Genomic DNA, 288,358 nt, shown 5'->3' with positions numbered 1-288,358 from the left:
AGCACATTTAACGGACTACAGTTCCCAGGATTCTTTGGGAAAGCCAAAGGTGCTAAAGTGGAATAAGAGTGCTTTAACTGTATCGTGTGGATGTAACTGAAGCCTGAATCCAACCTACTCCCTTTATAAAAGAAAACCTAGTTTGAGAAACAGAGCGTTGAAAACCCATCCATTGCTATGGCTCTTTTGAAGAAAACATTTCTGATTTTCCATACTATGTAACTTGGGATCACGTACTACTAAATTATTATACTGAATTATAATAAGTAACGCAGCCAAGTGACCCAACTATTGCCCTTGTCCCAGCACATTTACAAAATACAGTACCTACTGTAACTCACACTCCATTGAAAAGGTTTAACCCATGGATTCCTTTCTTACCTACTTTCGGAAACTCACAACATTATTCTTGTTGCGGGTGCTACCGACTTTTTTTATCCACTAGTATGGCACTTTGAATCCTAGTCTTTGGGGAGTGCTGGGAGATATTTTAGCATCTAATTCTTCAAGTCACTCATTAGGGTGATGAAAAGCGCATGATGAAGGGGCAGTGCGATGTTCGAAGAGCTGGGGGTTCCTGTTGCCTTGAATTATTCATGAGTCAATATTCCAGTGGCCTGCTCCTGCCTGCCTGCCTACAGCAGGTGGTACCTCGCCGCCTTTCACTTGGAAAAGCATCTGCTTGCTCGGAGCCTCCCAAGAGCCTGCTAGAGTCATTTGTTCGATTTAAGACAGACACTGTCATTATTCTGTGCAACACTTCACAGAAATAGTTCCTACTAAATGCCTGAACCATCTGAGCAGCACCAGGCGAGCTGCAGGCCTCATAAATAATGCATCCATGCTTATCAATAGATTTAGACAACTGGTATTTAGAAGCTTCTTCAGAAGGAGTGGTTTTTTCACACCAGTTAGCTTCATTCTGTCAGTTCCTTGATGTAGACATTACATCCAACTGAGTTCTGAAAGCCAGAGGTGCAAAAATTGTGTTTGAGCTACTCCCTGCCTTTGGAGCACTGTTTGACTGATGCAACTCTTAAGATCCTTCCTTCTGTTACACTTCTTTTTCTTCTATTTTCCTTTTGGTGTGTGTGTCGGGTAGGGTGTGCGTGGAATGATAGAGATTTTTTTCTTCTGTTTATTCTTTAAAAAGGGGAACTTCTTTTACTCTGAAGCTGTTGCAAGTGGGTCTCCTTTTGTAAAGTTCCTGGACACATTTTAGAAGGTATACATTAAAAAGGAGGCTATGTTGCTGCTTCACGAAGTTCATCCACAGATGAGAATTCATGCCAACCCTGCCATCACAGTAAAAATAATAATGTAGAGGTACAATTATCTGGAGTTAAAACACAAGCCTCCATCTTGTGGCAATTATACATGGGTAGGCCTTGGCAGGCATTGGGCCTTCGATCTAAGGAGAAGGGCTTTCATTGGCTAGTGTGGTAATAGGACTAGCCAATGACAATGATCTCCCTATTCTCACAATTAGATGCCTGTGACATTTGGATAATTCCCACCTATGTATATAGGGTCAATATGAAGTTCTTGAAGAGAGAGCTTCCTGTAGCAGTTAGGGAAGGGAGGAAGTCAGTGTGAGCCTTAGAGGCGTAGGAGTAAGCATGTCTGTTTGTGTTTGAGTTTACCTGAAATGCCTAAGAAAGACAGCCCTGCTGGGCAACAACACACCATCCTCAAAGCAAAACAGACCTGTCTTGCTGAGGAAGTGAGAGCAGTTTCCCAGCAAGCAAAATGCTGTGGAATTGAAACCCTCCCATGATAGGCCTGACTGCAGAATAACAACTAACTGGATGTCACACAGCAACACAATGTCCTGCAGGAAAGCTATTATTTAGGGAAGACCCTTGAATGCTGCCTTGAATTCCATGGTGGAAGAAACGCATGTGCTACGAAACAATAATTGGCAAACTACACAGAAGGCTAGAAAGGGGCTTGTATTCAGTGGTATTTGTGTGCAATTGACCCCCAAAGATGCTGACATTTGCCCCTCTTATCTCATCCAATCCAAGACTCGCACAATAACATGGCACCTGTTTCATCGATTCATTGTGCAGAATTTGGCCTCAGCGGATAGCTCAATCTTCAAACATCTTCTGTGAGAGTAAATACCTGTAGGTGGAGACTGGAGACATAGCTGCTACTATGTCTATGCACACAGTAGAGCTTTCCTTTTCAAGTATCTGCCAGAAGCACTACACTCAGAATAACTGCAATGCCCCAAGGACAGAATTCTAACATGGGAAAGACATCTATTATTTCTGATTTTGTTAGAAAGATAAAATATTCTCTCTCAATTGTTGTATGCAAATGTATGGCATAGGTGGAAATGGCATGAAATAGTTTCATCTATGGTTTTATCCATTTTAATTTTTTAAAAACATAGAGAAATGAATGTTCTCACAATCAGAGTTGCAATATAAACAAAACGCTTTGCAAAGGCATGAATTGATGGTATTGGCTTCTTTGTATTCTTAAGAAGTAGGCTCCAAAGCAAGTGTAGCACATCTCCTGTACTCAAAAGCATTTTATGGATGCATAAGCCAAGTATCTGAGTTTAATAGATCAGAGGGGTTAGAACAGTAGTCTTCAGTATTTTGAGACCCAGGACCCCAACCTACAGCCCCACTGTACAACATGGGACCCATTTAAAATTCCTTAAAATACATGTCACTTATCTTCCTCCCTCATGTTTTTATCAGGGCAAACCTAATTCCTTCTCCTCAGGGAACCCTGGGAACTGCAGTCTGCAGGGAGGGAGAGCTTTCTTTAACAGAAAATTATAACTGCATAATAATGCATACATTACTGAAAATACCACATAAAAGTGCATTATATCAGGAACAATTCTTGAATACATCTCTGCATAGAAAAATATGTACATATGGTCCCTAAAATGCTGAGGAAGTTTCACAAGGTGTTTTTTTTTTTAAAAAAAGAAATCTCAAATTGTTGCAGAAATGGTGTGAACGTAATATTGTGAAAATGAGAAACTGAGACAAACCAAAATTGACAGATTCATCTATCGCTATTTACAGACTGACCTGTGCAAATAAGTTCTCAGTAACCAAACACTGCTGTTCTGAGCCAAATAAGGAGATCTTCCCTTGCTAGATCAGAAAATGTAGGCGGAAACTAGATGCATGAAGGCACGTCCAAATGTCTCTGCTGTCTATGCACGACATGACATTACTTTCTTCTATGGTGCACACTGGAAAACACACCACAATCCACATTTGCTGCTACAAGTTGCAATATTTTTAAGCACAGTGGGGGATGCATCGTTGGCAAAACAAAATCTACATGTAATACTACAGTGCACACAAATCATCTGGGGAAATAACTTTTTCAGAAATGCTTTCCTTTATCCTCTTAGGTCCTGACTTGCTTGTCATAGCTCGTGAGTCTTCTACTTGATGTGCTTTTGCACATAAGGGTGGAAGTGTGCTGACCACAATAGGGCATGCATTAGTGGGAAGCAGCATCTCTGACTTCACATTCCCCAGTGTGAAGAGCAAAGGTTAGAATCATCCGTATTGGCTAATAAGAAGCTAAGTATATCAGGTGGTTTGATTGGTAAGCTTTTCTCTCTTTTTTTGGTCATGCTGCAGCTCACCATATCCTGGGCATTTCCCAGCTTTTGATTCTTTAGTGGATGCAAAAGAGGAACCCCAGGCTTGATCCCTTGGGGTAAAGACAGACAGAATCCTGGAAGTAGTTTGAACACACATTCTCTGCTCTGAAAGGTCAGTAAATGTGTTTTCCTTCCAACCACTTTCAACACACATTATAATGCAAATGTCTTTCTCCATGCTTAGAGTCTTACATCCGCCTTCACCCATAGTACAAGAAGCAGCTCCCATAGATACTTTCCAAACCTGGTTTCCTCTTGAGCTTGCCACTGAAATGTGCATCAGCAAATGCTGGTTCACATGTCAGTCTCATCACTCTACTATGCATCAGGCAGCCTGTCCTCCCTCCCTCCCTCCCCTCTCTCTTTAAAAATAAACAAGAAATAGTCCTGTGGCACCTTGATGGCTAGCATATTTTTAACATGATAAATCTGTTTCTTATGCCAGCTCCAGTTTTGAGGGGATTCAGTGAAGTAGCCTTAGGTGAGCCCTCTCCAAGGTTGGTGAGCCCTGGCTGTAGGGTTACCTGTGTTGGCGACAGAGGTTTGGAAGAGAGATTCCTAGTCTTCAGTAGTAGAGTTAAGCACAATGGTGATTGCTCCAAGAACATTAAAACTCCGTTAAAATTTCATCTGTCCTCATCTATCTTTAAACAAACATTCCCCACACAAATATTTAAGCTAGGATAAATCATAGACACTTAGTTTTCCAAATATGTGAAGATTTTACTCACAGCGTTTCCAGGAGTTACAACTTACAAGTCTCCAGCTGCTGGCAGTAAAACAAAGATTGAAGCAAGGTCCCAAACAACTTAAAAGAAAAAGTACTTGGTTTCCTACCAAAGGCTGAAAAAGCTCTCTTTTGGAAAGATTCAGTCCACTTGAAGCATTTTTCTGAGCTGGGAGCCAAGCCACATGGCTCTTTCTTCACTTGTTCCAGGAAGCACAAAAAGAAAAAGACTGAGAAGGGGGTGGGGCAGAGCCTGCTGAGAGTCTGCTAAGCCTCATCCACTTGCAACCTGAGCTCTGGGCTCAGGTTGACTCTTTTTATGCACCAAAGTGTGAGTCAGTAACACACAATTACAACAACCTGGTAAGAGAAGCAGATAGCCATGGTGCAGGCACAACATCAGTAGAAGAAGAAGAAGAAGAGTTTGGATTTGATATCCCGCCTTTCACTCCCCTTCAGGAGTCTCAAAGCGGCTAACAATCTCCTTTCCCTTCCTCCCCCACAACAAACACTCTGTGAGGTGAGTGGGGCTGAGAGACTTCAAAGAAGTGTGACTGGCCCAAGGTCACCCAGCAGCTGCATGTGGAGGAGCGGAGACACGAACCCGGTTCCCCAGATTAGGTGACTACCGCTCTTAACCACTACACCACACTGGCTCTCAGTGTGGTGCAGGCACTGCAGATTGGCTCTGCTGCTGTACTCTGCAATGCATTGACCTTCCTGCCAGCTCATCACTTTCCTCTTAGTAAGTCAGTGACCCTGTGTGGTGTTTGCCCTCCTAGGTGGGTCATAAGGAAAGGGTTAAATGAGTGTGAAGTGATTGGCCAGTGGGAACCCAAGGGGAGGAGTTAGAGTTAGAGTTGGAGTTGTTGGGAAGTCAGTTGGGAGTTGGAGAAGGAAGAGGGAGTATAAGTCTGTGGGTTGGTCTGGTTTGATGTGAGAGAGTGAGAGAATCTGTTAGGAGGAGTCAGATAGACAGTTGGGATAATCAGTTAGAAGTTATTAGGAAGGTATAGGTCAGTAAAGAAACTAAGATTAAGAAACTGACAAGAAAAATTATCCAAAACCATAAACTTGTTAATGCTTATAAAATAAACTTGCTTATTTGATTTAATGTTAACAACTGTTTGGACTCTGTGTGTACCCGAGAGAAACGGGTTGGTGGCAGCAGGGAAGCAATCACAGTGGTGGCACAGGGATCAATAGACCATCAAATGTCCGGGGACCCTGTGTGATCGCCACACACTGCCATTGGGAAGCCTGTTAAGAAGTACCACCCTATCCTACCTTGATGACTGCAACTGTGTCAAAATACTACTTTTTGCATTTCCTCTAAAAGACTGACCAAGCTAGCCAGTCTTGGCCCTAACATGAGACACACAGAGGCACTTGTCTCAGGTGACAGATTGGGTTGAAGGGATGAAATGAGCACATACACCTGTGACTACTTGATAATCTGTTAGAGAAAGAAGAAGGAAGGAGTAAATGGGCGGAAGTATATATGTGAAAAACTATTGTGGTATAACTGATGGCTAAGTGGTAGAATCCAACTGTGAGAGAAGACTGGATGCAAGAAGGAGCCAGAGATGGAGAGGAAGGGCTATAGCTCAGTGCTAAAGCATCTGCTGGCAGAAGGTCCCTAGTTCAGTTCGTGGTTTCTCCAGGTAGGACTGGGAGAAAGCCCTGTTTGAAATCCTGGAAAGCTGCTGCCAGTCAGGGTGGACAATGTTGAGGTAGATGGACCAATGGTTGACTTAATATAAGGCAGCTTCCTATGTTCCTAACAAAGCCAGATTTGGAGATTCACTAGAGGAAAATTTGGAGAGTATTGGACAAAACAGAAGCAAAATATCATAATGATTTTCAGAAAGCTAGGATATTCACTGGCCCTGTGAGATTCACCTCTCCTGTCTAGATATAGTGTGAAGATTCTGTCTTGGTGAAATACTTTCTTGAATACTTCATTTTACTTTCATTCTAGTCATTGCCATTCCATATTCCAAGTTTCCCTCCTTATTTAATGCAGAGCTGTGAAAACACTCTGACAAAATAAAACCATGCTAATCATTATTTTACAGGACATACATATAATCACATTTGATTAAATTAGCAGTGGTGTCAGAGGCCAACACATTCGGTAATCAATGCAATAGTTTAGTAAAATACCATTCTCAGCAATGAAATGGCAGGGGTGGGGGATACACTCTCTTGGAAATAATACTAGCGTAATTCATTTCTGAAAACTATGGAGACCTCCTGGATGAGGAATGTAGTTATTAAAGGTAAAAGTGCACGATATGCTGTAATGAAATGTTTGTGCTGTACACTTCATTAAATGGTTTGCAGGCCACCTGGGAAATTCCATCTCTCACGCACAAAGCAACAATGTTTATACATCGTTATCACTAGAGGGAGTGCATTGAGCAACCCTAAAAAAAGAGCACGGATTGCTTCGTAAGTTAAATCTGAAGAGGAAAAAACAGCTGCAAGCAAAAATCTGTTGAAGGCTCCATTCCAGGAGAGAGGAACCGGTGTTTATTTTGCCACAAGAGGTGTGGCTCTTTATTCATGACTGAGCACTTAATGCAAACAGGAATAAGATAAATTAGGAGCTCTGAAGTTACTTTGGAATGATGGAAATTTAAAAAGCTGACATTCTGCCTGCAAGCTTATGTCCAGGTTTTTTTATTATTATTATAAAAAAGTGTCTGTCATACAAGATACCAAACAGGTTAAAAATTCAGAGAGCACGGTAGGGGGTCGTCCTGAAGAATTCAAAGATCTGATCTGATGACTGTTTTGATTTACAATATTTAAAGGTAGAAAATATAGGGAATAAAACAAAACAGAATTTCACATGAACTTCAGAGGGGGGTCCTGGACTATGGGCACGTTACCTAGAATAAATACTCATGACATTTCCATGAACATTTCATGAGCTCATCATTTGCGTAAGGAAATCTGGTTTAATATTTGAGGAAGTATCTTGAAATGGCATTGCTTGCTGTACATGTTTTACAGTTTTAATTTGCTCTCAGCTATTCTTTATGTCAGAGTTTCAGCCCGTTGCACACACTACTTTGAAGACAAAAAAATTCACCAAAGACTCAGACTGTCTCACATCATGAGAAGTTCTCTCCACACCTAATCCTTGATGTTTGCTAAGAAGCCATGCTTTTTCAAAATGAAGATGCTAGCAGGCTGTAGGTGTTAGGCAGTAATGAGTATTTATAAGGGAAGATGAACATAGTTCTGTAGAAAATTAATATGGAAAATATATGAATTGCAGGAAATCTTTCATTCTGTAGAGAGAAAAAATATGTTTATCACACAATGGAGCTTATTAATTTTAATACTTTTTTCTTCAGGCACAATACTTTCAATGAACATTTATGAATAACATTGTATGAAATAAAGTTTTGAACTCAGTTATTAGCTGCCAAATAACCACTTTACCTGTTCGTTTTTAAAAAATACAGTAAGAGGTAATTGTTTTAATCCTGTTCCTTAAAGCCTTATTCTAGATAGTTACTCATTCCTTAATAATAAAATTACTGATGCCAGCAATCATTTGCTTAAGGAACACTCTCTTACGAGTGATGAACTTACACTACAACATTATTTGTGCCTACTCAGAAATGTCCCACTGAGTTTAGAAGGGAAGGGCTTGCTTCAAGGAGAATAGGATTGTAGTCAAACAGTGGTCTTGGGATCTGTGTGGACATGAGACCTGTTTGGGTTGGTAGCAGGTTTGTGGAGTTATTCCACTGACATTTTAAGAAGGCTTCGGACAACTATTTTTTCCACCCAAGGGAACTTTCTGTAGGAAGTGCAGTGTCAAGTGATGTGGGGGATAGGAATGGAGGAGAAATTTTATTCAATATACATTTAAAGCCAAATCTATCAAATCTACACTTTCCAACCCATGTTTATAAAAATACATTATATTATGAGGAATTGCTTGCAAAGAGGTATACATTGGTCAAAACTGCATATATTTTGTTTATTAGCAGAAATTGCTCGTGAGTATTTTTATTTGATTGGCAGTTGCTGCAAAATGTGAACTAAATATTGAGAAAAACTAGAAACTGGGAGAACTAACATTGACAGATCTATCTACCCAGACTTTTGATATAAAAATGAATCAAGGCTTCCAGTCAGGTCAGAAGCAGGTTTGAGATGAGTGTGCACATTGGAAGATAAAGTCACATTATGCTAGGCCTTTTAAAAGGCCTCAAAAGCACTAAAAATCACCAATGACATCACTGGCAGAGAAGCCTCTGTGGTGGTTGTGGCCTACGAGAGGGTGAACAATCCTTCCAAGCACTGTTGGCTGCTCAGGTTCCATAATGACAACATGTAGGTATGGACTTGGCTGCTTCTACCTTATCCTAGCCTTTCCTTAGAGCAGGTTCACCATCTCAATTCAAGTGACTTTTTAAAACAACAAAACCAACCCCACATTCTTTTATTTCGGATCATTTAAAAGGGAGCTCAAGAGCTCTGGATGCTAAAAAATATTAATGGGCAATTGAGCTAGACCCAAAGTGAACATAAAGGGAAATTGATTTCATTGAGGTAATGTTTTATTTTTGCAATTAAAGGTGTGCATGAGGGGATAGGAAGAGAGAAAAGTCATTTTGGGCAATTTTGGAATTATCTTTTTCATTTTATTTTTATGGGTGTTGGCTTTCTCTGGAGATAAGCTTGCTTGAGTCATATTGGGGCACTGCATGGGTTCAAAGAGCTGGCTATATAAATCAGAACACACAACGACAGGCCTATCCTTAATGAAGATATGTCTTTATTTTCAGTTCCTATAAAGTTCCTCCATTTTGTGCACATTTAACATCTTTAGGCAAAGTATGCATGTCAGGTAACTTTCAGTAATACTAAGCCCATGGGTTGTATCTAAGGTTAGTCCTACTCAAAGTAGACTAACTGAAAACAATGGACATAATTAAGCTAGGTCCATTAACTTCACTGAGTCTGTTCTGTTTATAGCTTAGTTGGATAAAACATGAGACTATCCTCCACTGGGAAATGTGTAGCAGGAGGAGTCAACATGATGCCCTCCAAATATTGTTGCATTAAACTCCCATCATCCCTTATCATTGACCATGGTGGCTGGAGCTGATTGTAGTTGGAGTCCAACAACCTCTGGAAGGCTCCATGTTTGCAACCCTTGGAGTATAGTACCTTACTTAGGTTCAGCCATCCTTTTTGGTGCCAGAGAGGCACCATAAAATCAGCTTGCACAAATGCCCTTTTTTAGCCCAAATAAATATATATTGTTGCACTTCAGTCTAATCTCTGAGCAGTGCAAGATTCCCAGGGTTCCAGGGTCTGTGTTTCCTTTGGGGAATGAAACATAGTGGAGACTGTGGTGTCTTTATGCTATCTGGTTTATTTACACTTATAAACCCTGAGCCTATGGTAGAGAAGTCCATAGCATTAAAACCCCAAGAGGGTCTTGTTTCTCTCACAGCTACAGCCCTGGATTTAAACAGACATCAACCAATGTGCTCTGCCTCTGACCCTCTCACCACCCTGCAACTTTTTATCCCCCGGTTCACATCATAGCTAAACTCAACTCTAAACTCTGGCTTTGTCTTCTAACTAACTCAGAGCTGGAAGAGGCGTCCCACCCAATTACTGTCTGGCACAGAGCCCCTTATCCTTGGCTTTCTTAATGCCCCATTCACTTTCCTTTGATATCTTAATGGCTCCTCTCCCAGGTGATTACCTCATCAGGAAACTGGCTTGGCTTATATTTGAACTCCTGGCATTTAGGGGAGTCTGGCACCCACAAACTTATAACAATATGTATATGATTAAAATGAGAAGCATGACTACTGCCGTGTGTGAAGAAAAAAGTTGGTCATTTTGGAAAGACAGTCCATAGAAATGTTGCTATGTGATTTGAAGAACGTGTTGAAATCATGTTTTCTGTTCCTGTGAACAGCTTTGGTGTTTTAATATGTGAGCATTGCTGCTTGCTAATCATCATTCTTGTTTCATAGAAACTCATCTGGTCTCTCCTTTTGCAGACACATCCTCTCTCATGCCAAAAATAATAAAACATTAAAACCAGTGGATTAAAGTATTAACATTTTAACATGCATTAGAACACAGGTTGGTATGATGTCATCATGCAGACACTGAAAATACATAAAATTCAGTGTTTCTCATGTAAGTGTTATTCTTCTACCATGATGCGCATACACTGCAATGATTTGTCCAATTTATTGCTGCTCAGCAGTGATCTAAGTACTCGGGAAGGGAACTTCTCCAAGAGAAATAAAGAAATCCTGCATGTATCTCACAGGCAGATTAACGTCTCAGACACAGATGTCTGCTGCTACTGTAGCCCATATGTATAATCAACAGGCCTCCTCACCAAGGGGCAGCCATGGGAAATGCTGAAAGCTATTGAAAATTGTAAGCTTTCAGATTGTATTAGGACTTCCATTCACCAAGGGCCTTGCTACACGTACCAGACATAATAGAAAATCCATTTTAATAGTCCTAAGGCTCACATTTCCACCTGTCAGATTAGACGATGCAATGCTGTTGGAAGAGACTGTCAAGTAATCCTATCATAATATACAAAATTATTACACAAATGGTAGGTTCTTTGTGATCCCACAATACTCTTTATTCAGAGTCCATAACAGAGATGCTGGTAGCAAAGCTGTTGTCTGAACACCCTTTACAACAGTCAGTTTGAGAGTGCTGTTCACAGAGAGCAGGGATGCCAAGAGCATCTCTCCCTCTCTCCCCAGCCCCCCAAATTTACTGACAAGAACTGCTTCTTATGCACATATATTAACTTAACCTAGCCTACCACACTGGGCTGTTGCCTTATAAACTCCAAGCCATGATCAGGGTTTCTGCCTCCATCGCCATCTTCTGGCATTTATCCACTGGGCTGTTGAAAATACAAAAGGGGGAAGGAAAACATCCACAATCTTGAGCTCCTGGGTGGAGAATCAAAATACAAATCTATGCCACACAGTTAAACTGTGGGATACACTCCCACGGGAGGCAGTGATGGCCACGGACTTGGATGACTTTAAAAGAAGGTTTGACCAATTCATGGAGGATAAGGCTATTAGCCACATGGCTGTGCTCTGCCTCTGTGGTTAGAGGCAGCATGCTTCTGAATAATAGCTTCTTGAAACCAGGGTCGCCAACTAGAGGGGGCTCTGGGTGCCTGAGCAGCCACAAAAATTTTGTTGTGGGTGCTCAGCACCCATACTTCAGGGCCCCCGATGCAACTTCCGAGGTCTCACGAGATCCCGCAGCCTGACTTCTGGTGCCACTTGAAGTAAGGTTCCAGCGAGGTGGGGACATGACATTGTCATGCTGCACATGATGTCATGATGTCACACACACTGGGCACTCATAACCTGGGGCCTGTTGGCTCCCCTATGGTTGAAACCATAGGCAGGGAGAGTGCCGCTGTGCTCAGGTCCTGCTTTCAAGCCTATCATAGGCATTTGATTGGCCACTGTGAGAAACAGGAAGCTGGACTAGATGGGCTACTAGCCTGATCCAACAGGGATATTCTTATGCTCTTATGCAATGTCATTCACAGAGCATGTGGCAAAGGCCAGAAAAGTAGTCTTCTTGCTTTAACTGTAGTGTTTCAGCAAATACAAGCAAGCAAAAAGTTTGCCATCTGAGTCTCTGAGTGGTGAGAGAGTTCATGGGTTCCTCCACTAACCCAGGTTTGATTCCCTTGGAATGAAGGTCAGCAAAAAGCGCAATGACTTTAGGATATGTGGTTTTATTTACACATATGCAACCTGAGCATAGGATGGAGGGGCTCATAGCATTATCACCGCACCTCAAAAAATCTTGTTTCTTCATTGGGTTCCAGAGGAGCCCCAAAGCCCTGCTTAGGTTCAGCACAGAGCAAGATGTGTCCCTCTGTCTGCAGCTTAGAGAACTCAGCATCCAGCTCTCTCACACAATAATGCCGGCCATTGTTCTTCTACCTACCAGCCAAGTGAGGGGAAAGGCCCAGCCATTTGTTCTATGGTACAGAGCAACTTGTTTGGATATGCCAAATCATGTTTTTTAACTAGCCACCCAAAGCCATTACCTTGACAAAGGAAATGGTTTGGCAAACTTCTCCTTATGCATTCTACCGTTGGAGATAGACGATCACAGGTTTGGAAGGGGACCCAGGGTTTCATACAGACTGACACACACCCCCCATAACAGTATCTAGGAAAACTGTAACACCGAAAGACAGTTCTGTGTCACTTCCATGTACGCAACTGGAAGTGTCTCGAAATAACTCTTTCAGGCACGAAGTTGCATGCCGTTCTACCTTTCATAATGATGCTTGCCTTATTAAATCATTGTCTTTCACAAAGCACAGTGCCTAACGTTGTCTCCCGATGTCAACAATTCATGTGATGCAACTTGTAATATTTATTATCTGCATCATATATTGAACAGGCCTCCTTCAGTCATCGAGACAAAGAAGGAACTCTGCTTACCGGGTGCTTCTCTCTTTTGCTCTCACAACACACAGCAAACACATTCTATAGAGCTCGTCTATTCAGCCACCTCCCCAATCCAAATTTATGTGATCCTACCCAGAGGCCAGAGGCCAGAGGAACCTACAGGGAAAGAGACAAAATAAAAATCACAGAGGGAATCAAGAGCTAAATTGTTTGGCAATGTGACATCCCCGTATCATTGTTCATTGCACAGGCCCATGGTGGACAGAGGCATGCTCTCTTGGCAAAGCATTAAAAGCCAAGAGAGTAAATTGATTTAATCACACGAACATGAGATGAAACTGAATGACTTGTGAGAGCCCCAGGACAGAGGAGAAATACACCTGGTGAATCACAATTTAGATTTCAATGAACATGAACTGCCAAGTTCTATATTTATATACTGTCTCTAGTATCTACAGTCTATTACAGGAACAGAGCTCACCATATGCTTCTTTTAAAAATATATATCAAGTTCCTATTGAAAGATGAAATAGCAAATCAGGTCTATAAAACTACTGAAACAGATCTGATAGTGAACATGACTTGCTCTGCTTGAATACATTCATAGTGACCTTTGGAATTTGAAGCTTTATTTAAAAAGCAGCTGTCCATGCGACTGCCCTGGTTCTAATTAGTCAGCATTTCCCACCATAATTCTGTTTTTCCCAGAGTCCATTATTCAAATATTTTAGTGTTAATTAATTTGAATCTTGGTTAACTGTATAATTTAATTTCTCTCCAGCTGACTGGGTTGCATAAATCAGTTATTTTCATTACTACCGAAATGAAATGTGATATATTGAGTCAGACTTCGAAATAGTTTGCAATCCTCTCAAGAAGAGAAAAACAACTTTTAAGTTCATGCTAGTTGGGTTCTTTATCCATATCACTTTCTGCTTGCTTTTGGTGTTTCAACAACAAATGAATAGCTTTGCTTAAAAATATGTTGTATTCTAACGAAAAGTAACCCACAGTGCAATCCTATACATGCACCCAGAAGTAATTGCTACCAAGTTCAAAGGTGTTTACTCCCATGTAAATGGCTATAGGACTGTAGTGAAACCAGATGAATGCATAGAAGAACTGACAGCGTCTACAGAGAAGTAAGTGACTGAAGTTTGCTGCCAACATTTCACATAAAAAATTCTAGCAGCATTAATCATATCAGATAACAATGTGTGTCCTGGTATTCCATCACCATGCGAGCACATGGCTGCTGAATAGATAGCAGTGCCAAGCATGGACCACTGCCACCATTGCCTGACCCTGCACCAGGTGTTGCGATGAGCTCAGCAGCTATGTGCTTGCAAGATTTGGAGGGAGCAGCCTCCATGTCTTTACCCACACAATAAAAGTCTTAGGGTTTCCCTCCCATTCAGCAAACCCCTGTTGGGGCCGCTTCTGAAATCAAGGTTTGTGAGTGCATATATGATGGAGCTGTCAGGGTCAAAGTGATTGGACTAGCCTTGACATTGATTACTTCACCATTGCTCATTGCTACTCTCTGAAACCCTTCAGCTTGTTCCTATATATCTGGGATTATGAACAGGGCTTCTAGTTCAACTAGCACAGGCTTGGATTGCGGAAAAAAACCCCAACTACTATGTACTATAGCCATATATATGTCTGTTCAAATTATCATGTGATCATTTGAACATGTTATATAATCCGGCTTCTCTCCAAATGGTACTTTATTTGGTTAGATTCAAAATATTGCACAGGAACTGCAGAACAGCTGCATTATGTTAATTCTTGCTATCTCGGTTGTAAAGAATGAATCTGTTAAATCAAAGTAATATTTGGAAAGTTCTGAAACCATTTTTGGAAGTGTGTGTGCGCATGTTTTGTTGTGTTTTCCTAACGAATGCTAATCTTGTTACATGGTATAATGTCATTATAGAGGAAAAGAGATTGGGAGTGGACAGACAGATGGAGAAAATAACATTGAGTTAACCAATTTGACATCACGGTTTGTGCTGTCCTTTCCCTGACAACCAAACAAAGGAAAATGAAAGCTGATATGGCTGTTCTGGTAATGTCAAAAGTTAGCATTCTTTAGTGCTCTTTAACATGAAAGGAATACTTGTTAGAATAATGATGAAGGCATGGTGGGAATGATGTTTTTAATCTGCCTGACATTTAAATCAATGATCCATACAGACACAGACACAAATCATATAGGTTTTTTCAAATATGCAGCACCAAATGGGCCAGTCTATAATTTTATTTGCTCCTGACAGTCAGGTACAACCTTCTACATGCACCCAACTCAAAGCTGAAACTTCTCTCTCAGCTGCTACAACACTGACCCCACTGAAAGGGCAGAGCTGAAGATGTTGTACAAATAAAACTATGAAATTGGTAGCCTCTCTCGGAGTGTGAGCTGACATAATGGGCCAATTTTCTTTCCCTTGGGAGCAACCACTCAGTTTGCTAGCAGGACAAGTGACCTGTAGGAGAGGAATCCAAGGCTAGATATTCCGCTTTGCTATAAATGCCAGCTCAGGTCGTAACTTCCTACTGCAAGTCATCCTGTTAATGACCACATTTTTCAATTTGAAAGGGACGGAGCACTAAATGAAGTGATGTACAGCATGTTGACAAGCATAATCTATCCTGCATACCGCTTACTGTGATGCATGGATTGGCTTTGTGTGTTTTGAAGAACTGTGTGCAAGATGGGATATATGCCTCAAAGAGCTATGCAAGAATGGCTATTGAACCATTCATGTTATTTCAAAATGCACCACAGTCTAATTCTGTTGTCCCCCTGCCACAACCTGCTCTTGGTAAAGGGAAGAGAACCGACCAAGCGGGCTTTCTCCCGGGTAGACACCTGTCTGACAACACGAGGAACATAATTAACATTTTGGAAAAACTGCAAGTGAACATTAATACTAAAGCAGTTTTAATATTTGTAGATGCGGAGAAAGCTTTTGGCAATATTTCTTGGAGTTTTATGAAGAAAAATCTTCAGGGGATGGGGGTTGGTCAAGGTTTTGAAAATGGTATAGGTGCAATTTATTCAGAACAAAAGGCTAAACTAATTGTTAACAACGTGGTGACAGAGGAATTTAAGATAGAGAAAGAAACACGACAAGGCTGCCCAATTTCCCCATTGCTTTTTATTTCGGTCCTGGAGGTTTTGCTAAATATGATCAGAAGGGACCAACTGGTTAAAGGTATACAGGTTGGAGCCAAACAGTACAAATTGAAAGCTTTTGCAGATGACTTAGTATTGACATTACAGGAGCCAGAATCTAGTACTAAAAGAGTATTGGAACTGATTCAAGAATTTGGTCAAGTGGCAGGATTTAAGTTGAACAAGTTAAAAACTAAGGTTCTCGAGAAAAATCTAACACCGATTGAGAAAGAGAGGTTTCAGAAGGAGACAGGCTTAACATTGGTTAAGAAAGTAAAATACCTGGGGGTTAACATGACCGCTAAGAACTTAAATTTATTTAAAGATAATTATGAAAAATGTTGGTCAGAAGTGAAAAAGGATCTAGATATATGGTCAAATTTGAAGCTTTCCTTGCTAGGCCGTATTGCTGCTATAAAGATGAATGTATTGCCAAGAATGTTGTTTTTGTTTCAATCATTGCAAATTTTGGACAAAATGGACTGCTTCAAGAAGTGGCAGAGAGATATTTCTAGATTTGTCTGGCAGGGCAAGAAGCCCAGAATAAAATTTAAAATATTAACTGATGCAAAGGAAAGAGGTGGATTTGCCCTGCCAGACCTTAAACTTTATTATGAATCAGCAGCATTTTGCTGGCTGAAAGAATGGCTGCTTCTTGAGAACACAGACATTTTGGATTTAGAAGGTTTCAATAATGTTTTTGGGTGGCATGCATATCTGTGGTATGACAAGGTTAAAGCACATAAAGCATTTAAAAACCATATTGTCAGGAAAGCATTGTTTAATGTCTGGATAAGATACAAAGACTTACTTCAAAATAAAACCCCAAGGTGGTTGTCACTGATGGAAGCGAAGGCTCAGAAAAAGCTCAATATGGAGGCCAAATGGCCGAAATATTGGGAGATTTTGGAACAAGAAGGAGAAAAACTGAAACTGCAGAGTTTTGAGAAACTTAAAGATAAAGTGCGAGATTGGCTTCATTATTATCAAATAAGGGAGGCTTACAATCTGGACAAGAAAATTGGCTTCCAGGTGGAAAAATCAAAATTGGAAGCAGAACTGTTAGATCCCAAAACTAAGATACTATCAAGAATGTATAATTTGCTGTTGAAATGGAATACTCAGGATGAAACGGTAAAATCTGCTATGATAAAATGGGCACAGGATGTTGGACATAACATTATGTTTGCTGACTGGGAACAGCTGTGGACCACAGGTATGAAATTTACGGCATGTAATGCCTTAAGAGAGAATATTATGAAAATGATATACAGGTGGTACATGACACCAGTCAAGCTTGCCAAAATCTATCATTTGCCCGACAATAAATGTTGGAAATGTAAAGAGAATGAAGGTACATTCTTTCACCTTTGGTGGACGTGCCCAAGGATTAAGGCTTTCTGGGAGATGATTTATAATGAAATGAAAAAGGTATTTAAATATACCTTCCTGAAGAAACCAGAGGCCTTTCTCCTGGGCATGGTCGGCCAATTGGTGTTAAAGAAGGATAGAACTTTCTTTATGTATGCGACAACAGCAGCAAGAATACTGATTGCAAAGTATTGGAAGACACAAGATCTACCCACCCTGGAAGAATGGCAGATGAAGGTGATAGACTATATGGAATTGGCGGAAATGACTGGCAGAATCCGAGACCAGGGAGAAGAGTCGGTGGAAGAAGATTGGAAGAAATTTAAAGATTATTTACAGATACATTGTAAAATTAAAGAATGTTAAAATGATGTCGGAATGAAATTAAGTGGTTTTATCAGCAATGTTAAAAAAGAGTATGTAAAAATGGATGATTAACAGGCGAAAATGTAAAGTTATAATATATTAAGATAAAGAATTAAGATAAAAATAAAGAGGGAAAGGATTTGCTGAAGTAACCACTTGAACTGGAATACAAAAAAGGGAGGTGTGAGGAGGCCAGGGAAATAAGTGAATGAAAGGCAAGACATTGAAAGATGAATTTATTTTTAACTGTTTTTATTTCTTTTTCTGTATTTTGTATCTTTTGTTTCTTTTTTCTATTTCTATTTCTTTTTTACTTTTGTAACCTTTTTTGAAATTCTAATAAATATCATTTAAAAAAAAAAGAGAACCAAACACATTAAATACAACCACACATTACATCACTACATCACAAATTATATTTTGTTGGCGAATTTCCCTCTCCTCATGTGCTTTAGCTAGTTCAAGGTAGCACGTACAGTCTCAGTTTCTGAAGAGTAACACATCTCCCCTGGTGTATGCCTTTCATGTGTTTGGAATACATGCAAGAAGAGTTCTTAAGATGTCACTATTGGGTAATACACGAGAATTGTGCTGCTCTTGCAAATGGCTTGAGACTAGGAATAACTCACCTTCAGTTCAGCACAGAGCACATGCTTTGAATTCCAAAGGGACCAGGTTCAGTCCCTGGCATCTCCAGGCAGGGGTAGAAAAGACCTTGTCTGGGACTGTAGGGAGCCACTGTAAGTCAATATAGACTGGGAGTCACCAGTGTAGTGCCCACAGGTGCTGGTGTGCCAGCCGGTACCTGCTAGAGGTCTCAGTAAATATTCCCTCAAACATTTGCAGTACATGAGAAACTGTTAGCACTTCTACTCAGTTCCTGTTTGCACTGGGTCACCATCTCCTGCATTGAAGCCATGCCCGACGGCAGCCATTTTGTGTTACGCCACATTCCCACAGCAGCCATGATCTGTTATGCTCACCCCACAGCAGCCGTTTTGTGTCCTTCCATGCCCCTTCAGCAGTCATTTTGCGATGGGCACTCTCTCAAAATTCCAAATGGTTCCATAGACTCAATAAGGTTGGCAAGCTCTGATGTAGACAGTGCTTAGCTAGGCAGTCCAAAATTCTTACCCAGTATTACAATGGATCCCTACATTCCTATGCATCATTTACCTCATGACCATGGAGCCAGCAGGTTGCTTTGTGCACCACAACAGATTAATAGGGTGCTGGACTATGGCCTGTTCCTTTCACGGTAAAATAGTATTTGATAAAATCCAAATCACCTTAATTCTGTACTTGATGGGTGATTCTTTTGCTTCCCCAAAACATTTGTTTATCCTGATACAGCTTTTTAAAAAACAGAACTGTCTCATTTCTTCTTTTAATAGACTCCGATATACTGCATGTACTCTGAGTTGGTTGGTGAAGTAAAGAGCTACAAAGGCACTTGGCCAAGAAAACTGTCTGTCTCCTTCCTGTGCCAAGGATATTAGTCTCCTATTTACTGTGCTTTTATCTATGTTTATCCTATGAACAAAATGAATTTAAATATCTCTATTTGTTAGTACTCAGACTTCCTTAATTCTGTTTCATCCTATATAGCTTCCTAGAGAGGCCCATTTTCTTTTCAACAGGAGTGTCATAAATAATTGCAGATGGACAAAAATGCAACACTTGAAGTAATGTGGGCAATGCCTAATACACTGGAGTGGGAAAGGCATGGTATTTCCCAGCATGAGCAGTTATAAATTAAAATGAATATTTGTTTTCAGAAATCACTGACAACATTTTCTCACCACTTTGCACGGCTGCACTCTACACTGTTTTTGGCAAACCAACCAAATGGTCAGTTTAAAGCAGACAGATTTATCTGCCATAAGGGTTTAGGGAGACTGGTCAACAAAACAGATATCAAATGCTCCCTAAATATGAACTATTGCAGCTACGGGTGAAAGGATCTGACAATTTCAGGTCACTCAGATTTTTATTTTCCCCATCTTAAGTTCTCTACATTTCTGCAGCCATTTGCAGTTGTTTTTTTAAACCAACCAAATCCTCATGAAAATTTTCCTAAGAAACACATTTTTGTACACAGTTTTGATAAATGATTTTGCAAGTAGATTACCTTAATATTGTGTATTTTCTCTATGTCATTTTCAGTAATATATTAATTTTATTCATACCTTCCCCTATTATATGAATCTTTGGAAACATGGTTTACAAATAAGTACAAATAATCTGGTTCAGATAAGTGCAAGTTTTGAAGGCTGTCTGTGTGTTCAGTTATCACATTGTTTTGGAAAGTTGATAAATTTTCCTTAAAATGCAAAATTCTCCCCTATCCCTAATTGCAACATTAGGCTATGTTCAGTTTGTAGAGCTGTGACTCCAAACTGTTCTGCTTAAAGCTGTCTTTAAAAAGGAAATAGGTTCACGTAGTGCTCTAGGTTAGTTACCTTTCATTTCCAGAATGTAGCTCCCCTGCTATAGAACTCTCATGAAAATGAGACAATATATGAACCTTTGAGGAAAAGATGCTGAGTTTTAAAAGGAATATGCCTCTGGCAAATTAATGTCAAAATCTTGAAACAGGAATAAACACAAACCTATATGATATCTTCATCCAATGCAATTTATCATTGCCAGTCATTTGTTTTGCCTAGAGTGATAGTTTATTCTTTAAATCATATTTATAGACCACTTAATTTAAAAAATCTAAGCAGTTTACATAAAATAGTGTAACAAAAAATTGTTTAACAAAATGTAACAATCACTTAATAAAAAAAAAGCTAAGTGGTTTACATGAAATAGTATAAAATATTTAAGTCAACAACCTTTAAAAACAATTATCAAAATATAGATCCCATCAACAGAATTTAAAAGCAACTATGCATAATAAAAGTACATGTTTTAAAATCCTTACTTGTATTTCTTGTTTATTTGTGGTATTCTGTGCCTACCTACTAAAATTCATCTTACGTTTGTTCATTTTTAAATACACCAACTATTTAGCTGTGCTAGGGGAAAAAATGTCAGAATTTGGTGAGTGTCAGCTATAGGAAAGCCAGGGTAGGGAAAATAAACCATCTTTGCTGTCCATCCCTGAGTGATGCATGCATTTATTTCTAAGGCAGCTATGTTTTTATGATAAAAGTTTCTTTTATTATAGTTGGTGAGAAAGTCGGACAGCACCATACCAGTTCAGCATCTTCATCGTATGGAGTAATTGCAGAATACAGGCCTCAACTGAGTGCTGGATCATACAGCTAGTGGGGCTGTATGGAAAATGTATTTTTCTCATGCCATTCCAAGCTAAAAAATACAAATAAAAGGGAACTTTTTATTTGAGTATATTGTAAGTGACACCTGCTGAAATTCCCTTTCTACACACGTATTGAAGGTGCAGGTGTCCTGCTCTCTGTGTTGGATCTGGCCCCTCTATGTCCAGTTCATAGAATCACAGAATTGTAGAGTGGGAAGGGGACCTGAGGTCTAGTCTAGTCTAACCCCCTGCAGTGCAGCTGTCCAATACAGTGGTAAGAACTTAATTCATTCTGGAGGTCTGTTCTTAACCTGAAACTGTTCTTAACCTGAGGTACCATTTTAGCTAATGGGGGCCTCCTGCTGCCGCCGCCGTGCAATTTCTGTTCTCATCCTGAAGCAATCCGAGGTACTATTTCTGGGTTAGCGGAGTCTGTAACCTGAAGCGTCTGTAACCCGAGGTACCACTGTATGGGGATCGAACCTGTAACCTTGGTGTTATTAGCACCACACTCTTAACCAACTGAGCTATCCAGTACATATATATGACCCTTAAGACTTGCTGTGCCAAATATATAAAACGATTGGAAGGGCGTATACCTACCAACATCTATGCCAGAACAATGTCACAAAATACATATCTTAGTGTTACAGCCAAGTTACACTGGAATTGTAACAGTGTGTTAAGGCATGGGAATGTGGAATATTAAATAATTGGGGGTGGGGGTAGATAGGCAACGGAAGCCTAATGGAAGAGATTCTCTCTCTCTCTCTCTCTCTCTCTCTCTCTCTCTCTCTCTCTCTCACACACACACACACACACACACACACACAACCGACTGTTACTTTAAAAAATCAGGTGTAGTGGAATCAAGCGTCACTGTAATTGCTCTTCTCCAGAGTCAGCGGAAGAGAGAGTCGACTTCTTAAGCTCCATGGAATATGGATCAGTCCTTGTTAGCTTTGCATTTTGCATGAGGGCAGTGTAAGAGAAAATGTGGGTGTGTAAATTCTCCAAATGATACAGAATGCAATCACCTCTATTTCCCCCCAAAACTCCCTGGCATCTCCTTCTGAGCATTAGGATGAATCAGTAGGTGCCACAACTTTTCCGGTAAAGTGTTCAAATGCTACCCAAGGCCAGAGTTTAGAAGTCATTAGGATTTAGAAGTAATGTATGGGTGCAACTTAATTGCACTTTATTATTATTATTTTTTTAAAATCCAGTGAGTAGTAATTATAACATACATGGCATTTCTCATTAAACATGGTTAAAATATAAAAAGAATTTCTCATGAACAGAAGAATCTACATTTGGGCTGTCAGGCTAAGCAGACATTCTTTTACAAGTAATTTTGACATGGAGTTTTATTATATATATTTCTTTTAAACCTGCTAATTTTATTTCTACTTAAATAATTTTATGTGAACTTGTTTTTAACATTTATCTGTATTTTAATGAATATTTTGTATTGCTTTATGTAAACTGTTTAGAGGGTTTTATCTATTAAGTGTTATAAAAGATTGTGTTTTACAGTGCTTTTTTTGAAAAAAGGCTGTGGTATTCACCATGAAGTTGTCACAGTAAGTGCCACACTTTTAACCCCCCCCCCCTTTTAAATGCAAGTGCTGCTTGTGTACCCCCAGGAAAAAAGCCCTGCTGTTTTTTATGGTTTTGTGCTATTTTTTGTGCTAGTACTGCTTTCGTATTGACTCTTTTAGCAGCTTGTTGCTTGTATTTGAATTTTGTTGATTTTAATTTGTGACCTGCCTAGAGGACATGGTTAATTGTGTGGCATATAAATGCCAAAAATAAGTAAATAACATCTTCCCCAAGACACAGAATGAAAGTGAAGATAACACACACACACACACACACACACACACACACACACACTGAATACAATTTTGCTTGAGTGTGATCGGAGGCTGACAGCTCCTTACTTGTTGAGAGAAGTTGAAATCTTACCCATTTTCCACCAAGCCACGGATGTAAAACTTTGTATTAAAACATGGGAAGCAGCTAACCCAACCTTTAGGCCAAATATCTATGCAAGATATCCAACACACTTTGCTTCTTTTGAGTTCTTTAGAATCATGGGCGAAAATTAATGGTGGGCAAAGAACTAATGTGTATCAGAAAATGATTCATCCTCTCATCCTTAATAATGAAATAATAATAAAAAAGGGTAGTCAGTGCTGCCGAGTTGTTCCAGCAAGCAGGTCTCCAGGAACTCGGGTTCCCTACAGAATTCCCCTTGATCTTAAAGCTTAACTTGAAACATTTATATGCACAGAGCACCTGACCAAAAGATGTGGTGGAAAGATACTTTTATCACATTGGCTGTATATCTTTCTTAAATAATACATCCCTGCTTTCTTCCCCACTGAGAAAATTGATTCTATTCTCTATAATTTGTGTGTGTGTGCATGCACTTTTATAAAAGTTTTTAAACAGCAAGACAGTTTTGGCTATCTTCTCCCACTGTGCCCTAATTCCTGGAAAGATGCTCAATCAGAACAAGATAACTTTAGCCAGGGCAAAACCTTTAAAAGAAAGAAAGAGAAAGTATTACGGCTAGGCAAATGGCAATTTGTTCTTAAGACCATTTTGCCGTCTTGACTGCATATAAACAGAAGCTGCTGCTTGTATACTGAACTAAGGGGTATCCAAATTGTACAAGGAATCCCAATACTGTGCTAAGAAAACCCAAATTCTATGGACTGGCTAATTTATGCTGATTCAAAATGTTTCTTTGCGTTTACTTCTTTCGATAATTTTGTGTCCAATGAACATTTCCTGGCACCTCAGGTAAGTCAAATTAGATGGGTGTCCAGCTATATCACTGGGACTAGACATATCACATCATCCCTCAAGAATGTCCCCCATCACCCGGGAATAAGGCATATCTGGGTATTACATTATCTGTGTTAAAATCAACTAGTGTAGGAAGGAGGGGTGGGGTGGGTGTCTGCAACTAGTGTCCAGGTCATAGTCCCTCTGATTGGTGATGCTGTAATGATGGTTTCTAAGTGCAGCTGAAGCCTCCCCATGACCAAGAACCATGTGTTGTCAGGCTTTTTTCTGATTACTTGGAGACATTAATCTGAATGCATTTAGAAGCTCTCTTCAGACCTTTGCACTGCTCATGAGAAGGTTAGAAGTGAAGCCAGTGGGAACAGGGACACTGGGAGTGGGTGAGGCAGTACACATGCCCTCATCCCAGGGCATTGATTTTAACACAAATGATGCAACATGTGAATAGAGCTCTTCTAGGAATCTTCTGGGGAAGAGATCAAGCTAGGGTAATAGGTTATGACTCTGCTACCTTGCAATTTCCCTGGAGATGATTGTATCCAAGACCAACAAGGCATTTAGATGCAGTGAGTAAAGCCCATCAGAATCTATGTTGACCAGCTTAATTAATCAGAAGTTAGGTTTGTCGACAAACACAAGGAACTGCATTCAAGGAAACAGAGGTTGTTGTTTTTTAATTATAATGTTACTTTAATTACATAATTACAGTTATGAAAATACATACATAAACCTTACTATTAAATCATCCTATATTTAAACCCAAATATGTATAGCATAGAAAATATGCAATAGTTGAAAATTTCAACTGTAGCAATGAGTCAGACTTATATCAATGAAAATAATACACACAGTTTAAAATTACATTCATATTTCAGATTCCAGTGATTTATGAACAAGCGTATCTGCTGTACATTGTCTTTTAAATCTCTTACAATATGTAAGATTTATTTACAATGTCACAATCCAAACTTGCTCATATCAGGATGATTTTTCAACTATAGAAAAGCTTCTAATATTTGCCTGAGTTGGTAAAGAAGTACAAAGATAACTCAGATCTTACACAGTACTGGAAGATCAATAATACCAGACAATTGATTTGTGTTTTGAAATGAAAATTCTCTACCCTCCAGAAGATGCAGAATAAAAGCCCAGCTGAACCCAGTTGAAGAGCCTTAACATAATAGTTAATTGCACATTTATAGCCCACTTGTAAAACTTATGCAATGGTGTGACTGCTTCAGGTCACAAGGTGGGGTGAAATAAAGATTAACCAATCGTAGCAGGACACACTTTCCCCCCTTAAAATGGAAGACAGATTAGGGTTTGGGTGAAAGAAAGGTTAACCAATCATAGCAAAAGGTATTGTTGACCCTTAAGATGGAAGCAGGGTTGGAAGAAACAAAGGTAACACAGAGCGCTACAAATTATATATAATTTCTACACTTTAACTTCTTGCATTCCTGACCCTCCATGATATGGTCACAGGCAGGGAAAAGCTTCTCATCTGCAGAATGCCAATGGAGAAGGCTAAGATTCTCTAGAAACCTGGGAGTCTGTGTGGGGTTTAAAAACAAACCTGTTGTTTATTTTGAAAAGCACTCATCCACTCTTAACAGGATTAACAATTAATTTTTACATAGCATTTTACAAAAAAAAAAAAATCACTGCATCAAAATTTTCATACTATAAATGCTGGAAACTATTATGGATTCCCGTTCCTTTCAGCTGGGATCTGCATTCATTTGCTGTCTCTAATGCCTTTACTCTTGACCTTTTTCACTGCAGAGCAAAGAGCAAATTGCAAAATGAGGACATGGGGAGAGAGACAAACTGTGTTCCATTAAAGAGAGAAAGTGGGGGGAAAGGTTAACACTGGTTTGCTAAAAAAAGATCTAAAGCCTTGGCTCTGAAAAATAGGTTAGGATCTGAGAGTGGAATCCATTTCTCTCTTCCTTGGACAAACTCTGGTGTCATTCCTTCAAAGTAGCCCAAAGATGGTACCCAACTCCACACCCTAAGTGGAACTGCTCAAAGTAACAGTTGCTGGAGAGGGTATGGAGAGTTAGGCATGTTTATTTTTCCATAAGTGGTGGACATGTCCAGTGATCAAAGAATATTTGGGAAAATATATTTCGTGAAATCCAGCCGATCCTTGGACAGAATTTAATGCCTGACCAACTCATGGCATTGCTCTCTAAATTTGTTGATGAGGGTAAGATTGTTGTTGGTTTGGTGTTTTTTTTTTAAAAAAAGACATGTTAAGCTCTTTCTTTGCAGCAACATGCATTGTGGTGGCTCATAATTGGAAGCAGACTAATGGAAACTTGACTGAGCTATGCCCAAGTTTGGCATGGATGGAAAAATTGACAAAGTTAAAATCCAACAAAGATACATTCTGTGCAGAATGGTTGTGACCTCCAGGTATATATCAAATAAAAATAATGATGGGAGCCCTCCCCTAGCACATGCTTCTACCATATTGTCCTTTTCTTGTCTGATTACATAACATGCCCTTAATACAGCTATTTTTTGTTTATTCACCATAGCATACTGAAACATTTTTACTGAAAAAAACCCCTTCTTCCATTTTCTTAAATGAAATGATTTTCTTGGTTTCATTTTTACAAGTATATGTAAGCTCCATTTTCCTTTATTTATACATTTTCTTGTTATACCTTATATATATGCTTTATTTTGTCTTGATGTACTTATTTAATTTTAATGGCATGTTGCTGTATATGTCATTTCTTTCTGTATTGAAAATTCCAGTAAAAATATATATATTTAAAAAATATTAAAAGCATGGCGTAGAAACCTGTTTAACATGGCAAGGAAAACAAAATGTTTCAGGTTTATTTCATTTTTGTATATGAAATATTAATATTGAGTTAATAGTTCTGAGCATGCCTTTCCAGAAAGGACCTATTAGAATTGTTAAAAAGTGCAGTTATGGGTAACAAAATTGGAAAAAACTGTTGTCAGAGCACGGAGGGCAACTGTCTTTATAGATTAAATTGGCCATGTAGCCATCACTGACAATCTACTGAGGTCAGATCAACAGGTACTGTTTGCTGTTTCTTCCGTATGTCAGTTTAGATTGTGGCTGCTATTACCAGGGCTTCACTGCACAGCTTCCTTACTAGGAATAGCCCTAACATTAGGCAGAGTGGGGCATCTGCCTCAGGCGGCAGCTGATACAAAATAGCAGCAGTCCAGCCACCATTCTACCTGAGTTATCAAAGAAAGATTCAACAGCCAGTTTGGTCAGATTCTGTACAAGGAGAGAGAGAGAGAGAGAGAGAGAGAGAGAGAGAGAGAGAGAGAGAGAGAGAGAGAACCGTCTTTTCCTTTGCTTCAGGCAGAAAAAAAGAGGAAGGTATCCTTAAGTTCCAAAATGTCCTGTCAGAGGAGGTTGAGAAGTCAACATCTCTGGATTTCAAAAAGGATGTAAACATGTTTATTATGTCAATAATTAGTGCTGTGATTTGTTGTTAACTGCTGCAACCTGTTAGGAAAAAAAGTGTGGTGTTTAATTCGTTTATACAACAAAAATACCTCAGATTACTGTTAACAGTTCAGAATTGAAATGAACTTGCTCCTAAAGATGCTTCTCAAAAATCTCCTTTGCCATTATTTAAAATAAAAATACTATCCACAAGTCCACTGGGTGCTCAAATATTCTCCGAATATTAAATGTCTATTTTAGGCATCCAATGGTTTTTTAATTTCAATGTTTGATATATGGCAGCTGATATTTTCTCCATACCTGGGAGTTGATCTATAACAGCGTAACATTTCGTATTCGTCAATCTTGACAGCAGACATGCAGTGGTGTACCATAGTGGTTTTCAAACTTCTCCATTTCAGGAAAATGTTCCACACTGAAGTTTGTCAAAATCAAAACAGTCAAGAAATGCCAACGAGTCCAAAGCAATAGAATGTATAATCCTGAGCTGAAAGCATCACATTCAAAATCCGTATTTGGCACTGAAATTTCTAATTCAAAATTGTGAATAGCAAAGTGGGAAAACGGATGAACTTCAAGTATTTGTGGATTCTTGTGTCAGTGCCACGTGAAATGATTACTAGGATAAGACCATCCCATAGTCATCTGAATTCTAGTAAGTAGATTTCCCAGTATCCAGGTTGCTTAAAAGGCTCTTCAGATGTGCTGGAACCTTCTGTGGGATCCCAAGCCTCTTCCTTAGATGCCATCATGGTCTCTGTTAGACTGACTCCTGACACCCACAGTGATACCCAGTAAAGAAATCTGAACATGTTCCACATTTTAAAAGCCAGAGTTATTGCTGGCACTGTGACAGGCCAGCAGGAGCAGGCTGAAAATACCTCACCAAGTTTCAATTAAGAATGATTTCCCATATCATAATTTTTATCATTGCTTTAATTTTGTACTGATTGGTTCCACTTGTTTTGTAGGGTTTTTTTGTGATGCATGAAGAATAATCAGTTTATTTTCAGGTTTTGTTATGGGTTTCAGGCACTCTTATTGACAATTTAATCCCAAGAAGACAACATTACACGAAATATTACTAGCCTGTTACCTATGTGCATGAAGCCATGTACAATATTTTTCTCAATTGCTTCACTGTTACATTAAATATAATCTAATATGCTATTCTGTATTTCTCCACAGTTATTTACAAATACACATTTCGGAATATAGTAACGATACAGTAGTCAGGAAACCAGGAATAATCTTTGTTCTTCTACCATATTAAGATCTTCTGAAACTTTTACAGAATTACTTAGCAAAGACCAATAGTGACATCCAGTGGCCTGTAGGAGCACATCTACAAACTGCAAGCAAATGTTGTGCATTGTATTATAACTTGAAACAAAATAATTGCAGCGCTCAGGTGCAGAAAAAAAGGGACATGAACACAATACCCTATGAAAAGAGAAGGACACCCACAGTTTTGTTGCATTTGGCATAATATTTTTAAATAATTCCCAAGATACGCAGGATGGGTGCCTAAATGCTGGAAAGCAACAAAGTCACAATGAGGTTAAGAATCTTGAAATCAAAGAAATCATGAGATCATGGCTTACAAGCCTTTTTAGACCAAGGAGCCCACAGGTTGGGGACATTGGTAAAACATGAGAAGGAAGACAATTTTATAGACATGATGAGGGGCAAATACTTAGGGTTGTATACCAGCTGAGGTGAGAAGCAGCTGAAAAATCATTGCCTTCCTTTAAAAAAGTTTTACCTTTTCCCCTATGTTTAATTTGCTCTTCCAGTTTCCAGAGCCAGAGGTGATATAGTCACACAAGGGTGTGGCAGACTATACATGAGAATAACCTTATTAATGTTTTACATTTTGTTCATTTGTACATGACTTAGAACCATAATAAACAGTTCATAAGAAAACAACATCTATGACCTTGCTTGCACTAATAGGACTTTTAATGTGTGCTGTACTTGTTCTTTTTAAGGAGATGCAAACCATCTTGTCTGTGTCCAGTGTATCTTTGGACCAAACTACACATTGCATTAATGATGTGGTTTACCCTTTAAAGCAAAGAGGAGCTGTTGTCCCCAAGGCAAGTATGCAGACGTGGGGGCCCTGATCCAGATCAGGACCACAACATGGAGCGAGAGGTTAAAGCCCACAGCTTCCAAGCCGGGGTCCCAACCTGTTTGTAAAAAGAAAATATTGCACTTACATGGTTAACAGAATGTGTGGTTTGGCCCTGTGCTGTTGGATATTACCTATGAATCTCTCCTTAGAAGGACCAATACTTCTATTGCACAGAGTGAGGCAGAGCTACATGGCAGATCTCACACTAATACTTGACTTTTTGTGTGTGACAGCACTCACAGGTATGAAGTACCACCCCCTCTTTCCCTGCTTCTTATGGCAGTCATTTTGCACTAGCACCTATGACACTTTCTGCATATAGGAGTTCAGCATCTCGTTTTTTGTACCAATCCGCCCAACTACATGCGCGCGCGCACACACACACACACACACACACACACACACGAGACACAAACAGATAGACAGACTTTAGCAAAGTTTCACAATATGTACTTGGAATCTATGCTATCACAAAACAAACTCTAATAAGCTAACAAGCTTTTCTTAACTTTATTTTACCTCTATTCTATGAAACTGAAGGTGATTCTGCGTTCTTGTTGGCACTGCATTAAGCAATGCAATTATTTTGCAAGTGTTCAACATCAATTACATTCTCTGTTTTGCACACGGCTTCCCCATTTTATTTTAAAAACAAAAGTGTTAATGGGGGGGAGGCATGGGGTGTGTATAGCAGAGAAAGCAGAAATGCTTCTGGCATAAGTCAAGGTTTTTGCCTGCAGGCAAAACATGAAATAGCTGTTAAATGTGAGGGGACCAAAAGGAAAAAGAGAGATAGTAAAAACAACCATCCCAGGAACCTCTGCTAATGACCACCATTTGTCCTCCTGTGACAAGTTCTGCAACTAATAGCACATGACAAAGTGTGTGTTATGGGCTTTAAAACCGGAAATTGAGGGACATCCTTGTTGGAAGGCTAAGTGATTTTAGTATATGAGTGAATTCACGATGAAATCATACAAGGGTCTAAATCAGAGATGGGGAACCTGTTTCATCACACGCAGCTCCCTAGAATACCAGGGGCATCGTGGGCCCCACAGCACCAGAGACTGCGCTCAGGAGCCCTCCTCACCTCACCATTCCACAGCGAGGCAAGAGGATCACTGAAAGGTTCACCTGCTAACGTGCTCTTGATGGCCAGCACTTGGACTAAAATGAAATTATATTTGTCTCTGTGTCTTTTAAAATTACTTCTAAAACAGAGCTAGCTGTTTTCTCACTGCCTGAAATTTGGGGAGTGGGAGGGGGGTCTGATTCCTTGGCAGGATGTAGTAGAATGCTCAAAAAGGCCAATTCCCAGGAAAAAAAGTGAGTCACAGAAGCAGAAAAGCAACTGAGTTTTTCACTGGAATCGGTGGAAGACAACAGATTGGAACAGCAAAACAAATGAAAAGCTAATACATGAAGCAAAACGAACCTGGTTTTTAAGAGCTAAAATATGAAGCAACTGAGGCTTAAAACGAATGGAAGAAACAAGTGTACTTTTTCCAGCATATGTATATCATCAATTTTCTATTGCCTCTGGAGACGAAAACCTAACTTGTTTACTCACATATATTCTTAGATCTATAGATCCTATCAGCAGTACTGGCTATAATTGTTTCTAGCATCTCAGGTTTTTTTATTATCAGCGTGATCATCCCAAATCCCATTTTGTCCTCCAGCCCATGCATAGGAAATGCCGGGGGGTGGGGGTGGGGAACAACTGAGAATTTTTGGGAGTTTTACTTTGGGGGAGTCAGTCTCACAAACTACAAAACCCACCCTTCTCTCACTCTCCCCCTCCTGTCTTATAGAGGGGGGTCACACAGTTGTAGTTTAGTGTTCAGCGTGCTTCCTGGCTTTGCCATAATATTACTTCTGTTTGGCTCAAAGAAATTTCACAAGATCCTATTACAGTCCAGTGAAAAATATTCAGTATAGTACCACATTTATCCCGATAATCTAAAACAGAGGTTCCCAACTGTGACCACCAGTTTTCCATGAGCTTCATCCAGGTGGTCCACGATGTGTCTGTGAAGAACGGCAGGAGCAGTGGCTGTGAATGGCTGGAGTAGCACATTAAATATTCACCTTGATTATTAATTTTATATTGTAATTTTTATTATTATGATTTATATATAAATTCAAGTTGTAAGACAATAGAATACAATGCAAGAAAAAAAAGAAGCAAGAAAAATACAATGAAAAACCATGAAGCATTTAGCACTAAGTGGTCCATCATGAACATCAGGAATTTTTCAATGGTCCATAGGGAAAGAAAGTTTGGGAAACTGCTGGTCTAATATACAGGCAGTGACCAAATTGGGTGGAGTGGGAGGGTTATGTTCTGGAGGTTCTCCATGCAATCAAAGGGGCAGGAGGGCAGCGCTACTGCAGTTGCCATTCCTGAAATCACATAGCTCTGCCCTGGCTTACCCTGACATCCAGGTCTGCTAACCAAAAACCTACACGTAGGCTCCTCTCAGAGTAGGAATGTTCACATATAATACATAAAGGCAGCTACTGACTTCACGCTATAGTTCATTTTGGAATTCGCTTCCTGTTGCATCCTCTTTATCAAGAGCATTTTAAGCTGATTGAATGAAAGTGTCTCCCTTTTTAAAATGATTTGTTTACTACCATTTGCCAGGCAAGAGTTTCCCACAATCTCTCACTTTCTCTTCATGCAATTTTGCCATCATTCCAGATATAATATAAGGGGTTGACAAAAACAAACAGCCATACAAAAACTAGGCGCTTAGCCAGACATTTTAAACTTTGAACTCTGCTAAAAGGGTAAATGTTTCACACAGCACAGCCTCTCCCTTCTTCCTCTTTTCCTCAAGCTGCACAGAGTTTTGTCAAGAAACGGACTAATTAATGTCCTGGATGGAGCAATTTCAGCAATAAATAGTATTCCTGGAAAGCTCGGGTTAGAATAACTCTGATTAGTATCTTACTTCTAATTAAAAACAACAACAACAACCCAAAGCTTCTACTCCAGGAGTAGCCAACACAGGCCACACTAACACGATACAGTCAGCTCCATGCGTGGGTGTGGGTGGGTGGGTGGGTGTGATCAGAGGCATCCATTAAATTCTGAGCCAGCCCCACTGCTGTCATGTGATGGCATCAAGGCAGGGCCAAGGATGTGTCAATGGAACTACCACTTTGTTTAAGTCTTGTTGGGCAGTGGCTGGGGTCAGGATTGCATCCTAAACCTTGCCCTGCATGGATATTCCAGTCAAAAATTTGAGCCCCATTTTTCTTACTTTTGACATTTTAAATCTTTAATGAGCTTGCTTACCCAACTGGGAAAATCTGTAAGTCAAGTAAGTATTTTTCAGATGTATACGCAGCTATTTATTTATTTAATGAATTTCTACCTGGCCTTTTTGAGAAAGCTTCTCCACAAAGAAGCTTACAACAACATTTAAAGCCACAACAATATTAGAATATATAGGACTTCCGGGTTAGCGCCAATGACGAATGGCGGAGTTCCTCCGACCGGAGGAACGGGCTCCGTGGAAATTGGGTCTTCCCGCCGCGGTGAAGGCTGGGGCCCACTAGAAATCCCAGGCGGAGAAGCCTGAGAACGTGGGGTTCGGCAGAGCACCAAGAGCGCCTCCCCTACTCATGAGGAACCCCCTTTTCGGGGCTCCGGAGTGAAGTGGGGTGAGCAGCGCGGTGCTGCGAACCGATCACTATTTCCATGGAGGGAAGCTGCGCAGCCATCGCCGGAGAGCGCTGACTTTTTCCTGATGACATTTGGACTCTAAATCAAGTACCCGTGAGTAAAAACGGAGAATTGGATCAAGAAAATTGCAAAATTTATGAATTAGGCACGAAGCGGGAAGGTTTAATCAGGAAGTCCGCCTCCCGTTTTTTGTATATAGACTGAAGCAAAGACCTAATAGCCTGGAAAACTGCTTTAAAATTGGAAATTTCCTGCATTTATAACTAATAAAACCCTCTTTGAAGCAGGAGAAAAGGGGGGGGGATTTGACTGTTCAATCCTGCAGGAGGAGAGTAAAGGAATTTAAGTTTCCACCGTCCCTAACCTGGGAACGGGGTGTCGGGACAGAAATTGTTTGAGACGTCCATTGATTGAAAGCGGAGTATTTTTGACAGATAGCTAAAGAGAAACAAATTAACTTCAACACTACTTTCTGCATTTTTGTTTTTTAAAGAAACAAAGTATCTGAAAATTGAAAGGACTTGAAATCGAAAGTAATCTTCTTTGGTGGATACATTTTAAAATTGGATACAAATAGAAATTGTGTCCCCTAGAGGGAGCTTGTCAGTTTGTTGTCGCAGTTTATTTGTAGACAGCTGCGAGATTTGGATCGTGGGACCAGCCGTTTGACCTTCAGAAATGTGTTGGAAGGAAGATTTGGTGTCTGCCCTTGGCATGACAAATGTTTTGCTGGAGCAGCTGTGTGATAAAATGAACTTGATGCATGTGAAATAGGATTTGATGAGTGCAGTGGCCAGTGAATATGATTTAACAGAGAATAAGAATAAAGAAGCTATACAGCAATCAATTCAGGAAACTGGCTTAACAAGGCAAGTCCAAGGGCAGATGAAGAAGGAAGAGGCAGTGATTACTCCTCAAACAACACAAATGGAGAGACCCAAAGTCCTGCAGGAACAAAAGCCACTGCGTTGGAAGATGGAACTTGGAGAGTGCTGGGAAGTGTTTGAAATCAAGGAAGCTTTAAACTCTAGTGGGACCATGAAACAGGTGAAGAACTATTTTTTGGATAAGGTTGCTTTGAATTACAAAGATGTCGATGGGGAGTGGGACTGGGGGGAAGGGGCCAGTCTGATGAAGGAAAATGGAAATTATTACCGGGTGGAACCCTCCGGAGACCCACTCCCCAAGAATCTAATAATAGACAAAGAAGTGCGTAAGCACAAACAAGAACAAGAAAATCTGCAGAAGGGGCCTAGAAGAGACTTAAGGGCCTCGGACATTAGAACACCAGATTGATGGACTGGATGTAATGGACAGAAAGGACTGACACAATCCGAAACCAGGAAGAAGGGACCGTTGGATAAAAATTAGAGATACAAAGGAAAAAAATTTTTTTGTTAATTTTGGAATCAGTGTATTATAAATATTAGGGAATATGCTGGAAAGGAACTAAATTGGCTTTAGTAGAAATGATTTAAGGAATATGTATGAATATGATGTAAACTTTGAAATTTTAAGATTTTTAAGATAAGATAAGGTTAAAGAGATTAAGGTAAATTGAATAACAGATAATATTAAAAGATAGAAAGTTTATGTTGAATCAACAAATAAGATATATTGTTAAGATTAATTATTTAAATTAAAATTGAGAAACATGGGAAGAATTTGCTGGAATAACAATTTAAACTAGAATACAAAAAGGGAGGTGTGAGGAGGTTCAAGAAATAAGCAGATGAAAAGTTGTAATCTGAGATTTGTATTTTTCTTTTTTCTTTTTTGGTTTTTTCTTTTTGTTTTATTTTTTGGCTGTATTTTTTCTTGTTTTTCTTGTCTCTTTTTTCTTTGTGTTTATGTATGGATGAAAATTTGAATAAATATCATTTAAAAAAAACAATATTAGAATATATAGTAATGAAATACTAATTCTATTACTACTCTAATACAAAAACCAGCAGCCAGCATGAAGCAAAAAAAAAACACCTTCCGATGGCAATTGACTTAGAATTTCAGTTGATAATATTTGTACATTATAATGGACAATACATTGGTACCTCGGGTTACATATGCTTCATGTTACAGATACTTCAGGTTACATACGCTTCAGGTTACAGACTCTGCTAACCCAGAAATAGTGCTTCAGGTTAAGAACTTTGCTTCAGGATGAGAACAGAAATCGTGCTCCGGCGGCACGGTAGCAGCAGGAGGCCCCATTAGCTAAAGTGGTGCTTCAGGTTAAGAACAGTTTCAGGTTAAGAACGGACCTCCGGAACGAATTAAGTATTTAACTCGAGGTACCACTGTAATGGCAAATTCTGTATGTCTGAGCCTCTGAATACTCAGCAACTACACGGAGACAGGTTAAATACATTGTGTAAATAGATACAAATGGCATGTAATTCTTTATTACTGTTGCAACAGCGAAGTGGATTTGTGTCACTTTTTCAAAAACAGAAGCACTTGGAATTGTAGACACAGATTGTTTCTTTTAGGAAGCTCAGAAGAAGAAACTTGTTTCAACAACATTCCTCCAGGAACTGAACATTCTAATGCCACGTTTTTGCAGAAGAACAAAAACGTTTGCCCTGTGCAAAGACACTTGCACCGAAGTGCTTCATTCTGCATTGTTTGGGAAGCATAAATGCTTGCTGTTTTTTCTAAAAGGCTTTACTGCCTGTTTGAATCTCATATGCTTCAAATGGGTTGTGGTTACCCTACAAAAATGCTGGAAGGCTGAGCAGTGGTGTTAAGGAGTGTCATTCGGCCAACTGACACTTTTCTTTCCTGGGTTCTCTACGAGAGCAAAACTGAGATCAAGCAGGAGAAAGCAGACAGCCTGGAGTCCTGGACCACCCCTTGAAGTTGTTTTAAGTAAGAAGACAGGAGGGCTTGACGGAATCAAGCCAGGTTGGTGTCCTATTTGCCCACTGGACCAGCCCCCATTGGTTCTAGGCACCCCACAATATTATGTGTGTTTCCATCAGTATCTCCACAATCAGAGCCAGGTGATACAGGGAACAAAGTAGGCAACATCAGGCACCAGCTCCGATCGAGTGAATCACATTTACAAAGTAAACAGCAGCCACAAAAGTAGACTTTCCTTCTAATGCAAATAGAAGATGGGGGACAATTCAGATTTATACCACGGGGGTGTGTGTGTGAAGGGTTAAAGTGCCCCTTTCATGTATCACGCCAGGTCCCAATCCAAAGCAGGGCCTCTTGAGCCTGCTTTTAACTTTAAAAGGAGCCACGCAAATCTAGTTCAATCCTAGCTTGAGTGTTCTAGTGGGTTTTGTTTTGATGTCCTTCCAAGAGATAAAGACTCATAACTTTCACAGCCTTTCCTTCTGAAATATCAAAAGAGCCATGCAAGCTCAAAGCAGATCAAAGTTGTCTTGTCTTCCGATATAATCCAAAGGCATTTTCAACAGGAGGGATTCATCAAGTTTCCTTTATGTTTAAGGAAGACTGAACACAGGAAAAACAGAAATGGCATGATTACATGCTGATAGATCATATCCACCAACAAACAGGAGGCACAATAGTTGTGAGCCAACTTAGCAGAGTTACATAGCTGTAGTAAGTACATAGAGTGATGACAGCAGAACAGCATGTGCTTAAAATCAGCCACATATATTCTTTCAGCAGGACCAGCCTGAAATATTTTGCTGCCTGAGGATGAAGGGCAAAATCCTTTCCCCCCCATTCCAGATGAATCTTATTTCACCACTGGCAACAGACCAGCATCTTCTGCTATGTACAAGGGTAGCAGTTTACTTAGGATATGTAGAGCAGTTCACAGAGAACACCCAGTCCCGCACCCCATCTCCCAGCATCTACACCTGAGATAGCTGCCTCACTCTGTCAAACAGTAGGGGTGGCCCTGTCTAAGTTTATGCCTGGGCAAGCCGTTTTTCACTTGATTTATGCCACTTATGTGCTTCACACTTTGAACACAATGTGCCTCACTCCCCTCCTCTGCCACAGCACAGTCTAGATCTGAATCAGGGGAGAGCATGGCTTTTTTTTTTTTTGTAAAGCAAAACAACAAGGAAGGGAAGTCAGATGCTGATTAAAGCTGCATCTGGTTTAGCAAAAAAAATATGCTTCCAAGAGACAGGCATTGCATTTATAATAAACTCCCTATTTACACATGTTCAAGGCATGCACCACCGCACATGTGCTCATTGCCACGAACCGAATAGTGGCATGAAAGGGGCAAAAACAGCCCTAAAAATGTGAAATTAGCAAAAATGGCACAAAAATAGTGTCTAGCAATCCCACAAGTCTTCGCAAGTGCAATCCCAGGAGCTTTTGCGCTGACCTTTGAGGCCTGTGGACAGCTGGAGTTTGAGCAAGGAGGTTTGGAGGGAGCGACTGTGGTGGAATTTGGTGGGTTTTTTGTTTTTAAGGGTTTTTCAAGGGTTTCCAGAGGTTTAGAGGGTGCTTGCAGGCATTTTCAAAGTTGTTCCCAAGATACGAAGTTTCATTTAAATGCTCAGTGCCTTGGAACATAGGTAAAATGTAAAGGGACCATTAGGTCCAGTCGTGAGCGACTCTGGGGTTGCAGCACTCATCTTACTTTATTGGCCGAGGGAGCTGGCGTACAGCTTCCGGGTCATGTGGCCGGCATGACTAAGCCTCTTCTGGTGAACCAGAGCAGCACGCGGAAACACCATTTACCTTCCCACCAGAGTGGTACATATTTATCTAATTGCACTTTGACGTGCTTTCGAACTGCTAGGTTGGCAGGAGCAGAGACCGAGCAACGGGAGCTCACCCTGTTGTGGGGATTCAAACCTCCGACCTTCTGATCAGCAAGTCCTAGACTCTGTGGTTTAAACCACAGCGCCACCCGCGTCCCTAGCCTTGGAACATAACCCCCGCATAAATGGGAAGTTGCCTGTAAACTGCTGAGGAGGAGAATTAATGTCTGTGGGAGAATGAAGAAAGCTATCTATCACACAAGGAGGCACGCGGTTAAAATTCCAGTAAAGTACTCTGCCATGGTGTAGATGCATATATAACCTGATATACATAATCAGATGAACTGGCTGGGGCTGATGGGAGTTGTAGTCCAAAATATGTGAAGGGCACCAGGTTGTCAAATTCTGTTAGAGAGTGAAGTTCTATATGAGGTGTTGCCATTTGTGTGAAACGGAGATTATGTATATTTCCCACAAATGACTCTACCTAATATAGAACAGACAGCCTTCACCAGCCTGGTGCCTTCAACATGCTTTGGAATACAACTCCCATCAGCCCCAGCCAGCTGGAGGATGGTGAAGGCTGAAGTATAAATACCTCAGCAATGTCCATTGTTTCTGTGCTGGATGTCATCTATAAAGCTCTGGAAAGCTTCACAGATCTGACATAAACACTTTGCGGGATGCCTAAGTATTTATCATGTTCTTTAAATTTTTATATTCCAGCCTTAAGGAGCAAACCAGTGAGGAGCCTTGGCTAGGCTACATCACACTTTCCAATTAATATGGACCAGGTATGTGAAAGGTGAGCCACTTGGGATGCTACGATCCCTGAATAGCCCCGGGAAGTCTAGAATATGCCAGAGGGGAAAGATACCTATATACGGATGACCTAAGGAAACCTGTAGAGATGTCTTACTGAGAAATAGGTATGTACATTTCTTTTGGATTATAATATCTGACTGTATAAATGCACTTAAATCATGTGTTGACTCTTTCCTATGCATCTATAAAGACCTTGTTCTTTTTGACAAGCTCACCACAAATTTGGGTTCTCTTGATGGCTCCTCTGCCCTGCAGTTTCCTGGACAGGGAAAGCTGAGTCCAGCTATTTAAAGCCTAACTTTCCGTTTAACGTTCCAAGCATTGATTAATTCTCACTTTTATTAGACCCTGTAATTTAAGGAGATCTGCCCCATCCCAAATTAATAACATCATCATGGCTGACGCAGCTCAGTGATGTACAGAGGCAGAGCTGTCCCTCTTGGTGTAAGTTGAAGGCTGGAAAACCTGTCTCTGCATTTTTGGTCAGTGTTTTTCCTCTTTCATTGCAGCATGTCATAATCCAGCGATTAGGCCATGATGAAATTCAGCAGCCATCAGACAAAATGATTCTGTGGGTAGCAGATCCTTTGGGGAGAACTGATTTTGGCTGATAAATATAAAGAACTCCAGCTCAGTCTCTGGGCAAAATGAGATTGATAAATGAAACGTCTGTAGTGCACAGTGCTCACTTCCTGTCAGAGAAACACCACACTCCCCATTGCTTGTATTGTGATATGTCTGACTATGTTTAGCAGCGTTTGCCAGCAGGCTGCCTATCAGAAGGACCAAATCTGCCATTTAACACATTGGGTGTTCTGTCAGCACAAAATGCTGAAGCCGTTAATTGGCCTAGCCCAGACTGCTAATGTTCGAATCAAACATAAATCTAAGTAACTTAAATGAATTCAGACTGTCATGTCTACTAGACTTGCAAAAAAACAGTGGTTATTTTTTAAAAAATAAAAAGGAGTTCAAATGACTCCAAACTAAACCACCACAAGTATAACCCTCTTCTTAGAGTTTTCTTTCATGATGTGTATTTACCATACATTGAGATTCATTTCTAAAACATATCAAACTGATAACAGATTTCGTTATGATATAATTATGAAGTCCACTGATGAACCACATAAACCAAATTTTGCTCACATTTTGAAAATACTGCATTTTTACAAAAATTAGCAAAAGATGACCAGCCAATGATAATAGGATCCCACTTTTGTCTTTTGTCTTATATAATTTGTTGATTTGGAAGTCCTATTCTTTTTAAACCAATCTTTCATTTGGGAGATGACACTTTCTCCAATAGCATTGTTATTTTAAACCCTTTTGGGATTTGCGGACAGTATATGAATGTATGTCAAGGGTCTCTCCCCCCCCCCACTCTGTTGTTTTTGGACTCAGAATCAGTTCAACAGGGTAAAACTAAGCAAAACAGAGCACCACATAACTTAATGAGCCTTTAAGATATATCCACATATACATACTACACCACATAATTTAGAATGTTGTACTAATTATCCATCCTGTTCAAGTCTTCTGAGGACAATCTAACCATTATCTAAGAGAAGGGAAACATTTCAATGAAAAGTTTCTACATCTAAGCTGACACAAATGATCTGGCCTGGCACTGATCAGGATCACCAATAAATTATTTCAGTGGTTGGAAGGAACTCTTTAGTCGTTGGTGAAGCTATAACAAATAGACAGACAATGTGGCACCATTTGTATAAAGGGCAGAAGTTAGGACTGCATTCATAGCTACAGTGATAAAACTCCCACAATCCTTTATAGTATCTTTCCCCTCCTGCTACAAAAATGTGTGTGTAGCTAACGCTAATTGAATCTTGGTGAATGCAAGCTAATTGAGAAGAATGAGCTTTTAACTATATTTGGACAGTACTTTTTTGAGTTATTATTTGCATGTGCTATTTATTAAGTTTGCATACCACCCTTCACCCAAAGATCACAGGGCAATTCACAGGGGGGGGGGAAAATGCAAAATGACAACACAAAATGCACAATAAAACAAAAATAAACTTATAACCTCACTCCTACAAACACATTTAAAGGGCCATAGAATGTTTAATCAGCCCAAGGCCTGGTAAAAGAGAAACGTTTTTGCCTGGCACCTAAAGATATGTAATGAAGGTACTAGGCAGGCCTCCCTGGGCAAAGCATTCCACAAATGGGGAGCCACCACAGAAAAGGCCCAGTCTGGTGTTACCACCCTCCAGGTCTCTTGTGCAGAGGGCACACAAAGGACCTCAGATTATGAGAGCTGGATTCAGGTTGGTTCATATGGGGAGAGGCAGTCCTTGAGTTAAAAAGCAATGCATCTTTACTTGTGTTAAGTTCCTTCCCACTTAGAAGTCTTCTTTTGATCGGGAAGCCTGCCTTATCAAACTTTCTCATCCCAAGGAGGCTGAATGGATTTAGAAGTCCCCTTCAGATCTTCCTTCTTAATGCAAAATACTTTGCTTCAGACAGCCACACTCACAGAGAATGATGGGCCCTTCTTAAAGCTTGCTTGCATGAGCAGCACCAAGTCCACCATAAGCTGCTGTGTAGAAGCATCCACAGACATGGCCACGGTGCATATAATATGCAGAATAATGATAGTGAATTGTGTTCTTAAGCCTCTAGCAATATTTCATTAAACTTCCTTTTTCTGAGGTCGTGCCCAGAATGCTATAGTGTAGTGCTGAAGAAGGGCCATAGCTCAGTGGTACAGAATCTGCATTGCATTCAAAAGGTTGCGGGTTCAATTCCCAGCATCTCCAGACTCCCACCTAAAACCCTGGACAGCTGCAGCCAATCAGGGTAGACAATACTGAGCTAGATGGATCAATGGTCTGACTCAGTATAAGGCCACTTCCCATGTCCATCCTAAAATTTACCTTACATTTCTTATATTAATAGGGAAAGAGAACACCACATTTCAGAGATTCTCTAAGACTACAAATGACCAGAAAATTATACCAACAAATGGAACACTGAAGAGTACTTCTTCAAAGCATGCAGGGTCAACTAAATACATTTTGCTGTCTGAGGCAGAGCAACAAGTTACGCCCTGTCCCTTTTCCAAGTTAAGGGTGCATAAAACCTAAGGCTAGCCAAGTTTTTTGCACCAAAGGCAAAAAATTCCACAAGTGTCTGTCCCCATTTCCTGGCAGTAGCAATATAACAACAACAAATTAAACCATTAGCAATTTTTTGCCCTTCCCTGATGCCCCAAATCAGTTGTCTGAGGCCACTGTTTCACTCTGTCTCATGGCAGGGCTGGCCCCGAAAAAGTGCATTCTTAGCTAGTTAGGGAAATCTGGGTGCATTTTTTCAAAAAGCGTCCGTTCACAATTTCTTTTGTTATTATTAAACTGCAGTGGATTCATTTCCACAGTGTGATGATTGCAGAAGACAAATAAAAGTGGAACTGTAAGCAGGTTAAGTTACTGGCTTCAGATTACTGAAATAGCAAGCAAGTTTACTGCAAAAGAGACATCACCGCCTCATTTAAAAGGAAAAGAAGAAGAAGAAAACCCAGATGGCTCCCTGTCCCATATTTAAAGTTTTGAAAGAGCTTGGCAGATGCTTCCTGAGGCTGTAGATTCCTTATTTGGAAATAAAATGGTTCACAGAAAGCAAAGGGGAGAAGGGGGAGGGAACATCTTCCGAGAAGACTCAGACCTTGATAAGTTTGAGTTGTCCAGTGTCCTAGCTAGAGGGGAACATGGTGATATGAGAGGTGATGCTGCAGTGAAGAAGTCAGAAGTTATTGAATGTTTGGTACTGGGTGTTTGCTTCTTATGAAGTTAAGAGGACTTGCCATTTTATAAGTGCCTGCAGCTCCCCAGTCCCACTTACTGGCACTGCATGGAGCAGGTGAAAATTGTAACGGGAGCAATTTTTCATAGTTTTCTCAGTAACAAACTATTAAACAATGACCCTGTATTTTGTTCTTTCAAGGTAGTTTTTAGTTCTACAAAAATGGGGACTTGCAAGTTAAGTCATGGCAGCCAGGGAAGGTACGATCTGCGTTGGAGTGCTGGTAAGGAAGAGCAGTAAGCCACACAAACACGTCTCAGGCTGCTAGACATGCTCGTTCATTGAGATAATTCATGAAGATTCCATAGCTGGTGGATCATCCAGAAGACTTACTGCTGGCTTTATGTGACTTTGGGGGTGTTTTTAAAATATAGGGCAAATACCAATTCTCAATAGCCTTATATCAAGCATAGCACATGCAACATTGCATCATAATTAACTTACTAATTTGCCTAGACCCACACAGATAATAGTGGCACGAAAGCTACATATTTAGAATTGTGTCCAGTTAGATTTGTAGGTGGCCAAGGACCCTTTCTTCCCATCCAGTTAGATGTTATGATAGGCATCCCTATAGGATGGCTGTGACTCCTATTTTGGCAATAAAAGGGTTTTGTAATGTTTGCGCATTAATCAAGGTACCACATGCTCGTCCAAGTGCTTGCCCATTCAAACAAACACAATAGCCCTATTCAGATGACAGTTAGGTAAAACCAATGGGGAAAAGTGGCCAACGTGTCTTACAATTTGTATGCATGTAAGACTCTTTACAAAAGGGACGCAGGTGGCGTTGTGGGTTAAACCACAGAGCCTAGGACTTGCCGATCAGAAGGTCGGGGGTTCAAATCCCCGTGACGGGGTGAGCTCCCGTTTCTCGGTCCCTGTTCCTGCCAACCTAGCAGTTCGAAAGCACGTCAAAGTGCAAGTAGATAAATAGGTACCGCTCCGGTGGGAAGGTAAACGGCGTTTCTGTGCACTGCTCTGGTTCACCAGAAGTGGCTTGGTCATGCTGGCCACATGACCCAGAAGCTGTATGCCAGCTCCCTCGTCCAATAAAGCGAGATGAGTGCCGCAACCCCAGAGTCAGCCACGACTGGACCTAATAGCCAGGGGTCCCTTTACCCTTTACCTTTTAAGACTCTTTACAGACTTAGGACCAACACCTGAAGACCGGGGGACTGGAGCCAGAGGTGTAATCCCATATCCTTCCCCATACTCATCTTGCTTTTATCTGAAATGCTGTCTAAAATAAGACTAATAAGCAATCAGGAAGCTTCATGAACTTTGCTCAGTGTTTTTCATTAGACACTTTTGTTATACAGTAGTGTGATTTAGTGGAAGTAAAGACCAGTGAAGAAGCCAACATCATTACTAAACTAGACTGGCAGTTGACTCATACCCCAACACTGGTTGACACGGCAGCTTCCTCCACTGTATCTGAGGGAAACAGGTTAATCTAGGGGGCACAGGGCAGGCCATACTGCAGATATAGTCCTGCTCTCCAACACCAGACTGCCATTCCTCAATACTCCAACATCTGCCACCCGAGGCAGCTGTCTCACTCTACCCAGTGGTAGGGCCAGCCCTGTTGAAATTTGAGTAAGGGCAAATCTAGAACCCTGGTAGTTGTTCATTGGATTATTCTAAATAAACGATCTTTTGTGATGAGGCTATGCAATATTTCTTAGGATTGTGTCATTAAACCAAACAGGTGTTAATCCAAAATACTATGAAAGAATGCAATAAAAACAAACTAATTGCATCATGTGTTGCTCGTTGTTGTTTGTGATCTCAAATGGTGTCTAAAAAAGGACAGCCTCTCTCCCATTCTGCCCAGGGTTATTCTGGGTTATGATTATTAATCACTGCATAGGATAAAATAGCAACTATAAAAGCAAAATAAATCACAAAAGACAAGTGCAAGGAGTCCACACAAGAAGATATGAGGCTCCAGTCCTCTCAAACTGCGGAGTTGTAATTAAATCCCTAGATACACCGAAAAGAGTAAGAAATGTGGACTTTAATTGCAGAGGCTTTTAAAGCAGAGTTTTTACTTTTAGAAAGTCACAGCATGGTACAGTTGAAGATCTTAATAGAAGGAAAGATGAAAGGTAGAGGAGTTTCAGTTTTATAACTTCTGCTTTATAAGATGCTGTGCATTAACTGTCAACTTCCACAATTGTGCCATTTTTTTTGTTCTGTTTTTCTTTTTGGATTAGGGTTTTTAAAAAAAGAAAGATGGACATACCGCAGTTATGCTAATCATGAGTGGAAAATATGCAGTGAAATGACAGGATAGGATTAATTTCATTTCTTTCTTACATTTCAGACCCTGCCCCATGTTATCATCACCACAACCTGAGGTAGGTTAGGCTGAGAAATGGCACGTGACCGACAGTCACCCAGAGAGCATCATCATCATCATTAATTACATTTATATACTGCTCTTCATCTGTAGATCTCTGGGTGGTTCACAGCATAAAAATACAAGATGAAAACACTACCTCAACTTATAATCCATTGGCCCACCTGTTGCAACAAGAAATGGATGGAACAGAATCTGAAATCAGGGCTACCTGTGCTTTGTTGTTTGTAACAGATTCAGTTATAAAAAGGGAAAGTCTCCTCTTCGCAAATTAACACCACACAGAGCAGCTAACACAAGTTGTAAACTGTCCTACTTAAGTGGTCACAATGAAATATATCAGAAGTTTGTATGTTAGAAACATAAAGGGGGGCGGGGAACAATGACTAAATCATTGAAGGAGTTAATTATTCCAGCACTTTGCAGGAAAACGAACACCCATAAGGAACCTAGATCAAAATGTGCTGCCTGTCTGCTAAAAGTATTGTGTAAAAAAAGTCTCCCAAAATATAAGAAAACCATACAAACACGGATCTCCAGTTCCACTAGGCATGACATCAGTTTCTTCCCGAAAACAACAGAATCCTTTCCATATTCTCATTGAAACAATATGCCAGCATAAAGGGGCCTCTTCTCACCAAAGCCATCGCTTGGAGCAAAATGCTAATTAAAAGCAAGCCTACCTTTCTTCTCCATCTGCCCAGCTTTGCTCTTGAAACAAACCACTTATATTTACTTGTTGTGTAAAGTGTTTTGTTTATACTGTTCAGTGTGGTTGTGTGGTGTTTTTTATCCTCTTTCTTTTACTTTGAAAGCTTAGGTAATGTTTTGGGGAAATATGTATCAAAATGGTTAAGACACGAGTCCAAATGCCAAAAAGAAAAATATTTAGCTGCATATGAAAACCAGAAAGTTATGTTTTTCATCTCTTCCAGAGACAGGAAAAAAGAAGTCTGGCTTCACTCACTGACAGTAAGTGGGTGCAAATCCCAAAAAAAGTTAGACTCGCTTGAAATCCTACTAAGCAGAAATCTGGCATTCAGAAAGTCGTATGTGATTTCAAATATGAAATGGAAATGCACCTAACTTTCTATCCACAGGGGGCCCTGATCCAAAAGTTTCTTGGGTTCCATATTCCATATTGCCTCCAGAGTCCCACATCAATAGAAATTGCTTCATTTATTTAGGCAACATCCATACCATACATTTAAAGTTCTCTTATACCATTTTAAGCAGTCATGGCTCGCTCCCAAAGAATCCTGCAGTTTTAAGGACGCTGAAGAATGACTAGGAGACCCCTCACAATTCCCAGCACCTTTAGCCGACAATAGTTCCTAGGATTCCTTGTGGCAAGCCATGACTGTTATGAGTGCTTTAAATGTAGTGTCGATGAATACTCTCCATGCCTAACCCCATTGTGTAAGATGACCATTCCTCACCTGTGAGGTTCAGGAGGAGGTTACTGCTCAACATGGTGTCAGGATCAGGAAGGAATTCAGCCCACTTCATCAAAGGCATGAATTGTTCTCCTGAATTAGAGGTTTGCAATGCAGGATAACCCTTGAATGTTCTGATGAAGTAGACTGTAGTTCACAAAAGGTTTATGTATTAATAAATTTGTTAGATTTTAAGGTCTACAAGACTGTTTGCCGTATTTCCTGCAGCAACTCCTTCTTGGTTACCCCCTGGAAATAGTTGAAAATGGTTTTTATCATTTTTGAAAATGTAAAACATAACAAAATAGGGTCATTCTCTTTTCAACTTATATAAAGTACCAGCAGCCTCATTCCTTGGGTTACTAAGAAGCCTCCAAATCAGTGCAGTTTTGAAATGTGGCTAAAATCAGTGCAATCTGAAATGTCCAATTTGACATTTGGATCCAAAATAGCATTCAATTGCATCTATACATAAATGAAAACCTGCTCCAAGCATAGATGGGAACCTGCTCCTTCATCTCAGGAGCCATCATACAAAACGGGGAACAAACAACCAAGTTTCCAAAATATATAATAGATGGAGTTTTGGCTGGCTTTCTCTCTTTTATTTCCAGTTAAGAGAAATCTTATACAGCCAGGAGTGGAAATCCGAGTCACACCACGGAAACATTTTCTTTCTGCTCCCTAAATTACTTTGTCCTCCCTTCATTTTCCAAACAGATAAGTTCTGACCACCAAAAAATTGGCAGCAGAGCAAATCACGAACGGGAAACAAACCACTTTCACAGAGAAATGAAGGAAAACTGAACTGTTGCCCTTTTGCAGTATATTTAATCTTTACTAGATATTACAAACATTTAGTCAGAGAATCCTGGTGTTTAGCTGAACTGCCCATCCAAGAAAAATTAGGAGACAGTAATAGCTATGTGGTTTAATCCCACTCTATGTACTTAGCACTTAAAAAGAATTTAAAGTATTCATCATTGCACAGGAGGGGAAGGCAAGCAGGTGGGTATCTATCCATGTGTGTGTGTTTGTGTGTTCACAAAAAGGCATCTCCCAGCCATATTAAACTGCTTGTTTGATTGCAGTTACTCTGGAGATGAAAAAGAAAGAGTGCACTGCTAGGACTAAGGGAGAGAAGTGGGGGACACAAACATGCAACTTGCTGCAATGCCAGTTCCCAGGAAAGTTGTGCTAAGCTATTGGATTCTCAGGTGCTACCCTAAAACCAGACAGCATGAAGGCTGATTGTTATGGACTTGTGTTGGCAAGCAGACACCGCTCATTTATAAATAAGAACATGGTGGTCCCTCTGGCAGAACAAAACTAAAGGGAATGACAGGATGTTACTAAGGGAAAGTGGCTGGAAATAGCTACATTTTGTGAGGTTCTTGGAGCTGCTGTTTATATTTTGTAAGGGGCCTTTTTTAAAAAGCCAAAAGACAGGAAGGATGTACATCATATATACAGCATGGTGAAAACTCCTCCTGTCTAGAGTAAGAGGTTCAGAGACACCCAACATCTAGCTTAGGTGTGGGTCACATTTGCACCATACATTTAAAGCGCTAATTCACCACTCTAGTCATGGCTCCCTGTATTCCCCTCACACCCTATTCACCTTCCCTGAGTGGTTTAACAACCAATCCCTCTTGGAATAGTAACTCTGTGAGGGGAATAAGGATCTCCTAACATTTCTCAGCCTCCTTAGCCAACTCCGGTTCCCAGGATGGGGACCACACCTAGTCTAGATGCTGGGTGAGTTATGGGGTGGCTCCTCACCTCTAATACGGTCATGGCCTGTGTCGGAATTCACAGTGCCCTGAAGGCTGACAACATTGCACAGAAAGTGGAACAGAAAGATTCAAGTGACACCATTTTCAACTCCCCCTCTGCAAATTGTGGTGACAAAGTGTGTCCATTGTTTACTATAGGAAATGGGCTCACATCACCAGCTATTGCAACACCAACAAAAGCAATGGTGACTTTCATTTCTATCTTTTTTTAAAAAAACCCCAAACCTTCACATTGTGATATCTTGAATCACCTTTCCCTTGATAAACTGGTGGCAGGAACTTGGCCAGCCCAGATTCTTCAGAGATGCCAACAGAACAGCCATTTCTCAGGAGTGGGTGCTTTCAAACACTGAACTTTTGCGGATGGGGAGAGGGCATGGGACGATGGATGCTGATGTTCTGGCCCATATTCAGACTTACGATACCACTGGCCTGAAACGGCATCTTGTAAAAGAATTCAATAGCTTCTAAATCAGACAGATGCATATTCTGTACCTATGTACCCTACAGACACTTTTCTTTAAAAGTGTGTTTGTGCTGGATGTTGTGGGAGCTCCAAAGTCCACTTCTAAGCCACCAGGCTTATTGCCAATCCCAATGGATTCCTCATCCATAAACAGCACTCTTGAGCTACTGGGATATTTTCTTCTTCATAAAAGTGTTCAGGTCTGTAAACAGATTGCGTCCTGCAATTCAGGCCTATGTAGCCTTGGGCTACATAGCGTGAGGTAATGGCTTTTCTACCTGCCTTGCTCCACCGTCCGGCCCTAGGAGCCTTCATAAGGGAGCTGTTTCCAGAGGGAGAACTGTGAGGAGAGGGAGACTCTGTTTGCCATCAGCGGCTGGTTGGTTCCATCTTTGCTGCCACACCTCCACTCAGAGGAACCTTCAGAAGGGAGCTGCTATCATGAGCATTATGTGGATGTGTATTTCAATAAGCTGAATAGAGTGAAGGTTATAAGTCATGGGGTGTGGAGAGAGTTTGTGTATGAACTTAACAGTGCTTAGCTTATTTTTGGGTTTCTATTTTGTTAATGTTGTTAATATTGTTTTATAGATTGCAAATGCTGCATTGATTTGTTAATCACATGATATGACTTTTGCTTTAACTGTGATGTTTAGCTTATTGTTTAGTTGCTGCTTTGTTAACAGTGTTTAAAGACTGTAATTGTTTCACTGATTGTTAATTATTCAATATGTTTTATGCCGTATTTGTGATGTTCTATCATGTTCTATCATGTTATTGTTTGTAAGCTGCTTTGGGATTCATTTGAATGAAAAGCAGTATAGAAATATAAAAAATCAAATCAATAGTGAGCCTCACGGCTGAAGAGGAGATATGAATCTAGATCCTGCACTGGCAAATTACCTTGTCCCCTAGCATTAGACACACTGCAACAATAATTTTGTACACATAGAGTTAGGCAATTTTTAAAAGCTGGATCATTGTAAACTAATTAGAATTCCTACAATTATTTTTAAAGGTAGTGTTTTTAACGGACTTAAAAAAAAATTAAACTCAGCTACCTGGCATATAGTTATTTTTTGCTACCATTTCCCAAAGAGCCACGATATTTTAAAAAGTTGTACATCAGTGCTATAGACAATTGTCCTTCATTGCTTTGAGAAAGGTCTGTGGTGCTTTTAATCATCTAATATGCTCCACTGCAGGAGAACACCCTGGAAATGGGGAAATACATATATATATATGCATTTCCCCATTTCCAGGGTGTGTGTGTGTGTGTGTGTGTGTGTGTGTATATATATATATATATATATATATATATATATATATATATATATATATGTTGCTGCATGTGCTGTGTGGGTATGCATTGGGTGTCAACTGAGTTACATTTCTCCCCAAGGTGTCATGGGTACTTGTCTTACCAAATTTGATAGAACTGACAAGTGTTTTCATGTAAGAGTGGGAAAAGGGGAGGGCAATGTATAACTCCCCATCACCTTGTCAAGCTGAGTGAAGGCAAACTCCAGCGTATTCCTTCACAAGTGATGAGGTGTTCCGGAGTCATTAAAAGTCATAAAGTTAGACTGCAACTATGCGCCATGCATACGAGATGAAGTCAGCCAGGGCTGTCCTCCTTGTAACAGGTGAAGGCTCCTCTTCCGTACCCTTTCAACTCTCAGACTGAACCACGGGATCCGGCTGAGTTGGAGCACTTTCTTTGCAATGCACTTCGGAGATTTCACGAGAGCTGTAAGTGTAACTTTGGCCTGGCTTTCTGCCACCTGTCTCATTAGGCAGGTATCTAAGGGCTTTTTCTCACACACACACACACACACACACACACACACACTCCCCAAATATCTGACACTGCTAGCCTACTGTCATTTATTCCTGCTGCTTCTCCCTTCATAATAACATTAAGTTTCTAACTAACAGTGATAAATATCTATGGAGAAAAACTGGTTTCCTCTTGCTTGTGATGGCCTTCTCTTGCTTGTGATGGCCTTCTCTTCTCATTTCTCCAAGGTAAGGAGCATAGTTTTATTTTTGCAGTGGTGAAAGGGGCTAACAAAGGCACAGCATAACTTTCAGAGTGCTCAGGCATTAGTGGGCCATACTAATGTAGACTTATATGAAGAACAATGCAATCCTGCTCATGTCTGTTCAGAAGTAATAATAATAATATAATAATAATTTATTATTTGTACCCAGCCCATCTGGCTGGGTTTCCCCAGCCACTCTAGGTGGCTTCCAACAATGATTAAAAATACATCAAAATAAGTAAGTTGAGTGAGATTTACTCTCACTTAAGCAGGTGTAGGGTTGCAGTCAAAATGCATCTAGAGTTTGACTTCATTGACTTCACACTGCATGCTTAAAGGCTACGCCTATTTAACTGATAGCTTCCTATCCAATATTGCTTGGGAATTCTAGGATACAAACAAACAAAATCAGGGCAGTTTTAAAATCAGGGCAGTTTTGAAATCAGGGCAGTTTTGAAAGGTTTATTCTGCCATCTTGTTTTAAAACAGTGTCCGGTTGCATCCAAACACAGGAAAACCTGTTCCTTGATCTCAGGAACCATCATGAAAAGTCTAGTTACAGTATCTTAAAAGGTTTCCAAATGCCAAACAAACAGGTAAACAACTTTCCTAAAATATATATTAGATTTTTGTACAATGTATTTTTGGCACTTTCTTTCTTTCTTTTGGCAGTTTCTCTTTAGCAACAGCAATGATGATGGTGATATAGCCATGGATTCAAGAATATGCAACCCACTGATGTACTAAGGGACATAAGAGGTGCGTCCTGTTTCACTGCATGAGGTGAGATGGGAAGTGGAACCCTGCTCTTACATGCCATCTGCTGTGCCTCCACTGGCAGTGCTGCCACATCTCTCGCCATGCAACTTCCGCTGCTGGGGGAGAAGCAGCACAGGCATCAGTGCCAATTTATGATCTTGCTGAAATCTAGTGAAATCTCTTGTGCTCTATGAAATAGGTGGCAGAAGTGGCAAGCCACTCACAGGCGCACCACCTCGGGGGCTTCTGCCAACTGAGATGGCTGCTTCACTCTGCTTCTTGAGTGGGCTGGCCCTGCTAAGGGCTGTTTCACTTGACATTTGCAATTGCAAGAGACTAATGACTTCTAACTTGTGGCTACCAAGTCGCATGCGTTTAGAGCTAAGGTAGAGAGAAAGCAGTGCACTGCTTTAGAAATCACAATTTCTTTATCTGTTTGTCTGCTTAACTTGCATTAGTAGGGTTTTTTAAAGCCCTCTTTGTTTAGTTTTATAAATTATTAATTTTGTGTCGTGTTAAGGCTGAAAGCAGCAATTCACTGAGTAGATTAAATCAACGTGGTAGTCTTTTGTGCAGCAGTTTTAACATTTGAAATCAATAAACCACACCATTTGGCACAGTCCTCGGGGCTTTTGGTGCCAGTGTGGAGATTTTCCCTGCATTTTGGAGCAACCATGTGAATTCCAGCTGTTCTTCATCACCTCAGTCATATGGAAGTTATTTGCAGCAGGTTCCCTGTGGTGGCAGAATTGTATGGAGCCTTTAGCCCTTGGAACAAGTAAGAAACCTGCTGGATCAAATAGAAGACAAATATAGCCCTACATCCTGTTCTCAGAGTGGCCAAGCAGATGCCCATGGGAAGGTTGCAAGCTGGACTTGAGCGCAAACTGCATTCTCCCACCTTCTGGTTCCCAGGGTCTGGTATTCAGAAGCATACTTCTTTTGACAGTGGAGGTGTAACACAGCTATGTATATTATGGATAGTATCCACTGATAGCTTTCTCTTCCATGAATTTGTCTAATCCTCTTTTAAAGCCATCCAAGTTAGTGGTCATTATGCTATCCCAAGGGAGCAAATTATTCCGTAGTTTAACTACGTGCTATTTGAAGTACTTTCCTTTGTCTGTACTGAGTCATCCAACATTCAGCTTCATTGGACGACCCTGAGAATGAGAGCATAATGAAGGATGGTTATTTAATTGAATGTCTGTCTCTGGTAGCTTATCCTGCATCATCATCATGCCTGGGTGAGTTTCCAACCTCTTGATGATATCTTAGATCACAGATAAAAACATGCGACAAGCATTGACGGAAAAAACCTTGGCTATGATGGATTGAAAATACTGTGTGAAATGTGTGATAGACAACATTGGCACTCTTCTAGAAAGGGTTGTGCATGGTGTCATCATGCATAAACAGGAAATTAAAATAGTAACGCCAGCACATGTTGTGAATAAGTCAGAACACATTTAAAGGAAAGTCCCATTTATTCCAGCATGTCTTCCTCCAGTAAGTGTGATTGGGATCATGGTTCAAATCCATGAATTATGATTCAAAATTAATAGCATGTATAGTCCCTCTGGCAGAGGGTTCAACATCAGTGCAAGCTACTTTGTGTTTGCACAAAGTCGGTCCTTGGTCTCCATAACTAGTGTGAGGAGGGAGGTGCATGTTGTTTTTTCTTGGCAGTCCTCACTCCTGAGACAGAGCTGCTTTTATTTATAGGAGGTGCAAAGCCACGGCTTCCCTTGATGCTCTGTTGAAAAATCCAGGCAGCCGTTTATTTTAAGCCACATCCAAGATAACAAAGTGACATTATCAACAGTGCCACCACAGGGCAGCTGCATTTATTTATTTATTCAATGGGCGAAAGTGTTACAGAGATGCAGTGAACCCTCTTGAAAAGCTAGCAGTGCATAAGTGGCCCAATAATAGAATTACATGCAACTGTCTTCTTTGCTTCAGTGGTTAGTGTGAGTTTCACAACTGTCAGCCGTGTTATCAAGCTGAAGCAGGAAACCGGATTGGTTTCTCCTAAACGTCAAGGAAAGTGTGGCCGTAAGAAGAAAACAACTCCTAGAGATGACGCTTTCTTGCTTTGACAAAGCAAAAAGGATCCCCGCAAGATGAGTGACACATTGAATATGGATTTGAAGGAGAAAGGAATCCAAATCAGTTCCTCTACGGTTTGCAGACTCCTTATTGCAGTCAGATGAAAAGTCAGAAGACCTGTCAATAAACAGCTTTTAACCAAAAAAATGAAAGAAAAGCGGTATAAATGGGCAAAAAAGTACAAGGCATAGACGAAAGACCAGTGGAGAAAAGAATTTGTGGGCTACATGCAAAAGTTGCCTCTGTGCTGTAGACTATACAGCTATGGAGAAGCTCATTCAGGCACTGATTCAAGTGTGGTACAGGGATCCAAAAATCAACAGTGAATGTTCGAAACTAGTAGACTCCATGCCAAACCATGTTCAAATGCTGTTTAAAAATAGCGGAGGTCATATCCATTACTAATGTACGTATATGTGAGTTTTGTACATGTACATGTTAGTTTTGTACAATAAACTACTAAATTCATTGTTTGTTTCAATTAATTCGCACAAGGCTGTATATGCACCTCTTTCTGTCCTCCATCCAGACAAGCAGAGTTCAAGGACGCATTCCAGCCAGGCAAAAATATTTGAGGTGTGAGGCAGGACCAGTGAGAAGTGTGGCTTGGGAACACTACTGACCAGATACAGAGGCCTGGAAGGCCACATTCAGCCCCTGAGTCTGAGGTTAGACATACTGTGGTACCATTTTGGAATTTTAGGTCACTTTAAGCAGCAGTGTTGTACTGCACATTTCCAAATCTGTCTTCTACCATTCTGTGGGACATTGCAAGCGTTCCTAGTGTTACACCTAAGAAGAGATCGCATGCTGCTCCTATAGCACCCCTAAAAATATTAGTACCCCATGAGGCAACTACAGTGATGTGTATTAGGCCACCCACATTGGTATGAATACAAATATTTGCTTCTGGTGATTCACTTAACTTCATCCAATATTTACCCCTAAGGAATGTTTTCCAGCTTAGACTATGAGCCTTTGCTGTTGATTTAGGAACCAGATTCAATTCGGAGCCCTGCTTAAAAGCAGTCAAGCAGCAGCAGCAAAGCAATAAAGGGGGGAAAGGCTGTAAAGAACGCTTCTGAGAAAAGTGTAAAAAAATACTGTAGAATCACAAGAACAAAATGTACGACACGTAGGCAAGTTGGATGTGAAAGTTTAAAAGCCACCCAAAGTCCTTTCTCTTCATGACACTTAAATTGCAAAAGCCATCTGGTCTTGAATTACATTGACCACATAAGGACAGAAGAACCACATAAGGACAGTTTATTTATTTTTGCTGCAGACTAATTGTACAACTGAGGGCTCATCCACACTTCTATTTGTGCCATGATTCTAAGCACAGGTCCATGATTACTAGGCATGGGTCTGAAAGTGGGGTGGGTTGTTGTTTTTTTGTCCCACCACTTTCCCCGGGAAAAACTGCTGTTTAATCCTGATCCAATTCATCACAATGGGAAAGAAAATGGTATTTTAAACGGCTGTATCCATTTGTCTGTGGTGGCCCAGGATATAGATCCTACCAAGGAAAATTCACGGTTCTCATTAAAACATACCTCCAACATTTCTCCAATGAAAAATAGGGATGTCCTACCATACCTTCCAACAGTTCTCTGATGAAAATAGGGACGTCCAAAGTGGGACATTCCATTTGAGAACCAGCCTCTCTTTACCTATCAAACTTATTTTGGATAATGTACATATTCTCGTCGCTCCCATCCAGGAATACCAGCAAGATTTCCTGGGCCCAGAACACTGTATGTGAGCTGACATCCAGCAGCATCAAGACAGCCTCAGGTCTCCCATCCATGGCTTACAGTGTCTGTAACTGTTGTGATTTCACCCAGTTTGAACACTAAAGAACATATGAACTGAGATGTTTAAATGGAGAGCTCATCTCTACTCTATTTCTTATTTAAATAGAAGACTGCTTTCCTGCACCACCATTTTCCCATTTTCCTTTGGTAAAAGGAGCCTGAAGAAGCATCACTTTGCGAGTTGCACTCTTCAACAGTGGTGAATGGTGAATTATATCTGGAAACAAAGTTTCTCATAATTGGGGCACTTGCAAAGTCTTTTGCTGCTGCTGAATGCTATATGGGCCCAAGGGGTATTGCATGTAGTACAAGAGTAGCAACTCGTAGTCATTAGCAGTGTTGGAGGGGGCTGATAGCTATCCTGTCATTAAAAGAATTATTGTAATTTTAGCTGCAGCGTGACAGTCTTTTAATTTTTTTTAAAAAAACTTGTCATTGAATGATGAGCAAATCCCATCATGTTTCATTACTGTAAGGGCTGGTGTTCAAAACACTGGACCTTACTGTAGTCTGGTTCATCCTTATCACAGAAGATAGCCAATCCAGGCAACCTATCAAAACCTGCCATAGATTATTGGATTGGTTCCTTTGTTTTTCAAGGTTTTCCTTTAATCCCTGCAATCTGAACACTCTTTGGTTTTCTTTTTTCCTTTTTTTTTTTTGAACATGGTCTTTTGGAAATTTCACCTGTCTTCAGAAAGTAGCTTCCTAAAGACCTTGAGGCTATCTACCCTTTCCCTCTTTCAAGGATCTCTTCAGCCGACTAGCCCTCATGCAGGACCGACCCAAGACCTTTTGCTGCCTGAGGCAAACCAGAAAATGGCGTCTCCTGCCGTGCCCTGCCATGTCTCACTCCTACAAAACAGCAACAACAGACATTTGCCTAGCTGGGAGGTTCTTTCATAGCTCTTTGCAGAAGGCTGAGAGGTTTTGGAAGATGGAGGTGCTGAGCGACATCCACAAAGGTGGCTACTTCAACGCTCCCCTCTAGTTTCCCACAGAATCTGAACAAGGGGAACAGCATTGTACCCCTCCCCCCCAATAATAATAGATAAAGGGCTGGTAGGTGGCTGGACTTCACAGCTCAGATAAAAAATGTTCCACTCTATTACAAACTGAACAGTGCCTATGCCCGCAGGGAAGAAGGAGAAGCAGCCATGAGAGAGGTGGCTGATGGGTTTGCGTGCCTGTTCAGTGGGCTGCAGCTTCCTCTTTGGCACATCGTGGGTGTTTTTTAAAACAATTTCATGTAGTTGCTTAATAGATAATTTCACTTGAATGTTTTAACTTAAAACTTCTAGTGAATCTTATAGTCTTTTTAAAAACAAAACAAAACCTTAAAGTTAAATGAGTATCAGCAGGAACGAATCTGGCATTTCCATCAAGCAAGGAAGCCAGCCAGCCAAATTCTTTTAAAAACACAGTGGCAAGAATAGATCTTGATACCTCTTTGAAGTGGGGATAGTCATTATTCTTCTTCCCCATTGTTCATCAGCGCTGACCAGATTTCAAGCTGCTTGGGATGTTAAATGGTTTCAATATATGGGTCTGTATCACCTGTAAAGTTGAACACAAGAAAAACGCTTGACAGATATTCATAATGATTGCAATTAAAAGGAAAGCAACCCAGTTTCTGATTAATTGGGAAACCAGGAAAAAGATCTGCATATAATGATAAAAAGGTCATAGCAGGAAGGATTGCGGTGACTGGGTTGAAATGAATAGTTTAATCTACAAGCAGTTTGTAGCAGATTTTAGAAAGAACAGGATGTCCCTTGAAAAGGTTTGTGTAGCAAATGGAGTTCCGTTCTGAAGTTCAAGGTACAGCAAACTAAAATGGCCTCTGTAAGAATAGTTTCCTTTGGAGGACAGAGAAAACATCACAGATGTATTGTGTTTTTACAAAAGAAGAAGAAGAAGAAGAAGAAGAAGAAGAAGAAGAAGAAGAAGGCTGTACATGAACTCAAGTTATCATCATGTTGATCCCAACCTAAACAAGTATCTATGCATACAAGAATCCAATACTGCTCCAACAAATCTCTTACTTATCATTGCAGTTACTGAGTCAGAAGAACCAAATATCTTCACTTCCCATCCTTTCAGCTGAAGACAGGTGTGAGTTTAAGCCTCCTAACTGGTTGATTTTCAGCATTTGTATGCCATCCCATAACACAAAGTTTTCTGGGTGGCTTCCAACATGGCTCCAGACTGAAGAAATTCCCTTGAATGGTCTGGGAGGAATCCTGGAGTTTCTGGGGATCCCAGCAACACCCCCCATACTTTTGCTTCCTCTCACGACAATAATGCCTGAATACAACTGATGGCCTGAATCCAGAGGTCTCCTACTGTATATCAATTTGAATTTCTTCAATCCTAGGTGCTCAAAAGTTCAACAAGAAAATGCTATCTACTTAAGCTCTTTCCCCCCTCTTTAAATAATTTTGAAATGATCAGCAAGTGTTGTATTCATGTTTATAGAGGACAACCCAGGGAATGCTTGCTATGTAACGAGACACATTCAAAATTGCCAAGTTATCCTCAGCCTGCCAAAGTACATGGCTGTTCTAGCATGGAGATAGTCCAAGGGTAGACATCTAGGAGTAAAAGTTTAATGGCCTACATGGCAGAGGCAGGTTGCAATGAAGGGAACTTTTCCTCCCTGAGCATTGTTCTCCAAATCCTGATCCGGAGACTTACAGCTGATATTTACATAAAACCAGACATATTAATTGCAATCACACCATTCTTTTGTTTGAGTATGGCAGCATTTTATCTACCAGTCTTTTTACAACTAGTTAAAAGAAAAATGGACATTTCATCCATTTTCCTTATTCTATATTAGCTTTCTTCCCCTCTCCTCCAATGTCCTACTTCTCAGTCAACTGTGTCTCCTCTGTTGTTGTTGGGAGCAAGAAGAGCACAAGGTGGCCAATTTTCCAGTTCAGGAAGGATCATAATTGGTGTCTTGTGCAACTTGTTAGACAACCAGTGCTTTGACATAACAGCTGCTTCTATGGAAGACAATTCTCTGCTTGTGTGAGTGAGATGTTTGCAGTTGTTTTCCAGGAAACCAACCAGCAGTTTTCACAGCCTGTTTTAAAGTGTTCTATATTCACATTTCTTAATACTTTTTCTTTTCTACAAAGCTCTTGTAGAATCTTATTTTCATAGCAGGTTTTCAGCTTAAACCAGTTTCCTAAGTAGCAGAACAACTGACCCAGACCCTCCACTATACAACCCCATGGGGCTGGAAACCGCCATCACAAACAAACAACAGCAGCAACAACAACAACTTCATTTACATACCACTTAAATCCCAAAATAGGCTTTTTGACTTCCAGGAAATGAAATCATGTTACTGATGCACTGTTGTTAAATTCAAAAGCCTTTCAAGTTGCTTCCATTCTGTTTGCTTGTACAATAATACTTTGCATTGTCTTACGTTGTATTTTAATTGTATGTATATGGTGAGCTACCCAGAGAACTTATATTGTGGGGCAGCTATATAAATTCAGAAAATAAAGCAAGAATTGAAATGAACAAGAATCTCACGCCCTTCTGCAAAAAGTGACATGTGTTAAGAAAGAATGAGAGGCAACTTAATATTAAGAAAGGTGAGCTGATACAAAAATTTCTGAACCTGTTTAGGATTTTGTGTAGGGTAGTGTAGGGTAAAAGAAGACCTGGATAATTATATATTAGTAGTAACCTACTGTTATTTTCAGTTCACCTATATTGTGGCTATTTGAAACAACCTACATGTGATGTTAAATGTTTTGTGTTATGCTAAATGCTGAAAGCTATGTTTGTCCTTGCATACCTGTTTTACTTTTTAAATTTAGCTCTAAAATTGCACCACCCAAAGGTGCCAATGGCAGCTTCCCTCTCATGCCTAACAGCCACATCCAGTTGAGAAATGTGGCTAGTGATTGACTTTTGTTGCAATACAATCAAATTGCAGCCTATTCATCCTACTGTAGAATAAAATGGCCTTTGTGAAGGATCTTCTGGTTTAATTTTCAAAACAGTGGGGCATATTAGACGCACACTTTCTTGGAATATTATACAACAAATATTGTACAACAGAGCTACTGTTGGAATATTTTTCAATACTGAAAGTTAATGATGGATTTCCTCCCCCTATTATTGGTACAGTATAATTAGTAACTGGAGTCAGAGAGAAGAAAAGGGATTTAATGTCAAGAATGCTGGTGCCAACTGATTTATAATAGTCCAGAGCCTGGCATGTTGCATTAGTTTCTACTTTTAATGATGCCCAGCAAAGTTTGTAGAACTATTGAGTAGATTCTTATAAGCACCCGAAACAGGCTCCCCCCCAACCCTTCCCCACCCTCAAAGAACAATTGAAATTGTTGCAACATGAGAAAAGCCATAACGGATTTAAATGATGTCTCGAGGCAATTGTGCCATACAACTTTAAAAGAGGAATTGGCTAATTTGCCTATTAGTTCCAATGAAGAATGTCCTTTATGAGTACCTGTCTCTGTACGTCTTGTTCTTTCTCAAGCCCTTGCTGGCAAATTTGATCGGGTGTCTATGCCCACAGACTTTAAATTAAAGGACTTCTGGATCTGCCTCTGCAGCTGTCGCAGCGGTTCCTTTCATTGCCAATGGAAACTGCTGAATTCCTCGAAGGAGCACCGAGAGCAGCCCCAGAGTGACCACACACATTTCTTGACCAAAAATGGTCACTGCAGGAATGTTCTTCGTTCATTGATTGTTTTCACTCTCTGTGTGTTACAACAGGCATTCTGATAGGAACACCATATGCAGGGTAAGTGGGATACAACATAATAAAATGCTGAGGTCCGATATACATATAGACGTTCCTGCCATGTCAATGGCACAGACATTCAGATCACTGTCAGCCTTGCAGATCTGCAATAGAAGTGGGGTACCCTTCTCAGCTTTAGGACAACATTTTCTTCTGGCCAACCTTCCAGGGTTCAGATGCCAGTGGTGGGTGGGGCCAGGAACAAAAGCGGGTGGAGCAATGAATGTCAAGTTTACCTTCGTACAGTAGGCTAGTTTCAACACACACACACACACACACACACACACACCTCTGCATGCTTCATCCAGGGAAGTAAGATGCAACCTTGCCAGGTGAAATATACTCGGAGTCGAATGTGGATTTCATGCTCTTTATTCAGCTCATAGTAGTGAGGAATGAAAGTTCCCCCAAAATATCTGCTTTATATACATTATTTACACAATGGGCCGCATGTGATTGGCTAATTCCGGGATTCTCCTGTAGGCCAATCAGGTTGTGGATTCACTTCCACCTGGAGCTGGATTGGGTGGCTCCTGCGGACCAATCATACTGCTGCATTTTGGATCCTATTCAACTCAGTACATAACACCAGGCAAAAGTACCCAAGGTTATTGTGATGCAGGGCCAATATGGGGTTTGGCTGGGAAGGAGGTGTGACCAGGGGAAGGTCCCAAGGGCCAAATTGAGAGGCTTGGAAGGTCACCTTTGGCCCCTAATCCTGAGGTTCCCCACCTTTGGTCTATGAATCAATGCATGTTGAAGCACACCACATGTCTGGAATGTGGAGGGCAACACCATGATCACATTCAGTTGATCATATTAGCTCGAAATGCCAAGATATGAGCAGGTCTTTTGACCATACATGCAACTTTTCTTCTCTTCTCCATTCACACGAGCAAACCAAACCAAGAAATATCCCATTCAGTCCAGTTTCCTGTTTTGTCCAAACCAGGAAACTATTCTTAATGACTCCAGAACAAGCCAGAATATGAAGCCATGGTTTTGTACACATTTCATGGCTGGAGAATTGCATTGCAAAATTCAGAGACATGCAAATTTCAAAGGATGGCTGTGTTTCGGTTTGTGTATTGTTTCAGAAAGTGCAAATTAAGTAGGTTTGCTTTTTAATATGAGCTGAATCGAATTTCTGCCCCATTCCTATGAGGCAGTGTAAGACTAATCTGCCACTTAATTTTTATTTGTTTTTAAAAACACTCCACACAAACCCTTTGACAAGACATAGTCCGTGATATTTATTGTTCTTTTTCTGCAGCACCATCCTTCCCTGACTGTTTGGAATAATATGAAAAGTTGAGTGATTCCTGCCCTAACACTTACAGGCACCAGCAACTTAATTATTTAACAATTCCTGGATTGCTAATATTTCCAGCATGCGGACAGACATGGCTGCAAGTTCCAACCTGGGGAGTCGTATTACTGAGAACAGATTATTAAATAATGAAATACAAGCTCTGAAGAGCCTTCAAGATGTTTACCTTTAGGAATAAGACCAGCATTAAGAGATTTCTAATGAAATATTGAATGAATTAAGGGACTTCCTGTTTCTGTACACCGAGGTTACATTTAAATCCCCTTGCTGCATTGCAGCCTTAGGCAACACAACTTTCCTTGACGTTCTGTTGCCTTGAAAATATAAAGTAAGTTGGGTTCGCTTTTTTCTTTTTTACATGAAAGAAAAGCAGGTCTCTTCTTTCCCCTCCTAACTCTTTCTCTGGGCTCCCTTGTTGAGTTCGACTGTGATGATTGAACTGAGAGCCCTGGGAAGGTATTTGCTTGACTTCTCTTGCTTTGTGTTCAGGCGCTTGTTTCCCTCGATTGACGCTGAAGTGAACTTTTGTTTGTGTAGCCCACACCGGATGCAGCCCAAAGCAGAATCGGGTCAGGGAGAGCTTCGGGAATGCCAAAGGTCCTGACCACAAGGAAGCACAAAGAAAGCCTTGAAGCCTGGGAAGGATGATTGAGCAATCCAGACAACACTGAGAAAAATCGGAGGTGGGTGGGAGAATATGCCATGGGACAGTATGGATGTGTACACACACACACACACACACACACACAGACAGATAAACGTGGTTGGAATATGGGAAGAATTGTGAAATTTATTATCTCCCCCACCACAACTGAAAACTTTCAAAAATATGAAAGCCTGCAGAGGTAAGGTCAACATGATAAAATGAGTGTTAAGTGGACTATTCTGCTCATGTGTCTAAAAGAGTTCATCTGTAGTACTGCAGACTGGGTAATTTTTAATAACTGCAGAAAATACCCCACTGTGTAGTAGATGTTCACACGATTATTTGAATTGGTTTTGAGTGGAGCAGTTTGATTTCACAAACTTCTGGCACATTCATAAGGAACTGTGTTCTGTAGTGGTTAGAGCAGGGGTTTCCCCAACTGTGGCTTGCAGACCAGTGCTTCATTCAGTTCAAAATCGTATAGCATCTAACACAGCACATTGCAATTGCTACAACAGTAAAAATAATAATAATAATCCATCAGTATCTTTAGTAATTTTCAAATGGTCCATAAGGGGAAAGGTTTGGGAGCCACTGAGTTGGGAGTACTAGACAAGGACCTGGAAGATCTGGGTTCAAATCCCCTTTCAGCCACAAAGCTCTCTGGATTACCTTGGGCCAATCACTATCTCACATGGGTTATTATGAGGATCAAATTATGAGGATGATGGAAGACACTGCCTTGAGTTCCTTGGAGAAACGGCAAAATATAAGTGGAAAATGGATAAAACCAATAGCAGTTTATGCTTATAGCAACTCATTCATGCTATCCACCATACTATTTTCCAAGATGAGAAGTAATGGGCAAATTCATTACTCAGAACAGAATGGCTTCATACATCCTCTTCTATCACTACTTTATAGCCACATCATTATAACATAAATCATTCTTATGGTTAAGAACAGCCCTGCTAGATCAGACCGAAGGCTTATCCAATTCCATGTCACATTTCCCACAGTGGTTAATCAGATGCCTCTGGGAAGCCTGCAAGCAGGACATCAGGGCAATAACCCTCTTTTACTGTTGTTGCCTGGTTACTGGTTGGTATTCAGAGGCATGTTGACTCTTATTCTGTAGGTAATATGCAGTCATCACAATTAGTTATCATTCTTTCCCCCTGGTTTGGGTTTCTTTTAGGGGAGTCACAAAATGTGATAACCCACTTAATCATATTATTTATCTATAACTCAGATTTTATTATACAATATATATGTGAGGCAATTTGTATTTTGTCCTCATAATATATGTTTATTATTATGTTGCATTTTATTAATTAAAAAAATGCATGCCCTATTTTTCTTTCACATTTCCTAAGATGCCCTTTTCAGATAATTCACGTGCGGATCAAACTCTCCATAGGCCCAATATGCAAGGCAACTTTTAAAGCAGTAAGACAGACATTGATTTATTAGGGATACTTTTAGTCTACCTACCAAGGGATCGCAGGGTAGTGTACATAATAATAATAATATATACAGCATGATAAAACCCCATTAAAACTATGAGAGGAATTCAAGGTTGTACTAAGGCAAAACATTCCATCTCTGGCACTTGGGGCCCAGTGATTGGGAGTGCCTTTTACCAGCTTTGGTTGGTTGTGCAATTTTTTTTGTAGTTTTCTTCTTATCGTGAAACTGTTATGAGATATTTTATGGGAAGCAATTCATAAATGGAACTGAATGGATAGAAAGATTGATACGTTCTGTAAAATGAACACCACTGCAGATAAGCCTGTCTCTCTCTCACCATTTAACTATTCTCCTCTTGAAAGTGGTACCCAGAAAAGAAGAGCCTCCTTGGAAGATCTCAGAGCACAGGCAGACTGTGACAATGAGAGAAGCTCTTCTTCGGGCATTTGGGTCACAAGCCCTTTCAGGCTTTAAAAGTTCAACACATTTTCAACAGTGTCCCCTTTAGAGTTCAGGAAATCCATTTTTTAATACAGTTCCATGCTTCTTAACATCACTTTCCCCCTACGAGTATAAAAATAATGTCACATTTCCTCCCTAATGATTGGTGGCTTAGGATTTATTAATATTTTATTCATTAAATAGGCGGCTGCTTTGTGAATTAGGTTTGAGTAATAGCTTCCATTTCATCCACACAAATGTTTTTTGATGTGAGCTTCCCTGCCCCTTTTCAAGTTCTTAAGGGTGACTAATGAATCATGCTTGGAAAACAGGAGTTGGAGCAGAATGATAATTTTCTGTAGCCAGCCTCCCTCTAATTTCATTCTGTGCAGTCCATTCATCCCCATCCTTACATACAAACCTGGGTTACAGCTCTTGGTTAATCTGGGGAGAGCTAAACCATGAGCCCAGGTCCAGGCAGCCCCTCAAGCCAAGTCATGGGTCAACTCAGCGGAAGCATCCTCTTCCCAGGCCCCTGTGGCGCAGTGTGAGGAAACATCTCTCTTTGGGGCAGTGGTGGCAGCTTAGAGACCAGGGGTGGCACAACTCTGCAGGCAAGGGGTGACATAACTGGGTTCATGAGCCCCACAAGGGTGCCGCAGAAAGAATGTAGTTGGTCAAGGGAGCCGTGGACTCAAAAAGGTTGAAAACCTCTGTATTAGGTGATTCACAGTGATACCACAAACCCCCGAAGCCTTTTCCTTCTCTTCTTCCAAACTTACCTGGTGTCAGGGCCAGGGTAGCAACTGTGGCAGCAAGCTCTCTCATTATAGGCCTCTGTCTCTTTGTTGCTCTCTCCCTCTCTCTACAGTGCTTAGAATGCCACAACAGCAATGCTCCAAGGACAAGCAACCATGGGAAATGTAGTTTTTCAGGCTCATAAGACTCAGGCTGGATCTAGACACACCAAAGAAGTGTTTCAGTTAAACACTTTGCAAACTTTGTACGATAAATCGGATTGGCAAAAACAGAACTCCACAGCGCCATCTGGTGTCACAGTGTTAGAATGCATAAACAACGCATATAAAGCGCTTTTTCTTTGCCGATGTAGCTGAGTCCCTGGTGAATGGTATGTTAGATTAGACCAGAACATCTATGTCCATGGACAGCTCTCCACCATACATGGCTAATTTCTGGAATGCATGAGCTTCTCAAACATGAGGAAGCTGAATGCATTTTATAAGTGCTTCAAATGGAGCATAATTATGTGACTGCAACATAATGAACGCTCACTGATCAAGATCATTATCATTACACAATATGAAGAGCTGGTAACGTTATTCTGGGATCATCCAACAAAAATGTCTGCCCAGGATAAGATAAAGGCAGGACAGGAATGGCAATGAGAATCACTACCTGATTCTCACCAATCACTACCTGAGAGTACATTTAAGGCCCTGGAGTGTATGACACATGGCACAATCTGTTATAATTGCATTGAACCTGGCATGAAACATAGAAGGAAAAACTGGTGCAATTTGCTAGAAATACATTGATTTGTGCCCCTTTGTATATCACTGAAACTATATAAATATTTAAGGACAAAGTGCCCTAAATTGGGACGCGGGTGGCGCTGTGTGGGATGCGGGTGGTGCTGTGGGTAAAACCTCAGTGCCTAGGGCTGCCGATCGCATGGTCGGCGGTTCGAATCCCTGCGGCGGGGTGAGCTCCCGTCTTTCGGTCCCAGCTCCTGCCCACCTAGCAGTTCGAAAGTACCCCTAAGTGCAAGTAGATAAATAGGTACCGCTTTATAGCGGGAAGGTAACGGCGTTTCCGTATGCTGCGCTGGTGCTGGCTCGCCAGAGCAGCTTCGTCACACTGGCCACGTGACCCAGAAGTGTCTCCGGACAGCGCTGGCCCCCGGCCTCTTAAGTGAGATGGGCGCAAAACCCTAGAGTCGGACACTACTGGCCCGTATGGGCAGGGGTACCTTTACCTTTTTACCTTGCCCTTAAATTATTTTTCTTATTAATTAAGCAGGGTAAATAGGATTCCCCCAACCCCAAGTCTTTGCATGGATTTGGATGAATGCTGTAGTATAGAATTTAGAAGTATAGCTCCTGCTAAAATGACAGGAATAAGGTCTCTTCCTTCTCTTTTTTCTATAGATATAGAGATGTGTTGATTTATCAGAATAATTGTTCCCAGGCTTTCATGGTCAACAGTGGTCTAAGATGGCTCTTCTGTTCACTCATTACTGAAGTCAGAGCTCATGAGTGAATTTATTGGGGCTTGGAAGATAATTCATTTATCCATAGTTAATAATTTTTAAAAATATTCTGTGGGGAAAAAGAGCTTATGATTAAATGATTTGTAACCAAAGTTATTGAATAGGCATGCCAGTCAACACAAGCAATTTATCTTCTATCATAGAACATGTTAGGTCTACTCAGGAGTCATCCCACTGAAATCCATAGTATGATGAAACCAGAGTCAAAATTCACTGGATATCTGTCAACACTTCCTCATCATAGGCACGTAATGCAATTTTAATATTTTGCTGGAAGCCACCCAGAGTGGCTGGGGAAACCCAGCCAGATGGGAGGGGTATAAATAAATTATTATTATTATTATTATTATTATTATTATTATTAACACAAAGGAATACAATGCACACATCACTTTTTTAATCTTGATTGTGGTCTTACTTCTCACACTAGGTTAAAACTCAAGTAACAATAAGAGCTCCAGTTTCACTTCCATGATTTGATTTCCCAACCATCCTGTGGTTTGCCACAGTACAGATGGAGTAGTTATCTTCCACCTAGCCTGTCTAGTTCACAAATCACTGCAAAATAATCTTTTCACACACTATCGCTGACTCTGAGTCTTAACTATAAATGCAAAAGTTTTGGCAGAAAACCTAGCCTGGCCCTAAAGTCCTTGTTGAGTTATGTTGTCAAAACAACCTCTAGTTTAGAGGAGATTTGTTCTTCCAATAAAACTATTTACTATTGGACAAAGTCCAGAAAATACAAAAAAAGGCCATCTATTTCCACAGAATAAAATAATGAAATGTTTCAATGAATTTATTGAAGTACTCCAGTGATAAAGACCTTTGCAAACAGAGTCAAGGGCACCAGCTATGTTGTTGTTGTTTAGTCGTTTAGTCGTGTCCAACTCTTCATGACCCCATGGACCAGAGCACGCCAGGCGCTTCTGTCTTCCACTGCCTCCTGCAGTTTGGTCAAACTCATGCTGGTAGCTTTGAGAACACTATCCAACCATCTCGTCCTCTGTCGTCCCCTTCTCCTTGTGCCCTCCATCTTTCCCAACATCAGGGTCTTTTCCAGGGAGTCTTCTCTTCTCATGAGGTGGCCAAAGTATTGGAGCCTCAGCTTCAGGTTCTGTCCTTCCAGTCCCTTCAGGGCTGATTTCCTTCAGAATGGATAGGTTTGATCTTCTTGCAGTCCATGGGACTCTCAAGAGTCTCCTCCAGCACCATAATTCAAAAGTATCAATTCTTCGGCGATCAGCCTTCTTTATGGTTCCATACATCACTACTGGGAAAACCATAGCTTTTACTATACGGACCTTTGTTGGCAAGGTGATGTCTCTACTTTTTAAGATACTGTCTAGGTTTGACAATGACAAACCTAGACAGCACCAGCTATAGGAGTTGTATATAGCCATAAAAACTATTGCCATGTTTTACTTACTTTACACCAGTGTATCTTTGGCTGGAACAGAGTTGGCGACTTAACACTATCTGAGCCTGCCTGAGTCTGGAATCAGCTGGCTGAGCCAGAGATCTGCTGCATACTGAACTGCTCATCACAGCAGATCTTGCCATAGGATTTCCTCCTTTATCATGTAAATGGACTTGCATGACTTGGCAGAAAAGTGGTTTACGAATGCAATAATCAGTCAAAGCAGACCATAGACCAGACTCTTAATAACCAAGCTGTCCTCCATCTACAAAACCAACAGGGACATTGGCAACGTTATTTTGACAGCAATGGCCAATTCAGTTAGCAACTAACAGTTTCCCACATATTTAGGCATTAGACATCATTCGGAGAAGAACTGGGGTAAAATTAGACTGTATAAATGGACTTGATCAAAAGTCTTTTTAAAAGCAAACAAATATCCCAAATGCAAACTAAACTGAAATAAAGAACAACCACATAGGAAGCAGCTGTGTCAGCCACCTCAACAAGGCCCTGCTTTTTGGTGTGTTTTTGTCTATTATTTTCTTTGTGAGAAGCTGCCCTGGGAAACCACCTCACAGAATGATGAACATCAGAACCCAGACATCAGGTTCAGCCAAGTTGGAAGGGGAAGAGGTAGATCAGAGACAGACTAATTCTTTCTCTATTTTGAATGGGAAGAGGGATGGCCAAGGGGAAAGGGATACTTTTTGGATTGAAAGAGACCTCAAGTTCATGCCATTCAACTGACACAGAAGAGTCTGCCAAATGTAGGCAAGGACAAAAAAACCACAGCATCTACAGACATATCTCTCACTAGCCCAAATTCTGGTCCCCAGCTATTACAGAACTGCCAGCCCAATTGTGGAGGATACCAACTTGGGAAAAAAATGTTAGGCAAGATGCTGGCATAGATGAGACACTGCTGTCCCTCCTCACCACCTCCTGCAACGTAAAGTTGAGTGAATCTGTCAATTTCAGTTTCTCTCATTTTCACAATCTTAAGTTCAGTTTCTCTACATTTTTCTATCAGTTTGTGAATTCTTTTTGAAGTCCTCAGGAAACCTCACCAGCATTCTTAACTACATTTCTCCTAAAATACATTTCTCCTAAAAAAATTTAATGCAATGCTGGCTAATACACCTTTTTTTTGCAAGTCAATTTCCCCTAATATAAAAATATTTTTTTGTCACTTCCACTAAAATATGCATTTTATGCACACTTCCCTGTGTATATTCATTTTTGTACACAACACTGAGCTGGACAACTGCATTGCAAAATTCAGAGAAATTTCAAAAGATGGCTTTGTTTTGTGTCTTGTTTTGGGAAATGTGAATTAGGTAGATCCAATTTAAATGCAGACTGAATCTAATCTCCCCCCTCCCTGCAAGTGTAGTTTTCTTCTCTCCCCATTTCTTGGGAAGCGGAGGGGGGGTGCTTTGTTGCTTGTGAGGCTTCTTAAGGGGTGCAGTAACACTGAAAAGTGTGTGTGTGTGTTGGGTTTTCCATCATGTGGAAAGGCACTTAATTGAGGAACAATATGAGACAAACCTTAGATGGATGCAGTAAATTGGCATATATAAGGAAGCACATATGGTTTTAATACACCAATGCAATGTAAGATTAAACTAGTGATAAAGAATCTAACATTCAGCAATTTTGTATCTGCCACAGACCTGCTTATAGAGAAATTTCTTCTGTTTCAGACATAACTATAAACAGATGCCTGGTGATGGATGGAGGGAAAGAAAGACTAGCCTTTAACCCTTCACTACTACATTTTTTTACAGGAGCTGAAGAAAGAGGCGGATGGGGGAGAGGAAAGTCCAACGGAAGATAAAAGCAAGCAAAAAAAATGTATAGGTTTTTGAGGGGTTTGTGATTCAGGAAGAGAGTATAAGTACAAAGATACACATCGAAACTCTCTAACTGGAAATCCTGTATGATTCAATGAGAACATTGTTAGGTAAATTAGATTTCTACTGTATGTTATTCTGTGATCTTAGATGTGGGGTCTAAGAACATAAGGTCTGAAGCATAGAAGGTCTTTAAGGGGTGGCAACCAGAGTTCTACCAATGATGGAATCAACTAAATAATCCAAGAAACAACCCAGACGGAACAAGTGTGATCTGTGTTAGGCCAGAAGAATAAATCCACAAAGGCAAAAAATAAAAAAAAATAAAAAAAAAATCCTGGTGGGGAGAGGATAAGGGCAGGAATTGGGCTAGATCAGGTGTGGGGAACCTCTAGGTAAAGGTAAAGGGACCGCTGACCATTAGGTCCAGTCGTGGCCGACTCTGGGGTTGGGGTACTCATCTCGCTTTACTGACCAAGGGAGCCGGCGTACAGCTTCCGGGTCATGTGGCCAGCATGACTAAGCCGCTTCTGGTGAACCAGAGCAGTGCACGGAAATGCCGTTTACCTTCTCGCTGGAGCAGTACCTATTTATCTACTTGCACTTTGACGTGCTTTTGAAGTGCTAGGTTGGCAGGAGCAGGGACCGAGCAATGGGAGCTCACCCCATCACGGGGATTTGAACCGCCAACCTTCTGATCAGCAAGTCCTAGGCTCTGTGGTTTAACCCACAGCGCCACCCACGTCCCCCGTGGGGAACCTCTAAGGGTTGCTAAACTACAACTACCATCAGCCCAGCAAAGGTGGCCAATGACACATTCCTGCCAGGCCAAAACACTTAAGGGGATCTTGGAGCAAGACAGGTGAAGTGTGTGGCTTGAGAAGGCAGGGTATGACCTAGGGAGGGCCTGATGCAGCCCTTCAAGCCTCCCCATTTGACCCATGGCATTGTCCCCACACTGCATCCCCTCCACAACCCCCCATCTCTCTCTAGGCTACACCCTTTACCGGCCATGTTTGCGCTCACCTTGAGTCCAGGTTGTGATGTGTCCTTGAGCTCTGATAATGCTCACCTAGATGGAAGACAGAGGGGTGGGGGAGAGAGAGAGAGAGAGAGAGAGAGAGAGAGAGAGAGAGAGAGAGAACTAGCCTATTGCACCAGGAGTGGAGGATCTCAATCCTGGGGGCCAAATGTGCCCACCCCAAACCTGTCTGCAGCCCATACCTCTCCCCAGTCACACACCTTGCTAGCCCTGCCTCACACTACCCTTGATTGATTGTCCCTGGCTGTCCTTGAACTCTGACAATGCTGCTTACTTCCCTGGATGGAGAAAACACAGATGGAGGTGTATGGCTACTAACCTGTTGTACAAAGGTAAACTTTACAGCCCACTTTTGCCTCTGGGCACACCCAAAGTGGGTCCTGAAAAAGATTCCTCGCCCCTTTAAAATAGCTGCCATCAATAACCAACCTGACTTTAAATATCCCCCACAACTGTCTATGAGTCAAGAATATCTATTTGTCTTGTGGTCAAGTTCTCAGAATCACCATTTGGCTTTTGTCTGCACTTTTCCTTCTCAGTTACTACCACAGAACAATATTCCATTGTTTTACTGACCAGGAATTAAGAGACTTGGACCTACCACCAACATTTCATTTCAACTACATTTATTGGGAAAGTTCTTTAATGAAAGCAATGTGAGGGGGAAGCAGGGAGGAAAAGTAAACAAGAATACGGCATCTCACCAGATGATAGGCATAGAGTAAATTAAAACCAACCTTAACCCAAAAGGATCCAGTTACATCAGCAGTAACATTGAAAAACCAAAAGGCAGTATACATTTTCCTAGGTGTGTGTGTGTGTGTTTTCTAGGGGAAAGGTTATATCTGAAATGAACCTCAGATGAGGTTGCCTAAACTATAAATTATTATTTTTTAAAAAAGATTTTCACCATAATACAATAAAAAATCAAAAAAAAAAGGAAAAACAAAAAAAGTTTAAAAACACATAAGGTTTTTTCTATAACATATTTTCCTGACTTCCCCACACCTCTCCCTCTTGTATTCCAGTTCAGATTGTTGGTTCAACAAGTTCTTGTCCCTATTTTTAAACCTTTTTATATTTAGTTCTTTTTAAAAAAACCAATTTTGCCTTATAGACTTCATATTTATACATCATTGCTGATTCTTTAAACCTTTTTCTAAAGTCGGCCTAAATTCCCTTCCACGATTTCCCCAATTTTCATACAAATATCCAAACAAAATAAAAACAGAACAGGTTAAATTATACACCCTTTGGATTCCCAAACTCCACCCCCCCTTTCCCGGTTTCAATCCCCAACAAACGTCCATCAATCCATCTACTATCAGCCTGGAGATCTCAAGTCCGAGGCTCTTAATTCTCTCTCAATTCCTCTCTGCCGGTTTTTTTTATAGTCCTTGGTATTAAACACCAAATCTCGGAGAAGCTCTAGTCCAATAAGATCCATGTTTCCTCCAGCCAGACCTCCATATTTAAAAGTGGAGCCTGAATCTTGTTTCTTAATCCTTTCAAGTCCAAATGTCCCCAAAGCTCCACCTTCCACCTTAATCAAATTTGTAATCCTTAGGTCTTCAGATCTCCACATAAGGAGATCCCTCCATTTTTCAGTTCCCAATTCAAACCAGATTTTCATCATCGAGTTCTTATTTTCCTTTGTAGCCATCGTGTCAGGCTTCTGGCCTTCCTTTATCTTTGACATTGCAGCTCCTCCTTCCTTTTCCTCAGGAACAACATATACCTCTTTCCCCTCACTCTCAAATCTCTCAAGTTTCTCTTCTTGGCCAGCTGCATAAGCTTCCTGAGTCAAATCCTTATCAAATTCAATGAATTTGTTTACTGTTAAGTCCAGAGTTGCAACATTTGTAGCCAAAACATCAACTTGGCCTTGTAGCTTTCCCAAGAGAACAAAAACTCTGTCCAACTTAGCTTGAATTTCCCCTCCTTCAGCCATTCTTGTAATGTCCCAAAACCCTCTCTAGAGGGATTTTGGTTACTTAGTATTCCTTCCAGTTCAAATCCAAAAATCAAATTAGTTTGATATCAGTTCTTCCTTATTTTCGACAAAATATCATCAAATTGTCACAGATATAGCCAGCAGAAGCAGTAGAAACAAAGTTCCCTTTTTCCGTCTTGACAGCTAGTTTGACAGCTGTCAAAATCTTCAATACCTTTCCAACAGGCTCTCTCGCGGATCACTCCCGGGTCTGAGGGGGAGTGGTACCTCAGCTCCCAAAATTAGCTCTTATCCTCCAGTACAATTACTTGTAGTGCCAAATTGTGAAATTAGTATCTTTTGCCCAATAAAGAGAAGGAATTCTCACGACCTTAGTTAGCAGGTCCTTGTTTTAGATTGTTTACAGGACGGGGAGACGGACTTCCTGTTTACGCCTTCCCCGATCGTGCCTAATTCAAAAAAGATTTTCTTTGCAAATCCAAATTCCGTACTACTCACGGGTTGTTGTTTTAAGGTCCAATTTACAAGAAGAAGTCAGCGCTCTCCGGCCATGGCAACACGGCTTCACTCCACAGGAGAAGCAGTCGACTCTCAGCACCGCGCCACTCACCCCGTCCCCCGTTCCGTAGCCTTTAAAAAGGCTCCTTCGCGGGTCGGGGGGCGCTAATGGTGCCCGCCGAGTCCCCAGGTTCACAGGCTTCACCGCCTGTGATTTCTAAGGGTCCCCGCGTCGCCGCCGCGGTAAGACCCACTCCTACGGAGCCGATTCCCTCCGGAGCTCAGAGGGAATCCGCCATTAGCCGATGGCGCTAACCCGGAAGTCCCCGCCTAAACTATAAATTATTTGCAGCAAAATAAATTTCTCAAAGTGGACTGTGATTTTTGTTGTAAGTAAATCAGATAGGAAAAGATTACTCTTTTGCTCCACCATGCAGCTCAAAATATGCTTATGTGCCATGCAATAGGTCTGTGGCATCTTAAAGCAGAACAACATAGTACTTGTAGTTTCTTGATTCTTTCTGTTCCTTTTACAAATTGCTGAACCTGCAATTTGAAGTGACAGATTAGGGGAAGAGGGACTTCTTGTCCACTTTCTTCTCACGCCACTTTTCTACTGCAAATCTAGCTCACTGAGGAAGAGATGTTAAGTAGCAACTTATTCTGATGACAACTTCTACAGTTAAGTGCTTCATTTCTGTACTGTCTACACTGCTCGACTTACTTTGCTCTGAGTTTGCAGTGCTAAGAAAACAGTGATGGAGAACTTTGGTACAGTCATACCTTGGTTCTTGAATGCCCCAGAACTCATACGTTTCGGCTCCCGAACAATCAAAAACCGGAGTGCGTGTTCCGGTTTTCAAACGATTTTCGGAAGCTAAACATCTGGTGCAGCTTCTGATTGGCTGCAGGACGCTCCTGCTGCTAATTGGGAGCCGTGTCTTGGTTTTCAAACAGTTCTGGAAGTCAAACAGACTCCTGGAATGCATTCTGTTCGAGAACCAAGGTACGACTGTACTAGAAAAGACTACTGTTGTTTGATAGTGTATGTGCAAACATGAGGCTAGCCCAAGTGTGGGAAAGTTTCAGATTGTAAAATGCAAGGTGGGACAAGCACGGGAGAGATATCTCAATCATATGGAGCAAAGCACAATACACAAAGTGAATTTTTACTTAGGGAGATGTACATGTTTGCTTTAAGGAGAAATGGTTATCGAGATGCTAGAATTATCACTTCCAGTGGGCTTCCACCATTATGCAATAGGCAAAGTGATAAGAGATTGTATATTCTTACTCATCACATGATAACTGATAGCTGCAACTATCATATGGACATTTTGGGAAGTCACTTTGGCCTCTTCATTACATCACTTTGCTTATATGAATTTTTACATAAATATTTATCTAGTCATACTTATGCACTGGTCACAAAGTCAGAAAGCAATTTCCCCAAAGCCATATTTTGCTTCGCTGGATCCCAGTTGTGTTCCTTAGTAGCAAGGACATGTTGGGGCAGGGGACGGCATATGGTGTTCAGTACCAAATCATAGAAACTTTGACAATCAGCCAGAGTGTTTAAAAATTAGCTATTTCAATTATTCTACTTTCAGCTTTTATTTTACTTTCAGGCAGTTGCCAGAAATACAAAGATCAAGGTTCTCTCTCTCTCTCTCTCTCTCTCTCTCTCTCTCTCTCTCTCTCACACACACACACACACACACACACACACACACCCATACCCACAGAAACTTCTCTTCTTCTTTTAGATCAACATCTTAGTTGAACATACAGATTTTACTGTGCGCTTTCCCTCTGCACCCACCAAATATCCCCGAGTTCCAACAGCAGACCTCATCCCAGTACCCAAATCCTGGATTTTGACAACTTTCTTTCAGCCTGGTAGGGATGGACGAATCTGTTCAATATTGGTTTCTCTTGGTTTCTCATTTTCCAAGTTTTCAATTCAGCATGCCACATTTCCACAGCAATTTGTGAATTTTTCAAAAAGCAATTTCAACATGTGCATGCTTTGCACATTTCCCCCTAGTATAGCCACTCTTGCACTCCTTGTTTTGGTCAGAAAACTGCATCACAAAGTTTGGAGAAGTGTGAATTTCAAATGACAGGTGTGTATCGGTTCAAGAAGAATGAATTAGGCAGTTTCTTATTTAAATGCATATAAATTTAATTCTTCCCCTGTTCCTTGCTTCAGAGACTTACTGACTTTTAGCAATGCTAGAATTTCACATTCTGAGGTTGTGTGTGAAATGCCATCAAATCAGAGCAGCTAATGTTTTCACTCTCAACTACAAAAGCACCCTTTAAGGCTGAAATACAGGGTTTCAAGCCAATCCATACTGAGTTCAGCACATTTTCATCTGTCACATGGATGGCTCAGTCTCTAACAATGAAGCAAAATATTACCCTGAGCTCATGAAAACAAACACCACAGAAGGTATAACTCAATGAGTTGTGAGAGGCTCATGGGAGAATAACAGCCAATGCAAAATAATTAATGTTATTATTTCCAGGTTTATCTTGTTTTACAGGATTATTTTATTACTCCCATATTTCAGTAAGTGTATAAAAATTATTTGACCTTGTCTTATACCAAATTTGGCTTCAGGGGATGATTTATTTATTTCTTTTAATCCAGGAAATGAAGGTCCTCTGTAATGATGAGAGAGTGCAAGAAGCCATTGACGGTCAGTGATAGCTTTGGGTTAAATCCACATCTCACTGTGTCCAGATGTGATTTCAATTATGAATATTTATCTAAGCTCAGATAGAATGACCATGTGATAATGGAGAGATAAATATGTTCCTAAATCAGTTCTGAGAAGAGTTCTGGGACGTTTACTAAAAAAGCAATTGTTCTGTGGCTTTACAACCCCAGATTCTTTTCTAAAGGGATTATTCCCCTGAACTCTGGTTTATTAAGAAAACTTAAATAATTATTTACCATCTAAATCTGTGATAATGCATTAGTGCATTGTACAAGCTTTCTTGGTTCTATATCTAGCATGTGAACTACAGGAGCATAATCTTACCTGTGCCTTCTAGAATTGGTGCTTAATGTCACTTCACCACAAGTGTACTGGCAGCCAACACTTTGGGCAAAGTTCTTTTGTCAAAAAGTCATTGCAGTGCACTGTGGAGAAGATCCTGTGGTTCCCAGAGTGCTGATAGGACAATGGTGGGCGTGGGAAGACAAGCACTAGCTTACGTGTGGATTCATGTTGTTGAAATATCTGAAAGCGGGATTTTGCAACCACAGTTTGTTTGTGTTTTCTTAAATCCTCTCTTGAGATGTATTGGTTAAGGAATGGTTATTGTGCAGAGGTCACAGAGCTCTCTCTGTATTGCCTTTTAAATCACACTGAATCAGGCTGCCACCAGCTGCCCCCGTAGCAGAGCTGGTCTGGGGATTCACAGTGTTTCTGACTTGGGTAATAACCTCGCTGGTTTAAGGGGGGGAAACAGTTTGGGGTCACAAGAGGGGTACAAGTGCATTACTGTGGCAAACAGGGCAGTGACTGAGAATCTAGGTGCCTCCATCTCTTTTTTTTAAGAGGCCCATTTTTCAGAATCCCATGACCCTTGACAGTGAGAGAGGCAAGCAAAATATATCAAATATAATTAGGACAACAGTTGATTAGTAAACATATTGCACGCTTCCTCTGTAGACTTTATGCAAATACATACACAGAAACTTTATAGGGCCTACTGCAAGATTCTGTGAAATACAAAATTTCAGCATCAGCAAAAAAAAATCCTTTGATATATTTGTGGCTATAGAATTTGTTATTGTATGCAATCTTACTTTGGGACTAGGTTCCATTGAACCAACTGGAGCTTACTAGGTAGAGACATATTGTAGGGATTCCTAAAGATCCTTAGCCATGGCTGAAATGTTTTGTCTTGATAACGAATCTTGGAAGATGGGCATTACAAAATATTGCAGCAAAGACTATGTATGTCTTTTGACATAAGTAATGAAAACCACAAAGTAGGAGTTTACACGCAACCCTGCTTATTGCAAAACTACAAAAGCCTGGGACTTTTGTTTCTGTGTTGAATTACAGTGCTTAACTAGCTCCAAATGTGTAGGAGTCATGACTCAGTTCTCACTAATGTTTCACACACACACAAACCAAAGGAAAACAGTATGAATCCTGAAAGCTAAAAAGTGAAGGAGAGGCTATTGTAAAGCAGATGTATTTGACATTATACCTTGAGGTTCTATTCTTTATCGGTGATAAAAGAAGCATGAAGGTTTTACAGATCTCATCAAAGACTGTACTTTTGATTACTATGCATGGAAGTATGGCGAAGCACAGTGTAGTGTTATGTTGTTGGCATCCGTCTGTCTCAAGAGACAATGGAGTGTTAGAACACACTTTTTAAACATAGAAATCTCTGCAGGATGAATCCGTTCTTGGGAAGTCAGACTGGAACAAAGACTTAGGTCGTAACTAAAGTTCATGTAGCATTAAAGAACTGAAAGGGAGTCTGAGTCATCTATATAAAAATCCCATTGAAAGGAAGAACAAAAATTTTTTTTCCTTCCAGTAGCACCTTAAAGACCAACTAAGTTAGCTCTTGGTATGAGCTTTCGTGTGCATGCACACGAAAGCTCATACCAAGAACTAACTTAGTTGGTCTTTAAGGTGCTACTAGAAGGAAAAAAATTTTTTGTTTTGACTATGGCAGACCAACACGGCTACCATTCTGTCATTGAAAGGAAGGATCATCTTACCATAGGCAGTCTCACAGATTAAGTTTCTCTATCTAAACCACAAGTGTGGCATATGTGGCAATCCAATGTGCAACAGACAGATATTGGCAGAGTAAGGAATTTGAGTTGACATGAGTATGAGGGTTATGAATGAAGATAAATTCATTCAGGAAAGCAAACCATCTAAGTCCAGTTCTACCTAAGGGGTGGTGGTGGTATTCAGTCAAGTTATCTGTCAAGACCTCATAATGTGTAAAATCTGCCTTCCCCAGCAATACAAGGAATATTATACTGCATGCAACTGCATGCTTTCTAAAAGTCCCTTATGTTGTAGAAAGGAAGGGAGCGGAAATGGGAAAGTGTGTGTGTGTACTTTTGCATGCATACACAAGCAGCAGAGTCACAGTTGCTGAGCAGCTTGGTAGGTTTCTGGAGGAAACATCGGCTTTAGATCCATTTCAGTCCAGTTTCCGTCCTGGTTTTGGTTTTGGTTGCCCTAACAGATGATCTCCGTAGACAACTGGATCGAGGTGGGTCAGGACTGCTGATCCTTTTAGATTTGTCAGCAGCCTTTGACATGGTCGATCATGATCTTCTGGACCACCGCCTCACAGACGTGAGGATACAGGGCATAGCCCGTAACTGGCTGTGCTCTTTTATCTCTGGTTGGGGACAGAGGGTGGCACTAGGGAGGGAAATGTCATTGCGCCACTCCTTGGTGTGTGGAGTGCCGCAGGGCGCAATTCTCTCCCCGATGCTTTTTAACATCTTTATGCGCCGCCTTGCCCAGATTATCCGGAGCTTAGGTCTGGGCTGTCACCAATATGCTGATGACACTCAGCTCTATCTGCTGATGGATGGCCACACCGACTCGGCCCCGAACACACTGACCAGATGCTTGGAAGCTGTGGCTGGATGGTTTCGTGGGAGCCGATTGAAACTAAATCCTTCGAAGACAGAGGTCCTATGGCTGGGTCGAGATGGCATGGGGATAAATGACCAACTCCCTTCTCTTGCGGGGGCCCAATTAGTGCCATTGCCTTCCATTAAGAGTTTGGGTGTAATCCTTGATGCCTCCCTTTCCATGGAGGCGCAGGCTACAGCAACAGCCAAGGCGACATTTTTCCACCTTCGCCGCATCAAGCAGTTGGTCCCTTACCTTTCCCGCCCTGACCTGGCTACAGTGATCCATGCAACGGTCACCTCCAGGCTTGACTACTGTAATTCGCTCTACACAGGGCTGCCCTTGAAGCTGTCCCAGAAACTCCAGCGGGTGCAGAATGCTGCAGTGAGGCTCCTCACGGGGTCTCTGCCATGGGAGCATATTCACTCAGTGCTTTTCAAGCTGCACTGGCTCCCGGTGGAGTACAGGGTCAGATTTAAGGTGCTGCTTTTGACCTTTAAAGCCCTTCACAGCCTAGGACCCTCGTACCTACAGGACCGCCTCTCCCGGTATGCCCCACGGAGAGCCTCAAGGTCCATAAATAGCAACACCCTAGTGGTCCCGGGCCCTAAGGAAGTTAGATTGGCTTCAACCAGAGCCAGGGCCTTTTCAACTCTGGCTCTGGCCTGGTGGAAGGCTCTGCCTCATGAGACCAGGGCCCTGCAGGATCTGATTTCTTTCCGCAGGGCCTGTAAGACAGAGTTGTTCCGCCTGGCCTTTGGCTTGGAGCCAATTTGATTCCCTCCCTCTCTTTTTTCTTTTCCTTCTCCTCCTGCAATGAGGCTACATTTTAATATTTTAATGTCTCAATATTTTAATGTTGTATTTTAATTTTGTTTTTAAGTTGTAATCATTCAACTTGTTTTTATTATTGCTTGTAAGCCGCCCTGAGCCCGGCCTTGGCTGGGGAGGGCGGGGTATAAATAAAAATTATTATTATTATTATTATTATTATTATTATTATTATTATTATTATTCCTGTAATCCAGATTCTACCAGAAGTACAAATCCTTCTGGAAGATTGTCACAAACCATGACCTTATACCTGCATTACAGGAGCGTGGTAACAATATTATAACTGGAAATACCAATGCAGCTGATTAGGATTAAGGTGCAAGGGTGAACTGGCCCTTCTCCACATTCATTTTAAGCACTGCTTATATAATAAGGTTTACTAAAAGGATCAGAATAATTATAAACATTTGACATTTTATTAGATAAGCATCCTAATCAGGACTTTTTGTGCTCACCCCATTAACGTTCATTGAAAGTTTCCATTTCATCAGGACTTTGCTTTCTATTACCGTATTTTTCGCCCTATAGGACGCACCGACCCATAGGACGCACCTAGTTTTCAGGGGGGGAAATCAAGGAAAAAAATATGATTTCCCCCCCGCAGCTCTGGGAGCAGCGGACAGGCTGCACGCAGCCTGTGCGCTACTCCAAGACCTTCTTCCTGCTTTTGCGGGAGGTGGCGGAATTCCCCCACCTCCCGCAAAAGCCCACAGGAGCCGCGCGCGACTCCAGCGGGCTTTTTGACCAGGAGGGAGAAGGGACTGAAACGGCCAGTCAGTCCCTTCTCCCTCCTTGGGGAAAAGCCCCCAAGAGCGGCACGCTCTTTAAAGGCTGTGCGGCTCCTATGGGCTTTTCTATGAGGTGGGGGAATTCCCCCACCACCTAAAAAAGCCAGCAAAGCCGCGCAGCCCCTTTAAAGAGTGCACGGCTTTTGCCTGCTTTTGCGGGAGGTGGGGGAATTCCCCCATCCCCCGCAAAAGCCCACAGGAGCGAGAAGGGACGGACTCCGCCAGTCAGTCCCTTCTCCCTCCTTGGGGAAAAGCCTGCTTTCTCCCACCGCCAGCCTCCAAGCCGGGTTGGAGAGTAGCAGGAAAGCGTTGTGCGCCTTCCCGCTGCCCCCCATCCTCTGGGGCTGGCGATGGGGGAACCGTTGCTTTCTCCCACCGCCAGCCTCAAAGCCGGGTTGGAGAGTAGCGGGAAGGCGTCGCGTGCCTTCCTGCTGCCCTCCATCCTCTGGGGCTGGCGATGGGGGATGCGCTGCTTTCCCCCACTGCCAGCCTCAAAGAGCAGACTCTCCTGGCTTCAGCGGAAGCAACGCAAAGCCTCCAGAGCGCAGGCTTCGGAGGCTTCGCGTTGCTATCGCTGAAGCCAAGGAGCCTGCATTCGCCCCATAAAGACACACACACATTTCCCCTTCATTTTTGGAGGGGGGAAAGTGCATCTTATAGGGCGAAAAATACAGTAGTTGATTTTTTTTTACTTTGCATTTTTATGTAGACTATTAACCAATATCTAACTTTTCAACTAAAAATGATATTGAGGAAATGCATTTTGCCATTACGTGATATGTTGAGAGGTAGTTTTCACATTTCAGTTAATTTCCATTAGAATGAATATGGCCAATTAATTCTCATGATCCCTGCTTAAATCAAATAACCATTGCACCTTATAAAATTAGTAACACATGACTTACCAATATTGGGGTTGTACTGTGTGTGTGGGGGGGGGGCTTTAGATAAAGTCCCAAATCCTGCAGTCTCCCTGAGAGAGCCTTGCTTAGTGAACAAAATCTTAGCATTGCAATATTGGGGGAAGGATCATTAACATCCAGAGATAAATCTCTCAAAGCTAAAGTCTGAAAGGAAATTAGGCAGGAAGCTCCTAAGGAAAGATCAAGAAATGAGGGTTGTATGTTCCCAGGACCTAGGGTGACTCTGAAATCTGACAGCTAAATTGTAAATAGCTGTGTTAAATGTGAACAGAGTGGCTATAGAAGAACAGCAGACAGATAGTGCAGTTGCTCTGGCAAGAAAAAGAAAAGCACTGTTTCAGTGCCATTATAAAGAAGAGCTAAACTGGCTATCTTCAAGTTAAAAAGAAGATTGTTTATGAAGACAGACAAGAAGAAATTATGGTCTGAGATCCATATCAACAGTACTCCCCATTTTTCACTGATTGATGAGTTAATGTTACAGACTCCCATCATTTCTCTTCTCTATGGACTTTTAGATGTGTATTCCATCTTTCCAATCCCCTCAGAAATATGGTATGCAAGTACAAAGGGTAGATCAAAAGGGATTTATGGAAGCTTTGCCATGCCTGGAAACCTCATTAGTGCCCTGTGTGAGAATCGTTTATGAATGGTCATAAACCTTTGAAGACACCTTCCATTCTTCATCAAGATGGGAAGATCAGAGCACTGCCTGTCCATGTCACTTTTGCATGTGCCCATTCTTAAGACTCTTCCATCCTGTTCTGCATTAATCTGCCAAAATAAATATATAACAGTTAATCTACACACAAAAATAGCATTTAAATACATATTGAGTGTATTTTATCCAAAAAGAGACATTTTAAAACACATTTTGATATGTTTTTTCAGCCAAGAAGTTCATTGCAAAGTTCAAAAGTAGTAAGAAATCAAAGGAATAACTACATTCCAATCTGCACATTGGTTTGGAAAATATAGCTTAGTACATATTGGAATACACAAATTCCAAATTCCTCAGGCATCCCTAATAATGTTGAACTTATGTATCTATGTGTGGAATTATGATGATGATGAAATGTGTTTTATTACCTTCACCGAGTGCTCTCAGGTGTACTTTACATAAAATATTAACAGTATTTCCTGCTCTTCTTCCCATAAGAGCCTAGGCCAGGCTTCCTCAACCTCGGCCCTCCAGATGTTTTGAGACTACAGTTCCCATCATCCCTGACCACTGGTCCTGCTAGCTAGGGATCATGGGAGTTGTAGGCCAAAAACATCTGGAGGGACAAGGTTGAGGAAGCCTGGCCTAGGGCAGCTAACAGTAGCCAAATATAAAATCTACATAAGACAGTTATTAAAACCAATATAATAGTAAAAATGTAGTTGAGCAGATAGCAGGAGGAGGATCTATTTTGCATGCAGAAAGTTTTGAGAGAGAACTTCATGTGAAGGCAGCCCTGTTTAGGGAAGTTTTTAATGATTGATGTTTTAATGTATTTTAAATCTTTTATTGGAAGCCGCCCAGAGTGGCTGGGGAAAACCACCCAGATGGGCGGGATAGAAATAATAAATTATTATTATTAGTAGTAGTAGTAGTAGTAGTAGTTATCATCATAGTAGTACTGCTTTGTTTTTTTATTTGAAATTTGCATTGTATTTCTTATGTTGATTCCTTTTTGTTGGGATATGCAAAATGTTGAAATATCAAGCAGTATATAAGTTAACCAAATAATAATAAAAATATTATTTTTCACCAATGGCAACTAAAGCAGTTCCTTCACCATATTTGTATTGTTCTGCACATCACCCAAAATAAACAAATAACAGAGATGGATGAAAAGGTATGATATCCATTGTTACTCATACTAGAAGCAGACACAAATCTATCAACTTCTTAAATCCATTCATCTCAATGGATCCGCCTTGAGTATGACTTAGTAGGCTATCAGCCAATGAGTCTAAAACATAGTAAGAGGCCTTTACAATTCAGTGCAAGATTATAAAGAAGAAAATAATAGTAAAAAGAGCAAATAAGAAGATAGTTTTGCAGCCCAATATTCTGTAAGATTAAATCCTTTCCTTTTAGAAAAAAATGCATGCATGCTGCTGCTTGTTTTATAGGCCATTTTATGGTTACTTGGGATGTGGGTGGCGCTGTGGGTTATACCACAGAGCCTAGGACTTGCCGATCAGAAGGTCGGTGGTTCAAATCCCTGCAACGGGGTGAGCTCCTGTTGCTCAGTCTCTGCTCCTGCCAACCTAGCAGTTCGAAAGCACGTCAAAGTGCAAGTAGATAAATAGGTACCACTCCAGCGGGAAGGTAAACGGCGTTTCCGTGCGCTGCTCTGGTTTGCCAGAAGCAGCTTAGTCATGCTGGCCACATGACCCGGAAGCTGTACACCGGCTCCCTCGGCCAATAAAGCGGGATGAGCGCCGCAACCCCAGAGTCGGCCATGACTGGACCTAATGGTCAGGGATCCTTTTACCTTTACCTAAAGCTTGCAAAAATGTATAAGACAAGTGCAAATATCTGCTGGAAACGTAAGCAAAAGGAAGGCACCTTCTATCATATGTGGTAAGATCTCAATTTACACCTGATAGGGAACAGCTTTTGAGGCCCCTAGCCATAGTAAAAATTAAACACAATGAGACATGAAAACAAAGCAAGGCACCACAAAAGGAGAGTGAGTGAGTGAGTGAATCTTTATTGGTAAATACAGGAAAAATGCTAACCTATGTACATTACAGGATTATGGTAAGAATTACTGAGATGGTACCCACAGAATAGGGAGGGGGAGTAAGTTCTAGAAATGCTACACATTATTACACATGCTCAACCCTTTGAGGAAAATATTAGGAGAGCTAGTACATCTTTTGTTTATCTTTATGTAAGTCGTATATTTATATTAGAAAATGTCTTTCGTGAAGTTCTCAGACTTAAAGTGCCAGTTGGAAACCTGAAAAGCAGTGAATGGGGGAAAATATAAATGGGCCATTTCCCACATAGCACTAGAATTTCCCAAAGGAGTCTTAAACATGTGTTGGCTATAGTAAATTATGTGTCAAGTTACAGGCCAGAGATTTTCACAAAGCGTTCCTATGGACCACCAGCTGCAAAAATCACTGTGTTCATCGGATTCACAATTAACTAATAAAAGCACTGGTCATTCCCAGAAATCCAATAAGAGAAAATTACTTTGGTTGTTGTTTTTAAAGTAAAAAACCTGAACATCAAAATCTAAGGAACCATTTGCAAAATGTGTTTTAAGGCACATAGCAAGCAGACTTGCACTGAGTCAAACCATTCTCCCCTCTAGCTCAGTCGTACCTGTCACTCTCAAGGGTTTCAGATGGGACCCTTTCCCAGAGCTTCATGGTGATGCCAGATTGGGATCTTTTTCATGCACTGAGTTACAGCTCTTCCCGCAGTGTTCTATGTGTTGCGTATTTACACTGAGGAATGGAGAAAATAGAATCTATCGTGCCTCAGCAGCCCCCAAACCACCCTGCAAGCAGTCTGACTTTCTGAAATCGCCCCTCATGCCTTCCCAGAGGATGCAGGAGTCAGCAGAAAGGGAAGAGAAACTGCTGAGATGGAAATCTTCCTCATCTGCTTCCTTGCAAAATTGTGCAATTATGCTTTGCACATGCTCTTATACTATGGAAGTTGTTTGTCACGTAGTATAAAAAGTGGCTCTGATCTGAAATGAGGGAAGGGACACATACTATCCATCAGCCCCAAAATCCCCCTCACAGAGAGCTGTGGAAAGTGCATCACAAGCCACCGATACCCATGACAGATAGACATCAGAAACGGACTGCGTGACTTATCAGAAGTACAGAAGTCAGCCGTTTGGAGGGGGGGCAGTTGGAGGAAGGAGGAGCGAATTATCAGAAGAAGTGCAGAAGATAGCGGGGGTGGGGGTGGAGGATGCCGAAGAGGGAAGTTTTTGCTGGTGTAAATCACGTTTCTCCATATGCCTTTGCAATGTGAGGTTGTTTATCACGCATTATAAAAGTGAAGCCCCAAACGGCACTCGGGGCTCAGCCTTTGAGAGCTATCTCGCTGAGACACTGTGCAGTAAAAAAAAAACAAATTCTGACTTTCCTTGGAAGAACCCCTGTCTGCCAGTGGTGTTGCAATGGGGGGGCAGTGCACCCCATGTGCCATGTCTGGGGGGGTGACAAGAAGGCACCCTGCGGGGGCTCACCCTGTCACAGCGGCACGAGCAGCCATCGTGCCACCGCAGCTGCATGTGGAGAATCCTCTCTTCACAGCTGCTGCTGTGAGTAGAGGATCCTGGCGCCGGCGGCAAACCACTATGTACAGCGCATATGCGGCGTTGCTACGTACGGCACATGCATCGTACATAGCAGTGCCGGACATGTGCCCTACATAGCGACACTCCAGCCCGGGTGTCACAATGCCTTCGTTCTCCCCTGTGTGTCGTTATTGACTGGGGAAAATCTGCAACAACATAATCCTGATGCTATTGAGCACAAATTGAGGCAACTTTCAGGACTCAAAATATCCAGGAAGAGGCAGAACTTCCAGGTATCCGTGGAACCTTGGAAGAATATAGTATATAGGAAAAGGTCAGACTTCAGTGATGGCGACAAAGCAGTGGCTTTTAGTCTGAAGATAGACAGTAGTTGTTCCAAAGGTGGCATGAGCCATCATTTCCTGGGGTGTACGCATTATATTAGAAGGATGCTGGTGGCGCTGTGGTCTAAACCACTGAGCCTAGGGTTTGCTGATCAGAAGGTCAGCAGTTCGAATCCCCGCAACGGGGTGAGCTCCCGTTGCTCAGTCCCAGCTCCTGCCAACCTAGCAGTTTGAAAGCATACCAGTGCGAGTAGATAAATAGGTACTGCTCCGACGGGAAGGTAAACAGCGTTTCCATGCGCTGCTCTGGTTTGCCAGAAGCGGCTTAGTCATGCTGGCCATATGACCCGGAAGCTGTCTGCGGACAAAACGCAGGCTCCCTTGGCCAGTAAAGCGAGATGAGTGCCGCAATCCCAGAGTCATCCGTGACTGGACTTAAAGGTCAGGGTCCCTTTGCCTTGCACATTGTATTATAAACCTTCAGCCTGTAATATTTTTTCTAGAAAAAGTGGTGCCTGAATTCACCATGAATATCTCCCTCATTCTCTTAGAATGGCAATGGCGCCCACTTGAGAGGTGCCAGAACTGAGTTCCGGAGAGTTCCGGCTGAAAAAAAGCCCCGCCTTCAGCTCTCTGAAAAAAACATGCTCTCTCTCCAGCTGCAGTTATCCATCTTCAGTGCTTATTTGCCCACTAGTCTTTCTTTACAATCAGTCAAATCACGCCCTGGTCCTATTTTAGCTTTTATGATAATTCTGTAAGTTTATTTTTAAATGGAATGGCACACTATCCCAACTCCATATATAAAAAGTTGTGGTTGTGATGTGTGACTGTACTTTAAGAAGCCCTCTCTCTCCCTCCTGAATCTTTCTGGCTTTGTTTCTCTCCTTGTTGACTTGCTGGCTTTCAACTTTCAACCATGTTCTGATACTGTCTCCAGACTGTCAGCATTTTGCAGCAGAGATTCAAGTGCATAGCAGAAATTCAGGCTTCTGTAATTAGGGTGGGTCAAAGCACTCTCTTGTCCTGGTAGAACAAATCCACTTAAAAAGAAAAAGGACTTATCATGGTTAGGAAAGTGGAGGGGAAATGTGTGGGAAGAATGAATGATTAAGAGGAATATAAACACCTCAGAAGCAATTAAAAATGAATTAGGGACGAATTCTCATTGTTTTATGACTTCCCTGCAAACAAATCTGAAAAAATGTACAATAAAGACCACACAGAGTCAAACCTGTGATGTTATCAGAATCTGCTACTTCCACCCCAGTTCTTCCGATCTAACTCTCCAAGCTCTTCCCACTTCTCATCTGAGTCTAGCCTCCACCTATGACTCCTGTCAAAAACTCATAACAGGAGGTGATGATCAAGTGTGCTCAAGATGACGTACACCCCATCCATATGGATGAATGGGGGAAATTGTGGGAAAAGGATATAAGGTTCACAGCTTGCTACACAATAAGGGAAAACTTAATGAAGATGATGTATAGGTGGTACATGACCCCAAGTAAGCTATCTAAAATCTATAAATTAAAATCTAATACTTGCTGGAGATGCAACATAGGGGAAGGAACAATGTTTCACATGTGGTGGGGATGTGAGAAAATCAAAAAGTTTTGGAACACCGTATATGATGAACTCAAAAAGATGCTTAAGATCATATTTGAGAAAAAAACAGTAACATTCTTATTAGGAATATTGTCAATTGATATTCCTAATGATAATAAAAAGGTGTTACTTTATGCCACAGCTGCTGCCAGAATGTTAATTGCCAGGAATTGGAAAGAGGACATAGTCCCCTCTAAGGCAGACTGGCAAAACAAGGTATGTGAGCACGTTCAACTGGCTAAGATGACAGCGGTAATTAGAAAACAATCAAACCAGAAACTTAGAAAAGAATGGGAAAATGTAGAAGAATATATGATAAAACATTTTTCCAAATTTAAACCCTTGGTATGTATTGACTAAACTTTGCAAAGTAAGTTATTTATTTGGTACAAAAATGATAACAAGATATACAACACAATAGAAAACGAAATGTAAATACAAGAAGCTGCAATGTGGTGGTGGGAAGTCACTGGGGAAGAAAAGGTAAACAGGATATGGATTGTTATACATTAAATATAAGTGAAAATATGGGTGTGAATTTGTAATTGTATAATGAAAGAAAACTCCGTCAAAAAATAAAATAAAATAAAACTCCTAACAGACAGTCCCATTTAAACTTTCTGTCTGCAGGTGTGTTTTGGATTCAATCTGTTGCTCTGCATCAATGAGGCACTTACTGCTTTCATAATTTCCATAACATAGACCCCAAGGAACATTAGCTATGGGGTCATCTGCTCCCAAGTGGGAGGTCTTCAACTTGCTGTAGCAATGGGCAAGCTGAAGTCCTCCTTCTCATTAATAGATCACTGGGGGGGGGATGTCTCTCAGCAACCATGTAGCTATATGGGGTCATAATTATTTTGACCCTAATGAGACAACAACAAAGGCCTCTTTAATGATAGACATGTTTGTTTTTTGTCTTTTTACAAACCTCTTTGAAATAAGGGATACTCCCCTTCCAGCTGTGTAAAATTCTGTGTGCATCTGTACAGGAAACCTTTGAAATATTAAAATATTACCACATGGACCAAATAACATTTGATTCTTCCCCAGTGTCTAAATATTTGTCTTCTATCTCTCAGAAAATTTAGGGAGGATTGTCTTCTGAATGCTCAGGTAATTCTAACAGTGTCTTACTTAATTCTATGTTTCCTAGATTCATCTTAATACGACGACGACTACTACTGCTAACAATAATAGTAATATTAACCACATTTTAAACCCTCTGAACTGAAGAGGTTATCTGCACAGTTCAAGTCTCTCAGTTCAATCAGCTATTACAAATTATAAAAGTGGAGGAATTGCTATATAATTAAGATGGTTGTTTATGGTTGCTGCTGCTTGGTTTTTTGTTTGTTTTCTTCCATTATGAAGATTAAAAATTCAGATCTTCCTAAATCAAGAAGATCTGTATTGTCGGTATAAAATCTGGGCAGGAGAATGTGCTTCGTGCGAGGTATGATCTGGCCAAATTTCAGAAAAATCTGATAAAGAATGCTTGAGAACCATGAAAAGTGATGTATGAATTTTTTGCTATGAGGTGCTGAAGTCTCTTATTGTAATCCACTGTGTGCCTACTTTTTAAGATTATGTTTAAAAATAAATAAATCAAGGATATTGCAGAAGTCTAAAAGCCAGCCACCTAGCCAATCTTAATTGTTTCAACCATGAGTCACAAATGAGAATAAGGAAATCAAATAGTAAATGACTAGTAATAATTGCAAAACAAAATATTCACAATACCAATACGATCTAATTAATTAATCATACTACTACTGCTGAAATGGGTAGTAGAAGAAATTAAGGGGGGCACTTTAATTTCCATGCTTTTTTGTGCATGAGTGAACAAGCAAGCTGCTTCGGCCTTCACTTAACCCCAAGGGGTTTTGACCATTGAATATTTGTTTTAAGAGCTTTTACACGCACACCCCACCCCCACTCATGTTGTTCTCTCAGAGATTTATTTTCTGTTTGAAAGCCAGACAAATTAAATTGTACTGAGTCCAAAGCACAATAAATTGTGGGAGAGTAAAGGATACACATGGGTGAGCACTGCAAATTTACCCACCATTAATGGTCACTGTCAGGCCCATGCCCCTTCACAGGCCCTCTACAGCGCACTGACAGTGTGAGTTTTATTTTGCTTGACTGTCTGCCAGAATAACAAAAATAGCAGTGCGCAAAATGTTTTTACTGCTGTCAAGAAGACAGGGTTGGGGAGGTGGTGAAGCCAAAGAAGAAGCTTGTCCAAAACAGATATTTGTCCTGAATCTTGATCAGAGGATTGAAGGAACAAAGAGTCAACAGGCAAATACAATGGTACCTCTGGTTAAGAACTTAATTCGTTCTGGAGGTCCGTTCTTAACCTGAAACTGTTCTTAACCTGAGGTACCACTTTAGCTAATGGAACCTCCCACTGCTGCCGCACCACAGCCGCACGATTTCTGTTCTCACCCTGAAGCAAAGTTCTTAACCTGAGGTACTATTTCTGGGTTAGCGGAGTCTGTAACCTGAAGCGTCTTTAACCTGAAGCGTCCGTAACCCGAGGTTACAGTTGCCTGTTTACAGTTCCCAGTTTCACCAAAGCATCTCTAGGAAACCTGGCATTGTGTCAGGCCCCCTCAATCAACGAGAGAAGATGGTGCCTCTGGTTGCCAGTCAAAGTAGACTATGCTGAGCTGTATGGAGCAAAAGTGCAATTTAGTACAAAGCAATGTCATAATGTGTCAGCTTCTGTTTCTCTCATGACCAGTGGTGGGGTGTGCTTCTTATATCAAACTACAATATGGTCATACTCAGGTGGGTCACATTAGGCAGACAAGTATCTATAGTCAGGGCTTTTATCCCCAGCCAGAACCTCTCAGGTGGGCGCCATTGCCATTATAAGAGAACAAGGTGAGTTCCAGACTTCTTTTTCTAGAAAAACAGCACTGCAGCCAAGTGTATACAGTAAGGAGTTCCCCCAGGGACAATTTCAGAGTTGGCTATCTTCTCCTTCTTTGGCGATCACTCGTAGTCGAGTAAGATTGTCTTCCACAAACATGGTTTTAACAATGAATCCATAAGTGACTGTGGAGGCCAATTCTGGATCCACACGTCCTTCCACAATGGGGACATTGGTTTCCGGGCAGGAATTGATCATGGTGTGGATTTGCCAAGCGTGCCTTTCTCTTAGCATGTTTCTCCCTTGTGTCCTGAGTTTGAGTGTCTTCAAAGCCCATGACACATTTGGTAAAGGCTGTTCTCCAGTTGGAGCGCTTGCAGGCAAGTGTTTCCCAATTGTTGGTGTTTATACTACATTTTAAAAAAAAATTGCCTTCAGACAGTCTTTAAACCTCTTTTGTTGACCACCAGCATTACGCTTTCCATTTTTAAGTTCAGAATAGAGTAGTTGCTTTGGAAGACGATCATCAGGCATCCGCACAACATGACCAGTCCAACAAAGTTGATGTTGAGGAATCATTGCTTCAACACTGGTGATCTTTACTTCTCCCAGTACACTGGTATTAATTTGCCTGTCTTCCCAAGTAATGTGTAAAAATTTTTGGGAGACATTGTTGATGGACTTTTTCGAGGAGTTGGAGATGGTGTTTATAAGTGGTCTATGATTCACAAGCATACAGTAAGGTTGGTAGTACAATAGCTTTGTAAAAAAGCATTTTGGTTTCCCTGTAAATGTCCCAGTCCTCAAACACTCTGCATTTCAGTCGGGAGAAAGCTGTACTCGCAGAGTTCAGGCGGTGCTGGATTTCGGCATCAGTGTCGGTCCTTGTGCAAAGATAACTGCCACATCATAAGGACGGTGCATAAGGGACAATATAAGATTTATAGCAGGCTGTGGTCAAGAATTCTTGGGACACCCTTTAAAGTACAAATGCTCTGTAAAAAAAGAGAAGATGCTCTGTTAATGTCGATCCAAACTGCAGCAGTCTGATTGGTCCTAGAACAATAGGATCCAAATTGCAGCAGTCTGATTGGTCCTAGAACAATAGGATCCAAATTGCAGCAGTCTGATTGGTCCTAGAACAATAGGATTCAGAATGCAGCAGTCTGATTGGTCCTAGAACAATGCAGCAGTATGATTGGTTGGCAGGAACCACCCAATCATGCTCCAGATATAAGTGAATCCACAACCTGATTGGCTTACAGTAGAATTCCAGAATGAGCCAATCATGTGCAGCCCATTGTGTAAATAATGTATATAAAGCAGATACTTTGAGGGGACATTCATTCATTCCTCCTCACCACTATGAGCTGAATAAAGAGCATGAAATCACTTTGAGTATATTTCAATGGCAGAACTTTTAGCCTCTCTGAACCAAAGCTGGACTTCCTCATCCTCCCACTGAGTCTACATGTATGTCTGTTGGTGGGATATCGCAGGTGACTAATAACACAAAACCACAGACAACCTTATTTATTTAAAGCAGCCTGACTAAGATTAAATGAGCCTGCTGAAGGATATCATAAGCCCCAACCACTTAGTCACTTTGGGTGGATTGTCTCAACATGTATGACAAAAAGCAGAGTATATCCATTGTAGTCAACATTTAATGGGGACGTTAACAGTAGTAATAATTTCTGGCCACTCAAAGCTATATACTTCCCAGAAGTGTGTTCACATCCTGAATGATAACATTATTTGTTGTTACTCTTTATTTGTCTTTAAAAAAATACTTGTCCTATTAAAGTCTAGCTCTCTTAATACAGGCACAAGGGAAAGGGTCACAAGCCAGCATAGAGGAGGGTAAAAACATGTTTATTCTCATTCCAGACCATCATATGTACAGTTTACAAGTGTAAAGGAGAGAAAGCTTCATTTGACATGAGTCTGAACTGCAGCCTATAGCTGGGCAAAGCAAATCAAACTTCCTATTTTGAAATAAAGTGGATTGTTCACACTGACACCAGTAGTCTGTTCATTATAGAACATTATTGAACTCATTTATGCATATGAGAGTTCATAAACTTATGATCAAGTTAATCCATGCAAACTATTCTGAATAAAATAACCCCCCCCCCCAGACCTATTCCTGGTTTTTAAAACTAACCACAACTTCTGAAAAGGAGCTGTGAAATGGCTAGGAAAGTGTCCGGGGCTGGGTCATGGTTGGGCTCAAAACTCTGTGGGAAACCGCGTCTGAATTCAAATAAATATACAAATACAAATCGCAAAGCTTGAGAGCTTCCCCCATGAGAAGGAAATCCAGGTCAATGTCAAGTAAAATGAATGAGTGAATGTGCTTAGGAGAAGTATCAAAATCCTGAAATGCATTTAAATCCATTCCAAGGTTGTTCTACTGATCTAATGTAAGGAAAGATGTAAAATAAGGATGAAGACATGACATGGTGACAATAGAACGATTCTTCCCAAGCCTACTATGTGTATGTGTGTGGGGAGGTGAATTATGGAGGGTTGAAGAGCATTGTTGTTGTTGTTGTTGTTGTTGTTGTTGTTGTTATTCCACCTTTTCCCCAGTTTGGGAATCAAGACTGCTTACAGATAAATATACAAAAGCACAGATAAAATAGAAAAAGCTAAAAACATAGGAAAGATAACCATTAAAAAGTAATTAAGCACCAATAGAATTTAAACAATATTTTTTAAAATATATTAAAAATACAGGTCATAACAATAAAACTTAACAATACCAGCCTTTTCCTTTAAAAAGTTAGTTTCTAAAGGCCAGTTGGAATAAAAAGGTCTTCACCTGCCAGCAGAAAGACACGAAGGAGGGACCAGCCCAACTTCTCTAGGAAGGGAGTTCCGAAGTCTGGGAACAGCCACTTGAGAAGGCCATTTTCCACATCCCCACCAAGCGTACCTGTGAGGGCTGGAGAACCAAGATCTTCCCCGAAGATCTCAAAGCCTGGTCAGGTTTGTATGAGTGAATGCAGTCTTTCAGATAGCCTGGACCTAAGCCATATAGGGCTTTATAGATTATAACCAGCACTTTGAATTGTGCCTGGAAACAAAATGGTAGCCAATGGAGCTGTTGGAACAAGGAAGTTGTATGCTCCCTATAACCAGCCCCATTCAACAGTCTGGTTGCAGCTCTTTGAGCCAGTTGAATTTTCTGATAACTTTTCATAGGCTGCCCCACATAGAGTATGTTATCATAATCCAAATAGCATTTGTCTCACAGAGACAAGCACCACCCGACTTACTGGAATATTTCATTCCAAGTAAACATAGGTTTACGGAGCCTAGGACAAAAACAGAACTAAAGGTGCCAGATTTTGCAATCCAAAAATGCAACTTCTCTGGGATGTAAGTTTTGAATTCTGGGTTCTATGACAGCTATGGCAAGTCTATCTAGGTAAGAAATTAACAAAATCAGTGAGAAATGCAAAGGTCTGTGTAGAGTTATGACTTTGTTCATTTAACACATATACGTGCCTGCTGGATGAAAAAGTAAAAAAAAAATTAACTAATCAGAGCACAATTCAGCCAAGAAGACTGGAACGCTTATGTTTTGTCTGAGAATTTAAGGATAAAGATATTGCACTACTCATGCCATACATCTGTAGCAATAAGCAGGCCCAAAGGTCAAACAACACAGCCAACTTTTAATATGTATTATATTCATCAGAGTTGTGGTCTGTTTTGTATTTCTCTAGCACACCAATCCAAAATGTTGAACTATATATCACAATGCAGATACGTAAACACTTTTCTTTCATTTTAATTTCCCCCATCAAAAAACAGTTAACGGAAGAGAGGACAATCAGGACTGAGATCACAGCAGAGGGATGGAGTTAACCTTTTTCTCTGTATCTTTATCCCAATAAAAATTGTGTATGCGTTGCTTTTATTTTTTCCCAGCAAGAAAATGAACATGCATATACTTTTGCTGCGCTGGGGTGTGTGTGTGTGATTTTAACCAGGAAAATAGTGTGAGGGTGGCTACTCCTCACTGTGCATTATGGTCCTGATCAGGGATCCCAGTCGATATTGTATTGCATTGTATTTTTGAGAGAGAGATACGTTTAAACGTATTTGTTTTGTGTTGTTTGGCTTTAAGTACAACTACTCTGAAGTAAGTTCCATGAGAACTTCCTTCAACTAAATGTGTTTTGGATGAGGACGTAAAACTGGGAGTCTGAAGACAGATACAGTTTCAGACCTGCTTAAGTGTTAATCTTAAAAGCAAATTACATAACCCTTAAGACTGCGAGTCTTTCTTGAAACTTGGCTGGTCCTGTGGGACACTATGCTTTTTACAAAAACCACAAGCTTGAACTGGTAACGAATGACAAGAAAATGCAATGATAATCTCCAGGGAGAGTGCGACTGTTATCCTCCTTCTCCAGGTTCCTGGAATATGAAATTCTCTCCACCAGTCCAGACACATGAAATCAGACAGAAATTGCACAATTAATGTGAAATTTAACAGGAAGAGGCAAACTTTTCTGATACAGGATTGGAAAGCTTGAATCAAAATGTAACACGCCTCTATCGCCATTGCTTTAAACCTCATAAAGTGAAAACCACATAGGTAATTCAGGCTGGTTATATGACATCTGTTGTGTGCATTACTAAAAAGGCTACTCAGTCCTGGACAATGGAGTCCCAAACATAAGTTTTTATTCTCCAAGCTATATGGCCACTATCTTAAATCACCTTATGAAGCCATGTGCAATAATATTGGTTTCCTGTAGGGCTGTACAAATTTCATTTTCTCAATTTTCCAGTTTCCACTTACACATCAAATAATATACATGTTATACAATATCAGGAAAGCTGCTGATGAAATTTTAATGGAGCTAGAGTCCACTATCCCCACCACCTGAGGAAAGTCTGTTCCACTGTCTAACAGCTTGGTACCATCAGGAAGTTATTCCAACTGCGAAGTGGAAATCCCCTTTCTGGGAATTTGAGTCAATTTGTTTGGATTCTGCCATCTGGAGCAGTAGAAAACTATTTGTTCTGTTATCTGTTTTGAAATGTTTAAATTAATTTAAATGGCTGCAATTAATTTTTTAAAAATTAATTACACTGCCTGAAGAGCTTTAGGATTTAGTGTAAGAAAGCCTGTGCTGGTTGGGTCTTGGAGCTATGCTGCTGCCAAGATCTTGACACTGAGATCAGAGATACCCTGACGGAATGTTTTGTCAGTGAATTCCTGCTACTGACCCATTTCACCAGCACAAGAGTGGTAGAAAAGGGCATGATCAAGAGTGTATCAGGGAAGAGCAGGGTTAGTCTGAATCCTGTACTCTCTTGCACTTGCCTCCTGACACTTCTGCTGATGTAAAATTATTCTGGAAAAAGAGGTGGTGTAAGTTACACTCAATAGGGAGTCAAAACATGCTGTGAAGCAGGAAGAGTCTAGCTAACTCTGTACCCAACAACACCATCCCCCCCCCTCCACAGAATATAAACCCATGCCAGGGAGCCCTTTATGTATATGACAGGTAGGGCTGGATTTAGGTTTGATGAGGCCCTAAGCTACTGAAGGTAATGGGGCCCTTTATATGTCCAGCTGTCCTTTGTCAACAACAAATTGTCGCTGTTTTTTGTGTTGAATATATGTTATATGGTAATTTATGGACCTAATAGGTATCTAAAGCCATTTGCACATAACAAAATATGTACATCATAGGAGCCTACACAACACAAAACACTTGCTGTATGTAGGTTTTATTTTGTTTGTTTTTTATCTTATATTTTGGAAATGTACATTCAGTTGTTTTTTCCTTTAATTTTTGGGGGCCCCCAAGAAAGTGGGGTCCTAAGCTATAGCTTGTTTAGCTTATACGTAAATCCGGCACTAATGAGAGGGTGCATGGCATGAGGCTATTTCTCTTTTGTCTCATGCCACAGAAAGTACTTACGTGGTGCAAATTGTGGAGCAATGACACTTTGCATAAGAAGAGGGCACTTTGCATGGACAGCCCGGCCTCAAAACATGTTCATAACAGCCATCTTCTCAGAACTTTCCCAGTCACTCTTTCACTGACTCCACATGCATGCTTGTGCACACAGCTTTCTGCTTTTGCATATGTTACAGCATGCCTCCCTGTAAAAACCAACAGATGAGAGCACACAATCCAGGGGTTGCAGAGCAATGCATTTCCTACATGAGAAAATGTCTCATTTAAGGCAGCGCCCACCAGGAGAGGTCCTTCACTAATCTTAATGTGCAGGCAGGTTGATACTTTAAAAAGACAACTTCTGTTCACCCAACAGTTTTCACTTATATCCAGGCATGAGTTGATCAAGCTTGGAAGAAAGGAAGACTAGCTTTTATAGAGAAATTCCTGGAGGATAAGACTAATGGGGACCATTAGTCATTCTAGTGTGCCCCTGAATACTAGCTGCTGAGCATCCTGAGGAGGAGAATGTTATTTCATTCAGGTCCTGCTTGCCTCTGCCCTTTGGCATCTGGTTCACAGTGTGAGAACAGGATGCTGCAGGCCTTTGGTCTGGTACAGGAAGGCTCTTTTTATGCATCTTAAAAAACCCACATTGGAATAATTGGTCTGGAAAAGACCTTTTCTGCTCTTCAAATATTTGCTTTTTCTCAAGACGACCAGCTCACTATTGAATACAGAGGTTTTGACTTTTTCCATCAGTTCATGCCAGGAGCCAGTTGTAGAACATATGCTAATAATAGCAATCGTAAGGCTGCTGGTGTGTGTTGTGTGTGTGTGTGTGGTCATTTAGCATTTCTGAGAAAACAAAGCTATTTTCCCAATGTTATAAATATTTGATGTCAATTCAGTATATCTATATTTTGGGCAATGTGCTGCGAAGCATGCCAACCCTGGTCATGAAATATGAAAATCCTTATGATGATGAGGGGGAGGGGGAGAAGAGGAAAACCCATCAAGACAATATCGAGGAGAGAGGGGCCTGATCTTGCATGTGATACAAAATGTTTCTTACCATTTTATAATTCATTTCCCCCAAGGTTTCTTTGTTTTTGTTTTTTTTAAGTAACCAAGAGAAAGAGATTCTTCCCGTTCCCCACTTTTCATTTTAAAATGTGGTTGGTTAAAATAACTTTTTGTTTTGTAGAAATCAGGGGTTGGCGTCTCCTGTTAATATTTGGTTTTGTTCATACTGTACTTCCTCCAAGGACTTCAGGATAGTATATACGATTCTCTTCTTCCCGCCCACAACCCTGTAGGATATGATAGGCTGAGAGATAATGGCTGATTGGTTCAAGGTTACTAACTCATGGCTAGAGGAGATTATTTGCCTTGTGTGTTTATGGGACAACAGGAGGAAAGCAACCCTTGTTAACCCATATGATGGGTTCCATGTGACTTGGATTTCAGAATGTATTTGGAAGTGTGGGGAGGAGTTACTTCCCCCTGTGTGTGCTGAAAGGGGACTCCTCTGCAAGGTGACAGACCCACATAAGCAGCTTTGATTTTACTTTTCTTCTGCTTTATTTGAATCTATCAAACACACGTTTTCTGAAACAATAGGTGAACTAAAACTCCAGCTGTCCTTCAACTATTGCAGCTTATCTGAATTTTTGCAATGTAGTTCCCCAAGCACCTTTGTTTGCAAAATGCACATATTAGGGGAAAGTGTGCATAAAAATGAAGATATTAGTGAAAATAGCATACCAAAATGCATTCTAAGGGGAAATTGCTTGCAACAATGCACACGTTGCTCAAAACTCCATATTAAAAAATGTGCTTAAGATAAATTTAAGTTTGTGAAAATAAGAAACTGAGAGAACCAAAATGGACAGGTACTTTCTTCCCTAGTGACCACATATGCATGTCCAAAAGAGAGATTTGTAACTAGCACCTCACAGGTAGGAATGGGACAGTTCAACCTGGAGAGCTGCTACCAGTCAGTTTAAACAATACTGAGCTAGATGGACCATAGATTGTCTTCTGTTAGCTCATAAGACAAAGAAGAGACTTTAAGATATAAGTACTTGTGTGGGTTACCTTAACAATTGGCTACATGGAAATGAGCGGTAACAAGAATCAGCATCAGATTTCTACACTCCAGTCTTTGATCGCTGAAAATAAAAAGTGTATACCACATGGAATTCACTTTAAAACCCATGCCAGAATATAAACCATCATCTGCCAACAAAAACTGAGTGGGGGAAAAAATATGTAGAGGAAGCAATAAAAATAACAGCGTCTTCTGCCCAGATGGTTGCTCCCCCACCCCACCAACTCTTTGACACAAAGGAATTAAGATGTTCTTAATTGAAGCAAATTTTATCTCCCTGTCTCATAGATAGTGAAAGCACGCTTTCAAGTTTCAACAAACCATTAGGGTCAGAGGCAGGGAACCTGTGGCCCTCCAGATGCTGTTAGACTACAACTCCTATCATCCCTGACCATTAGCCATGGTGGCTGTGATTGATGGCAGTTCTGGTCTAACAACATCTGAAGGGGCACAGGTTCCCCATCCCTTCTTTAGACCATATCCTGGGGCCTTCAGGTGAATGAGCAGTTTAAGGAAAATATATGTGGAGCTTCAGCACAACCAGCAGCAAAAATGACAGCCGTTAAAAAGTATCAGCAGCACTTATAGCACCATGTCAGCAACAGATGGTTGGAGCTGAAGCCAGATATGGCAACTGCTGGTCCATCTTAATGGTAATCAGACTAGTACCATCACTTGGCACATGTGAAATTCTGCGATGTATTTTGCCCAAGCTTCTGTTTGCTGCCCCCTCATATCAGTTAAAGTGAAGGCTAAAATATAGCCCCCTCTTTCCTTTCTCTCCTGCTGCAATCCACAAGCCACATGCTTCTAGGCAATTCGATTAAAGCCCCAATTAAATTCATAAGGCAATTGTAAAATGACTTTTGTGTGGTTCGTGACTCACTTCTTCTCTGACACAGCACAAACTATGAAAATGTTTTATAATATCCTTTTTTATAAAAAAAAAATCAGGCACAAACCATGGAAAATGTTTTACAATACCTTTTTTATTTCTTTATTTCAGGCTGCCTTTTTTTAACCAGTTGAAGGACAGTGCTAATGTGGAAAATTGCTTAACAAGCTATTCCATCCACATACTGCTATCCTCACTTTATATTTAATCACAACTGTCCTTTTGTTGCTGTGAAACAGTGTTTTAAGACCATATGATTAGCTGTGCAAGATCAAGCCAGTGATCCAGTCTAGCATCCAGTTCTCATAATGGCCAAGCAGATGCCTATGGGAAGCCTTGGAAAACCAGCCTATAAATATTTTGAATAAATAAATAGAATTTCAAAAGGCATTTATTGTGCGTGAAAGCTATTAACATCAATCACTCGCAAATATTGTGTTGTTTACACAACTCTTGATGGGTGACATGTTTGGTCACATTTTAACAGCTCAGAATTAACGTATGTCACTAAATTGTTGGAAAATTCCAATTCATAGCTTGGAAAAAAGTCGCGTTTTGTTTTTGAACTAAACTACATTACTCATTTCTGAGCATTCCACGTGGACAAAAAGACAACATATATTTCAGGCACCACAGACAGGCCTTATGCAGAGAGGCAGTACACTTTCCCTTGCTTTCCTAATTCCACATTTATTATTTGCACTCTATAGAAGTTCCAAGATGATAGTTTCATTAATGGCTTGGGAAAAATCTATCCCTTGGAAGAAAGAAGGACAGCTCAAATTTTATCGTGAGAAAAATATTAGAATACATCTATCCTTCAGCAGGTTTGTAACGTAATTTACACTGCAACCCCAACCAACAGAAATGGGGTCGTTAACTTTCCATGTTATGTATGACCTACTGAAGATTTATTTTCATTTAGAGATGGATTAAGGAAGCGGTTTATGAGAAACTTGAAATGTCCCCCCTCCCCCCATTTCTCTTTAAGGAAGTACAATGTGATGTATAAACCAAGTCCTTCAAAGAACATATACCCATTCTTATTTATGGAGCATCTAGTGCAGGCACCCCCAGATTCAGCCCTCCAGATGTTTTGGGACTACAACTCCCATCATCCCTAGCTAACAGGACCAGTGGTCAGGGATGATGGGAATTGTAGTCCCAAAACATCTGGAGGGCTGAGTCTGGGGGTGCCTGATCTAGTGCATACCCATCCTCAGTACTGCCTCAGAGAACAAATGGCCTCTGGACATTTCCTGAAAACGCTGAGGTTGCTGACTGAGCACCATCTGCCATTATGATGCCTGACAACGTAAGAAGTTGAAAGAAGTGAACAATCAACAGAGGTGGTGATGGAGGGTGCTATTCCTCTCCCAACTCATTTGAGTGAAAATGTTTCTGAGAGTTCTTCAGAATAGAAAATGGATGCAGAAGATTCTGCAGAATCATTCTTATGAAGGGGTGAACTCAGGCACCAAAAACATGCAAACAAAACATCATTGTACTTCCAGGGTGTATTGCTATTCCCCATCACTTGTTGTCCCTGTTAATGTGGTCTCTCTCTTTTAGACCACAGTATTGCTTTTTGTATTCATAGGCAGGGCCTGGATCAGATAAATTCATGTTGGCTGGTGTGGGAAACAACGGATTCTGATTGGCTGGAGAGTCTAGTCAATGGGCAGTCAACTGTGTTATAAAAATGTCACTTGGAAAACCGGTGATACAGTTGTCCTTGTCATAGGCGCCAACTAGGGGCTTTGCCCCCCCCCCATAAAATACCTGAGGGGACCCCCCCCAGTTGATAAGCATTGTCATTCAAATGGCGTACTTGCACTGTGTCATGTGATCAATTACATGGCGCAGGGCTTACCTGCCCCCTCCCAATATTTTATTCAAGTTGGAACCCCTGATCCTTGGTGTGACAACTTTAATTCCTGGTGAAGGTCAGAAGAAGGAAGCTGGCGACTGTGTTCAGCTAGGAGGCTGCCCTATGTAAAACTCTTACAGCAAGGTTACAGGAGCAAGTTTTTTAAATTATCTTAGCACAACAGGGAGAGCTTTGGCATCAAAGGCAGATTCTACGGAGTAGCTGGACCACGTTGTAGCGTGAATAAATTTGGTCGGGGTGGCAGTTTAGGGAATTTGGCCTGAGGTAAAAACCACTTAGTGGTTGGTGTCAGAGGCTCTTGAGTCCTTAGAAATGGTTCGTCGAGCACATGTCGGACCCCAAAGTAAATTTCAGTGTTCCCTTAATCAACAAAACGTAACCTTTAATGAACAGTCTTTGATTTTAATTTTATTGGAATTTTATTTACAACATAACACAACCCCTCCAATACACAAATCCACCCTCATTAAACGTGGACATAACATACAGTGAGCATAACATACAACAATAAAAACAACCAAATAAAAGACTTCCTTTATCCTGAACAGTCTTTGTTAATAGTTCCTGCTGTCTCTCTGGTGTGGGTGTCAATCTGATACCTAAGTCTTATTACTGAAGCTACAGTACTGGTTTTTAAAAGCATACTTGGGGAATGGGGGGCTGCGAAGGAAGGTCACATTGCAGAACTGCTGTGGCAGGGAGCCCCGCAGACACTGAAACATAACTAAATAAGTACAACTATGAACACTTGTATTTATGAAAAGTCGGTTGGAGGGAACCATTCCCCTCTATTTCCTGGTACCTATCCCTTTCCCACTCAGGATCCACTCCTTGCTTTTTATTTCTAGCGCATTTGCGGCTCACTTTTGTTTCAGTGAAGCCCACCCTTGGGAGCATTCACAGCTCCCAAGCTTTCCTCATGGGCAGATCCCTAAAGTGGTGGGATGCCTCATCCTTGTTTCTCAAGAGAAGCAGCCACAGCCCCTCCTCCTGTCCAGGGAGGAACTGCTTAAAAAAAACACTACCCTTAGCGTTCCCCCCACTCATTTCCCCCCCTTTTTTTGCTGGGGGCGGAGGAGGCTGTCTCTGAGGTTGCATGCTCTTCTTCTGAATATTGCAAGCGTCTAGCTTTGGGGGGAGGGAGAGGGGGAGAGAGAGAGAGAGAGAGTGTGTGTGTGTGTCGTTCCCCTTCCTCGAAAACGGGGGGTTGGGTAAAGGAGGGGGCTGATCCGACTTCCCTCTGCCCGGAGGTGGAGAGTCGGAATCCCACCCAACCAGACGGAGCCTGGAGGATTTAGGAAGCCTTCGCTAGGAAAGGGATCTCAGAGAGGGAAAGCAGCCAGGGAGCAACTTTCTTCCAACTTTCGCTTGCGCGGCTCTTACAAAGAGCTTCCCATGCGCCCCGCTGGACTCGCGGCGGCGGCGGCGTGTTCCTCGCCTCGTCCTTCTTCTCCCGGGCGGGAGCCACGCCAGACGTCGCGGGCGCGCAGATTCCGCGGGACAAAACGGTGGGTGCACCGACGCCGCGTGGCTGATCGTCGGGGATGCTGTACTTATTTGTTGTCTCTCTCTGCGAGGGAAGAAGGGAGTCTGGAAAACCCGGCGCCTGGGGACGGGGAGGAGGGATGAGAGTTGGCCTCTGGTTCTTGGGTGTAGGAAGCAAGCGGTGCTCGTCTATTCCGCTCCCTCCTTTCTCGTGTGCGCGCCCTCTCTCTTTCTCTATTTGTAGGGGAAAACTCCCCTACACAAGCAAGTGCGGGGTCTTTGCCCGAAATAAGGCAGGGAACCGGCCTCGAGGGACGCGCGACTATTCTCTCCCGCCGACGGTGAAATGAAAAGCAACAGCTCGAGGGAAGCTGCTGCTTTGCTGGAGGAACAGACACGGAAAAGGGGAGGGGGCTTCTTCTGCTGCTGAACCCTTCTCCCTCCTGCTGCTTTTCCCTTTAAAACATCGCTCCCTGCCAGGGGTGCCAACTTGAATAAAATATTGGGGGGGGGCAGGTAAGCCCCGCTCCGCATAATCGATCACATGATCACACTATTTGAATGCCAGTTCTCATCAACTTTTTTTGGAGGTCATCCAGTTCCCTCAATTATTGGCGGGGGGCGAAGGGACCTCAAGCCCTGCGCTCCCTACTGCTTTCTCAACTGCAGGTGTGCGATCCCGTGTCCCGTCTGCTATCGGCGGACAACGGCATCGCTTGGAAGAATCTCCACGTACCGTAAATCCTTCCAAGTAAACCCAAGTTTAGCACGAGTAGATCATAAAATCTCGTGTGTGTCTGTGTATTCCATTCAGGGCACATACTGTGGCAGAAACTTCCGTTCCTTTGAACTCAGTGACCCATGTTGGATGTGTTTAGGCTTGGTTGTATCACTGATGTCATTGTTAGTCATGTCAAAAGTAAGGCTGTGATCCTAACACACTTAATAACAATAGTAATACTGAATTCTGTTAATAGGGTTTGTTTTTGATTTGCAGAAAGCTTACAAGGGGGTTTTATAACGTCAGCTACTTGTTGAGCTTTCATTCTAATATGTTTGCTAGGAAGTTGGTGTTATTGTTATCTTACACGTTTCAGCGCATTTTCCTATCAGTTTCCTTATTGCAAACGTTTTTAAAAAGAAGATAAAGGAATCAAGTTTGTTGTGCGAGAGCACCAAATCCAGTTTAATCGCACAACCTGCATTTGCTGATATGTGATTGAATCTCACCCTCAAAATAGCAACAATCTGAAGTGCCCTTTGCCATAATGTACCCAGACCTGTAGTGCTATCCATTTTTACTTAGAAGTGAGTTTCATTCAGCTTACAGGTACAGTGGTACCTCAGGTTAAGTACTTAATTTGTTCCGGAGGTCCGTACTTAACTGGAAACTGTTCTTAACCTAAAGCACCACTTTAGCTAATGGGGCCTCCTGCTGCTGCTGCGCCGCCGGAGCCCAATTTCTGTTCTTATCCTGAAGCAAAGTTCTTAACCTGAGGTAATATTTCTGGGTTAGCGGAGTCTGTAACCTGAAGCGTATGTAACCTGAAGCATATGTAACCCGAGGTACCACTGTACCTGTCCTCCTCCTCACTGCCTGCTTTGTGTACAGTCTGCCTGGTGAAGAGTTCTGCAGAACTTGAAAACTTGCCCGACTTTTGGGACGTTCCAGTTGGTACCAATAAAAGTATTGCCTAACTGTAAATTTGGGGGAGTCATTTTTTTAAAAAAAAATGAGTCAATAGATGTAGTTTCACCTTGAGCTAGCTGAAATCCTAACACTTTCATAAAATCGCATAATTGAAAGGGGCCTTGGAGGTATCCAGTCCCACCACCTGCTCTGTGTGAGTATGCAGTGCAGAATGCAACTACACGATCTCTGAGAAGCGGCTATCCAGACTCTACTTACTAGTATATCCATCAAGTGAATGAGAGATCATCACCTCCCAAGGCAGCCTTTTCCATTGCCAAACAGCTGTTAACAATTAGGAAGTTTATCTCCATGTTGAGATGAAATCTGCCTCCTCGCCATTTCCAGCAATTTCAGCTATGACCCTGGTCTGGATTGGGGTCCTACACTGGCTGTTTGTGAAAGAAAAACACAATTAGTGCAAAGTGTAGTTTTGAGCCACAGTCTAGCCGAAATTTAGCACTTAACGTCCCCCAGCTTCTTAATATTTTTTTTAAAAAGGTAATTAAAAGACTATTGAAATGAAGGCCAAGTGGAGAGTGAACCTATGCATGTTTACATGTTAGTAAGCCCTGCTAAATTCAGTGGGACTCAATTTCAAGTAAATGTGGGTGACCTGGTTGGATTGTACACTGAGCTTCTCTCCATATTATATTCTGTGTTAGTTACAGATGCAGTTATAGTACTACTGGTAGATCGTACGCACTGGTGGCGGTGGCAGCGAGATTTGAAGTAGACTAGCAAAGATTTTGATTCCCAGTTTTTTAACAATGGCAGCAAGAAATTGCCACCACCACCCCGCTGAATATGTTGCCACTGCTGTTGTTATTCATACTCATACTCCCTTCATCATATAGTCTCAGGATGGGCTATAGAAGTATCAGAGTAATAATAAAAATCCATTAAAGTCATAAAATTAAAACCACAATGCCCATCAATAATAACATTAACAGAACAGCAGTACTGTACAGAGAAAATGAAAAAAGTGGGTGTGGTTTTTGTGTTGGAGGAGTGTGAGTTCAGTTCAGTTCTGGTTCTCAGGGGCAGGGGGGGAATCCTGGGCTCCAAAGTCTTCAATATGAAGACTATATCAATTGCACCATTCTCCAGCTGGAAGAGCTTGGGGTTCTATTAACAAACAAAGTCGTTCCTAGAAGCCCAAATTCCCAGAGGCTGGAGAGTCCTGTCACTACTTCCCCCAGATGAGGCATCATGACACATAAGATGGGAATTACTTGGTTTACGTGCTTCTGATCAGGACTTTGCAGCAGCCTTTATGGCTTGCAGTAGCTTTATTGCTTTGGTGATTGTTGACCCTGTAGAAAAGAGACTTGGGTATTTCCGATAATAACAATAATAAAAAAGTAGTAGTAGTCATTTTAAATTTTAAGGAAAGTAGTCTTGCTTATGTTCCAATGACCAAACATTTTTCAGCATCCAGCATCTATTAATTTTATAGCTGTAAGTTCTCTAAAAATCTCTAATCATACATATTTGGATTTTCCTTACTGATATCAAAGCAATTTATTTCCAAAGAAATATGCTTAGGGAAAGATGGGGCGGGTTTAGCAAAAGCAAATGGAAGTTGTGTAAATAAACAGAGACTGGTTTTAAAGGAAGGGAATTTACCTTCACAAACATTTCTTTAAAATCAACCATTTAAATAATAAACAACCCCCCCCCCCAAGTTCTGAATGTATTGAGCTGGATCCAAAGGTGGTACGATTAAGATAGATCTGTCTGCTTCTGCTTTTTATTTTTTAATACCTTTCAATACTATTTTGCGTGATTGTATTTTATTGTACATTTGTTGCCCTTGCTCCTTCTTTGCTGCTTTGCTTATAGTTTTATAGAATGGCTGGATATAAGTTTGCAAACGAATGAATAAATTTAAAAGTTTAATTTGGATTTCTGTCTAGAATTAAAAGTTCATGAGGCTCTTAGGGATGTGGATTTCAAGCCCCATCTTGGGCAAAAGATTCCTGCATTGCAGAGGGTTGGACTAGATGATGCTTGTGGCTCCTTCCAGCTCTGCAATTCTATGAAAATATACAAATAAATGATTCAGTTTGCCAATATTGCAACATAAATATTGCCTTCTTTTTATTGTAGGTGAAATAAGTCCATCAGCTGCTGTTGAAATACAGATTTCCCAATACAGAAGATTTGAAGATGGAAGCATTTCATTTTGAGATGGTCTTGGTGCTTCTCATAACTGGATTTGTCATCATTGATGGTTCTGACATCTACCAGTCAAACCTGACTAACCCTGTCACAACTTCCTCTGAAACAGAATCTAAGCTGTTCTTCCCTACCCATAAACCCAACCGCACCTATATCTATTGTTCACAACGTCCTAAAATTATGGACACTTTCAAATACATCAATACAGCAATATCCTGTGCAGTGTTCATCATTGGGCTTGTTGGCAATGCAACCCTGCTGCGGATTATCTACCAGAACAAGTGTATGAGGAATGGCCCCAATGCACTGATAGCTAGCCTGGCCCTGGGAGACCTCATCTATATCATCATTGATATCCCTATCAACATATATAAGGTAAAACACCACAATGTTTACAGTTTGTGCACTCATTTTACAGTATGCAGAAGCTGACTTGTGGAGGGCAGCTGAAACACTGATGCGAAGGAAGGGGTGGGCCAGACAGATGATGTTCCTCACTCCTTGCAGCATATAAGTATGTTCTTCTTGTTGTTGTAATCCATTAACTGTAATGGCTTGGGGAGGACAGGTGAGCATCGACAGCTAATCTCCAGGCATTCATAGATAATATAAATTACCCAAAACTATGGAGCTAGACAGTGGAAGCATGTTTCTCCTGGATCTCTGTGGTTGATCATCTGTACACATTAGGGGATGGAGGCATTGTTTAATGGTCAGCCCATTCCCCCTGCCCCAACTTGGCAATCAGATTCTAGAAGGTGTTGCTGAGGGGCTGCTATTGTCATGCCATTTGTGTCACAGTATTCACTGGCTGTTGTATTTCTCCCTTGTGCTATTTAAAAGCCTTTGTGAGATGGCATCTGTAGTGTTGAAGTTGAGTGCTGTCTTTATGTGGATGACTTTCAGCTCTATCTTACCAGATCCAGATGCAGTTGTGGACATCACAAACCAGTGCTTAAAATCAGTGATGGACTAGCTAAGGGAGGCCATGCTACTCTCTTTCTCTAACACAGGCACACAACCCCTCTATTCAGCTGATCTTCCCAGAGTAGCTGAAGAGGGTTATTGCCCAGCTTTAATTTTGTTTTCCTCTTTGCTGTCACTGTCAAAGCTGGTCTTGGGCCAGAACAGTGCTGTTTTTCTAGAAAAAGAGGTGCCGGAGCTCACCATAAACACCTCCCTCTTTCTCTTAGAATGGCAATGGCGCCCACCTGAGAAGTGCTGGAACTCACCTGAGAGGTGCTGGACTGAGTTCTAGCGAGTTCCGGCTGAAAAAAAGTCCTGGGCCAGAACAAAATGGCTGTCAAACTGAAGGCTAGCTGCTTCTGCTCTACAGAATTTGAGGTGGAGGTCTTCCACATCAGATGTTCCCTGACCCTTTTAGCTAGAGATGTTAAAATATCTAGAGATGTTTTAGCCAGAATCTGGGATCTTATGCTATTTGCCCTCACACTTCCCTTGCCATCTCTGCTGGCATTTAGGCACTTTGTGAATTCTGTCCTGTTCTCCTGAGTGTTTAATGGCTCTTTACTTCCTCATTTTATCTGCTATTTTTATGTGGGTTTTTTTTTTTTTGCCTTTTTATCTTTTTGATCGGAATTGTATTTAGTATAGTTAATTATTGTAAGCTGCCTCCTTGATCTTTGATGGTGAAAACCGGGGAAGAAATGCCACCAACAAATAAATAAAATTCCTGCATGGTGCCTATTTAAGAAACATCACATCTATGTGGAGAGCAAACCTGCTCTGTTTTCTATGCTGGGCTATTATGAGATCCCACACTAAATGAGAACATAGTGACTGCACCTTTATCATAACACAGGGGAAAAACCAGCATACTCCCACTTGTGTAAAGAGTATAAAAGCAATGTAAAAACTGGGATAAGGAGAAGATTTAGCCTCTCGCTATACTGGGCCAAATTTTCGAGATGGGGATCAATTGTATTTCTGCGGATAAGGGAGACTATATAGTGTGCCACTGAGGTTGAAAAGACCATGATGGTCAAAACAACAACAATAAATGAAGAGTGGTTTAGAAATAATAATAATAATAATAATAATAATAATAATAATAATAATACCACCACCACCACTGGGAGATTCATTTCATGGTATCTTTTTCAGAGACTTGGCCAAGTAAACTATAGCGATGCATGATGAGAATATTCTCTACAAGACAAAGTAACACTTCCAGACTGTCAGAATGAATGTGTTGGAGTTCTGATTTATGATGTGGTGTTGGCCATGACTCAAGTTTAAAACTGTAGGGAGTGCTGGGATCAGTCTTAGTCACTTTGGATTATGTGACAGAATAATAAACCCGAATAAACCACTTTCCCCGCTCCTTTTAGTCTTCACTGAAGTTCATGAGCCTAATGGTTTTCCTACCACCCTTCCTAGTATCGCAAAATGATGGTTATATCTGTGTGTAATATGGCGTCTGTTCTTGGTGAGCTTTTAGTTGTAATGAAACTACAGTTTCTATACATGGTGTGCAGATGCCTGGCAATAATCAATCTCCGGGCTTTTTTAACTTCGTTATGAGTGTGACATCTTGAACTCCTTTAAAGGCATGTTACAGTTATGGCACCGTATACCATTGTTTAAGTTTCTTTTGCCCCATATGCAGAACATCAGAGGTAGTAGCCTCAGGGCCCTGCTCATACACACATGCTGACAAGTAGATAATTGAATGTGTGAATTGACTCCACTGAAAAACAGTGTGCGCTTGGGTAATGTGTGATGCCACGTTCAAACATGCCAATTGTCTCTCGACAGTGTGGTCAGCATGCTTGTGTGAACCAGCCTGTGGGACGAAAATAGAGGTGATAGGGGGAGCCACATGTGTTTTATGCATGTGTCTGATCCATTCATATATGAGTGGGAGGGTGGCAATCTTTAAGAAAACAAAACACACACACACACACACACACACACACACACACACTTTCCTTGCCTTATCTCACTGCACTCCATTGCTTTAAGCAATTTCCTCCCTGCCTGGCTTATGTCCAGTTATCAGAGATGGGCTGAGAGAAAGCTGCTGAAAGCAGCAGAGTGCAATAAAGTAAAGCAGGGGAGAGGGGTGGAGTGGGGTTCACTTCTCTCCTACCCATGTTCCTGCCCATAGAAAAAGGAACCTTTCATACCCTTGCTCTAAATGTCCCATGTGGCATGCAGGGATGAGGGAACTGAAAATAAAACTGCCAATATAATAATACAATTATACAATGCTATTGTAGAGTTGGAAAAAAAGTTCAGAAAAGGGCAACCAAAATTATCAAAGGGATGGAGCAACTCCCCTGTGAAGAAAGATGCACGCAGAAGAGGCCCAGGTTCATTTCTTGGCTTTCCAAGTAGGGCTTTGAAAGCCCCTGCCTGAGCTTGATGAACCAATGGTCTGACTTGGTACAGTCAACTTCCCCTGTTTCCCTAATTTACCACAGTATCATATACATGTTTATTTGGAAGTAAGTCTCACTGTGTTCAGTGAGACTTTCTCCCTAGCAAGTGTGTTTTGGAGCCTTTTCTCCTTAAAGCATTCAAGTTTTAGAGGCTGGTGTATGCATTTTATGAGCTGCTTTGCAAGTTGTCCAGCAATAGAAAGATTGACACGTTAGCGAGGAACAACCAGCCCATGCGTGATGCTGCCTTATATATCTTCCCTATTTAGCCCAGTATTGACTACTCTCATCAGCAACACCTCTTGAAAGATTCAGATAAAAAAAATATTTCTAGCCCAGCAGACTTTTTTGTTTTTAAGTGGAGTTGTGAAGAATTAAATCTAGGAGCTTCAGCAGAAGAAGCATGTAGGACTCTTTGGGTGGTGGAAGCATTTTTAAAAAAACAAAAAAAACTATGAACTTTCACATTTTAGTTGAGATTTTATGTTGGAAAAACAGACTTGCCTTTCCTAAAAACTGGATTAAAATCTTTCTGTCATTATTCCAGAATTGTTTCTCTCTTCAGTCCAATGGATCTGGTTATGAAACCATTTTTTTGCTTAGCGTTCTTTGAAGATAAATTGAGTCCTAACAGACGGATGCTCTGGCATTAGTACAAAGTTTTGGTTTTGTTTTGAATAAAATTTAGCTGTAAATGGTTTGGGCCAGACTTCCTCCCACACGGTCTCAACCACAAGCCATGGCGATCGCTCACAGATCACTCCCTGTCACTTTCTCTGAAGTTGTGAGAGATAGAGATTGTCTGCATGTACATACACATAGTGCACATGTATGCCCAAGCCTTAATTTTCTTTAGTTAGTTTAGTTTAGTTTAGTTTGTGTGTACATATATACATTTTTTAAAAAAATAAACAGGATTCTAAGAAAACAAATTGTGGGCCCTATTTATCTTCTAAAGAAATAAGGCACAGAATAGAGCTCTGTAAGTGGAACCTGAAACAAAATTTTGTTCAGCCAGCCATGCGGTTTCCCACGATACTTCATTCTGTGTCCCACTTCTATGGTTTTCCATTTTTTCATACTCAGCATTCTACAACCACTGACAATTCTTGTGCCTCAATGGGGGTTTTGGAGGTGTTTTCATTCCCCCCTCCATACAGTATTTTCCTCCTAAAGCTTGCTTGTACTTTTGCAAACCTTGGAGGTCCTCCAAGCTTACTGAAACCCCCTCTTTGGAAGTTGTATGTGGATGATGTTGTTTTGGCTACATAAAGATCAGCACTTGATTATTCTGCTATTAGCATATAGGAAGACCACTATTGGTCAAGCATCAGCCATCATGCATCACTATTAGTATACAGGGTTGGTGCTATCAATCAGCTTGTTCTTTCAATGTAACATTTGCATATTCCTTTAATCCAGCCAGTATGCGAGCTACTATGAATGTATAATTCATTAATCAGCATCTCTGCTTCCATGCAAGGGTTATATGGCCCCTTCATAGTTACACAGCGCTGTTCAACTGGGGTGGGATGGGAAATTGGATAAATGCAAGAATGTTAATTGCTTAGCCTCTACTACAAAATGCAGGTGGGGACAGAAGCTGTGCCAAGACAGCTATAGCTAGTAGCACGGCAGAGTCTGCAATATACACTTTTAGGATGTTTGCATTTCCTGTTGAAATGTTCCTCTGATCACTTCCTCCAGCTCTCAAATTATTGGTCAGCCAGAAATTCCACTCGGGAATATTTTAACTGATTCCAAGAAAGAGATACAGTCCACCTTTTACACCAGCTGATAAGCATATCGGGAAGAAGGATGGATTTGCTATCATTCTAAATACATGTGTGTGTGTGTGTGTGTGTGTGTGCGCGCGCGCGCAAGTGTAATGTTGCATGAACAGAATCATTAGTCAATGGGGTAGAGCAGACATATGGATCCCAGCCCAAAAACAGTTACATGGAAACAATGCAAATCCAGTTGAATTCCTTGGTTGAATGTGCCTGTTTCCATTGCCACATGGCTAGAAATGTGCTCCCTGGTCCACACCATGTACTGCCGATATGGTTTGTGTACTCAAAATGTACACTGTTGTTATGCCTTCCACGCGAATCACCCAGGTTGGATCATTGCCAGTAACTACCTCATATAAAAGCCTCCTGAGTGGGTCGGGGCATAGTCATTACATTTTTTGTGATATATTCCAAGGGAATCGAGATTGCCATTATTGGGAACTGAATCCAGGACTAAGTGGTTCAGTCCAGAAAGAGAACTCCTATGTTCCTTAAATCCATACCATCTTAATACCAGCAGAGTTTGGAAGGTGGCTGTGTTCCAAAGCCAGAAGCTTTAACTGACCATGTTCAAAAGTAGCATGCACCTTCCAAAGCATGGTTGGAAATTGATTTCCCTCCTCTGGATCTTACAGTCCATTTTTAATCAGCATGCTTGCATAGATGTTAAAAGCATCTTCCACGGAAGCGTCTTCTATACAACAGTGCAAGAATGGTGCCAAAAAAAATTATAAATACCACCAAGTAAACTGAAGCCCACTTGGTGACATTTAGAAATCATCCAAATGGAATGTTCTGTCTTGTTTATTACGGCTTCACAGGGTTGAGCGTGGAAAACGCAAGATTAGAGGGAGGGGATATTCAGGAAGTTGTGGCTGTCTGGTTAGTTTTCTTGAATTCCAGCAGCAGAGTATTGAAATCTTTCAAAAGTTTCTGATTTTAGCATACAAATATGTGGACAGAATTCCACTCTTGTCAGACATTGCGCTGCAGATTTGCCTTGGAAGACAATAGCTTTGAAATCACAGTAAGGCTGGACAGTACTGATCGGTAAACCTTCCTCCCTTGTGAACCTTTTGAGAGACCAGGCCACAAGAGAACTTTGCATCCATTTGGCATACACATGGAGTGTACAGCTGAACTGGCCCTGCATCTGCCATCTGCACAAGGAATATTTGGGAAGAAGAGCGTATACATGTACAGCTGTAAGCACAGAGCTCCTTGCCCTGTTGTGAATCCTGCACATTAACAGAATCACAGAATTGTAGAGTTGGAAGGGACCCTAAGGATCACCTAGTCCAGACCCCTGCAATCTTGGAATATGCAGCTGTCCCACATGGGGATCGAACCTGCAACCTTGGCATTATCAGCACCATGCTCTAACCAACTGAGCTATCCAGTGAGCTCAGTTAAGGCTTCCCTTCCCAAGGTTCCACTCAGTGAGTGAACAAAGCAGGTTGAGCCAGAAGGTGCACTCCTATAATTAGCTGGGAGCCTAGCATAAATATATTGCCTCGTACACATGGGCAATGTCCTCTATACCGGGGTTTAGGATGACTGTAACCACACAGGCTGCAGAATGTATCATCTGTAAAATGTATTTGATACATCCAACTGTTCAAATGTGACATCTGGATGGATCTAGAAAGCCAACAGAGTTTGAAGGCATAGGATCTGACATCTGTTTGCAGACTAAATCAGATGTTATCCTTGAATGAATGGACAAGCAGACTACAGAAATGTATGTGATCTCTGTTGTCAAAAAGGGCCAAATCAGATGTTTCTTTAATAGTGGGATTAGTAACCCTATCTGTATTTTATAAAAATTAAGTTCCAGGACTGAGAGGGCCCATTTTTCATTAGAACTGCAGCCTACAAGCATCTTTCAAATTATTTCTCTGTGCCAGTCGTGGTGCCCATATTGTTCCAGCAGGGGCCCCTTCGCGGCAGATCTATCTATGGTGGGATTACAGTCAAGTTTAAGATTGCCTCCCAGCATGGTATGTCACTCTGCAAATCAATGCAGTATGTGTGTGTGTGTGTGTGTGTGTGATTTTTAGCATTTTAGCCACAAATGTATGTTGCCCAATATTGGAGCGTTATATTGAGGCCAAGGTGCACTGTTTGAGCTTCATTCCCAAGTACTGGAAGTTCAACAGAAAGAGGACGTGTGCTGCCTTCTTTGTCACTGCTCTGTGTAATATGCCATCTCTGTTTTTCTAATGATATTGCATCCTTTTAGCCTGCATAAGCATATCTGTTGACATCTGGGAGCAATTCTTCCCACCTTTTGATTAAGAAACTGATCATATCCTCCCCATCAACAGATTTTTTTCCAGACCTCTTAAGCAAATATTCCTTCTTTTCCTGTCTTTCCAAATAATAGAACTTAAGCTCCTTTACTTTGTAAGCTTTGATCACTGTTTACACTTATCTCTAAGGATACAATAACTTTAGAATCCATTTCCCCCACTTCATTATTGAAGGTGATGATGTGAGCTTCTAATGTTTTTAAGCCCCCTCCCCTTTTTTAATAGCAGAGCCCTCAATGGCTGTTTATGTGTGTGTGTGTGGAGGTCATTTCCTTCAGTTTGTCTATGGTGAAGCAGGCAGCATCAAACCTGGCACCTTTGAGTATCTTTGCAGCTGTCATTGTGGAGGCCAGCTTTAAAACTGTTTCCTTGCTGACTGAAAGTAATCAGTGAGGTTGTGTTCCTTAGCTGGCTGCACTCCCTCCATCATTCCCTATCTACCAACTCCTGAACACCTGATTGGTGGTACAGGGTTTCAGTAGCTAAGACTTAATAAAGCAAGAGACAGAGCAGCTAGATTATTCAGCCATTCTCTGTTTCACACACTTGTGTGTGCCCCAGTTTTACGTGATTTTAGACTGTTTCTCTTAAAGTGATTAAGCTGTTTTTAATGTCATGTTCTCTGGTCCATGGGGTCACGAAGAGTCGGACACGACTAAACGACTAAACAACAACAACAATGTCACTTTTTATATGATGAATTCTTAATGTTAAATAGAAAAGTATATACAAATTTCAAATCAATAAATGTAGGTGAATCCCCCTTTTCATTGGGACAATCTGGGGTCACCTGATGACTTTGGAAAAATGTACACTTTGATATGGAGAATGTTAATTGGTTGCGAGGACAGGCAAGGTGAGATTCAGGTACATGTTCATTTTTTTCTACACTGCCATTTAACATTTCCCATTATTTTTCTTATCCATCCTTTAGCTTCATGGTCAGTGGCCCTTTGGGATGTCTCCTTTTGGACAGTTTCTTTGCAGCTGTTTTCCTTTTCTTCAGAAAGCCTCAGTGGGGATCACAGTCCTTAACCTCTGTGCTCTAAGCGTGGACAGGTAAATAGTTCTACAATTTCATTCTATGAACAATTTCTCCTAGAACAAGAATGAAGAGAGTCAAAAAGTAGTGTAATGACTGGATTTTGAAAGCTACAGAACTAATGGCTGTTTATGATATTAAGGCTGGATTGCTAATCCCATGTACCTGGGAGAAAGCTCCATTGAATTCAGTAGGACTTACTTCTGAGTGGACAGGATTGCACTGTGGCTGCTTGGTTTTATTTTAAGGTTAAAGCTTTCATCCTGTGTTGTAATTCCATGTGATAATTTTCTTAATAGCTTCTAGACAAAGTACAAGTGTGGAAATGATCAGGTCCTCTTAATTAAGTGAAGCATTTTTAAGATGACATGATATCTAGACTTCTTAAACCAAGCGTCAAGGATGTCCTGCCTGAAGGCAGCATGCACCAGAGGCTCAAATGCCCGTACCAATCCTATGTATGGGTCTCTCCCTTGATTGGACCCCAATGGGCTGATCAACTCCAGCCTCTTGCCATATGATCTCTGGATGAAGGGCAGAGTATACATTTAATAAATAATAATGATGTTTGGCAAAGGAGTGGAGCAAAGCCATTAGCCAAGGCCTGCATCAGCATGGTTGGGCACCTGTCAAGACCCCTGCCCTGTGAGGATGCCCCAATGGTTCTCCTCCTCCGTTTCTTCTTTTCATTGCTAGTCTCTCCTTTTTGCTTCTTTGGGGGCCCCCATACCTTTTGAAATTAGACACCTGAGGGAGATGTGGCACCTCAGCTGCGGAACACTCTCTATAGAACACTCTCATCTGATCTACTTACACTTCTGCCTTTTGTATCCCAGACACAAGCTTTAAAAAAAAATTTCCTTAGGACTGAAAAACATCCGTTGAGTTATTTCCAAACAGCATTGATTTTTTATTATTATTATTTTATTCTGATGCAGCTGCTGGTTTCTTGTCCTATCGTTTTATCGAATTGCTTAATTTTATTGTCAAATTGCTTTGTTTTGTTTTTAAAATGTTTGTAATTGCTCCCCTGGGAAACCTGTGCTATAAACAAACAAACAAATTAACCCACATTATGTGAATTAAGTCCTCTTGTTTATCTTTCTGCGGTGTGGGATTATGTCCACAATTGTCTGTATATTATAGAAAGTTGTTTGTCTATTCACTATGCATTTGGACACCTTAAGATATTGTAACCAAACATTGATTGCATAATGGTCATGAGATCAAGTAGCAGTTTTTTTCAATATGATTGGATTCCATTTTGAATCAAGATGCACTGATTCAAAGCTGCACTGATTTTTATTATGAGACCCCAAATAATGCTGTTAAGCGAAAACCATTCAAATCTAATGATTAGATGGAGACCCTCTCTTCCACACACTTGCATGATGATAATGCCAAGATTACAAAACATGAATCCACTCATTTGTTGCCATCTTATGGGTAATTAAGCATCTCATATTGTAAAGAGTCATGAAAGGCGCCTATTATGTTAAGCTTTCCTTTAAAACTCCACCTTTTAATAAAGAATTGAAGCTTGCAATTAATGCCTCTGTGTTTTATTTAGGTACCGGGCGGTTGCCTCCTGGAGTCGTGTTCAAGGAATTGGAGTCCCCTTGATCACCGCTATTGAAATCATTACAATTTGGATTCTTTCATTTGTCCTGGCTATCCCAGAAGCAATAGGTTTTACCACTGTTGAATTTGAATACAACGGCAACTTCTACGTTTCCTGTATGCTTCTAACTAATACCACATTTTTGTCCGTATGTATCAAAATACAGCCATGGTTCTTTCCATTTGCAATGGGGCAGTCTGGAGTGGTGGGATAAAAGGACTAAGAATGGGAGAAGAGGCAAGGGCTGAGTGGATGGAGGGAAAGGTTGGCTCATATGGAGATGGAAATATGGGAAAGTTTAGGACAACACCCCAGGTGCCCAAGCATAGCACAGTGGGAGAAATCCAAAATGTTCCCATCTTTTTTTAATAAAATTATTCAAAACTTTAAATGTTAGCTGGCTTGTATCAGCTGGTTCCTGACCATGGTTTAGCCACTAGAGATGTCCTTCCAGCTCATAGACAGCCATGAAAGGTTATAGTGGCCTCACTCTGTTTACCTCTTTCTACTAAAATCATGTTAATAACACCATTCTCTTTCCTGAACACTTTTCCCTGGTTCCTGAAAACGTTCACATCTAGGGACTGCAAGTTTCAGTGGAAGGAAGGGCTGTTTATAACTTCGTTTTCTTACCTTTCCCTTCCCTCAATCCTGTTTGTTTTCTACAGGGATCCAGTATCTTCTTCCCTGCAGAAGGAAAAACATTGTGTGTGGCAGGGAGGGGGAAAGGTTTTGAGTGCGGGCAAATGTCGGTAGGGAAAGTGTTAAAAAGCCTCTTCCTCTGTTATCCCTCTGCTGAAACTCATGGCCAGTGAAACTCAGAGGCTGCTATTGTTTAGCCCAATAAAACTCTGTGCAAAAGACATGTGCAACTGCTTATAATCTGTTTTTATTAAATACATAAGGAAATCCCACCCCACCCCATTTCTCCCTAAGAAAAATAGTCTGCCATTCTGCCTTCCCAAAACATTATAAAAGCAAACTTTCAATTGCAACAGGGTTCCTCCCCCTTATATTTTGGTGACGTCCAATTCCAGAATGTTAATTTTTGTGTAGCTGAAGAAGAGAATGTAGAGCAGAGAGAAGACATAGTCACGTAAGCTCCAAATAAATGAATGGAGGATTAAAAGGGAAAGCCTCTCCTTAAGTCTAGTAGCAAATGTTACAATAAATCATGTCAGCTGACTTTAGTAGAACTTTATGGTTATCTCATTTTCAGTGGTCTTAGAAACCTCTTAGCTATTCTTGTTTTTGATAGCCCTTCTTTCAAATATTTGTGCTAGGATGTAAATCCCAAAAGGCCAAGTGCTTTAGGGAACATGTGAAAGAGCACGTTTCCTGTAGAAGACTAGTTCCATGTGTACTCATACGGCAAACAAAAGAATGCCTGTGTCACTTACATCAAAGTACAAAACTTGATGGAAGATCCGTGTAAGCTTAATTGCCGTAATTAATCATTTGCAGACATCTTAGTTTAGCTTTTACAGCTTTAAAATGCCCAAAGTGTCACTCCTTTAAAATTCTAAATTGGTTGGATGCAGCCTTTGGTATTCTTTCAAGCATTGCTCCCCCCCCCCCCCCGTAGCACAGCAATTTAGAATTAGTGGGAGAAGATAGATTTGTTGTATCTACATGAGGTGTACTGTTTTGATATAACCAAGGAAAATTACTTCTTCCTATGAATTTTCATACTTTGTATGATGACGAAGGTCCCAGGTCCAATTCCCTGCTGGCTTCTCCTGTTTAGAGGGCTAGGAAAGTAAATGTAAGCAGTTGTGGTTTGGAAAGACCAATTGCCTGATTTATTGTAAAGCATGTTCATATGTTCATATGAAGTCATGTGGGAAAGGATCCAAGAGCATAAAAACATGGAGGGTAGGGCTATTGATGGCTACTGGACAAAATGTCTGTGTTCTACTTCCATTGTTGGATGCAGTAAGCCTCTGAATACCAGTTTCTGGGAATCCCATGTGAAGAGATTGCTGTTGTCCTCAGGTCCTGCTTGCTGGCTTCTCACAGGCATCTGGTTGGTCACTGTGATAACACGATGCTGGACTAGCCAAGCCACTGGCCCAATTCAGCATGCTTTTCTTTTATTCACTGGAACACAGGAAGAAGCCGCCTTATATCCATTTAGGCCACTGGTCCATCTAGCTCAGTATTGTTCACTTTGACTGGCAACAGCTCTCTAGAGTCCCTGACTTCTTCTCAGCTTGGAAGCTTACATTGAATATCGCATGTACTAGGCACTTGCCAACAAAGGTCCATATAGTTAAAGCTATGGTTTTCCCAGTAGTGATGTATGGAACCAAAAAGAAGGCTGATCGCCGAAGAATGGATGCTTCTGAATTATGGTGCTGGAGGAGACTCTTGAGAGTCCCATGGACTGCAAGAAGATCAAACCTATTCATTCTTAAGGAAATCAGCCCTGAGTGCTCACTAGAAGGACAGATCATGAAGCTGAGGCTTTCATGAGGCCACCTCATGAGAAGAGAAGACTCCCTGGAAAAGACCCTGATGTTGGGAAAGATTGGGGGCACAAGGAGAAGAGGACGACAGAGGACGAGATGGTTGGATAGTGTTCTCAAAGCTACCAGCATGAGTTTGACCAAACTGTGGGAGGCAGTGGAAGACAGAAGCGCCTGGCATGCTCTGGTCCATGGGGTCACGAAGAGTCGGACATGACTAAACGACTAAACAACAACAACAAAAGGCACTTGTAGTTGATTGCATGGGCAGATCTTTTATACACGGTTGCTATATTATCGGTGGCTGTGTGAAGAGGCCTTGAGACATGCAAAAGAGCCAGAAGGTCTGAAGTTTTTTTGTTGCATGGAGAATTAGTGACCAAGCCAACAAACTCAGACCAGTTCCTAGAGCCCTCTCAAGAGTAATAAAAAGATCTGGTGTAGTTACACCTTTAGGAATCCACAAAAGCACAGTGACCACTTTCCTGCTTTGTAGTGCAGAAATACATTTAATCCTGGCCCTGCAGGGTGCTTATCACCTCCAACTTCTTCAAGCACCTTATGACAGCGTTCCATGAAACAACGTGAAAGCAAGAGGAGGACAGTTGTAAGGAAGGAGTTGTCTGGACAATAGAGGTCTAAACTGAGGCAATTCCCTCCCTTCTTCTCTGAGGCTAAATTTGACCTGACAATCTTTCAGTGTTATTGTTTCTAATTTGCTATTTTTATTGTTTTGATTCCATCTAAATAGCTGAAAGAAGCAAACAGATAAGAATCCTTTTTGGTCTAAACTTTGCCCTACTTTAACGTGAAATATCTCAAGGGAAGCATTTCCTTCAGTTCCATGGCTGCCAACAGTTAGCTAACTAGCACTTTCTCACAGCATTGCCATTGATTCAGTGGCATCATCTGTGAAAGATCTTTGAAATGAGAAAGTTTTACATTCAGGCCCCAGGCTAAAGGGCCTGAAGTAAATTGCTCTCCTGTGCAACTCCCTCCTTCCTTCACCCCCCCCCCCCGTCCCTCTTTTTCTCTCCTCCCCTCTCCATATAGCCAAAGCCTGCAATTATAAAATGGCTAAAAATATTGCTTCATTAAGAATATATTAATTTGTGGTAAAAGCTTTAATCTTCCTCTTCCAAAGCTAGCTCTGCCGTTGAAATATGCATAAACAGAACGGCAGACTTCTGACTCCTTTGAACAGTAGCGAGGAACCACATGTAATCCTCAGCTATTAACATCATCATATTCCAGTGTGGGAACAAGGAAAATGACATCTGCTAAGAATTAACAACCGATGGGAAAATATTGTGAGAAAACAAGGATTCCCCTTTATACACATACCTTCCAGTGACCAATAATCAAGAGATAGGATTATGTTTGTGCATGTGTGTTATCTCTAGAAATGGCAAAGAAATGTTTATCGTTATTAGCAAAACTGTGAAGTGTTTTGTAAAAGATACTCACCCAAAATCTCCAGCAGCCTTTAACTTTAATTGGGAAATGTACTGGGATATCCCAGCCACCCACTGCTTCTTGTCACATAGTAAACATACCATGTAAAGGGTTACATTCTGGCCAGGGGGGTTAAAGAAACCATACATTGAAAGTCACTGGAAACAGCAATCTGGGCTCCACATTTTCCAGACTAGTGCATGCTTAAGTGGCCTCTTTCTGCCTGGTACATGAGCAAGACAGTTAATCTTGCTACTGATAGCAGAGCACGATTACACTTACAAGACATTCTTAACCTGGACCTTTTGGAATCAAAGCCATTCGCAAAAGCCTTAAAAGGTAACAAAGCAGAGTTTTCACTGGGACAAGCTATTTAGCAAGACTTCTATTGCCCTTTGATTTTAGCACAAATGTTAGTAACCATGTCACGGATCCCTGGGATTCGAAAGTTGAGATGTGGGTCAGTTTTGCCTAGTTGCTTTCTTTCTGCACATGCTTTCACGTCTACAAAGAGTCCCAAGTCCCAAGCCAAAACAGATTGGAAGGTGCCTTGATCCGAGTAAACAGGGCTGCCTCTAGTCTTAGGCAGACCACTTCAGGGGACAGATGTTAGGGAGCAAAAGCAGCTTTCCTAAGCCCCCCTCTAGGTATTCTTTTCTGGGGCCACATGGCCTATTCTAGAGGACCTAATCTTGTATGCTACCTCAGGTATGGTGGAAGACACTATCTTGTCACAACTGGCAGTTGTATTTGTGTGTACCCACATACATGCGAGTGTAAACAGGGCAGTCAAACGGTAATGAAACGGAATGTTCTCCTACTGCTTGATTTCTGAATGTTGCCCTTGGCGGGTGTCAATGCAAGAAGGCATTGCATTGAGCAATAAGTTGTTCCGTTTTGGTTCTCTCCCCTGCAGTTTTATGCCAAAGCAAAGGACTGGTGGCTCTTTGGTTTCTACTTTTGCATGCCGCTTGCGTGCACCGCCTTCTTCTACACCCTCATGACCTGTGAAATGCTGAACAGGAGGAAGAGCAATCTGAGAATAGCTCTCAGTGAACATCTGAAGCAGGTAAGGAAGGGAGGGGAAATGCCTAGGAAGCATTTTCTGACGTCTATTTTCCGTGCGTTATCTTTCCGAACTTTTTAGAGCGAGCTGTAATCAAAGGCATTCCCAAAATAGAAGCTGTGGCGAAAGATGAGTTTTGACCCAAAGGTATTCAGGCAAACTCAGAACATAAGGGTAATCTCAAGTGCAAGCAGCTGATGCAGGCGCACTGCTTCAGAGGCCAGACAGGGTTGCTTGCTTTTTTAGAACAAGTGTGACAGCTTTGCTCGCTCACTTTCTAACCTTAAAATCCTACTCTCTGGATTCCTTGAACTCTAGTTAACAATGTGCCAAAGATACATTCCTACATTTTTGCTTCTCAACATATTATCATTTCTACTTTAGCCAAGTCTGAGTAACAATACATTTCTAGCAGTGATAGGGGATGATTAATGTAGTTATGAACGTTTTGCAAATCCTGTTTGGAACTTTTTTTAATGTTCACCTGGCTCCTGAGATTGATGTACATCAGAAATCCACTGATGACCGTTCTGAAGCTGTACACGATAAGAAGAGTTGGTGAGAAGGCTGCAGCAGCTGGCCATTAGAATGAGAGTGTTTCCAAACAGTTTATTGTGGACTCAGGTTTGCTCAAGAGTGCAAGTTTTGTGCAGAGTCCACACGAGTCTATCCTCAACAAAATGCAGCCCCATACTATTTTCCCACTTAAACTGGATGCATCATTTGTGCAGAAAATCCAATAAATCACCGCTGCCAGCACTATCAGAAAAATGGTAAATCCCAAATTTTGGGAGGGGAGGGGAACACATAATATGGGATGCAGGAAAACATGAGGTCTCATTTTATTTTATTGTTTATCATTACCTTTATATCCCACCTTTACATAAAGGAGCTCAAAGATGTGTTTTATCACAATGACCCTGCAAGGCAGGTTAAGTTGAAAGACAGTCGCTGGCCCAATGTTGCTCAGGCAGTTTCATGACTTGACTGGGGATATGAACTTGGGTACTAAGCCCAGCTTGGATGAGGATGACATCATGTGGATGCTGTGAAAATGCTACCTGCATGAGCTGCACCAAGTCCACAGTAATCTGTGGTGTGGAAGGGCCTTGGGTGAAAGCTCCCCATGCATATAGCTGTTTCCCCTAAGTAATCATTGCAATATCATCAGTCACTAGCTGCATGCCTTCATAATCATAAGCTTTTCTTATATTTGGACAGCTTCCATTTTATTCCCAATAGCTTTGTGCTTTTCTTGGCCCACATCTGCAAATTCTTACGTGTCCTTTCGTCCTCCAGAGACGAGAAGTCGCAAAGACGGTTTTCTGCCTAGTTGTCATCTTTGCCCTTTGCTGGTTTCCTCTCCATTTGAGCCGGATCTTGAAGCAAATGTTGTATTCCGAAAAAGACCCTAAAAGATGTGAATTGCTCAGGTATGGTTTTAAATTTGGGTTGTATGTAATGTGCTGAGGGGGCAGGTGAATAGAGTAGCCTGAGAAGCCAATTGGCGTCAGCGCATGTGCAACTGTGGAAATGGGTACTTGAAAGCTACTTGTTTTACATTTCATGCAAGATGGTTGGTGGGGCATTATTGGTTCGACTCCATATTGCTTTGCCCACGTGTCTCTACTTCTTTATTGCTTCTAGTCAAACAATTGAATCGATTCCTCCCTGATTAGCTATGTCAGCAGGATTTAGTGCAGACTGTAAAAAAGCAGACATCTCTTTTCCGCAGATCATTATCCAGGTCACACAGAAGCATTTCTTATTATTCCTAGTATTATTTATAGAGCCATCAGTGTACATCGCGCTTCGTAATGTGGCACATTTGGATGTCGAAACGCCGCTGTGTGTAGCCAAACCTGAAGCTCATCATATCCAGGGGAAAATGTGGAAAGCGCTCCATCTATGAAGTGCTTGAAGACACGCACAATATTGTGGCTCCAGACACACATTTCGTGAAAGGAAACATAAAAGCACATAATAATATTACATCGCAATTGGCCTTCAACTGCTTGCAGTCAGACACTGAAAAATAAAGGCACACCCAAGGGATCACTGCGTTCCTTTGCAGTCGCCAAGATGCTTGCATGAACTTGTCCTGTTCAAATAGTTTATTTTAAAATACCCTCTTTTTATCTTATAATAATGGGAATTAAAAGGCTAGGTCAGGTTTTCACATCCCAGAGCATACTTTATCTGGCCCTGTTTTATTTCTTAATTATTTCACATATTTATATACAACTCGATATTCAGGATTTCTAAGTGGTGTACAGATTTATATTTTAAAAACCCAACCCCAAACTCTGAGCTCTTGCTGTTGCCGATGCTCTCCATCTTTCTCTTCTAACCCCTTACTGTCGTTAGCACAGGGTTACAGTGGTACCTCGGGTTACATACGCTTCAGGTTACAGACACTTCAGGTTACAGACTCTGCTAACCCAGAAATAGTACCTCGGGTTAAGAACTTTGCTTCAGGATGAGAACAGAAATCGCACGGTGGCAGTGTGGCAGCAGCGGGAGGCCCCATTAGCTAAAGTGGTGCTTCAGGTTAAGAACAGTTTCAGCTTAAGAACTGACCTCCGGAATGAATTAAGTATGTAACCAGAGGTACCACTGTATTTATCTAATGAGGGTTGTAGCCAATGGTTATGCACACAAAAGGTAACTTGCACAAGCTTTCCCTTCTCTTCCCCTCTTGTAGCCCTGAAAAGCCTCTCCAGGGTATTGGGTTACCTGCTGAAGAGCATGGACTGTTTCGCATGGCACTAGCTCATGATCCATCTACTTGATTTTGTACAACAAGACCCACTTGCTTATTTATTTATTTATTTATTTATTTATTTATTTATTTATTTATCTATCTATCTATCTATCTATCTGACTTATTTGTCACTTGCTACGAAAACATCTCTGAGTGACTTTAAAAAGATCATAACATCATAACATAACATAACATAACATAACATAACAACATTACATAAGACATTAAGTACCCCATAAGAGGCCCAGAAAAACTGCAAAAAAACTTTCATTGCACATTGCATTTCACCAATACACAGCAACCTTTACAGTGGTACCTCGGGTTATGTACTAAATTCGTTCCGGAGGTCCATTCTTAACCTGAAACTGTTCTTAACCTGAAGCACCACTTTAGCTAATGGGGCCTCCTGCTGCTGCCACGCTGCCGGAGCACAATTTCTGTTCTCATCCTGAAGCAAAGTTCTTAACTCGAGGTACTATTTCTGGGTTAGCGGAGTCTGTAACCTGAAGCGTATGTAACCCGAGGTACCACTGTATTATAGTCCACCAAATGCCTGGGAGAAGAAATATGCTTTTACCTAGCGCTGAAAGGTTTTAAATGCTGGCACCAAGCTCTGTGCAAGTTCTCCACAGCTGACAGACACTTCTTAATACTAATTTATGCATGTGTCACAGTCTAACTTCAAACAGGACACATATTCTGTATGATCATATTTTTTGCTAGGTAGGTACCCAAGAAGGGATTTCACAAAGCTATATGTAATACGCTCCCAGAATGAAAAAGATTTTAATGTTTTGCTTTCTTTTTTAACCCTAGCTTTTTGTTGACACTCGATTATATCGGCATGAATTTAGCGACCATAAATTCCTGCATAAACCCTATAGCACTCTATTTTGTCAGCAAGAAGTTCAAAAACTGTTTCCAGGTAAGGATTGTGATGTATTATAAAGAAGGAAATTAAGCTGTCAAAATATGCATCTAAGGGAGAAAATGTGAAAGAGTAGCATTATTTCTTCCCATCCACTGATTGGTCACATAACCAATGGGAGACCCATGAGAATCTTTTAGTCATAACGCATGAAACGATCCACTCATGCAACATTCAGCAACATTTGCCTGAGCTTGTTATTGTTTGCCTATATGTTATTCCTGAAAGGCATTTAGCAAAATTTAGAATACCGTGCCTCCCTTTTAGGCATTTGATTGGGGAGGTGAGTGTACTGAGGGATTTATTCCACAGGGCAATAGAATTTTGTGCTTTTATGAATTCTGTGGTCACTTCACAGATTATTACTTCTGGTGCAGAAATTTATGGTAAAAAAAGTTGTAGCATGGCTCTCAGTTGGCTCTTCAGTAAATGAGCAGGAGTTAAGAACTTGAGCTTCTTGATTCCACACTACAGATTTTGACCTCAACTTTACACTGGAGGATTGTAAATTCACCCACATCCTTTCCTTTGTAAGATACAGCTTCCCATAGAGAAAATCCACTCCCGAGCTTTTCATAAAGAGCTAAAGTGAAGGGGACCCCAGGAATGTTGCCTATCATGTCCAGACTGTGCCCAGTGTAATCAAATCAGTCTTTGCCTATTTCTTCTGCAATTTAGTCCGCTTGACTTGTCCGCCTGATTCCTTCTGCTGTCAGATTTCATAACAAAGAGGATAATCCTCTTTTCACCAACCACTTACTTCTGTTCAAGTAAGCCAGCCTCCTCAATCTTGAGGAACCTGTTTCATTTGGTGGGAGAGAGAATTAGCTGAAATGCTAATCACATTCGTGCATGTTGTTTGTGAAAGTATCCCCTGTGATTTGATTGGTAGTTACGTGTTCACAAGGGCCATATTTTCAAATCTTCCCACTACAACAAAGCCATAGCTGTCAACTTTTCCCTTTTTTTAAGGGAAATTCTCTTATTCCGAATAGGATTCCTTGCAAGAAAAGGGAAAAGTTGACCGCTATGAACAAAGCTCTCCAGGATGAACAGCAACAGGGATTGATATAGAAGTATAGGAAGGATGAGTAAATAACAGCATGCATGTTTTATATTGCAATCTATATGAATATGGTGAAACAGATAAGATACAAAGTTAGGTGGACTAAAGCTCACTGAAACCAATGAGCTTAAATGTGGCCCAATCTCTATTCAGCTTATGGCATTAATTCTTTGGTATGCTTATTTGGAGATCTTTTAATAGTAAACCAATAAATATTGGTCCAGCTGGTATGCAGGAATGTCTTGAACAGCTTACTCAGGAAAAGCTAATATTGAATTCAATACTTTGACCAAATTGGGACTGTAGAATCCAGGCCCTGATGTACTTACAGAGTGACTCAATTCAGACATTGCACCAAACCATGACTAAGAAAGCTTACTTATGATATGATGTGATGTTTGTATTGACATACCATGGTCTATGGTTGACTAGCAAACCAGAAACAGACACCATATTCTGAAGTAGTTTTGCAAACCATGGTTTGTGCTAACTGTGATTTGGTGTAATGTCTAAATGGGCAAACGGCGATTGCAGCTACTGCTTTGCCTCCAGAGAATGCAATGTCATTAAGACAAGGGTGACCTTCTGACATTGTCTTCTAAGAAGATATAAAATGGAGGTACTTAATTAGACTTGTCTAACCTGTTGTTTTTGACTACAACACCCTGATTGTAATCTTTAACCTCTGGTCCTGTTGGCTTGGGCTGGTGGAGCTTTTGTCTAAAACATCTACAGAGCATGAGATTGGGGAAGGTTGCTCTAAACCATGGTTTGCATGCTGTACATTTAGAAGTTGAAGCCATGGTTTGGGTTCCAAACTATGGTTGGTGCAAACCATGGTTTAGCATGTTGTCTGAAATAAGCCTATATTTAGTATAATAAGAAAAAACAATCCAGTATTTTAGAAATCTAATTCTGCCCCTGCCCTGGAAGCTTCTGCTCTCCACTGAAGACAGGGGATGATCCTTCATAAAGGAATGGAGTATTAACATTGTTTGGAATCTTTCTCTTGCCAGTCATGCTTTGGTTGTAAGTGCTACCAGACAGGGAGTCAAGTATCATCTGTTCCTATGAACGGAACAAGTATTCAGTGGAAAAACAACGAACTGAACAATCACTACACAGAACGGAGCATCCACAAAGACAGCTTAAACTGACGTTTGGTGGAGACTGCACTTTGCGATGGGCGAAAGCAAAAACGGTGTACTGCAGCTTTATGAACAGAAAAACGATCTGGGATTCAATAAGCACATTTCATTTGAAGGTTCAGTGCCCTAGCACTTAAGTCCAAAGATGACCAAAGCGTCCACAAGTGAAGCTCTGTACAGATTTCTAAATGGTAGCAAGAAAGCTTTGCCCTCCCCCTTACAAAGAAATTCATATTTTGGTGAAAACAAGAAGAATCTGCACAGTGTCCTGCAAACTATCTGCAGACTCCAGGTGGACATTCTCAGTAAGTGTATTGCGCATGCTGCCATTTTGAAGAATTTTCTAAGTCACTGTGAGTCATGATGGAATTGTTTTGAAAGACTGACAAAATGTAGGACCTAGAGATGTTCCCATTCTCTTGACATGAGATAGTTTAGTAAGTGTATTCCACATTTTAAAGCATGTTCAGCCAGAAGCCTTTTTAATAGCAGGGGCCAGTGAGGCAGTGCAGGCTTCCATTGTCCTCCTGGCTTTCCAACACAGCAGGTCACTGATGTTACCAAGAGGGGAGGAATGAGGCAAAAAGAGCTTGGTGCAGTACAGTACCTGGCAATGGGGGCATCAGATTCGCCCCACTGCCCCACGCAACACTGCAGCAGTTTCCCCATGCCTTTCCCATTCCCTCTCAGTAAGCCGGAAGAAATGACGCATTGACGGGATAATTGTCTTTTGTGTACATTGTTAGATGCTTAGGACACAAACTCAGGGCCAAAAGGTACTGAAATAAAAGAGATATGCAGACTTCTTATGAACCAGGTATATTTGCATATATCAATCAGCAAAAATGTGAAATCACATTTCAAGACCCATTTGCTAGCCATGTTTTCATTTTTCTTATTTGACGATGAGCCTTATACTCTAATCATTCCCAAACTTGGGTCTCCAGCTGCTGTTGGACCCAGTGGTCAGGGATGAGGGAATTGTAGTTGAAAAACAGCTGAAGACCCAGGTTTGGTAAGCCCTGCTCTAATCTGATAGAATCTGTTATGGGGGAAATCAAAATGGGAATGCCACAGTACTTCTAATTTCTATCATGAAACAAGTGGAAGCGAGAGACTTTTGCAAATCACCTCAGTCTGCTTTCTGTCCACCCTACCTAAAGAGTTCCATAAGATTGCCTTCTGAGGCTGTGCTCTCTAGACTCTCATTAAATCAAATGTGCTTTGCTAGTGCCAGAGAAGGGGCTTTTATTGTGGCAGTACCAATATGTGCTTTTACGGTTGCAATCCTATGCACATTTGTGTTAAGAGTAAGTCTCCGTGGGACACCTCTGAGTAGGTATGCATAGGACTGCATAGTAAACATTTGAAAACATTTTAATTCTGTGAATAGCATTATGAAAACATTTATTCAGGAGTTATTAACTTTTGTATGCTGCCCTGCATACTTGTTTGAAACTGCTTTTTATCTTAATCTTTTTTCTGCTTTCATGGTTGTATTTTTAAGTTGCCTTGTAATTATTTTTTTTAAGACAGGGAATTAAAGTTTAAATAACTATATACACATGCACTTTCCCTACACTGTTTTTCCTATTTAAATTAACTGCTTAAGGCTGCTCAGACTGCTCTGGGGTTCCTGTACATTTCCCCCCATGGGTCAAAGAGCAGCATTGGAGCGTCTATTTAGATAGGGAAAACAGCTCAGGCAGGAAAGTTAAACCTCCCTTCTCCAAGACTGTGCTCCTATTCTAGTTTGGTGCTGCCTATGCCTGCTCTGAACTTAAAAATCTGGAGGCCCTGATAGCAGCCTCCCCCCAATTTAATTTAGTTGCACCCTAATCCACCAGTTCAGCCCAGCTCATATGAGTATTGTAACATGAATGGGGAACATGCATCCAAGCATGCCTTGGCAAAATATTGTTTTTGTGGCCAAATCCCTCATGGTGGAAAACCAGGGTGAGTGATGGTGGGGTTGATTTAGACTAGATTGAAATTTGCACAAGGCTTCTTAATAAAAATAAAACAAGAAAAAATCCCTAACAAATACAAGGAACTCCTGAAAGTAAGTCCATTGTAAAAGCATTTTCTATATCCTTCTTTGCTCCTGTTGTTTGTGCATCAAAATCCCCTTTTGAGTACAACAGTGATAGAAAAAAAATTGCTATCTCCACATTGCTTTAGACCATGCAGTATTTCAGTTTTGCTACAAACCATTCTGCTCCCCTCGGTTTTGCAGTACATATCCAGCTCACAATGGCTCCAGATCTTATTGTCTGATATGTGAGTCCTATTAGCTTTAGTGGGATATACAAATAAGTAATGAAGGTTGCAGCCAATATGTTCGGAATTGCACAGGGAAATCCTGAAATCAGTCCCAACTGTTATTACCTCTTTTGCACATGAGTTGGCGGGGGGGGGGGTTGGTCACTTCAGGCATATTCCATTGTTCGGAATTCATTTGCAACAATTATAAATCAGCCAGACCACTGCTGTTGGCAATGTAGCATTTTAAAGGTGTTAAATTTTGATATCTTATCAGTTTCCCACTTTGAATTGATGTATGTTGCCTTGAGCATCTCCTGAAGGAACCGGCAACTCACAAATACAATAACAACAAAAAAGTGATATTTGAATCCGTGTAACTGCATAATAACATCCTCATCATTGTCATAACCTCTACCATGTGGCAGGGGTTCTTTTTGGCTGCTATTGCCATACAGGTAGCATTTTATTAGCCATCAAAATGTATTACATCTAGCAGTGTAGTATACAATATGCATGCTACAGGAAAACTGCCAGGAGATTCATAGCACCTGTGATGCCTAGCTGAGGAAAATAGCCATGTGAATCTGAACATTCAGCTGAATTTCAAGTGGAAGACACAATTCTGTGCATAATTTACTAAGTCAGATGCAAATCAATGGCTGGCCTAACTTTGTGTTGGGTTTAGGCCAAAGTGCCTACAGTTAAATCTGCTAAACAATTCCGAAAAGCTTTACAGATAGAGTGTAATATTGTAATATGTATGTATGTATGTATGTATATATATTTAACTATCCTGTGTAAATGTCTATGTATTTTTATGAGTGCTTATTTTCATGGCTTCTGTCTGTTTGTATACATATGTATATGTTCATGATTTCAAGCAAAATAGTAATGTGTAATTTTTAATAGGAACAAAAGTTTTTAAAAATTGTATTCTAAACAGCCTACACATAACACTGTAGGAATATAAATATCCTTATATAGTGACATAAATAACTTTTTCTGGTTCCGAGACAGTGGAGTCAACTTCAGTGTCAATATGACAGGACGTGCAATGTGCTAACAATTTGATTTCTCTAGAGAGCCATTTATACTCCTGATTTTACCACTTCACATTGCAGTGGTTTACTAGAGCCATGAGTAGAGTGAAATATTTGATTTTTCATTCCCCCCTCCTCCTTTCCTCAGCCCTTTGAAAGCCTGCATTTCCATTACCACAATTCAGGAAACCATATTTCTGTTACCACATTTCTAATTGTAATAAAAGGACTGTATATTCTTCGTGCTCCTTTCTCAGCAGCATAATTATTCTTATTATGAGCTGGCCCTGTCGCTGGGCAGAGAGAGGCAGCTGCCTCAAGTGCAGAATGCTGGAGTGCTGTTCCTCCTAGCTGTTTGCTTGGGTTAGTCTACGCTGTGAGCCCTAAGCAAAGCAGATGCCCTCAGTGGAGGATCACCAGTGTTGAAGTAGGATTCAGCTGCTAGTCCGATTGTCTTCTGTGCTTGGAATGGGGATGGGACAACAACCCGTCCTTCAGTGGAAAAGCGTCTTGGTTCTACCCTGTTAATATGCATTCCCTTTATTTCCAATATTCAAAGGTAAGTACTATCTAATATATAGCCAAAATGACAGTAGCCCCACACAAGAGAGTGGTAGCAGCAGGCTCAGGGAAACTTGAAGTACACAAAATATTTAATGAGCATGCTCATTAGCCATGGAATCTACTAGATACTTCCTAATCACGGTCTTGGGGCAGCAGCAGACAAAATGCAGGTTCATACAAGCACCATTGTAGTCTCCCACTAGCTCAGCCTATGCCATAATCTTCTTCCCTGCCCTGCCCTGCCCATTTTGCTGCACACATGGTACCTAGGAAGCAGGGCCACAAAAATCAAAGCTAAATGTGTCCAATTTGCAGCCGCAGCTCAGTGGAAAATCACAAGCTCGGTATAGCATACACAAATAAACCTATATGAAGCCTTGACTCTGGTATCACAGTCGAGAGACACAAATCTGAGGCAACACCACAATATATCCTTATTCAGATAACTGACACAATTATGCCCCAGAATGTTTACCATATTAGTTTGGCTTGATTGCCACCGCCTACTGGTTTTCTCCCACCTCATACTGTTCTGCTTAATTTATCACATCAGCACCAATGAGGGATGAAGGGAAACAGAAAAACATTGACCCGTTAGGACCATCTCCCCTCACTTTTGTTTATGATCTTAATTGTTAGTTGCAGACTCTCCCCCATTATGAGCTATGTGGAGAACCCACTAGTCCCCTACACTGTGTGCTTGGCCCACCAGGAAAACAACTAAGGTGAGTAACAAAGTGTGGCTGTTCCATCTACCAACCATGAGAAGAAGACAGCTGAAAGAGTAAGAGCATTTACTGAACATGGACAGTGGAAGAGAGATTTCTGCAAGCAACAAAAACAAAAATGGGGTTGCCATTCTTTATGTATATGTAAGTACAGGTTCTGAAATGGCTTTATTTATATTAATATCCATTATTTATTGTAGTTATGTCCCACTTTTCAATCAAGGATGGGTCTCAAAGTGGCTTGCAAAAAGGTGCAAACATAAAGGAATGTGTGACACAGCCATACAATCTTCTCTAGTCCCTGGCAATGGAAGTCCAGCTTCCAGGCACCATATGTTGCTAGGCTTCAACTCCCATTAGCCTCAGTGAGCATGGCCAGTGGGCAGAGAAAAGGAAATTTTAATCCAAAAACATCTAGAGGGCCACAGATTCCCCATTCCTGCTTTGGAGGGAGAAGAAGAAGAAGAGTTTGGATTTGATATCCCGCTTTATCACTACCCGAAGGAGTCTCAAAGCGGCTAACATTCTCCTTTCCCTTCCTCTCCCACAACAAACACTCTGTAAGGCGAGTGGGGCTGAGAGACTTCAGAGAAGTGTGACTAGCCCAAGGTCACCCAGCAGCTGCATGTGGAGGAGCGGAGACGCAAACCCGGTTCCCCAGATTACGAGTCTATCGCTCTTAACCACTACACCACACTGGCTCTCAATGGAGGGAGAAGGCAGAAAGAATATGGGGCTGGCTGGTGGTAAAGATACTATCCCATGGAAGCAAACCTTACATTGATCTATTTAGGCTATTTAGGATCTATTTAGGCTAAGATATCTTCAAAAATATATTTAAAACAGTTGGTCTTGTACAAAAGAAGACTCCTTCTACAATGTACTTTACCCAATGTACTTTGGGTAAGGACCATAGCTTAGTAATCCATGGGAAAGCTCCAAGTTCAGTCCCTGGCATCTCCAGTAGGGCTGGAGGAGACTCCAAAGCAAAACCTGGGAGAGCTACTGGCAGGCAGTGTGTATACAATACTGAGCTTGATGGTCCAATGGTCTGACTCAGCTTCCTTTTGTTCCTATGGTCTGACTCAGTAGTATAAGGCAGCTTCCCTTGTTCCTAACACTATTGACATAAAAACAAAGACAGTCGAAGCATTAAAATCAAATATGATGGTATTCTAGAAGTACAATTTTTTGTAAAGTCAAATAGAGTGATCTCTCCCAAAATGACACCATCTGTTAAGTGTCTACTTGCCTTGCCTCACATAATCCCACTAAGGGAACTGTACCATTGCAAACACGGATCAGCAGTTATCTCTTAATTTGCGCCTTTTCGGCCTATTAAAAAGGGCAGATATTTTTACAATTGGTGGGGCACACGTAAGACACCATAAAGAAGGGGCTTGACAAATCTTGATACAATACACAGATGCCATGTGTACCACTGAAGAAGCCGAAAGAGGGGGTGATCTAAAAATGTAGGTCAACTGCTTTTTCTCTAGAGAAAGATGAAAAGTGAACTGACCTCCGAAACCTCAGTCAACTGTCAGCAAGATTTCTCTCTCCCTCCATGTAGACATGATTGCTGTTGAAATCAATTGCTGCTTGATTCACACTTTCACAGCTTTATGCGTTACAGCAGTCACTGTTAGTCTCCAGTGGCTGTTCTGTACAAAAATATATCAAAATTCCACTTCCCACTGGAATTCTATGCACACTGCACAAATGTACTTGGCTATGCTGGAATTCCAAACCAACCTACTTTTTGAGGTTGCTGCTCCTTAAAGAGTTCTTTAGCATTCTTTCAGGGGGGAAAAATAGTTTCAGAAAATTGCTCCATTGGTTTTCCCGCCATTTTTGACTGTTTTCCGAAATCGTTTCAGAAAGTTCCTCAAACAGCTGGAAAAAGCATAACGTTTAACCAAAGTTTGGTAAATTGTTGAGAAGTGAGTCTTGAGAAGAATATGTTAACTTATCCTCTTTCAAAAGAAATGAATAATGGCCTCCAGTTTCATAGATAAAACATTTCCTGTCACTTATTTTACAATTTATACCCCCATGGCAGTAGACTGATACCTTTTCTTCTTATACCCTGTGTTGAGAAAGTAGTGAACTGTCCACACCCGGCTAGACATAACATCCTGCCAGCAAACATCTCACAATCACAAACATCTGTTATGTACCTATTTCACAATCCCCCTTCTTTTATGGTTTGCTTAACTACCAGAAGCAGACTGCAGCTGCCCCTCATCTTTCCAAAGCAGGCCAAGCAGAGACATTTATTAGCTAGATAAAGAAAAACTCAAACTCCCCTCCCCATGATGCATAATCCCTTCTTTTGCCTCAAATGAAAAGCAGTTCTATTCAGAGATTTCTTTGTTTTAAGTCATTTTAAAAGCCCCACTCGATCTGCTTGCCTTTATTCACAATGGTGACTGTTCTGTATAATAATAGATCAGCATCCACAATAATGCCTAACAAAACGATGTAAAATAAGATAGAGAATACAACATGTAGCACATATATATCTAAAGTCAACAATTGACCTCATTTTACTTTCTTTCCACACTTCTCATACCACACCCTGTGCCTTAAAAAGAAGGATCTAGTTTTTTGCCCTCTCTCTCTTAATCACATTACTCTCCTCTCAGTCACGCTGCTGAGATAATGGATACATTTGAAATAATCAGGTCTGTCTCCATTAAGCAGCTGCAGGCAGTTTCTTGACCCACAAGCAACAGGACAGCACTTGTCATTGTCCTTCCCATAGAGTGAACACATGGGTTTGCATTCATTTGTTCTTCTTGCCTAGTATCATCTACAAAAGTGTTTTGTTTTTCTTTTAACTGCCTCAGTAATTTTATACTTGTTTATATTAATTCCCAATTGGCATATTGCTGTCCTATTTATGCGGCTAAGAGCAATTGTTTTGGAGTTCTGTGCTTGAACTTTTGCCATCCTGAATGTTTTGGTGTGGTGTCATCTGTAAACTTTGCCACCCCATTGCTCACCCCTGACTCCAGATCATTTAGGACTGTTCTAGGGGACACTTGGCTGGCTGGCTGAAGTCATCTATTATGCTAATGGAGACAAAAATGAGTCGCACCATGCAAAGCAGGCAAGGATCAAGTTCCAAAAACTGAAACTGAAGGTCAGAAGGGCCAGGAACAAGTTGTGTAGCCGAGACAGGCAAGTAGTGTGAGTAAAGGAAGCAACAGCAAGGCAAGCTACTAAGTGTGAAGGATGGCTCTTAAGTTATTTTTTTATCTGTTTTCATGAACCAGGATTGGTTCTTTGGCTCAGCTGACTGAATGCAGCCTAGGTGGTCCCTTTGAGGAACATGGTTCAACCACCAGCTTGATAGCTCATACAGTGTTCAGAGATAGCTCATAGGGTGTTCCAGACACCCTAAATAGCATTGGTTCCATTACAGATCCTTGGAAAAACCTGTTGCTTACTTTTGTCCATTGTGAGAAATGACAATTTATTTTTCTCCATTGCTTCCTGTTCTTTAACCAGCTACTACTCCCCATTAGCAGTTGTCCTTACTGTTTACCCAGGAGATTTTGGTAGGGGACTTCATCAAAGGTTTTTGTGAAGTCCAAGAAGTTTGTTTTGTTCTGTACAGGATTGTTATCAATGCAGACAAATTCAAGATCTTTCTGCTTTAAGCATAGCCATTAAAAAGAACCCCTTTTAAGAATTTTTACCTGAATCACACTACAGAAGAATTCTGGAAAGACAAGTTGTTGGAAAGACGGGGGAGAACAAAATGGCTAATGTGGACATGTATTTTATATTAGCTTTGCAAAGATGTGCAGAGAATACCATGAAAACTTGTGCATTTGATTAACTGTAAGCATTCATTATGGAATAAAATGATGAAACAGACATTTTTGAACAGAAGCATAGGCAAACATGGAGCTATATGATGGTGAAAATAGACTTTGATCCTTGTAAATGTAGAAACAGCACTGTGGCTGGAAGACATTCATCTTACTAAACATATCCCTAGAAGCTGCTTTTTCTGAGATTACTCACGACCGAAAAATAGTTTTGAGGAATCAAGAAAATAATTTTTAAAAACTTTCTGCAATAGCAGTGTTGATTAGCATATGAGGGTATTTGTGGGTGCCTGCATTGACTTATTTGCTTTTGTGCTGGAGACTAAAGACATCTATAAAAGACACTAAAACTGGGCCTCCGGAAAAATAAATGTCTTTAATATTTTTAAGTGGCCTGTTGGGCCTCCTGAGTCTTTCTGACACATCATTCTCAGACCAAATACTGACTGGAATGCTGCCAAATAGCTCTTTTCCCACAAAACTTTAATAAACTTTGAGTGAAAACTGGAATTCAGTCATTCTGTTCCCAGAAGAAATCCTGATCTTGTTTCTCACTGAGGTGGCAAGCTGTGCCTGGGCTGTCCCATGTTAGGTATAGACTCCTATGACTGAACGTTGCTCCATACGAAAAGGTCCCTGTATGCAGGAAGCTGGCATGTTACAGAGCAGGCAAAGGGAGAACCCTTCATCTTCCTGACATCTGGCTTTCTTTGTGAAGGAGCATTCAGTTAAATGATAGGAGTCCCAACCTGTAATATGACATGGTGCACCCCAGACACAGATTAACATCTCAGTGAAAACTCTTCTGGAAGCCATTTTCTTGTGGGGACAAGAGATGGGGTAGAGGTTTTATAAAATAAAATCACAAAAATAGTTGATATAGTTTTAAAACACCTCAGTTGAAAAAATTCCAGTTGAGCATCAGCATAAATAAAGAAGTATTCCAAGATACTTTAAGGTTTCCCATATCAGAAGAAAACCAAACTAGCGGCTTTCACTGATGCAGCATTTTACCATATTTTCTTTCTAATACTCAAAAAAAGTTCACTAGTTTTACATAATTGCTTTGCAAAGGTGTGAATGTACCTTCTATAGCTTCTTTATTTTAAAAGGTCATTAATCACATGAAAGACAGGATTTCCTTCAATACCTTTAGATTTTTATATGGCAAGCAAAATACATACTTTTCTTGTATTAAAACACTAGTAATGGTACTTGTATTAAAAATTGACCACAATTAAATATATCCAAAAGGCTATAATCAGCTTTAAAGTCTCACGGGCTTTTAAGTTTCTCTACAAGAGATAATTGAAGAACATTTTTTTTCCTGAACTACTTTGATGTCAATTATTACAATCATCATTTACAGGTAATAAAAGTGAAAAAGCTATCATCCCCATGTATCTGGTGACTCAGGACTAGCCCAAGACATTTTGCTCTCTGAGGTGGAGCGACAAATGGCGTGCTTCCCCTCCCCCCCTTACAAGCCAATGTCGTGTATGGTATCCAAAGCTAGTCCATTTATTTTGGCACCTGAAGTAGAACGTTCCACAAACACCTCTTCCACTCCCAACTTCCTAAGCCAAACTGGCAACCCTGTCATTTTATGTATAGAATGTTTCCAGACTGCTAGCTGAATATTGCTTCAACACCAGTGGTGGTGTACTCCATGGCAAATGAGTGCAGCAAGCTAGCTTGGGGGTCTTAGAATAGGTCACGTGTAACACACACCTCTCATCCAAAACTGGGCTGCTGCAGCGGTACCTTCCACATCACCAGAGGTGCCACCTTCTCTGGAGGACTGAGGGGGCCCAAAGCAACATCAAGATATCACGTGCATGACGTCAGGACATCTGAACATTGAGGGGCTCCCCACAGTGCCTCAGCCCCCAGGAGCTTGCGCCCTTGCACACCATCTAGCATCCACTGCCAGAGGTGGCTGCCTCACTGTCTAATAATGGGTAGGCAAACTAAGGCCTGGGGGCCGGATCTGGCCTAATCACCTTCTAAATCCAGCCTGCGGACGGTCTGGAAATCAGTATTTTTACATGAGTAGAATGTGCCCTTTTATTTAAAATGCATCTATGGGTTATTTGTGGGGCATAGGACTTTGTTCATTCCCCCCCCTTCAAAATACAGTCTGGCCCCCCAGAAGGTCTGAGGGACAGTGGACCAGCCCCCTGCTGAAAAAGTTTGCTGACCCCTGGTCTAACAGTAGGGCTGGCCCTGGGAGTAAAAATGCAACAATAACAAGTACAGTCAAACCTCAGTTTTCGAACATCTCGACTGCCGAACGTTTCAGAAGCTGAACGCCGAAAACCTGGAAGTGAATGCTTCCGTTTTCAAATGCACCTTGGAAGTCAAATGGCTTATGAGGCATGTTTCTCAATTTTCCCCATTGAACTTGTTGACAGCCCTTTGATCCTCAGTTTTCTAACATTTTGGAAGTTGAAGGGACTTCTGGAACGGATTACGTTCGAAAACCGAGGTTCCACTGTAATTTACTGCCCTTTCATGAGGCAGCTGCCCATGTAATGGTAGCTCTGACCCTGTGTACACTGAAGGAGGTTTCCACATATAGCCCTAGCTGTACAGGCAGTTGTGGTTACAAATGTGTGCTGTTCATGTGTGATTCTCCAATCTCATCCAACAGTTTGTGTGGGTGGGAAGGGGCACATATATAACGCTGTGAAATAAATTACAAGTACTCAAATCACCTTTTGGGGAAGAATATTTGGTTCAGCTATTGCCCATACCTACCTAGCAGCTTATTTGGCAGGACTTTGCACATGCATTGTTGAATGGGACCCTCCTCCATCTTTAGTGATAAGAGATTCAAAAAGCTATCTTGGTGGATCCACGGTTAAGGAAAAGGTGGTAAACAGGCAAGGCCGGAACCCCTGTAAATTTCCTGGACCTGTCAATGCAGAACATTTCTGAAGCCACCCTACTTTAGCTGTTTTACATCATAAAAGAAAATCTTAAGCAGTTCTAACCAAATTAAAACGAATCTGTAGCTGCTCCCTTTAAGACACCTAATCCAGGATTAATAATTATGTAAAGCTTCCTTGCTTTCAATAGGCCATAAGTTGGCCCTGCAGATATTGTGGGACACCAGCTCCCATCAGTCCCAGCCAATAGCAATAGATGATGAGAGTTGGTGGTTCAACAACATCTGGGGGATCAGAGCTTATCCATTTAAGCTCTACTTGTATATTTGTAGTCTCTCATCCAAAGGAAACTTACCAAATTTATCTTGACCTAACACCAGTGTTTTCACTACAAACATTAAGAGTAATCCCTGGAACTGGAACTGGAACTAATGCAATGAGAAATGTGACAATCAGAACTTGTTTTTAGAAAGAAGACGCTATAATTTTCTTCCATCTGTATACAATAATTTCAATGTACCGTAATGTTACTTTTTTATCTTGATCCTTTTGGATAAAGGACATGACATACATACTGTCTCATGGCAGAGTAGGAATTACACAACATTTCAGTTTACATGCAATCTTTCAGTAGTGTAAACTGCATTTCCCCAAAGCATCCAGGATACATCTTTTGAAAGTGCTAAACAGGTAATTGGTCAGAGGAGATGAAACTTCCCAATAGTGTTGTATGTGTTTACTAGAGAAACTGAAAAGATTGGTCCCAGAGGCTGGTTGGCTTCTGCCAGTGTGTAATAGCATTGAAAGAAATTTCACTTTCACCCAGCAAATTTAAAAAGTCCGTTAAACAGCATGCTCCCCACACCATTTAAACTAGAATTCTAGATTTACCCTAGAGGGTAAAATACAGAGAACATAAAGTACCAGTTGATGTGTTGAGTCATGAATTGGAGTTAAAAAGCAACAGTCAGTTTATTTTACTAGTATACTTATTTAGATTTTGAGGCCACTCATCTCCAAATCCAATACAGGTGAAGGTGAAAACAGGGGTGAAAAGCAGGACTTGGGGTTGGGAAGGTGAAAAGCAAGCTTAGTGGTTGTACCGGGTAGGAAGAGGAGGGGTGGGGTTAATTACATAAGTAACACAAATGCCATCAATACAACAAAAGATAACAAGATCAAATATACTACATCCTTCAATATCATGATACTTATCTGACCATATAAAACATTTTGTCCATAGAAGCAGCAACTGAGAAGCCTAGCCATCAAGAACATTAATCATGAATAGGCCACCTGAAAAAGAGGTGTTTTCAAGGCCTTCCAAAATGATTGTAGCATGGTAGCCTTCCTGAGACCAAGTGGCAGGGAGTTCCAAAGCCATGGGGTCACCATGGAAAAGGCCCTCTCCAGAAACACGGCTACCCATCTCAGCAATCGAGGTGACAGGCGCAATATCTTTTTGTTGTAGAGTTCAGTCTGTGGGCACATTGATATGCATGCATGCATTTTTTTCCAGTAGCTTGGGCCCAAATTGTTTCAAGCTTTAAGGATCAAAACCAGCACCTTAAATTGGGTTCAGAAATACCCCCCACAACTTGTGCTGCTGGTACAATAATGATGTTACAGAGCCCAGTAGCTTAACCTCAATCAAAGACTCCGTTCTGAAGCAGCTGAAGTTTCCAGGCCATCTTCAAAGGCAGCCCCACATAGAGCACATTACAGTAGTCAAGCCTTGATGTGACTAGATCAGGGATAGGCAACCTAAGGCCCGTGGGCCGAATCCGGCCCAATCGCCTTCTAAATCCGTCCCGCGGACGGTCTGGGAATCAGTGTGTTTCTACATGAGTAGAATGTGTGCTTTTATTTAAAATGCATCTCTGGGGCATAGGAATTCATTCACCCCCCCAAAAAAAATAGTCCGGCCCAGCACATGATCTGAGGGATGGTGGACCAGCCCACAGCTGAAAAAGGTTGCTGACCCCTGGACTAGATCATGGATTACTGACCATTTCAGATAAGGCTGCAGTTGATACAGCAGCCCAAGCTGGTTAAACACACTCTTGCTATTACCACCACCTATGCCTCCCCTGTTAGCATAGAGACCTGAAGAACTCCCAGACTGTGTCCTTGGCCTCTCAGGTAGAACTGCAGCCCATCTAAGACCAGTTGTAAATCACCTTCTCTCAGACCACAGGACCTCAGTCATGTTTGGATTTAACCTCAGTTTGTTTTCCTCCGTCCATCCCCAAACCACCTCCAAGCACCAGTTACCACACAACGTATAGAGTGCTGGCGGATATCTGTGGAAACACAAATATACTTGGGAAAGAGGGAGAGATAGGACTTGTTTATATATGCAAGCACTATTCCCTACTAACATGTTTTTTGTGTGAGTTGGAGCTCTGATAGATGGGAGAATGGCGAGAGAGATGGCCAGAATTATCAGAGAGCAATGTCAAAGAAGGCCAAACACTGTTCCTCCATACTGTTGTGTTCCCAGTAATTTTCTCTTCTATTGTGACGTTATAACCGTGGAAAGCCTGAGCTTTGAGAATGCTTGAATTTGCAGCCTCCACTGAGGTTTACAGAATATCATGGTATCTGAAATGTTGTTATAAACATATGTACTTTCAGTTCTGATCTATCCCTGGATATAGTATAAACATAATGTATTTTGACTGCATGCATCGTTTGATATAAATATTTTTTTAAAAAAAATGCCCTCCTGCTAGTGATTTCCCATTTGTAAATTATTTTATTCAATGATGAATAAAACTATTTATGTAATTGAAACAGCCTATTTATCAAAGCTCAGAAACTGTTCTTTGTACAAAAAAGAAATGCACCCAGTGCTTCTTTTTAGAGAGAGTTGTAAAGGAACACAAGAATATTAATAGCTTGCTTGTATTCCTTGCTAATATGTTGAATAGTTTCTATTTTTAGAACTGTAGCACACCCTAGTGGTCAGTAGCAGCATTTATCTTACATACCACGGATAGAGGCCAGAGTTTGCAAATATAAATCGCTGCATTCTTTTATAGACCTACTTAAAGGTTCAAAACCATATGTATATAATAACAAGTGCTTAATATCTTGGAACAATCTCTTTAGGACAGTTTGTATCAGTTATTGGGGTGGGGATCTCAAGAAGCCTGAGTTGGGTGGAATTAAGGAAGATACCACATGATTTAAGTCAGTAATATCAGATAGGTGCAGAGACCCTGAAAGCAGTGGCGTAGCGTGGGGGGTGCAGGGGGGCCGGCCGCACCGGGCGCAACATCTGGGGGGGCGCGCTCACACTTGCAGCACTTTGCTCCTACTAAAATCCACGGGTTAGGGGGCGCAAATTACTTGCCTTGCCCCGGGTGCTGACAACCCACACTACGCCACTGCCTGAAAGCAGCCATCAGCATGGGCGTAGCCAGGATTTATGTTGGCGGGGGCCAGGGAGCAGGACCGAGCTACCTGTGACATGATCAGTCAGTTCATGGAATCCAGGTCTATCACTCAGTTGGGTTGTCTGTTGTGTCGCTAGAATGAGCCACAATATCATCCAAGTGACCTCAGTGAGCATTTCAGTTTCAAATATTATTTCTAATTTTAGTTAAGTATTTTTATTTATTTACTTGACTTGGGGAGGCAACTGCCCCCCTGCCCCTCCTAGCCATCAGTCACAGCAAACTGTACTGAGTAAGATGGACCAGTAGTATTGACTCAGTATACAGCAGCGTAATATCTTCACAAACACACACTATGGCGACTCTGGGGTTGTGGCGCTCATCTCTCTTTCAGGCCAAAGGAGCTGACGTTTGTCCACAGACAGCTTTCCAGGTCATGTGGCCAGCATGACTAAACTGCTTCTGGCGCAACAGAACACCGTGACGGAAACCAAAGCGCACAGAAACGCCGTTTACAAACACACACGACACAATGGAAAATCCTACACTGTCCACCTTTCCAAGCGAAAGACAGAACATGAATTCTACCGAGACAGTGAGGTCACAGAGGCAACTCCACACCTCCCACTCCTCTGTCTGCATGTCTACATGTCATCTCTCACCTTGAGATGCCATAGGGGGCTTTCCACATAGTCAGATTACAAAGCAATCTAAAAGTTTACTAATCGTGACTGGCTATCTGCAACTTCCAGGAACAGTCAGATTATAAAGCCATCCAAAGGTTGACTAATCATGATTCACTATCTGCAATTTTCAGGATCAAAGGCAGCATGCCTCCAAATACCATTCATTGGGGGGGGGACAAGAGCAGGTGGGAGCTTTTGCACTCATGTCCCGCTCTTGGGCTCCCCAGAAGCCACTGTGGGGAACAGGATGCTGGCCTAATAAGGTCTTTCATCAGATCCAGCAGCACAGCTCTTCATATGTTCTTAATACATAACTTCAGCATTTGCGAATTGGCTGTTGCAAGCAGTCCAGATGTCTTCACTCAAGGTTGCACTTCTGTTGCTGTGGCATTTTCTGAGTTATGATGAGCGCTGCCTTGGATGTGGTTGTGAAAGAGTTGTGGCTGTTTGTGCATATTTTCTGCAATGTGCAACGTAACTCTTTAAACTCCTCTCCATATTTATGCTGTTTTGTATGTGTGTATGGGAGGGAATGACTTCAAAAAGTATTGGACAAGTTAATGGAAGATTGGTTGGTCAGTAGGTAATTGCCATGATAGCTAAAAAGGGCTCCATGTATGGAGGTAATATACCTAGCAAAAAAATAAAAATGGAGCTATCATATCATTTGTGAGCATCCACAGCCACTGTTAGGAACATAATGCTAGACCGTATGGACTCTTCATCTGATCCAAAGCTGGATGTGTTTATTATGTAACTAAATGAGAGTACTACTGGTAGTGTGAGGGAGCAATCTCACCCCCTTCCTCTTGTGTCAGAGCTAGTACCTAGATCTGAGAGTGGTACACCAGCACCCAATAGGAGCCAGAGAATTTGGAGCAACTTTGCTGAAAAAAAGTGGGAGGGATACAGGTTTATGGTTTCTTAGGAAGCAAAGCACAGCCAAATGGCTCTCTTCTGTTCCACAGTCACCAGTGTGCATTTCAGAGTCAGTGTGGTATAGTGATTATTAGACTGTTGGACTTTGCCGCAGAGGTTCACTGGTTCAGAGGTTCACTTGGGTAGGTTACAATCTTTTGTACTAACTTAACATGTCTGATGTGAGGATAAAATGTGGGGCAAGGGGAGAATGAAACATGCATCCCACTTTGAGAGGAAATTCTAATGTAATTCTTAAAAAAGCATAAAGACATAGCTAGTTATGTCTGCAAATTAAAGAGATTCATTGGATAAGAATACCATGATCTAACTCAGGACAACACTCTGTGCATCTCATGAATGCTTATGCTATAATAAATTTGGTAGTTTTCAAAGTGCCACAGTACTCTTTGTTGTTTCACTTTGCAAGCAATAGCCCAACACAGCTTCCCCCAGAAACATTTTCTTTGTCAGTTTAGAGGAGCACTGTGAGCATCTTCACAGAATCAAACAGAACAACTTTGACTGTAATTTAAATTCTGAAGGCTTTCAGAAAATGTCATTTCTCTTTGTGACACATTTCCTAATGATGTTCTAAGTAACCACCTAGGTACCAGTAAACATTTACCTGTGTCACCGTGGGCAGGATTTCACTTTTTAAAAATATTACTTACAAACTTTTCCACAGCTCTTTGCAAAAAGAAAAGAACACACATATCCCGTCCTGCGTTCTATGAAGCAATCTGTGTCTCTCTCCACCCCCCACTTAGTGAGCTACATGGCTCTTGAGACTGTAGCTGGGATTTATCACATTTTAGTGAACAGTTGGTGCAGTCATTTATCCTATACTGCCAGGCATATATGATGAAACTTTGGAGAGATTCATATTCCTGGACTCAACAAAACTAGGCCAATGCATCCTTGGAGCACCTTGTGGACAGACTTCAAAATCAGCTCGTTGCGCAGCAGAGCAGTTGTGCTCATTCTCTGAACATTTTAACAAGTCAGAGTAATGACAGATGAGCCCTTTAAAGGACTTCTTGCTTGTGAGTTATTTATATTTGATTGTTTTATGGCCAGCATTTTTATGTTGCACAGCCTCTGGACTTCTGACTGCATAATACACTTTGTGTCCCCTGAACTTCAAATAAATAAACAAAATGGAGCCAGCACCATATCAAGAAAATAGAGACGATAATTTACTATGTCAGGAATTCATGATTAAAAGGCCACTCCGTTTAGAAACAGCAAGAGTAGAATGTCCCCAATTTCCCCCTAGTGACAGTTACGGAGATCAGAGTAATTCTATATACAACGGAGACATGATTCTGGAACAGTGAGCGGGTAGAGAAGCCACTACCCAATAAACAGACATGGAATAAACAAGCTTGAATGGCAGCCTAGGAACATGTCAAAGGAAACACTATGCTGTTCTGAACTGGTATCTGTATTCATGCCCTCAGATATGACAGATACTGGCAGTAAGAAAAGAAGTTGTTGTACACCTTGTGTGAGAGAGCTTCATCTCTCCTGCTATAGATCCCAAGTGTCTTCAGAGCCCCAGGCATTCTCGTTTCAGAAAAACCCTGAGCTCTTCACTCTGAGCCCTTTGGAGAACTGTTCATTGACAGTCTTAAGGTAAAGGTAAAGGGACCCCTGACCATTAGGTCCAGTCATGACCGACTCTGGGGTTGCGGCGCTCATCTCGCTTTACTGGCCAAGGGAGCCGGCATACAGCTTCCAGGTCATGTGGCCAGCATGACTAAGACGCTTCTGGCAAACCAGAGCAGCGCACGGAAACGCCGTTTACCTTCCCCCCGGAGCGGTACCTATTTATCTACTTGCACTTTGACATGCTTTCGAACTGATAGGTTGGCAGGAGCAGGGACTGAGCAATGAGAGCTCACCCCGTCACGGGGATTCGAACCGCCGACCTTCTGATTGGCAAGTCCTAGGCTCTGCAGTTTAACCCACAGCGCCACCCGCATCACAGTCTTAAAGGTAAAGGTACCCCTGACCATAAGGTCCAGTCATGACCGACTCTGGGGTTGCGGCGCTCATCTTGCTCTAAGGGCCGAGGGAGCTGGCGTATGTCCGCAGACAGCTTCTGGGTCATGTGGCCAGCATGACTAAGCCGCTTCTGGTGAACCAGAGCAGCGCAAGGAAACGGCGTTTACCTTCCCGCCGGAGCGGTTCCTATTTATCTACTTGCACTTTGACGTGCTTTCGAACTGCTAGGTTGGCAGGAGCAGGGACCGAGCAACGGGGGCTCACCCCGTCACGGGGATTCGAACCGCCGACCTTCTGATCGGCAAGTCCTAGGCTCTGTGGTTTAACCCACAGTCTTACTTCCCCATTAATCCTTCTATCAACTGGTGTGCAAGGAGTCTCTCCCTTCAGATAACCCTTTCCCTCACAGAGTCACCACTGAGGTAACAAGGCCCCAGAAATGCTGCCTTCTTCCTCCCTCCTGGGTTGCGTCCTAAGTCGCTGTGGCAAGGCTTGCTTACTGCCTAGCTCTTTCCTCTTTCTGTTACTTCTTTCCCCATCCCAGCTTGGAACCCCCTCTGCCCGCCACACCTTTATCCTCCAGCTGGTTAAGCATCTCTCCTTCTCCAATGGGGTCACCCTGCTCAGTCTCTTCTGGTTCATTTGACCCACCTCTGCGCGTGACCACTGAAGTGACAGTGTGAGCAGGGACCTGCTGCGCTAGCTGCTCCTAGCATTGGGCTGCAAAAGAAGTAACTTTGATCCTAATGTCAAACAGTGTATGCATTTTTATTACTTCTAATACTTTTACATGTATTAATATAAAGCAGAGCTGGCCCATCCATGAGGCGGATTGAGGCAGCAAACTTGGGCAACAGAAACCACTAGAGTAGCAGTGGTGGTGGTGGCTTCCAGGTTCCATCAAGATCTTACAGACCTCTCGCAAGATCTAGCCGGAATCCGGAAGCTGCCACTGCATGACCCAGGTAAGCAAGGCTTTGGTGTGGGGCACCTTCCTTTTTGCCTCAGGTGGCAAAATGGTACTGGCAGCCCTTTATATACTGCCTAAATGCCAAGATTTCCAGCAGTTTTCTAAGCGGTTTGCGAAGTATGAAAACCTGTTAAACAGACATTACAATATAAACTTTCATAATCACAATACGCAATAAAACAACACAATAAAAAACAATGCAATTAAAACTGGAAGCTCCAGTCAAAAGATCAAGGGTATATCTCCAGAAGCTGGTGGAATGCCACTATAGATGGGGCCTCTCATATTTCAGCAGGTAGTGGATTCCATACTACTGGTGCTACCAGTAAAAACAGTTGTTGTGGGGGTGTGGTACAGTGGCTGCTATGTCTAAAAAGAAGAGAAGACACAGGGCCACAAAATGGGGCAGGCATGCCCTTCATTGGGGGCAGGGGGGGAGGACACACAGAGAGCAGCTCATTGCAGCTCTCCTGTGTTCAGAACAGATAGGAGGATGGTCGTCCAGTCCTGGCATACAATGAAATGATAGCATTGTTGCATACCAGCCCAATCTCTGAGCGGTGTGATATCCCAGGTATCCCAAGGTCTGTGTTTCCTTTTGGAAATGAGGCACAGCGGAGACTGTGAAGTCTTTATGATATATGGTTTATTTACACATATATACAACCTGAGCCTGCGATGGAGGGGTTCACAGCATTAACACCCCAAAAGGATCTTGTTTCTCCCATTTCTGCAGCCTTGGATTCAAGCAGAAAGCAACCATGCCTCTCTCTCTGCCTTTCCCAGCCGACAACCTTTTTTTTTTTTTAACCTCTAGGTCACATCACATAAAGCTCTCAAGTCTAGCTTTGTCTTCTAAATAACTCTGAGTTGAGGGAGGGGCCATAACCATTTGCCGTCTGGCCCAGAGCCTTTGCTTTCCCTGTGATTCATGTACTTCCACGGTTATATAACCCAAATGTACATGATTATGGATACATTACAAACAGGAATAAAAACATCGCTGTTATGACTCCAGCGTTAAGTCATGTTTGGGTAGATCAGTCTCGAGAGGACTGAAGCAAGCAGGGAAAAGGATGGTGTCATATTCATTTAACTCTGGTATCAGAAAGGCTTCATCTGGTTTAAGAATCTGGGTAAACAATTGCACAGAAATTGGAGCCAGAATGTTCTGAGCTATTGGATGGAAAGATGGGACAACACACAGAGGTGCCTCTAATCTGGCAGCTGGGAAAGAAAGTGGCAGCTGGCTGTTGGGGTAGGCAGCTGCTGGGACTGTATAAACAGAATTTCATAATATGTAAATGTAACCACTGTCAGAGTCTATTTTGAGTTTCAGCTATTCATAAGGTGTTTGTACTTCCTGCATAAGCAATGAGGCCATAACTTTTGTATATGAATATGAATTTTATATATATATTATGCAGCATTAAAATTAGCAAATGCAAAGGTTTTGATCCTGCAAACACTTAAGCGCAAGCAGAAGCTTTTTTTAAAAAAATGTAGTGCAGTTCAAGACATTTGGGGAAATGGCCTCTCATATGCAACATATTATTAATTTTTCAATACACAACATTCTGATGCTTAAAATTCATGAATTTATGTTAGAAGTGGATTAGTGTAGTACACAATCTATGCTTTATGGAAATGAACAAAAGGAAATTTGTGTCTACAATAATTATTATCAGGACTCGAATGCATATTTCTCCATATGTCTCTGGTCTTCTGCATAAACAACTACCTGACATTTAGAAGACACCTGAAGGCAGCCCTGCTCAGGGAAGTTTTTAATGTGTGACATGTTAATGTATTTTTTATCTTTGTTGGAAGCCGCCTACAGTGGCTGGGGAAGCCTAGCCAGATGGGCGGGGTGCAAATAAATAATAATAATAATAATAATATTTTTATTTGTTCAACAGCACCTAAAGTGGGAGGGCAACTAGACTGACTTTGATGCTAGATTCTAGAATGATGATAGAGAAGTCTGTTTGTAAGCATCTTGATAACATTGTAGTAATTGGTAGAGCTCAGCATGGATTTGTCAATAATAAATTATGCCAGACTAATCTTATCAGTTTTCAAAGTTGTTATTATTATTGGGTTACTAATTTAGTGGATTGTGGGACCGTGAACAAATTTATCTTGAGTTCCACAAAACATCTGACAAAGTTCTCTGTAATATCTGGGCTAGGGAACTGATTAAATGAAGGTTAGATAATAATACTGGTGGATTTCCAGCTGGTTTGGAAAACTATCCTCAGAGCATGCTCTTCAAAAATTCCTCATCAAACAGGATAGAGGTTCTGAGTGGGGTGCTCAAGAGCAGTGTCCACTGACAAAAGCCCCCCTAGACTTGTTGCAGTGAGGAGGAAGACTCCAGAGAAGAGGGCCTCATGCAGTGTGTCTTGCACAAGAGCATTCCCAAACCTAGTACCGATAGCATACCCTCCAACATTTCTGATGAAAATAGGGACATCCCATTCCATAATGATAATTCCACTATTTATACCCCACATTGGGTTGCCACTCTGGGCAGCTTCCAACATATTTAAATACACATATATAAAACATTAAACCATAAAAACTTTCCTATACAGGATTGCCTTCAGACAGTTCGGGGGTTGGATAACTCCATACCCTCCAACGTTTCTCCAGTGAAAACAGGGACATCCTAAGGAAAAGTGAGACTTTCCGGGATTAAATCAGAAACTGGGAAACTGAGATGTCCCTGTAAAATAGGGACACTTGGAGGGTCTGTGATACTGGTTGCCATGGAATGTACATCCAAGATTTTCTAGGAGTGTCCTCTTACATTGCAATCAACAATACCTTCTTCCAAGTATATGCTGAGATTGCAGATACAATCCTGATGCTTGTAAGGCTTGTAAATGCTTATAACATTTTGTCTATCACTAATCTGTTATATATTTATACATTTTGAGAAGTATTTTTGGGAAGGAGATTTAAGACAGATGTATTTATACTTTTGGATTTGAGATACTTATAAACAATATATTAGAAATGTTATGTATAAGATAGATACTTGTTATTTATAAATAGTGTATATATGAAACTCAGTGCAAATAAAAGTGTTGTATGGGAACCCCTTTTGGCTAGAGAAAGGAGCCTTTGCTATCTCCAAGACATAAGATTAAGCCTCTGCAGAATAGTGGGTGGGAGGAAAGAAACAATAAAATGCAGAAAATCAAGGTCTAATGAACATTATATATCTCATATAGGTATGCAAGAATTAAAATAGCTTACCAAACATAGGTCTATGCCAACTGAATGTAAATTGTTATATATTCTGTGAACAGAAAGTAAAATTTGGCAGGGTGCAATGTACATGAAACATTATTTAACAGAAAGCAAAGGAAGCGGCTTTGGTCCATAAGGAAAGAAACCCTCCAACACCCAGCTAGGCAATACCTTTACAGTATTAGGACTAACACACTAACCAACATGTCACAAAAGTGTGTAGAGCTTTCGAGGCCTCCAGAACTCTTCCTCAGGCAAAATGTTACACAAAGCAAGTGGTGGTGGTGGGGTCGAGGCAAAACTAAAAACAAAAAAGTACGAAAACTGGGCTAATATTGTAACCATCTGTTGAGTTTGCAGACGCAGTTCCAAGGTGGAAGTTGCAGGATTGAGGAAGCGCCCCCGTTAAGTTGTGGGTGAACATATCAGACGACACAGCAATTTTTCAAACAGCTCTTGTTTATTCACAGGCCAGAACAGAAGTGAAATGAAGGGTTCAGCCAGCGTGCTTATATAGAGCTCCACTACAACACAACAGTAACAACTTTCTGTAACTATCCAATCACTAAAGGTCACTTTCAATTCCTTATTTGCATATGTGGACCTGAGTGAAAACTATCTACAGTAACCCCCCCAGGGTGAGAACTTCAGTACATAACACGCCCCCCATGTGCCACAGGTACCAGGGGGATCCTTGTGCACTCCCCTACTCATTGGCAACTCCCAAGTGGTTCACTGGGGCTTAGTCCTATGGACGTGGGGCGAGGACTTCAGCCTTGCACAGCTAGAATTGGTGTAAAGAGCAAGGGCTGCTGCCCATTTATGAGGAGTTACAATTCCGGCTTGCAAGCCTGAAACGAAACACAAAAGGCTTTTTCTTGTTCCAAATCTGGCGTTTATCATTCTCAGGTAGCGGGAAAGTAAAAAGTAGAGCCCGAGGCTTAAGAATCGTGTTTTTTTTTATCGTGCTCAGCAACGTATTTTTGTAAACCCCTTCTCTTGTGACTGCTTTCCTAGTGCAAACGCTGCTTAACTAAACCCCATATTTAAAAGCTTCTCCAACGCTCAGCAATGCGCAGGATTGCACCATTCGCACACAGAGAAAGCAGAGAGGCTCGCGGCTGCGATGCGAACGCCCAAAAGTCCCTCGCGTCTACCTAACCTTCCCCTGTCGAGACGCACTTGCGTCGATGTATAGGGCAAGAGAGAAGCGCTTGATTGCCACCTCGCGGTTTACCCAATCCGGCGTCGGTTCCGGCAAGGGGCGGGTTGTTTACTTTGAGGCGCCGGAAGCAGCGCTTGGTCTTACGCTGCGGCGGTGGGCGTGGCTCCGCTCACCCTGCGGCTTTGGGTAGGGGAAGAGGGGCGGAGCGTGGCCGGCGAGTCGGCTGCGGACGGGCGTCCTTCCTCCTGCCTCCCCCCTCCTCTCTTGGCTTCGCCCGGAGGGAGGGAGGGGCGTCCGTCCGTGAGGGCGGCAGCGATGCTCTCCGCTCCGCGGCGCCGGCGGTGTGGGGCGGGCCCGTCGGGTCCTTGAGGCGGCGCCGAGAGACACCTTCCGCAGCCCCGCCACCCACCACCATGCCGTGCACCTGCGGGAACTGGCGGCGCTGGATCCGGCCTCTGGTGGCCACGGTCTACGTCGTGGGGCTGCTGCTGGCCGTGCCGCTCTGCGTGTGGGAGCTGCAGAAGCTGGAGGTGAGGGCGGAGCGGCGCCGGGGGGCGGAGAGAGGCGGCCCAGGGTGGGAATGGGGGGAAGAGGGGCAAACGCAGACCCCGCGCCCTCGGGTCTCCCACATGCGCTCGGCTTTGCTGACAGTCTTAACGCCGTCCTGAAACGCGCTTCTTCCGCGCACAACATGGAACGTGCGTCATGTGGGAATGCGCTTCGCGCTCTAGGCTTAGGAGGGACACGCAAAAGAAACAACGGACGGTGCTGGAGGTGAATGTGTCACGTGTCCCCCCTGCTCTCCATCCCGATGGTTTCTGGCCTTGAGGGATGATGATGATGAATCACCCGCCATTGTAGGCCCCAGCTGCCCTTCCAAGATAAAGCCAGACGTGTCACCGTGGGCATTATTCTAGGTATGTTTTGCAAGTATCCTTTGCCCTTTCAGAAAGGAAAAAGAGAACCTCCAGCAAGTTTTGCCTGGTTCAGAGGTGAGGTCAAGAAAGAGGGTTGTTCTAACAATGGTTTTCTCAAACAGCAGTAATTAAAATGAGAAAAAGAAAGAGGATTGACACATCCTGTCAAAACTCTGCAGCCCAACTCGCTTCTGGAAGGGCATATGTATCCTAGGGTCATCTTGGGTTGCAGAGCTCAAGTAAGAATGGTTTGCTTGCTTGACCCCAGGTAACCTAAATGTGATGTTTGCTACATAGGGAGCAAGTAGGAGGAAGTCTAGAAATACAGATATCTACATAAATACTCATCTGGAGCTGTTGCGAAGGCCAGCACCCTATAGTGAGACAGCAAGAGCATCAGTGGAGAGGACTAGAGTGTCAGCAGGTGAAGGGGATTTCTCTTGTCTGTACGATGTACTAAAGATTACAACAAATTCAGGTTTTCATGGGGGTAGGCAGTGCCACATAGAAAGATGCTATATTCATGTTTTTAGTTCATTGCCATCCCACTCAGAGCAGTTCATATGAGGCTAAAGGAGTTTATGAAAACACACAAACAGATGAACAGGGTTCATCTTTCAAAAACAGGATTCAAAAACAGCAACCAAACAGTAGCTCCCACGCTTAAAGAACAGTTTGTTTCTTAGTGCATGGACAAGTTGGCCAGGGAGGGGAAGGTAGTTAGAAGGAGTAACTTCAAGCTAATCCAGAAGCCAGGGGTGTGTATACTCCTGTCTTCCATTTCCAGAATCTCTCACAAGAGAGACTTACTTGACATAAGATCATTATGACGGAAGGGTTTAATCCAAAGAGACAGGCAGGTAGATGGTGCATTTGCCTGTTAATGGACATCATTTGGTTGGTGTGGGTCTTACTCTGAGGCAGACAATGCAGTGCTCTCCAGATGTGTTGGACTACATCTCTCATCATCCTTTGCCATTGGTCAAGCTTCCTGGGACTGATAGCAGTGTAGTCTGGAAATCTGGAGGGCACCACATTGTCTAACTTGTGGCACTAAGTGATGGATGCAAAGTGATGCCTTCTGCAAATGAAAGAATACAGAATAATGAATCTCAACACCTTCAATCTACATGTGAGTTATGGTAATTTCTGTCTTCACATTTGCTAGTCCATGTGGACTGGCACTTAAGTAAAACACACCTGCGCTAGTACCCCTTCCCTGTACCACAAGACATTCTTTGAATCTCTGTGCTCCTGCCTCCCCCTTTAGCATTTCCATATTTAAAGTAGGCAACTACCAGGGAATCCCTGTTACTCTTATGTAAGCCTTGGCAAGTTTAATTAATTGTTTAGTGAACTATTGCAGATATTTCTGTGCCTTCAAATAACAAGGTGCTCACAGGCTGGATCTGTAAGTATAAAGGTTTCTGGTGATGCTAACTATTCCCAATCATCTGTTGCTTAGACAGAAAGGTATAAAGAAGAAACAGGCTGTAGTTGTCTTTATGCACCCTGTCCTTGTGGCTGCTTTACATGACACAAGGAAAAATGGCTCCTCACATTTAAATGTTTACAGTAACATTTAAGAAGATGCATACATAAAACACACACTAAAATAAGCACTCTAATGATGCATATTAGAGCTGCCCATTGCAAACAAGATGGTATACATGCATTTTCCCTTAAACTACTAAGAAGTGTGTTATGGAAAGATCTGGACCAGGTTCTTGGCATTTAGCAGTATGTGTATTACTAACTTAAATCTTAGTGTAGAAGTGAAGGAACCTCTTATGCTGCAAGTTGCTCTTCTAAGTGTTCCTAACTTGATTCTTGGTTAGAACTGTGTGTGTTAGATATTTGGATCTAAAAGAAGTTGTAGCAGCTGTTGTAGCTAACCACACTTTAAATTTTGAGTCTAATAATGCAAAAATACTATATGTTTTAATTATTAACGCATGTTCTGCTCTTGGAAGAGAAGAGCCATTAAATATAGTACTGCTGCTTCAGAGAAAGCAATTTATGGATTGCTTTATCGGTTTTACTGTCATTGTTTCTCAAATTTCCGACTGTAATTTCTTGTGCTTGTGCTCTTCTTTTTTGTGTTGTTCAAGGTTGGAATCCATACCAAGGCATGGTTTATTGCTGGGATATTTTTATTGATGACAATACCAATATCTCTTTGGGGAATATTGCAACATTTAGTTCATTATACTCAACCTGAATTACAGAAACCAATAATAAGGTAACCTATCATATATGCTTCTGCTGGTTATTCCATATTAGCAATACAAACACTTGGTTAATTGCAAATGTGTTTTCTTATGACAGGATTCTATGGATGGTGCCAATTTACAGCCTAGACAGCGTAAGTATTTTTTCTCTCTTTTGGGGATTATTGAATTCTTGCTCTAGAAACCAGTTGAATAATCTAATGAACTTCTCATACTGTGATTTTTCACACGATACAACCTTTTTGTAAAATTGTAACCTCATTTCCATTAAGGTTTCCTGGCAGAAGCCCAGATGTGTGTGATTGAGGCATTTGTTAATATGTTGCTTTTCTGGAGTTTCATCCAGTAAGTCATACTCTGTGTTGATGGTTTGAAGCACGCTGATTTCAGTGGGTCATGTTACGTTTGCTTCATGTTATGTTTTTTTCAGGTTGCATCCTGCGGCAACCCGGAAGTACCCAAAAGGGTTACTTCTGGGTTTCGCTGCTCTCGCATGCACAGTAGCGCCAAATCGCGCTTCGCGCATGCGCACAAGCTCCAAATCATGCCACGCACCTGCGCAGATATGGCGCTTCAGGTTGCGGACTTTTCACGTTGCAAACGGGCCTACGGAATGGATCCTGTTCGCAAACAGAGCTACCACTGTACAACTCACTGAGCATTAATTCACTGGAAAATAAGACGTAATGCAACTGAAAGTAGACAAGTACATATTTGTATCTAATGTGAACCATAAGGCCTATATACAGAGCATGTTGCTTCTGTTTTGCAGAGTACTAGCTCATTGTTTGCTTTGTTTTGTAACACTGTTTGCCTTGTTTGCAACAGCAAATACAGGCTCTAAAGGATATATTGGGAAGTACAGTGGTGCCTCGCAAGACGAAATTAATTCGTTCCGCGAGTTTTTTCTTCTTGCGAGTTTTTTGTCTTGCAAAGCACGGTTTCCCATAGGAATGCATTGAAAATCAATTAATGCGTTCCTATGTAGACCGCTTGCCAGGCTGGCGGTGCGGAGAAGGGCTTTTCTTCCCACCGAAAGCCTTCAGGACAGGTACGGGAACAGAGGGGAAGGCACGCAGCGCTTCTCCTCTGTTCCCGGGGCTTGCGGTGGGAGGAGGGTTTTTCCTCCCCACTGCCAACATTCAGAACAGCATTCTGAATGTTGGCGGTGGGAAGGAAGACCCTCCTCCCACCGCAAGTCTTCAGGACAGCCATCCGAAGCCTGGCGGCGGGAGAAGGTCTCTCCGCCCCACCGCCAGCCTTCGGAGGAGCCTTCTGAAGCCTGGTGGCGGGAGGAGGTCTCTCCGCCCCACCGCCAGACTTCGGAGCAGCCTTCCGAAGGCTGGCGGCGGGAGGAGGTCTCTCTGCCCCACTGCCAGCCTTCGGAGGAGCCTTCCGAAGCCTGGCGGCGGGAGGAAGTCTCTCCGCCCCACCGCCAGCCTTCGGAGCAGCCTTCCGAAGGCTGGCGGCGGGAGGAGGTCTCTCCGCCCCACCGCCAGCCTTCGGAGGAGGTCCGAGGACAGTGGGGAAGACGCGCTGCGCTTCCCTGCTGTCCCGGAGATTTCCCTATGGGCTTTCGTCTTGTGAAGGAAGCCCATAGGGAAATTCGTTTTGCGAAGCACCTCTAAAACGGAAAACCCTTTCGTCTAGCGGGTTTTCCGTCTTGCGAGGCGTTTGTCTTGCGGGGCACCACTGTACGTCCCATTTAGCTCAATTGGATTTAATTTAGTTAAACCATAGGATTGAGCTATAAGCCTTTCTTAATTATTGAATGTTTAACTGCAGCACAGAGTTCTGTAAATTATTTATTTAATTTTTATACTGGCAAACAATAATATTTTGAAAGAAAATGTAATAGAATGGAATCTCAGTGTAAACTGCAGTGCGTGTGTGTCTAATCTAATGTCTTTTTCTTTGATAGTGGATAGCATTGAAATATCCCAGTATTGCAATATATGTGGATACTTGTAGAGAATGCTATGAAGCTTATGTCATCTATAACTTCATGGTCTTCCTTTCAAATTACCTGACCAATCGGTATCCAAATCTAGTGTTAATCCTAGAAGCCAAAGATCAGCAAAGGCATCTACCACCATTGTGTTGCTGTCCACCATGGGCTATGGGAGAGTGAGTACATCATACCGTTCTTTTTTCAAAGCTTATGTTCATGTCATTATGGATATTACCTCTTGGATTCGTGTAAGATTTAACACACTTTTTTTTGCTATATGTGGCACTAGTTTCCATTGATGCTCCAAAGAGTTCTTGAAAAGCACATTTTTAAAAAATACTTCGGGAAATTGTTTCCTGAAAATAGGACTTGTTAGTGAAAGGATTTGTTTTCCCCAGAAGCAGTTGGTAGCTTCATTGACTGCTCTAAAAGAATGAGTGAATGCTGTAGGGTAGTACTGTACAGCAGTTAGATTTCAGGGATTGACTGCTCACTTAGCTTCTCCCCCTGACTTGTAGTAGCTTTCGGTGGGGGCTGCTGCTTTCTCTATTCCAGAATGCAACAGGATGGAGAATGCACCTTTGTAGTGCCATCATATGGCAGCCTTCCCTGGGAAGGAACAAAATGACCCAAGTTTCCTTGTTGGTGCAGTCTCTCTCCCAGCAAGGTAGCCTTTCAATGATGATTAATGTCTGGACTCTTTGATTGAAAGGACACAACAGGATATGAAGAAATAAGACAGAACGTCTTGACCACAATTAAGATGAAGGTTTTGCCAAAGTTTCTATTCTAGTTTTAACCCTTCCAATAAAAGGTGTGCAGTTGAAATTCAAGACTTGTAACAAGTTTCTTTGAAACTATAAATGCCAAAAGTTAATGTGTATTATGCAGCTGTGTCTTTGAAAGGTGAGATACCATCAACATATTTTGATAAATAGCAGCATACAACTCATTGAATATCTATGTGATGGTTAGAACCTAAAAGTAATAATTATTAGTTAGGAATGGATGTAGCCATCCTGTTACCTTGCTGGATCTGGCTGCAAAACAGCATCTCTGCAATTTGTATAGGATACTGATAAGATAGAACTCTACAGGTGCCTGTGTTTTTCCACATGGTAGAGCTGTAGAAGTGGGAAAATATATTGAAATAATGTAAGATAAAATATTAGAAATATTCCCGTATGAAATGGTGATTCTTAAATCCATCAGTTATAGTTTAGTCTATAAAGGTGTTGCAACAAGAAAATGTCTAGGACACATTATTAACTATGACTTAACATTTTTAAAGTGTTTTGATTGAAAAGCACAATGGTATGTAAATGTTAGGGTATTCTTGCTAGCAGTTGTATTTAACTCTGTAAGTTTCCCCCCAGAATATATTACATAAAGAGTTTCAGCTATATTCTGAGTTAGTCTTTGTGATATACAGGAACTTTGTTGTGTGAAATGAGAGTTCTGGATGCTAATATTTACAGTAAAAGTAGAATATATGGTTTTCTGTGTTGCAGCTTTGAATGAACTGAACTCAGTCTGTGTCTTTTTCATAGGGTGCTGTTGTTCAGGTGCAAGCTTGGTGTTTTGCAGTATACAGTGGTCAGACCATTCACCACTATTATTGCTTTGTAAGTATGAAGAAATATTTTAGCCTCAAAATGCTATATATAGATGTATCACTTTGCTGGTGATGTGAGGTGAGACTATTATCTGCTAGAAAATTCTCCGGAGAATATTCTCCACAAACTGTAAATTCTAATGTAAGAACCAGTTTTACAACCCACGTTAAAAAAATGTAGTAAATAATAAGTCAGGCTGTGATATTGCCAGTGTAAGTAATGAATAATGGTTTTTTTGATCCAGTTACATTACTGGGCATTGTGTCATTCACCATTGGCAGTTCTGAAATGTGAGCTACAGAAAACATTTTAATTTTTTTTTTTTAGTTTTAAAAATGCTATTCATTTAATTTGATGAACATTTGAATTTGTATGTATTTCAACTCTATGTAATAACCTTTTTTTCTATTTTGGTGTGACGTTATTCTTAGCAATTCAATACCCTTGGCCATACAGTGTGATTTTTTTGATATATTTTTTTACAGAAAGTAGCTTTAATTTTTTATACACTTAAAATACCTAGGCCTATGTGTAACAGCATGTGAGGTGACCTTGATTTAAACAGTTGAAATTTCTATATTTTTATTTAGTGCCAGTAACTGGTTTTTGCAGTGCCATTCAGTGGTACACAGTGCCATTTACCAGAGGTTGACATAGTGAAATATATTATCATATAATGACAATATATTTAATGTTAATGGTTTCTTTTTTATATGTATGCATATAGTTTTGTTTATCAAGCTGTGTTTTAGTCACATGCATATAGTTATTAAGTGTTAGAGCTGTTCGAAGCACAAGATAGCCTATTACTGAATTTACTTGAATTTTCAATTTCAAGTTTGGTGCAAAAAAATCAAAGAATGTGAATTCACTGCATTGCCCCATTGAATAAAAGTAGCTGTACAGTTTTTGGTTGCCATCTGAACAAGTTTACCCATGAATAAACATGTATATTAACTAATTATCCCAGGTCGCAAGGTGATTAGATTGGTCTCAACTAGGGCCAGGGCCTTTTCAGTACTGGCCCCAACTTGGTGGAACACTCTGTCACAAGAGACTAGGGCCCTGCGGGACTTGACATCTTTCCGCAGGGCCTGCAAGACAGAGCTGTTCCGCCTGGTCTTTGGTTTGGACTCAGTCTGACCCTTATGTTTCCCTCCCCTTATGGTCTTGATTTATCGGCTACTTTTAAAATGAGGCTGCATTTTAAATTGCATTTTAACCTGTATTTTAAATTGCCCCCCCATTATGTTTTTACTGTGATTTTATTGGTGTTAGCCGCCCGAGCCCGGCTCTGGCTGGGGAGGGCGGGGTATAAATAAAAATAATAATTATTTAAATGAAAATTCTCTAATATCTCATTAATCGAGAATATTCTCAAGAATATTCTCCAAAAGATTATTCTTGAGAATTTAACATCACTACTTTGCTCTTCTTTTCACTCTTTTTTTGGTTTGGATAGCTGTGCTGTTACACCGGTCTCTGTCTTCTAACCTTAAAGACAATTGTTCATGTAGACAATCAACTATAAACTTTTTCTAAAGTGGAGCTTAAGTAATCTAAAAGATGGTGTTTCCTCCCATGCTTTACTATGCATAACCATCCCCAAAGTAATTTTTCTCTAATACAGTAATTTATATTAATCAGGTTTTAATTCTTTGAGTGATATCCAATTGTTGTGTCCCTCTTGTACAGAAAGAACTTCTCTTCCTGCTGCATATCCATAAGGTCTACCAAAGTTTGGTCTTGGCTTACCACTCATGGTATGTTTGGCAGAAACAAACTGTTGTCTGGGTTCAGATAACATGCCAAACTCTGGCTTTTTAAATCTGCATTGTAGCAGCAACGGGAGGATAACTGTGGGAACTTCAGAGCAGCATGCACTAGTGCACCCATAGTTAGTTTTACATGATGGTTTAACATGACATTTGAACTGGACAATTGAATAGAATAGAACTCCTGTGTGGAGGAATGCAACCATAGCTCCTGAATTTTCTGAGCAATGTTTTGTATTAAACTCTTTCAGAATATGTGAATTGGTTGGTGTATACGATGAAGGAAACTTTAGCTTCAAAAATGCTTGGACCTATTTGGTTTTTTTCAACAATATCTCCCAGCTTGTGAGTAACAGAATTTGAGTTTTCTTTCTCTTTGGAGTGATATTTAAGTGTTTTATTTTTTAAAAATTAAAGATCTTAACAATTGTTGTATGCAGAACATATTTTTGATTAGGTGCTTTTATCTTTACATACATTACACATAGAAAATTAAGATTATGTGAGAACTTAACTTTGGTTCTAAATATGGTGCTATGGATTTTATTGTGTTATTGTACATCTATTTAATCGGTTTTAGAGGCTGCCCTGAAGACTCTGAAAGGTGGGATGATACTGCTTTATATTTATATCCCATGTATTTTCCATCATGAAACCCACAGTGATATACATGTGGTTCCCTAGTGGTCACCCATCCAGGCACTGATCAGACCAAGATGTGCTTAGCTTCAGCAAAGTGGTGGCTTCCTTCTCTTTGCAGAAAGAAACAGAGAAATATACTTGGGAATAAAGGAAGCTTATGGCAGCAGCATTCTGGGGTTTGAGACAGGTGTCCTTCCCAGGTCTAGATGGAGAAGTCAGTGATTATACCTGTGATATTTTGCATGATATGCATGTGCTTTGGCACTGAGCTTTGACCGCCTAGCCATAGATGTTTTTAACTGTTTGGAACAAGAATTGAATTGGCTTGATATGTTCCGGGGCATTGTTGGTATTGATGAAATGTAGGAGTTTTGTGTGTTCCCACTGCAAATTGCTAAACATTTCTATCCCTCTGTTCTAGTTTGCCATGTACTGCCTTGTGTTGTTCTATAAAGTACTGCGGGAAGAACTAAACCCAATCAAACCTGTAGGGAAATTTCTGTGTGTAAAGATGGTGGTTTTTGTTTCTTTTTGGTAAGTGTTGTAAGCTTTTTTGTGTAAAACCTGTTGTGCACATGTCTAAATGCATATGGATACTTAAGTGTTTGTCTGAAAACAAATAGTAATATAATAAGTCTTGTTTCTGTTTTTATTTAAATTGCTTAACAGCACAATCCTGTTCATGTTTACTTGGAAGTAAATCTCTTTGGGGCTTACTCCCAAATAAGTGTGTGCATTTATAGCCACCTTTATCATTTCCAGGGAGCTCAATATGATGTACGTGGTTCTCCCCCTCCCCATTTTATCCTTCCAACTACCCTGTGAGGTAGGCTAGGCTGTGAGACACTGACTGGCCCAAGGTCGCTCAGTGAGCTTCATAACTGAGCAGGGATTTGAACCTTGGGTTCCTGGATCCTAGTTTGACACTCTAAACACTGCACCATATTGGCTCTCTATAGCAAACTGGATTCACCCATGCAAGGTGTTGTACAATAGTGAAAAGACCAGCCTTCTTCTGTGCTTAAAATTGCCGTGGTGTTTTTTAAAAAAAGTTTTGTGTTTAAAAACATTTTCATGTAACTTCAAAATAGCTAAGGGTACAACCAGTTTTAGCTCTCTTATCTAATTCATTCTAAAGTTTTAGCACAGATTTCCAGTTTACGCTGAAACCTTTCTCCATACTGACAGATCATCTTTGATCTCTTTCCAGAGACACCTCTTAGCCTAGCACTACAGTTTGCGTGGAAGTTCCTTTTTTGTGGGTGATGCACATTCACTGTTCCTGTGTGAGCATAATGGCCACAGGGCTTGCAAGTTCATATTTCTAGCGTTTTATTGATCGGCTTTGTGATCTTAGTATCTTTCACAGATTGTTTTTCTTTTTTCTAACCTTACAATAAAAGCTCACTAGAACTTTAGACCAGAACCTGTCTCTCAACTGTGTTAGCTTCTGTGTGGTGATAACCCAATCTCTTCTAAGAATGTCAATTTTGTATAGGCAAGCTGCACTTATTGCATTGTTGGTGAAAGTCGGTGTTATCTCTGAAACACACACATGGGAATGGAAAAGTGTTGAAGCAGTGGCAACTGGTCTACAGGTAAGTTGGAACTGCTGTTGTAAACATAAGCCTTCCAGCGCCCTACATCCTTTGGAATAGATAAAAGGGGCAGATTGGTCTTTGAAGCAAAAGCATTATGGATACATGTAGCTACTTTTTTCACTGAGAGTGAGCAATAGTTATCAGGTAACTAGCCAACCAGCTCCATTGATCAAACTGTCCTACAACACATATCTGTAAATATGCAGGTAAATTTAAGCGCTTAAAACTAGTTTTCTAATGGTGTGACTAGTATACTCTTAATAGCTATGCCATCTGCATTGGCCTGCATGAGCACAGTCCTTTCAGTATCATGTTTTGCTTTTTGTCTTCTCTACTAGGTGCGAGAAGGCAATATTTACTCTAAATTTAATATTTAGTTGGTTGCCTGGGGGTTGCTGTCCTAATTTAACCGAAGTATGAGAATAGACTTGGCTGATGGTCCCACTATATGTTTAAGCTTGTGTAAAACACATGAAGTTTCTGGAATACTCTTATTCCGTAAAAGGTAGTTTGTGGTTAATTGGCCTTCAAGTAAGTCTAAAGGAGCTGCTGCGAGGAATACATTACATGGTTGCATATGTGGGGCTGAATAGGACTGAATTTGGATTCTTTTGTTTCAGGATTTTATTATCTGTGTGGAGATGTTCTTTGCTGCAATTGCTCATCACTACAGTTTTTCCTACAAACCTTATGTGCAGCAAGCTGAAGAAGGATCATGCTTTGATTCTTTTCTTGCAATGTGGGATATTTCTGATATCAGGGCAGATGTAACTGAACAAGTTCGCAATGTTGGTAAGTGAGAAGGATAAAAATGCATCCCTAGGGAAAAACTGATGTAAACATTTGAGTTTTCTGAAGATGCCACATGAGCCGTATTGCTAGGTCATTTTTCTATTAACTGCAGTGCCAGACCTATGAGAATAATTTGTTTTTAAATACCTTCCTTTTAGGAAGAACAGTTTTTGGTCAGCCAAGGAAAATGTTTTTTGGTGAAGATTATGAACAGAATGAACATACAAGTTTGCTGTCATCGTCCACCCAGGATCCAATTTCTACTGCTTCTTCAATACCATCATCACCTGTGGGCCACTATCAAGGGTTTGGGCATACGTTGACTCCAACAATGCCTCCTGAACCAATATCTGATGTCTTGTGTAAATCAGCAGAAGACAGTGAGAATCCTCCAACAGAGAAGCCTCTGGATGAAAGTTAGACAACTCTTTTCTCAAATGTTTTGGGATTTGCCTGGATGATGCTCCTATGTTTGGTTTTTTTGGCCTTGGGGACCTCATTCTTCCCAGAAGAATGTCAGCTGCACCAAGCGGCACATAAAACAAAACAGATAATGGCATTTAATTTTAAATGGGGAATTTATGAAGTATCACTGAAAGAGCCTATTGGTGCCAGTCATATAATTAAATTATTACAGTAAATTGAGTAGCCAATGCTGCTTGGTTCAAAAACCTGCCTCTGTAATTGGAGAGAGGTAGATAGTTTGGGATGTTGACTCTCCTCTCAAAGTAATTGCACCATCCCAGAATACTGTCTTATCAGCATGCCAGAATTGCTGCCAAGCTGCTGGAGAACTTAGCTGGAGCAGTAAATGAAATCATTCTTTTAACAATACTGGCATATATGTGCCACAGTCCAGTTAAGCAGAAGTTCTTGGACTTGAGCATTATATGCTGCATTGGCTCTAAATTTTGTTGTTAATGTATTAAGTGTATCTTGGCCTTTCACATACTGGAAGTTGCTCTGGAGGGTAATAATCTACTACTGCTTCCTGTTAGCACAGAGATTACCACTAGAGCAACAGAACTCCTCTCTAGACCCTCCCCAGATGTGTCACAGGATTGAAGAAACAGATTTAGGGGATGCACGGGGTGAGGTGGGGAATTCCTGTTGTTTGTGGTAGTTCTTGTTCTAATAGAACTACTTGATGATAAACTGAATACAACTCAGAGTCTAAAGGCATTCTAATTAGGGAGTTAAAATGAAACAAGGCTTTTTATTGAAAAACTGATCAGTGTTCCTGTATTTTTGTCTCAAAAAACTCATAGGATTACCAGTGGTTCATCAATTAATCTGTGCTCCTCTTATCATGCGGATACCATTTTAATGCCTACTATTCTTGAATTTATAGTATATTTGCCTTCCAAAAATGTATCTAGAATCAAGTAAGCTTTGAAATACTAATGCAGAATGTAACAACTTACTGTTTTAAGGACTTGCACATCTGGTCAACAAAAGGGACTTGTTACCCATTCTCACATTTGTATCTGCATTGCATGCTTGCTGTCTTACCTTCATATAAAATGCTGCAGCAAGGTTTACATTAAGTGGCATCTTCAGAGAGAACTCAAGCTATTTTTAGCATTCAGGTGCCCTTTACAGGAATTGAGTTTTTAACTGTTTTGTGGCTGCTACGGTGAACTCATCCTACAAGTGCTTTTGCAGTACTAGTGTGTTATGTAAATACTTGGCCTTATTCACTAGGCTGCATATTTTATGGATAAATTTGGTGTGTCCTTAAAGTGGTTAAAGGGCAAATCATTGCCTTTATTGTACATAATCAAATAAAATTTTATTAACTCTTACTTTGCACTCCTTCAATGTTGAGATGAACGAATAATACTCTTGAGCTCCTTTTCATGGTATTTTTTTTTAATGGTTAACTATTGACTCTGATGGGAGAGGCATCTCACCCCTCCCCCCCATTCCTAGATCACACAAATCAAGGGAAGACCAAAAGATAATGCTCACCAATAGTTTAGTTCCTATGCTTAATTTCAAAGGGGCAAATATTCTCTTGAGTGTAAACAATGCCTTCCTTAACCACAGGTGGGTTTACTCCAGGAAAAAAGGGCAAAGGCTAGGCTATAGAGGCACATTGTCTTTTAGCAATTAGAATTTTCTGGTGCTTCTCTGTCTTGCTTTTCATCCTGTGGTTTGTTGCCATCTAGGAATACTGCCTGTAAGCTTGATTTAGGCATCTTAGCAATGAACATGGACTTCAGCAAAAGGATGGTGGGGTAATCTGTGGTGAGCCATTTTTGGCTCCTTCAAGGAGGTGGAATCTTCCCTCCAAGTTTATTAATGGTAACTTAACCAACTCTGCATTGTTGGCTGTCCCAGGAGTGGGGTGTGAACATTAAAACTAAACCGATTTATGCTTTTTGCCTCTTTCTAACATTTGTTTATGGTGCCTTGTTTCTGGTTGACTAGCTACTGCAGCTCCAGCAGTTTGGAGCTGCAGGGTAGGGCTATTCTGTGTGCCTTTTCTTTCCCCACTGCCCTTTTTTGGTCTGCTAACGTCCACTCTGGGGCTTTGTTCATTTTTCTCCATGTCTTCTTTGTTTTCCTCTTGTCCTTTTCTCCCTATCTCATTTCAGTCTTTGCAGGGCTGTTCCTTCTTTATACTCATTACTCGTCTTTCTGCTTTGTGTGACCACTATTGGTTAGCCAGCTGCTTGTTAGATGGACACTGCTTTCATACTGCAGTCACTGCAAGTGATGCTACTTCAGTGCTCCCAGCACAGGGGAAAGGAAGTTCATGCTGGCCAAGATACTTCGGTAGACAGTAGTAACATCTGTGTGATTATGGTATTTTACATGCAGAAACAGAACTACATCCCATGATTTAAAAGAAGCTGTTTGTCTTCTAGATCACAATTAGATACAGCCAAACCATACCTAAAATCTTTTTCTTACCCATTAAGGATTTTTCATCCTTCCTGAAACTAGTGTTACTGGATCTGTTATCTGCTAGTTTTCACAAAAAAATGTTTAGCATGTTGTAATTTATGTTTAGGCATTTACAACAAAAAGGTTCTCACCACTGCCACCTCTCAAGAAACTACTTGTTTCTGTAACTGAAGAATCTGTTTTTCCAGGGGAGTGTATGAGTAGTCAATCTGTACAACACTGTTGCTGTCCAGCAAATTCATTTTTACTGTATTAACCTTCAAAGTGAGATGTGAACAGGCATGTTGTGGCATTCCATTCCATTTTACTTTTTATACTCAAATTCATATAGTTCTCCAAAAGGCAAGTAAGAATACAAATATTAAGTTATTCAGCATTGTAGACATCTTACACAGACTTCTAGGCAGAAATGCATGCTTTCTCCACTCTTTATGGTCCATGGCTTTATTGCTAAACAGTTGTGCTGAATTTCACAATAGTTCAGTCAATATTTAGACCTTCAAACAGACTCAAAAGTGTGACCCTAAGACATGATTAACTTAAGTATAAATAACTAAGCTACTGTAGGCTTTTTAAAACAGTAAAAACACTGTGGCTGATGGCAGTTCACTGTTTTACTGTAATGCTAACGTTACTGTTGCGATACTGAACGTCGAGCACAAGTTCATCTCCTGCTTGAACTTGAATGGGCTTATCTAACACAATAGCAGCTTGTTTCCAGTGGGATGACTTGCTTGATGTATCTAAAACAGTGTCTTCATCGAGGTACACGTGATACCAAAATGGAATACCAGTCACGTGACCTGCTTTACAAACTTCGACCTACAAAAGTAAGATTTTATGTTACTATATAGCAATCAACTTTCCCCCCACAATATAACAAAAGTTTGTATTCTTTAAATTCAAGCTTCCTTGAGGAAGATTTCTCTATTGCCAATTTGCATCACGCTTTTTCAGACACCCAAGAGTTTATCTTCAGTGATTCTGTGTATCAGTTTTGCGAGAGGGCTAGGGAAGATAGGGTTAGCTGCTGTGGTGCTTCCAATATGTTTTGAATGACTACTCCCATTCCTGACTAATGCCCATATTGTCTAGGAGTGATGGAAGGTGGAGGGCAAAATGTTAGCTCTCTCTGCATAGTACAATCCCAGTGTATCTCTAGGTTTCAGATACACTGCCCCACCATAATTTCTCTTGAGAAGGTGAATGGCCCGTGTTCATTTGGTAATTGGTATCCCAGCTAGAATGCAATGAGACTTAATTCTGACTAGAGGCAGTAAACTCCACACCCAGAACCAAATGAACAAGAATAAAAATGGTATGATTTCTTCCTCTAATGTGATTTTCTGCTTTAAAGGGGGTAACATTTTAGTGAAGTACTAGTACCAAAAGTATCAAGCACAGAACATGTCAGATACCTGTGCAATTCCATAAATGCAACATTGATACTCAAGAATGACAGCGTAATAAACTAAAGCATGCAATAACTACCATCTCCTAGATTTACCTTAACTTCTCTACTAGAGCAATTCAAGTACGGATTCATGAGATCCACTCGCAGAAGTTCTACTGATTTGCTCAAAGGTGTGTGTGGAAGTGTGGACATATCCAAAAAAACACGGACAGGAACCTGAAATGGAATATACCATGTTTTGAGATTAATTGTATCATTGTGACACCTTTTCAAAAAGCTGTGGTGTGTCTTTGGCAAGTGACCAGTTCTGTTGCCAGGGCATATATTTCTAGGTGTTGTCCCACTTTAGGCAAAAGGATGTCTGTACCACAGCATCAGGATAGCTCAAATAGCCCTACTTTCTTAACATATTCCTTGCAAATGCTGGTCATCAGTTTTGCTCTGCGCCAAACTATTGGAATTAACAGTTCCCCTGCTTTCAATAAATGCTGGTTCTTCCAAGTCTTAAATCAATGTCCTTATTGTTACTGTAAAATAGTGAAAACTACTTGCAAAACATTACATGAAGAAATTAATTAGGCTTTGATAAATATTTGACAGCTGCATATCCAGTGAGACAGATGTTTTTCTTTGATCAGCAATTCACCGTGTCACACTGCAAACCTCCGATTTTAATTTTTTTTAAGAAAAGGGAAAGGTCTTCCCCTGGGCATACAGGGTTGAAGCTGATGTTCTCTGGATTGTGGCCTTAATAAAACATTGAAGCTTTTTTTCTGGCACCCTAATCTTTGAGACAGCATGCTAAACTGGATATAGATGAATATAACGCATTTCATACCTTAAACTGGTTGATAAAAGGTGCAATGTTGAAACCGAGGGTGGGATCTGTCCCTTGAACTGTGGTCTCAAGTAGCAATGACCTAGATTCCACAAGCATTCCATACATCTTCACATGCTGTGGGAATATCTTCCCTCCAGAGTGAAGCAAACATCTATAAAAAAAATATAAAGTGTTAACATTCACAACCAGTGCTTTTTTTCTTAAAAAAAAAAAGTTTAGGGGTACTCTCACTTTCCTACTCATATTGAAATACTGCCCCTCAATGAGTCCAAACTTAGATTCACAAAATGTTTAGGGGTATGCGTACCCCTGCATCCCCCCCAAAAAACACTGTTCACAACTATTCTCTCCACACTGTTCTCAGGCTTCCTTTAACAAATCAAGATTTAGACCATCAATCAGAAGCATTCTGTTTAAAATACTTTGGTGTGTTTATGCTTGTTTTTGTTTTTTGCAAAGAAGCATGACCAAACAGTAAGAGCCAACTCCATCTTCTTTTAATTTTATATGCCTAATTTTAAATAGGTTTATTCTCAGTCTTACACGAAACTACATTGCTATGACCCATAAAGCTACAACAGCCTCATTAATTTGAAAAGTTCTGACCACATATGGATTCAATGTAGAACGAACTGTTTTCCAAGAGTCTTTTGGCTAAGTATCATTCCAAATTATATTACGTTGGCTAAGGTTTTATGCATGAATGTAACAGTAAAATATAGTCCAGGAAAATTTCATGTCATACAATACCTGGATATTGCAGCCTTTTCCATCACGTCCTGCTGAATTAGACCAGAAGTCTCTATGACATCCAAAATTATAATACTCCATAACTTGTCAGATTTTGGTCTCTGTAATACCATGTTTTCATCCTGTAGGTGGTTGAGCCAAAACTCTAAAGTTTCCTTAGGAAATTTGTTAGCTTCTGAAATCAGGCTGAGAGCTACTTGGTGCTGTTCTTTTTCAACAGAGCTGTAGGCCTTAACTGGCCCAAATTTGCCTGCAATTACTGGCAAAATTGAAAAGCCCTCTGATACGTCCAACACATACAAAGGATCAGGGGTCACTGAGTTCTTGCTTTGGTTCTTTTCAAGATTCAGTTCATTACTGTGGCTGTCCACATCCACGGAGTGCTCACGGAGGCTTAAGGATGACAGCACTTTGCCTATTGCAGCTTTAAAACATTCGTGGTATCTCCTATTGTTCAGTAAAGCAATCTCAGTAGATTCCAGCATGCATTCTTGTCCCAGTGCATTTGTTGTTTGAAGGCTGGCCAGAGCACTGCAGAGCTCAGCCTCACTATTCTTCTCCTTGAAATTTCTTTCCACATCCATTCCATATTCTGAGGTCACAAGAGAAATCTTCTGGATCCTTAGATAACAGTCCTGGCATGATATTTCCATTGTAACCGAGTCCCCAGCTCTCAGAGAGTAATCTTTAAATCGCACAAGGATGAAGAATGAAATACATTATTCACTGTGCCTTCACTACTGTTCCAGTCTTCCTAAAATGTGCACTACTTTAACAGCTCCTTTGATCAGCCTCTGCTGCTGCAACACGTGCCAAGCAGATTTTATTAGAGTGGAGGCAAAAGAGGCCCAGTGGTTGTCTTAATGCAGAGCACAACTGACTACAGCTTTCACAAATTTATCAATGTTAGCGGCGTACACTGTAAAAACAAAGTTTCTATTTAAAAACGACTCGAACTATTTGTCAGTGATGCATGATAGAAAGGAAATATGAGAAAATGTTAGAAAGGAGGTGGTGGTGGGGAAAGTGGGTATCAACAGGAACATGGATTAACTGCTTAGCCAAGTTGATCCTGTGCCCAGAGTAATGATTAGCACACACTTGCCCTGATGAATGCAGAGATAGACTTTAAAATACAAACATGTTATCTGTCAAAATTCTGAAACTTTAGGCTGAAATACTTGAAGATATAGATATTAGAAATTAAACTGGAAATTAACCATGTGCCTAAGCATGTTTCCCACTGAGGTCAGTGGAAGAACTCCCTGAAATGCTGCTGAACTAAGTGGGATTAACTTGAGTAAGCATTTATTTTAAACTGTGAAAATATAGGAACTTGCTTAGGATAAATGAGGTTTGCCACTTTTACAGCTCCCTATTTACATCCCCACTTACTCCTAATTCCTACTCCCAGCTGCCAAATTTTACTAGTCCTTGCTTTCAATTTACTCTGCTAAGCCTTTTTTGTTTGGGATTCCTGATGATGAATGGCTGGTATCGTCTCAGTTGGCACTTCTATTTAAGGATTTCATTCAAGTAAATTTGACTGATTTATTAATCATGTAGTGCAATTTAAAGTGTGCTTCCACTTGTTTAATGTAGGGCTCACTGAGAGCAGCTGCACAAGAGACTGCCTCATAAGCAGAGGGAATATGCCTATCTGCTGGCACAGTTTGAATCCCTCTGCAAACTAACTTCAAGGTGTAGTTGATTGGCTGTTACAGCAAGACCCTTTGACAATGCCCCTTGACATCAGGCATTTGACACCCACCCATCAAAGTTGACCTGTGCGGGAAGGTAAGGATTCCATCAGTTCCCTACCCCAGATACACTGAAATGACATTTCCATAAAGTGTAAGCTTTCAGTGTTGAGGACCTTCACTTTTCTCAGTATGATAAATAGTTCCTAAGAATGCTACCTGCAAACTCTTTTTGCTTATTAGAAATCCCACCTCTCATCTCAAACGTACAAAACAAGCCAGACAGATATCCTAGAAAGAAAATGCATTTTAATGTCATTGTAAAAATAAAACCCTGAAGACATACCAAGGAGGCCTTGTACGGGGTACACTGCTTGTTCCCAACAGGTGTCCTCACTTGGACTTGTAGAGAGTGTGTGCTCATCATCAAGCTGTAACGTAAACCAGACCACAATGGCATCTAGTATTCCTGCTTTAATAACAGGCATGTTGATCTTGGATGGCTTACGAGTTGCAAAGCTTTTCAGCTCCTAACCAAGAATGGTAAAAAAGAAGCAAAATATGTTGGAGAGCATTAGAAGAGCCCTTCTGAATAGGAACATAAGATCCCTGATGAATAACACTAAAAACTTATCTGATCCAGCATTCTGTTCCCCAATGGCCAACCAGATCTCTGAAGCAGGTCAAGGGCATAACAGCACTTTCCTACTGAAGTTTCCTAGCACACTGCCTCCAATATTGGATGTAATATATAGCCATAATGATTATGAGCCATTGATGGCCATGAATTTGATTGATCCCTTTTTAAAGCCATCCAAATTGACGGGCATCATCATGTCTTGCTCTTCAGTCAAGTCCCCACTGCTGGCTGAGCACCTCCAATTGTCTGCCTTATAGGTAAAGGTAAAGGGACCCCTGACTGTTAAGTCCAGTCGTAGATGACTCTGGGGTTGCGGCTTTCATCTCGCTTTACTGGCCGAGGGAGCCAGCGTTTGTCCGCAGACAGCTTACGGGTCATGTGGCCAGCATGACTAAGCTGTTTCTGGCGAACCAGAGCAGCACATGGAAAACTGTTTACCTTCCTGCCGGAGCAGTACCTATTTATCTCCCTGCACTTTGACGTGCTTTCGAACTGCTAGGTTGGCAGGAGCTGGGACCGAACAACGGGCGCTCACCCCAACGTGGGGATTCGAACTGCCTTATAATCCATCTTAAATCTAAAAATATACAGAATGTAAATGGTTTTAAGAAAATGGTAGTCAAAAATAACAGTCTTCTTTGAATGAAAGAAAAATATAAAAGTCATAATAATTATTGTACAGTCTTCCTAACATTTGGCAGTAGATATATTATGATTACATATTTTAGGACCCAATATGGAAATCTCACTAAATGGGGATGCCTTTTTTTCCAGAAGAATCATAGCCTGCTGAGCCCAGACAAATACTAGTCATAATTGGGTTCCAAGGAGTAAGGAAAACCAAAATAAAAAAGAATGTCATGCTCCAAAACTTTCATTTCTTACATAAACCACTCTTGAGATTATTTATTTTAATTCTTTGTTTTCAAAGGATGGGGGGTTTTCACCACCACCAATTAATAGCAAATTTATATGCAGATGTCAAGTAGAGAACACTGAAGTCCAGTTTCATTGTTCAACAATGGAGTCTTCCTGCCCTCCCTGGTACCCACCCTTTTCTACATTTCCCAAGATGGCCTTTTTACTCTTTATATGCTTCTCCTTTGCAAGAAACTGATATTTTAGGATTCAATGGCAGCTGAAGTTCAGCATACAACAGTTTTGGCCAGAAGTATTAAAAAATTAAACATATAATATTAAGTATTTAAATCTTGATGGAACATACCACAGATCACTGCGTTATAGTTTCTATTAAAGTGCTTTGCTGTACTCTGCCTATTAATCTCAGATGCCAGATAAAGTGAAGGTGAAAACAGAGTTATTGATTCAGAGCATGGCATACAGGCAATGTATACAATAATTGCCTGTATACAAGGGGGTGTATTTTAAGATCTTGCTTGCAAACATTTTCCCATGGGTCAAAAATCAAAGAAGCATGCTTGCATGATCGACGAAACACATTACCCTCTCAGGCTTAACTGGTACTAGCTCAGAGCCTATCTAGAAGGACTATAGCTGCTTGCAATATCCAATGCTGACTGCTCCTAAAAGAAATAGTTTATAGAACTGTATGGCAAACCTGTCTTCCTATTCCACTGATGGGAAACCTATTGCCTTTCAGATGTCAATATACTACAACTCTGAACATCCATGACCAATGGCTCTGCTAGATGGGGCTGATGAAAGTTCAACTACATTCTTAGGGGCCACAGGCTCCCCATCTCAGGTCTCAACTTTCTGCCCTTTCTTAATCCCACTCTGGGGTTGTAGAATACCCTCAGTCATATTTTTATCTTCTGTGCACCTCCATCTCACCATACAGAATAAAATCCAGATGAACCTCTCTTTTACCTCTGCATTAATCCTTTTGCAATTGATAAACGTTTCGTTCACCATGTGATCCAAAAGTTACCTGCAGGTTGTTAAAGTTGGCTGTCAAAATTTGGAAGTGTTCTGTGAGGGCAGTATAGCCACCAGGAACTCTACTGAGTTTTTCAGTGGTGTAAGGTTCAAGACTTTCATCCGAGTTTACAGAAGCGTACACTGGACTGTGGAACTCCAATGTTTCTGGCAAGCACACACCAGCAATTTCTTTTGCATCCACCCTGAGAAAACAAAGGAACAGACAGAAATTAGGTTTGACAAGACAAAATCATGCAATTCATGAATAACAACAACAACAACAACAATTTATTTATACCCCGCCCATCTGGTTGAATTTCCCCAGCCACTCTGTTACAAACAATGCAGCATTAAATATTAAAAACTTCCCTAAACAGGGCTGCCTTCAGATGTCTTTTAAAAAATAGGATAGCTGCTTATTTCCTTGACATCTGAAGGGAGGGCGTTCCACAGGGCGGGCCCTCTGCCTGGTTCCCTGTAACCTCACTTCTCGCAATGAGGGAACCGCCAGAAGGTCCTTGGTGCTGGATCTCAGTGTCTGGGAAGAACAATGTGGGTGGAGCTGCTCCTTCAGGTATACAGGACCGAGGTCGTTTAGGGCTTTAAAGGTCAGCACCAACACTTTGAAAGTGTTGAACTCAGCATTGGTTCTTGGCACATTAAGGAGAGGCTCACAAAAAAGATTTGCTGAGCTTAAAGACATATGTAACGATTGTGTTCTATTTTAACATGTATATCCCTTTCTTTTCAACAATAAGAAAGGCAGGGTTGTTTTGTTAATAACATACAATGTAAAAACACAGTCAATTAAACTAACAGCATAGAATAAATTGTATTAATCTAATAGCCTTCCCACATTCTAGTATTTATACCCTGAAAGTTTTACTCCCTTCTTTAAAAATTACGTTGGGCTCTTGCACATGAAGAGAGGATTCTATAAAAACAGAACGTAAGTGGAAATTGATGACCAAATTGAAAATGGGTTGACATTTTCCATGTGGGATGAGCTTCGTTTTGGCAAAAGGCTGATTCGAGTTTTATGAATTTTAGTGCAGAAAACTCAAAATTATTGTTACTTCCACTTATGTGGAATCCAACCTAACAAGCAGGATGAGCAAAATAAAAATCTTATCTTTAAAAGGGAGACATTTCCTCTTCCCTGTCCAAGTTTAAACATGCTTTCCCAACGTATATCAGCAGCACAAACATACCTATGATGTCTGCGTATCTCTCCGCATTCCACTGCCATGCCCCACACAATAGCTCCTGCTGGTATAACTTTACCATAGTTTTCAGCATTAACTCTGCCATCATTGGGCTGATGATAGATGATAGATAGATAGATAGATAGATAGATAGATAGATAAAGTTACAAAGCTACAAAACTATACAACAAGACTACTATTCACAAAAACTTATTCCATTATCTTTAAATTTATATACAGCTTAATCGTATAATATCTAAGTGGTTAACAATAAAAAAGTTTAAAACCATTAAAAACACTTAAAACTGATAAAATTAACATTACGCTAAAAATAGATTAACATACAATTAAAACACAAAATTAATATAAACTGTTCAGTCACTGTACACAGATTAAGTTAGGGTTTGGCTGCGTCAAGTTAAGTATAAATATTTGGATTTCAGCTGAGTGGAAAAAAGGTCTGTCTTAATTGTTTTTCAATCTGCTCTGTTCATTGTGCAAAATGAGAGATTGCTGCCAAGCCAACCCTCAGTCTAGAACACATTTTGACTTGAATTAAAAATAAAGATATTATGGTATAACACATATGGCTATTTGAAAAGCATGTTAGATAACTTTCAGCACTAGTGATATCAGAAACAATATCTATATCAGTTGTTTAAAAGAGAAAACATTTCAGCCGTTTATTAAATTTATTGAAGAATAATCTTCCACAACCGTAACTATTTTGTCTTCTGTTGTAATATGTAACATCATCTCATAAATTCCTACAATGGAAGACCCTTAATGAGTTTTTTGAGGTAAGGAATTAATCACTATGAGAAGGGGAAATCTTTAATTTTTTTAAAAATACAGTAACCAGTACTATGAGCAGAGGGGTAAGAAACATGCCCTCATTGGTTTTGAATCTAGAACTTCAAGACACATTCAAAAAATTAAATTGTGAATACAATTCATTTTTATTTTGCAACAGCTGCGCACTCTTAAGTCATGGCATTTTCCTTGCATTACATTCAATGTGTGGAATTCAATGTAGTGCTAAGGAGACTGATTCGTTAGTGCAAGCATTTCTGCTTGCCTGATGGAACCATCTCCCATCTCTTCTCCCTGTGCGGTTTTGGGGGTTCTCCTGACCCTCCATAGTGGATATGGGAGAGGTGGGGGGCGGGCAGCGCCAGGAGAAGAATGGGAAAGCCCCACAGCGCTAGCGGGAGTCTTTGCAGTGGCTTCCACTAGCAGAATGGGTTAGTTGAATCCAGCCCAAAATTTTAAAACATGTTCTATATATAGAGTTGGCCTGAGGTTAGTACTTCTTCAACAAACTCTCTCACACACTTGTCTAATCTCTCACTCCGTACTGAAAAGAATTGTACAGCCTACCGCAATTGACTTTCCCAGCCTTAAGGGTCCACTTAACTGTGAGGACACTTAAATGTTCTTTCCCATGTGCTCTTTCTGGATCGCATGGGAAGTCTCCATGCCAATGCTACTAGACTCTAGGGAGCTGCAGTGCTGGCAAGCAAACTTTCTTATGTGATCTGGAAGACCTGTGTAAGTAATGTTTACATTTCACGTTTCTAGTTCGCTGTTTATGGGAACTAATAAAAGAAAAATGTTAAAACATTATTGTGAGGCTGCAGAGCCTTGATCTCATTGCTATCCGTAGCAGTCATAGTGCAAAATCATTTTTACAGTGTATCAGGCCTTAAGACACCCATAGATACTTGCCTTTGGCGGTAAAAGCAAATGCTCCCAAGCATGGATCAAGCTTTCCACGATTCCTTCTCCAAATAAACCAGAATCTACCGTTTCAGTGACAACCAGGGAAACTCTATTAAATATAGTGTTATAAAAAGAAAGCAGTAGTTCAGAACCACTATAATCAGCAATGGAAGAAAATTATAAAACCTGAAGCAGGACTTAAAATCTACTAACGTGAAATCAGTAGTCTCTTCTTGTGTTGAGTAATCAAATTTTATTCTGGGTTTTTGGCCTCTGCTTAAGATAAGCCAGCATCCTTTCTGACCTCCTGGCCCTAAAACTACCTTTCACAGTTCTTAGTTATTCTAATATACCAGAAATGTTTATGATCAGTGGTGTTTTTTTGGGGGGGGTGAGTGGAATGGCAGAGAAGAGATTGTCTGCAGTTATTTGGAATGTTGCATTGCAGGCCATAGGCAACTATCTCCCCATTACACCTCAGTTCTGGAAAAGCCCCTTGCAGGCATTTCTGTTCAGCTACTGTCTTGATAAAGGAAGTAGGATCAGCTTCCAGAGCAAGGAGGTGACATTTCGATTGGTCCTGGGGATGCAGCATATGATTCTATGCTTTGCCACCACTGTTAGCTGTGCTAGAGTAGCCATCGCCAGTGTGATGCCTGCAGATGCTTTAGACTACTGCTCCAATCTGCTGTGGCTGACATAGCCATGCTGGCTTGGGCTAAAGGGAATTGCAATTCAAAGCATTTGGAGAATACCAAGCTGGCAAAGTTTTTTTTCTAGATCGTAAGGTATTTACTGAAATTAATTCTGAAGAAGGTTTTGCCTTCTAAAATAAAATAAAAACATTCTGGACAGATGTTCTGAGTTATTCAGGAAATAAATAAGTAACAGTATATAGGGAATATAAAGGAACAGTTTATAAATGTATTCAGCTGCACACTAATGGAAGCTTATTTGGATGGCTTAAAGATGAAAGAAATGTGCCACGAAGATAAAAAAAACCAAAATGTTTAGCACCTGCAGTGTGGGAGGTCAATTCTGTTAGAAATAAGACAAGATTACAATAAGACAAGATTACAATTTGTCAGTGCAAATTGTCAATTCTGTTAGAAAAATAAGTAAGATGTCACAACAGAATATAAGAGTAACCTTTCAGGTATGTGCTTTGGGATTTCTATATCAAGAGATTTCATGTGAAGTAGTTTGATTTCTCCATCCAAATCATTTGCAGCTAGCACTTCACAAGCCAATTCATACATGGTCTTCGATAACTCACACGCATAGACGGAAGGTGCACCAGCCTTTTTGGCAAACATGCTGAAACATTAGAGGACATTAAACAGAAATCATCAGAGATTCTTGTTTTGACAAAATATTAATATAACATTTTTCAAATCAAATATTAACTAAAATATTTTAATAACCTTAAATGGGCCCTCTGTATCAAATTGGGACTGAGGAGACTTTTAATTTATTTAACCTTTCAGACCACCCTTTGTTACATAGTAATTACAGGGCACTTTCAACCTAATTTAGAAGAGCACATTAAATAAGTTAACACAACACACAGAAAACCCCCTAGCAAAGCAAATTTATTATCTGTTTCACAATATTCAGAAAAAAATATCAACACATTTACATTAACTGAATTCACAACAAACCTGAGAATTCCTGTTCCTGTTCCAATGTCAAGAACACTTCTGCACCCTGAACAGAAAGCCTTTTCAATTGCTTTTTGATACAGCAAATTCCTATTGGCGTCATTAAGCATGATGAAGTGCCATCGTTCTACCACCCAGTTGGCAACACGATAAAAATTCTCTTTTGCATCTGGAAAGTCAGGGTTTAGCTTCACAGCTTTATGGAAATATGCAGCTGCTTCATCCCTAAAGCCCATTCTGTGAAGAAAGTGACACAATCAAAATGAAACTTAAACTAGCAAGCAGATCGTTCAGCCATAAATATTATACAAAAATCTACACTTACATTTTGAGAACACATCACCAATGACTGCAAAGAGCACAAATCTGAACTGCATTGTGTAAATGAAAAAGACACCTACTGCAACTTGTCAAACTACTAATCAACTAACACTAAGATTTGCTGTGACCAAATCATAAGAACATAACGAGAATCATGATGGATCAGACCAAAGGTCTATGTAGTCCAGCATCATTCTCAAAGTGCCCAATCAGATGCATATGGGAAACCTGGAAGGAGGACCAAAGTGCAACACTCTCCCACTCATGTTTCCCAACAATTTATATTCAGAGGCATTACGCCTCTGATTCTGGACACAGTACACAGCCATCATGACTAGTAGCCAAGAATTTGCCTTATCTCCTTTTTTAAAACTATCCAAGTTTATAGCCACTACTCATATTGTGGTAGTGAATTAAATAGTTTAACTATATGCTGTGTGGAGGTCTTTCAGACCAAAAAATAAAGCACATTGTACATTAAACAGTACTGTGGACACGAAAGGTATTATAACACAACTTAGTTGTGCAAGAGTTTTCCCTTCTGAGCCCTACACTAAGAAGTAATCACAACACTGCTAGATACCTGTGCGTTTAGGATTAGGTATTTAATGGAATGTGTGAGATTAATGGAAATTTAAGAAGCACTATGCTAGAATTCTTAGTCAAAATACAACACAACCAAGGGCAACTACAAACCTGAAAAGATGTTCCCCCATGCTGTTACATATAACTTCATCATTAGGAAATAATTCCAGGGCATGCTCATAGCAATCAAATAAATCTTGAAATCGTGTGAGAGAATTCAGCTCTTCTGCCCATTTACAAAGGGTATACTGAAATGTTTCCTAAAGAAAAGTGATAGTTTAGTCGCAAAAATTAATTTATTCACGCTAATTAAATGTTTTTATTGGTAAATAGATATATGGCATGCAATGGCCTATTTGCATGTTATTTTCTGTCTCTAAACTTGTACACAAATAAACCTATTTGTCAGAGAGAATGACTGAACAAAGAACAACTGCTTACCTTGACATCATTTTTAAGCTCAGGAGCTAGATTCAATACCAAGAGATAGTGGGCATATGCAGTTCCAAAGTCCTGATTTTCCAGACAGTGTTGAGCACTTTGCAAGGATCTAGACACTAATTCACGCCTCCCAGCTTCCTGACCAACATTGCGCCTATGCCGAGATCTCCTCTTAGAGTTAGGCATTCTGAACTGCCAAAACAAAAACATTTATTGCAGTGTTACAAAAAGTTGCAAACAAAATGTTGTATCAACATTTTTGCACTCATTATAGCCCAATTGCTACAAGAGTGAAAGTGCTTTAACATACGCAAGAGACATTTCTTGCAAATGCACTTACTATTTTTCAGGTTAGAGTTCCAGCAAAGCGCTAATGAATGCAACACCTATAGATTCATTTGCAGCGTTTTGCAAATTGGATGCATGCTGGTTCCCAAGTGTGGGAGTAAAGGACACCGTGTGATTGTTGTTGTGAGTGCAACACAAACTGCAGATTAGGACATTGATCTTCACTCTTTTCTAACATGGAACCCACCTTTAGCCCAAAGATAAATTATGGGACCCACTCCTTAATGTATATTTTTTTACCATATATATATGAATGATGGGACCCATGCTATGCCAGACCATGACAAAATTGCAGATCCTGATCTGTCAGTTAAAGCTAGGAATAGTGTTCAGTACCACATGGTTAATGTTTTTGCATTTTTAAAAGTTCTGTTCCTTGTGATCCTGCTGGAAGCAAAACATGGGAAGCTGCACTTTAAAACAACTTATTATAGATAATTGAATGTTGTGTGATTCCAAAATACACATATTATCAAGGGGCCTGGATAACATCTTTATAATGAGACATGATCAGGCAAGGCTCATTTATTCTGTGCCCTAGTGACTATTACTGGTCATAGGAGTTTGCTAATGAGAATTTTATATATCATGTGTTTTTAAAACATTTTGTAATGCAGATGCCCATGTGATTGATAAATTCATTCTAAGAACAGAGGTGAACATTAACATATGCTGGAGGAATTTCACTCAGCTAAAAAAAACACTAAAGGAGTAGGAAGGCAGTAACAGTAACATTTTAACTGATTAGTGTAAACCAAACAGATCATGGTAACAGTGAAGGGAAATGGGCAGGCATAAACAATTGTACACATGCAGCTTGTCTTTAACAAAATATGACGTTAGTATCTGAGAGGTTGGTGAATCTATTCCTTCCAGACAAAGGGACATATATAGGGGCATATATTTCTATTTGCTGTGGAGTGAGGACAAAGGGCAGTGGAGGCGAATCAAAGCTGTAATGGAACTAGTGCAGGTAGGAGCCAACAAAAACTACGGTATCCAACAAAAAGCAATTGCAATCTTGCTTTACATTAACAGGCACACTTACTTGGGTGTAAGTCCTATTGGAATGAGTGGGATTTACTTCTGAGTAAACATGAGTGGATCACGCCGTATGGTAACCACTGCTGCACGCCATCCAGGCAAGCAAACCAGGCATTTCCTCTAAAAACACAAGACATTTCGATGTTAAAAGGTTTTTGGACCTATTTTATTCGTCGCCCAGCTTCCCAATTGCTCAGAACAACAATGAGGGCCCAGGGCAGGCGGAGATGCGCACTTGGCAGAACGTCGGGATGGATGCGGCGTGGGAAGAGACGCCGTTGAGCTTGTTCGCAGGGCGTGCAAAGCGGACCGGGGGAGGCCGAGACAGCCAGAAAGAATGGCGAGTCAGTCACCTCGGCAATTCATCCGGGCGGTCTGGGGCTACCAGCCCGGACAACTCTCACACGCTCCAGCAGAAGCCTAGGGACGCCATCTTAGAGTAGGGCGAAGGAAGTATCGCGAGAAAAGTAAACGGGATCAGGGCTCCGCGGCGCACACGGGATTAGCACCGATAGCGACGAGTTTCCAGAGCCGTCTGCTGACCTGGAAACCTCTCCGCTGAGATTGTGCAAACGAGAGTAGTAGTATTTTACGCATGCGCAAAATACACCGCCGCCTTACAATAAAGTTTGCGCATGAGCAGAAAGGAGGCGAAGAGGCTGCTGTACAGTACTTCAACTCCATGAGTTGCTTAAACAAACAAACAAACAAACAAAAAACAGTAGGAAGGAAGCGGGGGGGGGGCGCGGCGAAAGAAACAATAGAGCTATAGTTTTATTAGGTCCACCTAAAACTTCATGAAGGAAACGAATTTATAAGTCCAGCAGAACTTTTTAGGCTGGATGCTAACAAAAAGGGAGCGAGAAAGGGTGTTAGTGGGTGCGATTTGCAAAGCAATTTCTGACAGATTTTAGATGGAATGGATGCAGCGCTTTACAAAATGTTTGCAAGCAGCAGATAGAGCTTTTCCATCACACACATCTTTTTTTTCTTCCGGCAGGGAGCCAAAGAGAGAGAGAGAGAGGGAGAGAGGTGGACAGTTAATGGAAACATACTAGCTCAGCCCTATTTCACGAAATGCAAGATAGTGAACAGCTCAAACCATTTCCCAAACAGAACGAAAAGTTGTGCAACTTTTAGCTGGGGAAAACAAGAAGGTAGATTTTAGATAAGCTTGCTCCTAGGAAGTGTTGGTACTTTAAATGAATCTGTGGTCTGGGTTCAGGATGAGGGGCACCTAGTCCTGCATGTGTGTTGCCTGTCCATTGAGAACTAGCAGGACTAGGCTTTTTCTGATGAAGTGGGCTCTCATCAATGAAAGCTGATACTACAAACAAATCTGCAAATCTTTAAGGTGCAACAAGACACTTCTTTTGTTTTAGTCCCAAAACCATGGAACTATCTCCCATCCATCAGGGAGCTTGGCTCATTTAAGGCAAGCCCAACTTGCAACATGCCTTTTATCCATTTAACAAAAAGAATCCGAGCAATTACAGCCAAGAACCACACCCTTAACTAGACACATTATTTAAGGCAATATTGATATGGCAGAGTACAGTATCTTATTGTGGTTAGTTTCAGTTTCACCAACACCTTGGGAGTTGGCTGCTAGTGCCAGAATGGTGGACCCAAGTCCCGTATTTGTCTCTTCACTGGAAGCCACAAATTTCAAACACCCAACTGCAAACAAATTCTCAAAAATTGTTAAGAGCGGAAAGGGACCTTTAAGGTAACCTTTGAGAGCAGAATATAAAGGCGCTAAAACAGGAAAGGGTGGGCGGAACCCTCACCAATAAGAAATTATAAGCTGTTTCCTTCTCTGGGTAATCTTTTATTGAAACGAAGGTTAAAAACGCCCCACTAAGTAAAGGGATGGCTTTAATGAGAGGATACGGGTAGATTTGAATGCATCCACAGGACAGGGCAAGAGTAAACAATGTGTTGGTTATAAGGAGCGAGTTTCTGGCCTGAGGAGAGAAGCCGCCCCTGCTTCGAGTGGGGCCTGCAAAGGAGCGTGAGAGAAGCAAGACCCTGGGCAGCTGCGAGGGGAGGAGCCGAAGGCAAGCGCCCGGTGCTGGAAGGAGCCCGAGCGGGAAGAAAGGAAGGTGGAGGAGGAGGAGGAGAAGAAGGCCGGCGCTGGGTGGGAGCTTAGGGCTGTGGAAAAGGCGGCGCCGAGGCCACGCTGGGGCGGAGCCGCCTCTTTCGCCCAAGCGGGCTGGGATGCCGAAAGGAGCTGCTTGTTTTTCTTTTTCCCGCCGCAACCGGGCCGCGGCGAGAGGCTGCTTTTCCCCTTCAAGAAGCTGCTACGTTGGCAACCCCGGTAGCGCCGTATCCTAGTCCCGGGCGCTCGACGACTCCTTCCCCTCCCCGCGTCGCTTGGCTCTTTCCAGGGGCGCGTTTTGCCGGAGCCGCGCGGGTCCCATGCTGCGCCGGGAGAGGCTCTGCCGCGCCGCCCCGCCGCCTGCTGCTGCTGCTTCGCCCTGCTGAGGAGGCGCTGCGCGGAGAGCAGAAAGAGAAGAGCGGGGCTCGGCTTGCTGGTGGTGCTTAGCCAAGAGGGATTTGCGAGGAGGAGGAGTGGTGCCCGGGTGCCGCCGCCGCCGCCGCCGCCGCCATGGGGCTGCAGCCCTTGGAGTTCAGCGACTGCTACCTGGACAGCCCCTGGTTCCGCGAGAGGATCCGAGCCCACGAAGCCGAGCTGGAGAAAACCAACAAGTTCATCAAGGAGCTGCTCAAGGATGGCAAGAGCCTCATCGCCGCCACCAAGAGTGAGTGGGGAGAAGTTGGGCGAGCGGGGGCAGGAGGGCTGGTTGGGGCGGCATGAAAGCCGCTCGGCGAAGGGCGGCTCGAAGTTGCAAAGTCCGCTCTCCGGCATGCCGCGAGATGGGAGCTTCTCCTTGCCCCTACAAGGTCTGCTGCCGCCGCCGCCCCAGGCTGCTGCTGCTCCGCCGAATCTGGTTCCTCGGGCGGCGAAGGCGGGTAGCGGCAGAAATGCGAAAAGGAGCATCTGCAAATGCTGCCGAGGCGTGTCTGTCTGAGGACAAGGGGAAAGTCTCAAACTTCTCTAGCTTGTCCCTTCTTCAGGTCGATGATGAAACACTTCAGACTTTTCTGATACCTGACACCTAAAACCGCCAAACGGTCCACTATACTTGGGAGAAACCCCCTTAGAGGTTCTCATAACTTTCAGGATGCAAACTGAAATTACTTGTGTGATTATAAATAATAATAGAAAAATCTGACACAGCACATATGCTAGCCGGATTATGAAACACAAGGTTTACAAACACTGGAAGGAATTCCCATACAAATAAATAACTTCCTGTTGACTGTATATATTAGCCTTCTGGCAGATGATATTTCAAGCTTCTCTTCCTTTTAGGACAGGAAGTATTAAAAACATATTTGATTTTTAAAAATAAAGTGAGCTTAAGGACAGCCAGTGACTTTCTAATATTAAATTTCTATGACCACCACAGTTCCTGGCTGTCATTCAGGCCTCTAATAACCAGAGTCTAAGGCTAGTATATATGCAAAATGTGGTTTCATTATGGGTTTTGTGGCTTGTTTTATTTTTTGAGTACTTCTGTTGTGCCACAAGTGGCCATGAAGCACTAGTGATTTAAATAAACTTTTGGGCATATACACATAATGTAACTTTTTGGAATTTAGTTTGCATTGTTCACAAATCTATCTGCATGTGCACATATTGATATTAATATGCTCTAGAACTGGGAACATGATATACCTCAGTCATGTTGTGGAGGAATTCAATTATATAATTGCAATAAGTCATTAGGCCAGAATTCTGGTTTTCATAGTGAAATCCTATAAATGTTTATTAAGAAGTAAGTCCCATTTTGTCCAGTGGGCCTTGCTTCCAGGTAAATGTATTTACGAGTGTTGGCCTCAGTTGCCTAAGGCTGCACATTCTACTTGGGAACAAGTTCCATTGATTCAGTGTGCAAAATTTTGTGTTTCATGGTCAAATTAGTGTTTGTTTTGAGACATATCTTTATACCATAGTAAATTCAACTTGCATTATGTCAGCATACTGATTACATGTTCCTGGCAGCTGGTGGAAATTGACTTGGCTTCTTTGAACTAGTCTCTTATTATGACACAAACTATTACAAGGTTTCTATAGCAAGTGTGAAATGCCAGTATTAACTATTCTGAGTAACACTTCAGGTTTTCTGTTTGAGAGAGAGGAACGTATTATACAGAAATGAATCTTGGAATACATTTGTAGCCCATTTCAGGTTTCAAGTAGTACCTTTGGTAACTCTTTCATATCTTAATAACTGGATTCACCTAACCAGCCCTATCAGTGAAAGCTCTGCACAAGGACTTACGTTCTGCAGCAGGGCTCTGCTCTCTCTCTCCTTCCCCCATGTGCCCCTGCACCTGTCTCAAATTGGCTCTGTGTTGGCAGGAGAACCCCACCACAATGCAGAGGGAGAGGGAGTATTGGTCTATATTGCAAGCTGGAATGCTTGTGAAGTTGGTGACTGGAACAGGGCCATGGGGTTGTAGTGGATAGCTTGATGAAAATGTCAACCAGTGTGCGGCAATTGTGAAAATGACAAGTTTCATGCTAGGAATCATTAGGAAAGTGATTGAAAGAAAAGCCTGTGAATATTAATGCTGTTATATAAATCTATGGTGCAACCACACTTGGAATACTGTGCATAGTTCTGGTCACTGCATTTCAAAATATACATTGTAGAGCTGGAAAAGTTTCAGAAAAAGACAACTTAAATTATCAAGAGAGTGTGTATTATTATTACTACTAATCATTTCATTTCTATGCAGCTTTATATATATTTTTTAAAAGTCTAAAAGTGGTTTACAACCTACATTAAAACTCCAGAAGAAAATCAAGTGCAGGCGTCCACTCACTTCCGTGGGGGGGGGTCATGCTCTGAGTCCCAACGTGCATAAGTGAAATTGTGTAAAGTGGGGACCGCCCTCTAAAATGCCTCTAAATGCCTATTTCCCCCTGCTCTCCAGCTCTCTTCCACTCCTTCCCCAATACTGACCAACATATTTAGAGTTGAAGCTCTGGAGAACGCTAGAGAATGTGTAGGAAAGTGGTTGGTTCTGCTGCACTACCCCGCACCCCAGCTGTTAGTGGCAAGGCTGAGCCACCTAAACAAAGCCCTGCTGCACCTCAGGTCTCTTCAGGGCTTCCTCTGCCCTCACTGATGTCCTCTTTGGGCTTCAGGAAGGGTCTCATCGCAAGCCATGAGGACTCTCCGGCTCTCTCCTGCCATTTCCTGGGGTGATTCAATTTATTTACTTATTTATTTACTTCCGGCCCCACACATATACGAAGTCACACGCAAGTAGGGGGTGTTGTTGTTCTTGTATAAAATATACATTCAGAGCAACATAATTAACAGGAAACTGAAATATTATCTTATATTTCAAAATAAGACATTGCAAAGGAGATCAAGTATAGAATACACAATGCAGCAAAGTTAACAAAAATTTTACCTTAAACATTTAAAAATAAAACATTAGTAAAGGATGTCAAATATAGAATGCTCATTTAAAACAGCATAATAATATGGCTCAAATTCAATTTCCTATGAGGATAGGTTGCAACATTTAGGGTGCTTTTAACTGCTTGAGGGGGCATGAGAGATATGTATAAAATTATGCTTAGTGTGGAGAAAGAAATTTCTTCCCCCTGCCAATAATACTGGAACTCAGGGGCATCCGATGAAAACAAACGTTGGAAGATTCAGGGCAGACAAAAGAAAATACTTCACACAACGCATAGTTAAATTATAGAATTCACTCCTAAAAGTAGTGATAGCCATCAAATTGGATGGTTTTAAAAGACAATTAGATTAATTCATGGAGGACAAAGTCTACTAGCCACAATGATTATGTTCTAACTCCTTTGTCAGAGGTGGCAAACCTCTGAATACCATATCACAAGTCGGTGACGCTTGTTGCACTCAAGTCCTGTTTACTGGCTTCCCATAGGCAGCTGGATGGCTACTGTGAGAACAGAATGGTGGACTAGATGGGCCATAGTCCTGATCTAGCAGGGCTCTTCTTATGTCTTCAGGCGAGGAGGCTCGCGGCATTCTTAAATAGCTGCTAATTAGAGCAAGCTTTTCATTTTTAGCAGTCATTAATATTCTCAAGAGAGCTGCATTGGCATCTGTATTTGCACCAGCCCAAGTTAAGCTTGTTGATATTGTATTCCTAGTTGTCATCTAGAGTTCCTTGGTGACATTGTGTTTTATTTGTAGGTTCTTTGTGCAGTGTCCTTTCTCCTTGCTATTTTCCTCCTCTTCAGTTTCTCTTTGTAGTCCGTGGATGTGTGGGCGTCTTGGGTCACTATCAGTATGTGTATGACGTATGATTGTTTGACTGTGTGTATGAGACAAAGAAATGGTACACTGTGAGATATCAAGTTTATGGTACTCTCGGATAATAATTATGTTCTGTGATTACAACATTGCAACAATTTAAGTGATGGGGGAGGGCCTGACCCCCGCTGATGTGACCAGTGTTAGAAACTGAGATATGACAATGGGTGTTGTAATTGAGTGTCCAGGTGTGCTATTTATAACAAGAATACAAAGGTGAAACTGAATAAACTGCAGCTAAAATCTTACGTTCATTTTTCACATGGTCTAGTCCTCATCAGAAGACTGCAAAAAATAAAGTCATACTCCCCCTGCCCACCCCCTAATACTCTTATGAGGGTCCCTTCTCCAGTCTTCAGAGAGTGACTGAAAGGGGGGGGGGGAGAAAAAGCTCCTCCTTTTCTTCCAACAGTGGCAGTTTTAATCTAAAAGCTTAGGCTCAGTACTGCGCCCAGAGCTCAGAAACTGCTGGCATTAATGAAATTCCCTGTCGCAAAACACACTTAGAACAATGGGAGTTTCGAACGCTGGATGTGACTAGAGCTGTGCTTTAGTGTTTTCTCTCCTCTGTCATGCCTTCCTACCACACCCCTTCCTTCCCACATCTGAGCTGTGTGAGGCCTTGTATGACACAACTGCAGTATTGCTGTTGCACTCGGTTGCTGCACTGGTTTAACATCCTGGGTGTTATGTTGAATTGATTCAGCACCAGAACTTGTGCTAGCATCCAAATCTCTTCATTTGCATGCACTGGCATTAAAATGAAAATATAATTTCACTGTATCATTACTCCAGTTGTTCTAAATATGTTGGGTGATTTCTGAGCAGTGGACTCAATAATACAGTATTTTGAATATTGACAGTGTTTTCCACATTATCTTGTTTGCTGCACAATAATGAAGGAATGTGGTTTGTTGTTGTTTGAATTGGCCAAACGAGAAGAGCCTATAACATGCCCTTCCAGATTCCTTCTGTTTCTTACTCAATGTGTCCTGGACTCATGATTTCCTCTCCAGTAATACTTCCTTTTTAGTAGCATGGTAACTGCACGCTAATGTTCATAATAAGTCCTGGGAATCATAACATTACATTCTGTGGGCAATAAAAACTGATCCCCGGTGCCTTATTAGTAGACATAATTTCTTATTCCTCTTGGGGTTTTGACTTATTCTGTTTGGTCTTTTTTCACAATTCATCTTTATTTCTAAGTCAAAGTCTGCTCTGCGTTTATGAACCATTGGAGTGGTGTGGTTAGCAAGTGGCACAGCAAAGCAGTGTGCATTAGACCAAGGGTTTCCAAAGTGTGACCTGTGGACCACCAGTGGTCCATGAGCTGCGGTCAGGTGGTCAGCAGTCTCTCTGTGAACTGCAGGTGCAGCAGCTCCTCCAGTGGTCTGTCCTGGATCGGAATGGGGTGAGGAAGCCCTGAACAGGGAAAAAGCAGCTGACAAGGCACTTGAAAGGAGCGCAGAGCCAGTACTGTAGTATATGGGAATGAAAGAAGCAGTGGTTACATGCAAGAATAAGAGAGTGGCTCAGAGTGGGAATTGTTGACTGAGAAATCTATCAAACATCAAAGAACTTCTTTAACACAATAGGCCCAGCTGTTGAGTTACAATAGTTGTATTACAGTGGTACCTCGGGATACATACGCTTCAGGTTACAGATTCCGCTAACCCAGAAATAGTACCTCGGGTTAAGAACTTTGCTTTAGGATGAGAACAGAAATCGTGCTCCGGCCGCGTGGCAGCAGCAGGAGGCCCCATTAACTAAAGTGGTGCTTCAGGTTAAGAACAGTTTCAGGTTAAGAACGGACCTCCGGAACGAATTAAGTACTTAACCCGAGGTACCACTGTACTTATTTTATTTCTTACTCTATATTTTGTTGTATTAAGATGTTGATTCCATACATTTAAAAAAACCACCTTTTATCATTTAGCACAGCACATTAAGTGGTGCACAAAGACCTTCAGCCATTTTCATAGGGTCTGGAAGAGGGGGTGAGCTTGGAACTCTCTGCTTGACTGAGAAGCTAGGACCAAATCTTGAGTATTCTTGACTGCTACAATATTGTGGTGGGCCCCTCTTTCATGTGGTGGCTGGGGTGGGGGGGACAACTGTTTTGGATACAGTGCTGTTACTGTACCAGCATAATCTGATGTATTGAAACAGCTGGTTTTCAACATTGTTTAGTTGCAGGTAAAAGGGTCCATTTTCATAAAGAAGGCTTTGTCTACAGCTAATATAGTCAAAGTGCCTAGGTTGAAGCAAAAAAGAAAAGAAAATAGTAACCAGAAATTTACTATTTAAATAGCAGCAGGTAAAAATAAAAATAAAATATTAATCTAATTGGTATGTCTGTATTTAAAAATCTCAGTCTCCTACTAGGAGGATCCCATTTTATTTTTGGGTTAGAGATTGTGAAGATATAGTAGCTGGAGTTGTTCATCATGCTTTTAAATATTTTCAGATGTTCCTTAAATGTGTATTTTTAAAAATTGAATTGTTTTGCTGCTTTCTGCCCTGGGTTCCTTTGTGAGGAAGGAAAGGATATAAATTTAATAATAATAAAAAACATTTCCTTTAGTGCATTCAGCTTGGAGTGGTGTTGCATCTGTGGTTAAGTGGCATGTATAACAGGAAGTAAAGCTATTGTTTTGGCTTTCGAAGACTTACCAAAGGAAGTAGTAAAGGAAACTATACTTGTTCCAATAGAACTTCTTTGCAAAATGCTGTGACATGAAATCTGCACATATCTTAGATCGCTGTACAGCATGATCCTAAGCATGTGTAGTTGGAAGCAAGTCCCTCTATGCTCCTTGAGGATTTGCTGGTTTCAACAGCTTATGGAACCTACTGAGTCGTTGAATTCTGCAAATCACAGCCTAGTTTAGCAGGGTGACTGCTACTGAGCTTTACTCAGTAAGGCTGAAGAAAGTGTTCCACTTCAGATGTTACATATATAGTTGTTAATAATAAATCCAAATAAATTCTAGCTGAGAGAAGGGGGCAGGATCTTATTATTCAGTAAATCATTACATATTTTTTTTTTAAAAAAACACACTTTAGACTTTATGCTTTCTGGTAATTGAGCGTTGATATATAGTGCAGAAAAGCTTTTAATAATAATAATAATAATAGTAAATAAAAGGGATAGGCACTGAAGCTTTTTCACTTTCAAAACAATGAAATTGTCATTTAAAGAGTCCAAAGATAGGGAAAAAATTGCTTTGTTTTACAGTCCCTTTTTATAATATTCCTAGTAACTCAAACAGAATTCATAAACCCTTCCAGCCATTTGCCATTGCTATTACAAATACTAATGAAAGAGAAGTGATATAAGGTGATAGGATGCATGAATTTGTTGCAATAGTAGTTCAGTACGTTATTTTTTGAACAGGCAGAATTAGGTACTGTATATGATTATTGTTTCTACATTTCTGTGATGCCATGTCTTTTCTTTTTCAAGGTACTGCATATTGTGACTCTCATGCAGCTAAGGTTAATCATGACTAATGTGAGCTCCATACCTTCAGAGGGACTTAGCCAAGACTGACTTTAATTGGCTTGAAATCAGTATATTTCCCCCCCTATGTTCATTTACTCATTCCCCCCCCCCCGGAAAATAACCACAATTTCTGGCCGTTGGCAGTGTTTCCCAACTTTTCCCCGATTGTGGCCCCCTTCCAACCTTGTTTTCTTCCTATGGCTGTCCCATGAGCATAGCGGGGGGGGGGGAGCTGCCCACCCAAATAAGTAAAAATCAGTACAAATCTGAGGTTCTGCCCCATCCACAAAAGCTTTTCCCCTAAGAAAAATTCTGGTTATGCCTATGCCCCTCTCTACTGGTAGAAAGGTAGGTACTGAAAGGTTTTGTTTGTAAATAGAATTTTTTTTATAATTTCTACAAAATACAATTACGTAAAATGTTTGGAACATAATGCAAAACATAGAATCATGGAGCAGAAAAACATAGGATCATGGAGCTGGAAAGGACCTCAAGGGTCATCTTTCTAGTGCAACCTACTAGTGGAACTTCTAGGAAACTCAGCCAAAGCATCCATGACAGATGGCCATCCAACCTCTACTTAGAAACCTTCAAGGAAGGAGAGTCCAGAACCTCCCAAGGGAGATTCATCTTCTATGTACTATAAAAAGTAAACAACACTTATTTTACTGCAGTAATTTGACTCCAGAGGAGGAAGCCTACAGATACAGCCCAAAAGGCACACAGGGAGTCCCTGTATGTATGGGAGAATTTTAAAAAGCAAGTGGTCCTCACTGACCTGGTGCAAAAAGGTCTTTCCTTTCGGAGGAGCCCTGGCTGCCTAGATAAAACACTATAGCCCCATACACCTGGGAGTAAGGCCCACTGAACTTAGTGCAGCTTTCTTCCGAGTAGCAACCACATCATTGCAACCCCGTCACCGCACTTACCTGACCTAGGGGTTGTACTGGTCAAAACAGGAGCCTCAGCACTTGCCCTACCCTGTTGGAAACAAACCAGGACTGCTCCAAGAAAAACACATGGCAAAAAGGAGAGTTAGGCCCCCTTACCCACTTGTGATTGGCCAAGGGATAGCCAGCCAATCAGGATTTTTTTCTTCACTCCTCACTTCCCACTGTGGCCCCATATCCTTGTGCTTTTTCACATGTGGCCCTTTTTGAATATCCTGGGGCCTCCCAGGGGGCCCTATGGCCCCTGGCTCGGAAACACTGTGTTATAAAATAACATTGTAGTTATCTAGAATATTCTCTAAGAGACAGACCTAATGTAAAGTCTATGGAATCGTATTATCTTGTAATAAGTTTAATATTAACAGCACACTCCTTACAAAATCTCTTGTTTTAAACAAATCAGTGAAAAATAATCATTGTAGACTTTAGGGATTGCCCTGTAGTGTTTGTTTCCTATCTTGTTTCCTCTCCTTGAGAGCCAGAATACAAGTGTCAAGAAATGATTAACAGGCAACATTCAGTAAACGCTAACAGTACTCCCCTGCTTACTCTATTTTAATAAGATCTTGTACTCCTCTTGAATCAGAATCAGAAATGCTCAGGGGTCTAACCAATATTTGTGGTTGCTGAGACCACAGAACAATTGGGGCTTGCAGCTGATGACACACAGAGCATCTTTGATCTTAGACAGCACATGTCTAAGATTTCATTTCCGAAAGTGAATAGGACTAGATTGTGCCACTTGGAGTATGACTGAAGCATCGGACAGTGTGGACTAGCTTCCCATCTTCCTCCCACAGCAGGTGGAATTTCCCCAAGTATTTTCAGCATCTTACATCCATATTTGAGTATGTGCCTCTTCCAAGGTCTCTCCTATGTTCTCACTTTGTAAGATTCATTGAAGGTATTAGGATTTACCATTTCACACTGGTTTGATTGCAGGTTGGAATGGTTTCTTCTTCCTATAGGGTAGTACATTATACTACTGCTGGTATCATAAATCATAATGACACTTATCAGCCTCAGTCTTTCTCCTGAGTTAGCAGGTGAGGAGGTTCAGAGCGAGAGGATCATCTTCCACTTCTGCTGTGCTTTCAAGTGTATTGTAACTAAATGATGCTCCCTTTGTACAGCTTAAAAAATTACTTGGACTCAGGATGCTTACCATGGTGGCCACAATGCAAGGGTAGGCATAAATAGATAAATGGACTCTTGGAAATACATTGTTTGTGAAATTCTGGCCCTTTTAACCAAGAATGGAGTTATTGAACAGGCAAAGAAGGCCCTGGCCAAGTGACAGGAGCAAGCAGCAGTAAATCACACCCAGCAAGATGGAGTTAACTATTTATTAGCAAAACAAGATCTCCCCTCTGGCTTCCCTCCTCTCCTGCTTCTACCTCTGATTCTGGTCTTCTCTCTGCCACAGGCTCTCTCTGCTAACTAAGCCCTGTTACCTCTTCAGCTTCCAAGACCTCTTTCCCCCAGTCTGCTCCCTTATCTCCTTCTGACCACTCATTGTCATCCCACCACCAATCCCTGGGTTCTGAGCCTTCTTCCTTTGGGGGTTCCTCGGTGTCCAGCCAGTCTATGACACTTAGAGACAATGATTGTGATCATACGGTACTGTTTTTTTTTATGATGGTGGCACTGAAATAAAGCATTACTTTAGTGGTCCATGGTGACCCACAGTAATTAAGTGGTCTACTGGGGATGGCAGGAGAGTTTGAGAACCACTGTCTTAAGAGAAAACACAGTTTGGAGAAAAACATTGCTTCTAAGTAGTATTTCTTGGAGAAAACTTATGTTAACAGGTACTGAGGTTTGCAACTTGATGTTCAGTGTTTTATAGAAAGTTATTATTTGAGAGCGAGGAAAGAAAGCCTGTTCAAAACATGGGGTATGTCATAAATACTATGAGAGGTTTGTGTGTTGCATTTGAAGATGCATCCCATGTGTGCAGAATCTGAATCTTATCAACCTAATTTGTTTTCTTATATTTCAGAAGAACTGGGTGGAAGTATGTGGGTCGTTTCTGGTGAAGTCTCATGGCCTAGAAGAAGTTTGCTGTGTAAAATCACATATTTGTTGAAGTTCCTCTCTTGCTTTTCTTCTGAAGAAAATACCTTTGGGAACAGTAATCTAAATAGGAAGTGATTTCGGAGTCAAGGAGATAAAGCACTGCTAGTGTTTAGTTTTGCTTAAAAATAAAATAAAAACCTGCAGCTTAACTTATGGGGAATCCATGGAATCCATGGAATCAGTAAGGCTCCTGATTAGCAGGGGATGTATAACAGAGGTTTTACTGTGCATTTATATACTTGGGGAAATAGATAAAATGCCTTCCCTAACACTTCTGTTCTGATCAGCAATTCTATACAGCTAACTTGTATTCCAGAACTTATCTATTGGAGTTTCTCTTGCTCTAAAGAACAGCTGGTGATAAACAGACTTGCTTTTTTATACATCCTTTTTTGCAGTTTATTATTGAAAATTTATAGATGCTGATACTAATGTGCACATACAGAGTTCTGAATTATTAAATATTACTTTTTTTAAAAAAAGGTTGTTTTTGAAAAAAACATTTAACCTCCCTAAAGTGCAGAACGCATGGTCAGGATGCAAATAAGAATAAATTGTCAGAAAAAATGCCTTTGTTTAAATGATTTAACCTATGAATAATAAACAGGGGCATTCTTTCCTTAGTCACAAGCTAATCACTAGGACATACATTTAAAATTCATGGGAGTGATTCTATCCTTTGCATTCCTTTCATCAGAGAAGTGGGCTGGAAAAATGCTAATGAAAGAATTTCCATTTAAAAATGCACTGATACATAAAATCAATTAGTAATGTAACTAATGAATACTAGTCAAATTAGGCAGTTTCAGAGTTGTAATTAACTATTTTACAGGTGACTACCCCTAAGAAGCACATGGATCCTGCTCTTTGGGTGTGCTAAAATTTGTACATTATCAGGCTCCAGTGCCTTTATGATCAGCCCCCCGCAACCGAAATTAAAGCAACAGAGGTATAGGCTATTTGTTTGCATCTTTAAAGTATTTACAAATAGTCCAGTAAAAATAATTTCCAAGTGAATCTTAGAATTTGTTTGAGTACACTAACCAATGTTTTGCTATTAGAAAATTTGACCACTGGAAAATCTTTTTGATATACAGTATAGGCATTGGAAAATTTTCCGGTTAATCCCTCCCCCCCTCCGAAAAGCCATATCTCTTCCCATGGAATTCTTCATATCTCTCTCATTGGTCTCCTTTACATGCACCAAAGGCATGCAGTAGGGCTGGTTGTGAATGTTGCTGTGCCTAGAGGAGCAACTGGATTATTCCATTAGTGTTTTGTTGTGAAGCATGGACGACTTCACATTTTGTAACCCACAGATACTGCATATTGATATGGTATCTGTTCTGGCTAGGTATTTTGTAATGTAGTTTGTTTAACAACTAAGCCTTGCATGTGTTGAAACAAAATACTGAAAACTATGAATTGCATATATACAATTGATTGGGGTGTGTGTGTGTGGAGTAGGTTACATTCAGAAAAGCAAGTTACAGAATCAAGTCTGAATCTCTGTCCCAGTATCCCCTCTCATACATTTTCAATGGTATATTGAGTTTCCAAGTTCACTGAAGGGGCAAATGCTATTTTAAGAACAAGAAATTCTCAAACACACTTGGTTTCACAGTGGTCATTGGATAATAACTGATGCATATTATTGAGGAAAGTACAGTATTCATAGATTCCACACTGGTTTTTGCTTGGTTTTTACCTATTGTATAATATAAACAGATAGAAACATATTAGTTGGGTACTAAAATGTTTCTCAAACGGTTGCACATTCAACCTACTGAAAGTCATCTTCCTGTTTCATCTTCCCACCTTCATGTTTCCAGTTCTTTGTGTCCCAACCTTGATGCAGCAATTCTGGGCTGCATCAATAGGAGTATAGCATCTAGATCAAGGGAAGTAATAGTGCCACTGTATTCTGCTCTGGTCAGACCTCACCTGGAGTACTGTGTCCAGTTCTGGGCACCACAGTTCAAGAAGGACACTGACAAACTGGAACGTGTCCAGAGGAGGGCAACCAAAATGGTCAAAGGCCTGGAAACGATGCCTTATGAGGAATGGCTAAGGGAGCTGGGCATGTTTAGCCTGGAGAAGAGGAGGTTAAGGGGTGATATGATAGCCATGTTCAAATATATAAAAGGATGTCACATAGAGGAGGGAGAAAGGTTGTTTTCCGCTGCTCCAGAGAAGCGGACACGGAGCAATGGATCCAAACTACAAGAAAGAAGATTCCACCTAAACATTAGGAAGAACTTCCTGACAGTAAGAGCTGTTCGACAGTGGAATTTGCTGCCAAGGAGTGTGGTGGCGTCTCCTTCTTTGGAGGTCTTTAAGCAGAGGCTTGACAACCATATGTCAGGAGTGCTCTGATGGTGTTTCCTGCTTGGCAGGGGGTTGGACTCGATGGCCCTTGTGGTCTCTTCCAACTCTATGATTCTATGATTCTATGATCTAGGAATAGAGCTGCAAAGGAATCCTGATACATCAGGTATTTTTTCCTCGTTGTTGGCTGTCCTATTTTAAAAAACCCAGGCTTTAATATGTTCAGCTGAGAGGTGAATGGATTTAATTCTGAAGTTAGCTACAGATTTAAACATGTCAATTTGGGCTCCAAGGATACACCAAACCTTAGCTAAGTTCAGAAAAGAGCAGGAATAAAAAAGATCTGGAATGAACAAAGTAGTTGTGAGCTTGGTCTACTATCACGTGCAAACAAGGCCTATAACTAAAATAAAAGAAACCACCCTCCCGAAAATAGATTTAAACATGAGTGGAAAATGAACACCTAAAGCAGAGGCCATTTCATCCAGCTGGAAAAGCTTGACAAAGCAATTGTTTCCTGAAATAAATTGTTTCCTGAAAGAACTACAGATAGTGGGTGCCTGTCAAATCTCTTTGTTGTCTTTGATTATGTTTTGATTATGAGCTGCTTTTCTGGAAGACCTTTTTCTTTTGAAAAGTTGTCATGCAATTTAAACTATAAATAATATGAAGAAGAAGAAACAGAAGTAGCCCCTCCAGTGATCTGCAGATTATTCTGGTCTCTCAAACACCATGGAGACCAAGAAGCACAGGAGTCACATGACTAGATCTTCCTGTTTTCCCTACACCCTAAACTGGAAGCCTGTTACTCAGAAGTTTGTTCCACTTGGTTTAATGGGACTTACTTCCCCAGGGAAGCTTGTGCAGCCTGAGTCTCCAGAGGAAATGAGGAGGGGGAGCAGCTGTGAGTGTAGAAGCACAATAGTTCTTACGTGGTAATTGAATGGCATTGTTTCTCTAAGAACATTTATTTCAGTTGTGCATATCTGCGTTTCTCTTTCTAGCAGGGGATAAATTCTTCATAGTTATATTTAGAAATACTGATGCTATTTTAAAAAAATGGGGAGAAAAGTCAAGCTTCAAATAAAAAAGAGAAGAAACAGTTCCCTCTAGATTTGTTTTCATTCTTGTTCTCATACTTCTGTAAACAAAGTTGCATGCTTGAACTTCTTGGTTTTATGCTTTCTATCCTGATCCCAACTGCTTTGACACCAAAACCAGTATTGCAAAATAACAACCTGCCAAAATCTAATATTCTCCTTAAAAAGGTATAATTTTAAGGAGACTATTAGATTTTGGCAGCTTGTTATTTTTTAATACTTGGTTTTGGTTTCTTCTAATACAGAAAGAAAATATGGGCTTTGTTACGCGTTTGGTCTATCTAATAATTGATCTCCATGTCATGAGGTTATTAATCGCTGCTCTCGTTGGAATGCTGCTTCCTGAAAACTATTATTAGTGCCATGATTGAGAAAGATGTGAACAGCTGCTGAGTTTTGAGGCTGAGTTTTCTGACTGAGTCACTAGATGTGTGAGTCTGATTGGAATTTTAGAAGTGGAAGGGTAGGACCTTTGGTGGAACCATTCTTGAATTTACTCTGACCACAGCTGATGGTAGTTAATACAGCCACACTTCTCTCTTTCTTCCCTTTCTATTGTTCACCGGATATTTTGAGGACATAGATACCATTCAGGCACTATTAATCAGAGTTTTAGCAGTTCGGATTACTTTTGTTTGAAAGTCTTTTGCATCGTCTGTTTATTCAGGTGTTGCTAGTGTGTTGTCAAGACGGAGGGTGGAGGAAACTTTTCTTAATCATAAAAAGCTGATGATTTGACAGCCTTGAGCATCTAGATCTTGGGGTTTGATGGATGTGTAAAGACTACATCTATGTGAATTTTAGGAAATGGGTCTTCGCTCCATTGTTTTATTCCATAGGAAAGGATAGACTGTTGATGTACTACTGGATAGAAGTTTTACAGTTCCTGTAGAGCAGCATTTCCCAAACTTGGTCTCCAGCTGTTTTTGAACTACAGTTCCCATCATCCCTGACCACTTGTCCTGCTGGCTAGGGATGATGGGAGTTGTAGTCCAAAAACAGCTGGAGACCCAAGTTTGGGATATCCTGCTGTAGAGCAATGGTTTTCTGTTTTTTTGAGCTGGACCTAATTTAACCCAAACCAGCTAAATGGGACCTTTTTCATATTTTACTATATAAGCCTGACTTCCATTTTCTCACTGTCTTTGTCACCATTTTTCCCCCTTCTCTTTTTCTAAGAGGTTTGCCTACAACTCAGTTTTTAAAAATCCCAACACACTAGATCCCAACACACCCCTTAAGGAAAACAGAGAGAAGTATGCCACTGGTAATGGTGAGCCCTTGCATCCAGGAGCTCATTTTCACTCAACTGCATAATTTACTTTCATGGGGAGTGCTGACCATTCCTCCCCAGCTGAGCTCCATTACCAGAAATGAGCCTATCTGGGGAGGTAGGAAGTGCCTCAGAAGAAAATGTCTAAGAAAAAAATCATAGGTGTACCTTTATGCATGTGCTCTCTTGGCCTTTAAACAGCACCCTACCACCCCCTTGCAAATAATGAGTAAACCTGGAATAAAACCAGTTACTTTCTGCCATCACATGTAACCTGGGCTTGAGAGTCCCCATTGTAAAAAGTAGACAAGCCTTTAGAAACATAGATATGCATGCAGGGCATTCTGTGTTTTTTCTGTAGCAGAGACGCTGAAAACGAGAATTGGAGTGTTCTTTGTATTAAATCCTGAATTAATTACAGCTCCCAGCAGGGTACAGTAGGGCTGGAAAATATGATTTTCTGTTCTAATGCCTTTGTATTGCTTCTGAGTAAGTCCAAATTATATGAATACTCAAGGGGAGGATTGAGATGTTTGTTGGAAGGGAAGGCGTGGGGCTTATGTCTCATATCTATTTTCTGTTTTGTGTCATGTCTGAAGTTCCTCCAAAGCCCTGTGTGTTTGTTTTGACACATAGGCATGTGAATATTAATCTCTCTTGACCTCCTTGCGGACTGCTTATATAAGTACAGGTTACAGCAAAGTTGCTTGAGCTTAAAAAAAAACCCCAAGTGTACTTCAGTTTGTTAGCATTCCAGAAATGTTTTTATATTTGCTGCAAGCCACTCAGAGTGGCTGGGGCAACCGTCAGATGGGCAGGGTACAAATAAATTATTATTATTAGAAATTTTAAGAAGTTGATGCCATGTTCGTATGTGTTATAGATGTCCAACCCCAGCTGATCCATAAATGTGGCATTCATAGTCGGTCTTTGTGTGGTATTTAGTGCTAGTCCTACTCAGAGTGAACGTCCATTGAAGTTAATGAACACGAGTCTGACTAACTCGCGTTCATTAATTTCACTCTGAGTAGGACTTAGCTGAATTTAATTTAGAATAAAATGTAGAACAAAATAATGACCAACAATCACTAGCCATATTTATAGTATAAGTAACAGTTCCTTTATATATATATAATTAGCTGGTAGCTGAGTGATTCATATTCAGTGCATAGTTCCAGTGAAGTAAATGGCATTTGTTGTAACATAGTGTTTTAGGGCTAATAAGTTGCTTTTATAAATTTTTGCCCATTCATGAAGTGGCAAACAAATTTTATTTGTTGGGAAGCAATTCGTACTCTGAATAATACCCAACTAATTCACACATAGAATAGATTTGTTGTCTGTTCATATTACTTGCCATTGGTTTTTATGGGTCTGCTCTTGAGTATGTAATGCTGCTTATCACCCTCTATCAAAAGAAGAAATAAAGTTATGAGCCATGTTATCTTGCTATTCAAAACTCAAGCTTTTCTCTAGCTTTGCTGAATGCTAATTCAGTTCATCACACCAACCATTTTAGATGGTCATTTCACATCTCCCTGCAGGGCGCTGTTAAAATTTGTCACATAATACAAGTGGCATTGAGTTCTTTAGGGAGTAGGTGGCCTTACCCACCTGCCAGTGTGATCCATGGATGGCTAGTTACTTTTGTATCCAGCCCTCACCATAGACCTGGAGTGTATTTTGGGTTATTGGAAAATTTAGAAATTCAAAATTGTTCCAGAAAATCCAAATTACTACCACTAGCACAATTTCATGATCTTCAGGGAGAAGTCTTAATGGCATTGTCTTTTGGTTCCTAGCTCTTTCTATATCTATTTTTTATTTTGTCTTTTAAAGTTTTAATACTTTTGGTGTATGTGTTAATTAAAAAAAATACCTCTTTTTTGTATATCTGTAAGAAGCTAATGTACTGGTACCTTTGTTTTCTTTGCTTGTAAGCTGCCAACCAGGTGGAAGCCTTATCTGTATAGATATAGTTATTCAATACTTTGCGAACAGTACACAAATCAACCCGCATAAAGTGGCAAAGTCATAGTATACTGCGTGAATGTTGGTTGTTACGCATTCGGCAAAGTATTTGTTCAGTACAGTAATCTCTTTTGAGTTTTTAAAAGAGAGTAGAGAAATATGTCTCATTCCTATGGATACTTTCTCAGAAGTCTCAATGGATTTAACAGGATTTATTCCCAAGTAAATGTGCATAAGATTGAAGCCTAAATCAGTTATATCAAGCTGAGCTGGCTGCATGATGAATTGCTTGTGCATTTGTAAGCTCTGCATTCATGGAATCTTGCAAAGGATATTGTCAGGCTTGATGTGGTAATTCGTTCTGATGGAGCTAAGTCCTGAAAGTCAGATGGAGTCATGTGTCCGTGACTTAGATTAGTAACCGTGACTTGTTTGGCTCTTCAAAGTACAATGTACAACCATTCTCTTCAAGGAAGGAAGAAAGTTGCAGGAAGTCCACTATCCAAAGCCCTGCATGTATTGTGCAACAAATGCACATATTGAACAATAATAACTATATACTACATCTACTTTGTGATGATTGGTTGTTTATGTTCTTAACTGAGAAGTTGAACAGCCTGAAGCAAACCATTATTCATTCAGCATGCAACTGAGCATGTGCACACAGGGATTACAGGGAAGTCTGATGCACAGATGAGTAGGTATGCTGTTCAGTTTCACAATAAGCAAAAAGACATGTAGGAAATAGATGTCAAAGCTGTTGCTCTGTTTGCTGAGCATAACTTGTTTTCTCTGCTGTAATCACTCTTGACAACTTTTCAGCAGTCAAAATGAAGGGCAATCCATCATTAGGAAGAAGTTATGTGTGAATAAGATAAAATAGGATTGTCTCTCTTTGTCGTACAATCATTATTTGAGAATGGGTGGAAGGGAGAAAGCAGAGGACTAGGTCCAAAGTTTAAAATTAATCCATTATTTATTTTCGCAATATTCAGTGTTAGGAACATAATGTATACCGTATTTGGGCCAATTGTAGTGCTCTGCTGCATTGAAAGTGAGGCAAGAACTAGTTCCTTTTCTGTCTCAGCCATTGAAGGCCTCTTAGAGGTGGAGTCTGCTCTGAAACCGAATTCTGATAGTTTGCTTCATAGCGCCTCTTGTTTTCGCTGATGAGTGCAATGTGCAGATTGTACTTATGCCAAAGGTGAAATGAGTCAAGTAAATGTGATAATTGAGGCAATAATTTATTGGCAGTTTGCTTTCTGAGAGATGGAGCAGTGATTCTGGCTGGAAGGATTTCATAAACAGCTATGTAAGAAGACATGCTTACAAGGTGATACCAGCCTGGTTCACATACCACATTAAACCATAGTTTAGAACAAACTATGGTTTAATGTGAATGAACAGCATGCCGGTGGATGCTGCTCAGAAGTGCTACTCCCGTCCTCCTGCTGCTGCATTGCAGATGAAAGAAGCCAGGTTTGCTTCCTCCAGCTAAACCATGAGTGTTAACAAAGCTTTGTTTCTATCCCAGATTGCTTGTTTGGAGGAAACAAAACACAAGTCCACTTTTCAGACACCTTGATGGGCCAGACTTGACTAGCTTTATTTAAAGCGTGGCAAGAGCGGGAAGACGAGTGCTGGGGGAACCCCAAAGCAGCATGCACTAGCACTTTGCTTCTTCACATTAAACCATAGTTTGTTTCAAATTATGGTTTGATGTGATGTGCAAACTGGGCTACTGAGAGGTGAAATACTTTGGAGTAAATTAACACAAGTTATGAACAAAGTTTGGCAAGATCCAAGAACTTAAAACAGCTGCCAGTGTTGTTTCTTAACAGACATATCCTAGTTTGGAACTGTGCTCTCCCATGCTTCTACTCATCAAAGACACATTCAGCATTCTGTGGTCACTAATTATTGTGTTGTTTGACTTTCCCCCTTTTTGATCCCCCATAAAGCTTTTTTTGCATTTATGTAAATTTGGGGCTATTCAACCCTGCTAATAAACCTCTTGTTTCTCCATGTCCTGTTTTATATACCACTTTGTTGGCACTCAGCAAGTGAGTTTGTTATTAGAAGAAGTATCAAAAGCTCTTTTGTCACAAAGTTGAATTCCAAATCCCTCCCCTTCATTTTTTCCTCATACTTCTTACCTCAGCAGTTGCAGTGCTGAATATACACAGAAAAATGAATGTGGAATAGGAATAATTGCTTTCATTGTGTTTCTTATTTCTGAAGTTTATTTCCAAGCAAAGGCATTTTAGCAGGAATTCTGCAGCTCCTCTACCCAATCTTTAGGTGAATGGTGCCATTGTAGTCTTAAATGATTGCTTGCACAGCTATGGTCTGCTTTTGTAATCCCTGCATTCACATTGCTTTCTGTTCTCTGGGTGGTTTGAGAGCCAGGAGTTGTGCATGCAAAATTGCTTCATAACCTATTTATGAGAGTTGCAATGTAAGGGATTGGAAGAGGTCAAATGTTTTACCACTTGGCAATTGATAAAGGGTTTGCTTTCTCTCTGACTCATTGCGTGAGGCTGGATTAATTTGTTCGGGCAAAACTCTTGCAAAAGTTACTCATATATTGCCTGACAGCATATGGATATATTTGCGTCTATGTATGCAACAGGAAATACTACTGCAATAAAGGTTTCTATCTAAGCAGTTGTAACTTCAGTTACCTGGCAGTGAGAGCTTCATAGGTGTGCTGGCAGATTTTACAGCTGAGGAAGCTGACCATAAACATAAACATTAATATTCACAACTGGAGGTAAAATTAGAATAAACTCCCCCTTGGGGATGTCATTTATTTACTAATTTCCTTGGATTGTACCACTTCTTCATTTTGTGGAGTAGTGCCAGATTGCCTTTGGCTGTTGGATTGTCTGAATGGGGTTATCTTTCATCACATATCCGTGCTACGTGGAGGCATCTGTTGTATGCATTATGTTGGTTTCATATCGTACACTGTATTAAAAAAAGGATATCTTTTCTCTCAAGGGCCCTCTCCCTTTTCATTTTCTGATGGTAACAATGGAAATTGGGAGGTACTGAATGAGCATGGTGGTATTTTTTCTTTTGGAATAAGAAAAAATATTTTAAAGACCAGCTTTATTTTCTCAAAATGCTGAACACTTTTATGTAAGATGATACACATCTCAAATAACTGGCCTGGTTCACACATTATGGTATACCATGGTTAATGCTGAGCCATCTAGCTGATGATCACGTAAACCTTGGTTTATTATGTCACATATCGAATAGCTGAATGCACTAGCGAGAATATCTGGGCCTTGAGACAAGTTTGATTTTTTTCTCACTCATAGCTTTGTAGCTTTCAGGTAGTGACAGAAGGAAGTTAAGAAAGAGGTCCAGATTTTGCGTATAAAGCTGACTGGTTAGTGCAACCAACAACAACAAACTTTGGTTAACAAATGACCTTTAACCATAGTTAATAAACCATAGTTAAGCTGCTGGGCTTGGTAAATAGATAACACTAATCTATGGTTTAATAAGCAATGGTTTGGTGTTACATGCAAATTAGGCCACAGACAGGTCTCATTGTGTTCATTGTCTGTAGGATAAGTGTATATAAGATGCCTCACACATTTATTTATATGTTTAAGCCTCAAATCAAAATTACTCCATGGCAAATGCAATGCAAAGAAGGATTGACTTTGGGAAACAGGATTCAGGTCTCTGCTTGTCTAACATGTTTCTGTTTAGCCTCAAACAAGTCATCTCAGCATACTTCTGAAGGGAGATAAGAATGATAAATATTATTAAGTGGTCTCAGTTTTAGAGGCTGTAATTTCAGAGAAAGTTGCATACAAACCCTATAGAATATCAATGTAATGTAAAAATATAAATGTAATGAATTGGGGTGTGAATTTCAAACTGCCTGGCTGTGAACTATTTTTCATCAGGATCTGCAGCATCATAAGGCTCCATTGAAAAAGGATAAATAAGGCAAATATATTGTTTCCTGTTTGGAGAAAATATGTTTGTTTTCAAATAGATAAATGGGTCAAGTTTCTGTGAGTTCTCTATAAGATAATTGGCAGGATGGTTTACAATGACATATAAAATAGATAATTATTGTTGTACAGCATAGACGTCTAAGTAGGTATGAGTACAACAGGAAGGGAAGGGTAAATTTCTATTCCAATACAAATCAACATTGGCTTATTTTTTATCACAGATTAGAGCTGCAGGAGTAGAAATGTAAGGGCTGCAGAAGGATTGGGCAAGTTCTCCTCCAAAAGCTTAAAATGAGGCTTCTAAAAATTAGTCAGTGCCTGATTTTCACAGATTTGCAATGCTGTGCAGCACTGCCTCTTCAGCCACACCAGATATATCTGGGATCCAGATGCCACAGTGTGCATAGCCTGTGAAGCAGGCACTGATGCTCCTTTGGAGTAGTTAGTATCCCTGGTCCAGGATATGCCTGAGATTTGCCAGCACTTGACTGCTGGCACTGGGAGCAGAAGAGGTCACCAGCCCTGTGCAGTGAAGTGGATCACACATTGTATCTGTCATGAAATCATCTTTTAGTGAAAATGCTGATTAGTTATGGAAATACCAACCTGTTCAGCATGCTTGTGGTAACATCGGTCAATATAATAAAGCTGTGTTTGTATCCAATATTTCTTAAGCAGCAGCGTGGGGCAAGTACTGTATGGTAGGAAAAAACCTCTGTCTGAAGTTCACTTTGGCTGCCTTCAATTCCACATGTGGAATTTCAGAGGAACATTGCTGTTTTCATTCTTTTTGAGACATTAACACCTTTCCTATACACAGTGTGAACAGGGATGGGCCTTGGTCTTGCATGCCTTCCCCCCAGATTCAGAGTTAACATTTACAAGTGGTGAGGAAGGGGAGTTTGGCAGGACCAAGCCATGAAGGGTTCAAGGACTGCACCTGATTTCTCTGCAGATGGAGTTAGTGGTAATTGGGAAAATGCTTCAACATAAGCAAATGTACCCAAACATTATGTTTATTCTTCTAGTTATTCCCTCCCCCAACTGATATGGAAAGTTGTTGAGTTGTTTGGAGCAACAATCTAGCATAAAAGACTCCTGTGAAAACTTTTGAAAACTATGCAAATACAACTGAAGTTTTTGTTTTTCAAATATTACGTCATAGAAGTAAAATACTGTCCTTTGAAAAAGTGCAAGCCTGTGAAAAGCACTGTTTTTGGGCTAGCTAAAACGTGCTTTGAAGTAAGATAGCATTTGGCTAAAACTTGCAATGTGGGTAAGTTGAGTAAAATGTGGTTAACCACATTGAGAATTGGGCCAGCTGTTAAGACCTGACGGACAACCTCCTACAATTTACTCTTTGTTCTACTTTAGTGTGCATGCAGAACGTTCTTTATTTAGCTCCTACTACAACGTCAGCATAGCATATACTTTCCTCTTCTTTAAAGTAAGAAGCACTGACATCAGATCATCCGGGGGAAATGAAGCCAGTTTTTATTCTATTTGGCTAGGAATGTGAAGCAGCTTGTATACAAATATGATTATAACTTGACTGAAGAGTGGTGTGTGCTTGCAACCCCTATTTCATTTGCAAGTTTTAACATAAAGACATTTATACAAATTTAACGAATAGTAAAATAAGTGTGACACAAGGACTATTAATATTTCAGTTAGAACATTGCAAGCAGAGCCCTAGGAAAAGCGGTCATAGGATCATAGAATGGTAGAGTTGGAAGGGACCACGAGGATCATCTACTCCAACCCCCTGTAATTCAGTGGGGGAGGGGAATCAGAACAGGAGATGCAGAAAGATGAGTTCTGAACAGTGCAGGGCAAAAATGAAGTGGAATGTGTCGAGTGTTTGTGTTTTTACACTTTCAGTCACAGTATTTAGAGTTTACAAGTATAAATATACTTTGTATGACTAAGTGATAAAAGTCCGCAATGATGAAACAAAAAGATAGATGATACCTTTTAGACACACGCTGACAAAAATGTGTTTTGACAAAACTTGTTTACACCAACCTATTGTTGGCAGCAGATTCTCAGCTTCTGTGGTTGAAACTAATTACGACTTGTATATTGTTAGTTTTGGAAAAACTAATGGGGTGTGTGTATGACAGGCACTCATGTTAATAGTAAGCAAAATAAATTGATTGACAGGAAAAAAGTCTCTTAATGCAGGCACTGAATCTGCTTATAAATAAGTCATCTTGTTAATATTGATGTTACCACAGGGCTATCCAGGTTCAAAGTAGTAAATGCAAATATATATATTCCAAGAGTGGGGTGCCCATTATATTGTGTAATCTTTGTTTCTCTCTCCATCGTCTGAAATATTTTCTTCTGTCCACTGCCTTGCCTATTTCATATTGTTTTAATTATGGACTGCTACATTTTTATTTGTTGCTATTGCTTGTTGTCTTTCCAAAGTGTTTTCACAAAACCTTTATTAAAGTATCAGCCAGAGTTAGATCAGTGATCTCACTGTAGCTTATAGATGCCTGTTTGAATAAAGTTGTCTTAGTTTTAATCTCTTGTTGTTGTTTAGTGCTTGAAATGTTTTAGTAACAAAGTTTAAATTATACAGTCTGGATGAAGCCACCCATATCTCAGATCTTAGATATGAAGAAAAATATATACTTTTCTAAGCTCTGCTTTAATATTAAACAATAATGACTTCTGTGACTGTAAATTCCAGTGGAGTAAGCATTTCAAGTGGGATAACTTGCTCATTTTTTGTAATATGCCCCCCCCCCAAATAGTAGCCTTTATAAGACACTTGCAAAGATGGATAAATCTCAATTTAATTACTAGGCCTAAAATCTGAATCCAAGCTTACCCGTGAGTAAGCCTAGTTGAACATAGTAGGACTTATTTCTGAGTAAACATGTGTACAATTGCACTGTAAGCCTCAGAATATTATTATTCTTATTATTTTAAATTGGGGGATCTGACAGTGGGTTCCAGCTTTCTGGCTCTCATGAGTGTATGCCACATTTGTTAGTCTTAAATGTGCCACTACAGTTTGAGGTTTGTGCATGACACAAAAGTACATGCCTATGCTGTGGAATGTGGTTTACGATGAGCATCTGTCAGTTGCGCTCCTACTGGCACAAGGACATCGAACATCCTCTTGTAAATGTTCAGCAGCTGAGTCATAGGATTCTAACTGTGAATATGAAAAAAAATGAATACAGTATGTGTTCTGGCATATTTATCTAAATATCTTTACTGTGTGTTCCAAATTTTGTCTCTTTTTCTGCCCACCCCACCCCTTTTTCCATTGCATGCAATAGGTTAATTGCTAATGGCTCCATTTAAAGGAACAGGAATATATTCTTTAAAATATTTTAATTCATGTACAAACTTGAATATTCAAATTCACTGCTTTTTAGTACCTTTCATACCAGTTATATGGTACGGGGTAGATGGGTGGGGTATAAATAATAAAATTATTATTATTATTATTAAATACTATATTTATGTTGACATACTTTTATGCTGCATGTATCAGAGTGATGTAATCATATACTTTGAACTCGACTTGTGGCACATTTGCCAAAAATGACCAACATGGTAATCACTGTTCCCATCAATTAGTCTAGGATCATTCTTTCATTCTCTAGAATTAAGCTTTGTTAGATAAAAGGAAATGAAAACAATTTAGAATGTGTTTCCTGGATGGATTCTTGCTGCTAGATGGAAGCTGACGTTCAGCAACATGTAAACTGTTTCACACCCATCTTTCAGCTTTATGAATGACAACTTAGCATAGCACAGGTTCATCTTGTTACAATATTATTCATAAGGTAGTGTAATCATGTCTTAATCTTCTGCTTGTATTCTGTTAAAATATAGGTTGTAAGTGGAACCCTGAGACCTACTTTCCTTTATAATGAGATGTTTGGGTACAAATCCAGGCATTTACCTTTAGGACCTAATCCAGCATTTATCTTTAGTTAACCTAATTTAAAGTTTTGGTTGCCTTAATTGCTTTGTGTAGCAGAAGCACCTGGATCTAAGAGGACTGATTTTGTACCTCCAACCTAAGTAAAATTACTTTGATTCTTAGTTTGGCCAGCAAACTGATGATTACGTGGTACAATCTGCATTTTGGACTGGAGAGAAACTAATTTAGCTAGTAGAAAACTTGCAGCAAGGAAGGTGGATGCATTTATGTAGTTTCTTTTAATAGTTGCGGTCCCTTTGCTGAGTCCTTCTGCTATCAGGAGAAGGTTTTCGAAGGTGGTCAAGGGCCTAGCAGCTGCTGATTTTACTGCTGGATTGTTTAAGAAGGCATGTAGTTGATGGTGTGTTAGCCAAAGTATTTGGGCTGTACTGGCCCTTTGAGATGGATAGACACAAAATGAAATCCTGAAATAGTGAGCATGCTGTATTTTAATCTTCCACCTGCTTTGTTGTTCTCCTTGAAAGAACTACCCCATAAATCCATTTCCCCATAATAGATCAGTTATAGTGCTAGTTACGTACTTCAAAATGTCTGCAGTCTGCTTTTATAACCAGAGGAAAACTCTGTACTTCCAGCCAAACTCTTGAAAATACTTGTATATGTGAATATAAATAAGCATTCCCATTTCCAGGAATGTTTTGCAGTGAGATGCCTACAGACTGCATACTGTGGTGCTATATTAAAAATACAAGAGTACCTAGGGTGGTTATTATATTTTTTGAAAAATATGATGTGATAAGATCAGAATAATTTATATGAAAGTATGTTTTAAGATTATCCTCTTAATGTGATTTGGGTACAAATAAATAGGGGGTTCAGTGAACTAAACTAGGCCTTGTGTTGTTCTTAATGTGTATAGTTTTATATACTTGTCTGTCCTAAGCCCAGTTCATAATAAAGACTATAACTATTTATTAGCTTAGTAATTACATGGTAATTAAAACATTGTGTGCATACATATAATTATGAGGAAACTGGCAGAAATTAACTCTTTGAAGAAGTTGACTCAACTTAATTTGAAAGCAAACATGCTGGAAGGAAGAAGGAAGAAGCAAACTAAGTTTGCATCCAGAATCTACTGTATTTCTTTATTGGAGTGAAAGATTTCATGAATCACAGAATTGTAGAGTTGGAAGGGACCCCAAGGGTCATCTAGTTCAAACCCCTGTAATGCAGGAATTTCAATTAGATCATGCATGACAGAAGGCTATCCAACCTCTGCTTAAAAACCTCCAAGGAAAGAGAGTCTTGTGGGAGTCTGTTCCAACAGCTTTTACTGTCAGAAGGTGCTTCCTGATGTTTTGTTGGAATCTCCTTTCTTATAACTTGAAGCCATTGGTTCAGGTCCTAGACTCTGGGGCAAGAGAAAAGAAGCATGCTCCATCCTCCAGATGAAAGTCCTTTAAGATATTCGAAGATGGCTATCATACCTTTTCTCAGTCCTTTCTTTATCAGGCTAAAGCTACCCAGTTTCCTCAACCATTCCTCATAAGACTTGGTTTCCAGACCCTTGATCATCTTGGTCGCCCTCTCCTCTGCACACATTCCAGCTTGTCAATAACCTCCTCAAATTGTGGTGCCCAGACTGGGACATAGTACTCCAGGTATGGTCTGACCCAAGGCAGACTAAAGTGGAATTATTACCTTACTTCCCTTGATCTGGAAATTATACTTCTGTTGATGCAGCCTAGAATAGCTTTAGTTTGTTTTGCTGCTTGATGAACTGTTGATTCATATTAAGTTTGTGGTATACTAAGACCCCTAAATCCATTTCACATGTACTACTGGCAAGCCAGGTGTCCCCCAACTTATATTTGTGCAGCTGGTTCTTCCTGCCTAAGTGTAGAACCTTACATTTGTTGAAATTCATTTTGTATGTTTGGGCCCAGTTCTGTTAAGGTCATATTGAATCCCGATTCTGCCTGCCGCAGCATTGGCTACCCCTCCCAGTTTGGTGTCATCTGCTAGTTACAAACAAACTTCTATGGGATATGGCCTTATGTGTAAAGTTGTCAAGAAATGTGTACAGACGTGACAATTTTTATACAATGTACCATTCTCATCACTAGTGTGAATGATAAACTATGTATGCTTAGGCCACCTCAAGCTAGACAGATACTTTTAAGATAAAAATCCAATGGACATTTTGTCTGTGGAGATGCTGTGTGTTGTAAACACTCAGTTATCTCTTCATTTGTATGTTGCTTTTGTTAACTGTCACCATTTCACAAATTGAATAAGTGAGTGGTATAACGCTTAAAGAGTGAAATGTTCACATGATATAGTATTTGTTTTCATAAATTTAATTTTGACAGCTAAGAGCATATACAATTGAAGCTGAGATGATGACAATGAGGTACTTTTCCCCTTTGCCTTCACTGAAAGGAATGCAACAGCTCTGGGGTCAAGGAAATTTGTTGTTGTTTAGTTGTTTAGTTGTGTCCGACTCTTCGTGACCCCATGGACCAGAGCACGCCAGGCACTTCTGTCTTCCACTGCCTCCCGCAGTTTGGTCAGACTCATGTTGGTAGCTTCGAGAACACTGTCCAACCATCTCGTCCTCTGTCGTCCCCTTCTCCTTGTGCCCTCAATCTTTCCCAACATCAGGGTCTTTTCCAGGGAGTCTTCTCTTCTCATGAGGTGGCCAAAGTATTGTAGCCTCAGCTTCAGGATCTGTCCTTCCAGTGAGCACTCAGGGCTGATTTCCTTAAGAATGGATAGGTTTGATCTTCCTGCAGTCCATGGGACTCTCAAGGACATTAGATCAGAAAAACACTGTAGAAGTCAGGGTTGAACACGCCCTACTCAAGTATCGCTGCTTCAGTTGAATTCAGAACATGTCATAGTTGCTTTTATATAGAAATAAAGACATTAAGGAATCTAATCATGGATCTCCTGTGAAGGGTCAAACTTCCATTGTGCAGAAGTGGCTTTATTTAGTATTTGTGTGGTGTGTGCATGTTAAGCAGTGGAAACAGCTTCCTTCCTCCCGGTTTCATTGTTAGACTCAAGTGCTGTTTATTTTGTAAAAATATGTTTGTTGTAGTTCCATTATAATAACAATTGCTTTTAGGATGCGTTGCCTCTGTTCTTATTGCTGGTTTCTTTTCTTTCTCAGCAATCCACAATGAGAGAGCAGAATGAATACATTGTATTTTTCCCCCTCTTGCTAATGCACCATCAGTTGGCTGCTAAAATCTTAGCCTCTACCTGTTGCCCCTCCCCACAATATTATTTGCATTTCTGATGTTCTTTGTGGATGGCCTTTGTATTGGTGGGTGGTGAATTTAAGTGCACCAATTACAGTGGTACCTCGCAAGACGAATGCCTCGCAAGACGGAAAACTCGCAAGAAGAAAGAGTTTTCCGTTTTTCAAGGTGCTTCGCCAGACGAATTTCCCTATGGGCTTCCTTCGCAAGACGAAAGCCCATAGGGAAATCTCCGGGGACAGCGGGGAAGCGCAGCGCGTCTTCCCCACTGTCCTCGGACCTCCTCTGAAGGCTGGCGGTGGGGCGGAGAGACCTTCTCCCCCCGCCAGCCTTCGGAAGGCTGCTCCGAAGGCTGGCGGTGGGGCGGAGAGCCCTTCTCCCCGTGCCATCCTTCGGATGGCTGTTCTGAAGGCTGGCGGTGGACCGCCAGCCTTCAGAACAGGTCCGGGGACAGAGGAGAAGCGCAACGCGCCTTCCCCTCTGTTCCCGGACCTGTCCTGAAGACTTGCGGTGGGAGGAGGGTTTTCCTTCCCACCGCCAACATTCAGAATGCTGTTCTTAATGTTGGCGGTGGGGAGGAAAAACCCTCCTCTCACCGCAAGCCCCGGGAACAGAGGAGAAGCGCAGCGCCTTCCCCTCTGTTCCCGGACCTGTCCTGAAGGCTTGCGGTGGGGAGAAAAGCCCTTCTCCGCACTGCCAGCCCGGCAAGCGGTTTCCATAGGAACGCATTAATTGATTTTCAATGCATTCCTATGGGAAACCGTGCTTCGCAAGACAAAAAACTCGCAAGAAGAAAAAACTCGCGGAACGAATTAATTTCGTCTTGCGAGGTACCACTGTAATTATAAATGCCAACAGTCTTAAGTGGGTAGAAATCTATATGGGTGTAATTGGCATATCAGCATGGAATCTGAAACTGTACTTTGGAATATGATGGTTTGGCAGAATTGTTGCTTTTAGTGTGGGTGGGGGGAGCCAATGCAGTCCCTTTTTTCTTTCATTGTTGAGACAATACTCAGTTCTTACAGTTTTAAAATCATATTAGATCACATAAGGCGGTAATGGGATATCTGGTTTTTATAGGAATTACGGTAATATGTAGCTACACTTTGATAACTTTGTCGTTATTATAGCATCCATGTTTAAAAGGGAAGATAGTAATTCCAATTGCCTTCTAACTTTCAGACAGGATTAAAATTTTTGTGTCTGCATATCTGTAAAGCGTCTCCATTTCAGCCATGTCTGTTGAACTATAAATAACTTGAATATGAGATTCTGGGAGCCTAGCCTTTATCCTGGGCCTGTCTTTTCCATACTTCAGGTGAATATATCTCATTTCCATTTTTCCAAAGGGAATCATTTTCCCTATGTCCACAACATTAAGAGTTTTTCTATCACTAGTTTTCACATTAGGTGTTTCTGTCTTGGGGAAAAGTTGATCTGTGGCTGCCATACTTTAGGAGAAGATGTTCTTGAAGGGAAATAGAAAATAAGCAATTGACTAATGCAATATCCTTTATCTGTCCAAATGAGAATGGATATTATGAATTATTAGGCCTATGCATAAGCACCACTGACAATTTATATTTATCTTACCTAGTTAGTTAAGCTGGTTGAAGGTTTTTGTGGATGTGGACTGTGAAGTGTTATGAGCAGGTCCATGTGGCAGGTCCGGTTCGTAGGTCCATCACGAGTTATATTCACCAAAATCCTAAGCAACCAGTAGCTTGGTTGCTCTCATATGACATATGCATTTTTAGTTGTCTAACAAGTGTTAATGACTGTATCAGTCACTTTGTTTGCATTGGTTAGAAAATATCTGAACTGCGAATGTAAAATGTTATTTTATCAGTGATTTAGGTCTGTTTTCTCCTAGTGATTTAAAATGCAGATGAGCTAAGTTTAGCATTGTGTGATCTACATTTAAAAAAATAATAATAGTGCAATCCTGAGCCAGATAAAACTGGCAGAAATGATACTGAATTCATAATACAGCCAAGCTCAATTCATAATACATTTGGATAATTATGAATGGTTCCATTGCTAGTTAAAGGATTTGAAAGTGTAGCTTTAAGAAGCATAAAATTACACAAACTTTTATTATAGTTTAATCTTTTGTGCATTTGTGGCATGATCTACAAGCCTCTTCATGGGAAAATTTCAATTTAAGTTGAATTAAACGTAAATATTGCACTCTGTTTCTTCTAGGTTCTTGATTTGAAATTTATGTTTTTTCTTTCTTTACAGATCTCTCAGCTGCCCAAAGAAAGTTTGCCCATTCACTGAGAGACTTTAAATTTGAGTTTATTGGTGATGCAGAAACAGATGATGAACGATGTATAGGTATGTTAATGAGGGGCAATGAGCGTGTAATATTCTTTTCCTACTTTTCTGATAGTATACCATGTGTCTTGATGTTTTTATTCCTGTTGCAGATGCATCCCTCCATGAATTCTCTAACTTTCTGAAAAATCTAGAAGAACAAAGAGAAATACTGGTAAGTTCTTGGTGGCATTGAGAAGTGAGATCAGCTCATGCTGTCCTTCTGGTCACTACTGAATGTAGACAACATTGGGCTAGATGGGCTAGTGGTCTGACTCGGTACATAGCGGTTTCTTATCACTGGAGTGTTCTGTTTAGGGCAGTGATAGAAGACTCCATTTGAAATTGTTTTTAGTAGGCACAAACTCTTGAATTCTTCAGAACACTAAGAATACACTTGGTTCTAGCTTTTGTTTTCTGTCACTGTATCTACCGGGCTCCTCATTTTCATGGCACTTTCCACTGTTCTTCAAACCTTTCATACGAGGAAATTGCATGAACACACATGCAAAGGATCATCAACTCTTTGGAATTAAAGGACACAGTTTTTTCAGTTTGAAAGTTGAAGGAATTAGTGCAGAAAATGAAATTCTTCATTACCTTTCTCGCTCTGAGTTTCTGCTTTCAGGGTGCTATAGCAAATATTTTGACTTTTGTGTGTATGTCACCTTAGTGCTGGCAGATGGAATAAAATGAGACTATATTTCATCTTGTCTATGTTTTCAGCTCACTGTACATTTTAACAGTGCCAACATTCCACAGATGTTCCATTGAAACCAATGGAATGTTAGGATATATAGCACCACACAAAATTTGGTTCCAGGCCAAAGCTATATAAAAGTCTCTCTCAGATTTTTTTTTTTTAAGTCGAAATTACAAAGTCTTCCCAGAGGAACTCCTCCAACTCTGGCCACTCTTTAACAGCTCGTTCTTCTTGCAACCTTAAAAAAAAGGTGATGTAGTGTCTTGGGATTAGCTGCATCACTGACTTCTCTTTTTACAATCTGTTGAAGACACCGTAGGCTGATGTGAATTTTTATTGATTTTTCTGTGCCATAATGCATCTGTTCACAGAAATTCCTCTTCAGTGCAACATTCTGTGCATAGAATGCCTTGTAAAGCACCTGGTTTTGTGGTGTAAACTGGCCTTAAAACTATTACTGCCCAAATGTTTTGAAAACTTGAAGTATATGCCACAAATATGTCTTACTCTGAGTAGCTGCACAGAAGTATGTTAATGGAATTTGCTGGTAGAGTTCCTCAACATATGGCCGCCCTTTCTTTATTTGCTGTCTTGCCATATAGAATTCCCAAAGTGGCTAACAACAATAAAAATTGTTTTGATATATAGCCCACCCTTCAACAGCTTTCCAGAATAGCTTATAAAAAGTTAAAATAACAATAAAACTAAGCAACTTTAAAAGAACAACTGCTTAGTGTTATCTGTGATCGAAAGAAGTATGAAGGAAGAAACTGGAAATAAGGTTAGGGCAGCAAGAGCAATACTGAGCTCAGCATTGCAGTGCACTGCAGAAACCGAAGAAAAGATGGCAAGGAAAGTAAATGTTTGATTTTTTGACAGAAGTGGCAAAAAGCGGTGGGGCAAATTTTGTAGCAAGACAGTGGTGGAAGAGTAAATTTGCTTGCAGATGTGCAAGGGCAACTAGTGGGCTTCACAGGACACGGGCATCTGAGGTTTACCACTGTATGACAGAGCCTAACCTCCTTCTGGGCTTGTGCAGTTGAGAGAAGGAGCTTGGAAGCTTTTGTTTTCCATTAATGTTGGCTTCTATAGTTTGAACCAGGGCTCGTGCAAACTCTGGTTAGTTTCAAAACAAGCCAGTTTCAAACCATGAGTTCTTCATGTTCCCATTCTCTTTTCTCTCCCCCTTTTCCCTGTTTGCCAGAAAAGGCACTCAGTGACCTATTCAACATAGTCCCTTCAGGCATATGTATGAAAATATAGACTATTTTTTAAATTTAAAAGACCCATTTCCTTCCTTAAGACCTCATTACAATAATATTCACAAATTCAAAAGCAGGTTGCTGATTAGGAAATATGTGCTTGTAGTGTTGACATCCTGCTTGTTCTCTTAGTTCAGTGAATGTGGAACATTTTATCAGTAGCCCATTTACTTTTTTTCTTAATGTTGTTTTTTTCCATAGGGATGTGAAATAAATGAGTCATTTTTTGAAAGAAAACATGGGGCTTTTAAAAAATTCCCACAAGCTATTATTGGGTATTTCTGATAAAACCACACTCTTCTGTAACTTGGTTAAATTCCCCAAGGCTGAAATTGAGAGAGATTTTTCTTTTGGTCACTTGGGGGTATTTTGGATGGTGTCCAAAAATACAAGTCCAGCTGGTTAGGCATTACAAGTGTATTTGTTGATACTCTTAAAGGAATGCAATCGTTTTAATTAGCAATTACAATTTGGAAAAACCTTTTTCTTTGTAGCTATGAAAATACTTCAGAAGAATATCTTCTGTTAGATAATAAACTTGGTTGCAACACTATTCCTATTTAACAATGTTTGACAAACAGACAATGGTCAATAATTTAACATTCTACTTTTAGGGATGCGGGTGGCACTGTGGGTTAAACCACAGAGCCTAGGACTTGCTGATCAGAAGGTCGGCGGTTCAAATCCCCGCAACGGGGTGAGCTCCCGTTGCTTGGTCCCTGCTCCTGCCAACGTAGCAGTTCGAAAGCATGTCAAAGTGCAAGTAGATAAATAGGTACTGCTCCTGCGGGAAGGTAAACTGTGTTTCTGTGCACTGCTCTGGTTCTCCAGAAGCGGCTTACTCATGCTGCCCACATGACCCGGAAACTGTACGTCAGCTCCCTCGGCCAGTAAAGCGAGATGAGCGCCGCAACCCCAGAGTTGGCCACGACTGGACCTAATGGTCAGGGGTCCTTTTACCTTTACCTTAAGGCTTGGAAAAACCAGCTTAATCTAAGGAGGCTGTCTTTCACAATTGTACTATTGTGTACTGTTTCTTTACTTTCAGCTACTAAAAATAGTATTTGAAACCAAATGTATTTGCAACCAATGAAAATTGTAAATATGTTACCCATCTGAATCTGTGTTCTCTTACTCAGACATATTTGTGCTTCCTTACAGGCTTCATTCTGATGTAACACTGAACCATGGCTTAGCATGGGGTAGGCAGCATGGTACTATTCAGATGTTCTGGATCACAACTCCCATAATCTCTTATCAGAGGCTATGTTGCCTAATGCTGATGCAAGTTGGAAGTCCACAACATCTGGAGTGTACCACATTGCCTATCTCTAGCTTAGCATTACAAAAAGGAGTATTGGACTTGCACACAACCCTCCTCTTTTGGTATGGCTGTGAGCATGAGTTTGGAAGCTTTCGTTTACAGTTTAGATTAACCACAGCTTGTTGTGTTCTCTCAACAATCTTAACTAGAAATCATGGTTTGAAGCTGTCTAGTTTCAACTCGCTATAATTAAGATTAGCCACAGTTTTAGGGTTCAGGTGACAAATTAAACTGTATTTAATCTAAAATGCTAGTGGAAGCACCTGAACTCCTTTTTGCTCATTTGCTGAAGGGGGATCATGCAAGTCTTAGGGTTGTTGAAGTTCATGCTGTTAATTCTAAATCATGACTTAGCATTGTATCCAGTTAAAGCCATCACATGTAAAGGTGGTAGAGCAGGCAAGTCTCACGTGCTCATTCATGCTTTTTTGTATATTTCATAATGTACCTTCCCCAATTTATAAAGATTGTGCTGAGACTAATTTTCATGTCAAAATGTGCATGCTGGAGTTAGACGTTTCCGTGAACATTTCCATGAATAGCTAAGCAAATTGCATGAATCTTGAAAATACTTTTCCAACCCCTGAAGACTAATCACACTTTAGGCAGACCTCTGTAAATGCCTTCAAAGGCTGACACATTTTACAGACTCGTTTTACAGATTTATTTCATAAAAAGATGGGGAAGAAGATACTTCCCCTAGCTTTTGTGGGTGCATGTAGGAAAGGGGCTGTTACCAGTCATGTGGGCTGGTGAAAGGCTTCATGGAAATACAGTGGTACCTCGGGTAACATACGCTTCAGATTACATATGTTTCAGGTTACAGACTCCGCTAAGCCAGAAATATTGCTTCAGGTTAAGAATTTGCTTCAGGATGAGAACAGAAATCGTGCTCTGGCGATGTGGCAGCAGCAGGAGGCCCCATTAGCTAAAGTGGTGCTTCAGGTTAAGAATATTTTCAGGTTAAGAACGGACATCCGGAACGAATTAAGTACTTAACCTGAGGTACCACTGTAATATAAAGGCATATACAGTGGTGCCTCGCAAGACGAATGCATCGCAAGACGAAAAACGCGCAAGACGAAAGGGTTTTTCGGTTTTTTGTGTTGCTTCACAAGATGATTTTCCCTATGGGCTTGCTTCGCAAGACGAAAACGTCTTGCGAGTTTGTTCGCTTTTTTCTTAAAGCCGCTTGAAGAGGCGCAGTTGCGACGGACTGTGCTTCGCAAGACGAAAAACATCGCAAGATGAAAAGACTCGCGGAACGAACTAATTTCGTCTTGCGAGGCACCACTGTACCTAAACTTTAGCTCAGTCAGGTTGAGAAGCTTTCCTGAGTTTGATCAGACCAACTCAAATTTTTCACAGTCCTTTCAACTAAGGAACTTAACATGTGACGTGTCTTGTGAGGCTATATTGGAAAGAGGGATGGGAGCTGTCTAAACTGAAGACTTGGAAGTAAAAAACAGATTATATTTTGATGGGGCGCTTGAAAATGCTTTAGGTATGTTTTGACAACAACAAAAGGGAAAATGAAAACGAATAAGACTTTTAAGTCCTGCTCTAAAAGATTGCTTTATCCATGTATAAGTTACTATAGTTCTGCGTATTTCAAGCAGTAAGTAAATAAATAATTTTTTCAGCATCTGAGAAGCTTGTTTTCTCTGCTACAATAAATCATAAATTTTTAAAAAATGTGTTCCCTTTTTTAAAAAAGAAAAAAATGTGCTAACCAACTAAAGGTCAGCTGTTCCTTTGCCAGTGGAATGAGTGCAAAATGTTCTTTCAGACTGGAACTCAGAGTAGTTAGTATGTGGGTCGTGGGAGACTCTTTGAAGAATGCCTTTAGAACAGACACCATGTTCTTAATATCTAGTCTGAAATGAGCCCAGAACAGTACTTTTTTCTTATATGGACAAATACTGAAGGTATTAATAATTTAGGCATCAAAGAACACATCCTTCTTCCACTGTAGCATATGAAAGCAAAGTTTAGGCTTTTCATTCACTCTTAAAGGGTATGCATAGAGTATTATCAACTTCCTGCATCCTATAGACTTAAAAATGTCAGTCATAATTTAGTATAATTTTCTGACTGTATCATAATACAGGAATTAATATTCTTTCAATTGATAGAGTTGAAGTTTTTTTTTTTAAAAAAGGACATTTTTGGCTTTTTGTTTCCATTAAAGCCTTTCTGTAGCTGTCTAGCATGCAACTTGCTTTGTACACATGTATCTGGAGTTTCTGCTGAAGGAGGAAAGCAGAAATCCCCTACTAAAATGCATGCTAACTTTCAATCTTTTCTGGTGTAGTACATATACTATAGTTTGTGTGCATTGTGATGCAATGAGTCAGTGTGTGTGGCTGTTAACCAGAAGGTTGGTTGTTCAAGCCCACCTAGGAATGGCTGTGGGCAGGATTTCTGCATTGCAGAGGGTTGGGCAAGATGATATTCAGGGTGCTTTCCAACTCTACAATTCTATGATTCTATAAACAAGGGAAACAGAATTCTGAAAATGAGTCTGGTTGTGTATATGGGTCTAGTGCATGCATTCACCACCTTCCTGCACCAGTACCCATAATGACCTTGGCACAGAAGGTGTGTACTCTGGCAAGACTCTTCCAACCTCTTTAACAAATATTTATGACTGATAAAACAATGTACACGTACAATTGGAGCTTTTTCTAATGTCAAAGTAGCTGTTGGCCTGAGAGAAAGGTTGACTTCGGCTTTGAAATTATGGAAACATATCTACCATAATTCTGCAAATTGAAGTATTTGTAAGTACACAGTGTAAGCTTGTAAGACTAATATTTGGTTTTCTTCTTCCTTTGAAGGCCCTCAGTGTTACTGAAACACTGATCAAACCTCTGGAAAGATTCAGAAAAGAGCAACTTGGAGCTGTAAAGGTTTGTTGGTAGTTTTTTGCCTTCGTTGTTTAATTTTTATTGTGTGTGTTAGTTTGGTAGGTAAAATTAGAGAACATTTAACTTTGAACAGATTGGGGAGTCTAAAAAACCAAACCTTTTGCAGGCCTAGCTCATAAAGAAGTAGGGGCAAAAATGTACCAAAAGCATATAGAAATAGGGGCCGTTTCCAATCTCCCAACACTAATTTTCAGTTTTTCTAGTTTCAGGCAGGTATAAATAACAGCTGGGAAAATTGATTTGTTTAAATAATGCTGTAGAAACCCAACACTGATGTACCACATGCACCTCCAAAGGGCTACAATTCAGCAGTAACTGATGAAGTCTACTTGATGCATTGCTATAGTGGTTTTACTTACTAATTTTAATGGATATATCATAAACCACCCTAGGATCTTAAGTAATGATGGGCATTTTAAAAATGGATTAAATAAATAAAAATACTCTTATCTTGTATGTTTAGGATCTTGGAACAGAATTACACATTTTTGCTTTATAAATTAATAAATGATAGTGTAGCACTTAAGATTACAAGATTCAGTTCAGAATTGTTGAAGGGTTTGTATGTGTGCACACGCTTTGTTTTTGCTTTTCATATTTTAAGCAGAGCAGCACTGGCCAAAATTGCAGAGGTTTCCCATGCAGAAAGTGAAAATGAATATGGTCCCTGTGCAAATGCGAGTTGCATGTAACCATGTATTCCATTTATAAGCATATTTGTACATTTGTGATGTGAAAAACAACTTGGCACGTTGCAACAATGGGCATATTGCAAAAATAAATAATGAAATAGTTGGATAACAAAACAAAAGCAAATGTGTTGTCATTTTTCACTGTTTAAATTTTCTTGTACTTTTAAAATTGTACTTACAGGAAGAAAAGAAGAAATTTGATAAAGAAACAGAAAAGAACTACAGTTTACTAGACAAGCATTTAAATATGTCAGCTAAGAAGAAAGAAACTCAGTTATTGGAGGTAATGCCTGTATTAACTTGTCAAAGATGTTTCCCCTCTTAAGTGAGAAAGTAAATATAATTTTCCTATTCGCTTACCTATCCACTTATTAGTTTACATATGTGGGTTTGTTTGTTTTTAAACTGCATGAGCACTTCAAACTGCAATGCACAGGCTAATCTAATGAACAATGTGGAATGAATCCTGGGTCATGGGTAGAAGTTTGTCCTTTTCGTCATTTGAAATACTTGGGTCATAATCAGGTGTGCTTAAGTCCACTGCGCAGTTTACTTAGATGCACTCAACTGTGTTGGATTGTGGTAGTCCGTGCAGAATATAGTTTGCATCAGTCTGAATAGGATGTGTGACTCTTTAAAGCACTGTTTCATTGTTTTTTATCCAGGCAGACTACCAAGTGGAGGTAAACCGAAAACATTTTTATGAACTGTCACTTGAATATGTGTGTAAGCTACAAGAGATACAAGAACGAAAGAAATTTGAATTTGTAGAACCTGTAAGTACTGTGGTGTAAAATATTCTTTGTGAAATAAATTTTAGGGTGTAGTGAAGTATAATGGGTGTAGCAGAGAGCAAAACACGAAATCTGGTTAAACAGTGCAAGGCCCTGCACATGCTTTTTCTAAATCAGTGTAGCTCATTTTCTTTTTCATTTGCATGCTGATCTGATACGTCCAATATGTGGCCAAATAAGTTCTCCTTCACAGATTCACATAGTCATATTTAAGTTGCTTCTATCTGGCAATATCTCTCACTGTTGCGATCTCTATGTGAATATCACAGCTTTGTGGACAGGACTGGTTGTGTAGCAATTAACACAAAGAAGTGAGTTAGTGTGTATTTGATGGGTGCTAAGGCTTGGAAAAGGGACGCGGGTGGCGCTGTGGGTTAAACCACAGAGCCTAGGGCTTGCCGATCAGAAGGTCGGCGGTTCGAATCCCCGCGACAGGGTGAGCTCCTGTTGCTCGGTCCCAGCTCCTGCCAACCTAGCAGTTCGAAAGCACGTCAAAGTGCAAGTAGATAAATAGGTACCGCTCTGGCAGGAAGGTAAACGGGGTTTCCGTGTGCTGCTCTGGTTTGCCAGAAGCAGCTTAGTCGTGTTGGCCACATGACCCAGAAGCTGTATGCCGGCTCCTTCGGCCAGTAAAGCGAGATGAGCCCCGCAACCCCAGAGTTGGCCACAACTGGACCTAATGGTCAGGGGTCCCTTTACCTTTACCTTAAGGCTTGGAAAAACCAGCTTAAGCTAAGGAGGCTGTCTTTCACAATTGTACTATTGTGTACTGTTTCCTTTTTGAGTTTTTTCTTGCTCAGGACATTTAGTTGTGTTCCGCATTATGAGTATTGAATATCTGTATGGATTTTGACATTAATTTTAAATATCTCAGTGCAATGCTGTGGAATTCTACTAATAACTAGTTATTCAACTTGTATTCATTGGGGCTTATTCCCAGGAATTTGGGAATAATAATAATTATGATTTGTATTTCAGGTCCTGTCATTTTTTCAAGGAATGTTCACCTTCTACCATCAGGGTTATGAGCTTGCCAAAGATTTTAATCACTACAAAATGGCTCTGCAGATTAATATCCAGAATGTAAGTGAAGGTACTCTTTTAATTTAAGCTTTTTATATTTAGTTTAAATGTCCTTCCACACAAGTTGTCCATGCTATTGCTTTTTTTTTTTTTTTGTATTTCTGAAAAGTGAGGCGAATAAGCTTTAGGGAATACAATGCCATCTTCAGGCTAAAAGACTGAATGACTTGTTAAGCCTCCGTACAGTAACATGATTCAGTGTTTCTTCCAGCTATTTTATACTGAACTTGTGAAAAAATAATTTCCTCTTTTGACTTACATGCTGTATACATGAAAATTGCTCATTTAGACTTTAAAAAAAAAAATCATTAATTTTATTTGTACGCTGCTTTTCTCCCCAAAAATCATGCTCAAAGTGACTTAAAGCAAAGAAGGAAGGATACATTTAAAACAAACAGTACACAAACAGTTTCATAGTAACATAGCAAAACAATAACACAGTAATAATTTCATAATAACATAGCAACGCAAAAATATAATAACATACAAAAAGCCACATTTCAATACTACAAATAGAACAAGATTACTTAAACAACATGCAGCACCCAGTAGCAAAAATAACAAGGGAGTGTCACTATTTCACTTTAGTCCGAGAAACAACCCTACCATGATGTTGCTCACAGTCCCCTCTTCCTGCAGAAGCTTCTTACAGGGCTTCCAAGTGCAAAAGGTGGGGTAGCTGGAAACACCTTTCCTATGATGATATTATAACATGATGCATGCAGAATTATTTGAAATGTGAACTTTTGACAGTTCTCTGTATTGTATGGTTTGTGGTGACTTTGCTGAAGGTAGTAACCACAACTGTACGTTTCATCCTTTTTAAGGGCAATCCATTCATTATGTACTATAATAAAATGTAACTTTATGTAATATAAATCCGCTTGTTTGTCCTTGTTTTTACCAACCCTAAATGTCTGCGCCCACTTAACAAAATTCCAATATAATGTTATTGGGATAAAGGGCTTGATCCAGTGGGACTTAGTAGTAGGTAAAGCTGCTACCAATTGTGCACACTGCCTTTCTCAACCGTGGGTCCTCAGATGTTGTTGGAATACAACTCCTATCACCCCCAGCCACCACATGCTAAATGGTCAGGGATGGCAAACGTTAGGGGACCCAAGAACAGGAAAGCCAGGTCTACCGTATATTATATGAGCAACGAGGATCAGTTTCTGAAAGGGCTATTGGTCATTCCATCATTTGTTCCCCCTGCCCCTTGAAACAAGCCAACAGAGTCTTTAGGCACCACCTGCCGTTTTGCCAAACTTTCTTCTTGAAGCTTAATGTAGCTTTGATTTTAAATCTTCTCTTGCTCATAAAAAACAATAGAAACCTTCAATTAGTTTTTAGGGATGTCAGACACCCAAGAGGCATGTTAATCACCCTGGCTCTTTTGGTTTTTAAAATAGGGATACTCCGTTTACCATTTTCACTCGTAAAACCCTTTTCTAAAATCTTCTCTTATATAGACAAGAAATCGTTTTGAAGGGACAAGATCAGAAGTCGAAGATCTCATGAACAAAATCAAGCGAAATCCCCTGGAGCATAAAAGAGCAAACCAATTTGCAAAGGAAGGCTACCTTTATGTGCAGGAGAAAAGTAAGATACTTGCTTACTTTTGTGATGGGAGTTTTTGAAACTAATTGTGAAGGTTGCTCAGGGTGACCATATATTTGATGCTCAGGGGAAAGGATTTGGAGTTGCCTTTTATTTTCTGTCAGTTGATAAGTATGTCTGGGCTTTGGGAGGGAAATCTCTGATGTTTAGTAATTGTTGTAATTTTGCTTTTTAAAGTGTGCTGTGATTTTACATATGGATTAGATAAGATAAAATGCATTGTAAGTCACTTGAAGACATTTTAGTGTTACAATTGACTAACAAGTTTAATAAATAATAATTTACTTTATTCACCCTGAGATCTTCTGATGAAGGATAGCATGCAAATAACAAGTGATAACTATAGTAATCATTTTGACGCTCAGCTTGCATTTGGGGATTTTACCTTAGGTTACTACTGATTCCCGCCCCCCCCAAGCTTTTCACCTATAGTTCCTTAGGATCCACAACAGTCAGGAGTAAAGTTAACATTGTTTTGTGCGCACATTTCTTATTTTAATTCTGTAGGTTTTCCATGCTATCTCTTTGTAATTTAAGAGCTGTAATATGCTATAAGAAGTTGCCATAAGTTTTGCTGTTGAGCACTTTGAACAAATGCTGAAATAGTTAGGTCAGTGCAGGTGACCATGCTTGGGTATAATATGATCATACAGCCCAGTTCCTGGTAGCAAACTCGCTGCTTTGTTTTGAACCATTGGCAGTTTCATACCATTTTCAAAGGTAGCCCCACATACAACATATTGTACTGATCCAACCGTATAGACTACCACTGTGATTTTTTAAAAAATGAAATTGCTGAATGCAAGTTTTGTTTTTTTTTTTAAAAAAGCAAATAGGAACCACAAATGTGCAATAGGAAATGTATTTAAGAAAATTACGAATGTTAGTTTTAGGTTTAAGCTTCAGAACAATGGGTATCCAAAGAACTGTGAGCAAAAAAACGAGCTCCTTGAGTTCTGCAGCTCATGCAGTTTTGCATGCAATGCATTATTGTAAGATGTAGAACAGTGCCTGTTAAGTTGTGGGTGAACATATCAGACGACACAGCAATTCTTCAGACAGCTCTTGTTTATTCACAGGCCAGAACAGAACTGAACTGAAGGGTTCAGCCAGCCTGTTTATATAGAGCTCCAGTACAATGTAACTGTAGCAACTTTCTGTAACTATCCAATCACTGAGTGTCACTTTCGATCCCTTATTTGCATATGTGGACCTGAACTATCTACAGTATCCCCCTGCTGGCCCAGAGTGAGAACTTCAGTACATAACAGTGCCCTTTGGGAGTAGAATATGCCTTCCATATATGAAAGGGCACCCTTGGGATCCAACCAAACGATCGCACAGAGTGGTTTTTTTTACCACTGCAGCCCACTGCAACCCCTTTAGAAACACTCCCACTTTTATAAGTCTCTGCCCACATTTCTCCAGATCTGCTATTCTTACTTCTCACTATTGTTCTTTGTTTTTATTCATTCCCTTCTCTAAAAGCAGATGGGTGAAGGATAACATAAGATTTTGCAGAGATCTTTTCAGTACAAAAGTTTGTAAAATAGATTCAGATCAGAAATGTATGTAAATGGAAAAGTATGTATGTTTAAATACTTCTAAAGCTGAGCATTTCTGTGTTGTTGAAGGACCTGCACCATTTGGGTCCAGCTGGGTAAAACATTACTGCATGTACAAGAAGGACACTAAGAAGTTTACAATGATACCCTTTGAGCACAGGTCAGGAGGAAAGATTGTGAGTACATTTCACATTTCATTGTACTTCATGCCCTGTATCTAAATGAGAGTATGAGAGATAAGGCATGCTCTATAGTTCTTCTCTGTGTAGTTGACATTTTTTGTTTTAAGTATAGTTAGGTGGTATAATGAAATGATAAGAATTCTGGAAAAGTTCTAGGGTTGGGTTGTCAAGAGCAGAGGAGATGCTATCCCAAAATGTTCTTATTTTATCTTCAATATTGCATTAATGCCAAAGGGATTAAAGTTTAGTTTGAGAATAACTAGCTAGGGGAATGCAAAAAAGTACATTCATCTGAAAAGTTTTTTAGTAGCTTCATGTTTACTTTATTTTGTAGGCTTTCTGTGTCTGTAATACAGTGGTGCCTCGCAAGACGAACGCCTCGCAAAACGAAAAACTCGCAAGACGAGAGAGTTTTCCGTTTTGGAGGTGCTTCACAAAACGAATTTCCCTATGGGCTTGCTTCGCAAGAAGAAAGCCCATAGGGAAATCTCCGCCGGCCTTCAGAAGAGGTCCTGGACCTCTTCTGAAGGCCGGCGGGGGGCAAAAGTCTTTGCTCCCCCCGCCTGCCTTCCCAGGACAGCGGAGACATAAGTTGTCTTATGGTGAAGCTATGGAGTCTGCATCTGGTCACAGTCTTAAGACACCATGTGTGGTAATAATAGGAGTAGCAGACAATCAAATGAGGGTCTGCAGGCATCAGGTTGTACTTAGGGCTGCTGGGAAAAAAGAACATACAGTGGTTGATTTCCCCCATATTTGAAACCGTAAACCAAGCACACCTGGCGTATCACTTAGTAGAGCCTCATTTGAATGTCTACTACCTTGTGCCTTGTACCACCTTAAGACTGTGACCGGATGCAAACTCCATGGGTTGTATCCAGTGAACTTGCAAAAATTATATACCAGAATTTTCCCTGCCTCTTCACTCTTCATGCCCCCTCCACACCAGCTCTAAATGGTTAGGGGGATCCCCAGAAAAGATCTATGAGTGCATAAGGGAGAAGTCCTTTCATTAATGAAACAACTTTGTTGGATACAACCACATGACTCTCCATGGCCTTCTGATAGCAACAGTCTTTCTTTCTGTGCCTAGTATTCCAAAGGCTTACAGTACTTGTAAGAAACTTCTGAAGATGCCCCTCTCTCATTCTCATTCCATAGCTCAGGGTAGGGTGACATGTGTGTCAGCTAGATCACCCTCACATCTGCTCAGGGTAGGGGATCCCAGGCTGGGGGCCAATTGTGGCCCTCTAGGTAGGACTCTTATCTGATCCTCAAAACTGTCTCCAGGCCATACCCCTCGACAGTCCTATTCTGTACCCAAGTGTGTTTGCCTGGTTGCAACTCTAATTGGCCCATCAACACTTGCATTTGCCCCTGGGTAAAACACTAAAAAGGGAATGCAGCCCTTGGTCTAAAAAGTGTTACCCAACCGTGATATACTTACAGACAACCCAAGTTGGAAGTTCAATAGTGCATTTTGTGTGTGTGTAAAGCATGTGAGTCCAAGAGGTCATCAGTACTGAAGAAGACTTACATAAGGAAACTGAATGACAAGAATAAGTAAATTTCTGTGCACATCAGAATCTAGAAATTGCAATATTAAATAAACACATGCTACCTGATTTATGATTTTTCCTTACGTTTTTAATAATGCCTCCTATATTAAATGTGTCATATAATGAAATTTTTCAGGGTGAGCTGGAAGTCCTTCTCCTTAAGTACTGTACCAAAAGGAATACTGATACTATAGATAGGCGGTTCTGTTTTGACATGGAAGCACTAGATCGGTAAGTTGGTCAGGTAAATATTAATATTATGTTCCCATAGAATGCATTTAATCTCAAGCTTTTCAAATGTGCAGAAATTATGGCTACCAACTAGGAAAAAATGATAGCTGTCCAGTGAGCATTTCTAGGCTCCAAGGAATTTTTCACGGTCCATAAGATTGTCAGCAATTTGATGGCATATTTCTTTCTTTAATGACCTGGTGTTTATTCCCTTTTTCATGCTGAGCTGGGCAAAGAGGTTTCAACCTTTCTGCAAACCCCAGTGTGACTGGAGATGATAATATCACCCCTGTTCATTAACAAGACAAAGCTGAGGAAGTAAGCTGGGAGGCACCTTCTGTGTATTTGTTTTTGTGTGAGCAAGAGAGACATGTGTCTTGTGTAGCAGTGAATGCAAATTGCCTATGGCAACTTTGGGCATACAGTCGTACCTTGGAAGAGAATCCTGCAGATTGGCTGCAGGATTGGCTGCAGGAAGCTCCTGCAGCCAATCAGAAGCCCCGTTGGATGTTCAGTTTCCAAAAGAACGTTCAAAAACTGGAACAGTCACTTCCAGTTTTCGATCGTTCGGGAGCCGAAACGTTCGACCTACTTGCTTTGACCATACCTAGTGCTGGCATGAAGCCCTCAGTGCCTCCCCACTCCCTAAATAGACATACCAGTTTTATGGCAGTAAAGGACAGCTGAATTCATTTATTCCAGTTTTTGCATATTTGTGTTTTGGGTTTGTGAATACGAGTGTGGAATCTCTGTGAAAAAGACTTACTTGAACCATAACACCAAACGAGTTTAAAGCATGCCACTCCTGCATGCCTGCTCACCTTTTCACCCGGTTCACCTTGTAGCAACTTACATATTTATTTAGAAAGTTTATAGGCTGCTCTTTAGCAAGAAAGCTATAAAATCACAATAAAACATGTAGCTGCATCACCCAGCCATAAAATAAAAGGCCAGCACAAAACCACGTCACTACAACAAACAGTGAAAAAGGCCTGGGCTAGTAAAAAAAAACAACCCAAAATGGTGCAATTCTGGGAGGGGAATTCAAAAAATGGGGTGCTTCAACAGAGGAGGCCCTTAAAGCAGTCACCATCCAGTTCATGGGCAGGATCTAAGAGCAAGGCCCAACAAGTCTGATCTTAATGTGCAGATTACATTTATGCAGGAAGAGGCAGTCCTTCAAGTAACCAGATCCTGAGCTGTTTAAAGATCAGAACCATAATTATGAATTGCATTCAAAAATGGTCAGGAAGTCTACTGTAACTCTCTAAGAACTAAAGTTGTTTTCTATGTCTAGTCCCACTTAATAACCAACCGTGTTGCAGTATTTTGCACTAACAGTTGTTTCCAGATAGCCTGTAAAGGCAGCCCTATGCTCATTGTAGCAGCGTAAAAATGAAGTCCAGGATTTCTAATAAGTTTGTGTAAAATGTGATCAAAGGCTGCTCATTTGATCTTAAGCACTTTTTGAACTAAATTTAAACAAGTAAAACAGATTCTTTCTTGTGCCCCTGATCGACATAGAACCTAACACTAATGCAACTAGAAATAATACTGCATAACAATTTTATGATCTATTGTCCTGCCTGTTCCCCAGTCCTTTTTGCTTTGATTATTGTATCTTCCCTTTAATACTTCTTTTAAAATAAGGGTTATAGTGGACTATATTACATGGCAACTTCAAAGATATTTGATGGTTTCAAACATGCCCATATTGCTTTTGTAGAGTGCCTATGATAATAATTTAGGAGGATTATTAATGTTCATTAGAGATTTAAAAAAAATAATTATTTACCTTCATTTGTGCTTTGGTAGACCTGGTATGCCTGTTACCATGCAAGCATTCTCAGAAGAGGACAGAAACCAGTGGTTCGAAGCCTTAGATGGAAAAGAAGCTGTAAGAACAAAACTATGATTTTGTTGTTGTTGTTGTTGTTGTGATGGCAAAATATTACTACACAGGCCAACTTCCTGTTTCTTTATGCTGTTAATATAGGTTGAGCATTGTCACAGCAACCTGGTTTGCACATCACATTAAAATCTAGTTAAAATAAAGCTGTGGTTTAATGAGAATTCACAGACAAGACAGAATCTGGCTGATCATGATGTCCAAACCTGGATTTGTGCTTTGTTTCTCTGCAAACAAACCACAAGCCCAGGTTTGGAATCACAACAAGCCAGACTTTGTCCTGTTCCCTGGTGAGGAAGTAGCAAGACTGGGGAAGGAATGGAGTTTGAACTTCTCAATGGTGTGCTCCAGTAACCATAAGCCATAGTTTGCTTGTTTTTTTTAACTATGGTTAATGCAGTGGTTCTCAAAGGGTGTGACATGCCACACTGATGTGGCAGGAGAGGATGGCAACTGTGTCAGAAAGTTTCAAGGATAATTTGTATTTTTGGGAATGATTTGTGTTTAAGTAGCTGCATTGTTTTATACTCTCTTGATGACTCCTGATCGTATTATAAAATAGTTGTGTTCTATGTTTTAAATTAAGCACTGCTAGATGTTGTTTCTTTTTGTTTTCCAATGTATTTCTTATCGATAAAAAAATCAGTGTCATGTGAGCAAAATTTTATTCTGAAAGTGTGGCCCAAAGAAAAAAGTTTGAGAATCACTGGTTTAATTTGACATGTGAATCAGGCCAGCATGGACTATAAGTGCTGGGTTGTCTGATCCTTAACTTCCAGTACTGATGCACCATAATTTTTTTCTTGGCTATGATGGAACAGCCCACTTCCCCTGTTTAGCAGGGAAGATATTGATTATTTTTTCTCACCCCCCCAAAAAAGGCTGCATTTGAGTGTACATAATTTTTTTCCTTTCTCTCTTTGCCAGGTGTTTCTCAATTTGAACAGGGCTAACATAAAAAGAGAAGGAAGTAAGTACTTGTCTTCAGTTGTAATTTTGTTAAAAATAACCTTGGTTTTGAAGAAGCAACAGTTATAAGTTTGAGTAGGCTTAATTTTGCATTTCTTCCCATTGTTAGTCTTTATATTGTTGTAAGGGAAGTGTACTATAGACCTGAGATATTTTCAAACTGTTTCTCCTTCTAGGTGCACAGTTGGATAAGCTTGGGTTCACAATTCTGAGAAGATGCATAAGTGCTGTTGAAACAAGAGGTAATGACAAACTCAGTTCAAGGTTGCGTTTCATGAAGGTTTATTGGCTGAGCTGAGACGCAGAGAGTGATTGTCACAGCTTTAATAGGGATTCCAGTATTACGAGAGGGAAAGGACATTTCCGCACAACAGTGCTAGAAGACAAATGACAATACATTTTGGGGGGAATGGGTGTGAGTTTTACAGCATTTGTCTTAATGGATCATAGTATTCATATACCTTGGAATAGTCCTTACAAGAACTATGCACTGGCTCCAAAATTAGAAACGAGAGGTAAAGCTGATAGGATCTGAAGCCAAGGTTTGTTCTTGGCTTACCAGCTATGATTTATTTTAACAGAACAAACGATGACCCCCAGTTCAGATGCAACACTAAGCCAACATTTGCAGTTTGTTACTCCCCCTCGCTAGTGAGGAGCCCATAGTGGCAGCAGCTGAGCATTCATGGTAACCATTAGCCATGACTTACCATGAAATGTGAGTACAGCTAGTGAATTCATCGCTAAACTGAGAACTCGCCAGTTCACAGCTCATGCAGTTAACTGCCATGGTACTGCCACTCTTTGTAAAGGTGTGTGTGGTTTTTCACAAGGCTTCAGTCAAAATTAGAAAATATTTGAAAAACTTGAATGCGAGCCATCTTTATGCTGTGCTACTTTTCAGTGCTGTTAATAGTAATAATAATAATAGTAATAGAACTTGGAGCTTTGTTCTTCATCTGCTTCTTACAAGGTAATGACTGTTAAGGATATATCTTCTAAATAAATTCTTACTGCAGGCTTTTTTTTAAAAAACAAACAAACTAAGGTTTTATTCCCAGATGTAGCAGCTTTGTTGTGATGGAATACGTGTGTGTGTGTGTGTGTGTGTGTGTGTGTGTATAACAGTTGTGTCTGCATATATTCTGATTATGGTTGCCAGATCGCAACCTGGAGATTTGCTCTTGAAATCCACTGGGAGGGGATACAGTGGGAGGGGATGCAGATAGCGGTCTCTGTTACTTGGGATCATGCATCAGAAAACTTAATATTTATTTGGGGCTTAGTTAAACTAACATTTCATGTGGCTTTACTGTCATTCTACTTTGCCATAGCTCTTGTCAATGCACCACCAATTTACATTTGAAGATGGTATGGAAGCACTAAATAGGATTTCTACATACCTAATGGAATATTAAGTTGACAAGCCTAACCAGGCAGCTCTTTGGGCAACAGCAGGATAATTTTTAAGTGTTAATCCTGCGTTTTTTAGATTATGTGGATCAGACCTTCTTACTTAAACATTTCTCTTTAACTGCAGAAGCAAGCATTAACTTGAATTCAGTTATAAGAGCAAGGTATAATTAAAAAGTATTAAGTCAATTTGAGATCTGCATTAAATATTTCAGATACCTAGTCTTAACTTGGGGCCCACTGAATCAATGTGAGATTCATTTATTTCACTGTACTTTTTGACATGCACTGTATATCTCATCACCTTTCCTTCATGAGGCTGCAGTATCTTCTGACCCTTTGAAATACTATAAGGGCATGATTAGTTAGACAGATTAATTCCTCTTATTTGGATTTTCCAATAACTTATCCAGATCAGTTTTCAAGGGGGTGGGGAGCATCAGTAACCATTGATCTAGTATATAGTATGATGTGGCTTAACATCTGTAGGACACAACTATCACTTACTCTTAAGTATCCAACACAGAACAGCTTCGTAAGAATTCCATACTGATTTATGTTATGTTTTAACGTAGTGAATAGTAGCAGTGGTAAAAGACATTGTTTATGCAGCTCAGACTTACCTGTATCCACATTCATTGTATATCTTATATGTTTGGTGTACATTTTTCTTTCCTCCTTTTTAGAATTCATTAAGTTTCTCTGACAAATATCTAGTATGCATTTTGTGAAGATAGAGGGCAGCAGTAAGCTGTCATTCTTTGTATTTCTGTAGCAAATGTATATCTGCTTCATTTGTGAGAAACTGGGGGGGAAAGTTCCCGATGGAGAAAAAACGCGATTTATCCAGCAGATAGGTGATCTTTTATGCAATGAATCATAAAAACCTTAAAGAATAGTTTTGCAGCAGTACTGTGGATGCCAGTCACATAAACATTTTGATCTTCAAAATGTGCTTGTAGTATATTTAACTTTACTGTCACAAACTAATGCTCTTTTAAAAAAAATAAATATACTACAGGTTTGCTGTGGTATCAGTGAAATGTTGTTTTTGATCCTCTAAATAAATATTAGAATATTCATATGTAAGCCTTTTGCCTCAAAGTTACCAGTGGTGCTTGGGAGATACAAGATAATAAAAGACTTCAAGCATATCTGTTAGGGAGGAGAATTTACAGCGGAGTCCACCAAATAAATGCTAAGGATTGTCACATTTTCACCAACCCTGCACCTTTGCTTTTACAGCAGTCTGAAACAGAGAAATTTACTAGGTGGAGGTTTTCATCATACATAAAGACTGGTTTTAAAAAGAAGAAAGTGATAACTCCTACACGTTGTAAGTGTGGTATTGAAGCGGGAAAGAAGGGTGCTACTGACCCTACTCTGTATTATACAACCCTCAAGGAGACTTGTACAGAGTTGCATCAATGGCCATGGATTTGTTTTCTCAATGTTAGAAATACCCTGTTTCCAAAGAATGCTACTAGTAGCTGAACAAAAAATGTGCTGTCTTTTATACTAAGTTTCCTACTAATATTTCTGGCTGAGATAAAGTCAGCAACTGGTTCTTACAGCATCCCCAATTTTTTGAAAGTAACTTACCTTGTGATTAAGGTTCTTTTATTGCTGGAATAGATATGATAGATTCTCCCAATGCCTTTTCCTTTAGGTAAGGGGGGGAGGTGGCAAGGGACAGAATTTGATTGGGGGTGTGGTGCTTGTGGGGATTAATCCCGCATGCTGTTTCTCAATAGAAACCACTCTCCCAGCTGCTACAAGATATGTACACATAGTGTACCTGCCTTCTATACCACCAGCCAACGATCTTAAGGGACCATTTCTATTGGGCTATAGTATGGTAAGAAAGGGTTAAAAATCCCCCCACCCCACCAATTAACATGGCCCTTCATGCAATTTTGGTAGATTTTTCAGCTGCTATAGTCAAAGAAAAATATGTTGGGAAAGTCCTTCATCTGTTCCTATGTTGGCTTTAATATTCAGCATATTAGGGAAGATATTTAATAGCTGCCGTCAGATACTGTTAGAGAATCTATTGGGTTTTTAGACAGTACCAAATTATTGTGCCAGGTAATCAAGGAGAAGGGGATGACAGAGGACGAGACGGTTGGACAGTGTTCTTGAAGCTGCCAGCATGAGTTTGACCAAACTGCGGGAGGCAGTGGAGGACAGAAGTGCCTGGCATGCTCTGGTCCATGGGGTCACGAAGAGTCGGACATGACTAAACAACTAAACAACAACAACAAAATCATGTATATTTTTTCAAAAAAAAATTATCATTCGTTATTATGCCTTACCTATTGTAATTAATGGTTGAGGGGCAGCCATCTAACCAATTATATAGTTACCTATTTATAGTTTTCAGTATAACTGTTGTGATATGGTTCTGTAGTAGTGCATGTTCATATGGTTCTTGAGGCTTGGCCTGGATCCTTACTGTGGTATCCACTGAAGTCACCAGTTTCTTGAGTCAGCATACTTTGTTCTTAATGTCTGTAATGTTAGCAACTCAGAAAATCAATACACAATCAGAGCTGCAACTTTTGAGACGTACACAAACAATAAGCTGAATTGGTTGTCAAGAATGTTTTCAGCTCTTTGAGATTCTTACTGTGCAGTTTTGTAGCATTAAACCTAGTGATGTAGCAAGCTCTGTATCAGCATCTAACTTTCCCTTATGCATTGAAAAAAGTTTTGGGTTGCAAATGACATGAAAAAGTGAAATATCTTCCTTTATCTTATGGTTTCCCTCCTTTATTTTATTAAATTTTAAACTGCCCTTGAGATCTTAGTTGAAGAATTACACTTTCCTAAATGTTTACACGAGGCATGCAGAACCTATGGGCAACATGATATTGCTGAACTACAACTCCCATCATTCCTGGCCATTGGTCATGCTTGCTGGGCTGGTGGGAGTTGTAGTTCAGCAACATCTAGACAATCAAAGATCCCTCACCCCTGATTTACACTACGTAATGCCATCAAAATTGTGATTAAATCTCAAGTTCTGCTTTGTGGTTTCATTATCACTTGGATTTATGACAGGAGCTGTATACACACTACTGAGGGCTCATGAGCCAGTCATGAGCTTGGGAATCCTATAAAAGCCAGCCTGTTTTATTAAACTAATAGCACTAAAAGGAATGAGTGCGAGCATTCTGCAATGTAACCAAAATTCTGTCCAGGTTTCTGGGGTATGACATCTTGTAGAGTTTACTTTGGAAATCATAGCTATGTGGATTTGGTGCATTTGACAAAGGTATGTTGATGAGCATATGCGTAGCAAGTGACAGTTTCAAGAGTTCATCTATAAAATGCAGCCTTAGGAATGGAGATGGTAGGGCTTGTATGATACTGCCCTGCACTGTGATAACTCCATTCCCCTAGATGGGGATGCTCAGATCTTTGCATAAGTAACATTGATTAACAAAATCAGAGTCTGACGGTGATCAAGAATATGTACAAAAACATCTTGAAAGTACAAATAGCCTAGATTTCCAGTTTTGGTCTCTGGACTTCAGAGAAGGCTATTCACAACTGCTGCATAGAAATTGCAATTGTTCCATTGCTTGGTTCTTTGGGCACTTCATGCTGGATATACTAGAAAGAGGAATGTGATGATGTAAATTATACAAGTACTTGTACAAACTATTGTGTGTGTGTGTGTGTGTAAGAGAGAGAGAGAGAGAGAGAGAGAGAGAGAGACTGATTGATTGATTTTCTACTGATTGAAAAGTGATTATTGTGGTTTTGGTACACCCAATCATATCAGTGATAAAACAGTGTTTAATGGGGGGAAATGTAGTTTGATCCTACTCTTGTCTTCAGAATGTATCCACATAGTTAAAAGTACTTCCAGTCAGATCCTTCTGGGCTTTGTGTTGCATAATAATTTTCACGACGTACTTGTAGATGAATATTTACACATGCCTCAGGCTTTTTATTCATATATGGGTGGTCGGTTTGCCACTAGTTTTGTTAGTACTGAAGTGACAGGAAGACAAATCCCACAGAAATTACTATTTTCTGTTAAAGTAGGCACTTTATAGTTAAGAGATGCCTGTTTCCTTGCTACTGGTATCCTTCTCTTTCCTTCTCGAATCTTCCCCCATTTTCCTTTTGTCACCTGGTTTGTGGGTGAGAATTCCAACTCAGTTGGTGGCAGATTTGGAATGGGTGTTGAGAGAGAGCTGGTATGTTATAGGAAACAATGTGGTGTTAGCAGTTGGTGAACAGTGAGCCAAATCTGACCCAAAGCCTGCCAGTTGTTGACCACTGCCTTGTTCTTAGGAGCTTTCTCTGAATTGGTTATTTTGCTGGGTGCTGTAACTGAGGACAAATTCCCTGTACATTACAGCCTAGACCATCCAGAGAGAAAGGCGTTGAACATATGAAAATGTTTTCAGTGATGCATGTTTATGAGTGATGTTCCTGTTTAGAGACTCCAAAGCTGCCGTAGTCCCTCAACTTACCATATCCATGAAATGAAATCTCAGTGCCTTTTCAGGACTTTTAAATTAAGGTGTGCATTCCTCTTACTCCAGATGAAAAAATTAATTCTCAATAGTTGTGTAAATAAATATAATAAGTCTAAATCATGTTTGCCACTTACCTTCTCTTTCCTGGGTGTCTTGCATCCTTTTTATAGACGTTATGATAATGAATGCAGTTTTGAGATTGATTGTTCAGGAGACATTTCAAAGCTTACCTTTCTAATGCCTTTGGGTTATGCTTTTGTATCCCCACCAGGTATAAATGACCAAGGACTGTACAGAGTTGTGGGGGTGAGTTCAAGGGTCCAGAGACTTCTGAATTTGTTGATGGGTATGCCTCTTATTTTTATATCCACTTTTTCTATCCTCTTCTACCATGCCATACTTAGCCCATTTGTACTGGATAAAAACTTACGGAAGGATTAAAGTGAATAGCATTTCGGTTTCTAGAATCTCGGTCCCTAACATGTTCAGGATTCTCTTTTGGAGAAATCATAGATGGCACATAAACTAATTCTTAAAGTAGATCAAAGGAGCTTGTAGCTTCATATCCAGAGGAAAGGTGATATAAGGAGTGATACAGAAGACTGACTGTAGTTGATAATAAATGAATGAATTATTTCAGATTAAATTTCCTAGCTGAATATTGTTGCACATCTATTAAGTGCACACCTTATATGTTAATATCCTTTCTTATTTTGATTGGTAGTGGTCCTGTAAGAAGTTTTCTCCTAGTACCATTTTTTTGTGAAGTTTTAACTTTCTCTTTATCCCAACCCACAATTCTGGCTGCACCTCACCACCTTTCCCAAGGTATGGGTACTTAGATGAAATTCTTCACCTGCCTATCATCTAACCCCGCCACAGCAGTCAAAACTGCATTATTTCCAGACTTCTTGTCCAGAGCGCTTGACAATACATGCAGTCAGATGAGACCACTGGGATTATTTCAGTTTTCTGAGTCTCCCAGACCTGTCACCTCACAGCAGCATGGGTCTGATTCTCAAGGATTCATTGATATTCAGAGAAGCTAGTTTGCAACAGGCTCCTCTCCAGAACCATGCATGCTCCATCTGTGCTGATAACACAGTGTTCTTTGGCAGAGAAAACTAGAGGAAGCCAGCAAGTGAATTCATTTCATTACCCCAGACATTATGTGAATGGCAAAGCACTTTTATATTATATGCTGCTGTCAAATCCTTGCCACCTGTATGGCTCTGTTTTAACAGGCTGTCTATTAGGAGTTACGATAGCATGTCAGGCTTGAGATCTTGTATCCCATGTCATGTCAGTTTGTCATAATGATGTTGCTAAATATTAATTTACTTGATATCTTTAATCACTGTTAGCAATTTTGTGGTGTTCAAAGACGGCATATAAACCTCCCTGAATCTTGAAGCATCGGGAAGTATTGGGAACTGAAAAAGAAGATTATCAAAAGCCACTGAAACAAAATATATGTGGGTGGTTGCTCTGGAATTCAGAGTTTTCATAAGGAAGTTGTTTAGCTATTAAGAATACACTTGGGATATTTAAAATAGCAAAGAAACAACTGAAGGCAGTTCCATGTTCATTTAGAATGAATAAAATAAAGTGAATTATCGCATTCAAATGAAATGGTAACTACCTTAAAGGGAGGTTTGCTGATCTAGGTCTGCGATATTATGAAATTTTTTTTAGCTAAATAAATACTTTGATAGTTTAGATAGTCACATATTCTTATGCAGTTGTGCTTTCTTTCTTTAGCTCTGCACTGCTGCATAAGTTGTTGGGAGGCAAAGGTGTTTTTCAGCCAAGCGTGTACTGTCATATAGTTCCACTTAATATAATGCAATTAGAATGGAGCTTTCAACTTTGGGGAATCTTCAGACATATAATCCCTCACCTGTGGTCTAAAGTGATACAGTTAATTCACTCAAGTATCACATTCTGTTTTATGAGTAGGCCAGGGGCTGCCAATCTCTTTGAACCAGCTGCCACATTTTGAGTTTTGAAAGAGTGCTGTACGCACCAGTCACAAAACTGGTCTTGACTGTGGATATCACACAAAATAGAATCACCACCCCAACAAACGCACTATGGTGCTGTTGCTGTCTATTTATATCCCACCTGTCTTTTATCATTAACCCAAGGTAGTTTACATGTAGTTCCAAGCTGGTCATACATTCAAGCACGGCCAGGTTAGCTTCAGCAAAGTAGTGGCTTCATGTTCCTTCAGATCATATCCTGAGCTTATAGATCTTTTAATGGAGGAATTCATTGTCAACAGTTGGAAGTCTGGACCCAACCCATGGTATGGTAACAGAACAAACAAAAATCTGATCCACTTTGTTTTGTTCAAATATATTTTTCTCTTATCTGCAGAACATTACTGGGCATTGGGTAAAGACCTCTGTACTAATCCCTAAATAACAATCAACACATCATCTTCATATGTAACTATATATCAACTAGCAAAATGCCCACCAAATTTGTTGGGTATGTGTATAGGGAAATGGAGGGCTCTAACTAACACCTGACACTTTCCCCATATGTCCCCCCTTTCAGCTCACTTCCTGGGTTCAAGTTCTGGATCATTTTGGTTCAGAGCACCAGTTTTGGCTGTTCTTGGTGAGAAGGGTTGGATACAAAGCCCCATCAGCTTTCTGTCTTGAGAGAGCTTATCCAGATAGCTACAGAAGAGGGAGTTCTCTTCCTTTCACAGCCTTCACCCCCTCCCTTTCCTCAGGCTCTGCTCTGCTCTGCTCAGACATTTCAAGATTTGGAAGAGGATAGCATGCTGAAAGACAAGAACAAAATTAGGCATGCCTTTTGGATAGTAGTTAATGCTTGCAAGTTGGTCGAAAATGTTACTTGATTTGTATTATTTAAATTAAGTTTAAATAATTGACATAATTAGACAGAATATTCAGTTATAAGAATTAATTGGTTGGCATAGCATTTAGAAGAGAATTACTTGGTTTCTGTTAGAAAGGACTACACCTTTAATAAGGAGACCTAATTTGATTTGTTGTTGCTCTGGCAAGCCCAGTTATATGTGAAATCTAAAATGTATTAGTGTCAGTTACTACTGCTTTAAGGTAAGGGTAAGGTTACCCCTGCCCGTACGGGCCAGTCTTGACAGACTCTAGGGTTGTGCGCTCATCTCACTCTAGAGGCCGGGAGCCAGTGCTGTCTGCAGACACTTCCGGGTCACGTGGCCAGCGTGACGAAGCTGCTCCGGCGAACCGGCACCAGAGCAGCACACGGAAACACCGTTTACCTTCCCGCTATAAGGCAGTACCTGTTTATCTACTTGCACTTAAGGGTGCTTTCGAACTGCTAGGTGGGCAGGAGCTGGGACCGAACAACGGGAGCTCACCCCGTCGCGGGGATTTGAACCGCCGACCATGCGATCGGCAAGTCCTAGGCGCTGAGGTTTTACCCACAGCACCACCCTTACTACTGCTTTTGTTTTTGTTAAATTTTCTATCACTCACCATAAGAAAAAAACAAATTGACATGTATATATTTTTTAAATCACAAAATTCCTCAGTCAATTTGTGATGTATTGGACTGTGACATGCTATCTTCAAGATAAAACAGGACTATATTTTAAAGAAATCATCAATGCGGTTTCATTTCTTTGTCAAGAAGAATCTGTGGTGTTTGATCAGTCAGGCATTTTAGAGCTCAGTTTTACTGAGCCACTTCCTACTTACAGGAAATGAAATTGATATGGTGGCCAATGTATTGTGTAACATTGACTGAGTTGTTTGATGGTAAAAGAAGAAATGTGGAAGTATAACTCACTCATTACTTCACTCCCTTTAATTATAGATTCATTCTGCAGCATACTCCCCCGTGTTCTGGTTAGATGCCATAGCTTTAGTGAATATTTTCTAGCAATTTCTTGCACAGAAACAGGCATTGCATGTGAATATGTTTTTACTATATTGCTCTTGAGCAGCAAGGTTTATTATTACTATAAAAGAAAATACTTGCCCCCTGCAGCCTTAAGAAATTGTTTGTGCAGTGACACTTTGGGAAGGCTGGGGGGGGGGCGAGTATTCAAAGTGTCACTGCACAAACAATTTCTTAAGTTTCTTTTTAATGAGGTAATGAAATAAAATTAGCTTAAATTTCTTATTGCGTAAAAGTCTGTTTTCCATTAGTTGAATATGTGATCTGTATGCTGGGATGGGCACTTCTTTATTCAAACATTTGGGTGTTGATTGGAAGTAGCAACATCTGAAACAGCACTTTCAAACAAAAGCTATTTTTATTTGATCACTGGACAATGATGTTGACCTTTTGCTTTCCTTTTTGATAGCACATTGCACATTTTCTCTTGTTGAACACTTGCAAGAAAGCTTAGCTTCCCACTGCTTGCCTAGATGTCCCTCCCCACTCCATTTCCTTTAACAACAAACAATTACACTTCATGGGAGCAACATGGAATAACATAATTTGGTCTAGTTTATTGTGGTGGTTTTTTGTGGTGCACAGCCTATCAACAAGATATGCATTAAGTTGGGAGAGGAGGTTGGCTGTTTGCATTGGAAGAGATGCCATGATTGAAAGAGTAATATTAGATTAGTGCCCGCTTGCTTCCAATGGGATCAATGAATGTTTCAACCCATGTACAAATCTAATCTCTCTCCCCCCCACACACACTTTTTGTGGGTTATTTTCTAGATGCAAAAACAAGTAATGAAGTTGACTTGGAAAATTCCATGGAATGGGAAGTGAAGACAATAACAAGTGCAATGAAACTATACTTAAGGTAACATTAAGCTTTAAAGTTACTGTAATCTAACTTAGTTATGACATACTGAAGATCTAAATCGGGCATAAGCAAACTCGGCCCTCCAGATGTTTTGAGACTACAATTCCCTGACCACAAGGGATGATGGGAGTTGTAGCCCCAAAACATCTGGAGGGCCGAGTTTGCCTATGCCTGATTTAAATATTGTACTGTTCCACTGAAAAGTGCAAATTTATTATAGAAGGTTATGACACTGCAGTTTGTGGAAATATTAAAAATAAAACTCTCATAGTCTGCACCTATGGACTGTCCTGCAGAACACATGGGCTGTGGGGTAAGGATCCTGATTTCTTTACCCTGGTAAGAATACCCAACGCTTCCCCCCACTTTTGTATACCAGGGGAATGATACCCAAGGGGATATCTGGTGAGATGGGGATTCCTCCCACTGTTATAAAAAGTGCACCAAATGTGGTGGGAGAAAGTATATGGATTTTATTATTTGGACGTGTTTGTACTTGGAATAGTAATACATATTAATAGGCATTCTTAGTAATTCCACACCGTTTGTCTTAACAGAAGCCTTCCAGAGCCCCTGATGACGTATGATTTACACGGAGAGTTCATCGTTCCTGCCAGTAAATATTTGACTTACAAAAACATCTTACTTCTTTTAAAACAGTAACGATGGAGATCAGAGAATAGAGCTTCAATTAAATTTCTGCTTTGAGTAAATTAACTCAAACATTTTTTTACATGGAAATCATTTGAAAACTGTTTTTTCTTCCCTGCCCTCAATATATTATATACATAAAAATGGTCTGCATATTAATAGCCTCATGCAGTAAAACACTGACAGTCTTGGATATACTTAAAGTTTTAATATTACCTACGACATTGTTTAGCTTACTTTAAAACTAGTGCTAGCCTTACTGTGGAAGTACCTTTTCATGTCTCTTTTAATTCCTCCTCCCCCTGCAAAATAATATACCCCAGAAATGGTAGTGTCACATAAACCTTTACATCTCAAAATCTCCTATTGCCTGATATTTCTTTGCACTGAGATCCTTCTGAGGTCCATATCCCAAGCTCAGTTGGTTAGAGTGTGGTGCTGATAGCATGAAGGTCATAGGTTCGAACCCTGTATGGACCGCTTGCATATTCTTCCATTGCAAGGTGTTGGACTAAATGACTCCCTTCCAACTCTGCAATTCTGTGATTCTTATGTGTTCCTAGAAGTCATGAATGTACAGGTGGTGTTAAACTTTTATCAACTAAAAGGAAGACTTGGAGAAGGCAGCACATCAGCTGCAGAAATATAATTCATTTTAAGGTGAAAAAGACATTATGGGCAGCAGATTTTGGCAAAATATCAATGAGATACCTAGGCAAGTGAAATTAAAATATTCCGTAAAGCAATGAAGTCGCTATTATTTTTTAAAAGGTGTGCAACAGACAGTTTACCCTTTCATTGGTTAGCCTCGTTTATTCATTGTTATATTAAGTAGGCTGAACACACAAGGCACAATGCAGAACAGCTGCAAAAGATTGACTACCTAGTTCAAATCTGTGTACATGAGAGAGACGTTCTGCCTCAACCCACCTGTGCTGCCTCTTCATTCTCATTACCACCTGTGGTTATGATGCAGTGACATTAGATTCCACAACTGGCATCATTTCTTTTCTTTTCCAATATGAAGATTATAGCAACTAGACTGTAGCTACTGAGCCTGAGCCTTGCTGGCCCATGTCTCCCCTTGCTATTCCATTAGCACCTTCTTTCCTTTGTTACCTGTTTCCTTACCCCATTTCTCTTACCCCTAAGTGTTTTTTCCCTGATTTCCTACTCCCTTCCCCTGCACCCCCCTGCCTCATCTTCCACACTGTTCCTGTGGGTCCTTCAACCCTCTGGAACAGATATTCAGGAAGACACAGCAGCAGGAAGAGGGAATTGAAGAAAATTGCCTCGCCTTCTCTTACGTTAGCAGATGCCTCTGCTTGATTTGATTTCACTATGTCAAGAGAATAAAAAGGTCATTCTGCTACAGTAATATAATTTCTTACTCTGCAGTTTCTTTCTAGAGAAATGGAAGTGGCTAACCAAAATAATAGCATTGATCTAAAAAAAATATTGAGAGCAGAAAAGAAACGATAACTAAAATACCATACTCCCCCCCCCAAAAAAAAGAGAGAAAGCCAGGAATAAGGAGAAATGGGGAAATGCCTAGTTTTCTTTTTTTATCAAATGTATGACTAATAATTACTCCTTCATTCTTTTATGTAGAAAGTGGCACCCCCGAGTCCCGTGTTAACGCTATCCATTTCTTGGTTCATAAACTTCCAGACAAGAACAAAGAAATGCTCGATATTTTGGTGAAACACTTAGCAAAGTAAGCATCTTGTCTTCTAATTTAGTTCTCAGATGTTTAAAAAAGTAGGCTTAATTATGTTCAGAGTTGGATTCTGTTCTATACAGGAACATAATTTACAACACAGATGTGAAGCTTGTCTTGTTCTATATGTTTCTTAGAAGAAATAAGCTGAAATGCAATCCATTGATGAAGTCATCCAAGTGTTTGCTTAACAGTGTTAGATGTTTATTGTGGGTTTGATCAAAGGTAAAGAGAGGGGTTTTTTTGTAGATCTTTGGAGATTCATTGGTAAATTTAAATTGGCTTCACACTGCTTCCTTGTGATAGTCTAATGTGTTAGTGTATCTTCAGATTCATTTGGTTTTAGTGTGTAACAATCAGGTTTTCTTCTATTTAAAAACTTGGAAAGAAAAAGTGGGGAAACCATTATACAAGTTCAGCTAGGGAAATCTCCTCCCGCCCACCTTGAAAGTTCTGCTTTATAACTTCATAATTTTGAATGTTCTCTTTTTCTTTTTGTTCTTCAAAAGCGTTTCAAAGCACGCCAAGAAGAATCTCATGACTGTAGCAAATTTAGGAGTAGTGTTTGGACCAACATTAATGCGACCACAGGAAGAAACTGTGGCTGCCCTCATGGACCTGAAATTTCAGAATATTGTAGTGGAGATCCTAATTGAAAACCATGATAAGGTAAATGGGGAGAAGCAGGGAGGATTTTGCTTTTATTCCACAATATGTAATGTACAGTCTTCTTTAATATTTATTTAGCAACATGAGGTATAACGTGTTCCTATGTTCAGAATGATTGCTGTTTTTTCTTGTCAAAATAATATCATCCACATAAAAGGTATCTGCTAGCTTGGGGAAAAGGTTTACAGAAGTCCCCCAAAAAAACTTTAGGGGGGAATTGTTCAGTGAGCATTACAAATGATTAGTGGGCAAATTGTTTACAGACTGTTGGAGAGAAAACCCAGGAAACTGGTGGAAGGGTGAATGGAATGTCTTGCAAAAGGGTGTAATGGGCTTCTTGGACAGGTGACTCACACTGATTTTATTCCATGTTCATGATATTGTCTTATTTATTGTGTTACTTGTGTAATACAGTAATACTAGCTCTTCAAATAATATGAAAATTTGAAAGAAGTCCGAACACATTAAATGCCACCCCCCTTTTCAATAGGGTCTGTTTATGCGTAAAGCACTTCAGTTGCAACCTATCCTTTTCGCTAAACTGTTCACTTTCATTTTCTCCCTACTACAATCTCCCATTTAACTCACATGTGACTTTATAGAATCTTATTCATTTCCGGCTCATTGGTTCTCAGTATCCACTGCTTCAGCTTTTCTCCCATGCTGCCCAATTGGACCCAAGTGAATTTAGTGCCTCCAGGTTCTCAAGCGCGGGTGGCGCTGTGGTCTAAACCACAGAGCCTAGGGCTTGCTGATCGAAAGGTCAGCTGTTCGAATCCCCACAATGGGGTGAGTTCCCGTTGATCGGTCCCAGCTCCTGCCCACCTAGCAGTTCAAAAGCATGTCAAGTGCAAGTAGATAAATAGGTACCGCTCCGGTGGGAAGGTAAATGGCGTTTCCGTGTGCTGCTCTGGTTCACCAGAAGCGGCTTAGTCATGCTGGCCACATGACCCGGAAGCTGTCTGCGGACAAATGCCGGCTCCCTCGGCCTATAGAGCGAGATGAGCGTGCAACCCCAGAGTTGTCCGCGACTGGACCTAACAGTCAGAGGTACCTTTACCTGTACCTTTAGTGCTCAAGGCAGGAACATGCTTGCCTCTTAGGAACTTTTAAACTGCCCCTTTCCCCAGTATGGGCTTTGGAGTACATTGTGTGCCATTGCAATAAAATTCTTGATGCCTTATCAATATTTCATATGTCAGAAACTTTGAGGGCAAGCACTGAATTTCAGAAATATTCTCTATTGTCAAATTGACGAGAAACCTTTCCCTCATGTTAAAGGCAAGGAAACTTGTTGCCCATATAGAAAGATGCCAGGGTATGTTCTGGAAGCCCTTGATGCAATAACCTCGTTGAAGCTAAGTCTGGTTCTGATCAATGCCTGGGTAGGAGAACCCCAGAGAATCCTGTGCACTGCTTTGAATTCCATGGACAAAAAAAGCAGCATATAAATGAAACAGAACTAAATAAAATAGTTGACTGAGGCATGTTGATGCATGTTTACGTGCTTGAATTGGAGGTGTGTTTATTCAAAACACATACCAATCTATTCTAATCAATGCACAATAGAATAATGAATTGTGCAACAGCAAGTTTTACACCATTACTTAGTCCATTAAACATTTGTAAGCATTGCTTGAAAACTTTTGAGTGGCAGCTATAGCAAAGAAAGGGCTCATAAGCCATCGCCATTGGTCCCTTCGTATCCATATTGCTGTCCTACCTCACCATTTATGTAAATGGCACCAGACTAGAGAGGGTTCCCCCCCGCCCCGACTTCTTGCTTTTGCTTTAGGAAATTAATGTTGACTTTATGCTTAAGGCTGTAGTCTTAGTATATTTATCTTCATTCCAAAAAATAAAAATCCAGGGAAATGAGAATGAAAAGTATTGACTTCTATTGCTCAGTCTTCATACTTTCCTCAGGGTTCTGAGAAATATAAGTTATATTTTACTTTAATATTTTTAATTGCTTTTATATTTCTACCACCACTTCTGCACTTGCCAGAAAGTGTCTGATTATTCGTCTGACTCTTCTCTCCCACATACATGCTCCTGCTGCTTTCCAGACTGGCAAAAAGCTTGCTTTTGGTATGGTGGAGACTCAGCTAGATTCATTATAGGCAAACTGGCAGACAGATGTCTATAGAAGCACCACATCAATGCAGTCTAGAAATGTTTTCTTTTTAAAAATTAATTTTATTTTCCCAGACAGTAAAATCAGAGAGGTGGCAGTAGAGGCAAATGGATTTTTCAGAGGCTGCACTTTAGCTCCTATGCAAAAGGAACTCTACTTACTCTTGACATTCTAAGACAAGTCTCTTTTATTATTGGGAAAGATGCAAGAGACTAGCTAATAAATTCATGGTAGGAAAGAAATCTAGTTTATTATTAATCAACCTTCACATGCACCGTGTCACTAATACTCATGACATCTACATGAGCTCAACAATATTATCTTCATATTACAGATAGGAACTGTTGGTGAAGGGTTTAAGAAGTTATGGAGTGGGTTAACGGCCCAGTTAAAATTTTAACCAAAGATATTTAACTTATCAGACATGTTGTTAACCACAGGGCTACACCAGTACTAAAGAGTGGCAAAAAGTATTTATGCCTGACTGAGTACGGATTGGTTGAAACGGAGATCATAATAGTTTATTCTGAAGTTTTCACCTTAAGATGATTTGTTAAATCCACAAATTCCATACCTCTTGTGTTAGATAGGAAAAAATAAGGGGGGGGGGTGTATGCATTTATGTGTCAGGACTGGGCTATGGGCAGCAAATCTGAGGCAAGCAAGAAGCCTTCAGGCAAATCAGTTGTCAGCACTAAAGAAGGATCACCAAAGCTCATTAGAATTGAGTGAAGTATATGTTTTAAGAATACTTTGTGTTCACACCAGTGCTCATGTAGTGCTCATCTGAAGCCTTTTATACTTCCCAGGTGGATCGCTTAGGTGGGTAGAGTCAGCCCAGGCCCTGAAGGTACTTCACAGAGAAGCTGCCACCTGCAATTCAGTAACTCACCACATGGGGCATCTGCCAATCCAGCAACTTCTGACACTATCCTAATTTTTTTTGAAATACGATAGCCTTTTAATTAATCTTAGGTCTTTTCAGATATTTCCAGATTGTATAGATTATCCACATAACTTTGAACACTGAAGTAAATGAAAACTGAGACCGCAGAAAAACAACAACACACCTTGTCTACACTTTCAGTTGCTTTTTGAATATTGAATACTGAACGTTAAAATCAGATCAAGGAAACGTGGTCTTGGTTTTCAATCATGCTTAGTTTATTAGGCCATCAGAGTCTGGAAAACCTGAGGGGCCATTGGAAAGGGAGAAAGAGGTGGCCTCTCTTCCTTTAAATATATGCATGCTACAGTATGTGGTGGTAATTATCTACAAAATGATCATGCACATAAAACACATTAACCAGGTTTTCCACATCCTCTTCATGTTAGACATTTTTACAATAATAGTTCCTTCATAAGGAAAGGACTTTACAGTATAAAACATCAGTATTCTTATATCTTCCTCATGTGGTTTCAGTATAATACTTTACAGCAGACATGCTGGGTCGAACCTGAAAGCTTAAAAGCGTGGTTAAGTAGTTTTAGAACGCTTTATCTGTTAAACCTTTTTTTGTAATACAAAGACCCATTTGCTTTTATAAGAATACTGACATATTCTCAAAATAACTATGCAGGAAAGAAGGAATAACCCCCCCCCCCCTTTCCCCATGTTTAAGGAAATTAGAGACAGTCTCTCTCTCTCAATAGATCTGAAGACACGCTCCTATTTATTTATTTATATTAAAATGTATACATAACTTTACCACCAAAAATGCCCCTGGAAGGAGGTTGCAACATTAAGTAGCATTTACAAAACAGCAATTTATTCATTTATAAATAAATTATTTACATTCTCCTCTTGAAAAGACTGTCAGTATTAATAAAATCACAAATATTATATCAAAGTCAGTGTGGACATCAGTTCACATTTCCGAATGCTTATGCCATGTTTTAAGCTCAGGGTGCCACCATGGAGAAGTCCTGCTCACCACCAGATGTGCTGCTCCCAATGGTGGGTTGCAAAGGAGTTCCCCTGGCTGATCTTAACTCTCAGGCAGGACTACACAGGGAGAGATACTTCTTAAAGTACTTGCATCCCAAGGTGTTCAGAGCTTTGCAAGTCACCTGCAGCATCTTTAATTCAGACCAAAAACACATTGACAGCCTGTGTAAATTGTTAAGGACAAGTACAATATGGTTTGGGCTTGTGACTCCACTCAAAAGCCACGCTGCTGCATTTTGCTGCAGTTTTTGAGTCACCTTCAAGGGCATCCTGCATAGCCTGCATTACAGTAATCTAACCAGAACATGAATTACTTTGGCTATGGCTATCCCTCTCCAGGAACATCTGTATCTGGGAAAATGCACGCCATACCACTGCTGACACTTGGGTATCCAAGGACAAGATAGAGTCCACAAGTATCATCAGACTTACAGACCTGTAATTTCAAGGGGAATTTAACAGTTTATAGTATCTTGGTCTAAAGCTCAACATCAAAAAAAAATGAAGATCATGGCCACTGGGCCCATCACCTCCTGGCAAATAGAAGGGGAAGAAATGGAGGCAGTGAGAGATTTTACTTTCTTGGGCTCCATGATCACTGCAGATGGTGACAGCAGTCACAAAATTAAAAGACGCCTGCTCCTTGGGAGAAAGGCGATGGCAAACCTAGACAGCTTCTTAAAAAGTAGAGACATCACCTTGCCAACAAAGGTCCATATAGTTAAAGCCATGGTTTTCCCAGTAGTGATGTATGGAAGTGAGAGCTGGACCATAAATAAGGCTGATCGCCAAAGAATTGATGCTTTTGAATTATGGTGCTGGAGGAGACTCTTGAGAGTCCCATGGACTGCAAGAAGTTCAAACCTCTCCATTCTTAAGGAAATCAGCCCTGAGTGCTCACTGGAAGGACAGCTCCTGAAGCTGAGACTCCAATACTTTGGCCACCTCATGAGAAGAGAAGACTCCCTGGAAAAGACCCTGATGTTGGGAAAGATTGAAGGCACAAGAAGAAGGGGATGGCAGAGGACGAGATGGTTGGACAGTGTTCTCGAAGCTACAAACATGAGTCTGACCAAACTGCGGGAGGCAGTGGAAGACAGAAGTGCCTGGTGTGCTCTGGTCCAGGGGGTCACGAAGAGTCGGACATGACTAAACGACTAAACAACAACAGTAGTATCTTGGTCTCTTAACAGGATTTAACTTCCATTTATTAGCCCTCATTCAGCCAATACAGTGGCCAGACACCAATCCAGAATCTGCATTGCCTTATCTAATTCAAGAAAAGAGGTGTTGATGGCTCCCAACTCTAAGTCTCCTGATGACTTCATCCAGCAACTTGATATAAATGTTGGGGATAGAATGCATATCTGCGGAACCGCTACAACATCGTGTCTCCCAAGAGATCTAGTAGAATCAAAAGGGTTTTACTCATCCTATAGAGAAAATCATCTGTCAGAGTGACTAAGACCGTTTTAGGACCTAAAATCAGACTGAAATGGATCAAGATAATGGGTCTCTTCTAAGTGTCTAATACCTAAACTGATCAGCCACCACTCAAGTACCTCATTCCAAAAAGGGAGATTTGTGATCAGCCAGAAGTTATCAGCACCATTGAATACAAAGAAGGCTTTAAAGGAGTGACTGCCACTGTCTTTATCACCCAGCCAGATCCCCATATTATATGCTGGGACAGCTTTATTCCAGATCTGTATTGTGAATGATAGATGTTTGTTTTGAACCGACATGACATTTCGAACGAGCAGAAGACAAATAAGCAGGAAGCTTTGTAAACAAAGAGCTAGGTGCAGAGGTGGAACAAGAGAAAGGTTACAGATATCTTAAGTCTACTTACTCCAATACACTGCTACTCCCCAGTGCCATTTCTCCCCATATACTCCCTTACGCTACATCCATTTGAAATTAAGGGACAAAAAAAATCCTTGGCAATAAAACAGAATCTGGGAATAAAGTGTAGATTTCCACTAGAGGGTAGTACACGTCTAAGAACTCGGCCAACTATGTTAATATACCAACTAGCTATATAGCCAGTATACTGACCAACTCATTCTCATTGGGCCAAACCATTACCTTAATTAGGTACATTCCCTGTGTGGGAGAAAATATTGTGCAAGACTGTCCTATAGCACCCCAGCACATTTCTAGCCAGTCTTCTTATTTAAAACTACAAAGAAGGTGATTCTTCAAATACATTTTAATTTTTTCTTAATTTAAGAACCATTTCTATTTGTCCTTTCCACATATCCTCAGTGAGTAAGGTGAATTTTGCTCTGTTTCTTTCTTCTTCCAGTGAGTGGTATCATATAAATTCTAAGATGGTCGTGCACTTACCTTGTGTTTGAGAGCATCTGCCTCTGACATCATACCGAGTAGATCTCAGATGTACATTTTTGAGAAACAAGAATAAATGTACGGTGTAAATCAACATGGTTTGAGAGAATCTTTCAATTTAAAACAAGCTGCCAAAACATTGCAATACAAATTGTAAAATCTAACATCCACACACAGTATGCTTTCTCAATTTTCATATACCATAGATCATTTTGGAATACATCTTATGGATTCAAATATAAAATGTCCAAATGGAATAGACAGCTGTTCTCCTGCTGTTTAAAACAGGGAACGTCATAGACTTTTTAGTAGACAAACGGAAGCAAGAATAAGAAAGTGAATACAGATTATTACTACTCCCTTTAGTGATGGCTGCTAAGACTCACTATGGTACTTTTTTCTTTTTCTTTTTCTGCATATGTTTAGTCTTTAAAGATGGCACATGAAGACTCTGAGGAGAATTCTGTTATATACTTTTTAAAAGTATGAATTGGGATGCAAACAATGCAACAGTATTTTTGAGAAATCTTATTGCATAATTATTGCATAATTCTTGGTATGGGGCAAAATCAGCTATTCAGAACCCCTTTTCTGAACCTTCTGTGTTTTGTAGCTTTTCTATGAACAAAAGAAAAAATTGAACACATGGGGGGGGACCCCAATCTTAGTCCTCTGACGAAGACCTCCAAGGTAGATTAATTATTAGCTTCTGTTGCTCCAGCAAACACCCCTGTTTTCCTCTTCCCAGTATCCCAGCCTGCGGGGTGGGTTGTTGTCTCCACCTGCCAGTTGAAGGCAGGTAGCAACCTTTTGGGAGGTAGGACCTCTGTCATGCAGTTCCTGCCTTTGTCGAGTGCAGCCAAGCGCCATTTCGCATCAGCAAAGCCCCATGTGCTCTAGATGGCTCCCCAGAATTTCACTCTGCACACACATATGTGTGTTTACACACATTTTCATTCAAAAACAGGTATGTGACCCATTCCTATGGTGGTTGTTAGAAGCTGTCAGTTGAGAGCTACATTATTAAATGTTTCAACCAAAGTTTTTATATTCCATAGATTTAGGTCAAGCCATGTGCTTAGATCTGTCCTTAAATTCAGGGGTCAGTGAAAATGCTTAGCTTTGGCTGGATTGTGCCCTTTGTTCATAATAATATGATGATGATGGCCCTTTTTAAAGTTTATAGTCTTGACTAGATGCATAAAGGAAATAATAAAGGAGATAATGCAATGACTAGGATGGATGTAACCGGGGGGGGGGGGGGAATTAGACTAAGTGCATGAGCTTGAATAGCCCTCTTGCAACTGACTACTTTTAAGTAACTAAGAGAACACAATTTGTTTTCAATTCTCATGCTTGATTTTCTACAAAATGAAATATGGGCATCTCGGTAAAGTGTATTTTCCCCATTTCCAGGTAACAAAGATAAAACACGGGGGTTAAGCAAAATAATAGCTCATTTACCTCTGTGTTAGCTGTTCTTAGGTTTATCTGTACACAGCTAAAGGTTTGTTAAGCAGTATTTTTTCTTTTGCTGTCTTTGTAGGTAGAGGAAGAATGTAGCTACTACTAAAATATATGTTTACTCATCTCTGACTTAATATAACACTGAAAGTTTGTAGAATAGGATTGTGTACATTTCTTCATTAATTGCCAGGAAAAGCAGATTTGTTCTGTTCTGTCTGTGGCTTGACAGAACTGGCACGCTTTTTAATATTCTTGCTATTTAGCAGCAGTGGAGAATACTGGATGACTCCATTGTATTTGCTCATGTCATTGACAGGTGTTTACATTTCAATCCCAGCATGCTTAACTCTGCCTCCTATTCTTCAAATGACAGCAGTCCAGCGCATACTATCGGGAATGTTCGTGTCATGAATTGTTAAATGTGGGACATGATCAGGATACAGAGGAAGTCGCTGCCTTTTTGCTAAGAGTGCTATTTTTAGAAAAGGCTGAGTTAACAGATGTGTAAAATACGCATGATAAAAGAGCATACATTATGTTTTAACCTTGGTGTTGGTTTTTTTAAAATACAGTTTTATAACTGACCATCCTGCTTCTAATGTCTTTTTCTAATGATAATGGGGAAAGTTATAGTGTAAAGTTATAGTAGCTTTCCTGTACTTAAACCCATTCTGCACAAACATACACAGTGTAATGGCACACGATGAACTCTGCCTACATGTCATTCTACACATGCTTAGCACAGCATTCCTGAACCTCTTACTCTCCAGATGTTTTGGATTTCAACTCTCATCAGCCACAGCCAGTGCTGACAGAAGCTGTTGGGAGTTGTAGCCTAAAGCATCTGGAATGGACCAGATTGAGGAAAGCTTCTGTAATCTGTAGATTTTGGCAAGAGTTAAAATCAAAGGGTAGGAGACAGGAAAAAAATGCTAGGGAAGTATTTTGAAGAATTGCTGGGAGTAATACATACTTTCTGAACTCCTGACTTTCCTGTGAGACATCTCTCTGACAGCTGGGGAGAACTGCATTAGAGCTTGAATGGTGTGCACCAGTGAGCAGGATCTCTGTCCTGTTTCTATTTTTGCAATCTTCTTAGAGAGAGAAAAGTAATCTGAAGGTACCTGGCAGGTTTTTCCCCTTTTATTTTTAAATTAACTCTGCTGGTTTCTTAATAATAATAATAATAATAATATTCCTTTCTCGGTATAGATTATCATTCTATAACCAAGGGAAATACTCCCCAAAACTCAATTGCATGTTATGCAATCCTAACACACCATTTTATTTGTTTTGTCCAATCACTCATCCATCCTTCCTACAAAGACCTCAGGGTGGTATGCATGGTCCCCTCCTTTATCCTCACAGCAACCCTCTGAGGTAGGTTTGCCTGAGAAAGAATAACTGGGCTAAGGTCACCTGGTAATTTTTGTGGCTGAGTGGGCATTTCAAGGTAGGTCTTCCTGGTGTTAATTCACCATTCTAACCACTATAATAATACATTGGCTCTCAGTTTACACGAGAAAATTAGAACAGATTTGGTATATAACAAAACTTCTGCAGAGTTGATGGGCCCATGAATGCAAAGCCTCTGTCAGTTCCATAGCACCCTGGCAGCAATCCTATGCACATTTATGTGGGAGATGTTCCATTGAACCCAGCAGCACTTACTGCTGAGTAAATGTGCATATGATTGTGTGTATAGGACTTAGACATGAAACTCTTTTTTTCTTTTCCTTAAACTTGGAACCATAAACTTCTGTTTCATTTTGTGGCCTTACACCTACTCACCTACTTACCACTGGAAGGCATAGAGAGGACAGCTGAGGATTCTAACCAGGACTGGTTTGGATGACTGGCACAGCTGTGCGAGTGTGTGAATAAAAGGATGGGGTGGATTTCAAGCAATTGTGCAGGTGGGCAAGGTGAACTGTGGCCGAAGGGTCTGCAAGCACCAGGATCTTCAGGAAGATGAGCAGCAGATTCCTTATATATATTCTGTCTAGAATGCTAAAATATCTATAGTTCTGTACACTAAACATAAACGACATAATTTTAAGAAATGTTGCAAGTCAGTTGTGTCTTAACATCTTACATAGCAATTTGATTGCATGCTAATAATAGTTATGCAGAATAAAATGTCACCTTGCAAGGGTTAAGAGACACTTCCATTGCAACATTTTATGCTGATCAAATACTCTAGGACAAAGTTGGGGGATCACCTCTTCAAGATGTTGCTAGACTACAGTTCTCTCCATCCGTCACTATTGGTTGGGGCTGATAGGAGTTGGGAGTCCAACATTTGGAGGGCCACAGGCTCCCTACTCAAACTTCAAGCTTTTTCGGGGGAAATTTTTCATAATGTTTAAATTATTTCAGTTTGCCCTGATTTAATGAAACCTGGAATTTATGAGATATATTTAAATTACATTAGTGTCTAATGAAAGACAATAGTAATGACTCCTTGAATAATTGAATTTTCAATTGAAGAGATCCTTGATGTACACAGGATGAGCAGTTTAAAGCACGGAACTGTAGGTAAAGCAACTTCACACATATCCCTGCTGGTAATTTTATGTAGAAACCAGTCTCTTGCATTTCTGTGGGCTAGCTCTTAATTTTTCATATTGATATCTCTTCTCCTGGTTCTCAAGGCAGCTAACAAAACTGTAAGAATAAAAATGAAACCATTTAAAGCAATAAGAGTCAGTAAAATGCCATATTGAACCCAGTCTAAAACCATACAGCACCGAGCAGCAGCAATATAAATTGGGCAGAGTCAAAGCAACAATCTCCTTCACTGTTGAAAATGATGTTGGAAAATCATTTTTTCCTTTCAGTTCTGGAAAGTGCGTGGGTTTTACTAACCTGAGGGGCTTCCATAAGTTCCAAAGAGGCTTTTAAGATGACATGTGGAATGCATATTTTCTGTTTTGTTTCCTATGCTCCAGTGTGGATTGGACCTGGTTACAGTAATACTCAACCAATACCTGTTGATTGAGTAGTACTCAACCAATACCACCTCCCAGCCAAGGGCTATGAACCTTGTCAACACCAGCCTGTGCTGGCTGGAGCTGATGGTACTTGTAGTTAAAAATGTCAGGAGGCACCTGGTTGGCCTAGGCCCAAAGGAGACTCTCACCTCTTCTATTAACATGGCATAGTCCTCATAAGGAAAGCTAGTGTTTTACAAATTTGTGTCGGTCACAGGATATTGCTGTTGCTGCATTTCAGGTTGAGCTGCTCAGGGACTATGATTATACCAAAGCAGACCTGACGTGTGTTTATTTTTATCTTCTGTACTTTAAGGTCAAATATTGTGTGTTATTGCTATGATGCCTTTGGGAACCATGACGTGGCTCTTCACAGTAGCTAGGCTAGAGCTTTTCTTCCACTGTACAACATAGTGGCGCATCTGAGCTATTATTAGGACAGTCATTTTGGACTTGCAAAGTAGTTTCACTGCTTTCTGATTATTTCCCAAGTGTGGCATGTGGATTTTTATTGAACTATTTTTTTTTACCCAATAGTTTTTGATAAACTCATTTGTTGCACCTCGCCCTGCTGCCTTATTTGTTGTCCTTACATTTGTAATTTGTTGTGCTGTGGTATTTATATTTTATTATTCATGGACTGCTTGTTTCAATTGCTTTTTAAAAAGAAATTCCATTCAACAGTACGAGATGTAATGAAATATTTGTAAATGCCTGAAAATAGAAAAAAAACAGAAATCTAATCAAGTGTATGCAGAAACAAAAATGTATATGTAAGTTCTGTCTTCCTAGACTTGACAAAATGCCGTCTTTCCCCACTGATTTTATTGGAGAACAGTAACTTGATAATGTCATACATTTAATAGCTGCTTTGACCCCTTCCAGCAGACACACACACACACACACACACACACACACACACAGACCCCTGTGCAATAAAAAGAAATGTTGATCTGCCTGCATGCTACAGAAGAGAGGGCTAATGGGGGGGACGGACAGAATGGCCTAGCAAAACTACAACCCTTTAACTCATAACACAGATTAGCTGGATGCCCCTTGGCTGCAGGTGGATTTTGAAACCTGTATCTCATGCTTGTGTGAAGCATTTCCTTATTACGCTGTGGTTACAACGCATGGAGAACAAGGGAGAGAGAGTGTACGCTCCAATGTGTGTGAAAGGGCTCTGCATCACATGGCAAAAGGGCCAATTGAAATTAGGGTCATTGCTACTATGTTTGCTGGAAGACATGAGATGTCTCTTGCAAGAGCTTAGCCACCTGTACCTGCACGGCAAAAGCAAGCAGGTGTATTTATTGCTTTGTTGCAAATGGTAGGAAAGGCTGGCAGTACAAGTAGGTAAGGGTGGACAGAGTATCTGTAATTCAAAAGGGTTTAATTTTATTTATTTAAGAACATTTCTGTATTGCCCCTCAATTCAAAATTTCCAAGGCGGTTTACAATAACTAATAAAAACACAGTAAAAGGCAGTGATAAACAATTGCAGCTGGGCAAAAATACAGGGATCTCCCCACTTGTGTGCAATCAGCACACACAAAAGGGGGCGGAATGGAAGTGGAGCGAAATGGGGCTATCCCCACTTGTGTGCAACTCAGTGATGTGTGCAGGGGCCGGGAACGGAACCCCCACATATGTGGAGATTTCCCTACACACCAGAGCTTGGAAGACTAAGAAAATAAGGAGGTCTTCGTGCGGTGCCTAAAATACGTTAGTGTCAGTGTGACTTTCTGTGGAGAGAGTCCCACGGGCAAGAAGAAGAAGAAGAGTTTGGATTTGATATCCCGCCTTTCACTCCCTTTAAGGAGTCTCAAAGCGGCTAACATTCTCCTTTCCCTTCCTCCCCCACAACAAACACTCTGTGAGGTGAGTGGGGCTGAGAGACTTCAGAGAAGTGTGACTGGCCCAAGGTCACCCAGCAGCTGCATGTAGAGGAGCGGAGACGCGAACCCGGTACCCCAGATTATGAGACTACCGCTCTTAACCACTACACCACACTGGCTCTCACACTGGCAAGATACAACAGCTGAAAAAGATCCTCTCCTCCATTGCCATTAGCCAACTTCAGACAGTGGGGACATTTGTTGAAAGTTTTAGCAGTCAGTTACTGAAAATGAGCATAACCAAGGGTTATGTTCATGTACCAATAGTTAATATGTGCCTTGTATGATCCAGTTTGAGAAAGTTTAGTAACTTGGTAGGTGTGGGGAATCATATTAAAGACATGATCCCACAAATCATATTAAAGGCAAAATTATAAAGAAACTATTGTCTCGTGTTTCTACCATCCGTTTTGATAATTATAATGAAAGACTTGGCTAAAATATATGGGCCAGTGAAATTTTTGAACCAGTGACCTTGCCTTTTGTGATTCATAAATAAATCTTATTTCTGTGGGCCCTGCCAGCTGGCAAGAACAATTGCACATACTTAGGTTTGTGGATTAAATGATTTGCAGAACAGTTGATGTGTAGATGGTATTTATGCTTATTTATAAATTTGGTTTTGTTTTTAATTTTTTAAAAAGAATAATGGCACACTCCCCATGTTCAAAGAATAGTTTTGGCTTCTTCATGCCTGAATGGCATCCAAGACAAATGTTAGTTGATAATAGTTTACAGTTGCATTTTTACAGGTTGCTGTTCATAGCAAATAATTAATGCCCTTTGTGCTCTTCTTTGCAGATTTTTCAAACGCTGCCTGATGCCACTTTCCCCGAGCCAATTCCTGTGTCGGTATCTCCTCCAAATGCCCCACCACGACAATCAAGAAGACAAGGGCAACGTAATAAGAGGCCCATTGCTGTATATAATCTCTGTCTTGAGCTGGATGACAGTAAGATGTTAATTATATTTTCTATCTTGGCAGCAGAGTTGAGTTGCAGTATATCTTGTGTCATCAGGGCAATCTACAGTAGTTTTCCATTTCACAAATTCTATTATCTCTTTCTTTTTTTTAAAATTGGAAAATGGAGAGAGGAGGCAGGGAGAGTACATTCTTATAAGTTAGTACTGTATATATCTGGAACTTCAGGAGAACTTTCTCATTCCTCTTAACAAGGGATTCAGATTTCTTTTAAGCTGAATCTCTTTGACCTCTGTCGACAATTATAAAATTGTAAGATAAATGGAAGATATGAACCAAAATGTTAAGCAGATTTGCTTGAATTACGAGAATGAATGTACAGTACTTGAATGCTCAAATGTGGACCAGAATCCAGTCTGGCAAATAGTAGTAATATTGACAGCTACTAGCCATCAAGTAAACAGTTGTCTACCAAGAGATAAAGCAGGATGTGTTGGATAATCTGTTGTGCAAGTCAGAAAGGATGGCATTTGTGTTGTTTTCATACAGTCTTACCCATTTTCGTTTCTTTGTGGGCATGAGCTGTTCTTGACAGGTGTTTGAATGTTTAAATTATTGCATCCTCTTTGTCTTGTTTCTCTCTATATCATTGTTGAATTATATCTGTATTTAGAGTAAAATGGGCTTGGTGTACATGGTATTGTTTCTAGCATGGAGATGAAACTAGAGGGTTTTTAATTTAGGATTTATGCAGACAGATGGAGCATATTGATAAACTTATTAAAATCAACTGCATTTATTGATGAATAAAAGGTGCAAACAAAAGTTGTGAATACAAATTCTAAGCACATGCAGAACAACTCTGTCAAACTGCTAGCTTTAAAATATAGATGCACATGATATTGCTTGCCTCCTGTACTTTTTCACTCTGTCTTAAAATAGCTGATTCCCCCCCCCCCAAAAAAAAACTATGCATGTTTGTGTGTACTTAGTTTTTTTTTTTGGAAAAAAACACACAATTGCCACATGCACACTGTAATATAAGATTGGGTGGGAAATTAGTATGTGCTTTGTTTATGTATATTATAGTGACATAAGTTATTTTTAAAAATCATGTTCTGCGATTCTGTCAGAACTATCATTTTAAATTAATTTTAGACAGGTTAGATATGTTAGCCTGTTGCAGCAGCATCAACATTGTTGTGGCACTTTAAAGGCTAACTGGTTCATTGTCTTTAAGTTGCCAGCTCATTTTGAATTAAGGTATTGGGCTTTACAGCTTATGTTTACCAAGAGTTTCAAAACAATGACCTATTTTTAGACCATGATGTTAAACTCCTGATATTTTGAGGATGCTATAAAAGCTCAATAGTACCTTGAGAGCTGTAAATAGCCTACATGCTTGGCACCCCTGCTTATTAATATATTTAGGAATATTAAAACAGGAACAGGTTAAAGGTTCTCATTTGCCATTAAGAGAATAGTTAATAGCAGTTGCTGAAATTCTTGCTGAGTTCCACTAAGTTGAGTAGCAGATTGAAGCCTTCATACAGCTTTTTAAGGAAACTCCTCTCAGCCATCTTCTGTCTTTGCATGTCCCTACCCAGCTCACTGGGATAGCATTCATAGCCCTTCCTCTTGCTGAGTGAACCTTGCACCTCCCTACTGAAATAGAATTCTGGTCTCTACAGCTCTGAAGCGAAGTGGGGCATGTGCTTTGTTTCCCATTTAGGCAGTAGGTCAGACTAAAAGCTATTAGTAATACTGCATAATATTACAAGAAATTGCAAAATACCTTTGTTTTAACAAGTCACTGTCATTTTCCTCTTGTCTGAGATAATCAGGATTGTGTGCTCACCCTTCTGTTTGATAGTGTGTGTGTGTTTCTAATTGATAACGCTTCTGTATGCCATTTTAATCTCGACTTAGCATGGCGTTCCTCTCCCTGCTCTGCTTGTATCTGATTTCTTTTTATACGGCAACCCTCGGATCTATCATATCTTGGCATTTTAATTATGAGGTCTAAATTAACACCCTGGCACAATATCTGTGACTCTGCTGTGAACTCTCTCCAACAACTTGATGAAATTGTGATTTCTTGATCCTTTTATTTTTAGCTGTCTCGATGAGAGGTTCACATAAGAGGAAGATGCACATCTGTAGGTTCTTTTTATTTGAAGATGCTAGGCGTGGCTAGGTCTTCTTCTAGCCAGCCAATTGCCTTGTAATGCAATTCCTTCCTACTATAGAACAGAGGTTCTTAGTGAGCAAACATGCCTTAGAGTGAAACAAGGCTAACATTTCAGGAGATGAAGCAATGCGTTTGTGAAGCACTTAAGCAGCAAAAACTGCTGAAGCACATGCAGAGCATTCTTCTTGTGGGAAATGAGTGGTTTTAGCACCCAAGCTTCCAGCCCCTGCCCAGTTACCATGTACTCCTGTGAAGTGGGCTGAGGCAAGTTTGGGGTAGAGATGGGAATATCAGGTAATAGATGGTTGGCTGCAGGAATAATAATAATAATAATAATAATAATAATAATAATAATAATAATTTATTATTTGTACCCTGCCCATCTGGCTGGGTTTCCCCAGCCACTCTGGGCGGCTTCCAACAAAGATGAAAGATACACTAAAATGTCACATATTAAAAACTTCCCTGAACAGGGCTGCCTTCAGATGTCTTCTGAATGTCAGGTAGATGTTTATCGCTTTGACATCTGATGGGAGGGCGTTCCACAGGGCGGACGCCACTACCGAGAAGGCCCTCTGCCTGGTTCCCTGTAACATGGCCTCTCGCAGTGAGGGAACCGCCAGAAGACCCTCGGAGCTGGACCTCAGTGTCCGGGCAGAACGATGGGGGAGGAGACGCTCCTTCAGATATACTGGACCGAGGCCGTTTAGGGCTTTAAAGGTCAGCACCAACACTTTGAATTGTGCTCGGAAACGTACTGGGAGCCAATGTAGGTCTTTCAAGACCGGTGTTATATGGTCTCGGCAGCCGCTCCCAGTCACCAGTCTAGCTGCCGCATTCTGGATTAGTTGTAGTTTCTGGGGCACCTTCAAAGGTAGCCCCACGTAGAGCGCATTGCAGTAGTCCAAGCGGGAGATAACCAGAGCATGTACCACTCTGGCGAGACAGTCTGCAGGCAGATAGGGTCTCAGCCTACGTACCAGATGGAGCTGGTAAACAGCTGCCCTGGATACAGATTTGACCTGTGCCTCCATGGACAGCTGTGAGTCCAAAATGACTCCCAGGCTGCGCACCTGGTCATTCAGGGGTACAGTTACCCCATTCAGGACCAGGGAATCCTCCACACCTGCCCGCCTCCTGTCCCCCAGAAACAGTACTTCTGTCTTGTCAGGATTCAACCTCAATCTGTTAGCCGCCATCCATCCTCCAACCGCTTCCAGACACTCACACAGGACCTTCACCGCCTTCACTGGTTCTGATTTAAAAGAGAGGTAGAGCTGGGTATCATCCGCATACTGATGAACACCCAGCCCAAACCTCCTGATGATCTCTCCCAGTGGCTGCATGTAAATGTTGAAAAGCATGGGGGAGAGGACAGAACCCTGAGGCACCCCACAAGTGAGAGCCCAGGGGTCTGAACACTCATCCCCCACCACCACTTTCTGAACACAGCCCAGGAGGAAGGAGCGGAACCACTGTATGACAGTGCCCCCAGCTCCCAGCCCCTCAAGGCGGTCCAGAAGGATGTCATGGTCGATGGTATCAAACGCCGCTGAGAGATCCAGCAGAACTAGGAAACAGCTCTCACCTTTGTCCCTAGCCCGCCGGAGATCATCAACCAGTGCGACCAAGGCAGTTTCAGTCCCATGATGAGGCCTGAATCCCGACTGGAAGGGATCCAAATGGTCCGCTTCTTCCAGGCGTGCCTGGAGTTGTTCAGCAACCACTCGCTCAATCACCTTGCCCAAGAATGGAAGATTTGAGACTGGGCGATAATTGGCCATCGTGGCCACATCTAAAGATGGTTTTTTAAGAAGCGGTTTAATAACTGCCTCTTTCAGCGGGTCTGGGAAGGCTCCCTCGCGGAGGGAAGCATTCACCACCCCACGAAGCCCATCGCCCAGTCCTTCCCGGCTAGCTTTTATAAGCCAGGATGGGCAAGGATCCAGGAGACAGGTGGTTGGCTTCACTCGTCCAAGCAGCCTGTCCACATCCTCGGAGCTGATGTGTATATGAGGAACAAGCAGGAATGTGTATAAGCAGATACAAGAGTCCAACCTGAAGCTCTGCCATGGTTTTAAGTGAGGTCTTTATCTTCACAGCTGAATGGGAATTTCTCTATCAAGAACAGGACTTTTACCTGGTCCTGTTCAGTCAACAGGACTCATACAATGAGTACAATGGGAGGTTGCAACTTGCCCTCTCCGGATGGCTACCTGGTCACTTCACTGGACTCAGGTGATTGCTTTGAGGATACTATGTTCCTTTGAGTCCCATGGATAAAGTCTGGGAGAAAAGTGCAACAGAACCTTCTTTTCATCCATGGCTTTGCATATCAAAGTAGTAAAACAGACATTGCTAATTAAGCTAAAATATGTACTGCAGATACTAAGCCCCTTAGTCCCATATTTGGAAATATTTTTTGTCTTGATGAAGGAATTAGATATCTGGTGCCCTCTTCAGTCCTAAGACTTGCAAGGGAAGTTCCTAACTCACCAAAGGTTTGAGACCCATTGGCTACCCTCCGCCGGTTAAGCTGGCCAATTGAAACCATTTCCCTGGGTTGTGGCTGCTGTCGCATGCTGACAGCTGCTAGGAGCTACAGGTGAGAGCTGAGTGCAGGATTGGGACCAAAGGTGGACAAACTACCCCAGAAGGAGCACCACATGTCCTTCACAAGTGGTACTAACTCTCCCCTAACACTCCATGCACCCCTGAATCAATGTAGGGTTTTTATTCCTGCCATAACGACTATCCGAGTTACACATAGTTGCTTTCCGACAATCCTCTTTGGAAAAAAGGTAGCAAAGGAAATATTTACGAGAAGTTATCTGCTTTTGCTGTTGTTCCTCTCCAGACCTGAACTGCAAGCTGGTTATTGAGTGAATGGTACAACCCCTATGCAGTTTTTTTCTTTTGAAGGATTTGAGAATGCTTTGCAAGAGAGAGGGACTTCGCTTTTGATGTCTGCTGCTGTTATGATATAACCATGCTGCTTCACACTGTAAATTAATTTGCTTTGACTTGTATCGACACTCTAACCTAATTTGTCTTTCTTGCTTCTCAATCTAATTCATGTTGTCTGTCTTCTGTTGACCTTTTGGAAGAGGTTTTTGTTCTTGGCATCATAATGTCGCTTAATAAAGGGACATAAATTTCATACTCTGTGACTTCTTTTCTTAAGCCTATCCAGATATCTCAATGCAGCTGATTCTGACATTCACAGTTGTAACATATTATTATCAACCTGCACACTCAAAACCTGCAATTGTATCTCTTTTGCCACTGGTCTGGAAAATATTTGTAAAATTTTGCATTTTTTTTAAAAAAAGAGCTTTTCACAAGTTCGCGTTGTTATGACCACATTCCGTTTACATACTTCGCTTAATGAATATTAGGGTTGAATGACAAGTGTCTGCCACCCCGTTCGAAGCCAAAAAAACCAGGGTCTCAATCCAGCTCTACTCGTGTCAATACTGCAGTCTGTTACTGTCTACTCTGAAGTCCTGATAAGGTCATTGGGACTTTGTTTCAATTAAGAATGCTTGCAACCCTGGTTCATATGCAATAGCTAGTAGCCTCAGGTAGGGTGAATGTCTCTGTCTGCATCAGAAGATGTGGTGCTGGATTACTATCATAATGGCAGTGCATGTGGAAGACTGCTCTCCCTTGCTGGAATGGGGCCTTGGGTGCTAGTTTCACTGAGCTGAATCCAAGGGCGGACTTTGCCCTGAGCAAGGACAATTTTTGGTGCCCCCCCCCAATATTTCTTCTCTTCACAGTGATTCCTTTTGGTACTTTCACCAGGTGCCCATATAAATATAGGTTTTATTGTTTTTGTTTTTTGCCCCCTCGGCTTGGCGCCCTGTGTGGGGGAACAGCCCACAGTGCCCTAAATCTGACGCTGCTGTGAGCAGAAGGAAGCTCACACAAGGAGGCTTTCCAGTCACCTCTCCCTTTCAAGGATTAACAGTGTGGGGTGTGGTATGTGGGCTGCTGGACCAGGAGAGAAGGGAATCACATAAATCGCACTATGTGATAAATGGCACCACCAGATTTTAGACCATTCCTCCTTTCTCAGCTGTTTGCACCCCACCTTACTTTGAGTACCCCAATCCCTTTAGAGAGACGTTTCAAGGGGGCAGGATAAGACATTTAATAAAGAGTTTCAGCCGCTATACCCCCTATGGGTGGCACAGAGTCTGAACTTAGGTAGTCACCTATGCTACTGTTTTTGATTTTTTGATTGGAAATAAAGTGGTCGTTATGCATCCATTTTTGGCCTGGTCTCTTTTCTGACAGTTCTCTTCCACAAGCTGTCTTCCACACGTGGTAGTTGGAATGCAGCTCTTTGTTTCCAGTGTGCGTTTCCAGGATGAAAAAAGCAATCTTCTGCTGCCATTTGCACATTAACATGATTTTAAGATATGAATATTAATCTCTGTGTTGAAAAAAAATAATAATGAGCAAATTACTCTAAAAGATTACTGTATTGCCGCTTAATCTCCTAGAATATGTTTCGTATTGTGACATGTGTACCTGCAAATTAGATGTTGGAATATCACACAATCTAATTTACTACAAGAGCTCTTGTCATGCCATGCAAATGGGAACTGCAACATCTAAAAATCAGCAGCTCAGAGCGTATGATGCACAAAAGCAAAGTAATGGACCTGATGTGCCATAGTGTGATTAGGCTGGAAATTGAATGCAGCATTTCAGAAACTATTGTTCTGCTCCTCAAAGTTACCTTGAAGTACAAGCTAATTTTGCTTATCAGCTACTCTAGGGTGACATATTCAGATCATTTTCCCCCCATCAGTGTGTTTGGTTTTGTGTTATTGTAAGTAGTCACATAGTTACAGTGTTTCTTGGAAATTACCAGGAAGATTGCTGCTGGTGTAAGGGATATATATATATATATATATATATATATATATATATGGAACAAATAGAATGACCTCTTGATTGCCCTTAAATGCCTTCAGACACTGCCTCAAAATCCTGTCAGTGCAGCCAGTTCACTCAGTGTACTGAAATAATTAACCAAAGAATGATCAAGTAATGTACCTGTGTGTGTGCTGGCTTGTAGCTTCTATTTAATGTTGCATGTCTGATATTTGCTAGATTTGGATATTAAATATTAAATTTAAGTTGTTTAGTGACAGCCATTATGAACATTACTCATATTTTTCCAGATGATGCCACAGTTATGTCAGTGGCATGTGCTATTTTTATGGGTGAAAAGCTGACACGTGATTTTCCTCCAGTTTTAGTGAACAGGGGTTTCATAAATAGTTAAATTTACATTTAGCCTGAAGCCAATTCTAAGCCAGGGTCGTAAGTCATTCACTAGAATCTGTTTCAAAAGGAGTCCTAGATTTCTGTGCAAGTATTCTCTGTGATGTGTTTTGCCTTCAATTAGTATCCTTTCTGTATATTTCAGTATGTATATTTCTCGCTCATTCTTCAGGTGACAGTCTTAGCCCTACAAAAGAATGCACACCCACTGGTAGCATGGATTCCTTGTCTTCTCAGTCTCCTACGACTGCTGCCCCCAGCAGCCCTCCAGAGGCAGAGAAAAATCAACTTGTAGCTGACAGTGGTGACATAGCAGACGGGACAACCAGTCTGTAAGTACTCGTCATTTCAAAATTTCCCGGCATACTGATTTCTTGTATTCACAAACCCTAAAGAAATTGGAAAGCAATGTTTGCCTATTTTTAAAATATTTTGGGGTGAAGCAGATTTTCTGTTCTTTCTAATGAAAATAAAAGGAAAAGCATGACAATAGTGCAGCTGCTCATGTTACGTTTGATTATTAAAGCTCATGTTGCAAGACATACATATATACATACATAATTATATTTATATGCTGCCTTTCCATAGTTAAAACCATGCTCAAAGTGGTTTATAACACGAAACGGCTTACAACATGAAAAAATACACAATTACAAACATAGCAAAAGTAGTCATAAACAATAAATAAAACATCAAAAACTACACAACCAAATCAAACAGTTTCCACATAAATCACAACACAATTTAAAAGATACCAGAAGTTAATATGAAAAGCAGCAACAGCCCCCCCCGCAAAACCCCCCCCTTAAACAACATGCAAACCCATGACAAACACTTGTGCTGCATGGTGTCTCCTATAAGGTACACTTACAAATAATAAACGCTTCTGATTGTTGTAAAGTATATCAGCCAACAGCATCTGAAATGAGGTTGGACCATTTTAGAGAACAATAGTGACCTTGTATGAAAGAAATCTGGTAGAATTCACTATATCCCTGTTCCTCCCTGCCTGCCTTCTTGGCAAAACAGTTCAGGGATTCAGGCAGTCTGTGCAATTTCCATCAAGACACACACACACACACACACACACACACACACTCCAGCTTAGTAAAATTCCTCCCCCCCCCTACTTTTCCAAACTTCTTTTTCAGTTCTTTGCGCACATAAAGTGGGGAAACGCTTGGCCCTAGGTTTGTTTTACATTTGGGAAAATGCATCAGTATCTTAGTATTTTGGAATAGTAAGTGCAAAACATTTTTGTAATTAACCTAGAATTATTATAAAGGCAAGCAGTTGAAGCAGTGCAGCGTCTCCCTTGTCCCCCAATAATATGGCATCTAAAAGTTCAACCCTCTGTGCAATCATTTGGAAAAGAGAAATGTGGAATCACAGTGGCAGTCACAGTGGAAGATTGAAGACTGGTGCAGTCGCAATAGCATTTCTGTGCTTTGTAGCCCAGGGAAACATTCTATTCTGGGCTAAACCTTTTGTAGAAAGTGAATAATACTAAGCCTTTTTAAAGAAGTGAATCTTTTACTGCAATTCAAAGCACCCAGAAGGAAGCCTATATGGCTGATTGCTTGTTAAAAAGTTGCTGCTGTGGCTTTTGCTCTTTCTTGTGTTACGACAAAGACTTTAGCTGATCACACAATCAGATTGGACTGGTTTTAATGTCTCTAAAAATTTCTATACAGCCAGTGGCCTCATTCACCATGGTAAAATGGCTTACCAAAAACATCAGTCTTGGCCACAGTATGTCACAATCCAAAGTCCCTCCATAAGGTCTTCACTCAAGGTGGAATTTTGAAGAAATTAGTAGGCAAGACCCCTTAAACTATGTGACAATACTTTGAAAGTAGGGGCTGGATTTGAGTGCTCTTGCTTTCCTTGTGGGTTAGATCTGGCACCAGTGTTAGAAACTGAGATATGAAAGCTAGGAGCTAAATGGCACCTTAAACCTAGGTTATGGGTGCAACAACGTAGTGTCTAGGCACACTTTTTTAATAAGCTGAAAATGAATGAACTGCAGCTAAAATATCATGTTCACATGACCCAATCCTTCCCCTGCCCACCCCCTAATATTCTTAAGAGGGTCTATTCTCCAGTCTTCAGAGAGTAGGTGGAAGTGGGGAGGCAGAAAGTGGGGAGTCCTTTCCTTCCACTCTGTAGTTTTAATCTGAAATCTTAGGTGCAGTACTGCGTCTAGAGCTCAGAAACTACTTGCATTGATGAAATTCCCTGTGGCAAAATGCGCCTAGAACAATGGGAGTTTCGAACACTGTCTGGCACTTAATAGTCTTCTTATGGGGTTGGTTTGTCTTGGTGGGCAGCAGAGCTATGCCATACTACAGCTCATCATTGATTGAATTGGAGAGATGCTTAGGGGATTAAATCTGTATTTTTTAAAACATGCATGACTCTTTGGGCAAGAGGGGGAATAGTAGAGAAATTAGGCCTTCCCATGGGCGCAAATAGGTTTGAGTTGCTGGCTCTTACAGGAACATAAGAAGTTGTCTTATACCAAGACACATCACTGCTCCATTTAGCTCAGTATGGTCTGTACTGACTGGCAATGACTCTCAGAATTTCAGAAAGGCATTGAACTTGGGACCTTCTTCATTCAAAGAATGTGCTGTACCACAGCCTTTCCCCATAGCAAATATTTTTGTTTATCCTATAAGCTATCCTGTATTTTTATAGCCCTTGTATTTTTGAAACACCTTTATAAATCCATGTATGTTGTGCAGTTAATAAAGCTAACATTTAGTTCTTAAATTGTATATTACTGCGGAAACAATGGTATTTTTGTGGGGGCAGGCAATTCTGTCCAAGGGTGCCTAACGTATTAGTTTCCTTACAAAGTAGTTCTTTGGGAACTGAAAAACATATCCCCCTGATTCTCAAATAAAGCAACTCCTTTAGTCAGTAGTCTGCCGGATTAAATAACTTCTACTTTTATTTCTTTACAGCTAAATTATAATTTTCAAGTGCTTTAGTGTGGACAACTGCAGCTTCAAATTTATCACTAGACTGGCATGAAAGATCATTGTGCTAATGTGCTAGCTGATTCACTGAGAGGTTTACAGTCTACATTTAAAGAAAGTATAGCAGCCTAGGCTGGCTATGCTTTTATCCACTGCAGTATTTTGTGCATGTCTCAAGCACTTCATGTGGTGGGAAGCCCTGTCTAATCCTGCTCCCAAGGGGGATTTCTCCTTTTCATCCAAGTAAAGAACATCTGCCCTTGAGTCATGGTCAACCTGCTGCAAAATTCTAACAAGAGATTTAAGGATACAGTTCTTCCCTATCCTTATCCCCAGTCAACAGCAGAAGTTCACATACAGCATGGAATATTTAATATGCAAGACGCATCAATTTCTTGGTGCCTGTATAGTTCTTTCTGGATTGCATATTGAATATAAAGTGCATTATCTGAGTTTTTATAGTAACAGCATTTTAAAATCACACGAAGTTCCATGCCCATTGCATGCCGACTTTGACAACTATGACAGTTCTGCTAAACAAGATGGATTTTTTTACCGAAGAGTTGGTGTAGATTCCTTCTATGGCCTCTCTCCCTTTTGCATCTTTGCTCACTGATTCTTGAGATAAGAGGTTTCTGTTTACCAGAGTTACCTTAGGAACGAGTCAGATAAACATCCAATAAAATCTTTTTTTCAGGAGTTGTTTCCTGAATATCAGCAAAGATCTGTAGCTTATTTTCTGCCAGGTTTCAAACCCCCACCCCCAATGACTTTTCTTGTCAAGGAAAGATGATTGACAAGTGTGTGTGGTCCCCCCCCCCCTTTGAAGACAATGTTACTGCTTCTATTTCGGCCACCCTCTGCATTCATCAGTGATAGTTTAAAAATGTACATATGTGCTCCCACATTCCTAATTAAGAACTTTTAATATGTTCTTAACTTACTGTAATATTGGTAATCAAAGGGATCTGACTTTTCAGGAATTGGTTTTACCATCGCGTATGCCAAATATGTGTATTTAGAGAGTCAGCTTAGCTGCAAATGTGTATTTAGAGAGTCAGCTTAGCTGCAAATGTTGCTATTTCACAGGCAGAGTCCTTTTCACTTGCATCCAAGAAGATTTCACTTCTTTCAGAAATAGAGCTTGTCTTTGCCGCATTGTAGTCTGTGAACCCTTCATATATATCCACAAGCTGTATCTGACAGGAGCACTGCAGTGATTTCTTCTACAGCAAGACTGAATTTCTCGTAAAGCTGGGGAGAAAGCAGCATGGAGCTCAAAGGTTTCTGCCCTTTTCAAGATTTATTTTGCCAGTTGGAAACTGTTCTAAATAATAATCAGTTTGTACTATACCCATTAGATAACATTTGGCATGCACTATGTCACATTGCATACTGAATGTATATGGCATGTGAATGTAAATACAACAAGCAGAATTCATCAAACACACCCTGTCAGAGAAGTCCTGCACAAAGACTTCTGCTTGTGCAACAGGGCTTGCCCCATCTCCTTCCATGTGTATCCCATGTGCCCCCTGAATTTGGCTTTTGGGGTTCAGAATAGCCCCCAGAACAGCAGTGAAGGGAGGAAAGAGCAGCAATCACTGTCACGGCTCCTTCTCACTTCAAAGATCTGGGCTAAAGTCAGTCTAGGGCAAATAAAGTTTTAATTACATGAAATATTGCTCTATTTTGGGAGGAGGGGTTATATTTTAAAAAACCCAGTCTCTGGGAGACTGTAAAGTCTTTAAAAGGACCTGGTAAACCAACTTGAAATATGAACTTCAGTTGAGCCTAAGAGACTAAATACTAGAATTTAGATGGCATCTCATCACTCCCATGGTTACTTTCTCCTCTCCTTGCCACTGCCATGCAACTGAGTGTAGTTTCTTTAGAAAGAGAAGGGAATCTCCTTTTCGAAAGGAAAAAAAAGGTCAAAATAGGCTGATAGCCTGTTATAGTTATTCATATCTCCTTGAGGGATATTAACCAGTGTTCATGGCACTATAACAGCCTGTAACTCCTTGTTAGACAAGCTATTAGCAATTGTTTGATGTTCTCAGGCTTTCATTAGAACACACTAGCTGCCAACTAACCCTGTTCAGTATAAATGTCAGTATTTAACTCAGCCTCTTTATTTTATTTTGTCTAAGAGCATTATATGTTCACACAGCAATAAAGCTCAATAAAGAGTAAAATCATATTTGCCTTCATGATACAAACAGAAATGTTTCCTTTATTAGGAGGGTTGCTATGATTACAAGCTTTTTGTACAGACCTGGTGGCATATTTTAAAAGATAATATAAGGGCAAAAAAAAAAAATGTAGTGGGCAAATGATGTTAATGACTTCACGGGTCTAAAAACTTAAGCTTCCTATTCACAAAAGTCCACTACTGAATGGTATGATTAATTTATTGCTTGAAAATGTCTTCCTTCAGCTCCAGTGACATTCATTCATCAATGGTCTCCTGGATGAAAGCGCAGGCGTGTACAGCATCTACCTCGGACACACCAGCATCATCAACGTTCTCTTTTCCTTCCCCTGTAAGAGAGACTGACAGACCATCTGGAAGGTAATATTGTGCTACTTAGTTAATTTTCTGTTGCTAACTCTTGTGCTAGAATAAAAGCAAAACATGGAGGTTTGTTTGTTCCCTTGTAAAGATGTCTGTGCGGGAGTCAGGCAGCATGCTAAGCAACCAACTTTTAAATATTAAGTTCAGTAACTTACAGAGATAAACAAAAAAATTTACCATTCATGATACAAGAATGATTTCTATATTTTGGTGTGTGGGTTGTGCATCAAAGTGAAACAGGAGAAAGAGTCTAAATAAACCTAAAGCCTAGACTAGACTGCCCCATTATGGGCCTTGACTGTGGCTTGAATCGAACTGGTAGTGGCGAGAGGCAAAGTAATCTCCACTCACTTAAAGTAGCATTTTCAATTGTGTCATGCTATCTTGGGCAGAACCTGTTCATGTTGTGTGAAGCAGTTGCATTGTGCATCATCTCTTTGGGTGGAACAGGAGCTATCATGCAGCAGTTGAAGCTGCCATTTTCATCAGGTCCCTCTTTCCCTCTCCCTCAACATTAATTTTGAACAGAACCACTAGTAATTGTACAGGGAATATGTAATTTCTCCAGTTTTAATAGCCAAATTACTTACTTTAATCTGTTAAGTACCAGTTTTGGCTTATGCCGATCAGCTGCTTTATGTGCAAACCAGAATGTAACTTCCTAACCTAAGGGTAGTAGTATGTATTTGAACAGAGATGTAGTAGTAGTTATTGTCCAATAAAACATGTTGTGTTTTTGCATGATTGGAAACATAGACTTTTGCATGCCTTGCAGTATATTTTGTGTTAAATGTAAATTAGCACCATACATAACCTGCATTAGTCAAGTTGTTGATCAGATGGCAGAGTAATATATTTCCCATAAAAGGTTTTTGCTGTCTTAGTACATTTGACTATTTGAGCACATAGAACTGCCCCCCATATAGCTGTATGCACAATGTTGTGCAAAATTAAACAATTTTAAGCTTGTAAAAAATGTTTAATGCTGACAAAATCTTTGATATTCTTTCATTGTTGTCATCAGAAAAGCAAGAGCAGTGTATCCATGTGAGGCGGAGCATAGCTCTGAATTATCTTTTCAAATTGGGGCAGTTTTTGAAGATGGTAAGTATTATAGCTTTCGGGGCCAACTACAATCAGATCTGTTGAACTATGGCTTGCAAAGGAATGGTTTAAACATGTATCTCCTGAGATATGGGGGGAAGTACCTGTGCCCTCTTTAAAAAATTGGTGTCATAAGGAAGGCTACTGCCAAATCCAGGGCTGAGGTAGATTCTAGCAAAAACCAAGTCACTATTCATGGTGCGGCAGCAGGAGACAGCTCTGACAGCGACAGAAATATCCATTAGGTGTTCATTCCAACTTCAATGTCTAAAGGCCAGAGCCTCAGGAGTTTAAAGGTAAAAACTACACAGAGGAATGCTTCACATACAATAGCCACAAGGAGCTGTGAACTGGCTCCTTGTTCATTTAATTCTGCTCTTCAGCTGCTGCTTGAAAGCTGCCACCTGCATGCTTTACCAGAGAACTCAGCTTTAACAGACAGCAGAATCTTCACTGATAAGTTATGACCCAGAACACCTCTGTTCAAAGCCATTGCAGAAATGCCTTCTACACCCTTGCCCTCTCGTATAGAAAAATACCAATTCATTCTTTATTAATAGCTGCCCTCCAAGTCCTGAGAAATGAGAAGGCAAACCATTCCTAGGTTGTTTTACCTGTATCTTTCATTTGTTTATTTAAAATATTAATTACCTTCTCTTCATTACCAGAGAGGTAATCCAAAAGAGGGTTATAAGCTTTAATAAGAGACAGTGCAATAAAACCTGGCTAAAAAGGAATATCAGTCCATTTAAACCACTAAGATAATTTCTTTAACACTAGAACAATAGGCTCCAGACTAGTGTCTTGCATATGCCCAGGTAGAAAGGTGTACGCTCAACTAGTGCCTAAAATACATGTGGGTTGGTTCTAGCTGGGTTTCAGAAGGCAAAGTGTTCTGAGTCATGCTCCCTCCTCGTCTCCAATAGGAATATAGTTGACGTTGTTCTCAGCCAGCACGGATCCTCAGTAAGAGGGCAAATCAAAAGGGATAACCAACAATCCCTTCACTCATATTTTGAAAGAAAGCATTGAGCTCTCCATTTTAGGTCCATGGGAGCCAATAAAATGCGCTGTTGAAAAAAAGCTTTTTTATTTTTAAAAAATCATTTTTTAAATAAGTCATCTAAATATGGCCTGTTTCTCCCATAGTGCTCCCTACTGGCATTTATATATTATCCCAAAAATACAAGTTGGGAAAGTTTCTCATGAACCTAATCTTTTCATCACCCCAAGGCTTGGCAATATATTCTTCTCATTTTTAAAACAGGCTGTGGCGTGTAAAGAATCCAGAAAAGGGGGCACAGAGGAAGGGAGGAAAGGAATAATTTAAACCAGAAATCTGCATCAAGTCCGTTGTTTGAATTTGCAGATATGCATTTAGTTGAACAAGATGTCCCTGGATTCTGCTATTTTTGTTGCAGCGGATAGGGGGAAAACGGACTTTTCCTATCATCTCCTCTTATTTCCCCCCTTTATTCCTATGCACCTGGCCTGAATATTTACTGTTAAGAAAACATGCCTGGTGTAGATGCTTCCTGTCAAAATCTACCTTGCAGCCAGATTGTGTTTGAGTCAAGTGTGATAAAAGAGGAATTAGATAAATATATAGTTCTTCAAAGCTTTCTCTTGAAAGCAAGTTTAAATTTATTGTAAGGGTGGGGATCCTTAGCATATCTGTGAAGAACTCTTCTAGTCAAATCTGAGGACAAGACAGTCTCCTGGAGTACGTGGTTCACAGCACAGGAATTTTCAGGCATGTCACACCTTGTGTTTATTCCTCAAAAGGGGGAAAGCACTAAGATCCTCTCTCTTAGGTCCTGCTGAAAGAAATACTGTAGCAGCATGGGAGTTTCCATGTGTGTCTTTATTCCCAGAACACACTGAAACCTTCAAACCTGTGGCTCTGAACCACTGCAGCAATGCCTTCCAGATCAGGTAGCTATCGTGGGAGTGCTTCAGAACCAGACAAGCTGCCCAAACTACATGTGCACGTGTCCATAATAATGTAATGTGAGCACTGCTGTGTAATTTCTGCCATTACTCGAGCTGTGTCTCTGGGTGAAAGAGAAGGAGAAGGGAGACAGCTTTGCTCTCTTGGGCTTCTAAAACCCGTTTTCTGGACAGGAGAAGATGACCTTCTTGCCTTCAAAAATGGCTTGTCCCAGGTTTTCCTCTCGGACATTCTACGTCAGCTCAACCCAGCAGCCAAGGCTACTAATGAAGCCTATAATAAAAATCAGAGCATATATTGCAGCCCTTCTGCTTGTTCCGCCCAGGGTCTCCTTGAACCCATTCTGTGGTGAGAATTCTTTACTTACATCAAGCTGAAAGTCTAGCCCAATCTTGGCTGGCTGGAAGTTGTGCTAAGAGCTGCTCTGCTTCTGGACACAGTGTTGATATTTCCATTATGGTAGCTTATAGCCACTGATGAACCAATCCTCTGTGAATTTGGCAAGTCTTTTTCGGAAGGTGTCTGAACTAGTAGCCACGTCTGGTGGCAATGAATTATTCTGTAGCTTAATTTTTTTTAAAAAAATAGATTTTTATTAGTTTTTCATACATTCAGATCATTTATCCAAATTTTACCAAATTTTAACAAAATTCGTATTTTGAACTTCCTTCAGCTTCCCTGACAATCATCCATTTTTACCCTTTAATGCGCATTTCTTTAATTGCATTGCCATTTGTCTTCCCTCCTTTTTTTATTTACATTCAGCAATACCTCTTTAAAAGTTTTTACAGTGCTTCTTGAAACCCCACTAGCGTTGTTTGCACCTCACATACATTTTTCAGATAATCAACAAATTTTCCCCAATCTTCGATGAACTTTTGGTTTCGAACATATCTTATTTTCCCAGTCAATTTATCCAGTTCCGCATAGTCAGTCAGTTTCATTCTCCATTCTTGAATCGTCGGTATTTCCTCTTGTTTCCATTTCTGGGCCAAAAGAATTCTTGCTGCCGTGACTGCATACTGGAAGAGTTTAAAGTCTTTTCTTCTTATATCTTTCCCTGTAATCCCTAAAAGAAAGGCTTCTGGTTTCTTAGTAAAGGTGTATTTTAACATCTTTTTCAGTTCATTATAAATTGCTTCCCAGAAGCTTTTCACTTTCTTACATTCCCACCACATATGGTAGAATGTTCCCTCTTTTTCTTTACATTTCCAACATTTATTACATGTTTTATACATTTTTGCCAGTTTCACTGGGGTGATGTACCATCTATAAAACATTTTCATAACATTCTCCTTCAACCCCATGCATGCAGTAAACTTTAAACTTTCCTTGCATAATTTTTCCCATTCTTCAAATTGGATATTATATCCAAAATCTTTGGCCCACTGTGTCATTACTGATTTGACCTCTTCATCTTTCGTATTCCATTCTAACAATATCTTATACATTTTAGACAGAATTTTATATTCATTGGCTATAATCTCAGTCTGGAACTTTGAGTCTTTTTCTGCATATCCACTTTCTATTCTGTAGCTTAATTATGCATTGCGTAAAGTACTGCATTTGGTTTCATACAGAACCCTGCAGCCAATCAAGTTTCCTTGTATGGCCCTGTTGTAAGAACTCAGATCACTGAGTATTGCAGGACCTGCACTTTAAAACTTCCCACCTATTCAGATCAAGCAGGCACCTTCAGCGCCTGCTAAAAACATTATTGCTTAGGCAAGCCTCCCCAGATGCTTAGAAAGGTGAGGTAATTTTAATCTGTTTTAGTATTTTAACTTTTGTATGTTTTAAAGTAGGGTTGTAATCCCCCCCCCCATTTTATTGTTTTATCTTTTTTTGTAAACCACTTTGAGGATTTTTACATTCAGTGTATATATTTGATGAAGTAATAAGATGGCCCTGGATGATGATGATGTTGATAATGAATGAGTGTGTGTGTGTGTGTGTGTGTGTGTCTGTGTCTGTGTCTGTGACTGTGACTGTCTGTCTGAGAGAGAGAGAGAGAGAGAGAGAGAGAGAGAGAGAGAATGTTTCCATTTTTCCAAATACAGTACAAGCTACATGATACGGCACAAACCTATAAGAGCACAACAGCAACAAAACAAGAGAGGGGGTTGCTAAAAAAGGAGCGGTAAACAAAATAAAAACCTAATAAATCACGTCCAAGAGTTTTAACGTTACTTTGATTCACTGTATACGCAGTGAGTAGATACCAAGTGCTTATAAACTAGTATTTCACACCTCTTTTTATTCTGCTCACATCAGTTAATTTTTCTCTCAGGGCAATTTCCAAGACATTGGACCACCCATGCACCATTTATAAATTTTGTAAACCTCCTGCATGCCACTCTTTATTCTAGGAGAGGGGACCCTCCAGGTGATGTTAGACTGCAGTTCCCATCAGCCAGCATGATGGGAGTTGTACTCCAACAGCAACTAGAAGGTCCACCACCTCTCAGTTTCAGGGTTTGTCCTAAACTAAAATTTCTTAGGCAGGGGAAGATGCTCCCCAGTCAGTAAATGGACAGCCCCTTTACAGTTTTTCATATTCTCCCCCCCCCCCCCGCGTATGAGCTTCTGTGGCATGGCTTCTCTCCGCATTGCAAAGTTAAGATCAGAAAACTCAGAACCACATATAAGTTCATGCTGCAGCTATTCCCATATGACCCAAGGCTTCTGATATTCTCTTCACACTATAGGAAAAGGAGATGTGCTCGTAGGGTAATGCGAGAAAGATTCCCATGTGCTCTGTTCTGCGCTGTTGCCAGTTCAGCAACATCCTGTTCTTCTAAGACTTCTTTCCTGGGCGTCTTGGGGCGTGACTCTGGCTCATGGTAGAGCACCTGCTTTGCATGCAGAATTCCTGTGTTCCAATCCCTCATACCTGCAGTTTCAAAAATGAGTGACAAGTGATATGAAATACTTCTGCCAAAACCCTGGAAAGCCACTGCTGCTCAGGGTAGAAAATCTAGACTACATGGATTAATTATCTGACCCTGTTATAAAGTAGCTTACCATGATACCTACACATTGAAGTAACTTACATTGAATGTTACCCCTTTTTTGCTGTTTTAAGCTCTTTACTTTTGCTCGAGATCTTAATATCCTGAATAATTAGGTGTTGTGTTCAAACTTGGCTATCTTACAATTCTTCTCCCTCTAGTCTGGAACAAGTATGATCCTTTGCTCACTTCCCTCCATTGTGAAAACCCATTTATTGCAGGTGGTTTCAGCTTTAAAAAGCGCGGTAATTCCAAACACAGTGTAACAGAAGTTTTCATTACTGGAGGGAATGATTAGTTAAGCTCCCATATTTACTAAATCTGTAAAACCATCTTGTTCTCGTTTGCCCTTCAACAGTCCTCTGAACAAGTCACATCTCCTCCATTCCTGACCTCCCTTCCTATCCCCTTGTGCACTTAGACTGCGTACTAGTTCCATGGATTCAATTCAAATTCATCACTCAGTTTAAATTCCCACATGCCTTAATAAGCCCTTAAATGAAGAATTAAGATAATAATACATCATTTCTGCTGCTCTACCAATAACTTTAACTATCAAAGTGACAGTGCATCAATCAAATTGACATACTGTTAGTATCAACCATTAAAATAACTGTTAAATTAGTGTCTGACATGAGGTGCCACTTCCATTAAGGGAAATTTTATATCTTTCTTACCCATCCCTACCTCCATTTTATTTTTCCTCTTGGCCCCCCCTCCATCTGTATTCCCCTCCCCTTTCTTTTTAATACTTTAAAGTGAGGAACCCTTAAGGTGGCTGTGGAATTAAGAGAGTTTCCCCATTTTCGCCTAGCTTCTTTCCCCTGCTGCTTGAACGGGGGTGGGGATAGGGGGCTCAGATGTAGGCTGGACTTGCCTCAAAGTGAAAAAGTGAATGGCAGAGGCTGGATACAGCAGCAGATCCAGAATCTGCTGACTGGACCTCAGAGCTGTTGGTTCAGCCTGATGCTGCAGAAGGCAAATAGCAGGCCAGGGCACTGGACAGCCTTTCAGCAACTGATTAATGGTTTTTCCCAAGCAATTTTTTCCCCAAGGACAAAACTGCTGATTCAAAGCTTACAGTATCGCTCTTGCTTGCTTCCTTCCTAACCTGTTTTTACCTGCTATTCTGCCTCTTTAAAGAAGAGGCTCCCATCTATGCATGCTTGTAGAGCAGGGGTGGGGAACATTTTTTTCCTCCTGAAAGCCACATTCCCTTCTGAGCAGTGAGCAGTGTTCCAAGGGGCATATGCAAAAGTGGGCAGAACCCATCTCTGGGAAGCTCAAGCTCCTTACAGGGTCTCCCAGTGCCCATCTGCATAGCTGGCACTCGGTTTTAATGCATTGTGCATACATATGCAATGTTTAAAACAGAACCATCCACACTAATGGTGGCACCACATATAAAGTGGAGTCTGTAGTGGTGAAGGGAATGCAAGAAAGATCATTGCTATCCTTTCTAGCTACAGACACTTCTAAACATTGTCAAAATACTTTTAAAAGCAGCTTCTCTTCATCCATGGGTTTCTGAAAGGGGTGGAAGAACTGAGACATCTAAAAAAATATCTGCCATGATTATGTGACTCTGGCTATAGGTGCCCGTAGTCCTTAGCTTCTTGGTAATCTGAAACCAAATGAGGTGAAAATCTATTGGAACTCTCTCGCACATGCTAGATATTGAAACTATAAGGATTGTTTTATTAGGGTGCAAAATTGGTACCTTTTGTGACGAGAACTCTTTTTGGGGGTGGAAACCACCGCCTGTTATTCAGACATACTCTACTTCCTGTGGCCTCTGTACCAGTGGAAGCTACAACAAAGACATGGCATATGTATCTTTAAATTTCCTAAAAAATGAATAGCATGCATTCCTTCTTACCTCAAGTAGCTACTGTCATCATTGCAGGGTACTACAAAAAAAAAGAGGGAATTACCTCTTTGGTTGGCAGTCACTTTAAGATAGTTTCTGGGGAACAATTACCTGAGAGGATCTAATAAGAGTTGTACTTAACACCTTTTCCATTTTTTGTCTGGGAGCAAGGGGAAAAAAGCCAATGTGACAATGAGGTAACAGATAACTTAGTGAGAGTCTGGGCATGTCATTAATTATCATGTGCATCTGCGAGCTAAGTTGCCCATGCAGTTTTAACCTGGGCAATGGAGGCAGAGGAGATTTAATCCAAGCACTACTGGCTAGTGCAGTATTCCACACAGTGCCAAGAGCAAAGGATGCCCTCGAGATAGCTTCCCTTTCATGTGCCATGAGGTGTCCACTTCATTGCAGCTACTGCTGTCATAACTCTTTCACCACCATACAAGTTGTACATGCATGTGATGTGATGTGCTATGGTGCATTGTTAGCTAAAAGAAAGTCTCTGGTTCTATCGGTGTCACCCCCACTTAGAATAGCCTCAGAGTAACTTCCTTGAGAGACTAAAGGAAATGTGGCCCTCCAGACCCCTCTATCTGTTCCTTGAGACTCTACTCCACACACACCCAGATCTCACCCTGCCCTGCTCCACACTCTCCTCTAGTACTTTGGAAGGTGGGGTACGTGCAGCTTCTGATGGGAATGTTGCCTGCTGCACAGAGTTAAGAGAGACATTCAGCCACTTTTGCTTCTGGCCTCACCCACCATTGGCACGTGGCCCCAGGTTGTCCATGAAGGAATGGATTTGGGAAAGGGTCCTCACCACTGGGGTCAAGAAAGTAGATAGATGTCAGTCAGCTGGCTCACACACATGCTCCCTTGTGAGACTTTTGGAGTGTGCAACATGGGAGAAGCACATCTAAGGAATACTAGAATGGTGTGGGTAAGAGTGAGCATGGCAGGGGGAGAGAATGGGCATGTGTGGTGTGTATGAATGAAAGGTGACTTCGTCTCCCTGCACCACAACTGCTTTCTCTGTGATAAATATAGGGTTGATATTTATAGATTTAAAAATATACTGCCAGGAAATAGTACAGCTCACTGAAGTGAAAGGACATATTTATCTTCCCTCTGCAAATCAAAACTACACATGAAGGCAATTTGTATTTGTTTAAAAATATGTCAGTTTTGAGGGAAAGGCTGTATGTCTTAGTGAGTAGATTTTCTTTATCATGGTTAGCTGAAGGAAGATTGTTAAAACTTACATAATTATAGCTACAGAGGAGCTGATTTGTCGTGTAAGCTAAAGTGGCGCAGTCCTAAAACCATGTATTCCAGAGAGATCCCACAGACATCAAGCAGGATTATACCCTGCTCGTTTTGAAATTACTCCTGTGCCACCAATTTTAGTGGGACTAAAATAGCTTAAGTGATTCAAATGGAAGCCTAATAGACTCTGTGCAGTGCAAAGACATTTCAGTTAATGCGGCAGAAATTATGCATATAATTTGTTGCATACAGGCAGCCCCAATGCAGAAGTGTCCGCGTAAGCTCATTGTTTTCAGTCTGTACAACCACAGTCTCTCACGTTTTAGTCTTTATGTTGTATGAATAAAGCTGTATTTATAAAAGAGTCCAATTCTATTGTCATTAGCCAGATATAGTGCAGAAGAAATGCCTCATATAGGTTTGGGGTAGAGACAGATCTGTTGGGAGAACTGAGAACTGATTCTGAGAAAGTTATCATCCAAGTTGAATGTGCCATGTTCAGAATTGCCTAAAATGGACCAGTAGGCATCCAAGCAAACTCTACAGTAGCAAGCTCTAGTCGGCATTAGTGATTCCCTAGCTCTCTTCCCTCACTAAAACTCAGTATGCGGAACTGAACTGAATGCATGCATACTCTCACCCTGGTCACCTATACCTCCTTCTGTTTCCTGTCTATTGCCTCCCCAGTTTCAAATTTTGGTATGTTGGCATCTTACCGTAGAGACCTCTTTTTGATAGTCACTCTGTTAAGTACTATGCCCCTGGTGGTACTAGATTCAGGCAGGTAGCTGTGTTGGTCTGACGCAGTCGGAAAAAATTGTCCAGTAGCACCTTAGAGACCAACTAAGTTCTGAGTATAAGCTTTTGTGTGCATGCACACTTCTTCAGAAAGCTTATACCCAGAACAAACCTGGTGGTACTGTTAAACATTGATAATAGGTTCAACAGGTATGAAATGATCTGGTATAGCTTTCTTGAGTTTAAATTTACTTCTGTGGACAAGAACTATTGAAGATGAGCAGATGTTGTATCTTCCATGATGAAGTAGTATTTAAACTCTGAGATTCAGATGATGGCTAATTCACAAGGCCTCTCTTTCACATCTATGATGGCCTTTTCCTGGGGAACAAGAGCATTCTGCTCTGCAGCTGAGGACCAGTAGGGACAGGGGTGGCGCTATGGTCTAAACCACTGAGCCTAGGGCTTGCTGATCAGAAGGTTGGCAGTTCGAATCCCCGCGACGGGGTGAGCTCCTGTTGTTCGGTCCCAGCTCCTGCCAACCTAGCAGTTCGAAAGCACGTCAAAGTGCAAGTAGATAAATAGGTACCGCTCCGGCAGGAAGATAAACAGCGTTTCCATGCGCTGCTCTGGTTTCGCCAGAAGCAGCTTAGTCATGCTGGCCACATGACCCGGAAAAATGTCTGTAGACAAACGTCAGCTCCCTCGGCCAGTAAAGCGAAATGAGCGCTGCAACCCCAGAGTCATTCGCGACTGGACTTAACTGTCAGGGGTCCTCTACCTTTACCTTTTTATGTCACCAGTGCAAGCATTTTCAGCCATGCAGTGAACTGGGACATGTCTCAATGGCTTCACCACCGCATACATTTTCCAATCTTAGTGCTAAGACAAAAGCACTACATGTGGGTAAAAAAGGTGTTTTTTTCCTTCTTTCTTTCAAAATTAAATGGCCAGATGAACTGTAAACAATGTTGGTATATCCATTTCCATCAGTTTGATCCATCGCCCTGTCACTGACAAGACTCCTGTGAGCTTTATAATGCAAAATAAAGGCTGCTTAGTATGGATAAAATAGGGCCAATTATAATTTAACCTTTAAGATAATTGCTGGCAGAAGTAGTCTGTCTAATATGTTTGTATCCCGATTAATGTGTATTCACCTGTACTGTCTCGGCAATCTTAATATGTATGTCGTCGTGTGTCAGCTGCTGTGAAGGAACTTTTTAGAGACCCAATTGCGGGGATGTGGAATCAGTCCATTTAAAACGTGTGCTTACCCTATGCAGTGAAAATTACAAGGGGTAAATGTTATGCCAATTATAGTTTTTTTAATCTTCCATTTGAGAGTGGTATTTTTCTTAGTATTCCTTTTGATATTCAAAACTTTCCATTGAGTTATGTTGTCCTCCTCCCCCCACCCCACCCCCAAAGGAGCATCAGTGTAAACATATATTTTGTGATTTTGAAGCTGTATGCATCAAACATTTGTAAAGACTTTGGTGCACCTTGCCAGGTGGGAGTGATAATGGCTTCACTATCCTCCTACAAGCCATTTGTAGTAGGTATCCAGTTACTGCAGTGTTTGCTGTGCTACCTATGGATTTGCACTGGTATTATTTGCAAAACTCTTAGTAACTTAATGTGTGGGATTAGAAAAAGTGGAGGCCAGCCCCAAAGATCTTTGGGAGAACCAGTGAGTTCCTGGGTGGACAAAGGGTTCCTGTTTGATTCAGTATTAAAAACAAGTCCATTTGAACATTCCTATGGCATCCCCGGTATTACTGAGAATGAAGGAATATTTATTTATTTAGGTGCCTCCTGCATGGGGAAATGCTTCCCCAGTCACTTCAAGCAATTGTGGAGCAATGTAGGGACAGGTTGGGCAAAAGATTCCTTACCTTGCAGGGGGCTGGACTAGATGACCCTCATGGACCCTTCCAACTCTACAATTATGTGAAAAGATAAATAAAGAAAATTCATCCTGTGTGCGTGCTTAAATTTACTTTCCCCACATGTAATATATTCAGGGCTCATGTGTTTCAGTATTCTGCACAAACGCAGAATTGAACAGCTTCAGAATATCATACTTAAAAAAATACAAATCTCTCCCTTTTGCCTGCAAAAATAGACTTGAAAGTGGAGGTAAAATCTCTCTCCTACCTCGCTAACTTTTTAAAGATATCTGCAATCATTTCTTCTCCCAAATACTGAAATTTCTTTAAATTGCCTGTTACAAGGTTTCATCGTCGGACTGGCTATTTTTGTGATCTGTTAGAAAACAAAAGACAGTGCCAATCTTACGTTAATAAGTTGGTGAAGCTTGTTGGGGGGGGGCATTTTTGAGACCCACATTCCTACTTCTGTATCTCTAATAAGCCTTTAAAGGCAGTCTTACCTCTTTGCTCTGCTTGGAGTTTCATCTTCAAATAGAATAGTATTAAATGGTACAAGTTCTTGTGTCTTTTCTTGCTGATGGTGGAGAAACATCAGAATGGGGTGGGGAACGCTGAGCAAATGATGGGTAGGGAAACATTGAAGCAGCCCTTTCGCTCCTACTGATCACCAGATCCTCTGCTCAAGATTCCACCCTCCTTAAAGTACTGTCACTGAAGGGGGGGGGATCTATCATGAAAAAGACTCATGCAAGTGTTTGGCCCTCATACAAGTCTGTAATTAAATGAGCAGTAGTTCTGGGAAAAATAGAGACTCAAAAGACTCCCTCTGTCTGTTTGTGATTGTGAGTAAAAGAGTTTCATGGACTTAAGCTGTATCGTTGACTTCCAGCTGTACAATTCTGTGACTTCTGTCATAAATAGTGGATTAATAGGAGTGTGTCTGTTTTCTCCCCTCTTTCAACAGTGCAGTTTTCACGGGAACCCGGCTGGCTAGAAGGAACACTAAATGGGAAGAGAGGACTCATTCCCCAAAACTATGTCCAGTTTTTTTAGTTTTCTTCGTTGAATGCCTGGAAGGTGTACATGGTATCCATGGATTTTATGATTCAGTTGCTTCTCTTTGGCTTCACCCATTTTTAATCAGTTCAGGACCTGACAATGAGATGGAAGACCTTCATCTGTATAAAGACTTAATATTTTGCCAAATAGGAATTGAGCAGTAATTTTATATGGGGAGGGGAAAGGGTGGGTAATTTTAAAAATAGTACTTTAGGTTTGTAAAGAATCATAATTATACATATGTATGTTTGTAAGATGAATGTTAAATCAAAAAAAGACTTGATTGTGCAGTATTTACTTTTACTCTTAACGATCTGAGACATTTGAATCTTTTCTGGTTCCAACCCAGTCCCCAGCCAGCCTGACCTACCCACCTTATTGAAAAAGTTGGGGAAATGTTGGTAGTTCAGTGTAAGCTGGTATCTTTGTGAGGGTTGCAGCAGGCTACTACAGTGTTAATTGTCAATTTAGTTTTCCCTTATTTTGAAAGGGAGAAATTTAGCTGGTGGAAGCATCATTAATTTACACTCACAGGAAGGAAGAATAAAATACAGCTTTCAAATGTCCACAGTGGTGCAGATAAATTTATACAAATTATATGGCTTCACTTATTATATATTTTAAAGGCACATATATGATCCTCTGAGTTCTGTAGGTTTCCTCCTACCGTCAACTTATTGGAATCAGGACATCTTGTTCTCTATTAATGCTGTGGAAAGTATGTTTACTGTTTTGATAATCTGTTGACGGAAGTTCACTTTTACATAGGCTCAGACTAGTAGTAGCATGCTGTTACTTTTTTCTTTCGCTTGAGACAAGTCCCAAGACTGACACAGAGGATTGTAAGGAGAACTGCTTAACTCTTCTCCTACAACTATTTTCCACCACCACCCCACCCCCCAGAAACCCTCCACCCTTCGTCTTCAAGCAGCTGGGTGGAGGCGATTTTTTTTACCAGGAAAAAAAAACCTGAAAGGGAAAGATTTAAGGAACCTGCTCCCCACAAGGCTGCTTTTGGAGGATTTATTTATTTTTTTAAGTTTGATACACTTGACTACGTATCACATCTACTTTGAGTCTTAGTTGTCCATGTAACTTTGCATACAATCAGGGATAATTTATGCACTGCTTATTTCCAACAGAATAATGGAAAGGCTCTTCAACTGCCAGTTTCACATCACAGTTAATGTGAAAAGAAAGAAGCTTCACTTTACTGCAATATACTGTTCATTCATGATTGTAAGTTTTCACATGTATTATTAATTTGCTATGACCAGAGTTGTTTCAATACAACACTTTTTTTATATAAAAAGGATTTGTTTTCTTCTGCCTCCGGGTTTGATAGAGAGACGATGGAACTACTTAAACAGAAGTATTCAGATTATGTTTCCTATATCCAAACACATCCCTTTGCTTGCCATGTAATTGATGACTCTCAGCCCAAAGTGCAAATTTGTGAAAAGTGTCAGGTCTGAATTGACTTTAAATTATATGACTAACAATTATATTGTTAGTAAATATTTCTGGCCTACAGTCCACTTCACCAATAATTGTCTAATAAATTTGTTAGCCTCTAGAGTGCCACAAGACTCTAAGTCTTTTGCAGCAAAAACAATAAATAGGTGATCCCTCTATTAACTGTTTTAATAGGGTGTCAGTTGAGGAACAGAAAGTGTCAGAAAGCCCCCCCTTAAAAATACTTGCATTAAATGTTTTAAAGGCCTTGGTCCCAGTCAACAGATTCCCGATTATGCCAGGAAGCTGCCTGATGGCAGACCAGCCTAAGAAAGGGCCCCTGTCATCAGTTTTGACAAGGGTTTTCATGTGTTTGGGACAATTCACTTACCAACTTAAGCAGAGCAGCTATGGGTCCTAATTCAGCAACTGTTGCTATGTGTACATCCCAGAATGTTTTTTTTAGCATTGTGGTGGCATGCTTTTGCACACACATGACCTAATAGAGCAAAGAAAGCTACAAGTAGAAGAAACTTACAGCTGCTGAGGAAATCCTACCCACCCCAAATGACAATCATTTTTATTCTGAAAAACAACAGAGACAGAGCCCCATTAGATCTGTTTGGCCTTCCATATACCTTGCTTACCAGATACGTATTTGTGGGAATTTCACTCCTAAACCAAAATTGGTTCACGTAGGCTGTATATCAGGCATCCCCAAACTCGGACCTCCAGATATTTTGGGACTACAACTCCCATCATCCCTAGCTAACAGGACCAGAAGTCCCAAAACAGCTGGAGGGCCGAGTTTGGGGGTGCCTGCTGTATATCTTACTGGCAGGGATTTTAATGAAATGACTTAATCAACTGTTAATCTGCTTTAAAAGTACACCTACTCCTAAGTAAATAGACAGTAAATATTTTACCTGTGCAAACTCCCTAACTAATGGCAAAAAATAATAATCTTTTAAAAGAGCTTTGTCTACTTAAAGTTTGATTTAAAAAACACTTCACAGTTACTATACTTTCAGATTATTTTCTTTAATGAGCTTTAACTGACAATCATTGTCTGTTCTTTTGCCCAGAACTATAAGGCCCTCAGAGTGTTCACAAATCATTTCCAGATGGTGCAGTTGTGATCCAATGTACTTCTGCCTCCCTGGTCCAACTGGAACTCTCCCAGGCTGTGGGGCATTAATATACTTCTTTGTGTCTGAGGCTATAATCTTTGCCAGATAGCTTTAAGGTGATTCTACTTGGGAGATCATCAAGCAGTTAGGAAATGTGACCGAAAACAGTGCAGATGCTTGCGGAGTAATGTAATGGAAATCAGATTCTCTTCTTTTCCAACTGTTACAAGGGCACGGTGGGGGGAAGAGAGTGAGGCACACGTTATGGATGTAAGTCATTTCACTCTTTCTCACTACTGCTGTAAAGAATGTGCATAGCATAAACAGACTTGTACCTTATGGCCTAGCCCTGAGCGTTCAGTGCAACCATGAAAGGTGCCGTTTGCAGAATTTCTGCATGTTGAGAGTGACCTCTGCATGGAGAAGAAGCCTGAACATCTTCCAGAGTCGCAGTGGGATTGGATGTGGGGAGCTGTCAGCAAGCATCCTGCTGCTCCATACAATCGTATGTATGTGGGGCAGAAGTCGGGTGCTGATTTGAAGGGGAACATGGAAAGTCGAGATAATAGACAACATTTTGGTGCCAACTTACTGCTTGGTCATGCTACTTTGTGACTGTGCATAAACAACTAGGCTGAAATTATAGAGGGAGAGAGAGAGAGAGGCATAGGTGATTCTTAAGTGTTTTAGGGAGGATATGTATATGTGCAGACGAAACAATCAGACTGGAACAGTTTTGGTTCCGACTTTTACTTTTGCCACCCAAAGACTGGTGGTTAACTTTGGGGGGGGGTGTGCATTTTGCCAGCATGAATTAAAAAACCAGCTGAGCCCTGTATTCTTGATTTGCGAAGTGAGGCTCTGGTATTACACGGAGAGGTTGCATGGTTATATTGCCACTTTCTGACAAGATGGTGGTCACATAGAAACTCTCCATGCCAGGTCAAAGAACATCACCCATTCAACCAATTAATGGCTTCTGTGCTGGGACTACACTGAAGTCTTTCTCCCGCTTTGTCCCCATGATAAAGATTGTGGGTAGCTTGACCTTCAGTATTATCTGCAGAATTGCTTCCTTAGTATTCCAGTGAATATTATTTTAGAAACATGGTCCAATTTTCTCTTAAACCAATGGGTGTGTAAATTATGATAATTACTTATATCAAGAAGGTCAAAAAAGTAGCAGCCAGCTTTGGAGAAGTCTATTCCCAGCAGTATATGTATAAAATGGATCAGGTGTTCAGAGAAACGCTCATGGTGCTTTTTCTTTCAGCTTTGGGCTTTCGTTTGCACCAGGCATGGTTTAAACATCTTTGCCAAGTTGCCCCACACAAAGGTTCTGTGAAAGGCATCCCTTTCAGTGTTCCCCTACGTTTGTGTCATAAAACGTTCCTATCTCCAGCCCACACTGGCAATCGTGTCCTTTTCCAATGGGAATTCCAGCAATGGGCTCCCTTCAAAAGCCATCTGCCATGTGGTGCTAAATTAAGGATACAACCCTAATGCTCCAATACTGGCTTCTTGGAGCCAAATTGCCCTTAGCTGCCTCATCCTAATAAGTTTACTTGGATGTTAAGGGCAATTTGTGCCAGTCTACAATATCGGGGAGATTACCTGAATGGTGAAGCCCAGGTGAAGCAACTTCAAAGCCCTTGTTACTACGAAGGCAGGTGTTGCAAATAAGACTTTAAAAAACTGCATAATGTATCTAATTTCACTCAAGGGCATTTCCCCAAAGAAACAGATGCATCTTCAGGTGAGTGTGGTTGATATCAAAGCGCAAGGAATACCGGGAATCACACCATTTTAATTTGTGTATATTTATACAACTTATAAAAAATTAGGTACTTAAAGACATTAACATAAAGGCCAAACAGTAATCTTCTATTTATTCAAAAAGTTTAAACATACAGAAGCAAGCCCCTAATTGTTAATGCATTATTATGCATAGATGTCGTTTTACACCATAGTTGCTGCCTGCTCTATATTTTTCATCTAGCATTATATAATCAGGACACAATCTGCCAAGAACTTCTTCTGCACAAGTGCAAAGTTCCCAGAGGAATGTGCTCTTCAACTCCATGAACTCTGAAACATAACTGATATCAGGTTATTCACCTGCCAGATG

The 288,358-nt window shown here is 40.7% G+C and overlaps 4 protein-coding genes and 1 long non-coding RNA gene across 13 annotated transcripts; 3 read left to right on the top strand and 2 right to left on the bottom strand.

Moving 5' to 3' along the window:
* Positions 1 to 28,559: 28,559 nt before the first annotated feature.
* Positions 28,560 to 59,946, bottom strand: LOC128421100 (uncharacterized). Of its 2 annotated transcripts, none has more exons than XR_008332224.1 (3): positions 59,807 to 59,946; positions 56,755 to 56,865; positions 28,560 to 28,677 (listed from the first exon to the last, which is right to left on the bottom strand). It is a non-coding gene; the product is annotated as an uncharacterized LOC128421100 (long non-coding RNA). The 2 variants fall into 2 exon arrangements; XR_008332223.1 differs by lacking the exon at positions 28,560 to 28,677 and adding an exon at positions 51,587 to 52,542.
* Positions 59,947 to 102,338: 42,392 nt separating this feature from the next.
* On the top strand, positions 102,339 to 131,143 carry EDNRA (endothelin receptor type A). Its single transcript, XM_053403177.1, has 8 exons — positions 102,339 to 102,675; positions 106,455 to 106,901; positions 114,970 to 115,094; positions 116,648 to 116,846; positions 121,538 to 121,690; positions 122,987 to 123,120; positions 125,268 to 125,376; positions 127,462 to 131,143. Exons 2-8 carry the CDS (start codon positions 106,515 to 106,517, stop codon positions 127,600 to 127,602), a joined length of 1,248 nt encoding a protein of 415 aa, XP_053259152.1. The 5' UTR covers positions 102,339 to 102,675; positions 106,455 to 106,514; the 3' UTR covers positions 127,603 to 131,143.
* Positions 131,144 to 151,612: 20,469 nt separating this feature from the next.
* TMEM184C (transmembrane protein 184C) lies at positions 151,613 to 164,661 on the top strand. The gene is made up of 10 exons (XM_053403176.1): positions 151,613 to 151,861; positions 154,360 to 154,490; positions 154,577 to 154,613; positions 156,401 to 156,606; positions 157,981 to 158,055; positions 160,073 to 160,166; positions 160,885 to 160,997; positions 161,962 to 162,061; positions 162,685 to 162,856; positions 163,015 to 164,661. Exons 1-10 carry the CDS (start codon positions 151,745 to 151,747, stop codon positions 163,275 to 163,277), a joined length of 1,308 nt encoding a protein of 435 aa, XP_053259151.1. The 5' UTR covers positions 151,613 to 151,744; the 3' UTR covers positions 163,278 to 164,661.
* A 1,392-nt stretch (positions 164,662 to 166,053) lies between these two features.
* On the bottom strand, positions 166,054 to 183,092 carry PRMT9 (protein arginine methyltransferase 9). 5 transcript variants are annotated; one of them, XM_053403168.1, is made up of 14 exons: positions 182,991 to 183,092; positions 180,348 to 180,463; positions 178,952 to 179,143; positions 178,622 to 178,770; positions 177,605 to 177,841; positions 177,093 to 177,260; positions 175,950 to 176,052; positions 174,228 to 174,334; positions 173,027 to 173,219; positions 170,821 to 171,004; positions 168,775 to 169,459; positions 168,022 to 168,175; positions 167,277 to 167,399; positions 166,054 to 166,591 (listed from the first exon to the last, which is right to left on the bottom strand). In XM_053403168.1, exons 3-14 carry the CDS (start codon positions 179,135 to 179,137, stop codon positions 166,376 to 166,378), a joined length of 2,505 nt encoding a protein of 834 aa, XP_053259143.1. In that variant the 5' UTR covers positions 179,138 to 179,143; positions 180,348 to 180,463; positions 182,991 to 183,092; the 3' UTR covers positions 166,054 to 166,375. The 5 variants fall into 5 exon arrangements, with proteins under 5 accessions (XP_053259143.1, XP_053259142.1, XP_053259144.1 ...); XM_053403167.1 differs by lacking the exon at positions 182,991 to 183,092 and adding an exon at positions 180,697 to 181,007; XM_053403169.1 differs by lacking the exon at positions 182,991 to 183,092 and adding an exon at positions 180,579 to 180,675.
* Positions 182,208 to 284,968, top strand: ARHGAP10 (Rho GTPase activating protein 10). 4 transcript variants are annotated; one of them, XM_053403174.1, is made up of 23 exons: positions 182,208 to 183,108; positions 213,351 to 213,446; positions 213,539 to 213,600; positions 219,555 to 219,626; positions 220,518 to 220,619; positions 221,002 to 221,019; positions 222,151 to 222,213; positions 223,686 to 223,815; positions 225,468 to 225,574; positions 227,276 to 227,370; positions 229,186 to 229,267; positions 230,207 to 230,249; positions 230,425 to 230,490; positions 236,429 to 236,503; positions 240,850 to 240,937; positions 241,498 to 241,556; positions 243,203 to 243,308; positions 243,821 to 243,980; positions 257,574 to 257,724; positions 265,359 to 265,518; positions 270,611 to 270,745; positions 271,773 to 271,852; positions 283,556 to 284,968. In XM_053403174.1, the coding sequence occupies exons 1-23, from the start codon at positions 182,955 to 182,957 to the stop codon at positions 283,807 to 283,809; spliced, it is 2,358 nt and encodes a 785-aa protein (XP_053259149.1). In that variant the 5' UTR covers positions 182,208 to 182,954; the 3' UTR covers positions 283,810 to 284,968. The 4 variants fall into 4 exon arrangements, with proteins under 4 accessions (XP_053259149.1, XP_053259148.1, XP_053259147.1 ...); XM_053403173.1 differs by having other exon boundaries at positions 222,109 to 222,213; XM_053403172.1 differs by having other exon boundaries at positions 182,215 to 183,108; positions 221,002 to 221,112; positions 222,109 to 222,213.
* The last annotated feature ends 3,390 nt before the right edge of the window (positions 284,969 to 288,358 follow it).

The sequence above is a fragment of the Podarcis raffonei genome, chromosome 9 (assembly GCF_027172205.1).
Source record: "Podarcis raffonei isolate rPodRaf1 chromosome 9, rPodRaf1.pri, whole genome shotgun sequence".
Classification (NCBI taxonomy): Eukaryota; Metazoa; Chordata; class Lepidosauria; order Squamata; family Lacertidae; genus Podarcis; species Podarcis raffonei.
Note: the sequence above shows the minus strand (reverse complement) of the source record. Positions and strands in the feature narration are given on the sequence as shown.

Coding starts and splice junctions, on each gene's coding strand:
- EDNRA (XM_053403177.1), top strand. CDS start 106,515: ATGGAAGCATTTCATTTTGAGATGGTCTTGGTGCTTCTCATAACTGGA. Junction 106,902..114,969: donor TCCCTATCAACATATATAAG/GTAAAACACCAC, acceptor TCCATCCTTTAG/CTTCATGGTCAGTGGCCCTT. Junction 116,847..121,537: donor CTAATACCACATTTTTGTCC/GTATGTATCAAA, acceptor TCTCCCCTGCAG/TTTTATGCCAAAGCAAAGGA.
- ARHGAP10 (XM_053403172.1), top strand. CDS start 182,955: ATGGGGCTGCAGCCCTTGGAGTTCAGCGACTGCTACCTGGACAGCCCC. Junction 230,250..230,424: donor TAACATAAAAAGAGAAGGAA/GTAAGTACTTGT, acceptor TTCTCCTTCTAG/GTGCACAGTTGGATAAGCTT. Junction 236,504..240,849: donor ACTTCTGAATTTGTTGATGG/GTATGCCTCTTA, acceptor GTTATTTTCTAG/ATGCAAAAACAAGTAATGAA.
- PRMT9 (XM_053403168.1), bottom strand. CDS start 179,137: ATGCCTAACTCTAAGAGGAGATCTCGGCATAGGCGCAATGTTGGTCAG. Junction 177,842..178,621: donor ATGGGGGAACATCTTTTCAG/GTTTGTAGTTGC, acceptor CTTTCTTCACAG/AATGGGCTTTAGGGATGAAG. Junction 167,400..168,021: donor CTTTTATCAACCAGTTTAAG/GTATGAAATGCG, acceptor ATTCCATTTCAG/GTTCCTGTCCGTGTTTTTTT.
- TMEM184C (XM_053403176.1), top strand. CDS start 151,745: ATGCCGTGCACCTGCGGGAACTGGCGGCGCTGGATCCGGCCTCTGGTG. Junction 156,607..157,980: donor CCACCATGGGCTATGGGAGA/GTGAGTACATCA, acceptor TCTTTTTCATAG/GGTGCTGTTGTTCAGGTGCA. Junction 160,998..161,961: donor GTGGTTTTTGTTTCTTTTTG/GTAAGTGTTGTA, acceptor AATTTTGTATAG/GCAAGCTGCACTTATTGCAT.